At 46.0% G+C, this 242508-nt stretch overlaps 4 protein-coding genes across 15 annotated transcripts in view; 2 read left to right on the forward strand and 2 right to left on the reverse strand.

Moving 5' to 3' along the window:
- Positions 1-18979, forward strand: part of spryd3 (SPRY domain containing 3) — a 231416-nt gene extending 212437 nt beyond the window's left edge. For 4 of the 5 annotated variants that reach the window (XM_078431330.1, XM_078431331.1, XM_078431326.1 and 1 more), the window contains exons 9-11: positions 2316-2435; positions 13308-13447; positions 16525-18979. In XM_078431330.1, the coding sequence (XP_078287456.1) occupies positions 2316-2435; positions 13308-13447; positions 16525-16659 (395 nt within the window). In that variant the 3' untranslated portion in view covers positions 16660-18979. The remainder of the gene's footprint in view (positions 1-2315; positions 2436-13307; positions 13448-16524) is intronic. The other variant, XM_078431328.1, reaches the window with a different exon arrangement.
- A 1086-nt stretch (positions 18980-20065) lies between these two features.
- LOC144612067 (calcitonin gene-related peptide type 1 receptor-like) lies at positions 20066-75185 on the reverse strand. 2 transcript variants are annotated; one of them, XM_078431608.1, is made up of 13 exons: positions 65275-65395; positions 65087-65185; positions 51488-51635; positions 49027-49137; positions 44561-44673; positions 42861-42952; positions 40829-40955; positions 31580-31733; positions 28929-28989; positions 27422-27488; positions 26682-26900; positions 23538-23579; positions 20066-22688 (listed from the first exon to the last, which is right to left on the reverse strand). In XM_078431608.1, the coding sequence occupies exons 2-13, from the start codon at positions 65177-65179 to the stop codon at positions 22431-22433; spliced, it is 1485 nt and encodes a 494-aa protein (XP_078287734.1). In that variant the 5' UTR covers positions 65180-65185; positions 65275-65395; the 3' UTR covers positions 20066-22430. The 2 variants fall into 2 exon arrangements, with proteins under 2 accessions (XP_078287734.1, XP_078287735.1); XM_078431609.1 differs by lacking the exons at positions 65087-65185; positions 65275-65395 and adding an exon at positions 75153-75185.
- A 22556-nt stretch (positions 75186-97741) lies between these two features.
- smarcc2 (SWI/SNF related BAF chromatin remodeling complex subunit C2) lies at positions 97742-222513 on the forward strand. 7 transcript variants are annotated; one of them, XM_078431606.1, is made up of 29 exons: positions 97742-97874; positions 107840-107959; positions 110665-110750; positions 113108-113189; positions 118908-119000; positions 121392-121461; positions 124284-124353; positions 126543-126618; positions 135162-135293; positions 136580-136695; positions 158043-158173; positions 166307-166366; positions 170330-170367; positions 176133-176263; positions 177772-177843; positions 180097-180210; positions 189790-189943; positions 190746-190859; positions 191940-192002; positions 196437-196695; positions 201371-201532; positions 203355-203416; positions 206647-206773; positions 208636-208802; positions 210767-210901; positions 211011-211350; positions 212697-212780; positions 213051-213104; positions 219484-222512. In XM_078431606.1, exons 1-29 carry the CDS (start codon positions 97764-97766, stop codon positions 219549-219551), a joined length of 3291 nt encoding a protein of 1096 aa, XP_078287732.1. In that variant the 5' UTR covers positions 97742-97763; the 3' UTR covers positions 219552-222512. The 7 variants fall into 7 exon arrangements, with proteins under 7 accessions (XP_078287732.1, XP_078287731.1, XP_078287728.1 ...); XM_078431605.1 differs by having other exon boundaries at positions 213009-213104; positions 219484-222511; XM_078431602.1 differs by having other exon boundaries at positions 208639-208802; positions 212697-213104; positions 219484-222513.
- A 7462-nt stretch (positions 222514-229975) lies between these two features.
- On the reverse strand, positions 229976-239557 carry LOC144612001 (myosin light polypeptide 6-like). Its single transcript, XM_078431414.1, has 6 exons — positions 239432-239557; positions 239313-239340; positions 235581-235724; positions 235041-235214; positions 233163-233240; positions 229976-230438 (listed from the first exon to the last, which is right to left on the reverse strand). The coding sequence occupies exons 1-6, from the start codon at positions 239432-239434 to the stop codon at positions 230410-230412; spliced, it is 456 nt and encodes a 151-aa protein (XP_078287540.1). The 5' UTR covers positions 239435-239557; the 3' UTR covers positions 229976-230409.
- Positions 239558-242508: the final 2951 nt, after the last annotated feature.

Below are 242508 nucleotides of genomic sequence, written 5' to 3' on the forward strand. Positions count from 1 at the left end.
ACAATAGGTGCAGGAGGAGGCCATTCGGCCCTTCAAGCCAGCACCGCCATTCAATGTGATCATGGCTGATCATTCTCAATCAGTACCCCATTCCTGCCTTCTCCCCATACCCCCTGACTGCTATCATAGAGCTCTATCTAGCTCTCTCTGGAAAGCATCCAGAGAATTGGCCTCCACTGACTTCTGAGGCAGAGAATTCCACAGATTTACAACTCTCTGACTGAAAAAGGTTTTCCTCATCTCCGTTTTAAATGGCCTACCCCTTATTCTTAAACTGTGGCCCCTGGTTCTGGACTCCCCCAACATTGGGAACATGTTTCCTGCCTCTAACATGTCCAATCCCTTAATAATCTTATATGTTTCAATAAGATCCCCTCTCATCCTTCTAAATTCCAGTGTATACAAGCCCAGTCGCTCCAGTCTTTCAATATACGACAGTCCCGCCATTCCAGGAATTAACCTCGTGAACCTACGCTGCACTCCCTGAATAGCAAGAATGTCCTTCCTCAAATTTGGAGACCGAATGGCGGAGTAGATGGGGAGATGGTCAAGATGGGGAGACACACTTCCAACCCCCTCACCCTGAACATAGGATCCCCCCCAGGGTTGCATCCTTAGCCCCCTACTGTACTCCCTGTACACACATGACTGTGTGGCCAGGTTCAGCTCAAACTCCATCATCAAGTTTGCTGATGACACTGTGGTGGTGGGCTGGATCTCCGACAACGATGAGAAGGCCTACCGGGAGGAGGTGGCTGATCTGGCACTCTGGTGTCAGGACAACAGCCTCCTCTTGAATGTCACTAAAACAAAGGAGCTGATTGTGGACTTCAGAAGGGCTCAACATCCAAGGTCGTACACGCCACTGGAGTTAAATGGGTCTATTGTGGATAGGGTGAGCAGCTTTAAATACCTGGGAGTCCACTTCACAGAGGATCTGACATGGACAACACACATTGCCTCACTGGTGGGTAAGGCAAAGCAGCGCCTTTACCACCTCATACAGTTGAGGAAATTCAGAGTCTCTCTGAGGATCCTTCAGTGCTTCTACTCTGGGGCTGTAGAGAGCATCCTGTCCGGCAACATCACAGTCTGGTTTGGGAACAGCTCTGCCCAGGACAGGATGGCCCTGCAGAGAGTAGTGCGTTCGGCTGAACGCACCATGGGAACTACACTCGTCCCCCTGCAGGACCTATACATCAGGAGGTGCAGATCCAGAGCCAGCAACATTATGGGGGACCCCTACCACCCCAGTAACGGACTGTTCCAGATGCTACGGTCAGGCAAACGCCTCCGCTGTCACGCTGTGAAAACAGAGAGGATGAGACGGAGTTTCTTCCCACAGGCCATCAGGACTGTTAACTCTCTATCACCAGGGACTAATTTAATTTACTGTATTAACTTGTTTTTTGTGTTAAATTTTTTTTTTTCTATTCTGTTTTGTAGTTTAGCACAATCCGCAGGTGTTGGCACTTTCATTTCACTGCACATCTTGTATATGTATGTGACAAATATACTTGACTAGACTCGATGGGCTGAATGGCCTAATTTTACTCCTATAACATGTGAACTTGGGAACAGTTTTCTAATAGGTATGTCTTGTAATAAAGGCACAGATGAGGTTCAGGGAATCTCTGTGAAAACACATTCCACGTACCGTGTGTGTCTGTTGTGCTGGAGAGAGGAAACTCTGTGTGTAATCCTTCCCTCCTACACTCCAAGAACATTTCCCCCCTCCAGTTTCAACCTCCTCGGCATCTACACTTTTCATCACTCCATCATAGGCAGCCGTGTCTTCAGTTTCCAAGATCCTCAACTCTGAAATCCCCTCCTGGAAATGTTCCGTCTCTCTGTCTTTCCTTGAAAACGCAGCTTAAAACTTGCCTCACGGACCAAACTTTTGCCATCAGACATCTCCTCGTAGCTCAGTGTCAAACATGTGTCTGATTCCTGAGTTCTGTGAGACACTTTGCCTGCGTTGAAGATGGCAAGTAACGACATGTTGCTGAGTGTATGTGAGGCACGGCGCTGGTATGTTTGTGTGGGAAAGGGTGACACTGTCTCTGGATGTGAGTGACTTGTTGTCTGCCACAATGTCGATGTGTGTGTGAACAAGAGACTGTACTTTGTGCATGTAAGACAATGTTGGTGGGTGAATGTACATCTGTGAATGAAGGAGAGGCCTGTGTGTGTGTGTGTGTGTGTGTGTGTGTGTGTGTGTGTGTGTGTGTGTGTGTGTGTGTGCGTGTGTGTGTGCGAGAGTGTGTGTGTGTGTGAGTGTGTGTGTTACTGAATCTTCTGATTTCTTTTCTCAGATGATGGCAAACTATTCCAAGGAAGTGGAGTGGGAGATCCCTTTGGCCCTCGCTGCTACAAGGGGGACATCATGGGTTGTGGGATCATGTTCCCTCGAGATTATATTTTAGACAGTGATGGTAAGAACATTGTTGGTATGCTATTTCATGTGGAGCGTGCCCCAGAAATTACGATTGGGGCTGTTAATTGCTGAGTTAGAACGAGTGGGCAAGTGCTGGCCCACAATACAGCCAGGGTTGTACGATGGCCCGTTTCACAGCACAGAAGGAGCCCCTGAGAACTCTTGACTGGAGCTCTCCCTTCCAGTGCTTTGCACCTTTCTGCACTTGATCACCATGTCTTTGGCCCTCTGTTAGGACACTCCTTTTTATCCTGTAGACAATAGACAATAGGTGCAGGAGGAGGCCATTCGGCCCTTCGAGCCAGCACCGCCATTCAATGTGATCATGGCTGATCACTCTCAATCAGTACCCTGTTCCTGCCTTCTCCCCATACCCCCTGACTCCGCTATCCTTAAGTGCTCCATCTAGCTCTCTCTTGAATGTATTCAGAGAATTGTCCTCCACTGCCCTCTGAGGCAGAGAATTCCACAGAGTCACAACTCTCTGACTAAAAAAGTTTTTCCTCATCTCAGTTCTAAATGGCCTACCCCTTATTCATAAACTGTGGCCCCTTGTTCTGGACTCCCCCAACATTGGGAACAGGTTTCCTGCCTCTAACGTGTCCAACCCCTTAATAATCTTATACTTTTCGATAAGATCTCCTCTCATCCTTCTAAATTCCAGTGTATACAAGCCTAGTCGCTCCAGTCTTTCAACATATGACAGTCCCGCCATCCCGGGGATTAACCTAGTAAACCTACGCTGCACGCTCTCAATAGCAAGAATATCCTTCCTCAAATTTGGAGACCAAAACTGCACACAGTACTCCAGGTGCGGTCTCACTAGGGCCCTGTACAACTGCAGTAGGACCTCTTTGCTCCTATACTCAACTCCTCTTGTTATGAAGGCCAACATTCCATTGGCTTTCTTCACTGCCTGCTGTACCTGCATGCTTCCTTTCAGTGACTGATGCACTAGGACACCCAAATCTCGTTGTACGTCCCCTTTTCCTAACTTGACACCATTCAGATAATACTCTGCCTCCCTATTCTTACCACCAAAGTGGATAACCTCACACTTATCCACATTAAACTGCATCTGCCATGCATCCGCCCATTCACACAACCTGTCCAAGTCACCCTGCAACCTCATAGCATCTTCCTCACAGTTCACACTACCACCCAGCTTTGTATCATCTGCAAATTTGCTAATGGTACTTTTAATCCCTTCATCCAAGTCATTAATTTATATTGTAAATAGCTGTGGTCCCAGCACCGAGCCTTGCGGTACCCCACTAGTTACTGCCTGCCATTCTGAAAGGGACCCATTTATCCCCACTCTTTGCTTTCTGTCTGTCAACCAATTTTCTATCCATTTCAGTACCCTACCTCCAATACCATGTGCTCTAATTTTGCCTACTAATCTCCTATGTGGAACCTTGTCAAAGGCTTTCTGAAAGTCAAGGTACACCACATCCCCTGTCAATTTTCCTGGTTACATCCTCAAAGAATTCCAGAAGATTAGTCAAGCATGATTTCCCCTTCGTAAATCCATGCTGACTCGGATCGATCCTGTTACTACTATCCAAATGCTCCGCAATTTCGTCTTTTATAATTGACTCCAGCATCTTCCCCACCACTGATGTCAGACTAACTGGTCTATAATTTCCCGTTTTCTCTCTCCCTCCTTTCTTAAAATGTGGGAGCTACCCTCCAATCCACAGAAACTGCTCCTGAATCTATAGAACATTGGAAAATGATCACCAATGCGTCCACAATTTCTATCGCTACCTCCTTAAGTACCCTGGGATGCAGACCATCAGGCCCTGGGGATTTATCGGCCTTCAGTCCCATCAGTCTATCCAACACCATCTTTTTTTTCTTTTTTTTTCTCTCTCCCCTCCCTCCCTCCCTCCCTCCCTCCCTCCCTCCCTCCCTCCCTCCCTCCCTCCCTCCCTCCCTCCCTCCCTCCCTCCCTCCCTCCCTCCCTCCCTCCCTCCCTCCCTCCCTCCCTCCCTCCCTCCCTCCCTCCCTCCCTCCCTCCCTCCCTCCCTCCCTCCCTCCCTCCCTCCCTCCCTCCCTCCCTCCCTCCCTCCCTCCCTCCCTCCCTCCCTCCCTCTTTCTCCCTCCCTCCCTCCCTCCCTCCCTCTTTCTCTCTTTCTCCCTCTCTCTCTCTCTCTCTCTCCATCTCTCTCTCCCCCCCCCCTCTCTCCCTCTTCCTCTTTCCCCTTTCCTCCCCTAAATTTCATTACACATGTGCTATCCATTTTGATTTTAGCAAAAAGGCATGAAAGTGCCTTGGCTGCATGTTAAGGTTGGAGGAAGAATGGCCTATTTTTAGTGACTAATAATAGGCTTACAATTTCCTGCTTCTTCACGCATCCTTTTTGCTCAACATAGTGCCACCTTGGAACAATCTAAGGCAACAGTTGCTGAATCTGGACACTTCAGATGCTCATAGCTAATGCATGGCAGATCCCTCACCTTGCAAATCCATGGGATAGAAGCCATCAGGACCGGGAGATGTGTCGATCTTTCATTTCATTAATTAGTCCATTATCATTTTCTGCTTGCAATAATCCTTTACTTCTTTGCCTTCCCTTGGTCTATTTTTCATTTTCTTTGTATCTCTGGTACTTTTTTTTCCTACTGCAAAGACCAGTTCAATGGTGCCTTATTATCACGTGTACCTTGGTACAGTGAGATTTTCTTTTTGAATACAGATCAGTAACATTATTGCCATACAATCCCTGGTTAAGTTACAATCCCTAGTTAAGTACATAATGCATAGAAACAGCCCATATGCAAGAGTCACTTGGTTTTGTTGCCATTTTACAGTCCCAGCTGCAACTTAGTTTAGTTTAGTTTAGAGATACTGCACAGAAACAGGCCCTTCGGCCCACCGGGGCCGCGCCAACCAGCGATCCCCGCACATTAACACACTACACACCACGATCCTACACACACTAGGGACAATTTTTACATTTATACCAAGCCAATTTACCTACAAACCTGCACGTCTTTACAGTTGGCCACAAAGGCCCGGTGTGGCCGTCGCCTCCATTCCGGACGTCTCGTGAACCATGGTCCCTCTCCTCGCCCGGCCCTCTCCAGCCCTCGTTCCCCAGGGGGGGTGGGCACCTCCCACAGCCCACCTTGAGGTTAGCAGAAGGCAAGACCTCAGGTTCTACATCCCGGCCCATTGTCCAGCGTTCGTTGCTGTCGCCAACTCCCTCCACCCTCCTCTCCGCTCGGTGGGTCTCTCCCGGTTCCACAGCGGGCAGGCCAGGCCAGGCTTGCTGTTGGCTTATGGAACCAGTGCACAGCTACTTAATAAGGCTGCTAATTCCTGATATCCTGAATGCCACTTTATTGATGCTCGCTATTAACATATCAGGAAATTTAGCTGCGAGCTGCATTTTGCCACTTTGTATAAATATATGTGCGGCTCTGCATAGCTAACGCCACCGAGATAAAAGTGGCAAAATTGGACCATGTGGCTGTGTTTTATTTCCAGCACAGCAGCTGCGCTTTTGCTTGGAACTTGATTCACTTATCGCAAGTGTGATTTTTGAGTGTGCCTTGCGCGACTCAACAAGTGGAATATGGCGGCACCAGGATGCCTGTTGGTTCCACAATCCGTGTGCAATGTTGATTTGATGCCAGTCCTGCCAAATTAGCCAGCCTCAATCCACTGATCGCCAAGTCATGTAGGCAGCATAATAGCACAGCTGGCAGAGTTGCTGGCTCTCAGCACAAGAGACTCGGGATCTATCCTGACTTCGGGGGGGGGGGTGTCTTTGTTTGTTTGTTACGTTCTCCCTCTGACTGCGTAGATTTTCTCCGGGTGCTCCACTTTCCACCCACATCACAAGGACGTGCCGGTTTGTAAGTTAATTGGCCCTTCTAAATTGCCCCTAGACTGTAGGGAGTGGATGAAAGTGTGCTAATATAGAGCGAGTGTGAATGGGTCGGCCAGGTCGCGGTGGGCCGAAGGGCCTGTTTCCATGCTGTATCTCTAAAAGTGATAGCTGTTTCACCAGCAACTATTTAAAAGGATTCCCAATTACTTTGAGGCTGCAAGGCCTACCCTGCCAATGTTGGCGTCGGTAGGCATTGCGGTTGGCACGGATGGATGTTGTGGGCCGAGAGAGCCCGTTTCTGCCCTGTATGAGGCTGTATTTACGGTGTATCTGGGAGCAATGTGTGCAAAAGCTGAGGTTTACCAAAGTGTTTGTGACTGAGGTGTATCACCTGCTCTCAGCTAATGTCCAACTGCAAAGCCATGTGGCGGTCATACTGCCCGTGACAGTAGCCATCACCATGCTTGAGGAAGCTGCTGGGAATGTTACCCAGCTCGCAGCCACCACTGGAGGTGAGGAGAGACGGCCTCTACTCAGAGAGACACACATCCATCTTCTCCTCGTGTCCAGAGTTTTTTTTGTAAACCAACATCTGTAGTTCCTTGTTTGGAGTGATTTACTTTAATTTTTAATCCGTGAAGGAAGTGATTTACTTAATTTTTTAAAGTCTAAGTTTTCAGCTGCAATGTCATGAAATAATTGATCTTCAACCCTCAAAAATTCACAAAACGCGGTAAGCACCGTCTTCAAATGTGTTATATATGCTGACCTCCTGACCCTTCAACTGTGTTATATATGCTGACCTCCTGACCCTTCAAATGTGTTATATATGCTGACCTCCTAACCCTCCTGAGTTTGGAGGAAAGTTCACGTTTTCTTATTTTATTTCCACCATTCCGATTTCGCCTCACATTTTTCGGCAAAACACATGTCTTGTCCCTTCCCCTGCCCCTCCCCCGGCCCCTCGCCCCTCCCCCTGCCCCTCGCCCCTGCCCCTCGCCCTCCCCCTGCCCCTCGCTCGGGCCCCTCGCCCCTGCCCCTCGCCCCGCCCGGCCACTCGCCCCTCCCCCTGCCCCTCGCCCCTCCCCCTGCCCCTCTCCCCGCCCTGCCCCTCGCCCCTGCACCTCGCCCCTGCCCCTCGCCCCTGCCCCTCACTCCTGCCTCTCACCCCTGCCTCTCGCCCCTCGCCCCGCCCGGCCACTCGCCCCCTGCCCCTCGCACCTCCCCCTCGCCCCTCTCCCCGCCCGGCCGCTTGCCCCTGTCCCTCGCCCCTCCCCCTGCCCCTCGCCCCTCCCCATCCCCCTGCCCCTCGCCTCGCCCCTCGCCCCTGCCCCTCGCCCCTCCCCTTGCCCCTCGCCCCGCTCGGCCACTCGCCCCTGTCCCTCGCCCCTGCCCCTCGCCCCTGCCCCTCGGCCCTGCCCCTCGCCCTTGCCCCTCGCCCCTCGGCCCTGCCCCTCGGCCCTGCCCCTCGGCCCTGCCCCTCGGCCCGCCCGGCCCCTTGCCCCTCCCCCTGCCCCTCGGCCCTCCCCCTGCCCCTCGGCCCTCCCCCTGCTCCTCGGCCCTCCCCCTGCCCCTCCCCCTGCCCCTCGCCCCTCCCCCTACCCCTCTCCCCGCCCGGCCACTCGCCCCTCCCCTGCCCCTCTCCCCGCCCGGCCACTCGCCCCTCCCCCTGCCCCTCGGCCCTCCCCCTGCCCCTTGCCCCTGCCCCTCGGCCCTCACCCTGCCCCTCGCCCCGCCCGGCCACTCGCCCCTCGCCCCTCGCCCCTGCCCCTCGCCCCTGCCCCTCGCCCCGCCCGGCCCCTCGCCCCTCCCCCTGCCCCTCGCCCCTGCCCCTCGGCCCTCCCCCTCGCCCCTGCTCCTCGGCCCTGCCCCTCGCCCCTCCCCCCTCCCCCTGCCCCTCTCCCCGCCCGGCCACTCGCCCCTCCCCTCCCCCTGCCCCTCTCCCCGCCCGGCCACTCGCCCCTCCCCCTGCCCCTCGCCCCTCCACCTGCCCCTCGCCCCGCCCGGCCACTCGCCCCTCCCCCTGCCCCTCTCCCCGCCCGGCCACTCGCCCCTCCCCTCCCCCTGCCCCTCTCCCCGCCCGGCCACTCGCCCCTCCCCCTGCCCCTCGCCCCGCCAGGCCACTCGCCCCTCCCCCTGCCCCTCTCCCCGCCCGGCCACTCGCCCCTCCCCCTGCCCCTCGCCCCTCCCCCTACCCCTCTCCCCGCCCGGCCACTCGCCCCTCCCCCTGCCCCTCTCCCCGCCCGGCCACTCGCCCCTCCCCCTGCCCCTCGCCCCTACCCCTCTCCCCGCCCGGCCACTCGCCCCTCCCCCTGCCCCTCTCCCCGCCCGGCCAATCGCCCCTCCCCTTGCCCCTGCTCCTCGGCCCTCCCCCTGCCCCTCCCCCTGCCCCTCTCCCCGCCCGGCCACTCGCCCCTCTCCCCGCCCGGCCACTCGCCCCTCCCCCTGCCCCTCGCCCCTCCACCTGCCTCTCGCCCCGCCCGGCCACTCGCCCCTCCCCCTGTCCCCTGCCCCTCTCCCCGCCCGGCCACTCGCCCCTCTCCCCGCCCGGCCACTCGCCCCTCCCCCTGCCCCTCGCCCCTCCACCTGCCTCTCGCCCCGCCCGGCCACTCGCCCCTCCCCCTGTCCCCTGCCCCTCTCCCCGCCCGGCCACTCGCCCCTCCCCTCCCCCTGCCCCTCTCCCCGCCCGGCCACTCGCCCCTCCCCCTGCCCCTCCCCCTGCCCCTCTCCCCGCCCAGCCACTCGCCCCTCCCCCTGCCCCTCGCCCCTCCACCTGCCCCTCGCCCCGCCCGGCCACTCGCCCCTCCCCCTGCCCCTCGGCCCTCCCCCTGCCCTGCCCCTCGGCCCTCCCCCTGCCCCTCGCCCCGCCCGGCTACTCGCCCCTCGCCCCTACCTCTCGCCCCTGCCCCTCGCCCCTCCCCCTGCCCCTCTCCCCGCCCGGCCAATCGCCCCTCCCCTCGCCCCTCCCCTGCCCCTGGCCCCTGCCCCTCCCCCTGCCCCTCGCCCCTGCCCGGCCACTCGCCCCTCACCCCTGCCCCTCGCCCCTGCCTCTCGCCCCTGCCTCTCGCCCCTCCCCCTCGCCCCTGCCCGGCCCCTCGCCCCTGCCCGGCCCCTCGCCCCTCCTCCTGCCCGGCCCCTGCCCCTCGCTCTCGCCCCTGGCCCTCCCTCTGCCCCTCGCCCCTGCCTCTCGCCCCTGCCCCTCGCCCCTGCCCCTCGCCCCTGCCCCTCCCCCTGCCCCTCGCCCCTGCCCGGCCCCTGCCCCTCGCCCCTGCCCCTCGCCCCTACCCCTCTCCCCGCCCGGCCACTCGCCCCTCCCCTGCCCCTCTCCCCGCCCGGCCAATCGCCCCTCCCCTTGCCCCTGCTCCTCGGCCCTCCCCCTGCCCCTCCCCCTGCCCCTCGCCCCTGCCCGGCCACTCGCCCCTCACCCCTGCCCCTCGCCCCTCCCCCTGCCCGGCCCCTGCCCCTCGCCCCTGCCCCTGCCCCTCCCCCTGCCCCTCGCCCCTGCCCCTCCCCCTGCCCCTCACCCCTGCCCGGCCCCTGCCCCTCGCCCCTGCCCCTGCCCCTCCCCCTGCCCCTCGCCCCTGCCTCTCGCCCCTGCCCCTCGCCCCTGCCCTGCCCCTCGCCCCTGCCCGGCCACTCGCCCCTCGACCCTGCCCCTCGCCCCTGCCACTCGCCCCGCCCGGCCCCTCGCCCCTCCCCCTGCCCCTCGCCCCTCGGCCCTCCCCCTCGCCCCTGCTCCTCGGCCCTCCCCCTGCCCCTCCCCCTGCCCCTCGCCCCTCCACATTCCCCTCTCCCCGTCCGGCCACTCGCCCCTCCCCTCCCCCTGCCCCTCTCCCCGCCCGGCCACTCGCCCCTCCCCCTGCCCCTCGCCCCTCCCCCTGTCCCCTGCCCCTCGCCCCTCCACCTGCCCCTCGCCCCGCCCGGCCACTCGCCCCTCCCCTCCCCCTGCCCCTCTCCCGGCCCGGCCACTCGCCCCTCCCCCTGTCCCCTGCCCCTCGCCCCTCCCCCTGCCCTTCTCCCCGCCTGGCCACTCGCCCCTCCCCTCCCCCTGCCCCTCTCCCCGCCCGGCCACTCGCCCCTCCCCCTGCCCCTCGCCCCTCCACCTGCCCCTCGCCCCGCCCGGCCACTCGCCCCTCCCCCTGTCCCCTGCCCCTCGGCCCTCCCCCTGCCCCTCGGCCCTCCCCCTGTCCCTCGCTCCGCCCGGCTACTCGCCCCTGCCCCTCGCCCCTGCCTCTCGCCCCTGCCCCTCGCCCCTGCCTCTCGCCCCTGCCCCTCGCCCCTCCCCCTGCCCCTCTCCCCGCCCGGCCAATCGCCCCTCCCCCTGCCCCTCGGCCCTCCCCCTGCCCCTCGCCCCTGCCTCTCGCCCCTGCCCCTCGCCCCTGCCTCTCGCCCCTGCCCCTCGCCCTGCCCCTCGCCCCTGCCCCTCGCCCCTCCCCCTGCCCCTCGCCCTGCCCCTCGCCCCTCCCCCTGCCGCTCGCCCCTCGCCCCTGCCCCTCGCCCCTGCCCCTCCCCCTGCCCCTCGCCCCTGCCCCTCGCCCCTGCCCCTGCCCCTCGCCCCTGCCCGGCCACTGCCCCTCGCCCCTGCCCCTCGCCCCTGCCCGGCCACTCGCCCCTCACCCCTGCCCCTCGCCCCTGCCTCTCTCCCCTCCCCCTCGCCCCTGTCCGGCCCCTCGCCCCTCCCCGGCCCCTGCCCCTCGCCCCTGCCCCTCGCCCCTGCCCCTCCCCCTGCCCCTCGCCCCTGCCTCTCGCCCCTGCCCCTCGCCCCTGCCCCTGCCCCTCGCCCCTGCCCGGCCCCTGCCCCTCGCCCCTGCCCCTCGCCCCTGCCCCTGCCCCTCGCCCCTGCCTCTCGCCCCTGCCCCTCGCCCCTGCCCCCGCCCCTCGCCCCTGCCCGGCCACCTGCCCCTGCCCCTCCCCCTGCCCGGCCACTGCCCCTCGCCCCTGCCCCTCCCCTCGCCCCTGCCCGGCCCCTGCCCCTCGCCCCTGCCCCTCGCCCCTGCCCCTCCCCCTGCCCCTCGCCCCTGCCCCTCCCCCTGCCCCTCGCCCCGCCCGGCCCCTCGCCCCTCCCCCTGCCCCTCGGCCCTCCCCCTCGCCCCTGCTCCTCGGCCCTCCCCCTGCCCCTCCCCCTGCCCCTCGCCCCTCCCCCTGCCCCTCTCCCCGCCCGGCCACTCGTCCCTCCCCTCCCCCTGCCCCTCTTCCCGCCCGGCTACTCGCCCCTCCCCCTGCCCCTCGCCCCTCCACCTGACCCTCGCCCCGCCCGGCCACTCGCCCCTCCCCCTCCCCCTGCCCCTCCACCTGCCCCTCGCCCCGCCCGGCCACTCACCCCTCCCCCTGCCCCTCGCCCCTCCCCCTGCCCCTCTCCCCGCCCGGCCACTCGCCCCTCCCCTCCCCCTGCCCCTCTCCCCGCCCGGCCACTCGCCCCTCCCCTCGCCCCTCCACCTGCCCCTCGCCCCGCCCGGCCACTCGCCCCTCCCCCTGCCCCTCGGCCCTGCCCCTGCCCCTCGGCCCTCCCCCTGCCCCTCGCCCCGCCCGGCTACTCGCCCCTCGCCCCTGCCCCTCGCCCCTCGCCCCTGCCCCTGCCCCTCGCCCCTCCCCTATCCCCTCGCCCTGCCCCTCGCCCCTGCCTCTCGCCCCTGCCCCTCCCCCTGTCCCTCGCCCCTGCCCGGCCACTCGCCCCGCACCCCTCGCCCCTGCCTCTCGCCCCTGCCCGGCCCCTCGCCCCTCCCCCTCGCCCCTGCCCGGCCCCTCGCCCCTCCCCGGCCCCTCCCCCTGACCCTCGCCCCTCCCCCTGCCCCTCGCCCCTGCCCCTCGCCCCTGCCCATCCCCCTGCCCCTCGCCCCTGCCCGGCCACTCGCCCCTCATCCCTGCCCCTCGCCTCTAGCCCCTGCCCCTCCCCCCTGCCCGGCCCCTCGCCCCTCCCCCTGCCCCTGCCCCTTGCCCCTGCCTCTCGCCCCTCCCCCTCGCCCCTGCCCGGCCCCTCGCCCCTCCCCCTGCCCGGCCCCTGCCCCTCCCCCTGCCCGGCCCCTGCCCCTCGCCCGGCCCCTCGCCCCTCGCCCCTGCCCCTCCCCCTGCCCCTCCCCCTGCCCGGCCACTCGCCCCTCACCCCTGCCCCTCCCCCTGCCCGGCCCCTCGCCCCTCGCCCCTGCCCGGCCACTCGCCCCTCACCCCTGCCCCTCCCCCTGCCCGGCCCCTCGCCCCTCGCCCCTGCCCGGCCCCTCGCCCCTCACCCCTGCCCCTCGCCCCTGCCTCTCGCCCCGCTTCGCCACATAGCGTGATGTTGAGAGGGGCTGGGGTGGGTGAATGGGGTGCGGGGAGATGGGGGGGGGAAGGAGGAGGGGGGTTGAGGGAGGGGAGTGGGGAGTGGAGGTTGGGGGAAAGGGGTGGGAGGGGGGCATGGACTGTTGTGATTTGCTTTTGAAGACCACTGGAGCAAGTATGTCTTCAATGAAATTAGGTATGTGCAGTTTTAAATGAAACTCTTTCTTCATAACTTCGTCATACATTTTATGACCATTGTTCTTTTATTCAATACCAAGAGAATTGGGACGTGTAAGGAAAAGCAAAATAGAAAAAACAAAACTAAACAATATTTTCTTTGTTGTAAAAAGTTCAATAACCTTTCTATAAATAGCAGAATATATTCATGATAGGCCTGACATTGTACATGCAGTCTAAGAATTACAGACTGCTGGAAATAATAGTCGTTTTTCACACATGAATGTAGCACAATTTGGTGTGCATACTTTTTTTTTGCTGAAAAGTTGCATTACGCGCCATATTATGGATTTTGATGTAAAATTCTGAATTTTGGACATCAAAATGATGAATTTGTAAAATCAATTGTTGGGAGGTCTGTATATGGATCCTGTTTCATACTGCTGTGTCTTTAAACATTTAAACTGTTTGATGAAGCATTGATGCCAGCATCTGTTCTCAGTTTGCCTTTTGCTTGTAATTCCTGGGGCAGTCTCAACATTTCTGTGCATCTTCCCTGGAAGCACCTTGTCCTGACCGATTGTCTCTCTCCACAGCTGACAGCGATGAGTGTATTGACGCCGCAGAAGTGAAGTACAAACAGAGGCGTGTGAGGAACATCATGTATTTTAATGATGAGGACGAAGAGGATGAAGGAGAGGATATGGAACAAGAATATGACGGAAAGAAAGTAACGGTAGAGAGGCACTTTTTTCAGTTTGCCTTGTGTCCCAGTCACTCGTTACTGCTGCTGTAAATGAGATGAGATTGTTCGGGGATTACGATTAGACACCAGATTTGAATTTAAAAACATGTAGATTGTAGGAGTGACAAAGAGAGTTCTATTGGTTTGGAGACCTTGGGAAATGAGAAGGTCAGGTTTGAAACAGTGCAAATACAGTGCCTTCCATAATGTTTGGGACAAAGATCCATCATTTATTTATTTGCCTCTGTACTCCACAATTTGCGATTTGTAATAGAAAAAAATCACATGTGGTTAAAGTGCACATTGTCAGATTTTATTAAAGGGTATTTTTATACATTTTGGTTTCACCATGTAGAAATTACAGCAGTGTTTATACATAGTCCCCATTTCAGGGCACCATAATGTTTGAGACACATGGCTTCACAGGTGTTTATAATTGCTCAGGTGTGTTTAAATGCCTCCTTAATGCAGGTATAAGAGAGCTCTCAGCACCTAGTCTTTCCTCCAGTCTTTCCATCACCTTTGGAAACTTGTATTGCTGTTTATCAACATGAGGACCAAAGTTGTGCCAATGAAAGTCAAAGAAGCCATTATGAGTCTGAGCAACAAGAATAAAACTGTTAAGAGACATCAGCCAAAGCTTGGGCTTACCAAAATCAACTGTTTGGAACATCATTAAGAAGAAAGAGAGCACTGGTGAGCTTACTAATCGCAAAGGGACTGGCAGGCCAAGGAAGACCTCCACAGCTGATGACAGAAGAATTCTCTCTATAATAAAGAAAAATCCCCAAACACCTGTCCGACAGATCAGAAACACTCTTCAGGAGTCAGATGTGGATTTGTCAATGACCACTGTCTGCAGAAGACTTCATGAACAGAAATACAGAGGCTCCACTGCAAGATACAAACCACTGGTTAGCTGCAAAAATAGGATGGCCAGGTTACAGTTTGCCAAGAAGTACTTAAAAGAGCAACTACAGTTCTGAAAAAAGGTCTTGTGGACAGATGAGACGAAGATTAACTTATATCAGAGTGATGGCAAGAGCAAAGTATGGAGGAGAGAAGGAACTGCCCAAGATCCAAAGCATACCACCTCATCAGTGAAACACGGTGGTGGGGGTGTTATGGCCTGGGCATGTATGGCTGCTGAAGGTACTGACTCACTTATCTTCATTGATGATACAACTGCTGATGGTAATGGATTCTGAAGTGCATAGACACGTCAAATCTGTTCAAGTTCAAACAAATGCCTCAAAACTCATTGGCCGGTGGTTCATTCTACAGCAAGACAATGATCCCAAACATACTGCTAAAGCAACAAAGGAGTTTTTCAAAGCTAAAAAATGATCAATTCTTGAGTGGCCAAGTCAATCACTCGATCTGAACCCAATTGAGCATGCCTTTTATATGCTGAAGAGAAAACTGAAGGGGACTAGCCTCCAAAACAAGCATAAGCTAAAGATGGCAGCAATACAGGCCTGGCAGAGCATCACCCAGAGAAGACACCCAACAACTGGTGATGTCCATGAATCGCAGACTACAAGTAGTCATTGCATGCAAAGGATATGCAACAAAATACTAAACATGACTACTTTCATTTATATGACATTGCTGTGTCCCAAACATTATGGTGCCCTGAAATGGGGGGCACTATGTATAAACACTGCTGTAATTTCTACATGGTGAAACCAAAATGTATAAAAATGGCCTTTATTAAAATCTGACAATGTGCACTTTTGCAGATGAGAATACGAGTCATGTCCCAAACAAAAGAACTGAAGGAGATTAATTTGGAGCTCGTTGGGATTTTTGCAGTCTGGCTGTGTTCACATTTTCAGCTTTTCATTGTGATAAAGCAGAGAATGTACATGGTTTTGGAACATGTGGGGTCCCCTAAGAATTAGGCATCATGTAAATTTAAAGTTATATACTTATATTTTAAAAGTGCAAAGCTTTATAGATTGCTACTCATTGTTGAACCAAACCTCAGTGGAAGACAACACGTTTAGAAACAGAAAGAATGTGGACATTTAACAGAGAGAAAACTCACTGATTCACGTACACAACAGCAAACTTGTCTTGCACTGATGACTCAAGTTATGAATGGAGTACTGGGGATAACATGTCAGAACATTTATTGGTTTAGTAAAGTCCAGCTCAAGCTCCCAAGCTGCTCCATGGAATCATATCTTTATTTACCGTGTCTCCTCCATTTCCACTCTCAACCTCTCTCCTCCCAGCCAGGACAAAGATAGGACCCCCTTGTCTACTTCACCAGCCTCCACATTCAGGGGTCTTCCCCCATCATTTGCACCGTGCTCAATGGCGTCCCACCTCCAGGCACATCTCTCCCTTTCTTGATTAGTGCGGGTGTCAGGGGTTATAGGGAGAAGGCAGGAGAATGAGGGTAGGAGGGAGAGATAGATCAGCCATGATTGAATGGCGAAGTAGACTAGATGGGCTGAATGGCCCAATTCTACTCTTATTCCTTATGACCTTCTGAGCCCCATTCCCTCCCCCTTCACTGTTGTGGATGGACCATCCCCTCTGCAACTCCCTGACCCTCTCCTCCCTTCCCAATCATTGCCCCCCTCCTAGCACCACTTACCCATGAACCACAGGAGATACAACATCTGCCCGTTGCTAGCTATCCTGCTTTTAACCTTGGATAAGCACAAAATGCAGGAGTAACTCAGCGGGACAGGCAGCATCTCTGAATAGAAGGAATGGGTGACTTCAGAAGGGTCACGACCCGAAACGTCACCCATTCCTTCTCTCCAGATTGCTGCCTGTCCCACTGAGATACTCCAGCTTTTTGTGTCTGTCTTCGGTGTAAACCAACATCTGCAGTTCCTTCCTGCACATTACTCCTGCTTTTAACCGTGCAGTATCCAAGGAACAGTGTAAGTGGAGTGTGATTATGAACTGGGGAAGACACTTTCCATCAGTGCATTTGTCAGTGTGCTGAAGCCTGAGTAGGCATTGGCTATTTCTACTGCTGCCGTGTTTAGAGCATTGTGTGTTCCACCTGCCCCGCTGCAAACATTCATTGAGAAAATCTCTTTCAGGTATTTTTTACTCGAAATGGGAAGATAATTGGCAGGAAAGAAGCACCGGTGCCATCTGGAGGCTTCTACCCAACTATCGGAATGCTTAGCAATGGTGAAAAGGTTAAAGTCGACCTGCATCCTCTGAGTGGCTGAACTGTTCACCCTTCTCTCACCCAACACGGCAAGCGAACGCATGCTGTACCTCCCATTGCCATCTTCTGGCTGATTCTGGTGTTGTCTGAAACACCACAGAGGGTGCACAATATCCACCGTCATAGTTGGCCATTTTATGTAATTCTGCTGCTCTGTTAGTGTATTTAACAAACGGTTATGTAGGGCAAGTGATTAGTCTGATTTTTCTTTTACTCTTCTCTTCACTTTTGTTACCTCCTGCTTTAAAACACTAAAAATCCTTTGCTGTTTTCAAACCTTTTGCAGTTAATATGTTCCAAAATTGATTATTGATTACCTCGACTGCATGCCATTGGCATTTGATAAGAACACCCAATACCACTTTCTCCCTGCACCTCCCCAGAGTTATTAAACAATCGGCACATAGATGGCACATAGTTAAATATTCCATTTGCTGTCTGCAAGCTGATTTTGAAGGGATATTTTCGGGGAGCCTGCTGCTGGCTGGCTGTCAGTACTACTCTTGAGAATTCTGCAACAGTGAAGTAGCAGCTCACTTGATCTTGGATTGAATTCCATGGTAGTCAGAGAGCATGCAGATGTGAGATATTGTCTCCCCACACTGGTGCCTTACTCATGCTAATATAAAGCTTGTATTCCTAACCTCTTCTCAACCATTACACTCTACCTACTCTAAAGTAAGATAGGACGTGCAATGAACGTTTATGGTCGTTTTTGCAGCTGGAAGCTTTTCTCCAGCCATGGAGCACAGTTATGCTGCATGTTGAGATGGTTTCTTGCCCCTTTGTTACACTCTACCAGATTTTGACTGTGTTTGATTTTGTTGCACACGCAATAGCTTTGGGTCCTTTCAGATTTAGCAAGTTTATCTTGGGAGCTGATAAACTAACAGAGTATAGTTACCCTTTGACATTATGATGTCTGACTAGTGTTATCTGTGTAATTAAGATGAGTAATTTATATCATTAAGTAGTGGGGATAGGAATGGGAGGAGGAGCGATGTTAGGGGTGGGGCAAGGGTTAATGATGAGAAGTAGTGGTATCTCCAGCAGAGCTGGCTTTGCAGTAATCTTGTTGCAGGGACCTTGTCTGAATTCCTCACCTCGCTGTCCCAGGACGCTGAGACCATGCAATCCTGCTGTCGCTGTCAGGATGAAATCGGCTAACTCAGCGCAGAGCAGAGGCTTCTCAAAAATGGGAATTAATGATCTGAGTTCTGAGACGTTTGAATTTGTGAATAAATTTTTTGCGAAGAGTCAAAAGCTTCATTTAAAGCCGTGTGGTATTAAAGTGCCTTTCAAACCTATTCGAGACTAGGTTAGCATAAGTAAAAAATGCAACAGCAAAATCCTGCAGTATTCTCGATCTCATCCCACTTGTGTGCAATCGGCAGAATACTAGAGGGGGAGATGTGAGCTGGGGTTTAGCTGGTCTGGCACGTCCTGTAACATTCAGGGGTTGCGTAAAGTTTCATCCCTCTCCCCAGACTTCCAGAGTGATCTCCTAATTCATCACCTGTGCCATAACTATTGCTGTTTGTGTAGAGCGGGCACAGATGAGTGATAATGGCAAAGCTGCAGCATGCCGGGAGCCTGTGGGGTAGGTATGGGAGAAACAAATAGTTCATTCAACCTCAATCTCCAGAGAGGATGCAAGAGCAATTAGAGAACCAGAGTGAACGCAACAAAAGACTTCATCGTCCAACCCACTTTCCCTATGCTCCCTCGGCTACATTTTAATTTCCTCTGCTGCTGTCCCACTCAATCTCTCCTCCCTGTCATACACAACACCCTGTTTGAGACGATGGTGATTTTGTCCATTTATAGGCTCCACTGGTAAGCGGAGCCATTTTTGACACTTTGTAAATGTATTTGATGTTAGACCTTTCCAGCAAGCAGCCATTGGAGCTGGGTTTGAAAACTCTCCACATGACCTCCCCTTTATTATGCTGGTCCTACAGGGTGAACAGAAGGCAACGCTGACCTGTTCTGCTTTACTCGCTGTGTACTAAAGGCAATGCACTGAATTAAAGGGACTTTTGTGCGGCAAGTATTTAATTATTCTGTACAGGAAACAATTGGAGTTTTGAGTGATTTCTGTAACATTGTACGTCAAGTGGAGGTTCCCTGAAGGGGGTAAAACACTGAGTTTAAAGTAAGAAAATATAATTTTTCTCCCATTGAGCATTGATACGAGTGGTTGTAAATTGCCTATTGATTGTGGATATGTTAGACCAATCTTTTGACTCATGACAGTCTCCGACCAGCCCTTTTGTACCAATAATCAACTGTGCACTATACTATATAAGATATGTACATAATTCAGATGTTTATATGCTTTAATTAAAATAGATTTACATAATTGTATTTTTCTCTCTGATTCTTGTTACTGTTAATTGTGTAAAGTATATCACCACTGATGCTATAACCTAAACTGTAGAAACAGTGGCATGGCTAAATTGTGCGGCATGGTGGCGCAACGGTAGAGTTGCTGCCTCACAGCGCCAGAGACCCGGGTTCCATCCTGACCATGGGCGCTGTCTGTACATGGTTTGTACGTTCCCCTCGTGACCTGCGTGGGTTTTCTCCGTGATTTCTGGTTTCCTCCCACACTCCAAAGAAGTGCAGGTTTGTAGGTTATATGGCAGTTAAATTGTCCCTAAATGTGTAGGATATTGTTAATGTGCCAGGATCACTTGTCGGTGCAAACTCAGTGGGCCGAAGGGCCTGTTTCTGCGCTGTATCTCCAAACTAAACAAGGAACTGCAGATGCTGGTTTACACAAAAAGTACTGGAGTAATTCAGCGGTTCAGGCAGCATCTCTGGAGGAAATAGATAGGTGACGTTTCACAGAGTGAATAATGGTCCCGGCCAGAAACGTCGCTTATCCATGTTCTCCAGAGATGCTGCCCAACCCGTTGAGTTACTCCAGCACTTTGTGTCCTATAATTTAGGGTGCCTGGCATCTTGGGTTAGAGTTGGAATTGGAACACCCAAAAAACCTAGGAATACACCTAGTCCAAGCTGGTACCAGTGGAGTATTGCAAGAAACGTTTGTGTTGGGGTGCAGTCTTTTTTTATGTGACATGACTCCAGTTGCCTCTTGGGTCAATGTTAAAGGTCCCGTGACTTTTCTTGAAGAGAAACTTCCTCGGGTGTCCTCACTCCAGGTATTACATTCTCGTTGTGGGAGCTTGCTGTGTACAGATTAGCTGCTGCATTCCCAAAACTGCAATGGTGATTACAGTTCAATCAAACTTCATTAGCTTCGGAAGCAAGTCTCACACATGGAACTGTAAAAAGAAGCAAGTCTAGATTACGAGCTGAAATAAAGAATTTGATGCTTTTCTTTATTGTTGAGTTTATACAGCAATGGATTAATTCAGAAGCTTGTCAAACACGTACACACAGAAACAATAGGTTTTGAAATTGACAATGTCAAAATGCATTCACAATAATTATTTTTAACAAAGACTATTAGTCACCTATCCATGTTCTCCAGAGATGCTGCCTGACCCGCTGAGTTACTGCAGCACTCTGTGAAACGTCACCTATCCATGTTCTCCACAGATGCTGCCTGACCCGCTGAGTTACTCCAGCACTCTGTGAAACGTCACATGTCCATGTTCTCCACAGATGCTGCCTGACCCGCTGAGTTACTCCAGCACTCTGTGAAACGTCACCTATCCATGTTCTCCAGAGATGCTGCCTGACCCGCTGAGTTACTCCAGCACTCTGAAACGTCACCTATCCATGTTCTCCAGAGATGCTGCCTGACCCGCTGAGTTACTCCAGCACTTTGTGTACTTTTGTGTATTAACCAGCATCTGCAGTTCTACAAGGATATGCAGCGCTGCCTCTACTTCTGGGGGATGAAATGAAGCAAGTGGGGCCATGTGTTTGTGGGCAAGCATTTGCAGAGGATCATGACAATATATTTAAAAAAGGATCAGGTACAATCGCGAGCAAAAATACAACTGGAGGGGAGCTGACCGACAAGGTGAAAAGGGGTCTAGGCCAGTTCTGAAACAATTCAAGATGTTCAAACACAATAGACATTACCATAATGTGGAGAGAAAGATAATTCAAAGTACGAGCCCATGTGGCTACAGCTCTTAAGATCAAAATGGCAGCAGACAGTAGATTCATGGTAACTCGGATAGCTAATTCAGGGAATTTATAGTGACCATGACAGCAATAGCATGGATATCAGACTGAAAGCATAGTAATGTCAATCAGTTGATCTTTAGACTAGACAGAATTGGCATGAGTACCATTAATTTTCATACATATTAATGAGTTGGATAGAACAACCTTGAAAGAATATATGCTGGTAAAATGAGCAGGCATAAACTAAATGTAACAGTGCCTTATGATGTGCAGCACTTTGGAAGGAAGAATGAAGAAATGTGAATCAAATGAAATTTTGCTGCAGGGCTAATCAGTTCATGGGAATAATTCTGGGAGGTACCTGGAAAAGTCTTCACAATATCAAAGATAAAGGCAGACATGCATGCAAGCCTCCACAGCTGGCATGGTCTCCTGACATGGATACAATTTGAAAGAGGTCACTTGCTGAGAGAGAGTGGCAGCAACATACAACGTTAAGTTTAACCATAATATTCTGGAGGAAAGAACTGTAGATGCTGGTTTAAATCAAAGGTAAACTCAGCGGCTCAGGCAGTCCCACTTAACCATAATTCATGGCTGCTTTGAAAGGTTTGACATGGTGAATCTTTAATGTATCAAAGAACATAGGGTGGCGCGGTGGCGCAGCGGTAGAGTTGCTGCCTTACAGCGAATGCAGCGCCGGAGACTCAGGTTCGATCCTGACTACGGGTGCCGTCTGTACGGAGTTTGTACGTTCTCCCCGTGACCTTCGTGGGTTTTCTCCGAGATCTTCGGTTTCCTCCCACACTCCAAAGACATACAGGTATGTAGGTTAATTGACTGGGTAAATGTTAAAATTGTCCCTAGTGTATGTAGGATAGTGTTAATGTGTGGGGATCGCTGGGCGGCGCAGACTCAGTGGGCCGAAGGGCCTGTTTCCGCCCTGTATCTCTAAATCTAAGAAAAATCTAAAAAGAAAGCCTTTCAGCCCAACTTGTCCACACCGACCAAAATGCCCAATTACACTAGTCTCACCTGTCTGCGTTTGGCCCATTATCCCTCTAAATCTTTCCTATCCATGTATCTGTCCAAATGTCTTTAAAATGAAGGCTCAAGTTCAATTGGTGCCTGTTGGACAGCCTGTGTAATCATGAAACTTCAAATTAAGGATTCGACTATCAATGTCCCAGGGTCAAAAATGTTTACTGGAACTGTTTAAATGAATCAAAGCAAACAATCGTGTTCAGCATTGCTAACAACAATTGGGAGCCTTTGCAGCCACATAGAAACCACATAGCCACATAGTCTGACGCCTCTATCTTCTACGCTACTGATTAGTCTGGCAGTCACTCCACTCAGCCATCAAACAGTTTCTTCACAAGTTTCCCAAGGACTCCCAGAGTAACCTGGCAAATTTTCCCATGTTGAAACTGTTGTTGAAATGCTTTAGCCAGATCTCAAATGCCATCTTTAAGAGCTTTTCATCTGGACCTTGGCCTCTCAAATTGTTCAAGGGAACACACACAGAATGAGTTAGTTTTATTGTCAAGGGTAGAGGGAGAGTCGTAATGGTACTTGTCAATGGAACCAGAAGTAAGGTGCTCTGTTCTGAAGGAAACATCTCAGTGTATTTCCAAACCACGCAGACTGTACCTCATTCCTTTAAATGGAGCACGGAGATAAGGCGTTGCTTACTCTTGGGAAAGTAAAGCCTCTCACACAGTTGTTGCTTATTTTGTGTGGGAGAGCCTCACACCAGCTCTTGCCATTGGTACGATTGTTGTTGCCGGACTGCGCGAGAGAGCCTCGGGAAATCTCTGACATTGACGTAACGTTGGAATGGGAGGCTTCTGTGTTGGTAAACTGGTGACTGCTCTTGTCTCTGTATTGTGACCAGTGCTTCTTCAAAGCAATTTGTACCTGAAGGGCAAGGGTTGTGTTAATGGAAGGATATCTCACTGGCAACATTCTAGGCTATACCCAGCCTCAGCTAAACTTCCCAGGGATTCCCAATCACGCCAGAGGATTCCCCTCTATAATCAGACCCTCGATTCGTGCATCGCAGTGTTGGAGTCAATGCCCCTCTCAGTGACCAATGCCTTCTTGGAGGAGAGGAAAATGAAAAACATGCAAGGAACCTGCCCAAAATAACAATATGAAGGAGAAACAATATCGAGATGGTGCAGCGGTAGAGTTGCTGCAATAGACCCGGGTTCCATCCTGACCACGGGTGCTGTCTGTTCGGAGTTTGTACGTTCTCCCTGTGACCGAGTGGGTTTTCTCCGGGTGCTCTGGTTTCCTCCCACACTCCAAAGACGTACAGGTTTGTAGGTTAATTGGTTTGGTATAATTGTAAATTGACCCTAATGTGAAGGCTAGTGTTAGTGTGCAGGGATCGCTGGTCGGCGTGGAATCGGTGGGCCAAAGGGCCTGTTTCCACACTGTATCTCTAAACTATACTAAACTGATGGTGGGAACAGGAGACCCACCCTGCTCCAATTCAGGAGGGTGCTGGCTCTCTGGGGAAACAGGCTTCTGCAGTTGGTCTCCCAAATAAGGTGCGTTGTTTATAGTGAGCCTGCACTGGGAATTTGGTCAGAGAATTTAGTGATTTTAGTTAACAAGAGAAAAACACAGACAAGCCCCTTCCCCCCCCCAAACAATCATGAGGAGCGGTCTTGGAACGAAAAAGGTTTACACGAGGAAGAACTCTAAAGGGCCAAGACCAGCTCCCAGCAATGAGCGCAATTGTTTCAAGGTCATACTCACCTCTCCATTAAAGAAGCAGAATATCAGTGTCACCAGTAAACCCTGCAAAACAAAGCAGTATTTGTCATTTCGATGTGGTGGTTGTAACTAACTGACTGGACATCTTGGAGCTACCTCTTTGAAATGGTTTCAAATAATTGGTCTGCAAGAATGAAGAATCTTTGCATGTGAATTGGTCACTTAGCAAGCGGTATTTTCACAAGCAAGGCACGAGTTGTAACATGCTATGGGACATGCGGAAAACTGCTGGATGAGGAAAGACCAATGCCCATCTGGTAAATCTTGTATTAGCATGATACAATTATAAGAGTCAAGATGTTCCGATGGTCCTCTGAGCTCCATGGACTACCCGCTGAAGAGCTCTCCTCTCTGCCTCCATGCAGCTGAGATACCACACAGGGATGCCATGCGTTAGGATGCTCTCTATGGTGCAGCGGTAGAAGGTCGTCAGCAGCTGTTGGGGTAGACCAGACTTCTTCAGTGTTCTTAGGTAGAACAGTCGTTGCTGTGCCTTCTTGATCAGCGCAGCAGTGTTATTGGACCATGTGAGGTCCTCCGAAATGTGAGTGCCCAGAAACTTGAAGCTGGACACTCTCTCCACACTGTCCCCGTTGATAAAGATCGGAGCGTATTCCCCATTGTGTGATCTACGGAAGTTGATGATCAGCTCCTTGGTCTTGGTGGTATTTAGGGACAGGTTGTTATCAGAGCACCAGTCCGCCAGGTTCTGCACCTCCGCTCTGTATTTTGTTTCATCACCGTTGGTGATCAGCCCGATCACCGTTGTGTCGTCTGCAAACTTGACAATGGTGTTGGTGTCGAATGCAGGAACACAGTCGTGTGTGAAGAGGGAGTAGAGCATGGGGCTCAAAACACAGCCCTGTGGTGTGCCGGTACTCAGGGTGATGGTGGAGGACAGGTGCGGGCCCATTCTCACTGCCTGCGGTCGCTCCAGCAGGAAGTCCAGGATCCAGTCGCATAACGACGAGCTGAGGCCTAGCTGGTGGAGTTTGGTGATGAGCTTGGTGGGGATGACCGTGTTGAAGGCAGAGCTATAGTCTATGAATAGCATCCTCACGTACGTGCCCTATCTCTCCAGGTGAGTCAGGACAGTGTGAAGAGCCAGAGAGATGGCGTCCTCTGTGGATCTGTTTGCCCTGTATGCAAATTGATGTGGGTCCAGTGAGGCAGGGATGCTGGATTTGATGTTCAACAGTTCAGCAGTTCAACAGAGCTTTATTTGTCATTCGGTAGCAAGGTACCGAACGAAATTACATAGCAGTCATACACAAAAAAGAACACAAGACACATGACCCCAACACAAACGTCCATCACAGTGACTCCAAACACCCCCTCACTGTGATGGAGGCAACAAAACTTCCACTCTCCTCCCCACGCCCACGGACAGACAGCTCGTCCCCGACCGACCCGCACAGTCCCCGCAAGGGGATGGAAGTCCCCGCGGCCGAGCCGCACCGGGCGCTGAAACATCCCGCGGCCGAGCCGGGCGACGGAAGGCCCCGCGACCCGAGCCGCGACGTGCAATGTTAGACCCCGCGGCCGAGCCGCGCCGTGCGATGCTAGGCCCCGCACCGGGCACCGCTAAGTCCAGCGGCCGAGCCACACCAGCGATGTTAGGCCCCGCGGCCAAGCCGCGCCGTGCGATGTTAGGCCCCGCGGCCGAGCCGCACCAGCGATGTTAGGCCCCGCGGCCGAGCCGCACCGGACGATGTTAGGCCCCGCGGCCGAGCCGCACCGGACGATGTTAAGTCCAGCGGCCGAGCCGCACCGGGCGATGGAAGGCCCCGCGGCCGAGCCGCACCCCGCGCTGTGAGGAAGAGACCTAAAAGGGAAAGGTTTCCCCCCCACCCACACCACCACCCCCCACACATACACAACAAAAAAACCCAAAAAAAACCCATCCCAACACCGACACACAACAAAAAAAAAGGAAAAAAGACGAACAGACTGCTAGCGAGCCGCAGCCGTCAGGCGCCGCCACTTCCGCCCATGTGTGAGAGGACCAGCCTTTCAAAGCACTTCATGACTATAGGAGTTAGGGCAACCGGACTCTAGTCGTTCAGGTTGGTGATCTTTGCTTTTTTCGGCACCGGCACTATGGTAGCCGACTTCATGCACTTGGGGACCGTAGTCAGAGATAATGACAGGTTAAAGATCCTGGTGAATACCTCAGCCAACTGCTCAGCACAGTCCCCAAGTACCCTTCCTTGAACTTCATCCGGGCCTGCAGCCTTGCGTGGTTTGACCCTTTGCAGAGCGTGTTGTACTTCCTGTGTGCTCAGTTGCAAGACCTGTCCCTCCGCCTCGGCTGGGGTTCTTCCACTCAAGGTGGTGTTGCCAGTTTCGAAGCGGGCAAACACTATCCTACACACACTAGGGACAATTTTCTTTACATTTACCAAGCCAATTAACCTACAAACCTGCACGTCTTTGGAGTGTGGAAGGAAACCGAAGATCTCAGAGAAAACCCATGCAGATCACGGGGAGAATGTACAAACTCCTTACAGACAGCACTCGTAGTCGGGATGGAATCCGGGTCTCCGGCGCTGCATTTGCTGTAAGGCAGCAACTCTACCGCTGCACACTGGGCCGGTACTGATTTTGGATGATCAGGCATGATCACATTGAATGCCGGTGCTGGCTCGAAGGGCTAAATGGCCTCCTCCTGCACCTATTTTCTATGTTTCATTCTTTTCAAAGCTAGATCATTGCAACTTAATTTTCATTCACGCCTCTGCACCTTAGTTCTCTGCTCTTGCTGTCTCTCACACACTCCTTATTTAAACAAAATACAAAAATGCCACGTCTTCTCTGAGCAATGAATTCCCTCACCCAATCTCTCCCACGTTTAGTTTTCTGCAGAAGATTTACTGTGCGGAAGTCCACCAACTTTCCAGTGAGTGAGTAACTCCTACATGAGATGGGAACCTGTCATATGCGTGGTGTGGTGAACAGACAGGAAGGTGGAGTTGAGGCAAAGATTAGATCAGTTGTGATGTGAATGAGTGGTGGTGCAGGCTCGAGGGGCGAAGTGGCTGACTTCTGCCAGATGGGTAGCTAGTGCTGTCACAACCATGTGGCAGAAGAATCCTGAAATGACTGCAGCCAAAAAACGATTCTTACCTGATAATGTACAGCAATGTGTGCCACATGATGATAAATCCTGCCCATCAATTTCCCTTCAGGTCTCAATGGAACCAGAACAAACTGGATCCCCATGAGTGGCACAAGGATGAGCGTGGCTCGGACAACCTTCATGTAAATTTTAGATTGCACCTGGTGTGTGACCTTCAGCTTGATGATAAGAACGCGAACAATGTTCAGTAGGAAGAGCAGATTAACCTAAGGGCCAAGAACAAGAAGCTGAATAGATGGGCAGCAACATCAACTGGATCAGGGCTCACCATCACCATCACCACGCTGGCATCCTGGCATCTCCATGCAATGATCTTTAACACTTGATTGGCACTGGGTCATACAGTGTGGAAACAGGCCCTTCATCCCAACATGCCGACACCGACCAACATGTCCCATCTACAATAGTCCCACCTGCCCGTGTTTGGCCCATATCCCTCCAAACCTGTCCTATCCATGTACTTGTCTAACTGTTTCTTAAACATTGCAATAGTCCCTGCCTCAACTACCTCCTCTGGCAGCTTGTTCCGTACACCCACCACCCTCTGTGTGAAAATGTTGCCCCTCAGATTCCCATTAAATCATCCTCCCTTCACTTTGAACCTGTGTCCTCTGATTCCCGGTTGCCCTATCCTGGGCAAGAGACTCTGCGTCTACCCGATCTATTCCACTCATGATTTTATACACATGATTTTATGGGGTTTAGTAAAATATAATAATATACATACCAATAATGCAGCACAGATTGGGCCATGGATAATATGCAGAAGAGTCGTATCTGAACTCATCCAGCAACTGGAGACAATGAAAGAATAGTTTCAAACGTCATAAGAGCAAAGATCAATTGCCTATCCCTTTACCTAGCATTGCCAAGACACCAAAGGATGCATAGTTATTCAGGTCATCTTGGTGAATAAATCCTCGACATTGTAGAAGGAAAAGCTCTCAGTTTGTTTCTCGTGAGTGATTGGCTGTGTGTTAGTTATAAAATGTCAACTGCTTTATTGGCAGTCAGTGGCTGGGAAATGCAACCGGAGAAGAAGAAGGAAATAGGAACTTTGCTTAGTACAAGGCTTTCGCTGCGATCTGCATTTGGTTTGGCAGGTAGGCTCAGTGATGGAGTTTAACAATGGTGCACTGCGTCGAGACACCATCCAGTGGGTGCCCTGCACAGGGGATTTGGCAATAGCCTTTACCATGCATCGGCTGCTGATCAGGGATGGGGAAATGTAAATGTTCCATGCTGGGCCTCATGATGGGGCTCAGTGATGGCACTCTATGCTGGGCCTCATGATGGGACTCAGTGATGGCGCTCCATGATGGGGCTCAGTGATGGAGCTCAGTGATGGAGCTCCATGCTGGGCATCATGATGGGGCTCAGTGATGGCGCTCTATGCTGGGCATCATGATGGGGCTCAGTGATGGAGCTCCATGATGGGGCTCAGTGATGGGGCTCAGTGATGGAGCTCAGTGATGGAGCTCCATGCTGGGCCTCATGATGGGGCTCAGTGATGGCGCTCTATGCTGGGCATCATGATGGGGCTCAGTGATGGAGCTCCATGATGGGGCTCAGTGATGGAGCTCAGTGATGGAGCTCCATGCTGGGCCTTATGATGGGGCTCCATGCTGGGCCTTATGATGGGGCTCAGTGATGGAGCTCTATGCTGGGCCTCATGATGGGGCTCAGTGATGGAGCTCTATGCTGGGCCTCATGATGGGGCTCAGTGATGGGGCTCCATGCTGGGCCTCATGATGGGGCTCAGTGATAGCGCTCTATGCTGGGCCTCATGATGGGGCTCAGTGATGGAGCTCCATGCTGGGCCTCATGTTGGAGCTCAGTGATGGCGCTCCATGCTGGGCCTCATGATGGGGCTCAGTGATGGCGCTCCATGCTGGGCCTCATGTTGGAGCTCAGTGATGGAGCTCCATGCTGGGCCTCATGATGGGGCTCAGTGATGGCGCTCCATGCTGGGCGTCATGTTGGAGCTCAGTGATGGAGCTCCATGCTGGGCCTCATGTTGGAGCTCAGTGATGGAGCTCCTCGCTGGGGGTCAGCACTGAGCCTTATGTTGGATCAGCTCTTTTACTGGTGGTTTGGCTGGATTCAGTTTTGCATTTTCAACAATTATACATAAATATAAAGTGTCAAACAATTTCCTTGCACTGAATTAGCTTGCAGAAACAAAGCCTAGTTCCTGTCCATGGCCTAAGAAGGGACATTGAATATGGTCTTACTTGTCATTGAAGTATGTGTTCCTGGCAACTGCATGTATAATGGCTGGAATCAGTGGGAACCCTGACGAGAGAAGGATACAGTGTCAGTCCCCTCAAAGAGTTGTATCATGCAATGCTGGCCCATGTGACACTACTTTCCAGTACCTACTTTAAGGACCAGTCCAGTTCTGAAATAGAGGATGTGGTTAGGAGGGAATGAAGAAGAGAAACTACAGTTTTCAACCTGCAACATTAACTGTTTCCCTCTCCACATGTGCTGCTATCTCATAACTCCAGGAATTCGGGCTCAATCCTGATTCTGTGGAGTGTGCATGTTCCCAGTGTAACCGCATGGGTTTCCTCCCACATCCCAAAAATGTTTCCATTTTCTTTTCGATTTTAGAGCTACAAAGTGGGAACATACCCACCAAGTCCACGCCGACCAGTGATGGGACCACTAGAGACAATTTACAATTTACAGAAGCCAATTAACCTACAAACCTGTATTTTTTTGGAGTGTGGGAAGAAACCGGAGCACCCGGAGAAAACCCATGCAGACAGCACCCATAGGCAAGATCGAACCCAGGTCTCTGGCGCTGTAATTACCTGTAGTGTGTGGGTGGGTGGTGGGAGAATCAGGGAGAGTCCGTGGGCATGTGGGAGAGGGCAGTGCAGCGCTCCAAGAGCCAAAATGGCCGCCTCCTAGGCCATGAGAAATATGAATATGAAACACACCAGACTTCCTCGAGTAAATTACACAGGCAGCTAGAATGGATGCAACAGGCCAAGATCAACCACAGCAGTGTGCAAAGAGGACAACCTAACCAAGTCTTCTACACATGGAGATGGATTTTTTTTAAAGCATTTTACGTTAGTGTTCAGCCCAGCTCAGACTGGGTGCAACCCGCAGTGGATATCCAGAACTTCTTCATAACCTACGAGTTATTTTGAATCTATAGACATATATGAAAACCAGAGAAAGCTCTCAAAACACAAACATGACCATGACTAGACCGTCTACCTTCATTTTACTAATCGAGGATAATAATTAGCCAGGACTCCAGGAATAACTACTCTCCTTTTTAAATGAATAGGACAGAATTGTTTGTCACCTCCCCTTCACATTCAATGGCATTACCATCACCATCAATATCCTGGGGGGTCACCACTAACCAGAAACTATCTGGATCACCCACATAAATACTACGGCTACAAGAGCAGATGGCCCAGCGGTAGAGTTGCTGCCTCTCAGCGCCAGAGACCCGGGTTCCATCCTGACTACGGGTGCTGTCTGTACGGAGTTTGTACGTTCTCCCCGTGACCCGCGTGGGTTTTCTCCGGGTGCTCCAGTTTCCTCCCACACTCCAAGGTTTGTAGGTTAATTAGCTTCTGTAAATTGTAAATTGTTCCTAGTATGTAGGATAGTGCTGGTGTACGGGCTGCTCGCTGGTTGGCGTGGACTTGGTGGGCCGAAGGGCCTGTTTCCACTCTGTATCTCTAAGATCTAAAGAGTAGGTCAGAGGTTGGGTCTCCTGTGGCAAGTGGCTCCTGACACACCAAACCCTATGCACCATCTACAAGGCACATGTTGGGAGTGTGTTTTCAACACCACCTTTTTTTTCCATATGGCTGTATGGTAATTCGCATTTCACTGTACCTTAATTGGTACATGTGACAATAAAAGACATTTGAAACCTATGAAACCTAGGACAATGCAGCATCTTTATTGGTACTCCATCCACCATACAGTGGCTGCAGTGAGCACCGTCTCAAAAATGCACTGCATCCAGGTTGCTCTGAAGGCACCTCCGCAACTCACGACTGCTACTACCACAGGCAAGGCGAACACCACCACTTGCAGGTTCTCCTCCGTCGCACACCATCCTGACTTGGAAACATATTACTGTTTATTCATCGTCGCTGGCTCTAACTCCTGGAACTCCCTCCCCACCAATGCCGTGGGAGCACCTTCACCAGAAGCACTGCATTGGTTCAAGATGGCCGCTCACCCCCACCTTCTCAAGGTCAGTTAGAGATGGGCATCAAATGCTGGACCTGCCAGCGATGCTCAGATCCTGAATAGGCATACACCCAATAGAGCAGACAGAGGTTTGATTTAACGTCACCCATGACAGTTGCTCCAACAATGTCACATTCCCTCAGTACAATACATCAGCTTTCATTTCTAATGCACTCACTGGTCTGTAATGCATCACTCACGATGCAACAGTGGACACTGGCATCCCAGAATGGTGTGAAACAAGAACCTGTCTTTTAATCTTAATGCGTGAATCACATCTGATCGAGCTACAGGTGCTTAGGGTTGCCAACTGTCCCGTATTAGCCGGGACATCCTGTATTTTGGGCTAAATTGGTTTGTCCCGTACGGGACCGCCCTTGTCCCGTATTAGTAGGGTTGCCAACTTCCTCACTCCCAAATAAGGGACAAAGGGTGATGTCACCACCTTACGCCCCACGTGACCTCACCCAGCCAGCAGCCACGTGCTCCTGCTCCACCAATGGCTATGCAACCTCCGTTAGGCAGCGCCCGGGCCGGGTGGCCGCCATTGGTGGAGCGGGAGCACGTGGCTGCTGGCTGGGTGACATCATCTTGTCCCGTATTTGGGAGTGAGGAAGTTGGCAACCCTAACCGTGCTACTGACAGTACTTACCCCATCCAAGGACATAGTACCAGAATAACTTCTGCTCCTCCACAAACACAGCCACGATGATGAGCGTGTGCAGGTACACCCCTTCACACAGCATCCAGAAGTAATTGCAGCCAATCAAGTACATGTGAACGAAGAGTAGTATCTTACAGCCAACCTGCAGACGAGAGACAGACAGAGACATCAGAGGCATCGGTTGCGAATCGCAGCACCGAACATCAATCGAGGGAGCGCAGCAAGCATTGCCGGAGTCGGGAGGGCCAGGGAATCCGTAGAGAAAGGGAGAGGAGCTTGTACACCCACTGGGATAAAACCTCCGGCAATTGACTTCAGAGTCGGGGAGCTGTGTCAATGTGTTATTTGCTGGGGAACCAGGGATCAGTTCTCCTTAAATAAGTTTAAAAGGAGCTCACAGATGCAATCGTAACAGAAAGGCCACATTGTTTATGAAGCAGAGTACAAGCTAGTGGCTAGCAATGTCTGCAACTACCTCAGGAGTGTATAAAAGGGACTCCAATCCATTATCCAAACCGTGATATACTGGTGCTAAACTAATTTCTTTTACTGCAGTCAGAGATTAAAAAAAGTGCTCAACCCACTCTTGTTCCTCGGCCATTTTTTCTGCTTTTGTTTACTTTTTTTTGTTTTTAAATAACTTTATTTACATTTCAGATGTAAAAGGTATCTTCACTGTCCTGGTTGCACTCCACATACTGGGTGCCCACCAGTCCCAGGAGCCCTCCAGAGAGCCAGTGGACATTGTGACAGGGACATAACCTGGGAAGAGGGGCAGGCAGTCGGCTCGGGCAGAAGCCTGGCTCAGCTAGGCACAGGAGCAGATGCTTCAAACACACAGACTGGTGCTGCAACCTCTCGCACTCCACGTGTAGATGGCACAAGGCCGCAGAAAGGGCAGGTGGCTAGGGAGTCCATGAATCAACTTAACACCCGCTGCACGGAGCTGCTCTGTGCAACACTCTACCCCAGGTTCCTACCTTAAAAGGAGTTAAAAGGGGGTGTCCAGAACCAGGGGCCACAGTCTAAGAATATAGGGGAGGCTATTTAAAACTGAGATGAGAAGAACTTTTTCACCCAGAGGGTTGTGAATTTGTAGAATTCTCTGCCACAGAGGGCAGTGGAGGCCAATTCACTGGATGAATTTAAAAGAGAGTTAGATAGAGCTCGGGGCTAGTGGAATCAAGGGATATGGAGAGAAGGCAGGCACGGGTTACTGATTGTGGATGATCAGCCATGATCACAATGAATGGCGGTGCTGGCTCGAAGAGCCAAATGGCCCCCTCCTGCACCTGTTTTCAATGTTTTCATGTTTCTATGAATGGACACCTGTGTGAAGATACCTCCACTGGGGTCCCCTCTTACCCACAGCCACTGTGTGTCTGGAGGGCGGATGAGGGCGAGGGAGTGGGTACATCAGCAGCCCCATCAGGAAGCACCTCCACGCCTCATGGAGCAACACAAAGGTATTTCCAAGAGATGCGTCATGCTGTGGAGGACCGGGAGGGTTTCAGGGCCTGAGTGGGGACCAGTCCCTTGGGGATCTCCTCCCCCACCGTCCAGCTGGTTCTTTCACCGGCCGCCCTGCAGCCAGAGTGCCTCCTTCCACAGATTGGCGAGCGCCCTGACTGGAGGCGACCAGGTCCCAGATTCTGAAAAGGGCCCAGTAAAAGACAAGCGATTCCCACAGAGCTGATGCTGGCTGTAGGGAACTGCATCATCCTCAAGGCAGCATCCTCGATGGAGGCCATGCAAAGCGACAGAGGAATGGCCAACAAACGGGTGGCTCTGCAGGGTTTGGAGATGGAGAGTCATCACCTGGGTAGAGACCAGTTTGTGACTGACCTTAATTGGGAAACTCAGAACCACAACAGAGACTCAGAGCTTCCTCTTGGCCCAGAGAAAATTCTCCTGGATCTTGGTGCCTAATGCAGGAAGTGGGGCTAAAGTGAGCAACCGACCAATACCACAGCATAGTGGATTGGGAACTGCACTTGGCCGCAGTCCTGTCCAGCACCCTAGCTGGATGGTGATTTTCACTTCGAGTTCCTGCCAGTTTGCCAGCGAGGTTTTCTCTGTGGCACTCAGTTAAACTCCCAGACAGAGGAGGTGCGTGGCGCTCCACGCAAATGGTCTCATCTCTTCAAGCAAGGAGTCCACCTGCCACTGACCTGTCGAGAGACTGGAACATTTTTACCCAAGAGATCCTAGTGGTGGATGCAGTCAGAAAGATCTGTTGACACGCGTGCATTCTCCGCAGGTCAACGGGATCTGTGCCCATGATAGATACGTAGTTGCTTTAGGCCAACAGGATCATGTCCACTCCTGGCCCAGAGCCAGACCCATCAACCTCTGAAAATGAGGACACAGGAAGGGCACCGCGCAGATGGTATACAGCTGCCTGGATAGCGGGCATCCCTGATGCCAATATACAGGGTGGCACAGTGGTAGAGTTGCTACCTTGCAGCACCAGAGATCTGGGCTCAATCCTGACCACGGGTGCTGTCTGTACGGAGTTTGTATGTTTTCCCCGTGACCTGCGTGGGTTTTCTCCAAGATATTCAGCTCCCTCCAACATTCCAAAGACGAACAGGTTTGTCCCCATTTAGGCCATGAAATTCTCCCGGTCCCGCACAGCATGAGGTATCTCTTGGAAATGCTTTTGTGTTGCTCCATGAGGTTTGTAGGTTAATTGGCTTGGTGTAAGTGTAAATTGTCCCCAGTGTGTGTGGGATAGTGTTAGTGTGCGGGGATCGCTGGTTGGTGCGGACTCGGTCCAAGGTTGACTACTAAAAATCCATGGGTGCATGAATTCCTGCAAGATTCTCCATCTTTGTTCCTGCTCCACTAGAGACTAACATATAACATATAACATATAACAACTACAGCATGGAAACAGGCCCGTCCGGCCCTACCAGTCCACGCCGACCATTCTCCCTGACCTAGTCTCATCTACCTGCACTCAGACCATAACCCTCCAATCCCCTCCTATCCATATACCTATCCAATTTACTCTTAAATAATAAAATCGAGCCAGCCTCCACCATTTCCACCGGAAGCCCATTCCATACAGCCACAACCCTCTGAGTAAAGAAGTTCCCCCTCATGTTACCCCTAAACCTTTGTCCCTCAATTCTGAAGCTATGTCCCCTTGTTGGAATCTTCCCCACTCTCAAAGGGAAAAGCCTACCCACGTCAACTCTGTCCGTCCCTCTCAAAATTTTAAAAACCTCTATCAAGTCCCCCCTCAACCTTCTACGCTCCAAAGAATAAAGGCCCAACCTGTTCAACCTCTCTCTGTAGCCTAAGTGCTGAAACCCAGGCAACATTCTAGTAAATCTCCTCTGTACCCTCTCCATTTTGTCGACATCCTTCCTATAATTTGGCGACCAGAACTGCACACCATACTCCAGATTCGGCCTCACCAATGCCCTGTACAATTTCAACATTACATCCCAACTTCTATACTCGATGCTCTGATTTATAAAGGCAAGCATACCAAACGCCTTCTTCACCACCCTATCCACATGAGATTCCACCTTCAGGGAACAATGCACAGTTATTCCCAGATCCCTCTGTTCCACTGCATTCCTCAATTCCCTACCATTTACCCTGTACGTCCTATTTTGATTTGTCCTACCAAAATGCAGCACCTCACACTTATCAGCATTAAACTCCATCTGCCATCTTTCAGCCCACCCTTCCAAAAGGCCCAAGTCTCTCTGTAGACTTTGAAAATCTACCTCACTATCAACTACTCCACCTATCTTAGTATCATCTGCATATTTACTAATCCAATTTGCCACACCATCATCCAGATCATTAATGTAAATGACAAACAACAGTGGACCCAACACAGATCCTTGGGGCACTCCACTAGACACTGGCCTCCAACCTGACATACAATTGTCAACCGTTACCCTCTGGTATCTCCCATTCAGCCATTGTTGAATCCATCTTGCAACCTCACTATTAATATCCAACGATTTAACCTTCTTAATCAACCTTCCATGTGGAACCTTGTCAAATGCCTTACTGAAGTCCATATAGACAATATCCACAGCCTTGCCCTTATCAATTTCCCTGGTAACCTCTTCAAAAAATTCAAGAAGATTAGTCAAACATGACCTTCCAGGCACAAATCCATGTTGACTGTTTCTAATCAGGCCTTGATTATCCAAATAATTATATATATTGTCCCTAAGTATCTTTTCCATTAATTTTCCCACCACAGACGTCAAACTAATAGGTCTATAATTGCTAGGTTTACTTTTAGAACCTTTTTTAAACAAAGGCACAACATGCGCAATGCGCCAATCTTCCGGCACCATCCCTGTTTCTAATGACGTTTGAAATATTTCCGTCATAGCCCCTGCTATTTCTGCACTAACTTCCCTCAATGTACTAGGGAATATCTTATCAGGACCTGGAGACTTATCCACTTTTATATTCTTCAAAAGTGTCCGTACCTCCTCTTCTTTAATCCTCCTAATTTCCATCACTACTCTACTTGTTTCGCTTACCTCACATAATTCAATATCCTTCTCCACGGTAAATACCGAAGAAAAGAAATTGTTTAATATCTCCCCCATTTCTTCCGGCTCAGCACATAGCTGTCCACTCTGACTCTCTAATGGACCAATTTTATCCCTCACTATCCTTTTGCTATTGACATATCTGTAGAACCCCTTGGGGTTTACTTTTACATTACTTGCCAAAGCAGCCTCATATCTTTTTTTCGCTTTTCTAATTTCCTTTTTAAGATTCCTTTTACATTCTTTATATTCCTCAAGAACCTCATTTACTCCCTGCCGCTTATATTTATTGTATATCTCCCTCTTTTTCCGAACCAAGTGTCCAATTTCCCTGGAAAACCACGGCTCTTTCAAATTATTATTCTTTCCTTTCCACCGAACAGGGACATAAAGACTCTGTACTCTCAAAATTTCACCTTTAAATATCCTCCATTTCTCTATTATATCCTTTTCATAAAACAACAATTTCCATTTCACTCCTTTTAAATCCTTTCTCATCTCCTCAAAATTAGCCTTTCTCCAATCCAAAATCTCAACCCTTGGTCCAGATTTGACCTTCTCCATAATGATATTGAAACTAATGGCATTATGATCACTAGACCCAAAGTGCTCCTCAACACATACCTCCGTCACCTGACCCATCTCATTTCCTAACAGGAGGTCCAACACTGCCCCTTCTCTGGTAGGCACCTCTACGTATTGCTGCAAAAAACTATCCTGCACACATTTTACAAACTCCAAACCATCCAGCCCTTTAACAGAATGTGATTCCCAGTCTATATACGGAAAATTGAAATCACCCACAATCACCACTCTGTGCTTACTACTAATATCTGCTATCTCCTTACATATTTGCTCTTCCAATTCTCGTTCCCTATTTGGCGGTCTATAATACACCCCTATAAGTGTTGCTAAACCTTTCTCATTTCTGAGTTCCACCCAAACAGCCTCCTTAATCGAGCCTTCTAGTCTGTCCTGCCAAAGCACTGCTGTGATATCCTCCCTGACAAGCAATGCAACACCCCCACCTCTTGCCCCTCCGATTCTATCACATCTGAAACAATGAAATCCTGGAATATTTAATTGCCAATCGCAACCCTCCTGCAACCATGTTTCACTGATCGCCACAACATCATACTTCCAGATGTCAATCCAGGCTCTAAGCTCATCCACCTTTCTTACAATGCTCCTAGCATTAAAATATACACATTTAAGGGACCCATCATTTCTTATTCTCAGTTTATTTCTTTTCCCTTCTTTCTCTCCTACATATTGGGTCTGAGTGTTTCCCTTTTCTGCCTCCTGCCTCACACACTGCCTATTAGCTATCTGTGTTTGAGTCCCTCCCCCCAACCGTACTAGTTTAAAGTCTCCGCAGTTATTTTAGCAAATCGCCCCGCCAGGATATTGGTTCCCCTCGGGTTCAGATGCAACCCGTCCTTTTTGTACAGGTCATACTTCCCCCAGAAGAGGTCCCAATGATCCAGAAACTTGAAACCCTGCTCCCTGCACCAGTTCCTCAGCCACGTATTTATCCTCCACCTCACTCCATTCCTATTCTCACTATCGCGTGGCACAGGCAGTAAGCCTGAGATTATTACTTTGGAAGTCCTTTTTTTTAACTCTCTTCCTAGCCCCCTGAATTCTCCTTTCAGGGCCTCTTCCCTTATCCTACCTATATTGTTGGTACCTATATGTACCACGACCTCTGGCTCCTCTCCCTCCCCTTTCAGGATATCCTGGACACGCTCAGACACATCCCGGACACCGGCACCAGGGAGGCAAACCACCATCCGGGTCTCCCGACTGCGTCCACAGAAACGCCTATCTGACCCCCTCACTATAGAGTCCCCTATTACTACTGCTCTCCTCTTCCTTTCCCTACCCTTCTGAGCAACAGGGCCGGACTCCTTGCCAGAGGCCCGGGCACCGTCGTTGCCCCCAGGTAGGCTGTCCCCCCCAACAGTACTTAAACAGGAGTACTTATTTCCAAGGGGTACAGCCACCGGGGTACTCCCTAGTCCCTGCCTCTGTTCCTTGCCCCCCCTAACAGTGACCCACTTGTCTACCTCCCGTGGTCTAGGAGTGACCACCTCTCTGTAACTCCTATCTATAACCTCCTCACTCTCCCTGATCAGACGGAGGTCATCAATCTGCCGCTCCAGGTTCCTAATACGGTCCCTTAGGAGCCCCATCTCGTCACACCTGGCACAGATGTGGATGTCTGGAAGACTATCAGACTCCCAGATTCCCCACATCTGACACCCAGAACAAAAAACTGCCCTGGCAGTCATACTCTCCAAACAAAGCCCCGCGCTCGGTTACTAAACCTACCGCCCGGCCGCTACTCCAACCGCTCCAACCGCCCACCCAAAAGAACTGAGTGATCTCCTGGGAGAGGCGAAAAACCGGATAAAAAACCCAGGCCAATTTGGGAAAAAATCCGGGAAATTCCTCTCCGACCCCAAGCTAGGCGATCGAAACTAGTCCGGGAGATCACACAGGTCTTACTCCTTACTATCCCCACACAATCCCCACACACTACTTCCCAAGCAACACAGCTTGGTGCTGCTTGCTGCTGCTTGCTACTGCTGCTTGCTGCTGCTGCTACTGCTGATTGCTGCTGCTTCTGCTACTGCTGATTGCTGCTGCTACTGCTGCTTGCTGCTGCTAAATTTGCCACTGGTTGAGACTGTCCTTATAAGGTCCCCAATGGAATCCACAGCACAGGCCTCGGCCCAGCTTCAGGTTGTTATTATATCCTCCACCCTCACTCAACCAGCCACTTATTCATTATGGTTCATTATGTGTTTCTTTCAAAATATATTAATATTAGATGCGCAAGTGAATGATTCACAATTAATAGTCAAAATTCCTACATGTGTATACACATGGCACAATAGTCTGCAGGAATTAGGTTAGAATCTCAGTGCAGGAGCATGATACGGTATGGCAGGAGTCTGCTAACCAAATGTACCTGTATCCTTCCTGGGACAGCTAGCTGATTAGTCCCATTTGCACGAACCTCCCACGTCATCGGCTCTTCAACTATTTTGTTAGTTCCCCCTTCCACCACGTCCACATCCCTTCCTATCACTCTAATCTCCTCCAACCTGACCTCTAACACACCCCAAATATTAATTGCTCCACTGTAGACTTCTAATTTAGTTTAGTTTAGAGATACAGCGCGGAAACAGGTGCTTCGAACAACCGAGTCCACACCGACCAGCAATCTCCGCACACTAACACTATCCTACACACACTAGCCAAGCCAATTAAACTACAAACCTGTACGTCTTTGGAGTGTAGGAGGAAACCGGAGCACCCGTAGAAAACCCACGCAGGTCACGGGGAGAACGTACAAACTCCATACAGACAGAACCTGTAGTCAGGATCGAACCCAGGGTCTCTTGTGCTGTAAGGCAGCAACTCTACTGCTGCGCCACTGTATCCAACTTCTGAGGCATCGGATAAACCACCTTAAACCTCTCCACCTCTCTCCTTCGAGATGGTTTCTCTTTGACCAAGTTTTTGATTATCTGATTCATATATCTTTCTGCACCTTGGTTTCAGTGAAGGTTTCACTCCAGTGAAGTGCCTTGAGATATTTTAGTTTGTAAATGCAAGTTATCACTGCTGTGGATTTTGAGGAACAGGATGGTGTTAAGCACCCTATGTTTCTGCACTTCTGCTTCCACTACCCCTTGCTTCCTATTGTAATCCAACCCAAAGTTAGCTCAGTATCTTTTTGAGTAATTTCTTTATCTGCGGCAAGATTTTAAGAGGAGTCTTAAATTCAAAATTCTTACTGTTGTATCATTTGATATTACTCACTGCTTTCTTCCCAATCTGCTCCACACCACCTCTTGCCTCACAATCCCCTCACCCTGCCCCATAGAAACTATCAACCAAACTGTGTCCACATGGTACAAAGGCCCTGTTTGTCATCCAGTGGTTGGAGAGGGGTGTTGGGCTCAGATGATGTGGGGGCCTGCTTTATTGTGCCTCAAATGGATCAAGGTTTTGTTGGCTTGGAACAGAATTCATGGCCTCACACAAGGGTGTGCTGAGAAGGTTGCCTTTGCATTTCAGCGCAATCCTTTAGCGCAGCTTGGAGATGTGCAAGCAAGGGCGGTGCTTGAGACCGTGACGGAGGAGCAGGAGAGTTTCCCAGAGTTGAGAGGGAGCCCCGCACTCAAATGGCTGCTCATGTTCCCATCACACAGCGCTGCGCATCAGGAAACCACAGCACGATGAGCTAGTGCCAACTGTTTTCGTTTTTTTTAGTGATACAGCGCGGAAGCAGCCCCTTCGGCCCACCGAGTCCGCGCCGACCAGCGATCCCCGCACACTAACGCTATCCTACACACACCAGGGACAAATTACATTTATACCAAGCCAATTAACCTAAAAAAAGTTTTACGTCTTTGGAGTGTGGGAAGAGAGAAAGCCCGGGGAAAACCCACGCAGGTCACGGGGAGAACGTACAAACTCCGTACAGACAGCACCCGTAGCCGGAGATGGAACCCGGGTCTCCGGCGCTGCAAGCGCTGTAAGGCAGCAACTCTGCCGCTGCGCCATCGCACCACCTGTTCTAATTGGTTTAACGATCAAACAAATTGACAGGTCAAGCATCGCATCAAAGGGCTTGGTCTCAGCTCTCACTGACACGGACATTTCTCTGAAAGCAGTGAAAACTTACAGGGTTCCTTTCCACCAGTTCCTTGTTGTTTGCCACGGCAGTCAGCCAAATGATGGTGACTATGGAGTTGAGGATGTACGAAACAAAGAGGCTTTTGTGCAGTGAGATTCTCTGGCAGCTGAGGCTCCTGGGGCGAGAAGTGAAATATAGTGTTTTAGGGTTACCCTGAAACAGTTTTCCATCCCTGTCTCCACAATAAGCACTGGTTGTAAAAAGGATATGGCGTTAACAATCAGAGCTTTAATGCAAAGAAACTGCAGAGGCTAGAAATTGGAAATAAAAGCAATAAATGCTGGAAACATTCAGCAGATCAGGCAGCATCTGTGGAGCAAGAAACAGAGCCAACGCTTCTCATGACCTGTCATCAGAACTTTTTGGGCAGTGTAGCGGTAGAGTTCCTGCTTCATGATGCCAGGGATCAGGGTTCAGGTGCACCACACTCCCTCGGAACTGGGACCCTGAGAAAACCAGCGTGTTTTAAGTTGCAGAGATGCGAGTGTGGAGAGACCAAGAGAATGGCTATGACAGGGTGGAGATCGAGCTGGTCCACAGACTTAATAGATGGATCAGGGCAGTTAGAGAGGGAGGGAAAAAAACAGAAGAATATGTTGGAACAATGCAGCTGCTGGGAGCTCGAGACAAAAAGGGAAGCTGGAAAGAACCAGCTGATCAGGCACCATCTGTGGAGAGAGAAAGTGAGTTAAAGTGGATGACCTTGTATCAGAACTGGCCGGTTCTGACACCAAGCTGTAAAAACCGGTTGTCTGAAATTGTTGGATTCAGTAACAAGTCCCAAAGGCTGCAACAGACCCAGACAGAAGATGAGTTTCTGATCTGCTTAACTGTACTTCAAAACTTTTATATTTGATCCTGACCATTTGCGCTGCTTGCAAAATGTCGCCACATTGCGCCACCACTTTTTTTCCCTCTATCGGTCCTCAGGAGTGACCCTGATCTTCCAGTTGCCTGTTAATTTAATCCTCTATCCCACTCTCTCTTGGGCATCTCTGTCTGTGACCCCCCCCCCCCCACACTACTCTAATGAAGCCCAACACAAGCCCGAAGAACAGCACCTCATCTCCCACCTGGGCACGATGCTCCCACCTTTCTCCAGTGGAATATCCACAGAATTAACATTCACCAAAGTGACAGAGTTCAAGGCCTTGCAGGAAATTGTGTAAAAGAAAATTGTTGCCAACATCATATCCACTCCAGAATATTTCTCTCTTGAGGACGACTTAATGCTAGTGAAAAAAAAATAGCTTCCCCTTAGGTGAAGATTTCGAAGCAGAAAATAGCTTCTCTGGCACGTCACCTCCCTGGTTTGAATAACGGGAAATGGTTCTTGTGATCATCTTTGTCCATTTGATTACACTGTAATAGAATGAACCTCTTGCTGTGTTTTGTTGTCTGGAGTGTGTTGCTGACTGGAAGTCAGTCAGTGAGCTGGTCAGGATGTGTGGACCCTGCCCTCAAGGTGACAATTAGCAAGAGAACGTGGCTTCATGTCCGGGTTCAGAAACATTCATCCACAAAGCAGGGATTGAAATACAGTAGATTGAGTGCAGACTTTGTGCTCTCCTGAGATCACCCTCTCCGAGTTAGAAAATAACTTTGTAAAACGGAGTTTTTCCTGATGCTTGGGCTGTGTCACCCTTTCGGCATCACAGATTTAGCTTAGTTTAGTTTAGTTTAGAGATACAGAGTGGAAACAAGCCCTTCAGTCCACCGAGTCCGCACCGACCAGCGATCCCTACACACTAACAATGTCCTACACACACTAAGGACAATTTACAATTTTACCAACCCAATTAACCTACAAACCAGTACATCTTTGGAGTGTGGGAGGAAATCAGAGTTCCCGGAGAAAACCCACGCAGGTCAAGGGGAGAACGTGCAAACTCCGTACAGACAGCACCGGTAGAATCCGGGTCTTTGGCGGTGTAAGGCAGCAGCTCTAGTATTGCGCCACCTTGCCGCCACAAAGGTAAAAGCAAACTTTTGGTAGAAGACTTTGAAAGTGTACACTTACTTGAAGTGGAAGAAAATGCAAAGGGAAATCAATAAGCACGTGATGGAGATTCCATGTCCTGTCATGGCCACATAGTAAAGGTTCAATGCCATCTGGAGATGCACAAACACAAAAGTTAGATAGAAAGCCATCGACGTACAGAGAGGCAGATCAATGCAACAAGGTCATATCACTAACGCTTGGGGCCTCCGTTACCTCAATCACGTTGGGATTTGGATATGAGAACAAAGACAGTGAGTCAGCGTTGGAGATGAACGCCATCCTGTTCTCATCCAGAGACGCGAGAGCAGCCTCAACAGGAAGCAGGTTTAGTTTAGTTTAGTTTAGAGATGTGGGTACAGGAAATCGGGCTAGTTTGACACTGCACCATTGAGATAGATGCCTTCTATGTCTTTCATGTTTTTCAAAAAAAATTGTTAACATATTAACATTTTTCTCATTTCAGTATTTACAAAATGCACACAAAATTAAAATGCGGCCATCCCTATTCAGGATGCAGCACCCACTGGTTCCAGGTCTTTGCAGAGCCCTAGATACCACATTCGCTCTTCACATTCACCCGGCCATAGATGTATCCCTGAAAGTGGACCAGGGAGCCGGCTCTGGTACATATAAATACGTGTAACCTGCTCCACGATAGAAAACAGCCAGCGCTGCCGTCGCAGCTGCGGCTTGCCTGCAGTCCGTCTGTCTTTTGTGTTTTTTGTTGTTTTTGTATGAATTGTAGTTTTAATATGGTGTAGTGTTTGTATGTTATGTTTGGGGGGGGGTGGGAGGGAACGGGAACTGTAAAATTCTCTCTCCCGAACGGAGACGCGACCTTTGTTTCTGTGTCGTGTCTCCGTTCCCGCTGCGGCCTACCAGCGGCCATGCACCTGGGACCACCTGGGGCTCTGGTTCGCAGAGCCAGTGGCCTGGACTCACCACCTGCGGCGCTGGCTGCCTGCGGATGCTGTGGGAGCCCCGACCGCCCCGACGTGGCAACGACAACAGCCTGACCGCGGGAGAAGACGGCAGGGGACGAGAAAAGACATTGTGGCCTTCCATCACAGTGAGGAGGGGACTGGAGGAGACTCACTGTGATGGATGTTTCTTTTTGTTTGGTGTTAGTTTGTGATTGTATGTGTTATTGCATTTTTATTGATTATTCTTATTGGTTTTATTGTTCAACTGTGGGTAATGTTTCATTTCACTACACATTTATGTGTATGTGACAAATAAACGACTATTGACTATTGATATTGATTGTGAGCAATTTTGTGTCCCACATCTGAGGAAGAATGTTCTGGCGCTGGAGAGGGTCCAGAGGAGGTTTACGAGAATGATACCAGGAATGAAAGGGTTAACATATGATGCGCATTTGACGGCACTGGGCCTCTACTCGCTTGAGTTTGGAAGGATAAGAGGGGATTTCATTGAATAGTTAATGGCTTGGATAGAGTGGATGTGGAGAGGATGTTTCCACTAGTGGGAGAGTTTTGTGTCTTTTTTTATAAACCAGGATCTGCAATTCCTCGTGTCCGCAGGGAACAGATGAATGAATTGAAAGAAGGGAGGTGGCAGAGAACAAGATGGTGCAAGACAAATTGGAAGGAAAATAGTTGCAAATAATCTTTTGTGGGATGAATGTTGTTTGTTGTGAGCTGGAGATGAACACAACCACCTGACAGTCTTTGCCAGGTTTGAACTGAGTTTCTCACCGTCTGCTTCTCCCTCGTGTACACCTCACACTGGGTATAGTTTGACCACGTCCGGTTACTCATTGGGTGTTGGAACCACTTTCCTTTTTCAGTGCAAATCTTGGTTACTTTTTCTGAATAAGACAAGGGTTACACTGTTAGCTCTCGTCAAGCAAAATATCGGCCTCAATGCGCACAAAGCAAAGGTAGGCGGGATGAGGTAGCCGCACAGAGTAATCGGCAAAATCCAATATTTATAGCAGAGCTGGACACAAAAAGCTGGAATAACACAGCGGGTCTGACAGAACCTCTGGAAAGAAGGAATAGGTGATGTTTCGGGTCGAGACCCTTCTTCAGGCTTCATGAGAGATTTACCTCTCTCAGTAGCTGAGCCAGATGATGAAATGATCATGTCTGAAGAAGGGTCCCGACCCAAAACGTCATCTTTGCTCCAGAGGTGCTTCCTGACCCGCTGAGTTGCTCCAGCATTTTGTACCTATCATCGGTTTAAACCTGCATTTGTAGTTCCTATCTACACATTCAGAGCAAGGCATTGAGTCTGGGAGACCAAGGTCATTAATAGGAGGAGACTTAGGTAACGGAAACCAACACTCACATCTGGCCTGTAAAATCATTGTCCCTGACAGTTTTTAGTTAACCTTTTGGTATCCTTGAGGTGTGTTAAGTGGAATATAAGCAGATAATATTAGAGTTAGAAGCAATTGGCCTTTGTGCTGTCTGGACAAGTGGTTGGAAGATCATGCTGGAGTTCACTAGGAGACCAAGGCTGACAAACTACTCTCTAAGTAGCTGGGCCAGGTAATGCAACTGGTGGCTCTCAGATGTGGTGATGAGGGCCAAGCATGTCTTCAGAAATTAAGAGCAGCATTAGGAGGTAGAATTGGGTGTCCCTACTGTGCATGTAGGATATGACCCACTGCTGTTGATGAAGGCACTCTGAGGTTGATCATTCTGGAGCTGACAGTGCCCTGGGAAGAGCTTATGGAAGAAGCAAATGAGAGCGTATGGAAGAAGCAAAGTACCAGGAGCTGGTGAAGATGTGCCAGGACAGAGGCTGGAAGACACGCTATGAACCCATAGAGGTGGGCTGTAGAGGCTTTGCAGGATGCTCACTCTGCAAAGTCTTCAACCAATTGGGCATTACGGGGCTGGCAAAGAAGAGGGCCATTCAATCCGCAAGCGAAGCCGCAGAGAAAGCCACTAGATGGCTTTGGATTAAGAGGGCTGATCCGTGGGCGGTTGCTGCTGGGACGCAGGTCAGGGCCTGATCAACCCCGGCTGGGTCGCCTGGGCGAGGGTGTCTGATGTTGTGAGATCTGAAACACCCGTTGACACCAGGTCACATCACTGAGGATGCATCCCAGTGCATCCGGAAGATGTATCTTGCACATTGAGGAAGTCTATGGATGGGACCAAGAGTAACTTCTTGGGGACTCCAGGACTTTTGGAGTGGGGACAAGAAGAGAAGGCATTGTGACTATGTCAGGGTAGACAACAGTGGAAGCAGCTGTACTACACAGCTAGCCTTGGTGGAGTATAGCATCACGGTCCATTTCAAAGGTTGCAGACAGGACCAGAAAAAGTAAAAAGGACAAAGCTACATGGTCACAGTGTAGAATCTCATTCGTTCCATGGTAACAGAAAATTCTGAATAGTTTATCTAATACCTTGTAATTTTGTTTTTAATTCATAGAATTCTGTGTTGCTAGCGATGTTGCCAGCATTGATCACACATCCCTAATTGCCTTGCAGCAGCCACAGCCATGCAGCGAAGGCTCTTCCACAGCAGTCCCCAATTACATTTTATCTGTTGGCTTTGTTGTCTCCTTCTCCAAGCTAACAATGACCTATTCTACATTTTCCTTGAACTCCATCTCTTTTGATGTCTCGTTTCCACACCTTAATGCTTCCTGATCTCTGTGTCTCCGTCTCCCCTGACTCTCAGTCTGAAGAAGGGTCTCGACCCAAAACGTCCCCATTCCTTCTCTCCAGAGATGCTGCCTGTCCCGCTGAGTTACTTCAGCATTTTGTCTATCTTCGGTGCAAACCAGCACCTGCAGTTCCTTCCTGCACCTTGCACTTCATCTGTTGGATGGTGCGCTGCAGCTGCCCAAATCCTTATTGTGTTCCATCGTTCATTTGGCAGGGTCAAGAGAGTCTAGAGTGTTTTATTGTCATGTGTCCCGGATAGAACAATGACATTCTCACTTGCTGCAGCACAACACAATATGGAAACATAGTACACAATATGATAAACGAGAGAGAAAAAATAGTTGTGTATATATACACATACCCACAAGTACAGACACACACACACATATACACTGTATATATATATATATATATATATATACATACACATACATATATATACACACATATATATATAAAATATATTCAAAAGACATACAATAGCAGTGCAATGATCATAATAATAATAATAGTCTATGTAGTTCAGAGCATATTTGAGGTTGTAGTGTTTAATAGCCTGATGGCTGCAGGGAAGAAGCTGTTCCTGAACCTGGACGTTACAGTTTTCAGGCTCCTGTACCTTCTTCCCGATGACAGGGGTGAGATGAGTGCGTGGCCAGGGTGGTGTGGGTCTCTGATGATGCTGGCTCCCTTTCTGAGGCATTGACTCCGATAAATCCCTTCGATGGTGGGGAGGTCAGTGCCCATGATGTGATGGACTGGGCAGTGTTCACAACCTTTTGCAGTCTTTTCCACTCCTGGGCGTTCAAGTTGCTGAACCAGGCCGTGATGCAACCAGTCAATGTGCTCTCCACTGTACACCTGTAGATGTCCAAGAGAATCCTCTCTGACACACCAAATCTCCGTAATCTTCTCAGGAAGTAGAGGCTTTGATGAGCTTTCTTTATGATTGCGTCAGTGAGCTGGGTCCAGTACAGATCTTCAGAGATATGCACACCCAGGAATTAGAAGTTTTTGACTCTCTCCACCATTGGATATAAACAGGATTGTGGGTCCTCATCTTTCCTCTTCCAAAGTCCACAATCAGTTCCTTGGTCTTACTGACATTGAGAGCCAGGTTGTTGTGCTGGCACCATTTGGTCAATCGGTCGATCTCGCTTCTATACTCTGACTCATCACCATCTGTAATTCGTCCAACAACGGTGGTGTTGTTGGTGAACTTGACGATGGAGTTTGCACTGTGTCCGACTACACAGTCATGAGTGTAGAGTGAGTAGAGCAGGGGGCTGAGCACGCAGCCTTGAGCTGCTCCCGTACTGATTGTCAATGAGGAAGAAGTGTTGCTGCCAATTTAAACAGACTGTGGTCTGTGGATGAGGAAGTCGAGGATCCAGTTGCAGAGGGATGCGCAGAGACCCAGTTCCGTGAGCTTGGTGACAAGCTTGGAGTGGATGATGGTATTGAACACCGAGCTGTAGTCTATCAACAACAGCCTGACGTAAGTGTTTTTATTGTCCAAGTGGTCCAGTGCGGAGTGGAGAGCCAGTCAGATCGCATCCTCCATTGACCTGTTGTGACAGTAGGCAAACTGTAGTGGGTCGAGGTTCTTGTGGAGGTAGGAGTTGATATCCAACATAACCAACCTCTCAAAGCACTTCATCACTGCAGACGTTAGTGCCACTGGTCGATAGTCATTGAAGCACGTCACCTCTTGGTATTATTGATGCCCTCTTAAAGCAGGTGGGAACCTCAGACCTCAGTAGTGAGAGGTTGAAAATGTCCGCAAAAACCCCAGGTTTATGAGAACTCGACCGGGTAGACCATCAGGTCCAGGTGCTTTCTGAGGGTTCAGCCCCCCGAAGGATCTTCTGACATCGGCCTCTGTGACTGTGACTGTATGGGGGCTCGGGAAGGCACATCAGTGCTCTCCCTATCAAAGGGTGCGTAGAACGCATTGAGCTCGTCAGGGAGTGATGCTTCCCTGTTGCTTGAGCTGCCTCCTGGTTTTGCCGTGTAGGAGGTGATGGCATTCAAGCCCTGCCACAGTTGCCCAACATCCGCCCCATCCTCCAGCTTTGAGCGGAAGTCCCTTTTGGCCTTTTTGATGGGCTTGTCAAGGTGGTATCTGGACTTCTTATAGACCTCTGCATCACCAGACCTGAATGCCCGGGATCTGGTCCTCAGAAGAATGCGGATCTCCTGGTTCATCCAAGGCTTCTAGTTTGGAAACACTCAGAAGGTTTTTGTAGGAACACAGTCCTCCACACATTTCCTTATGAAGTCTGTAACGACTGTGGCGTATTCATTCAGGTCCGTTGCCGAGTCCTTGAACATTGCCCAGTCTCCTGACTCCATTCAGTCCCATAGTTGTTCCTCTGCCTCCCCAAATCATTTGTGGCCATCACTGTGTCATTTTACTGAGGAGCTATGTATAGGTTTTCCAATTGTACTGTATGATATCACAATTCACAAAATGATGATGATAACTCAGACCTTTTGTTTCATAAGGGGAGACTGGTAGTTGACTGCCTTACCCGTATAATCAAAGCTCCGGAAATAGTTAGGGCAATGCTGCACAGAGGTTGATCCAGCAGGAGTGTCATCCCAACACAGCCATCCATCCCAAGTACGGGTGCAGTAGGAACCTGTGGAAAAGACTGCTTTAATCTCCACTTTCTGCCTTTCTCACTGGTTCATTCAACGTCTCCTACTTTTTCACACTGAACACCGAACTTTCCATGCTGGACAATCTTCCCTCTGCATCATAGCTCTATAGTAGGACTGGCCCCAGGTACTTAAGCATGTAAACCAGGCAGACACACGAGTGGGGAACTAGATGTCCCAGGCGAGACATTAACCCGAGGCTGTCAAGTGGCTGTAAGACAATCCAGGGGTCCTATTTGAAGGTATTATCCCCAGTGCTTCACTAAAAGCAGGTTATCCAGTTATACCCTCCATTTTTATGTAGGATCATGCTATGCCCAAAACTGCATGCAACTGAAGAGCATTTAATTTTGTGATCAATTTTGAGACATCTGAGATAAAGGCATTTTCTCAGGCTCACTCTACTATATTGAAAAGTAAAACTCTGCTTTGCATCTTACATTTAAAAAAAAATCAGATTTACTCTATGTCTTGCTTTCCAATGATCTTATAGAGGTGTACAAAATCATGAGAGGAATAGATCAGTAGACGCACAGTCTCTTGTCCAGAGTAGGGGAATAGAGGACCAGAGGACACAGGTTTAAAGTGAAGGGGGAAAGATTTAATAGGAATCTGAGGGGTGACTTTTCACGTAAAGGGTGGTGGGTGTATAGAACGAGCTGCCAGAGGAGGTAGTTGAGGCTGGGACTATCCCAATGTTTAAGAAACACTTAGGTACATGGATAGGACAGGTTTTAGAGGGATATGGGCTGAACGCTGGCAGGTGGGACTACTGTAGCTGGGACATGTTGGTCGGCGGGGGAAAGTTGGGCCAAAGGGCATGTTTCCACGCTGTAAGACTCTATGATACAAGCTTTGTAAAACTCAAGGAAAAAGCCACTTTAGCCTCTACCCACGATGTTGGCACACTAATAGCGTGCATCGCACAGTGGGTGGTGGCTGTGTGGAACCAACTGCCAGAGGAGGTAGTTGAGGCAGGTACTATAACAGCATTTAAAAGACATTTGGACAGGTACATGGATAGGAAAGGTTCAGAGGGATACAGGCCAGACACAGGAAGTAGTGCAGATGGGTCATCGTGGTTGGGCCAAAGAGCCTGCTTCCATGCTGTATGACTTTATGACACATTAACACCATTCATCAATCAAAAAAGATCTTGCTGAGAACAAGACACAATTGGGAATGAGGAAAATGTAAATTAGATAGTCTCCACGTAAGAAGCAGAGACTGTGTCATGCCTTCAGCACAATACAATATTCCAAGGCAATTCTTTGCAGTGAAGAAAATATGAAAATTGGTAAATGATGGATCTGTTGACCAAATCTGGGCCTGAAGGGTAAAAGGCCAGGGTGACAACCCAATGTAGCCAGTGCCAGTGTGAAAGGACAGCGAGTCAGCTGCCTGTATCACACTCTTTACATACAGAATACAGAGCTTTATTATCATTCGATACCGAGATACCGAACAAAATTACATTTCCAGCAGTCACAGAACACAACAAAAAAAAGAACACAAGACACACGACCCCAACACAAACATCCATCACAGTGACTCCAAACACCCCCTCACTGTGATGGAAGGCAACAAAACTTCCCCTCTCTTCCCCCATGCCCATGGACAGACAGCTCGACCCCTACCGAGGCGACCGACTCGCACAGCCCCCGCAAGGGGATGGAAGGCCCCGCGGCTGAGCCGCACCGAGCGCTGAAACGTCCCGCGGCCATACCGGGTAACGGAAGGCCCCGCAGCCGAGCCGTACCGGGCGATTGAAGGCCCCGCGGCCGAGCCGCACCGGCCACTGTTAAGTCCCGTGGCCGAGCCGCGCCGGCGATGTTAAGTCCCCCGGCCGAGCCGCGCCGGGCGATGGAAGGCCCCGCGGCCGAGCCCTACTGGGCACTGTTAAGTCCCGCGGCCGAGCAGCGCCGGCGATGTTAAGTCCCCCGGCCGAGCAGCGCCGGGCGATGGAAAGCCCCGCGGCCGAGCCGCACCGGGCACTGTTAAGTCCCGCGGCCGAGCCGCGCCGGGCGATGGAAGGCCCCGCGGGCGATGGAAGGCCCCGAGCCGCGCCCCGAGGAAGAGACCTAAAAAAAGAAAGGTTTCCCCCACCCCACCCCCCACACATACACAGCCAAAAACAAAAGCAAAAACCATCCCAACACCAACACACAAACAAAAAGGGAAAAAAGACAAACAGACTGCCAGCGAGCCGCAGCCGTTAGGTGCCGCCACGTTAAATTCCTCATATAATTTAACAAACGAGAATATGTTGCGCCTGTTCAGTTTAAGATTGGTTCTAAACTGTGCCAGGTTAACTAATGTGTGTGTACATACCTTTTGTTTCATAAGGTGGGTCCCTGATGATTTTTAAGTAGCATTTATATTGTGCTGACATTATTGTGGTCCGTGATTCAGTCAGTAATGGGGGCAGACTCGCTGTTCCTCCATTGGGTTGAATTGTGGTGTGTACACAGCAGGCTGACTGGAAAGAAAAAGCATTTCTTCAAAGCCCAGCTCTTCAATGCCCTTCATGAACTGTTACGCAGTTGTAATGCTTGTATCTCTATTTCATTGACTTGCATGCTGCAATTTGTCATATTTGCTAAGTTTTCTTCCAAAGAGAAAGCCCCCACTTAATATTTCACAACACAAAGCAGAACTAGTTAAATATGAAAATAAGGCAGCAATGATAGACACAAAACGCTGGAGTAACTCAGTGGGACAGGCAGCATCTCTGGGGAGAAGAAATGGATGACATTTTGGGTCGAGACCCTTCTTCAGAGTCTGAAGAAGGGTCTCAACCCGAAATATCACCCAATCCTTCTCTCCAGAGATGCTGCCTGTCCCGCTGAGTTACTCCAGCATTTTGTGTAAACCAGTATCTGCAGTTCCTGCGTACACAAAGTAAGGCTGCAGTTGGTTTGTAATTTACTTGTTAATTGTTTTGCTGCTGAGTCAGGCCGACCAACACACACAGTTTCAGGTTTAATCACCCCCAGTACTGAAGTCAAGATCCCTGAAGAAGGGTCTCGACCCGAAACGTCACCCATTCCTTCTCTCCCGAGATGCTGCCTGACCTGCTGAGTTACTCCAGCATTTTGTGAATAAATCAATCTGTGTAACAGTCTCTTGGACGGCAGCTTGAAAATCCAGATGAGCAAAATCTCAACACTAAACGAAAAAATCAATTACATTTTCCAAACATAATTTTCCACCTATAAAGCCACACTGACATATGTTTCTTAATAGTAGATTCCAGCATTTTTCACAATGCCAACTAATAGGCCTATCTTTCTCTGAGACATAATAAACCCAGAAACACTCAGCAGATCAGGTAGCAGCTTTCGAGAGAGAAACAGTTACTGTTTTAGGTACATCAACCTTTGTCAGAACTGGGACAGGGTTTGGAGAAGGTATGCAACGTGAGTACAAGTTCAGCCAAGCGAATTAGTGTGTTGGTGCAGGATAACTGGCTGTGCCTCTGTTTCAGGTAGAAGTGGACGGCCCTCAAACCATGTGACGTGGATGGAGCTGTGGAGGGATTGTACATTTGTGGTGAAAATGAACCACAAGATTTCCTTGGCTTCAAGGAAAAGGGAAACTGTTGCAGCTCTTTCTCAGTTTTGATGAAGCGTCCCCAACCGGAAACATTAACCGTTTATGCCTCGACAGATGCTGGCTGACCTGCCGAGTGTTTTTTGCTTTTATTTCAAAGTTCTAGCATCTGAAGTTTTTTAAATTAGTTTTCTCATGTCTCCCCTTCCTTGAAAAGTATGGGAATGGATGTTGAATCCAGGGCATTGTGGCAGAAACGTTCATGGATCCGTAATCTCTATTCAAATGATCAGGTCCAAGAGATATGTTCTCTTTACATTCTCCAGAGCTTCATTTTTTTTGTTACCGCAAGTTGTCTGCAGTCATTAAAGACAGAAAATTACTTGCAAATGTTAAGCTGAAAGAATTGGTTATGGTCTCAAGGGAACAATAGATAAGAACCAGCAAGAGCAGTCAGTATGACAGTGATTTCTGAGATGACTGCACACTATAATAACACTGATAATGTGGCACCCATGGGATTTTATGGATGATTAGATGTTACTTCTATTAATGTCACTGCACACTTTTAACTCACTTTTTTTCATTTTATGGTAATACAATATATAAATATTATCCAGTAATATAATATAAACTTTCCAGTGAACTGTGAGTTTAAAGGGAGCAGGATAGAGGGTTCGGAAGAGTCTCAGAAGACTGTGAGAACAGAGGTCCCAGTAAGTTTAAAGGGAGCGGGAGACTGGGATCCCAGCGAGTTTGAAGGGAACACGTCTGGGGCCCTGGTAAGGTTAAAGGGAACGTGAGGAATTGGGGCCCTGGTGGGCTTATAGGTGTATAAGTTAGTTTGGTATTAGTTTAATATTGTCACGTGTGCTGAGATACAGTGGAAAAACTGTTTGCTAACCAGGCAATTCATACCATATGTGAGGACAATCAAAACCATACACAAGTACAGGAGGTAGTGCAAAGAGAAAAATATCAGAGTATTGAATATAGTGTTAAAATGTTATAGTGTTACAGTTACAGAGAGGTGCAGATAACAACAGGAGAGAAGCTGTTCCTGAATCTGGTGGGACATGCTTTCAAGCTTTTGTATCTTCTACCTGACTGAAGAGAGGAGAAATGGGAATGACCGGGATGTAAATGGTTCTTGATTATGTTGGCTGCTTTCCCGAGATTGCGTGAAGTGTAGATAGAGTCGATGGGTGGGGAGAGGTTGGTGTGTGGTGGACTGGGCTATGTCCACCACTTTCTGCAATTTCTTGCGGTCTTGGGCAGAGCTGTTCCTAAACCAAGCTGTGGTGCAACCTGATAGGATGCTTTCTATGATGCACCTGTAGAAGTTAGTAAGTCATTGGAAACATGCCAAATTCCCTTCATCTTCTGAGGAAGTAGAGGAATTGGTGTGCTCTCAGTCGCAGTGTGGTTGGGCCAGGACAATATTTATGCCCAAGAACCTGAAGATCTCAACCAGCTCTACTTCAGCATTGATGCTGACTGACACGTGTACACCACCCCCTTTCCTGAAGTCAATGACTAGCTCCTTCATCGGTTGATATTGAATGAGAGGCTGTTGTCTTGACACCATGTTACCAAGCTCTCTATCTCCTTCCTGTAATCAGTGTTGGTGGGTGGCAGAGTTGATGGAGTTTCTCTCAGAGCTGGCAAAGACGACGGGCTGCTAATAAATTGCCCTAGTGCGGGTTAACAGCAAAAGAAACAAAAGGAGTGTTGATGGGTGTGTATGATCAAAAATAAGTTACAGTGGATTGGGACTGATGGGGTTATTTGCATGGAAGCAGGCATGAAGCAATGAACTGAATGACCTCCATTTGTGCTGTTGTAAACAAGAAAGACTGAGTTTGAGAAAATAAGCAACAGAACATAATGATAGCAGATGAAATTTAACAGAGGGAAAACTGTGGTAGACTATTCCCGATAGGAAGGATAAACAGGTGGCAATGTGTGTTCCATGAGTGCAATGGAAACAGTGAAGGACAGCGCCGATCGAAATGTTGCAGTTTTGCTCAACAAAGTCCACAACCACGGCAGGCAAGAGAAATCATTAACCGTCAATCACACAAAACAGCCTCCTCCCTTTTGATTCTTATTTACACTTCACGCTGCCTCGGTAAACCAGCCAACATAATCAAGGACCCTCTCCCATCAGGTAGTACATACAAATGCTTGAAAACACGTACCACCAGACTCAGGAACATCTTCTTTCCTGCTGTTGCTAAACTACTGAACCCTTCTCTCATAAGCTGAGGATGCATTCCCAATCTCCCAACTAACTGCATTACAGCCCCTGCACATTTTTATCTGCACTTTCTCTGGGGCTGTGACACTATATACTGCACTTCGTTTTCACATTGCACTACTGTTTTACTTGTGTAAAGACAATAGACAATAGGTGCAGGAGGAGGCCATTTGGCCCTTCGAGCCAGCACCGCCATTCAATGTGATCATGGCTGATCATTCTCAATCAGTACCCCGTTCCTGCCTTTTCCCCATACCCCTTGACTCCGCTATCCTTAAGAGCTCTATCTAGCTCTCTCTTGAATGCATTCAAAGAATTGGCCTCCACTGCCTTCTGAGGCAGAGAATTCCACAGATTCACAACTCTCTGACTGAAAAAGTTTTTCCTCATCTCAGTTCTAAATGGCCTACCCCTTATTCTTAAACTGTGGCCCCTTGTTCTGGACTCCCCCAACATTGGGAACATGTTCCCTGCCTCTAACGTGTCCAACCACTTAATAATCTTATACGTTTCGATAAGATCTCCTCTCATCCTCCTAAATTCCACTGTATACAAGCCTAGTCGTTCCAGTCTTTCAACATATGACAATCCCGCCATTCCGGGAATTAACCTAGTAAACCTACGCTGCACGCCCTCAATAGCAAGAATATCCTTCCTCAAATTTGGAGACCAAAACTGCACACAGTACTCCAGGTGCGGTCTCACTAGGGACCTGTACAACTGCAGAAGGACCTCTTTGCTCCTATACTCAACTCCTCTTGTTATGAAGGCAAACATTCCATTGGCTTTCTTCACTGCCTGCTGTACCTGCATGCTTCCTTTCAGTGACTGATGCACTAGGACACCCAGATCTCGTTGTATGTCCCCTTTTCCTAACTTTACGCCATTCAGATAATACTCTGCCTTCCTATTCTTACCACCAAAGTGGATAACCTCACACTTATCCACATTAAACTGCATCTGCCATGCATCAGCCCACTCACACAACCTGTCCAAGTCACCCTGCAACCTCATAGCACCTTCCTCACAGTTCACATTACCACCCAGCTTTGTATCATCTGCAAATTTGCTAATGGTACTTTTAATCCCTTCATCCAAGTCATTAATGTATATTGTAAATAGCTGCGGTCCCAGCACTGAGCCTTGTGGTACCCCACTAGTTACTGCCTGCCATTCTGAAAGGGACCCATTTATCCCCACTCTTTGCTTTCTGTCTGTCAACCAATTTTCTATCCATGTCAGTACCCTACCTCCAATACTATGTGCTCTAATTTTGCCCACTAATCTCCTATGTGGAACCTTGTCAAAGGCTTTCTGAAAGTCAAGGTACACCACATCCACCGGCTCTCCCCTGTCAATTTTCCTAGTTACATCCTCAAAGAATTCCAGAAGATTAGTCAAGCATGATTTCCCCTTCGTAAATCCATGCTGACTCAGAACAATCCTGTTACTACTATCCAAATGCTCCGCAATTTCGTCTTTTATAATTGACTCCAGCATCTTCCCCACCACTGATGTCAGACTAACTGGTCTATAATTTCCCGTTTTCTCTCTCCCTCCTTTCTTAAAAAGTGGGACAACATTAGCTACCCTCCAATCCACAGGAACTGATCCTGAATCTATAGAACATTGGAAAATGATCACCAATGCGTCCACAATTTCTAGCGCCACGTCCTTAAGTACTCTGGGATGCAGACCATCAGGCCCTAGGGATTTATCAGTCTTCAGTCCCATCAGTCTACCCAACACCATTTCCTGCCGAATGTGGATTTCCTTCAGTTCCTCCGTCACCCTAGGATCGCTGGCCACTAGAACATCTGGGAGATTGCTTGTATCTTCCTTAGTGAAGACAGATCCAAAGTACCGGTTCAACTCGTCTGCTCGTGTACTCATGTATGGTATGATTTGAGTGGTTAGCATGTAAATAGGATTTTTCTCTGTATTGCCATGGCCACAGTGAGGAAACTGTGAGCACATTTAATGTGAGCAAATTTGGGCAACATATCTGTGGAAGGATGTGCTGGCTCTGGAGAGGGTCCAGAGGAGGTTTACAAGAACGATCCCAGGAATGAGTGGATTAGCATATGATGAGCGTTTGTTGTCACTGGGCCTGTACTCGCTGGAGTTTAGAAGGATGAGAGGGGGGACCTCATTGAAACGTACCGAATAATGAAAGGCATGGATGGAGTGGATGTGGAGAGGATGTTTCCACTGGTGGGAGAGTCTAGGACCAGAGGGCACAGCCTCAGAATTAAAGGCAGCTCTTTTAGAAAGGAGGTGAGGAGGTCTTCTTTAGTCAGAGGGTAGTTAATCTGTGGAACTCATTGCCACAGACGGCTGTGGAGGCCAAGTCAGTGGATATTTCTAAGGCAGAGATAGACATGTTCGCATATTCAACAACATCGGAACAACATTGCATATTCTGCTTGGCTTACAACCTAATGGTATGGACATTAAATTTTCTGATTTCAGGTAACTCTTACCTCCTGTGTTCCTCTCTCTTTCTTTGATCAACCTCCAGTCCTCTCATATTTGTTCCCTTCTCATAACTCCCCCCCTACCACCACCCATTTTCAACCCTGTCCTCTAGCTGGTTCCATCCACCCATAGGCCACACATTTCACCCACCAGACCTCCTCACCCACCTGGTTGCGGTTCCATCTGCCCTTCACCTATCCCCTCATGGTCCCATGATCATCTTCTTTACTGATCTGCTTCCTCCTCTTTTCCATCTTTCTTTCCCTCCTCCCCCAAATCAGACTAAAGAAGGGTCCCAACCCAAATGTCACCTGTCCCTGTTCTCCACAGATGCTGCCTGCCCCGCTGAGTTACTCCAGCACTCTGTGAAACGTCACCTATCCATGTTCTCCAGAGATGCTGCCTGACCTGCTGAGTTACTCCAGCACTCTGTGAAACGTCACCTATCCATGTTCTCCACAGATGCTGCCTGACCCGCTGCGTTACTCCAGCACTCTGTGAAACGTCACCTATCCATGTTCTCCACAGATGCTGCCTGACCCGCTGAGTTACTCCAGCACTCTGTGAAACGTCACCTATCCATGTTCTCCACAGATGCTGCCTGACCCGCTGAGTTACTCCAGCACTCTGTGAAACGTCACCTATCCATGTTCTCCACAAATGTTGCCTGACCCGCTGAGTTACTCCAGCACTCTGTGAAACGTCACCTATCCATGTTCTCCAGAGATGCTGCCTGACCCGCTGAGTTACTCCAGCACTCTGTGAAACGTCACCTATCCATGTTCTCCACAGATGCTGCCTGACCCGCTGAGTTACTCCAGCACTCTGTGAAACGTCACCTATCCATGTTCTCCAGAGATGCTGCCTGACCCGCTGAGTTACTCCAGCACTCTGTGAAACGTCACCTATCCATGTTCTCCAGAGATGCTGCCTGAACCGCTGAGTTACTCCAGCACTCTGTGAAACGTCACCTATCCATGTTCTCCACAGATGCTGCCTGACCCGCTGAGTTACTCCAGCACTCTGTGAAACGTCACCTGTCCCTGTTCGCCACAGATGCTGTCTGACCCGCTGAGTTACTCCAGCACTCTGTGAAACGTCACCTGTCCCTGTTCGCCACAGATGCTGTCTGACCCGCTGAGTTACTCCAGCACTCTGTGAAACGTCACCTATCCATGTTCTCCACAGATGCTGCCTGACCCGCTGAGTTACTCCAGCACTCTGTGAAACGTCACCTGTCCCTGTTCGCCACAGATGCTGTCTGACCCGCTGAGTTACTCCAGCACTGTGTTTTTTTGTAAACCAGTATCGGCAGTTCCTTGCTTCGACATTCTCTGGCTGACGTAGCCCGAGGCTGGGGTCCGGGTCGGCACCATGGTGGCCTGAAGTGGGGCGTCGGCAGCGGTGAGGCCTCAGCGGTGGTGAAACCTCATGGGTCGACAGTCAATAAGAGTGTGGGGGGACCGCCATGAGGTGGGAGGGGAAGAACAATGGAGGATCTGGCTTGGGGGGAGCGCCATGTGGGGGGGGGCGTTGGGGGGGGGGGGTTGGGGGAGAATAAAGGAGGGGCCGGCATGGGTGGCTGCTATTTGTGTACATTGGGTATGCAGCAAAGAATCTCACTATGACTAGTCACATGTGACAATAAAGTATTCCATTCCCTTCCATTCTTCCAGAATTGTGTTCCTGTTTATCACCCTCCAGCCTCTGTCTCTATCTTCACCCTCCCCCTCCCCCTCCCAGCTCCTTCCACCTATCATCCTTCACCACAAATCACCAACTAGTCCACCTCACCACCTCCCCTCTCTTCTTTACACCGGCGATCTCTCCTCTCCACTCTCAGTCCTGGTGCAGGGTTCTGACACAAAACATCAACAATTCCTGCCCCCCATTCACTTCAGAACGGTGAGCTCCTACAGCAGATTGTTTCTTGCTGGAAGTGATCAAAACACTGGAGAGAGGAGGCAGAGTCTGTCCCAAATGCCAGCGGTGTGAGATATAAGGAAAGCGTTCACCATCTATATACTAAAACTCTCTGTTTGTTTGTTTGTTCCTGAACTACAGCCAAAACGGTACATGATAGTGCGACAATTCTAGGCCCGCCTTACTCACCGCCGTCCCTTTGGTGCTAATGGAAGGTGTTTCATTGAAATCGGTGTTATATTAAAAAAGTTATTCACATTTTAAAGTTTAAATCTATCTCCTAGGGAGGGAAGGGGGAGGGAGGGAGGGGGTGGAGAGAGGGGGATGGAGAAAGGGGGGGAGGAAGAGAGGGGGGAGGGGGGGAGGGGGGAGGAGAGAGGATGAGGGGTTGAGGGGCATGGAGTGGGGGGGAGGGAAGGGGGGAGGGGAAGGGGGAGGGGGAGGGAAGGGGGGGTGGGGGAGGCTGAGGGGGAGGCTGAGGGCGAGGTTGAGGGGGAGGTTGAAGGGGAGGTTGAGGGGGAGGGAAGGGAGGGAGAGGAGGAGGAGAGGGTGCTGCACCAATGCAGGAGAGGTTTGGGCCCAACGGGTCCACTTAGTCTAGTTCAAACTATAAAAGAGAAGCCTGAGTGGGTGCACATTTAAAGAACCGTAAGAAAAGGATTATTACGTTTAATTGAGGGATAAGGAGAAGGGAGTCACTAGATTAAGGCCAAGTCAATGGGTATTTTTAAGGCGAAGATTAACAGATTCTTGATTAATACGGGTGTCAGGGGTTATGGGGTGAAGGCAGAAGAATGGGGTTGAGAGGGAAAGGTAGATCAGCCATGATTGAATGGCAGAGTAGACTTGATGGGCCTAATTCTGCTCCTAGAACTCATGAACATGAACTTATTATTAAACTGTAGGGACATAGGGATTGGCCAGGTAATAGAACCCTCGGATTGGATTACGGTCACGGGGTAAGGAAGCGCGGGGTATTTAAATGCTTGGCGCCAAACCAGAGGAGAGATTAGATTAGTAAGTGAAGTAGTGTTTGTCCAGGAAGAAGTCTGTCGCGTTTGTTACGGGTTTGATACTAATAAAGGATTCAGATAAAACCACTCGTCTGGACTCACTACATTGGTGACCTCGAACGTAGGAAGAAAGCAGCAACATGTCGCAGGCAGGAGCGAGCGCGGGCGAAATCCATCTACCGCCATTCTGGGCCCATCAGCCGCACCTGTGGTTTGTGCAGGCAGAGTCACAGTTCCATCTCAAGAAGGTGGAGGAAGACCAGGAGAAGTACCATCATGTGGTGAGCTGTCTGCAGGCGGAGGTGGCTGCGCGGGTCAGCCGATACCTGACCAGTCCACCCCAAACGGAGCAGTACGTGGGGCTTAAGAAGCTCCTGCTGCGGACCTTCGGCTGGGCCCAGAGCCAGCGGGCTCTGAAGCTCCTCCATTTGCCAGACCTGGGGCAGCGGCTGCCGTCGGAGCTGATGTCCGAGATGCTGGCTTTGGCGGGCGACCATCAGCCATGTATGATGTTTGAGGCGGCCTTCCGGGAGAAGCTACCTGGGGACGTCAGGTTGGTGTTGGCGGACGTCCCTTTTGAAGAGCCGGTAGCGTTCGCCGAGAAGGCAGACACGCTTGTGAGGGAACGCAACGCCCGAGACGGCTCCGTTAACCGGGTCTCGAGGCCCAGCGGCAGTCGGGGGTGCGGCCGGGAGAGCGACGCATCGGCCGCTATTGCGCAGCCGGCCCGCCAAGAGAGGGCGGCGGCGCCTGTTCATTGGCAGCGGGCTCGACCAACAGAGCCGGATAGGCGTCGCTGGTGCTCTTTCCATCGGCGGTGGGGCAGCGAGGCACGAAGCTGTAGATCCCCGTGTTCGTTTCCGGGAAACGCCGGGGCCGATCGACTGTAGAGGCAGTCTCGGTTGGCCGTAACCACCGCCTCTACGCTACGGATCAGACTACCGGGATCGTTTTCCTGGTGGATACGGGAGCGGTCGTAAGTATTGTGCCCCCCTATGACTGTGAAGTTCGAGTGGGGGAAAAGGGCCCGCCCCTAATTGCAGTGAATGGTAGCACCATCCGTACGTACGGTAAAAGGACCATGTCCTTGTCCTTCGAGTCCAGGACTTACCGTTGGGAATTCATCGTTGCGGATGTGGGCCAGGCCATATTGGGGGCAGATTTCCTATGGGCGTTTTCCTTGGTCGCAGACGTCCGAGGGAGGGGCCTATAACCCTTGGCTGATGTACGGCCTCGGGATACTGGGCCAGAGGCTTCTACAAGCGCCGCCCCACCCAGCCTAGTCATCCAGTCCATTACCACGGCTCCCGGTCAGTTCGATGCGGTCCTGGCCGACTTCCCGCAGCTCCTCGTCCAGCGTTTTGATTCACCTTCGGAGAAGCACGGGGTCGTCCATTTCATTCCAACCGAAGGGCCGCCGGTTTTTGCCCGGGCACGGCGCCTTCCACCCGACAAGCTGGCCAGGGCGCGAGAGGAGTTCCTAAACTTGGAGAGGTTGGGAATCATTCGGCCTTCAAGTAGTCCGTGGGCATCCCCTTTGCACATGGTTTCCAAAGCATCTGGGGGGTGGAGACCATGTGGTGACTTCCGTCGACTCAACGCGGCAACACGGCCGGACCGCTACCCGATTCCACACATTCAGGACTTTTCAGCTAGCCTGGAGGGGGCTACAATATTTTCAAAAATTGATTTGGTGCGGGGATACCATCAGATCCCGGTCCACCCGCCGGATATTCCGAAAACAGCGACCATCACCCCGTTCGGACTGTTTGAGTGGTTGCGAATGCCTTTCGGCCTTAAAAATGCAGCTCAGGCATTCCAGCGTCTGATGGACCGGGTGGGGCGAGGGTTGCCGTTCGTCTTTATTTATCTAGACGATATTTTGATTGCCAGCCGTTCGGTCCAGGAGCACTTGGTCCACCTCCGCACGGTGTTCCAGAGGCTGCAAGACCATGGCCTGATTCTCCATCCGGACAAGTGCCAATTCGGCCTGTCCGCGGTGGATTTTTTGGGTCATCGGGTTACTCCGGCCGGTGCCACTCCCTTACCAGCTAAGGTGGACGCGGTCCGCTCTTTCCCCCGCCCGACTACCATCAAGGGCTTGCAGGAATTTGTGGGCATGGTCAATTTTTATCATCGGTTCGTGCCGGCAGCAGCTCGGGTTATGCGTCCCCTTTTTCAGTGTCTCGCAGGTAACCCCGCGGAGTTGGTATGGTCCGTAGCTGCGGAGACGGCTTTTGTTGCGGTCAAACAGGCCCTCGCCAATGCCACCATGCTGGTGCACCCGCGCTCCTCCGCCCCCACAGCTCTGACGGTAGACGCCTCAGACGTGGCAGTGGGTGGGGTTTTGGAGCAGCAGGTTGACGGTGAATGGCAGCCTCTTGCGTTTTTCAGCAGGCAGCTCTCTCGAGCGGAGCTCAAGTACAGTGCGTTCGATAGGGAGCTCCTGGCCCTTTATTTAGCAGTCCGGCACTTCCGCTACTTTTTAGAAGGCCGTTCTTTCGTGGCCTACACGGATCACAAACCTTTGACATTCGCTTTTGCTAAGGTTTCTGATCCGTGGTCGGCTCGCCAGCAGCGGCACCTAACCCTCATTTCGGAGTTCACGACCGATGTCCGTCATATTGCGGGTAGGCTGAATGCCGTTGCTGATGCCCTGTCCCGGCCGGCCATTCCCTCCGTAGCCGTGGTTGGTGACCATGTGGATTTCCAGGAGCTAGCGGAGGCTCAGCGCCTGGAAGGAACTGCCGCGGTGTACGCCTCCACAACCTCGGGACTGCGTTTAGAACAGGTGGCGTGTGGCCCCACAGGTATCAAGTTGTGGTGCGACGTTACTCTCCCACGCCCTCGCCCGGTGGTGCCGGCCGCTCTGCGGCGCAAGGTTTTTGAGGCCATTCATGGCCTGGCACATCCGTCCATCAGGGCGACTTCAGCCATGGTGGCCGACCGGTTTGTCTGGCATGGCCTGCGGAAGCAGGTGGCAGCCTGGGCACGTGCCTGCATTCCGTGCCAGACCTCCAAAGTCCATCGTCATGTCCAGCCCCCGCACCAGACATTTGAGGTTCCCCCCGCCCGTTTTTTCCACATCCATGTGGATTTGGTGGGTCCATTGCCCTATTCTAGGGGTTACACTCATCTACTGACGGTGGTCGATCGGTTCACTCGTTGGCCGGAGGCGCTCCCGTTGTCGGACACCTCGGCGGCCTCCTGTGCACGGGCCCTGGCGTTGCATTGGGTGGCTCGTTTCGGGGTCCCGGCGATCATTACTACAGATCGGGGAGCCCAGTTCACCTCGTGTCTCTGGGCCGCGCTGGCGCAGCTGTATGGTGCTCGATTACAGCAGACCACCGCCTATCATCCCCAAGCCAATGGGATGGTTGAGCGTTTCCATCGGCAGCTGAAGGCGTCCCTCTGTGCTCGCCTGACTGGCTACGATTGGGCTGACCAGCTGCCTTGGGTCCTCCTCGGCATCCGTACGGCCCCGCGGGCGGAACTGGGCACATCTTCGGCCGAGCTCGTCTACGGTTCGCCCCTGCGGGTGCCGGGCGATATTCTCCCTTCCACTCCCGCCTTGCCGCCATCCGTCACGTCAGTCTTGGGCTCCCTCCGGGAACGGGTGGGTTCTCTGGCTCCAGTCCCCACCTCTAGTCACGGAAGCACAGCAGTTCACGTTCCTTCGGAATTGCGGAGCTGTGATTTCGTGTTTCTTCGGAAAGATTGCCACCGTCCCCCTCTGCAGCCGGTTTACCAGGGCCCGTTCCAGGTGCTCAAAAGAGGGACTGTAACCTTCACCTTGCAGGTAGGAAATCGTCAGGAGCTGGTTTCAGTGTCCCGTCTCAAGCCGGCCCATTTAGACCAGGACCTCCCCGTGTCGGTGGCTCAGCCGCCGCGCCGGGGCCGGCCTGTGGCTGCTCGACTGGTCCCGTCAGCGGCGCCCAGTTTACCACCTTTTGGGCCTCCGCCGCCTATGGTTGGTCCCGGGCTGCCGTTGTTCATCAAGTGCCCCACGTCACCTGCACCCGCCGCTCCGGTGAACCTCCCATCGCCTCCAGCGGCGGCGTCCCCCCCGCCTCCTGTCACACTGGGGGTATCGGTTTCCCCTATCCGTACACGTTCTGGGCGGGAGGTTCGGCCGCCCGTGAGGTATGGTTTCGAGGGTTCTGGGGGGGGTCATGTAGGGACATAGGGATTGGCCAGGTAATAGAACCCTCGGATTGGATTACGGTCACGGGGTAAGGAAGCGCGGGGTATTTAAATGCTTGGCGCCAAACCAGAGGAGAGATTAGATTAGTAAGTGAAGTAGTGTTTGTCCAGGAAGAAGTCTGTCGCGTTTGTTACGGGTTTGATACTAATAAAGGATTCAGATAAAACCACTCGTCTGGACTCACTACAAAACGAACAAAGGCAAATTTAGGCTCAAGAAGTTGTCTTTTCCTCAGAGATGCGGAGGAGAGAAAGAAAAAGAGAAAATGTTGCACTGTTGGAAATTGGCAAATGCTATTGGGGATGTTCACTCCTTTCTGAATGAAAAACTTACAACCGGAACATGCTCAGATGTAATGATGCCATGATCAGGCAACTTTGTGACGTGTACATAACATAACTATACATCCAAAATTTACATATTATTTCACATCTATATTTCATTTATGATATCTCTCTAAATAGAAATTAGAAAGCAAATTGAAAGTTAATGATTCTCACCTGTGTGAGCATTGTTACCAGGAGCAAACAGACGATCACACCCCGCTTCATATTGTGAAACATATTCTGCACACTTAGGGTAAACGAAACCATGATGAACTGCAAAGAAAGCATAAAGGTGAGTGTGTTGCTTACTAACCATCTCGGATTGGCTGGGAGTCAGATGGTCAAGTATCCAAATTATTTACCTCTTCTCTTTACGAGGATGTTGCCAGGGCTAGAGGGTGTGAGCAATGGGGAGAGGTTGAGTAGGCTGGGACTCTATTCCATGGAGCGCAGGAGGATGAGGGGTGATCTCATAGAAATATATAAAATCATGAGAGGAATAGATGAGTAGATGCACAGAGTCTCTTGCCCAGAGTAGGTGAATCGAGGACCAGAGGACATATGTTTAAGATAAGAGAAAAGATTTAATAGGAATCTTAAGGGGTAACATTTTCGCATAAAGGGTGGTGGGTGTATGGAATAAGCTGCCAGAGGAGGTAGTTGAGGCAAGGACTATTCCAAGATTTAAGAAGCAGTTAGACAGGTACATGGATCGGACAGATTTGGAGGGATCTGGACCAAACGCAGACTGGTGTAGCTGGGACATGTTGGCCGATGTGGGCAAGTTGGCCCATAGGGGCTGTTTCCACGCTGTGTCACTCTATGACTCTCAGCAACCTGGACCATTCCCTCCTGCCTGTTTGCAACCGTTCTATTTTGATCTCTGGTCGCTCAGTTCTCCCATTTGCACAGAATCGTCTCCCAGGACCAACCAGTGGGGTCGATGGAACTCTATGGTCAGGCCACCCAGGCTAGAGGAGGGATCCTGCGAGACAAGGATTCATGAAAGGAAAGTATTGGCATGTTGAGTCCTTCTGAGGGTGAATATTCAGCTAGCAGCTCCACAATCTGCCACTTCTCCAGCAAGTAGAAGGGTGAGCCACAGTCAAAATCATGCAGTGTTGGGATCCGTGACCTCATGAATGCACCTTGGGACTGTTCAAGATGTAACTCCCTTCTTTCTCCTGGTACACTTGCTACACTTGCTCACAACATTCATATTGTGAATGAATAAAGAAAGTATGACCTTTGGATCCCAAGGAACTCAGGATTCCTCCCTCCAGGCCCATGTCCAGTCCATAGGGGAAGAAAGGGAGATCTTCTCTTTAAGAATTTACTTCAGCACGCCCTCTCCATCCATTACCCGCCCCCCCCCCCCCCCCATCACCGAGTTCCCTCTGTACAAAAGTGAGTGTACAAAGGAAAATCCAGGAAGGAAATCTCCAAGCCTTGTGGTATTAAACTGAATACTCTAAATGCGGCCTCACCAACATCTTATATAACGTCCACGCATGATATTCTGTAACAACTCCTCTTTCCCTGCATAATCCCCACTAAAACTTCAGCCCACTCAACTGTCTCCCCATCTTCTATACACCTCCACTCCCCCTGCTTCTCCACATGATCCTCTCCCCCGAATGCAGCCACCCCGTTCAGCTCGGTTTCATGACCTGCACTCTGCAACAGTGCAAGGTTGCAACAGAAGACATAACTGGCTGCAGACAACCCCCTGGCCTCCCCGACAGTAACACTTGCCCTGTAGCAGCTCGTGCCAAGTGCTACTGCAAACCATGCCTGGTCCTGGGGCCTGTTTGGGTGTCCCTGCTTTAAACAAAACCAACATGACTCATGCACTAAATATTATTTGTTTTCTTTACGAAACTCTTTATCGGGTTGTAATGCGAATTCCCAATATATTATCTTTGGCTCACGCATGTGCAGGGAACTAAATATATTAGGAAGAGAAACTCCTGCCATTTGCCTTCATTTTTAGTATGAGAACAAGCTAAACCTTTTATTATATTTAAGGAAAAATCACAATCAAATGCAGTCTTCCGATAATGTGGTATTTGAGGGGCAGTTAGTTGATAACTTGGCTCAGGACAAGTAGATTTCAAAGTCCCCTTATCAAAGACATCAATCATTATTATTTTTATATTTCCACAATAAATTCCTATTTTGTGGAGGGAGGGAGGGAGGGAGGGAGGGAGGGAGGATTTCTGCTTCAGCTCGTGTTCATTTAAGCCATCAAACTGCATTGGGAGAGTGTGGGTATAAAGTACTGAGATGGAGGATCAGCAATGATTGTGTTGAATGACTGAAAGGACTGAATGGCTTGTTCCTGCTCCTACTATGTTCTATGTGGACCATAAGCAGCCTTTGCTAAAGCTGAAGAGAACAGAGGATAAAGAAAAGCCAGTCAGAAGTGAAAGAGAAGACGCTCATCAGTGCTGGGGGAAAAGGCGTCCAACTGAGCTAGAAGGGTTCTCCTCAGTACTGTTCATTGGGGCCATCGTCAGAAGCAAGCATGGGAGGAGATGCAGCCTCGCTTTACACCACATCTGACACCTACAGTTACGGATGTAACAACCCAGCAATGCCTGGGGCAGATAAGTGACCTGCAGCAGATGACAATTTACTCCTTCTGGTCCTCCAATACGCCGTACCCTGCAAAGGCCTAGTTCCACACTGTTCATTATATTCACCAGGTGAGCCATGTTAAATCTGCAACGTCAACGGGTTTAAATAAGCTCTGGAGAGCAATTGCTGCACTTGAACAAATAATTGCCCTCCACATGCTTGATCTGAAATAATCTCACAGCCAAATATCATATCCTCAGAAGAAACAGGACAGACCTGGTACCAACGATGTGGTCGGAGGACCCAAGGTTCATTATCACCACACTGTCTTTCAGTCTTGAATGTTCCTTTGCTCAACATTCTTTAGCAAATGCTCAACACTCCCTTTTACTGGAACCTTATAACCGATTGATGCTTTCCAAATATAATTGTCCGAGTGTATAATAACCCAATCTATTAAAGAGCCAATATAATGCGAGTAAGCTTAGTGAGATGTACCAATCAAATAGGCTGTGTTTTGAAGAATAACCTATCTCTGTGATGTTCCATCAAACACTAGGGCGGCACAGTGGCATAGACACATAGACACATAGGAACATAGAAACATAGAAACATAGTAACATAGAAACATAGTAACATAGAAACATAGAAACATAGTAACATAGTAACATAGAAACATAGTAACATAGTAACATAGTAACATAGTAACATAGAAACATGGTAACATAGTAACATAGTAACATAGTAACATAGAAACATAGTAACATAGTAACATAGAAACATAGTAACATAGAAACATAGTAACATAGTAACATAGAAACATAGAAACATAGAAAATAGGTGCAGGAGGAGGCCATTTGGCCCCTCGAGCCAGCACCACCATTCATTGTGTTCATGGCTGATCGTCTCCAACCAATAACCCGTGCCTGCCTTCTCCCCATATCCCTTGATTCCACTAGCCCCTAGAGCTTTATCTAACTCTCTCTTAAATCCATCCAGTGATTTGGCCTCCACTGCCCTCCGTGGCAGAGAATTCCACAAATTCACAACTCTCTGGGTGCAAAAGTTCCTTCTCACCTCAGTTTTAAATGGCCTCCCCTTTATTCTAAGACTGTGGCCCCTGGTTCTGGACTCCCCCAACATTGGGAACATTTTTCCTGCATCTAGCTTGTCCAGTCCTTTTATAATTTTATATGTTTCAATAAGATCCCCTCTCATCCTTCTAAACTCCAGTGAATACAAGCCTAGTCTTTTCAATCTTTCCTCGTATGACAGTCCTGCCATCCCTGGATCAATTTCGTGAACCTACGCTGCACTGCCTCAATTACAAGGATGTCCTTCCTCAAATTAGGAGACCAAAACTGTACACAATACTCCAGATGTGGTCTTACCAGGGCCCTATACAACTGTAGAAGAACCTCTTTACTCCTATGCTGAAATCCTCTCGTTATGAAGGCCAACATGCCATTAGCTTTCTTCACTGCCTGCTGTACCTGCACGCCAACTTTCAGTGACACGTGTACAAGGACACCCAGGTCACCTCCCCCTTACTTAACCTGACACCATTGAGATAATAATCTGCCTCCTTGTTTTTGCCGCCAAAGTAGATAACCTCACATTTATTTATATTATACTGCATCTGCCACGCATTTGCCCACTCACACAACCTGTCCTGGTCACCCTGCAACCTCCCAACATTCTCTTCACAGTTTACACTGCCACCCAGCTTTGTGTCATCTGCAAACTTGCCAGTGTTACATCTAATTCCCTCTTCCAATTCATTAATATATATGGTAAACAGTTGTGGCCCTAACACCGAGCCTTGCGGCACTCCACTCGCCATTTCCTGCCATTCTGAAAAGGACCGGATAATCTCCTACTCTTTGCTTCCTGTCTGCCAACCAATTGTCTATCCATGTCAACACCCTACCCCCAATACCATGTGCTCTAATTTTGCTCACTAATCTCCCGCATGGGTCCTTATCAAAGGCTTTCTGAAAGTCCAGATACACTACATCCACTGACTCCCCTTCATCTATTTCACTTGTCACATCCTCAAAAAATTCCAGAAGATTATTCAAGCATGACTTCCCCCTCATAAACCCATGCTGACTTGGACTTATCCTTTTACTGCTATCCAAATACACCTATATGTCTCTATAAGATCCCCTCTCAGCCTTCTAAACTCCAGTGAATACAAGCCTAGTCTATTCAATCTTACCTCATATGACAGTCCCGCCATTCCAGGGATCAATCTCGTGAACCTCGTGACAACTTGTGGCGTAACGGTGGTGTTGCTGCCTCACAGCACCAGAGACTGGGTTCAATCCTGTCTGCGGGTGCTGTCTGTATGGAGTTTGCACATTCTCCCCATGATCTGCATGGGTTTTCTCTGGGTGCTTCAGTTTCTTCCCACACTCCAAAGACGTACAGGTTTGTGGGTTCATTTGCTTCGGTAATTTGTAAATTGTCCCTAGTGTGTGTAGGATAATGTGGAGGAAGGAAGTGCAGATGCTGATTTGCACCGAAGATAGACACAAAGTGCTGGAGTAATTCAGCGGGCCAGGCTGCATCTCTGGCGAGGAGGAATGGGTGATGTTTCGGGTCAAGACCCTTCTTCAGACTGAGAATCAGGGTAGAGGGAAACTGGAGATGTTGATGGGTAAGGTGTGAAAATGACAGATTAAAGGGGACGGTGATCAAGGAACATGCAGAATGGTTCATTGTTTGCTGAGGGGAATGTGACAAGGCATACAATCAGCAAAATGTAATCAGGAAGACAGTGAAACTAGTCGGAGGACTAGGATGGGAGAGGAGCAGAGAGCGCGGGAAAGCAAGGGTTACTTGAAGTTAGAGAAGGCAATATTCATACCGCTGGGTTGTAAGCTGTTTGAAGCACAGTGTTAGTGTGCGGGGATCACTCGTCGCTGCGGACTCGGTGGGCCAAAGGGCCTGTTTCTGCACTGTACCTTCAACTAAACTAAACTCCCCTGGCAGTACCAATTTCTGTCGGGCATAGTTCACTGGCGCTTATGGGCACAAGACAGTTGAGATTAAACTCTAACCAGGATGTATCAATTATCTTTATTCTTAAACAGTGATACCCGTCACTAATATCGCCCCCCCCCCCCCCCCCCCACTGAATATTCTTTTACCTTTAATTTCCCCTTCTGCTCTCAGCAGTGGGTGTACCACACCATGACCAGTATTGCACAAGACTAATAGCATAATAAACACCTCTAATACGGGTTCACAGTACAGTACTGGTATCATATCACACATTACATAGCCTGTAACAAGCTAGTGTGATTAGAACTCAGCAAATAGGTAAAATCTTCAATTACCAGTCAAATATTTGCCACAAAACTTTAAGAAACTGAATAGAGTACAAGTTAAAAGATTTACCTCTCTAGTATTTCAGTTTTCTTTCATCAATCCTCAGGAAACCACATGTTTAACTCTCTTGGGACAAACAGCCCTTCTTTCAACAAAGGTCTTACGAAAACCAAATGTATTTCTCAGCACAAAACAGGACTCAAGAGTTTGCGATCTATCAAGATTCTCACTGGCTGGAGTTTTATGTAAGGCTGCTGCTGACTGGCACCAGCTGGAAATCATTTCCTCCCGAGATATGACATCCATCCGTGGGAATCCTTCATCAGCAGCAGCCAGCAGAGGCAGCTTTGTGCCGGGACAATGCAGCGAGCAGCCTAAACCAGCACAGGGAAAGTTATTCAGCTGCAGGAGGGGGTGATTTTGGCCTGACATTTTAGGTGAAACCTCGTCCATGGTGTTCTGTAATTCCTGCCACCGCCCTCCATTGCTGGATTCCAAATGTTTTAATAAGGCTACTCTGTACAGCTCTAATCACTCTGTCTTTTACTCTTGCAATCAATATATGAGTCTACATAACAGACATCATTAGACTTTAACTGCACAGCCGGGTGACATCTCAATTCACTATTGATATTCCTTTCAAATATTCATCTCAATAATCATACTTTAAAGCTTGCAGCAAATTTTCACTAAATCATCTCTGCATGTAGATTTTAGTACTCTGGTGTTATTTCTATACAATAGCAAGACTGTGGAGATGCGTCATTGGAAAGGAGGCATTATTACTAATTGCTGTAAAATATCTATGTTCATTGATTGGCTTCCTCTGCTCCTGTGAGGGCCCCCAAGTAAAGTAAGATCGAATTAATCTCAACACAATTCATTGTAAGACCAGCAGTAAAGCAGTCTCTAACTAAGACACAGAGCATAGGAGCCTATTCATTCCCCAACATTAAAGGCCATCATGGAACATACATCCAGTTTTGTTTTTTTAAAGTGCTTTTTTTATTGCAGAATACATGCTGGCAGGAAACAGCATATTCAGTCCCTTGAGAAAGCGCCTCCGCTTTTCCATAACGTTTCTTCAAACAGGAATATGGCTCAGAGTTAAACAATGACATCCAGTGAAACATTCTGCTGTTAATCAGGGCCACTGACTTTATAAAAATAACTTGTATTCAATGCTAATTTAAGAACGCATTTCAATTCCACAGACTGGCCTCGCGGCCTTTAACGCAGCCTCATATGCTACTGTGCCATTATATGCATATTGGGCAGGCCGTGGTCTTTGTGCATGCCCCACACCAAACAGAAGGGCAAAAAGGAGACAGGAGATAGCTCTGGCAGATAGCATTAAGGGCAATCGCGTGAGATTTTATAAGTACACTAGACCAGGTGGACCCGTTGGGCCCAAACCTCTCCTGCATTGGTGCAGCACCCTCTCTTCCCCTCCTTCCCTCTCCTTCCCCCTCCTCCTCCCTCCCCCTCCTCCCTTCTCCGCCTTTCCCCCTCCCTTTTCCCCCCTCCTCCCCCCCTCAACCCCCCATGTCCTCCCTTCTCCTCCTCCCTCCCTAGGAGATAGATTTAAACTTTAAAATGTGAATAACTTTAAAAATATAACACCGATTTCAATGAGACTTCTTCCATTAGCACCAAAGAGATGATAGTGAGTAAGGTGGGCCTAAAATTGTTACGCTATCGTGTACCGTTTTGGTTGCAGTTCAGGAACAAACAAACAAACGAGAGTTTTAGCATATAGATAAAAGGAAAAAAGGGTAACCAGGAAGAGAGTGGGACCCCTCAGGAATCAATGAGGTCAACTCCACGTGAAGCCACAGTAGATGAACAAAGTTCTCAATGAGTATTTCTCCTCTGTTTTTACTGTTTTTACTCTGTTTTTACTGTTTTTACAGGAGGACGGAAGAACTTGGGGCAGTCACTGGAAGTGTCTTGAGAGCAGTCAGTATTACGGTCGCAGAGGTGCTGAAGGTCCTGACATGTATGAAGGTAGACAAATCTCCCAGGCATGATCAGAAGTATCCGAGGACACTGTGGGAAACTAGAGAGGAAATTGCAAGAGCACTGGCTGAGATTTAAGAGTCGTCATTAAATACTGGTGAAGTGCCGGAAGACTGGAGAGTGCCAAATGTTGTACCTCCATTCAGGAAGGGCTGCAGGGAAAATGCTGGGAACTACAGGCCAGTGAGCTTTACATCTGCGGTCAGAAAGTTACTGGAGAGTATTCTGAGGGAGAGGATATACATGGATTTGGATGGGCAAGGGCTGATTAGGGATAGTCAGCATGGTTTTGTACGGGGGAGGTCGTGTCTTACGAATCTGATTGAGTTTTTTGAAGATGTGACCAAAAAGCTTGATGAGGGCAGAGCTGTAGATGTTGTGTACATGGACTTCAGTAAGGCATTCGACAAGGTTCCGCATGGTAGGCTGCTCTGGAAGGTTAGATCGCATGGGATGCAAGGAGAGTTGGCTTAAAGGATAGAAAATGGGCTTCAAGAATACAAGCAGAGGGTGATGGTGGAAGTTTGCTTCTTGGACTGGAGGCCTGTGACTAGTGGTGTGCCTCAGGGTTCGGTGCAGGGCCCGTTATTGTTTGTCATCTACGTCAATGATTTGGATGAGAACATACATGGCATGATTAGTAAGTTTGCAGATGATACAAAAGTGGGTGGTACTGTAGATAGTGAGATACTGTAGATTGTCAAAAATTGTGGCAGGATCTTGATTGGATGGCCAGGTGGGCTGAGGAATGGTTGATGAATTTAATACAGAGAAATGTGAGATGTTGCATTTTAGGAAGGCTAACATGGGCAGGACCTACACAGTGAATGGTAGGGCTGTGGGGCGTGTTGGAGAGCAGGGGAATCTAGGACTGCAGGTACATAGTTCCTTGAAAGTGGCGTCACAGTGGTCAAAAAGGCTATTGGTATGTTGGCCTTCATCAATGTTGAGTATAGAAGTTAGGAGATCATGTTGCATTTATGTCAGATGTTGGTGATGCCGCATTGAGAGTGTTGTGTTCAGTTCTGAGCATCATGCTATAGGAAAGATGTTGTCAAGCTGGGAATGGTGCAGAGAAGATTTATGAGGATGTTGCTAGGACTCAAGGGCCGGAGGTGTAGGGAGAGGTAGAGCAGGCTAAGACTCTATTCCTTGGAGCGCAGGAGGATGAGGGTGATCTTATAGAGGTGTATAAAATCACGAGAGGATTAAAACGAGTAGATACATAGAGTCTCTTGTCCAGAGTTGGGGAATTGAGAACCAGAGGACATAGATTTAACGTGAGGGGTGAAAGATTCAATAGGAACCTTCGGGGTAACTATTTCACACAGAGGGTGGTGGGTGTATGGAACGAGCTGCCGGAGGAGATAGTTGAGGCAGGTACTATCACAACATTTAAGAAACATTTGGACAGGTACAATAGACAATAGACAATAGGTGCAGGAGTAGGCCATTCGGCCCTTCGAGCCAGCACCGCCATTCAATGTGATCATGGCTGATCATTCTCAATCAGTACCCCGTTCCTGCTTTCTCCCCATACCCCCTGACTCCGCTATCCTTAAGAGCTCTATCCAGCTCTCTCTTGAATGTACATGGATAGGACAGGTTTTGAGGGATATGGGACAAACACAGGCATGTGGGATGACAGTAAATGTGACATATTGGTCAGGGTGGGCAAATACAATACCAGAGATTCAAGTTTATCGCCTTTGAGTTTGAAGAGTTGGAACATATTCACTCAGCTGATGCAGGAATTGAAACGAGAGGGAGATGCAGACAAAGAAACAGAATTAAATCATTAAATAAAAAGCACTCTAGATTCCAGTTCAGGAGTAGATTTCCCCCATAGTTTTATCTTACTCTCAACCAGCCAACTGATTAATTTGGATAATAACATCAGTGAAAGCCCATTTGTTTTCCATTTAAAATAATTCAAAAAACTTGAATTGTTTCAAGTTTTACATAGTTTTATGTTTAGAGATATAGCAGGGAAACAGGCCCTTCGGTCCACCGAGTCCACGCTGACCATCGAGTTCTGTGTTATCCCACTTTCTCGTCCACTCCCTACACACGAGGGGCAATTTACAGAGAGCCGATTAATCTACACACCCGCACATCTGACATTAAAAGAAGTCATGATAACAATTTTAAACAATAGCAGATTAACTTGGATCTCTCCCAACACCAACCACAAAATATGCAGGGGTTGACAGATGAAAGATTAAATATTTTTCTTGTCAATGGAGACTGAAAGTTCCCATGATCACTTTTATTCATTACAGTAACGAGTATAAGGTAATCTTACCTGTAGCTGCAGTGGTGTCTCTTCCAAGTTAAGTGACCAGTCCCCAGTAGCAAAGCACAGTAAGTATCCCGTTATAAGCAATGAAACAATGTGGGTGATGTTCTCAAATGCTGTAGGGGAAAGAAATGTTATTTACAGCACAGGAAGGGCATGTGCCTGTGCAAAATGTTCAGCCCAGTCTCCTGCATGTGTAATGCATTCTAGACAAATAAACACAATAGTATGGCTAGTTTTAGCTCCAAAACCAGATTCTTGGACCGTCATCAACTCAAACACACAGCACAATTACTGTACAGATTACCTGACAACTGTAAGAGGAAGTGGAAAAAAGCCACGAGACATGGGCTATTGCAAAGGGAAGTTGATGAACTTTATAGAAACTCTCCTGCAGGAGGACCATGGACACCAGAACCCTGCAAATTACTGAAGCCCAAATATAATGCACCAAAATTGTGCAAAATGAAGAGTCAGATATGCCTGTCAACTTCTATCGTTTGTCGACTTGCTAATTGCTCTGACAAAGGGTTTTTGACCCGAAACATTGTTTCCCTTTCCACAGTTGTCCGACCTGCTGAGTTTTGCACAGAAAATAGGTGCAGGAGGAGGCCATTCGGCCCTTCGCGCCAGCACCGCCATTCATTGTGATCATGGCTGATCATTCACAATCAGTAACCCGTGCCTGCCTTCTCCCCATAACCTTGATTCCGCTAGCCCAGAGCTTTCCAAACTGTGTGTCGCGACACATTAGTGTGTCGCCTGTAGTGAGTAGGTGTGTCGCGAACGTAAGGGGAAACTATGTGAAGTCGCAGTCCGTTTGTCTTTTGTGTTTTTTGTCTTAATTGAAGTGTTTAGATGTGATGTAGTGTTTTTTGTGGTTGTGTACTATGTGTGGGGGGGGGGGGGGTAAACTGGAAAATTGTCTCTTCGGAACGGGACCGACCTTTTATCTTCTGGGTGGTGTCTCCGTTCCCGCTGCGGCCTACCATCGGCCAAACACCTGGAGCTGGCGGCCTCCAGCTGGGACCACCTGAGCTCGGGTTCGCAGAGCCCACGAACCGGACTGTACTCACCACCTGCGGCCGCAGGCCGCGTGGATATCGGAAGCTCGCAGGCCCCTGGGTGGGGGCCGACATTGGGAGCTCCGGCAGCGGCAGCGTCTTCGCCTGCCCCGACCTCCACCGCCTCCCCGGGGCTGCTGCCTCCGACCTCCACCGTCTCCCCGGGGCCGCTGCCTCCGACCTCCACCGCCTCCCCGGGGCCACTGCCTCCGACCTCCACCGCCTCCCCGGGGCCGCTGCCTCCGACCCCCACAGCCTCCCCGGGGCCGCTGCCGCTGCCGCCGACCTCCACCGCCTCCCCGGGGCAGCTGCCTCCGACCTCCACCGCCTCCCTGGAGCCGCTGCCGCCGACCACCATCGCCTCCCCGGGGCCGCTGCCGCTGACGTCCAAGGCCTATCTGAGGCTTCCACCGGCGCTGCCGCCGACGTCCAAGGCCTCTTCACCGCCGCTGCCGCCGACCTTCCTGACCTCTTCACTGCCGCCGACGTCCTCCCTGGCCATCCGCTGACCGGGCCGACCGCCACTTACCCGGGCTCCAGTTCCCTGCGGGCCTCCTCCAGTGACCATGTCGACCCACACCGCTCCACCGCCCAGCAGCAGGTCGCAGCCGTCACTGTACCTGGCTCCCAGGACCAGCAGCCATCACTGTACCCGGCCCCCAGGACCAGGTCGCAGCCGTCACTGTACCCGGCCCACACACACCGCGCTGGGCCCATAGCCCCCACCAGGCAGAGTCCCACAGCACCGCTGGGTCCTACTGCCCACCCCCTACTACAGGTCCCCCTCCCTGACATTAGCAAGTATCATCAATCTCGTCTGGCTGTTCTAAGTGGGTGCAAAGCGTGATTGTTCTCTCACTTTATCATTGCCGGAGTGCTGGTGCTGTTAATTTCATGTTTTGTTACTTTTAAAACTTTATAATAAATTCGCACAGTTTTATTCATTAATTGCATTTGAATTACCCGTAAAATGGATAAGTTTCTAATTAAGAATAGAAAAGCTGGTGAAGATGACGTTGACAATGAACAAAATGTAGTGGCTATAGAGGAAACTACTTAAGAATCAACTGTTGAACAGTCTGCATTAGTGGGTAAGAAGTGGACAAGAAAAAATTCCAAGCCTCGTTTATACAATAAAGATTATATGAAACTGGGGTTCACATTTTCTGGTAATGAAAACAATCCTTGTCCCCAGTGTTTAGTTTGTGGGGATATACTTGCAAATGAAAGTATGGTACCAAAGAAATTAACGTGTCATTTTACCTCAAAACACAGTCATTTGTCAGAAAAATCAGTAGAATACTTTATTGAGCTTTCAAAATCTATAAAGAAGCAGTCTGCAACATTCACCAAGCGAATGAAGACATCAGAGAAAGCTCAAGAGGCAAGTTACTTGGTTGCTCAAATAATTGCCAAAAACAAGGAGCCACACACTATTGCCGAAACCACTATAAAGGAATCTTGCTGTGCTATTGTTCAAACAATGTTTGGGCCCGAATTTGAGATAGAAGTTAATAAAATCCCTTTGGCAGATAACACGATTGAAAGACGTATTAAAGACATGTCTGATGACATTAAGCTGCAAATGAAGGATATTTTTCAAGACGATAATATGATGTTTACATTGCAATTAGACGAATCAACAGATGTAAGTGGGTTAGCACAATTACTGGTTTTTATACGTTTCATTCATAATGACAGAATTATTGAGCAATTTGACAAGGTCCCACACAGGAGACTAGTCAAGAAGGTAAGAGCCCATGGGATCCAGGGCACCTTGGCAAAATGGATAAAAATCTGGCTTCGTGACAGAAGGCAGAGGGTGATGGTAGAAGGTTGCTTCTGTGACTGGAGGCCGGTGTCCAGTGGGGTCCCGCAGGGATCGGTGTTGGGTCCCTTACTGTTTGTAATCTACATTAATGATCTGGATGTCAACGTACAGGGCATGATCAGCAAGTTTGCAGATGACACAAAGTTAGGGGGGGTGGTGAATAGCGAGGAAGGGATCTGCAAGCTGCAGGAAGATATAGATGAGATGGTCAGATGGGCGGAGCAGTGGCAGATGGAATTTAATCCTGAAAAGTGCGAGGTGATGCACTTTGGCAGGAATAACTTGGAGAGGGAGTACACCATGAATGGAAGGACCCTAGGGAAGACAGGGGTACAGAGGGACCTTGGAGTACAGGTACACAAGTCCTTGAAGGCAGCAGGACAGGTGGACAGGGTGGTCAAAAAGGCATATGGGTTACTGGCCTTCATTAGCCGGGGCATCGAATATAAAAGTAGGGGGGTAATGATGGAATTGTACAGAACACTGGTGAGGCCACAGCTGGAGTATTGTGTACAGTTCTGGTCACCACATTATAGAAAGGATGTGATAGCTTTGGAGAGGGTGCAGAGGAGATTCACCAGGATGCTGCCAGGGATGAAGGGCCTCGGCTATGAGGAGAGACTGAGCAGACTGGGGTTGTTTTCCCTGGAGCAGAGAAGGTTGAGAGGGGACATGATCGAGGTGTATAAGATCATGAGGGGCATAGATAAGGTAGATGGCGGGGAACTTCTTCCACTGGTGGAAGGTTCAACAACGAGGGGACATAGATACAGGGTAAGGGGAGGGAGGTTTCGGGGGGATGTGAGAAAGAACTTTTTCACCCAAAGGGTGGTTGGAGTCTGGAACTCACTGCTTGTGGTGGTGGTGGAGGCGGGAACACTCACAACGTTTAAGAGGCATTTGGATGGGCACTTGAAATGCTACAACATTCAGGGCTACGGTCCAAATGCGGGAAAATGGGATTAAAATTAGACTGTGTTTGGTAACGGGCATGGACACGATGGGCCGAAGGGCCTCTTTCTGTGCTGTAGGGCTCTATGACTCTATGACTCTAATTCTTGTGTTGTCAAGAACTTCCAATGAGAACTAGAGGTGAAGACATATTTAAAACTTTAGAACGCGTGGCGGCGCCTAACGGCTGCGGCTCGCTGGCAATCTGTTTGTCCTTTGTCCTTTTTTGTTTGTGTGTTGGTGTTGCGGTGGTTTGTTTTTGGCTGTGTATGTGTGGGGGGTGTGGGGTGGGGGGCGGGTGGGGTGGGGGAAATCCTTCTTTTTTTAGGTCTCTTCCTCGGGGCGAGGCTCGGCCGCGGGACTTAACAGCGCCCGGTGCGGCTCGGCCGCGGGGCCTTCCATCGCCCGGTGCAGCTCGGCTGCGGGGCCTTCCATCGCCCGGTGCGGCTCGGCCGCGGGGCCTTCCATCGCCCGGCGCGGCTCGGCCGCGGGACATAACAGCGCCCGGTGCGGCTCGGCCGCGGGGCCTTCCATCGCCCGGCGCGGCTCGGTCACGGGATTTTCCATCGCCCGGTATGGCCGTAGGACTTTCCAGCGCGGCGCGGCTCGGCCGCGGGACTTTCCATCGCCGGTGCGGCTCGGCCACGGGGCCTTCCATCGCCCGGTAGGCTCGGCCAGGGGGCCTTCCATCGCCCGGTACGCTCGGCCGCGGGGCCTTCCATCGCCCGGTACGGCCGCGGGATAGCGCCGGTGCGGCTCGGCCGCGGGACTTTCCATCTCCTTGCGGGGGCTGTGCGGGTCGGTCGCCTCGGTAGGGGTCGAGCTGTCTGTCCGTGGGAGGGGCATGGGGGAAGAGAGAGGAAGTTTTTTTGCCTCCATCATAGTGAGGGGGTGTTTGGAGTCACTGTGATGGATGTTTGTGTTGGGGTTGTGTGTCTTGTGTTTTTTGTTTTTTTGTACTGCTGGCAAATTAATTTTGTTCGGTAAAATGAATGACAATAAAGCTATTCTGTCTTCTGTCTGTCTGTCTGTCTTCATGAAGGAAAATAATTTGCCATGGATAAATTGTGTAGGAATATGCACAGATGGCGCACCCTCAATGGTTGGTTCAACAAAAGGTCTTACAGCTTTAGCAAAGAAAGAGAATGAAAATATTATAACTACTCATTGCTTTTTACATCACGAAGCACTAGTCGCGCAAACCATTGGAAATGAATTAGGAAAAGTTATGGACAAAGTGGTTCAAATGGTCAATTACATTAAAAGTAGGCCTCTTAAATCAAGATTATTTGCTCTTATTTGTGAAGAAATGGGGGCAAAGTTTAAAAATCTTATACTACACACAGAGGTTCGGTGGCTCTCAAGAGGTCGAGTGCTTTATCGTGTATACGAATTAAGGTAAATGATGCTTAAACTTTTTGAGGAAAATCAGCAAAATGAATTCTGCGATCTAATTGGTGCACAAAGTTTTGCGGCACGGTGGCGCAGTGGTAGAGTTGCTGCCTTACAGCGAATGCAGCGCCGGAGACTCAGGTTTGATCCTGACTACGGGCGCCGTCTGTATGGAGTTTGTACGTTCTCCCCGTAACCTGCGTGGGTTTTCTCCAAGATCTTCGGTTTCCTCCCACACTCCAAAGACGTGCAGGTTCGTAGGTTAATTGACTGGGTAAATGTAAAAATTGTCCCTGGTGTGTGTAGGAATGTGCGGGGATCACTGGGCAGCGCGGACTTGGTGGGCCAAAAGGGCCTGTTTCCGCGCTGTAGAATCTAAATCTAAAAAAATCTAAAAAAAATTTTTTTGGCATATCTTGCTGCCATATTTGAACATTTGAATAAAATAAACACCAGTATGCAAGGAAAAGGAGACAATATCTTAACAGCGGTAGATAATATTTGTGCTATGAGAGACAAGATAACAATTTGGCAAAAGGAAAGTGAAAGAAGGAAATTTTGAAATGTTTTCCAAAACTGCTGAGTGCGAGCTAAAATGTGATACCAGCTCGCTAATTGTTGACCATTTAACATTGCTCGAAGAGAAAGTTCATCATTACTTCCCAAATGTTGAAATCAAAGACTATGATTGGATCAGAAATCCATTTCTTTCAACTGCAACAATTAACTTTTCACTTATTGAAGAAGAATTAGCTGAAATAAAAAATGATCGGAGTCTGTTAATGATGTATGAAGAGGATGACTTAGACAGCTTTTGGATTCGCGTTTCATGAATGCATCCAAACATAGCTAAAAAAGCGTTAAACATTCTTCTGCAGTTTTCTACTACATACATTTGTGAAGTATCCTTTTCAACAATGACAAACTTAAAGTCACTGAAACGTGGAAGCTTAAAAATTCTTGATGACGAAATACGAGTGTCTTTATCTAATATTCCACGAAATATTCAAAAGCTGTGTTCATCCCATCAAGCTCATATATCTCATTAAAATGGTAAGTTATTGGGGTTATTCAATTTTTTAAATTCTTGCACATATTTACATATTGTTACTCATAAATAGGGCTCAGAAAAAATACGGCAACCATATTTTTCAAAAAGCCGTAAAAACCCCATAAAAATTTTTATAAGTTAAAAAAAAATTAAACCCTTCAAATGAAAGTTTTTAAAAAAAATTAATAAAAAGAGTTAAGAAACAGAAAGTTCAAAAGAATTTTTTTTAATGAAAAACTTAATAGAAAAATATGATTAAATACAAAGCTGGCCGATATCTATGCACATCGTTCGGTAGTTGATGCAATTTCAAGATTAGAAAATAATAATTTCTCAACTGTAGAACAAATAAGGATTCTCGAAACTGTGGAAAGTCAATTTTTTCCAAATAATGGTTATAGTATAAAATTTTCAAGAATTTTACCCAGAATTCCAAATTTAAATTATTTTAGAAAATATAACATTTTAAAATGTAGTAAAAATGAATGAATCTTTGCTTTTGTGCCATTGGTTTCAGCAGGTATTGTGAGAAGTTTTTCAGTATATAAAGATTTACTTGCTGATGATAGGAAAAGTTTATCACAAGAAAAGCTTCAAAAATGTCTATTCTTGCATTTTAATTCATTGATTAGTAATTTTAAAAATTGCCGAATTTTTGCCGTAAAAACCCCTTTTTTTTTTTTGTTTTGCCGGGTTTTTTTCCGAACCCTACTCATAAATGATAACAATCACATTAATCCTGTTAATGTATCTTATTATCTTACAAATCATATATTTAAAAATATATAAATGAAAGGTTATCATGAGATATTTCGTGTCACCATACATTTCGTTATTAAAATGTATTTATGTGTCCGTATCTCTTATAAGGGGTTGGTTTAACCTCCGGTTTGCTAGTAAAACTGAATTACTGTGTCGCGAAATGATGTATCTCTAAAAAGTGTGTCACCAGCATGAAAAGTTTGGAAAGCTCTGCGCTAGCCCTTAGAGCTCTATCTAACTCTCTTGAATGCATCCAGTGAATTGGCTTCCACTGCCTTCTGCGGTAGAGAATTCCACAAATTCACAACTCTCTGGGTGAAAAAGTCTTTTCTCATCTCAGTTTTAAAAGGCCTCCCCTTTATTCTTAGACTGTGGCCCCTGGTTCTGGACTCCCCCCAACATTGGGAACATTTTTCCTGCATCTAGCTTGTCCAGTCCTTTCATAATTTTATACCTTTGTAGCGACCATAGAGAATGGTCCTGGTCGTCGAACCCTCAGATTGGCCAGCAAGGTCACGTGTGAGCGCGACCGTAGGGATTGGTCCAGAGAGCGACATCGCTGATTGGACAGCGTTGTCATGTGCGCTTTTGGCGCCCGAAAAGAGTTAGTTCGGAGACGTCTTCAAGGAAGACAGTGAGTTTTGATGGTTGTCCGTTATCTTGTTGTTAAACCTTTGTATTCGAATATTGCTGTCGCAATAAACTGCTTCTACAATATAACAAGTTTCCGGACTCGCCATATTGATGACCCCGACGTGATCTGGGCGATCACCGACCATGGACGAACACGACGCCCCGTTGTTGGATGCTGCGCATGGCACACCGGAGTTAAGCGCAGTAAGCGTTCACCTTCCGTCGTTTTGGACACATCAACCACAATCTTGGTTTGTCCACACCGAAGCCCAGTTTCATTTGAGAAACATATCCACAGATGCGACGAAGTATTACTACCTCGTCAGCGCTCTATCGCCGGAGACGACCACACGAGTGATGCGGTTCATCGTAAATCCTCCTGCGGAAAACAAGTACGTGGCCATGAAGGCACTGTTACTAAGAACCTTCGGGTTCCATAGGCATGATCGCGCCAAAAAACTTCTGCACCTACCGGATCTCGGAGATCGACTGCCGTCCGTTCTCATGGCCGAGATGATGATGCTGGCCGGTGAACATACGGATTGTCTCATGTTCGAGCAGGCATTCCGAGAGAAGCTTCCCGAGGATGTCCGACTGCTGCTCACGGATTGTTCTTTTAAGGACCCAGAAGCATATGCAGAAAAAGCTGATGCGCTCATAGCGGCCAAATCGAAGGGGAGTGGTTCGATCAACAAGGTCTCGACATCAGTTACCACGCCACAGCGACATCAAGATGGCGCCGCGTCTCCCGCCAGTCCTCCAAAAGCCCGCCAAAAAGATCCGCACAAGCGCGGCTGGTGCTATTATCATCTACGATGGGGTAGAGAATCCCGCAACTGCCGCTCACCTTGTACTTTCGCGGGAAATGCCTCGGCCGATCGTACATAGGGGCAGTTGCGATTGGCCAGAACCGACGCCTCTACGTCCGAGATCGATTCACGGACACAGAATTTTTAGTGGACACGGGAGCCATTGTCAGTATAGTGCCGCCGACCGACCTTGAAACCAGATCGGGTAAGACAGGTCCTACCCTTATCGCGGTTAATGGCAGCCCCATCCGCACGTTCGGTACGCGGAAGATGTCCCTTGTGTTAGGCCTCCGCACGTATGAATGGCCATTCATTATAGCAGACGTCAGACAAGCGATCCTAGGCGCAGATTTTCTCTGGGCCTTTTCACTGGTCCCCGATGTCCGCGGTAACGACCTCCGACCCTCCGCCAGCGAGGAGCCAGTCGCTCTGACAATCGCCTCCCCGCCCAGCCCTACTGTCCAGGCCGTCGTCGCGGCCCCTGACTCGTATGCTGAGGTCCTGGCGGAGTTTCCATTGCTGCTCATCCAGCGTTTTGACACCCCTTCGGCCAAGCACGGCGTGGTCCACCACATTCGCACCGAGGGCCCTCCCGTTTTCGCTCGGGCCAGGAGACTACCGCCAGACAAACTGGTGGTGGCACGGGCGGAATTTAGGAAGATGGAGGAAATGGGCATTGTCCGTCAGTCCGACAGCCCATGGGCCTCGCCGTTGCATATGGTCTCCAAGGCATCTGGGGGGTGGAGACCATGTGGCGATTATTGGCGTCTAAATGCTGTCACCACGGCTGATCGCTACCCCATACCGCACCTGCAGGACTTTTCGTCTGGGCTGGAAGGGGCGGTGGTGTTCTCCAAAATCGATTTGGTGCGAGGATACCACCAGATTCCGGTGCGGCCGGAGGACATACAGAAAACTGCCACGATTACTCCGTTCGGGTTGTTCGAATGGTTGCGCATGCCTTTCGGTTTAAAGAACGCGGCACAGGCTTTCCAACGACTGATGGACCATGTGGGTCGGGGTTTACCCTTTTTGTTTATTTATTTGGACGACATCCTGGTCGCCAGCCCCTCAGTGCAGGAACACCAGGTCCACTTGCGGACTGTGTTCCAGCGGCTCCAAGACCACGGGCTAATTATCCAACCCTCCAAGTGTCAATTCGGCCTCCCTTCTCTTGATTTTTTAGGGCACAGAATCACCCCTGCCGGCGCCACACCTTTGCCCGAGAAGGTGGAGGCTATCCGGGCATTTCCCAGGCCCACCACAGTGAAAGGGCTGCAGGAGTTCGTAGGTATGGTTAACTTCTACCATAGGTTCGTTCCGGCAGCTGCGCGGGTCATGCGCCCGCTCTTCCAGTGCCTTGCGGGTAAACCGGTAGAGTTGATATGGTCCCCGGCCGCAGAGTCGGCTTTTACAGCAGCTAAGGCAGCCTTGGCAGACGCCACCATGTTGGTCCACCCGAGTCCCTCCGCCCCCACGGCCCTGACGGTTGACGCCTCTGACGTGGCGGTGGGTGGGGTTTTGGAGCAGCAGGTCGGTGGCCGTTGGCAGCCCTTGGCGTTTTTCAGCCGGCAACTAAATTCAGCTGAGCTGAAATATAGCGCATTTGACCGAGAGCTTCTGGCCCTCTATTTAGCTGTTCGTCATTTCAGGTATTTCCTTGAGGGCCGCCCATTTGTGGCCTTTACGGACCACAAACCATTAACATTTGCATTTTTCAAATTGTCTGACCCATGGTCGGCCCGCCAGCAGCGGCACCTGACTGCCATCTCCGAATTTACCACCGATGTCCGTCATGTCGCGGGTAAGCTTAATGCCGTTGCTGACGCCCTGTCTAGACCTGCTTGTTCCCCCATTTCGGCGGTGGACTGCGAGGTGGATCCCCAGGAGCTTGCGGAGGCACAGCTTCTGGCGGATACCGCCTCGGCATACCAGTCCACCACTTCGGGGTTGAAGTTGGCTCAGGTAGCCTGCGGGTCGGAAGGCACAAAAGTCTGGTGTGATGTTTCCCTTCCCCGTCCCAGGCCGGTAGTGCCGCCCTCCCTTCAGCGCCGGGTTTTCGATGCCATTCACGGGCTGGCGCACCCGTCCATCCGCTCCACCTCTGCTTTAGTAGCAGCTCGGTTTGTCTGGCATGGCCTACGTAAACAGGTAGCGGGTTGGGCACGTTCCTGCGTTCCCTGCCAGACCGCTAAAGTCCAGCGCCATGTCCAGCCCCCCGTACAGGAGTTTGAGGTCCCAGCAGTTCGTTTTTTCCACATTCACGTGGATTTAGTCGGGCCCTTGCCTTCCTCCCGGGGCTACACCCATCTCCTCACGGTGGTGGATCGGTTCACCCGGTGGCTTTCCCATTGTCCGATATCTCGGCAGCCTCTTGTACCAGAACTTTGGCCCTCCATTGGGTAGCACGTTTCGGGGTTCCGGCAGTGATTACCACCGACAGGGGGCCACAGTTCACTTCGTCCCTCTGGACCACGCTAGCCGAGCTGTACGGTTCCCGGTTACAACACACTACAGCATACCACCCCCAGGCAAATGGGCTTGTGGAGAGGTTCCACCGTCAACTCAAGGCGTCCCTCAGTGCAAGGCTTGAAGGCCCGGACTGGGTAGACCAACTCCCCTGGGTCCTTCTGGGCATCCGGACTGCTCCTAAGCAAGATCTCGGTGCTTCGTCCGCGGAGCTAGTGTATGGCTCGCCACTTCGAGTACCCGGGGATTTGTTTCCGGACCCCTCAGACCAGCTGCCTCCAGTCCCATCAGTCTTAGCATCGCTCCGGGCACGGGTGGGTTCCCTGGCCCCAGTTCCGACTTCACGTCATGGGTGTCCCATGGTACATGAACCACCTTCCCTGAAGGACTGTGAGTTTGTGTTTTTGCGAAAAGATTCCCATCGTGCCCCGTTGCAGAGGGTCTATCAAGGGCCGTTCCGGGTTTTGCGTAAGGGGACGGCTACCTTCACCTTAGACGTGGGCGGCAGGAGTGAGCTCGTCTCGGTGTCCCGGCTTAAACCTGCACACTTGGATCCGGATCAACCAGTCCTGGTCGGCCAAACCCCTAGGAGAGGCCGGCCTCCGTCAGTTCCGCTCAGTCCAGGACCCCCCGCTCCGGCTGTTCCTCCAAGTCCGGAATCTCCGGCTCCTGCGATTCAGGCGGCCCCTCTCCTTACTCGTTATGGTCGCGAAATCAGGCTCCCTGCTAGGTTCCGTACCTCGGGTTCTGGGGGGGGTCATGTAGCGACCATAGAGAATGGTCCTGGTCGTCGAACCCTCAGATTGGCCAGCAAGGTCACGTGTGAGCGCGACCGTAGGGATTGGTCCCGAGAGCGACATCGCTGATTGGACAGCGTTGTCATGTGCGCTTTTGGCGCCCGAAAAGAGTTAGTTCGGAGACGTCTTCAAGGAAGACAGTGAGTTTTGATGGTTGTCCGTTATCTTGTTGTTAAACCTTTGTATTCGAATATTGCTGTCGCAATAAACTTCTTCTACAATATAACAAGTTTCCGGACTCGCCATACCTTTCTATAAGGTCCCCTCTCATCCTTCTAAACTCCAGTAAATACAAGCCCAGTCTTTGCAATCTTTCCTCATATGACAGTCCCGCCATCCAGGGGATTAACCTCGTGAACCTAAGCTGCACTGCCTCAATAGCAAGAATGTCCTTCCTCAAATTGGGAGACTAAAACTGCACACAATACTCCAGATGTGGTCTCACCAGGGCCCTGTACAACTGCAGAAGGACCTCTTTACTCCTATACTCAAATCCTCTCGTTACGAAGGCCAACATGCCATTAGCTTTCTTCACTGCCTGCTGTACCTGCATGTTTACGTGCAGTGACTGGTGTACGAGGACACCCAGGTCTCGCTGCACTTCCCTTTTTCCTAATCTGACACCATTGAGATAATAATCTGCCTCCTTGTTCTTGCCGCCAAAGTGGACAACCTCACATTTATCCACATTATTATACTGCATCTGCCGTGCATCTGCCCACTCATTCAACCTGTCCAAGTCACCCTGCAACCTCGTAGCATCCTCTTCGCAGTTCACACTGCCACCCAGCTTTGTGCCATTTGCAAATTTGCTTGTGTTGCTTTTAATTCCATCAGCTAAATCAGTGCTTCTTAAACTATTTCAGTGTCATTGACCCTTGAGTCATTCACCCCTCTAGTTTCATTCACCCCAAAATAATTTCATTCACCCTTGGGTGAACTATTCACCAGTTTAGCAAGCACTGATCTGAACATTTTGTTCCTAATGTATGAGACAGTGGCTCAGTCATGCGAGTCCCCTCCCTCCCCACCCTACCCCTCCTCCTGGAATCACCATTTGCGCTGCATTTCATCTATGCTTACCTTGTCCATATGCAGAAAGTCCATTTTGCTCCATAACTTGGAGTCTGGTAAAGGGGACTCAGGTGGTGTGGTTTAGTTTAGTTTAGAGATACAGCGTGGAAACAGGCCCTTCGGCCCACTGAGTCCGCGCCGACCATCGATCACTGTTCAGTAGCATTTCAGTTATGGATTAGGTTTGCATGATTTAGAATTGTCTACTCTGAGGTATAATCAGGAAGATTATATTCTTCTGTTAAATATTTTTGAAGCCAAGTCTACCAAATTAGATGACTATAAGTGTAGACTATCTTAGATGGGGCATCTTGGTCGAATAGACAAAGTGGACCAAATTCCATGATGTATGACACTTGTTCTATGTTCATGCACTTCCTACACACAAGGGACAATTTAGTGCGGCCAATTAACCTACAAACCCTCACTTCTTTGGGATCTGGGAGGAAACCAGAGCACCCTGAGGAAACCCATGTGGTCACATGGAGAACGTGCAAACTCCACGCCAACAGCACCAGCGGTCAGGATCAAACCTGGGTCTCTGGCTCTGCGAGGCAGCAGCTCTACCAGCTGCGCCACTGTGCTGCCCATAAAGGTTCCAAAGGCTCCATCTCTGAAACACACGCGATACCCAGCAGAGCTGGGGGCACATCTTTGCCAGCTGTAAAAGCGGTAATTGAATTTATTAGCATTCCAATGTTCCCGTTATTAAGGGACATTTAAAAGCTATTAAAATTGGAGTAAACTCCACTATCCGATTGTTCAGAAATCCCGACCATCAGCATCTGTCTCAGTGGCTGCTGATTCACAATCACTGGGCTGATTTCCACTACTATGGAAAATGGCTGTTTTTCACTCACTATTAACTCACTGGTCTGTTTTCTAGAAGGTTTGTTATATTACTCCATAACATTTTTTTTAAAGTGCATGAAAAGTGTGTTGGAGTATTAATTGAAGAACATCCAATAGCCCAGAAGATTTACCAGTCTAGACTATTGGATGGTTTTAATTGTTTGTGTTTTGGGTATTTTTAGTTACTTTAACAGCTTTATTTTTAAACATTGAGCTTTTAACAGTAAAACTCCAGTAATTTTCATACGTAAATTAACGTCATTTTACTGTAAGTAACTACTGTAAGTATGGAAGGGTGGCACGGTGGTAGAGTTGCTGCCTCACAGCGCCAGAGACCCAGGTTCGATCCTGACCACGGGTGCTGTCCGTACAGAGTTTGTACGTTCTCCCCGTGACCTGCATGGGTTTTCTCCGGGAGCTCCGGTTTCCTCCCACACTCCAAAGACATGCACTAAACTCAAACTCAGATAGAGATTACCTGACCTGAGCACCTGAGGTTTGGATGAACCATGAGATCCACTTCCTGAAGACTATGTTTTCCACACATCAACTTCTTTGGCACGCAGTCCTTGACACGCCTACTGAAGAAGGCTGTGACGGCAGTGGTGCCGAGTCCTTGAATACGGACCAGTTCACCAACTCAAAGCAGTCACGTAGGAGCTCATCTACTTCCTCAGACCGGCACTGTACGATTTCCTGTACCGGATGCTCATGCTTCAGTTTCTGCTTGCAAGCAGAAGCACATGCTGCCGCTAAACATAAAATACATTTAATAAACATCTTACCTCCTTGTACTTTGACCTACATTCCCCATCTGAAAGCAAATCAATGGGAAAATGAATCTTGCACAGGTCTAACGTAGCGGCATGTCTCCCCAGTGGACAAATCAAAAATATTGGCCTTTCCCAGAGATCTCTTTGTGGCTGAACACTGGCATTTTCGATTGGAACCACTTGCCAAGTTAGTAGGATCTGGCTCATTATTGTAAGACATCGTTACATAAAGGTGCAAAACACAAAGTGTTGGAGGAACACATTGTCCAAATCTTTCCCTTATGCTAATAATTTTTCATTCCAGACTTCACCATTACTTTTTGTGACAATTTATATGAATGAGTACCTTTAAGGAATAAGTTCATAAGTCATAGGAGCAGAATTAGGCCATTTGGTCTATCGAGTCTCCTCTGCCATTCAATCATGGCTGACCTATCTTTCCCTCTCAACCCCATTTTCCTGGCCAGAACCTTTGACACTCTTACGAATCAAGAACCTGTCAATCTCCACTTTGACAGTCTGTGGCAATGAATTCCACAATTCTTCACCCTCTGGCCAAAGCAATTCCTCCTTATCTCCTTTCTAAAGGTATGCTGTTTTATACTAAGGCTGTGCCCTCTGGTCCTAAACTCTCCCATTAGTGGAAACATCTTCTCCACATCCACTCTATCCAGGCCTTTCACTATTCAGTAAGTTTGAATGAGGTCCCCCCTCATCCTTCTAAACTCCGAGTACAGTGCCGTCAAATGCTCTTCATATGCTAACCCATTCATCCCTGGGATCATTCTCGTAAACCTCCTCAGGATCTACTGCTCACAATACTCCAAATGCGGTCTGTCCAGTGCCTTATAGAGCTTCCCCAGTGATGCGTAGATTTCCTCCCAGTGCTTTGGTTTCCTCCCACATCTTATAAAGCTTAAGCATTACATCCCTGTTTTTATATGCTAGTCCTCTTGGGAATCTTGCACAAACACTCTCTTTTGTACCACCGATTTCTGAATTCTCTCCCCATTTAGAAAATAGTCTACGCATTTATTCCTACAACCAAAGTGCATGACTCCATATTTTGCTAAACTATATTCTATCTGTACTATAAACTATATTAATTGCCCCAACCTATCCAAGTCCTTCTGCATAGTTACTGCCTTCTCCACACTACCTGCCCCTCCACCTATCATCGGATCATCTGCAAAGCCTTCAATCCCCTCATCCAAATCATTAATATACAACGTGAAGAGCATTGGCCCCAGCACCATTGCGGAACTCCGCTAGTCACTGGCAGACAACCAGAAAAAGCCCCCTTTATTGCCACTCTTTTCCTTCTCCCTTTGAACCAGCTTTCCATCCATGCTAATATCTTCCCTCTGATACCAAGGTGCTCTCATCTTCCTTAGCAGCCTCATGTGCGGCACCTTATCAAAGGCCTTCTGAAAGTCCAGGTTCAGAGTGTACTATGTAACATGACTTTTGGTACATTGTTGCACTGCTGTTTAGCCATGGAGATATGTAACCATGGAGCACTGGAACAGAAGCACGCCCTTTGGTCCACCAAGTCCATGCCAATCATTAACCCCCCACCTGCCCTTTATACTCATCCTAATTTACTCTCCCCACATTCCCATTAACTTCTCCCAAATTCTACCACCCATCCATGCACTTGGGGCAATTTACAGATTGATACTTCATTGTCACGTGTACTTGGTACAGTGAGATTCTTTGTTTGCATACAGTATAAGTTTGCAAGAGTAAAGGGTGCCTACAAAGTTACAAAAGTATTCAATATAGTCCTTCTTCCTTCTCCCCCAACCCCCTTCCAGCCCCCAGTCCCTCTTTGTTCTCGGCGTCCCTCCCCCCCCCCCCCCCCCCACACACCGGGTCCTCCTTGTGCTTGGTGGCTCTCCGACAGTTCTCCACTCTCACCGACATCATCTCTCGCTCTCCATAGCCAATTAACCTACAAACCCGCACGTCTTTGGAATGTGGGATGAAACCGGAGCACACGGAGGCCTCCACGTCACCATGGACAGCCTGTACCTCACAATTCGCTACAACACAGGGCGGCACGGTGGCACAGTGGTAGAGTTGCTGCCTCACAGTGCCGAAGGCCCGGGTTCCATCCTGACTACTGGTGCTGCCTGTATGCAGTTTGTACATTCTTCCCATGACCACGTGGGTTTTCTCCCACACTCCAAAGATGTACAGGTTTGTAGGGTAGGAAAATAACTACAGATGCTGGTACAAATCGAAGGTATTTATTCACAAATTACTGGAGTAACTCATCGGGTCAGACAGCATCTCAGGAGAGAAGGAATGTGACGTTTCGGGTCGATACCCTTCTTCAGACTGTACAGGTGTGTAGGTTAATTGGCTTGGTGTATGTGTAAATTGTTCCTAGTGTGTGTAGGATGGCGTTAGTGTGTGGGGATCGCTGGTCGGCGCGGACCCGGTGGGCCGAAGGGCCTGTTTCTGCTCTGTATCACTAAACATAATGGAGCCGTTGCTATAGCGCTATTTCCAGTGATGTCATAAGTGGCAGTTGCCGTGGGTACACCTAGCCTTCTGCTCATTTTGGCTGGTGTGCTGGAGCAGAGGCACAAGAAATATATCCACTTTAAAGTACTTTCTTCTTCGCCATGAGAGCCAAGGTAAAACAATGGAAGTTCCCCACTGTGCCAAATGCCACGGAGTCAATGCAAGCTTCATAGATCGGCAACTGCGATTCAATGAGATGAATGCAAACTAAATGGGATTCAGTCGGATAAATGGGAAACCAATGGAATGTCAATGGGATAAAGCAGAGATCAACAGGGACTCTGGGTATCTATGTCTAGATCAGTGTGGGTTCAATGTTTATAGGATGTGGACAGAAACTGGAGCACCTGGGAGCTGGGGCGGGGGACACACACATGGTCAGTTCAGTTTATTGTCACGTGTACCGAGGTACAGTGAAATGCTTTTGTTGTGTGCTAACCAGTCAGCGGACAGACTGTACATGATTACAATTGAGCCATTCGCAGTGTACAGATACATGATAAGGGAGTAACATTTAGTGCAAAGTCAAGCCAGTGAAGTCCGATCAAAGGTAGTCCAAGGATCCCCGATGAGGTAGATATTAGTTCAGGGCCGCTCTCTGGTTGTGGTAGGATGGTTCAGTTGCTTGTTAACAGCTGGAAGGAAACAGTCCCTGAATCTGGAGGTGTGCGTTTTCACACCAGTCCCTTTTGCCTGATGGGAGAGGGGAGAAGAGGGAGTGGCCTGGGTGCGAGAAAAGTCGCTGGTGATATTGACTCCGAGATATTGAGGTTTTCAACTATCTCTACTTCGGCACCATCAATGCAATCTGGGCCATGCATCCCACTATCTTCCTGAACTCGATCACTATCTCCTTTGTCTTGCAGACATTGAAAGGTTGTTGTCTCGACACCAAGACTCGAGGTGCTCAATCTCCTTCCTGTACTCCGACCCACCATTATTTGATATCCGGCCATGGGGGAAACATGTAAACTCCACAAAGGCAGCACCGGAGGTCAGGAGTAAATCAGTTGCACCATTGTGAAGCAGTCTTCATTCTAGGTTCTGGTTCAAAAGATCATAAGACTAAGGAGCAGAATTAAGCCATTCGGCCCATCGAATCTACCCCGCCATTCAATCACGACTGATCTATTTTTTCCTCTCAACCCCATTCTCTTGCCTTCTCCCCGTAACCTATGGCACTCCTTCTAATTAAGAACCTATCAATCACTGCTTTTAAGATACCCAAAGACTCGGCCTCCACAGCCGTCTGTGGCAATGAATTCCATAGATTCACCACCCTCTGGCTAAAGAAATTCCTCCTCATTTCCTTTCTACAGGTACATCCTTTAATTCTGAGGCTATGCCCTCTGGTACTAGGCTTTCCCACTAATGGAAACATCACATCCTCTCTATTCCCCTCTCGCTATCCGGGAATTCCATTTCAGGGTCTGGGAATTGTAGGAGTGCAAGGTGGGCCAGAGGAAACTCTTTCAACGTACAATGCTAATCTTTCCTTTTCCTTTACAGTGGAGGAAGAAGCGCATGCGCAGGTATGTCTCAGCTAATTCCCCTCTAACTTCAAATTAAGTTGAAAATATAAAGAATTAGCTACTTTCATACGTGCGTGAAGTCATAGGTGCAGAATTAAGCTATTTGGCCCATCAGGTCTACTCCGCCATTCAATCATGGCTGATCTGTCTCTCCCTCTCAACCCCATTCTCCTGCCTTCGACCCATAACCCCCGACACCCGCACTGATCAAGAATCTGTCAATCTCTGCCGTAAAAATACCCAATTAATTGGCCTGTACAGCTATCTATGGCAATGAAATCCACAGATTCACCACCCTCAGATGAAAGAAATTCCTACGCATCTCCTTTCTAAAGCTACAACATTTAATCCTGAGGCAATGCCCTCTGGTCCTAGACTCTCCCACTAGTGGAAACACACTCCCCACATCCACTCTATCCAGGCCGCTCACTATTCAGTAAGCTTCATGGCGGTCTCCCCTCATCCTTCTAATATCCAGCGAGTTCAGGCCCAGTCATCATAACTCTCATCATATGTTAACAAACACTTATCATATGTTAACCTAACCATCCCCGGGATCATCCCCGGTTACCTTTATCATGACCTTGAAACCTGTGCATCATACTTCTCACAACATAGGTGGCCATTCAGCCCATCGAGTCTATCTTATTCCGCTACTTTAATTTCACTCTAATCTATTCTCTCCTTGCACTCCCAATACCTTCTCCCAGATTTCACCCCCAACAAACACTTGGGGCAATTTACAGAGGGCCAAGCTTTGCACAAGAATAGCTACTAGGAGTTGGTAGGAGTAAACCGGAGCACCCAGAGGAAACCCATACGGTCACAAGGAGAATGAACAGACTCCACAAAGACACCAGTGGAAGTCACACTTAAACGGAAGTTGCGAGATTGCAGCTCTACCTGCAAGTTCCATGAAGGACAAGGGAAATAGTTAAGGAGATCCTACTCACTTGTGTTCACCTATTACTTATCAGGCTTTGTCCTGCCCCTCGTCTCTACCAGCTTTCTTCCACCCCCATACAATTAGTCTGAAGAAGGCTCCCGACCCAAAACGTTACCTATCCATGTTCTCCAGAGATGCTGCCTGACCCGCTGAGTTACTCCAGCACTCTGTGAAACGTCACCTATCCATGTTCTCCAGAGATGCTGCCTGTCCCGCTGAGTTACTCCAGCACTCTGTGAAACATCACCGATCCATGTTCTCCAGAGATGCTGCCTGACACGCTGAGTTACTCCAGCACTCTGTGAAACGTCACCTATCCATGTTCTCCACAGATGCTGCCTGACCCACTGAGTTACTCCAGCACTTTGTGAAACGTCACCTATCCATGTTCTCCAGAGATGCTGCCTGTCCCGCTGAGTTACTCCAGCACTCTGTGAAACATCACCGATCCATGTTCTCCAGAGATGCTGCCTGACACGCTGAGTTACTCCAGCACTCTGTGAAACGTCACCTATCCATGTTCTCCACAGATGCTGCCTGACCCGCTGAGTTACTCCAGCACTCTGTGAAACATCACCGATCCATGTTCTCCAGAGATGCTGCCTGACTCGCTGAGTTACTCCAGCACTTTGTCTCTTCAAGGGAAGCAGCTATATGCGACCATCACCACCTGAGGGGAACCCTAACCCATCCCGCATTGGAATTATTAATCCTGGAACTCCCTCCCCAATAGCTTTGTGAAGGGAGTTCACCAGAGGACTGGAATGATTGAAGATGGCAGCCCACCCTTAAGCAATTAGGGGTGGGTCATAAATGTTGGACTTGCCAAGATAGACCTCCATCCAAAGAAAATATCTTGTTTTTAATGATGTGATGAAAAACAGAGGAATCAAATGGAGTTGTGAATCTGAGGGTTTATGGTGGAAAATTAAGCTAGGTCAAATATGGGAAATATGGAAGAGCTGGTGATAGGAAAGGCAGAAGGGTAATAATATGTGCAGGAAGGAACTGCAGATGCTGGTTTAAACCAAAGATAGACACAAAATGCTGGAGTAACACAGCGGGTCAGGCAGCATCTCTGGATGGAAGGAATGGGTGACTTTTTGGGTCGAGACTCTTGTTCAGAATATGTTAGCACTGGCTGTTGGAAGCTTTGCATAAGAATAGCTACTAAGAGTTTAATAGTCATATGCATTTCTTACTTGCTGCAACTTTACAGGTATGTTAATGCAATAACAAATAAATATACAATAATTAATACTGTAATAAATTATCATTTATACAAGGCAACCAGACCACAATAGGTCAAATCAAAGTACACAGTGCAACCTATTAAAAAGTCCATTGTAATTTGGTGCTGAGGTAAGGTTATGGTCAGAGAATGCGCAGTGTCGTTCAAGACCCTGATGGTTGATTTGAAATATAATAAAATATGATGAAAATGAAGAGGCTTGTGGTTAATGGGAACAAAATAAGATGACTTTTTTTTAAACTGCAGATGCTGGAAATCTGAAACAAAAGCAGAGAATGCTGGAAACACTCAGCAGTTCGGGCAGCCTCTATGGAGAGAGAAAAACAGTCAACATTTCATGTTCGACCTGGGAAAGATAGAGGTGCAAGTCAGTTCAAGTTAACATGGTGAAACTTTCTTGTAGCTCGCTCTTTCTTTGTCTAACAAAGGGTCACAGATACAAAACATTGACAATTTCTCTCTCCATAGAGGCGGTCTGTCCTGAGTGTTTCCAGCATTTTCTGGTATTTCTACTCAGGTAAGATAGCAGAAAGTCAGAATCAAGAGTGTTTCATTGTCATATGTCCCAAAACTGAACGATGAAATTCTTACTTGTATCATCACAACAGGTCTGTGAATACAGTATGCAATAAATAGTAAACAAAAAAACCGATTAGTATTAAAAAAACCCACAATAGACAATAGGTGCAGGAGTAGGCCATTCGGCCCTTCGAGCCAGCACCGCCATTCAATGTGATCATGGCTGATCATTCTCAATCAGTACCCCGTTCCTGCTTTCTCCCCATACCCCCTGACTCCGCTATCCTTAAGAGCTCTATCTAGCTCTCTCTTGAATGTATTCAGAGAATTGGCCTCCACTGCCCTCTAATGTGACTCACCTACTTCTGGACTAAAAAGTTTTAACAAGAAATTTTAAGTAAGTGTCCTTTAAATGTGTGTCGTGTTACTGTAGTGATGTTGCCACCGCCATGTCTACTTTTTCAGTATTTCATCAATTTCTTGTTACAGATTGAAACGCAAGAGACGAAAGATGAGGCAAAGGTCCCAATAACTACGTGTAGAGTTACTGTTGATCTTTGTACTGTCAAATTGCAAAGCAAAGAGGAGTTTCAATAAGTCTTGTTCGCTTGGGGCACAACCATCAATGTCCAAACACCAGAGTCATCACACTTGCTTTATCTTCTCGAACTCAATAATGGAGTTGCACTGGACATTGTGTATGTTGAAGCAGTAACTCTGTAATAAATGTCTTTTTCTTGTTTAACATGAGTCAGAATAACAAATCTCATGGGTCCAACAAACACTTGACCAAATAAATGGTTGTTTGGTCTTCATTGGGCTGTTCTGGGAGATGTAAAACACAAGTAACAAAGACAGGGGAAAAAATGGCTAAGTTTCTCTGCAGTCCATGCACACAAATTCATCATTAAAACCTGCGAGGATACAGAAAACAGTCTGTACAGCCACACCCTTGGGGCCAGGCGACCCGACCGCCCTCTGCCCGTGGTGACCCACCATCACGGGGGCACAATGCCTCACTTTTGTTGAGGTGTCCTCCACCGTGAAGACTGATGCCAAATGTTGATTCGGCCACTTCATTACTTCCCATTATTCACACCCCAATCTCACCCTTTGGTGGTCTGTGCCTACCTTAGCTATTCTCTTCATATAACCATTTGCTTCGTGGCCAAACGTTACGGTGCAGCTTACTACTTACTGCTCCCGGGCGCGCGGCGGCGCTGCAAGGTGCCGATACCCCGCCCGGACGCGCGGCGGCGCTGCAAGGTGCCGAGACCCCGCCCGGACGCGCGGCGGCGCTGCAAGGTGCCGATACCCCGCCCGGACGCGCGGCGGCGCTGCCGGCTGCCGTGGCCGTGCTTTGAACGCCTGGTTGAAGATGGCGGTGCGGAAGAAAGATGGAGGCCCAAATGTGAAATATTTCGAGTCCTCGGACACGGTGTCGCAGTTCGACAACGTGCGGCTGTGGCTGGGGAAGAATTACAAAAAGGTAAAGGGGCGTGGGGAATGTAGTTCAACTGCGTGCAGCGGATGGTGCAATTAAAACGGAGCGCTGGGCCTGAGGGGCTTGTGATCAAAATAAGAAAGCTCGACTCATTATTGTTATTAAAATGAGAGGGGACGGAGAGTGAGGTCGTAGGGCCTGCCTCGCTATTCCCAGCTTCAATCGATGTGAGGCATCGTGCGTCCAGTGCGTCTCCGGGGACGGTGGGCCACCGTCAGGGCGGAGGCGCGGTCGGGTCACCTGGCCCCGGAGGGAAGGCGCCCTGCGAGGAGGCAGGTGTACCAGTCTGGCACCGGGGAGCGGACACGCAGCCGGGCACCGGCCACCCCCACCAAACCTGAACAATTAAACTATCTTTCAGTTGGGTATTGGCAACTGGTGGGAAGAGAATGACACAATGCTGGCAATCTGACACAAAATCAAGATACTATAAACTCTCAACAGGTCAGGAAGCATCTGGACAGAGAGAGAGAGAGAAAGAGAAAGAGAAAAAGAAAAAGAGAAAAGAACATTCTTCATCGGAATATTGCCAATTTCTTGGGCTGGGTGGTGGGGATAGAGAACAATGCTAGAGCCACTATGATGAGAGTCCTTCTAGAGAGAGAGTGGGACCCCTCAATACAATACAATACAATATATCTTTATTGTCATTGTACAGGAGAACAACGAGATTGGGAATGCGCCTCCCATACGATGCAATAAATTAATTAGTTAGTCAGTATTAATTTATACAACCCAATGACACAAATTAGAACAGTTTTAAACAGAATAAAGTGCAGTAGATCTGTGCCGGTTCACTGTGCGATGTGACCATCCGGCTCAGCATAGAAACATAGAAAATAGGTGCAGGAGTAGGCCATCCAGCTCAGTAACCTGTACCTCCCTTCTCTCCATACCCCCTGATCCCTTTAGCCACAAGGGCCACATCCAACTCCCTCTTAAATATTAGCCAATGAACTGGCCTCAACTACTTTCTGTGGCAGAGAATTCCACAGACTCACACTCTCTGTGTGAAGAAATGTTTTCTCATCTCGGTCCTAAAAGACTTCCCCCTTATCCTTAAGCTGTGACCCCTGGTTCTGGACTCCCCCAACATCGGGAACAATCTTCCCGCATCTAGCCTCTCCAACCCCTTAAGAATTTTATATGTTTCTATAAGATCCCCCCTCAGTCTTCTAAATTCCAGCGAGTACAAGCCTAGTCTATCCAGTCTTTCTTCATATGAAAGTCCCGCCATCCCAGGGATCAATCTGGTGAACCTTCTCTGTACTCCCTCTAAGGCAAGAACGTCTTTCCTCAGATTAGGAGACCAAAACTGCACACAATACTCCAGGTGCGGTCTCACCAATGCCCTGTACAACTGCAGTAGAACCTCCCTGCTCCTAAACTCATAGCAGCTATGGCCCTGGGGATGAAGCTGTTCCTGAGTCTGGAGGTGCGGGCGTAGAAAGCCTTGTATCGTCTGCCCGATGGTAGAAGTTCGAACAGACTTGCAGGGGTGTGAAGAGTCTTTGTGGATGCTGGTGGCTTTTCTGAGGCATCGTATGTTGTAGATGCCCTCCAAGGCTGGTAGCTGTGTTCCGATGGTCCTCTGAGCTCTATGGACTACCCGCTGCAGGGCTTTCCTCTCTGCCTCCGTGCAGCTGAGACACCACACAGGGATGCCATGTGTTAGGATGCTCTCTATGGTGCAGCGGTAGAATGTCGTCAGCAGCTGTTGGGGTAGACCCGACTTTTTCTGTGTTCTCGGGTGGAACAATCGTTGCTGTGCCTTCTTGATGTTGGGGGAAGTCCAGAACTAGCAGAAGAATCAAAGCAGTCACCTCTGTGTGGAGCCACAGGAGATGGGCAAGGTCCTTAATGAATATTTCTCCTCCATGTTTATCGAGGAGAAAGACAGTAGGACGGAGGAAATTGGAGCAGTCAATGGAAGGGTCTTGAGAGCAGTCAGTGTTATGGTTGAAGAGGTGCTGAGGGGACTATCATATATGAAGGTAGACCTCTCCAGGGCCTGATCACATATATATGAGGAAACATAGAAAATAGGTGCAGGATTAGGCCATTTGGCCCTTTGAGCCAGCACCGCCATTCAATATGATCATGGCTGATCATCCAAAATCAGTACCCCGTTCTTGCTTTTTCCCCATATCCCTTGATTCCCTTAGCCCGAAGAGATAAATCTAACTCTCTCTTGAAAACATCCAGTGAATTGGCCTCCACTATCTTCTGTGGCAGAGAATTCCACAGATTCACAACTCTCTGGGTGTAAAACATTTTTCCTCATATCAGTCCTAAACGGCCTACCCCTTATTCTTAAACTGTGACCACTAGTTCTGGACTTCCCCCAACATCGGGAACTTTTTTCCTACATCTAGCCTGTCCAATCCTCTAAGAATTTTATATGTAGATCCCCAATCGTCCTTCTAAATTCCAATGAATCCAAGCCCTGTCAACCCATTCTTCCATCATACGTCAGTCCTGCCATCCTAGGAATTAACCTGGTGAACCTATGTTGCGCTCCCTCAATAGCAATAATGTCCTCCTTCAAATTTGGAGACCAAAATTGCACACAATACTCCAAGTGCAGTCTCACCAGGGCCCTGTACAACTGCAGTAGGACCTCCTTGTTCCTAAACTCAAATCTTCTCTCAATAAAGGCCAACATGCCATTGGCTTTATTTACTGCCTGCTGTACCTGCATGCTTACTTTCAGTGACTGATGTACAAGCACATCCAGGTCTCATTACACCTCCCCTTCTCCTAATCTGACACCATTCAGATAATAATCTGCCTTCCTGTTATTGCCACCAAAGTGGATAACCTCACATTTATCCACATTATACTGCATCTGCCATGCTTCTGCCCACTCACCCAACCTATCCAAGTCACCGCAGACTTCATAGCATCCTCATCGCAGCTCACACTGTCACCCAGCTTTGTGTCATCCGCAAACTTGGAGATGTTACATTTAATTCCCTTGTCCAAATCGTTAATATATATTGCAAACAACTGGGGTCCCATCACCGAGCCTTGTGGCACCCCACTAGTCACTGCCTGCCATTCTAAAAAGGACCTGTTGATTCCTCCTCTTTGCTTCCTGTCTGCCAACCAGTTCTCTATCCATGTCAATACCCTACCCTCAATTTTGCACACTAATCTCTTGTGTGGAATCTTGTCAAAAGTTTTTTGAAAGTCTAGGTACACCACATCCACTGGCTCTCCCTTATCCATTCTACTTGTTACATCCTCAAAAATTCCAAAAGATTAGTCAAGCATGATTTCCCCTTCATAAATCCATGCAGACTTTGACCGATCCCATCACCGATTCGATTGTGGGAAACCAGAGAGGAAATTGCGGGAGCCCTGGTTGAAATTTATGAGTTGTCTTTAAATACAGGAGAGATGCCGGAAGACTGGAGGGTGGCAAATACAGGACAGATGCCTGAAGACTGGTGGTTTGGTGCTGGGCCCGTTACTATTTGTCATCCATATCAATGATTTGAATGAGAACATACATGGGAAGATTAGCAAGAATGCAGATGTTACAAAAGTAGGTGGTTTTGCAGATAGTGAAGATGGTTGTGAAAAATTGCAGCAGGATCTTGATCGATTGGCCAGGTGGGTGGAGGAATGGTTGATGGAATTTAATGTAGAAAAATGTGAGGTGTTACATTTTGGGAAGTCTAACATGGGCAGGACCTACACAGTGAATGGTAGGGTTCTGGGGAGTGTTGTAAAGCAGAGAGATCTAGGAGTGCAGGTGCATGGTTCTTTGAAGATGGAGTCGCAGGTAGATAGAGTGGTCAAAAAGGCTTTGGGCACATTGGCCTTCATCAGTCAGAGTATTGAGTAGAGAAGTTGGGAGGTCATGTTGCAGTTGTACAAGACATTAGTGAGGCCACATTTAGAGCATTGTGTTCAGTTCTGGGCACCGTGTTACAGGAAAGATGTTGGCAAGCTGAAAAGGGTACAGAGAAGATTTATGAGGATGTTGCCAGGACTAGAGGGTCTGAGCTATAGGGAGAGGTTGAGTAGGCTGGGATTCTATTCCTTGGAGCGCAGGAGGATGAGGGGTGTGTCTTATAGAGGTGTATAAAATCATGAGAGGAATAGATCGGGTAGATGCACAGTCACTTGTCTAGATTAGGTGAATTGAGGACCAGAGGATATAGGTTTAAGGTGAATGAGAAAAGATTTAATCGGAATCTGAGGGGTGGGTGTATGGAACAAGCTGCCAGAGGAGGTAGTTGAGGCAGGGACTATTCCCAACATTTAAGAAACAGTTAGATAGGTACATGAATAGGACAGGTTTTGAGGGATATGGACCAAACGTGGGCAGGTGGGACTTGTGTAGCTGGGACATGTTGGCCGGTGTGGTCAAGTTGCGCCAAAGGGGCTGTTTCCACACTGTATCACTCTATGACTCTAATTGGACACATGGGTGCCCATCCCTATTAAATGACAGGCTTCCCTCCCAAATTGAGATACAAGGAACTGCTGATGCTGGAATCTTGATCAAGACAAAGTGCTGGAGGATCTCAGTGGGTCAGGCAGCATCTGTATTGGGAAATGGACATACAATGTTTTGCATCTGGACCCTTCAGAATGATGAAATTGGGGTGGGGTGGTGGGGTAGAGCTGGGTGCTGGAAAAGAGAGGTGGGGGTGGGACTAAGGCTTGGTAAATGAGAGGTGGAAAGATCGACACAAAAAGCTGGAGTAACTCGGAGGGTCAGACAGCATCTCTGGAGAATAGGTGATGTTTTAGGTCGAGATCCTTCTTCAGATTCTTAAGTCTTGACCCAAAACGTCACCTATTCCTTTTCTCCAGAGATGATGTCTGTCCCGCTGAGTTACTCCAGCTTTATGTGTCTGTCTTCAGTTTAAACCAGCATTGGCAGTTCCTTCCTACACAAATGATAGGTGGATGCAAGTGAAGGGGTTTTAATTGACAGACGGGTGGAGTATGCAACAAAGGCTGAAGATGAGACAAACGGTCTCAGATAAGGAGAAGAGGAGTGAAATATAAAGCAAAATGGAGGGATATTGGGGTGGAGAGACCAGGTCTGCTGAATCTCCTGGTTGTTAACCATTTTAATTGCTATTTCCACACCTGATCCATGTTTCAGCAAAAAAATGTTTAAATTTTGTCCTAAGTTCAGTGAAAGCTAGTAGGTTTTTAAAGCTCGCAACAGAATCAAAATTAGATGTAAGTAGACGAAAAGTATTAATCGACAAAGTAACCAGTTTAAAAAAAACCAAGCTGTCGAGTAAGTAAAAAGCTCATCTGGTTGAATAGATAAAACGAGCCTGGATAAGGATGACGGGACGAGGTGACATGCTGCAGATACAAGTTATTGTTGGAGATGAGTAAGATTCCCAGCAACCACCGCTGCAGTGTCCACATCATGAGAAGCTTCGCTTCAGTGTTGCTGAGTTGGAGCTGAGTTGCAGATTTGGGGATTGAGGGTAATATACTAAAATGGATGGAAATGCGTTTGGTTGAAGGGACCAGGGATATATATAAATAAATGTTTTTCTGTGATTTTTGCCAAAACGGTAAACCATAGCGCCACAATTTCTACGCCACCTTATTCACCACTCTCGCGGCGACTGTTTAGAACAAGTTTCATTTAAATCGGTCTTATATGTTTTCAGTTAGAGAGGTTTTAAAGTTCAAAAATCTCATTTCTAAACACATTTTTCCAAGGGCTGCTGTGCGTATGACGTCACCATAGGGCACGCACGGACTCTCTCTTCACTCGCACAAACAAGATGGACGCCGTTAGCGGAGCCGCCCGCCCGCAATCAGGGGCTCCCCTCTCCTCTCTCCCCTCGCTTCTCTCCTCTCTCCCCTCGCTTCTCTCCTCTCTCCCCTCGCTTCCCTCTCCCCTCTCCCCTCTCCCCCACAAACGCCGCGAGTAATCCCAGCTCGGCTAGGCCACAGCTCGGCTAGGCCACAGCCGCCGCCGCGCAGCCCGTCTCCAATAGTCCGCCGCTCCGGGAGAGTAAGAGTGGGGGGGACGGGGAGGGTGGGAGGAGGAGGGAGTGGGAGTGGAGAGTGCGACTGGGTAGGGGGACAGCAGGGGTGGGGGGAGGGGTGTTGGTGGTGGGGTGAAGAGAGAGGGGGAAAGGGGGGTGGGGAGGAGAGAATGGGGGTTGGGGAGGAGAGAATGGGGGTTGGGGGAGGAGAGTGGGGGAAAGGGGTCGTGGGGAAAGGGGAGGTGGGGGAGAGTTAGAGGGGGTGGGGAAGGAGAGAGTGGCCTCCTCAGTCACACCCTCTCCCCTTCCCTGCCCCCCCCCCCCTACGAGGAATGGGCCCAACCTTGTCTAGTATATTAATAAAACTCAGATCTTGTGTGTGTGTATATATATATATATATATTTATTTATTTTTAAATTTTATTTTTGTATGTATATTTGTATCTATATATATCTATATTTCTGAAATTTTTAAATTTGGTTGTGGACATGTGGACCTACAGCCAAAACGGTAAACCATAGCGCCACAATTTTAGCATCACCTTAATCACCACTGTCCTGGCGACTGTTAATTAAGTTTTAATTAAATTGGTCTTATTTTTTTAAAGTTAGAGAGATTTTAAAGTTTCACAATTTCATTTCTAACCAAATTTTTCAAAGTGCTCTGCGTATGACGTCACTATGGGGCACGCACGACCTCTCTCCTCACTCGCCCAAACAAGATGGACGCCGTTAGCGGAGCCGTCCTCCCGGGATTAGTCCCTCCCTCTCCTCTCTCCCCCCCCCCCCCCCCCACGCCTACACCCGGGGGACACTCCGAGCAGGAGGGAGATGGTCGGACTGATGGTCCACTGATCCTTCCCTTCCGTCCCTTCAACCCACAGCGCCCTCGAGTCCCCGCTCCCGCCCGGGCCCAGCGCCGCACACAAGCCGCAGCGGGCAGCTTCTTCTCTTCCTCCTTAAGCGGCCGCTTCCATCGATGGCGTCGTCGACGAGGGCCACTTCCACCGACTGCCTCGTCGCGACTTCAGAAAAATGGCGGCCGCACTCCACCTCACACTCCGCCATCTTGTGTGCGCCTCCCGCCGCCGCGCCGCCAGCCTCGAGTAGTCCCAGCTCGGCCGGGCCGCTGCAGCGTTGTCCGTCTCCCACCTCTGCCGGGTCCCAGCCGCCGCGCTGTCCTCCTCGAGTAGTCCCAGCTCGGCCAGACCACAGCCGCCGCGCCGCCGGCCTCGAGTAGTCCCAGCTCGGCCAGGTCCCAGCCGCCGCACTGTCCTCCTCGAGTAGTCCCAGCTCGGCCAGACCATAGCCGCCGCGCCGCCGGCCTCGAGTAGTCCCAGCTCGGCCGGGTCCCAGCCGCCGCGCTGCACACCGGGGGTTCCTCCTCCTCCCTGTACGCACGGCCAGTGGTAAGTGGCTTTTGCCGCCAACGGTTCCACGGAGGGGAGTGGGCGTGGGGGTCGAGTGGGTGGAGGGGAGGGTGGGGGTAGGAGGGGAGGGTGGGGGTAGGAGGGGGGTGGGGGGAGGAGAGAGTGGGGATGGGGGGAGAGTGGAGGGTGGGGGGAGAGTGGGGGTGGGGTCGGGGGAGAGTGGGGGAAGGGGGACAGTGGGGAAGGGGGACAGTGGGGGTGGGGGGCAGTGGGGGTGGTGGTAAGAGCATGGGGTGGGGGGAAGGGGACAGTAGGGGGCAGGGGAGAGTTGGGGTGGGGAAGGGGGTGGGGGGAAAGGGGGGTGGGGGACAAGACGGGGGAGGGAGCGGGGGTGGGGGGAGGCGAGAGTGGGGAGGAGGGCAGCAAGGGGGTGGAGGGGAGGAGGGCCGGGTGGAGGTGGGGTGGAGGGAAGAGTGGGGGAGGGGGAGAGTGGTGGTGGGGAAGAGGGAAGATTGGGGGTGGGGGGGGAGAATGGGGTGCGGGCAGGGAGGGGAGGGAGGTAGGGGCAAGTGGGGGTAAGGGGAGGGGGGAATAGGTGTGGGAAGGGGGAAAGGGGGTGGAGGCAGGGTTGGGGGGGGTGGGGGCAGGGGAGGGGCAAGTGGGGTGGGTAGGGGGGATGGAGTGGGGGGGGTTGAGGGTACTACACCAATACATGTTAGGCTTTGCGTCCAGGGCTCGCTCAGTGACACCCTCTCCCCTTCCCTGTCCCCCCTCTACGAGGAATGGGCCCAACGGGTCCACTTGGTCTAGTAATCTATAAAGTTTGTTGACAGCATGCAGGTCGGTGGTAAGCTAGGTTTCAAGGATACAGTTGAGTTAAGGGAATGGGCAAAAAGATGACTGGTGGAGTGTAATGAGGGGAGGTATTTTCCACTTTGATAGAAAGAATGGAAAAGCAAAATATTATTTAAATGGCACGAGACTATTAAATGTTGGTGTTAAACAAAATCTGGATGCCCTAGCGTGGGAAATACAGCAAGTTTCTGTCCTGAAACATTAACTCACTTTTTCTCTCTGATCAAACTAGTTTGTTTTTTGAACTGTTTATGACACAATGAAAGGTCACTTTGGATAACAGCTGTGTGCTGCTGTGGTATGATTCATGGTTTTTATACTGTGCCGACAATATGCTCGGGCTGTCGCACAATTATGGGTGAAGCTTTGCCAGCCATAACAATCATGAGCCAGATCTTCCCAAATTTGTGAGTCATTGGTAACTTGGAGGCAATCCTTGAAATATTCTAGTGCTGCTGCCTTACCGCGCCAGAGACCCGGGTTCCATCCTGACTATGGGTGCTGTCTGTACGGAGTTTGTACGTTCTCCCTGTGACTTGCATGAGTTTTCGCCGGGATCTCTGGTTTCCTCCCACACTCCAAAGACGTACAGGTTTGTAGGTTAATTGGCAACAGTAAAATTGTAAATTGTCTGTAGTACGATACGATACGACAGAACTTTATTCATCCCCGGAGGGAAAGTGGTCTGCCAACAGTCATAACACACAACAAGGTACATGGAAATTTGAAATTAAAATTAAATTAAAAGTGAAAAAAAACAGAAAAAGACAAGCGACTGTGGTCTGGCTGCCGTGTGCACAGCGCCTTCACCGGAACAAATGAACACAGACTTATCCCCTGGGCAGAGAATTCTAAACTAGAGTGCCCCCCCTGTCCTCCACGTCGGGACCCCCTTTGTTCTCCCACCGTCCTTCACTACGGTCCCCCCACGCCAGGTCCCCATTGTACTTCACGGTGGTCCACCCACTGTTCTTCACGGTGTGCAGGATAGTGTTAGTGTGCAGGGATCGCTGGTTGGCATGGACTCAGGACAAAGGGCCTGTTGTAGCTCTAAACTAAACTAAATTAAACTTCTTCCAAGGTAGACACAAAAAGCTGGAGTAACTCAGCGGTCAGGCAGCATCTCGGGAGAGAAGGAATGGGTGATGTTTCGGGTCGAGACCCTTCAGTCTGAAGAAGGCCACTGTGCTAAGGCAGACATTCCAAGCTTTTTGTGTTCCATAGAGACTTTTTTTCTGTTCCTACATTATTCACCTTAATAATATATTTGAAATAAAAATTATTCATAACTCACACTTTGATCTTCCTACTTCACTGTTTTTGGAATGTTAGTTCTGGTCACCTTAAACAAAGTTCCTCAAAGCTGCCTGTACACTACGAGCATTTTAGATAGGCTCGTTTCAGAAGGGAAGCCTGTGGAATGTTTCTTTCAGGGCAAGAATGTTTCTTTCAGGTATTTATTTTGGAAGAATATAATGGAATGTTTTTAAAAAAGAGATTTATAAAATCAGACACCATAAATCCATTTACCTTCCCAGCATGGAGCTTTACTTTTTAAAGTAAGTTGCAGTAGCATCATCTGTGATTTATTTCTCTATTCTCCAGGTTAGGGAGGCTCTGGACTCAACTTGCACATTTAGCAAATCAAGCTTTAAATGTAAATGATTGTGATGCCAACATTTTATTATTGCACCATATAAACTGTTTTTGCATTGCTCTTTGATGGGTATTTTTTTTTTTACAGTACATCCAAGCTGAGCCACCAACTAACAAGTCTCTCTCTAGCCTGGTTGTCCAGCTGCTGCAGTTCCAGGAAGAGGTGTTTGGGAAACATGTAAGCAATGCACCACTCACCAAATTGCCAGTAAGTACAACCAGTCAAAACTAGGTATACATTCATTAATACTGGCTTAACATAGGAGCACTAATAAACAAATCAGCTCGCTAGCATTTCCACCATTCAATTAGATCATGGCTGATCTCCATCTAGCAGCTTCACTTCTGTAACCCCCTCCCCTCACCTCCTCTTACTTCACAAAAGTCTTTTAGTCTCAATTATGATGTTTTCAATTGATGCCCCTCGCCCCTCCCAAGCATGACAGGTTTTTTTGGAAGAGGGTTTAAAATTTCGGCTACCCCTTTACGTGATAGTGTGTCCCTTCACATTGTTTCTGAATGATCTGGCTGTAATATTACGGTTATGCTCCATAATTCCATACTCCCCTGTTCAGAAGAAATGGTTACTCTCTTATCAAATCCTTTAATCATATTAAACATCTTGGTAAACAACGCCTTAATCCTCAATTTAAAAGGATACATACAGACTGTTGTCTAACTTCAACTGCTTAGATACTTCCAAAATAGGCGAGGCTCATTTCAATTGAAAGCATTTGCTATGAACAGGGTCCCTAGACTGTGCAGAACTTTACGATGAAACTTAGCACCTTGATTCTACAACATGTCTGTCCAGTGTTGGAGAGCATCTCAATTGGACTTGATCTATGGAGCTTTGTTCACTGGTAGTTTTGTGTCAGGAGTAGGGATTCTAATTGTACTAAGAGTGAGATGAGGAAAATCTTTTTCACCCAGAGAGTTGTGAATCTGGAATTCTCTGCCACAGAAGGCAGTGGAGGCCAATTCACTGGATGTATTAAAGAGAGTTAGATATCGCTCTTAGGGCTAACAGAATCAAGGGATATGGGGGGAAAAGCAGAAATGGGGTACTGATGCTGGATGACCAGCCATGATCATATTGAATGACGGTGCTAGCTCGAAGGACCGAATGGCCTACTCCTGCTCCTACTTTCTATGTTTCTATGTTTAAGAGTCCGTTCTTTCATGTAATGTTTATTGTGCTGATACACCAAATTTATTAAAGCATTATTTCAACGACATTATTTTAAAACAATGCTAATCTTTAAACCTGCAAAAAGCTACCAATTTATTCCAAATTTCTACATTGTCCCAATCCAACTGCTTACCATTAAAATATGTCAGCCCTATTCTTTTTAAAAATTATGTTCTTGGTATAAGTAATAAACAAGAGACTACTATTCTCCTGGAGTGAGTAAACAAAAGAATGAAACTGTTGCTTGAAAGAAGAAAAACGAATAAGGGATACTATACAATCCACCTAAGGAATAATAGAACGTAGAACTGTACAGCACAAGAACAGGCCCTTCAACCCATAATGTCTATGCCAAGACCATCTCTTATCGACCTGCACATGATCCATTTCTTTCCATTCCCTGCATATCCATATGCTTCTCCAAAAGTCTCTTAAATACCACCGTCATATCTGTTACCACCACCATACCTGGCAGCCGTTCCAGGCACTCACACCCCCCCCCCCCCCCCCCCCCCCCATGTTTAAAAAAAAAGTTGCCCCTCACATCTTTGCAACTAGAATGGCTGTGCCTTCTAGTATTTGTTTTTTTCCATCCTGGAGGAAAAAAAGGTTCTTACTGTTGACCCTTTCTATGCTGTTCATAATTTTATACACCTTTGTCGGTGCTCCCTGCAGCCTCTGGCGTTCCAGTGAAACCAATGCAAGTTTGTCCAACCTCACCCTGTAGTTAATACCCCCTAATCCAGCCATTATTCTGGTAAACCTCCTCTGCACTCTTTCCAAAAGCCTCCACATCCTTCCTGTAATGGGGCAAGCAGAACTGCACGCAGTATTCCAAATGTGGCCTAATCAAAGTCCTATGAAGCTGCATCATGATCTGCTGACTCATATACGCAATGTCCCGACCTACGAAGGCAAGCATACCATATGCCTTCTTCACCACACTATCTACTTGAGTTGCCAATTTCAGGGAGATGTAGACTTGGACTACAAGATCCCTCTGTACATTAATGCTGTTGGGGGTCATTCCATTAATTGTATATTTCCCCCTTACATTTGACCTTCCAAAGTGCAACACCTCACACTTGCTCGAATTAAACTTCATCTGCAATTTCTCACTACATACCATGACAGCCTTCCTCATAGTCCGTGACCCCCAACAAACTTGGTGTCATCTGCATGATGCCCCTCGCCTACTGACATTCATTTTATTCCTTCATTATCTGTCCTCCTAACTGAATGAAAAATTTCCAGATCCAAATTTTCTGGCCTTCATGCAAAAGTCTGTTTGAAGTATCGGCTCATAGTGACTAGCCCATCCTTAGTCTCAAAACATCCTAGTCCTTAAAGTTACTTGTGTTCTCACCCATACTATGTCTATTTGTACAGAAAGGTGAGCATGCAGTAGATCTGAATCTGTGCATAGGAAACAGTCAAATCGTGAGGACCACTTCAAATTTAGGGAGAATCCCATGCCTTTATTGCTCCTAACCCCAGACCATTTGACAGCCTTCACTTGCTCTAACATTTACACGTCAACACTTTCCTCTTCTACTAGTATATATTTCCTGCAAACTACAAAATATCAGAAAATATGTATCTCTCTGTCAGCTCTCTGAAACATAATTGCATTTTTAAGGACATTTTTAGAGTTGTAAGTGACTTTAGCTGTGTTCTTCTTTCATTCAGTGCCAGAACTAAACTATTCTTCTGTTTTCCAGATGAAATGCTTTCTAGATTTCAAAGCAGGTGGAGCTCTGTGCCATATTCTAGCTGCTGCTTACAAATTTAAGAGCGACCAAGGATGGTAGGTTGATTCTTTTTCCTTTCCAGAATGAGTTTTCTTTCTAGAACGTACATGCTCCAGACAGCTCTGTTGATTTGAGTTGTACTCGGTGCAGGTCAGAACATTGAGGTTGAGACATCGTTTCACAACTAGTCTTATGGAATATTTCCCGAAATCAAAGTACAGAAATGTTGGGGCAAGTGTGATATTGAGAGAAAGCATTTCTCACTGCCTGCAATCTGCTGAGTAGCATTTTGAGTGTATCCTCCATTAATAAAGTAAAGGATTGTCCATGGAGCCTCCTGCCGCCATTGCCATATGAATTGAAACTTTCAGGCTTCAGAATTGTATAGAAAGTACCAGACACTTGATCGTGCTGGAACACCCATCTCAATGCCATTATCCGATCTGCAGGCTGTACTTCAAGATAATTCCAGTGAATCTGTTCTTTATAATGTTTATTTTTAAAAAAATTAATTTAATTAATTACAGTGCATATAACAACAACAATAAACCCCATCCCTCCCCTTCTCTACATAATCATGAAAACAAACAAACAAAAACAAACAAATAAATAAATTAAAATATATATTTTTTAAACATATGTTGAAGAACTTTTGAGGGTTGCCAGACAATTCATATCTCAACCACTCTACGTGTAAGATGCCCATTAATTCTCTTAACCAAGTCTCAAACTGAGGAACAGAGTCTGATTTCCATAGTTTCAAAATACATCTGTTGGCAATTACCATACCATAAACCAAGATTGTGCGAGCATTATGGTCTAGCTTCTCAAGCGTTGTGGAATACCCGAATAGAGCAGTTTCAGGGTCCGGAGTTAAAGTAACGTTTAAAACAGTAGAGTACCATTGAAATAAAAGACACCAAAAGTTGTGAAGTTTTGGACAAGTCCAAAAGTGGTGAGCGAGTGTACCCTCGAGCGAGTGGTCATGCATCTATTACACAAAGGTGAGAGACCAGGAAAGATTTTATGCAGCTTAACCTTAGAGTAGTGTAATCTGTGTCTGTGTATAACCTTGAATTGAATCAGTTGTAGCCTAGAATTAATAGAACAGGATTTTATACTTTTCAGTACTACCTTCCAGACATCATCATCAATTTCAATGTTAAGGTCTTCTTCCCAGGTTTGTTGGATAAGAATCTGTTCTTGTTTGTGACATGCTCTGCTTGATTTTGTGTCTGAGCACAAAAACTGAGGATAGAAAATAATAGTCTTCTCGCTGCACTCTATTGTCTAAAACGCCCGATAACATACTATCTCTGACACTTAAGCAGCTCATAGGGGTAGGAGGGTCCAGGAACATCTTCCTCAACGATTACTGGACTTGGCATGTAAGGCAAATGGTGCAAATGATCCATCTCATCTTCCTCCTGAGATCCATGGTATTGCAGAAACCAGTCGTCATCCACTTCCATTTAATTCATGTGATTTCAAGAATCAAGTGAGGGCGCTGGGTACAGCAATGGCAATATCCCAGCTGTTGTACTGAAGACCTGTGATCCAGAACGAGCCACACCTCTAGCCAAACTTGAAGTAACATTGTCCACCCAGTAATGTTGACAATTGCCTAGATACGTCATGCCCACAAAAAAACTAAATCCAATCTAACTAATTACCACTCTTTCTAATTACCAATCTAACTAATAACCCCCCTTTGCAACCTCAGCGTTTGAAATCATGTAGAAGTTTCCTCTCTTCTGTCCATCCCCTGGACTGCAGTGCATTGTCCAGAAGGCTCAAACGCTGGGAAGAGAGACTAGAGAAATCTCCGGAAGACTATCGATTCCTCTGAGAAACTCCCACCAGGTTCCGACTAACTGTGGATAACCTGGCACAGTCTCAACAGACTGCGGACAGGCGTGGGGAGGAGCAAACCGAACGTGCTGAAGTGGGGATATACTGAAGATGTGGCAGACTGCGAGTGTGGACGGGGCCTTCAGACTGTGGAACATCTCCTGAGCTGTGACATGCTGCATGACACATGCACTGTGAAGGATCTTGCAGAGGCCAACGACGTGGCACTAACATTTGCTCGCTATTGGCATACAGCTGTGTGATGACACAAATTTAAAAAAAAACTTTTTTCTGCTCTGAATCATTAGCAAAATTCTGCAGCATTACTTGAAAGAGAAATGGAGTTAATTTGTCAGGTAGAAAGAAGTCCCTTCATCAGAACTGGGGAAGTGAGAAAATGGGCGAGTTTTAAATTGTAGAGATTGTGGGAGGAGGGATGGGAAGAACAAAGGGGATGTCTGATAGGGTGAGGCCAGCAGATAATCCTTGTTATTTATAGAGTTGTTGGGTTGAAAGATTAATGATGGGTTGACTCAGTTAAACTTTTCTCCTTTGTTTTTAGGCGACGCTTTGATTTTCAGAACCCCTCCCGCATGGACCGCAATGTTGAAATGTTTATGACAATCGAAAAGACTCTGGTTCAGGTAAAATGATTATTGTGTGAAATGGAACTTCCACATTAAGTGAGCTACATATTTACTGTTTGTCTCTTGCAATAAGAGGCCATTGCCATCCAAATCCAGTCATTCAATCCAGCTGAATTCCACTTCCTACCTCCTGGGTAGGTTACAGCATATCAGACATGGAATCAGATGCAGTGGTTTACTCCTCCACATTTATACCCGCTCCTCAAAATCTGCTCTCCTCAGATCTGCTTACTTGTGAGGTAGGCCATGGGTGTTAGGGAGTGTTGGTACATGTAGTGCATTCTTCAGGGACCTCTCTTCTGATGTCCAGTGAATCCTGTTTGCAGAGACGGGTTGTATCTTACTACGAGTGCTGGTAAACAGAAATTTCTCTGTTATCAGGCAACAGAACCATCCAACCAACAACTAGAAAGCAGTCCTGAGCTATCTACCTCAGTGGAGTCCCTTGGACTATCTTAGATTGGACATTACTGGACTGTATCTTGCACTAAACATTATTCCGTTATTCCTTTTTTAAATATATTTTTATTTTTTAATTTTACACAAATTTACACAGGACACCAACAAACAGTACAGGACAGTACATTACATATATACCCCCCTCCCCGTCCCCAAGGCTAAAAAAAAAAGATGACCCTTTGTGTTCAAATGTTACATGTTAGCAACAGCAGCATACGAATATAAATAAATTATGACTGTGTAGACAATATTTTCAGTTAAAGGAAAAATCTTTAATAAAATCTATAAAAGGGTTCCAGGTCAGAGCGAAGTCTCCGTGGGCCTTGCACCGTTTATACCTGATCTTTTCCAGGGGTAAAAAGGAGAGCACCTCCTTTAACCACTGCAAAAAGATGCAGCTTTTTTTGACTTCCAGTTAAAAAGAATAAGCCTGTGAGCAAGCAATGATGCAAATGCTAAAGCATTTGCTTGTAAATTTATAAGCTTACAATTTGGGGGCGGTATTCCAAAGATAGCTGTGTGCGAATCAGGATTTATAGTCTGTCTGCAGATATGGGAGAATACCTCAAATATATTTCCCCAGTAGCTGTTGAGAGAGGGACATGTCCAGAACATGTGTCCGACAGAGGCTGGGCTATGGCCACATCTAGGGCAGCCAGGATCTGTAATAGAAAAGATTCTGGCAAGTTTGTCTCTTGAATAATGAAGACAGTGAAGCACTTTAAATTGGATCAACCCATGGCGTATACACAGCGACGAGGTGTGTATACGAATTAAGCTCTCTCACCACGCCTCATCAGAAAGCTCTACACCCAGGTCCCTCTCCCATGCCGTTTTTGTTTTGTCCCAGGTTATCTGTTTTAATTCCTGTATTAATGTGTAAATTGTTGAAACACGTTTCCTGTCAAAGGGGTCCAGCTCCAGAATAGTGTCTAATTGGCTCTTAGTGGACAGATGAGGAAATGAGGGAAACACTGTTTTAGCAAAGCTAGGTATTTGAAGATACCTAAAGAAATGGGATCTGGGTATATTATGGTTTTCAGCAAGCGTTTCAAAGGAAGTGAACGTTCCGTCAGTAAGTCACAAAAATATACCAGTCCATTCCTATGCCAATATGGAAATGCAGTGTCTAACATGGAGGGTGTAAAACATTGATTATTTGCCACCGGAAAAAGCCTGCTGATACCTTTGAGTCCAAAATATTTCCTGAACTGTAGCCATATTTTAAGCAAGGTTTTAACCACTGGGTTTGTCATTTGTATTTTACAATTATAAGGTAGCGAGCAGGTAATTATCGGTAAAGGATCAGATAAGAGTTCCATCTGTGCCCTGTTTACTCTTATATGAATATGTCCAATGTAAAAGTTTTACAATATTTGCAGCCCAGTGGTAATAAATAAAGTTAGGCAGCCCCAGACCATCCGCCTTCTTAGCAACTTCCAAGTATATTTTCTTCATCGTGGGATTTGAATTGTTCCAAATAAATGATGAGATTAGTCTATCTAATTGCTGAAAAGTTGTCCTAGGTATAAATATGGGGATCATTTGAAAAAGATAAAGAAATCTAGGTAAAACCGTCATTTTAACAATATTGATGCGGCCTACTAATGAGAGTGGTAGTGTTGACCACTTTTTGAAGTCCTGTGTTGTTCAGTCTAATAATGATTTAAAATTATGGCTGTATAAACCTCCCATAGTATAGGTGACTTTAATTCCCAGATAAGTAAATACATTTTTCTCAAGTTTAAATGGGAAGCTGGAGTAGTCGCCGTCAGTGTGATTGATTGGGAACAACAAGCTCTTTGAGTAATTTATCTTATAACCTGACAGGCGGCCAAAAATCTCTAATATATGCAATAGCTTTGGTATGGAGTCAGTTGGATTGGATATATATACCAGCAGATCGTCCGCGTACAGCGATACTTTATGAGATTTACCACTTCGAAAGATACCTCTGATACCATCTTCAGTCCTAAAAGCTATAGCAAGTGGTTCTATTGCCAAATCAAATAAGTAGGGAGAGAGGCTGCAGCCCCTGTGGAGCCGGAAGTAGTCAGAGATTATATTGTTGGTCCGCACAGCTGCCATTGGCGCAAAATATAATATTTTAATCCATAACAAGAATGATGGGCCGAAGCCAAATCTTTTGAGAACAGCAAACAAATATTGCCATTCGACACGGTTGAATGCCTTCTCGGCGTCTAAAGAAATAATTACTTCCGATTATTCTATGGTGTGAGGTGTATACAATACATTAAGTAGGCGCCGCATGTTATAGAACGACTACCTGCCCGGTATAAATCCAGTTTGTTCAGGGTTAATAACTTTGAAAACTACTGTTTCAAGACGGGTGGCTAAAATTTTTGTGAGGATTTTATAATCACAATTCAACAAGCTTATCGGGTGGTATGAACCACACAATAGTGGGTCTTTATCTTTTTTATGTAGGACTAATATGGTTGCCTGCGACATTATTTGAGGTAGTTTCTGTTGGATAAAAATTTCCTGATACAACAATTTAAGTGTTGGAGCCAGTTTGATTGCAAATTCTTTGTGTATATATATATATATAGTCAATAGTCAATTTATTTGTCACATACACATAAATGTGCAGTGAAATGAAGGATTACCCACAGTCCAACAATAAGACCAATAAAAATAAGCAATAAGCATTTCAATTAGGAAACCGTCTTGTCCTGGGGCTTTGTTGCTCTGCATCAATTTAATTGCCTGTAATATTTCTTCAGTTGATATTTCCCTGTCAATTTGTGTCTGGTCCTCTGTAGTAATTTCTGGGATGTGTAGGCTGTCTAAGAAGGCAGGAGTACCTGATAGATCACTGAGTGGTTCTGAAGCATAGAGGGAAAAATAAAACTGCTTAAACTGGTCATTGATGGCATCTGGATCAGTAGTCTTTACCCCCGACAATGTTAAAATTTCAGGAATAGTACTGGCGGCTGTGGACTGTCTGATCTGGTGAGCTAAAAGTTTTCCTGCCTTTTCTCCGTGTTCATAGAAAATCTGCTTTGATTTGAAGATTAGTTGCTCGGTTTGTCTGGTGGATAAGTTGTCAAATTCCGTCTTAAGTAATAATTTCTCCTTGTAGAGTTCAGGTGTTGACAAATTGGCATACAAACGGTCTATTTCCGCTATACTGTGGGACAATTCTGTCAGACGTTGTTTATATTTCTTCCTCTCATATGCTGTATATGAGATTACCTGGCCCCGAAGGTAGGCTTTAAGAGCCTCCCAGAATGTCGCTAAGTACATGTCCGGAGTATTATTAATTTCCATAAAGATGGAAGAGTGGGGGGAGGGGACAGTGAGAATAGCGGTGGGGCGAGTGGGTGGAGGGGAGGGTGGGGGTAGGAGGGGGGGGGTGAGGGGGGGGGGAGGAGAGTAGCAGGGGGTGGGGGAGAGTGAGGGTGGGGCTGGGCTGGGGAAAGAGAATGAGGGGGTGGGGGGAGGAGAGAGTGGGGGAAAAGGGGGTGGGGAGAGTGCGAGTGGGGGTGGGAGGTAGAGTGGGACTGGGGAGGAGGGCAGAGTGCGGGTGGGGAGGAGATGGGGTGGGGGGCAGGGGACAGCAGGGGAGGGGGGTGGTGGTGGGGGATGAGAGAGTGATGGTGGGGGGGAAGGGGGACTGGGGGGTCAGGGAAGAGGGGAATATGGGGGGGGGGGGGAGGTTGGGAGGACCAGAGCGTGGGGGTGGGAGGGAGTGTGGGACTGAGGAGGGGGACAGCGGGGGAGGGGGGTGGTGGTGAGGGGAAGAGAGAGTGGGGGTGGGAGGGAAGGGGGACAGTGAGGGTCAGGGAAGAGGAGAGAGTGGGGGGATGGAGGGAAAGGGGCGGAAGGTGGGTGGGGGGGGAGGGGACAGTGAGAGTGAAAGGAGGGGGAGGGGATGAGAGAGTGGGGGTCAGGGAAGATGGGAGAATGAGGGGTAGGGAGGGGGGGATATGGGGGAATTGAGTAGTTTCGTCATCTTGTATGTATGTATTCAGACCGCCCTCCAGCTCTTTCAACCGGGTATTTTGTTTTGCCATGTCGTCCCTTATAGAGTATTTTAGCATTCAAATCTTTGGTACTTGAATCTATTCGTGCCAAGATCCTGCTTTCGCTGTTTGTTGTGGCAGCCATCACTTCAGACAAGTCGACAGACTCACTATCTTGGGGCCCCGAGGCTTTAGCGGCCTGGTCTTTGTCAGACTTTGTTTTGCCCATGGCGTCTTCCACACTGTCAATGTGCAAATGCAAGGTCACTAATTTGGTGTGTCTGCAGTTCAATAACGTGTATCTTAAACTGAAATAATCTTGAGGTTAATTTTTTTTAAAGTTATTAGTATAAAAAAGTTTGCCCTGGGCAGGAGCTCAGAAAAGCACGTCCCTACATGTCACTGCTCACCAGCGCCACCTTTTATAATGTATCTGTATATTGGGGAGCCAGGGTCCACAGTGCAGATCAGGTGTGGTGACTGTGTTGACAATTCTGCTGTTTGCAGCTTCATTGGTAGCCACAATCCACCAGCAGCTTTGGATGGTGAAAACATGAGAAGATGGGATGCAGTAAATCAAAAGACAAGCTGAAATGTGTAGACTGAATCCTACACAGAAGGTTTAATATCCATGCAAGGCTTGACCTCGGTATCATATCATATCATATCATATCATATATATACAGCCAGAAACAGGCCTTTTCGGCCCACCAAGTCCGTGCCGCCCAGCGATCCCCGCACATTAACACTATCCTACACCCACTAGGGACAATTTTTTTACATTTACCCAGCCAATTTACCTACATACCTGTACGTCTTTGGAGTGTGGGAGGAAACCGAAGATCTCGGAGAAAACCCACGCAGGTCACGGGGAGAACGTACAAACTCCTTACAGTGCAGCACCCGTAGTCAGGATCGAACCTGAGTCTCCGGCGCTGCATTCGCTGTAAAGCAGCAACTCTACCGCTGCGCTACCGTGCCCCTATGTATGTCCTTGCAATCTTTGTCATTGCCAGTTTGCTTAAAGGTATCCACGTTTTGGTTACCCACAGAAAGTCTATACCCCTATCCTTAGCAGATTGCAAGGGCATTGTGTTCCAGAATTCCACCCTCTTCAGGATTGGGTGACTTTTCCTCAACTCCCTGCTCGTACTTCTACTATTTGTCTTCAATTTATGCCACCTTGTTATTGACCCATCTGCTGAGGGAAATGGGTCCTATGCCTCTTCCAAATTTATACCCGTTCTATATCTTTTATCTTTTGCAGAACCACTGCTTGTCTCGGCCCAACATTTATCTAAACTCGGAAATTGAGCCCAAGTTGCTGAGCAAACTGAAAGACATTATTAAGAGACACCAGGTAAGATTACATTTGGTGAGAGTTGTGTGAGAAGAAGCCTGATTGGAACATTTGCTGCACAAGTCTTAAAGCTTCGTTTGTAGTGAAAGCACTAGTTGCCATAAGATATAGGAGCAGAATTAAACCATTCGGCCCATCGAATCTGCTCCACCATTCAACCATTGTTCTATTTTTCTCTCAGTCCCATTCCCTGCCTTCTCCCCATAACCTTACAAATCAAGAACCTATTAATCTCCGCTTTAAAAAGACCCAATGATGGCCTCCACAGCTGTATGTGGCAATTAATTCCACGGATTCACCACCCTCTGGCTGAAGAAATTCCTCCTCATCTGCATTCTAAAAGTACATTTTTTTGAGGCTGTGCCCTCTGATCCTAGATTCCCCCATTGCTGGAAACATCCTCTCCATATCCACTCTATCTAGGCCTTTCATTATTCGGTAGATTTCAATGAGATTCCCCCTCATCCTTCCAAACTCCAGCGAGTACAGACCCAGAGCCATCAAACACTCCTCATACGTTGACCCAATTCTACCATCTACTGTATTATTATAAACATACAAACCATCTCCTCCTTAGAATGGGTGCGTGCATTTTTAATATTGCAACATTAAGTTTTGTTTTGTATCATCTTGGATGCTGCTTTGGCTTAATCTAGTTCTAGTGTTCCCTGATAGTTTTTGATACCTTTTGGCTTTCTTTCTTATCCTGTATATTACTCAGAAGTCCATCTCACACTGCATTTTCCTTTGTTGGAGAATGTCAATTATGCCAATTAAGGAAGCAATCCTCATGGTATCAAAAATGTTAGCTTAATTCCTGTACAATTACAATAACTTTATTACAACTACGTTTTTAGTAAACTGCCTCCATATCCCACCCATGATCTCCGTTTCTCAATAGTCCAGCGTATTCCTAAAACCGTTACAGATATTTTAGTATTTTACATTATAAGCATAAATGAAATGTTATTGCCATTTATTGAAAGATAATCAGACGACTAACCGTACACAAAGTTACATACTTATAAAATTGGATGGAGTTTTTTAATCTTCAGTTTGTTATCAGAATGTGGATGATACATTCAGAGCTTACCTATGGCTGAAATGTGGTAGTAGCCTTCTTTGAACCATTGCGTTCCTTCTAGTGATGTTGCTTTTAGAGTGTTGTTAAGTCAGGAATTCTGGGATGTGATTACGGAGGAACACAGAGGTGGTGGGTATAACATAACATAACATACATAACATAACATGACATAACAACACTTTATTGTCACTCGGCTTTTTACACCGAACAAAATTTCAGCAGTCACACAAAACACAGCAAAAAAGAAAAGAACACAGGACACCCGACCCCAACACAAACATCCATCACAGTGACTCCAAACACCCCCTCACTGTGATGGAGGCAACAAAACTTCCCCTCTCTTCCCCCCGCACCCACGGACAGGCAGCTCGACCCCTACCGAGGCAAACGACACGCACAGGCTGCCAGAGGAGGTAGCTGGGCCATGTACTGTCACAACTTTTAAAAGACATTTGGACAGGTACATGGATAGGAAAGCTTTGGAGGGATATATGGGCCAAACACAGGCAGGTGGGACGAGTGTAGATGAGGCATCTACTGCCGAAGGGCCTGTTCCCATGCTGTATGACAATGAGATATAAAGGTAAGATAGTTGTTGTGAACTTGCTACCTCGTAGGAAGACGATGTAAGAGAGCACTTTCCACTCTAGCCAGCAATAATGGCATCAGAGTCATATACACATATTGTGAGGATTTTCAATTTTGTAAATTTCTATTTCCTGGTAGTTCTTGAGGGTGATCCCAACTAATTCATCTTACTGTGATAGTGGCCAACACTTTATGTCAGCTCATCACCCTCATAATAGAATCGTGCCCTGGCTAGAATGGCTAGAAAGGCAGCACGGTGGCGCAGCGGTAGAGTTGCTGCCTTACAGCGAATGCAGCGCCGGAGACTCAGGTTCGATCCTGACTACAGGTGCTGCACTGTACGGAGTTTGTACGTTCTCCCCGTGACCTGCGTGGGTTTTCTCTGAGATCTTCGGTTTCCTCCCACACTCCAAAGACGGACAGGTTTGTAGGTTAATTGGCTGGGCAAATGTAAAACAAAATTGTCCCTAGTGGGTGTAGGATAGTGTTAATGTGCGGGGATCGCTGGGCGGCGCGGACCCAGTGGGCCGAAGGGCCTGTTTCTGTGCTGTATCTCTAAATCTAAAAAATGCTGGGGGTAAACCTTTTATTCTGCCATTTCATTGTGCCCTTTGTTGAAACAGTAGCATTCTGGCTCCTTGGATTAGATTTAACTGCTTTTATTTAGCTGAAATTTTATAGTCTGTCGTTCTATATGTTAATTAAGTGTTTTCCAATAGGGTACGGTTACTGAGGACAAGTCAAATGCATCACACATTGTTTACCCTATTCCTGGCAGTTTGGAAGATGGTGAGTTTTATGGTTTTCATTCTTAATTCTTGTATCCCCTCAGCAGGTTACTTGAGTGATTTCATTTTGCAGCCTTGGATGAAAGACCGATTACATTTTAGCTATTTGTGCAATATACAAATATATCTTGACGATAGGCTTTGGTTCTGAATACTGTTTTGGCCTGGTTCAGTTGAACTGGAATTTTAAGTGATCTTGAACCAAAATTCCACGATGGCGAATTCCTTCCTATTCAAAAGCTCAAGATATCGAAGGAAAGTTATGTTTCACAATGGCAACAAACTTTGAACAGATATGATAGCATTTATGAAAGGCATACAGTGGACTCGAGAGATTATTGTCCCCCTTTTTTATTATGTGGTCTTTTGTTCTTGTGTTCTAAAAGTTCTAGTGATGGGATATGGAGTGTATGAAAACGGGACATATTTTGAGCAAACTTACTCTTCACATAAGGATACAGAGCTGGAGTAACTCAGCAGGTCAAGCAGCATCTCTGGAGGACATGGATAGGTGATGTTTCAGCTCGATATCCGTCTTCAGACTCCTTCGTCACCTATCCATGTTCTTCAGAGATGCTGCCTGACCTGCTGAGTTACTCCAGCACTTTGTGTCCTTTTGTGTATTAACCAGCATCTGCAGATCTTTGTTTCTGCATTCTTACTCTTCACATGTTTGATTGGAAAATTGAAATCAAAGTCCAATGTCTGTTCTGGCCTGCAATGAGTTATGGTAAAATTATTTGACATTATGACTATTCTGCTCTGATCAGCAATTTCAGTAAGTGAATCTGGCAATAGCTGCAGTATTTAACACACACTGCTCAAAGCATTGCAGTCTGTCAGCTCCCTTGAACTGTAGAGCAGTAGTGCTCCAATCATCCCAATGCCAGTTTCAGAAAGGTTAGCATTCAGTTTGATCACTGTAATTAGACAAAACTTCAATAGTTAATCTCTTGAGTTGGGGAAAACCAGATATCTTGGACCAAATTTAATATCATTAAAGTTCAAAATAAACATTTAAATCTGATCAAGAAAAAAAATTGCATTTAAAGTACCAATTAAAGATTCTGCAGTGTATCATTTTTAAAATGTGTGTCATATTTGTACATTGGCAGAACCATCTTGAAATTCATGGTGCTGAAATTTGAGCCAATTGTAAAACAATTTCATTCATAAGTGGAATAGAGAGCTGTGGCAACCATTATGAAGTGGGCTGAGGTGAGACCTCAGAGGTTTATAAATTCATGAGGGGTATAGAGAGGATAGCTAAACTCTTTTTCACAGGGCAGGGGAGTCGAGAAATAGAGGACTTAGGTTTAAGGTCAGAGGGGAGAAATTTAAAGGAGATCTGAGGGCTAATTTTTTTCACACAAAGCGTGATGAATGTCTAGAGCCAAACTGCCAGCACTGGTGGTAGAGGTGCGTACAATTACAATGTTTGAAAGGGTTTGAACAGGTACTGGGATAGGAAAAGTAAGGGATGTGGGTTTAATGCAGGCAAACAAAGATTTGCATAGAGAGACATCACATTCAGCATGGATGAGGTGGGCCTTGTCAAGTCAAGTCAATTTTATTTGTATAGCACATTTAAAAACAACCCACATTGACCATAGTGCTGTACATCTGATTAGGTTCCAATGGAAAAAAAATGAAACATACAGTAGCACGCAAACAGTTCACAGCGCCTCCTCAATGAGCCTCAAACGCTAGGGAGTAGAAATAGGTTTTGAGCCTGGACTTAAAGGAGTCGATGGAGGGGGCAGTTCTGATGGGGAGAGGGATGCTGTTCCACAGTCTAGGAGCTGCAACCGCAGAAACTTGTGTCAGTTTCTATGCTGCACAACTCTATGATTTTATTAAAAAGTGCAGAGGATTTTTCTGATGCAGGTTGTGTGAAATTCCTACAGTTTGGGCATGTCATTCTCTGTTGTACCTAACATTCTGCATGGTTTAGGGAATGCAAGGGGGAAAGAGACCCCACTTGGGTTTTGGGGCAGCTGGGAAGTGGGTTTTCAAGACAGCGCAGAAAAGTGGGGAGGGGAAAGGATGAAGTTTAGGGAGGGTGAAGGATGATCAGCAATTGGGGAGTGACCTTGAATTGGTTTGATTCTGGGGAAAGGGGAGAGTCGGCGAATGAAGTTGAAGAAGGAAACTGAGAGGGCTCTTTAGGGATGGGAGAAACAGAAGTAAGGATCAGGGTTGGAGTGTGGGCAGGAAAGAGGTGTTTGTGTCCATATAATCTGTAAGTGTTTGTACTTTCAAGTATTTGTGTGGACATACACAAAAGCCATCCTGCTTGCTGAGACCAAGACCTCATTCTGCCAATGTGGTCTAAAGCGGCCATTCCATATTCAAAGAATTCATGTGCAGATATCTTTCAACTTCTCAGAATTGGAGTGCCAACAATTCATCTTTAATCCCAAGGAACGATAAAAAAAAAGAGATGTTGGAAGTATTGAAAAATCTTGCACTCGGGTCTCCCATGACAATATTTAGGTCATGTTGTGGTGTTGTCTCTAACTCGGCCTGCAGTATGTGGTAGAATTTGCCCTTTGTTACTTCTTCACTGACATGAGCATTGAATCAGGGTGACGTTGCTGTGTTTCCCTTTCTTGCTGGTTCGTAAGTCTGCTGCTTTCATTTTAAAAGAGGTTTTCGAAACAGCGTTCAAGAGATTGCAAATTCCATTTTATTGCTAAAAAATGCAAACAAATTTCTAGACTATTTCCATTCAGTTATCCACAAAAACACCTTTTTTGGACAGCATAAATTAATCATCATTTGTAACCTCTGTGCCTGTAACATGTACCATTTCTCTCCTAGAAGAGTGGGTGCGGCCAATAATGAAGCGGGAGAAGCAGGTCCTACTACACTGGGGATATTGCCCTGACAGGTATGTATCTGCACTTTGTGTCACATTTCAGCAGTCACATATTTTATACCATGGTATATACATATACCATGTATATTAAAAAAGGATATATCAGCTGCATGGATCAGGGACTAGATGAGTTAAAACAGCATCAAACTAAAATTTGAGTTCTTAATCAAGCTTGCATTGCAGGACTCGTGCATTAACTGGCTAGTGTTCATTAGATGATGTGTTAAATCCAGATCCTATCTGTTTACTCGTATGCCCAATACTATAATGAGATATAAGCAACTAATTCTTTACTCTGGAAGGTTGAGATGCTTAGTCACGAGTGCAGAGGAAGTGTAGCAAGGGGCTGAGGATACATCCTTGCGAGGCACTAATGTTGAGAATTTTCAGGTGGATATTTAGTCGCCTTTCCTTACCGATTGCGGTCTGCGCGTCAGGAAGTCAAGGATCCAATTGCAGAGTCTGACATGGGCGTCCTTGTTATCTAGATGTTTAGAGATGAGTTTTGGGCCAGGGAGGTGGCACCTGACGTGGTTCTGTTGTGATAGGAGGTGGATTTCAGTAGACCAAGACTGCCTGGGAGGCTGGAGATGATGTATGATATGACTAGACTTATAGCACTTCGTGATACGTACTCTCCCCTCTCCATGACTCTCTCTACACCAACAACTGCACCTCCACGGACTCCTCTGTCAATCTCCTGAAGTTTGCGGATGACACTACCCTAATTGGACTGATCCAGGATGGGGAGGAATCTGCCTACAGATGGGAAGTGACACAGCTGGCGTCCTGGTGCCATCGCAACAACCCGGAACTCAATGCTCTTAAGACAGTGGAACTAATTGTAGACTTTCGAAGAGATCCCACTCCCCTCCCCCCACTCACCATCAACAACACCATAGTCACATCTGTGGAGTCATTTAAGTTCCTTGGAACCATCATCTCCAGGGACCTTAAATGGGGGGCCACCATCGACTCCACAGTCAAAAAGGCCCAACAGAGGATGTACCTCCTGCGGCAACTGAGGAAACACAATCTGCCACAGGCAGTGATGGTCCAATTCTATATTGCTATCATTGAGTCCGTCCTCACCTTCTCCATCATGGTCTGGTTTGGCTCAGCCACCAAGCACGACATCCGGAGGCTGCATCGGTTCGTTCGCACAGCTGAGAAGGTTGTTGGCTGCAACCTTCCCCCCATTGACGAACTGTACACTGCAAGGGCCAGGAAGCGAGCGGGCAAGATCATCTCTGACCCCTCTCACCCTGGCCACAAACTCTTTGAAGCACTTCCCTCTGGAAGGCGACTCCGGACTGTCAAAGCAGCCACAGCCAGACATAAAAACAGCTTTTTTCCACGAGTGATAGTTCTACTCAATAACCAAAGTCTGTAGTCTCTTTTTTGCTCTGGTTTATTTTCACCCACATGTTTAGACCGTAATGGTGTATCCTTGTTGTTTTGATGTGTTTATGCTTTATTCTTAATTGTTAACTGTATGTTTGTGTTGTCATTTGTGAGCGGAGCACCAAGGCATATTCCTTGTATATACATACTTGGCCAATAAACTTATTCATTCATTTATGGTGGATGCCAGAGCCACTGGACTGTAGTCATTAAGGCATGTCAGCTTGTTTTTCTTTGGCACTTTGATGATAGTGGTCCTAAAGCATTCGGGAACCACAAATTAGTGTCGGGAGGGGTTAAAGATGTCTGCAAATACTCCTGTCAGCTGGTCTGCTCAGGCTCTGAAGATGCAGCCGGGAACTCGATCTGGGCCAATCGTTTCCATGGGTTACCTCTCAGGAAGGCTGATCTGACATCTGCAATGGTGACCATTGGTACTGTTGGGGCCATTGACTTCATTTCGCTAACCTTCTGTTCAAAATGATCACAGTATTGAGTAGGCCCATTTCTTCTCTCCAGAGATGCTGCCTGTCCCACTGAGTTACTGCAGCTTTTTGTGTCTATCTATAGAATGTAACAAGCTGATCAGGGAGGGATGCGTCGGTGCCAGTGATATTGCTAGACTTTGTTTTGTAACCCATTATAGCATGAAAGCTCTGTATGCCAAATGGAATTTCTTGTATGTTGCAAAACATACTTGGCTCATAAAGTATGATTATGATTTTGATGAGGAATTCTGAAGTGACAATATTGGGTTTTTTTTATGACATTGAAGTTCTTTTATTGTGTACCTCCAGTTACGATACATGGATTGCAGCCAGTGAAATTGAGGCACCAGTTGAGGACCCTCCACCAACTGAACGTCCCCGGAAGGTTTGCAGATCTATAACTGCTGATATGTCAAAATACATACATTTGAATTATTTGTTTCAAGGAGAATTCAGAAGACTTGTCACAATTTTTGCCACAGCTCTATTGCTGTGGTCTGTGCATTTATGTGGCTAATCTAATTCAACTACTAATTGTTGACTCCCCCCCACCAAAACAAGTTATTGACAATGGGAGACATTGAGCAACACAAATTCTGTAAACATCTATGCCGGGTGACTGGAGGACAAAAAATGTGGTACATTTGTTCCAGAAAGGTGGCAAGGATAAGCCAGGTAATTGCTGGCCAGTGAGTCTAACATCACTGTTAGAGACATTATTGGAAAAACACTCAGAGGAAAAGGATTAATCTGCACTTGGAGAGAAAGGATTGACAAGGTTAACAAGGATAGTTAGCATGGCTTGAAAGGGGAGGGTTAGGGTCTCCTGCGTGATTAGTAGTGGAGCGGAGGTTCACTTGCACCTCCTCCAACCTCATCTACTGTATCCGTTGTTCAAGGTGTGAACCCTTGTTCATCTGTGAGACCAAACATAGATTGGGCAATTGTTTTACTGAACACGTTCCACCTAGCACACAGCTAACAATGGCCTGTTTCCTTTATGATCGTTACTTTCTTGTATATCTTTCATTTGTTCTATATCCCTCTACATATCTCTCGTTTCCCTTTCCCCTGACTCTCAGTCTGAAGAAGAGTCTCGTCCCGAAACGTCACCTATTCCTTTTCTCCGGTGATGCTGTCTGACCCGCTGAGTTACTCCAGCTTTTTGTGTCTAATCTGTGTGATTAGTTTGATATAATTTTTTTTTAAAGGGAACTAAATGCATTGATGAAGGTAGTGAGTTTCCCAATGGGGTCCAGGGCAATTTAGCAAACTGGATCCAACATTAGCGTGGTGATGGGAGGCAGAGGGAGATGGTCTAAGATTGAAATCCTATGACCAATAGTTTGCTGGTGATAGATACAAAATGCTGGAATAACTCAGCAGGATAGGCAGCATCATTGGATAGAAGGAATGGATGACGTTTCGAGTCGAGATCCTTCTTCAGACCTCGACCCGAAACGCCACCCATCACTTCAATCCACAGATGTTGCCTGTCCTGCTGAGTTACTGCGTCTATGTTACTGTTGCCTGTCCTGCTGAGTTACTGTGCTGTGTCTATTTTCAGTTTAAACCAGCATCTGCAGTTCCTTCCTACACATTTAGTGTGCTGTGACCCTTTCTATATGTTATGCACATTAATGATATCAATATGAATGTAGGAGGTATGATTAGTGAGTTCACAGATGATATAAAAGTTTGTGATGTTGTTGGTAATGCGGAGAGTAGCCTTCGTCTACAGAATAATATTGATAAGTTGGTAAGATGGAGAGTGGTGGGAATGGGGTTAGGTTTGGTGACCATGTATGGTTCGGAGTGCAGGTAGAGCCACGAACTGTGATAGTGGTTAGGGGTGCAGCTGAAGCCAGAGATGGATAATATGGTTAGGTGTGTGGTTAGAGCCAATGGCAAGGAAAAAGGTTTGGTATGCGGCCAATCTTGGTAACTAGAGACTGGAATGTTGCCATGGGTTTTAGCGGTCTTTGAGTGCAGGTCGGGCAAAGCACATATCTTCAAGCTCATCAGAGGAAGGAAGGTTAGGAGTGAGTGGGGATTGGCTGAACAATTAGATTGGAAGATTGGTAAATTGGACAATTAGTCAATTTAGCATCTGATATACGCAAGGCTTGCTCAAGGGGTATGGCCCTATCAAGGGAAGTATCCTGTGAGAAAAGTGCGAGTCTTTGGCTGCGAGTCCAGGTACAGCTCCTGAAGGACCGTGTTGGGAAACTGGAGAAGCAAGTGGATGACCTCGGGTTCGTCCGAGAAACTGAGTCGTTCCTTGACAAGTCCTTCAGTGAGATTGTTACACCAAAGGTACTGGAAGAGAGAAGGTGGGTGTCGGTGAGAAAGGGAAGGAAACATGGAGTGCAAAGGTCCCTGGGTGTTGTGCCTCTTGAGGACAGGTTCACCCACTAGGAAGCTGTCGGGGAAGAAGATGTTGCCACACTGAGCGGCAGACTGGTTTGCGAAGCAAAACGTGCTGTTGAGCCAAAACCAAGGAGGCCGACGTCAGGCAACGCCATGGTAGTAGGAGACTCTACTGTGAGAGGTATGGACAGGGGTTTCTGCGGCAACAGGTGGGATTCGAGGATGGTGTGCTGCCTCCCTGGTGCCAGGATCCAGGATGTCATGGACAGAGTGCAAAAAATCCTCAAGGGCAAAGGTGAACAGCCAGAAGTGGTCGTGCATGTTGGCACAAGCGATGTCGGAAAGAAGGGGATGAATATTCTGCAGCGTGACTTTAGAGAGCTCGGGGAAAATGCTGAAAAGCAGGACCTCCAGGGTGGTCATCTCCAGTTTGCTTCCAGTTCCTCGTGCTGGTGAGAGCAGGAACAGGGAGATACAGGACCTGAATGTGTGACTGAGGAGCTGGTGCAGGGGGCAGGGATTTAGATTCTTAGATCACTGCGATCTGTTTTGGGGTAAGGGGGAACTGTACAAAAGGGACGGATTGCACCTTAACAGGTGGGGGACCAGCATTCTGACGGGCAGGTTTGCCACTGCTACACGGGTTTAAACTAAATAGGGGGGGGGGTGTCAAATGGGATAGTCAAGGATGGAGTTAAAGGGAAAGAGAGTAAAGGGATAGTTAATGACCCCAGAATTAACGGGAAAGAAAACTCACAAAGGGATAGGAGAGTATGGCCAAGTGTAATAGGGATCGATGTGAAGGGCGAGATGAGTAAGGAATTAAAAGTATTGTATATGAATGCGCAAAGTATAAGAAGTAAAGTAGATGAGCTTGAGGCTCGGTTAGAGATTGGTAGATATGACATTGTGGGGATTACAGAGACGTGGCTGCAGGAGGATCGGGCCTGGGAACTTAATATTCAGGGTTACACATCCTATAGAAAGGACAGGCAGGTGGGCAGAGGCTGTGGGGTAGCTCTGCTGGTGAGGGGTGAAATTCAGTCCCTTGCGAGGGGTGACATAGGGATTGACGAGGTAGAGTCACTGTGGATTGAGTTGAGGAATTGTAAAGGCAAGAAGACACTAATTGGTGTTGTCTACAGACCCCCAAATAGTAGCCCGGATGTAGGGTGTAAGATGCAGCAGGAGTTAAAACTGGCATGTAAAAAAGATAATGCCACTGTGGTGATGGGGGATTTCAATATGCAGGTAGACTGGGAAAATCAGGTTGGTTCTGGACCCCAAGAAAGAGAGTTTGTTGAGTGCCTCCGAGATGGATTCTTACAGCAGCTTGTAATGGAGCCTACCAGAGAAAAGGCAATTCTGGATTTAGTGTTGTCCAATGAACCAGATTTGATAAGAGAACTCGAGGTAAAGGAGGTAGTGATCATAATATGATTAGTTTTAATCTGCAATTTGAGAAGGAGAAGGTTAAACTGGAAGTGTCAGTGTTGCAGTTGAACAAAGGGGACTATGAAGGCATGAGAGAGGAGCTGGCCAAGGTCGACTGGAAAGGGATCCTAGCAGGATTGACAGTGGAACAGCAATGGCAGGAATTTCTGGGCATAATCCGGAGGATTCAGGATCATTTCATTCCAAAGAGGAAGAAAGATGATAAGGGGAGTAAGAGGCAACCGTGGCTGACAAGGGAAGTTAAGGATGGAATAAATCTAAAAGAAAAGATATATAACACAGCAAAGAGTAGCCGGAAGCCAGAGGATTGGGAAACTTTCATAGGACAACAGAAGGTAACAAAACGGGCAATACAGGCTGAAAAGATGAAGTACGAGGGGAAGCTGGCCAAGAATATAAAGAAGGACAGTAAAAGCTTCTTTAGATATGTTAAGAGAAAAAGAGTAGCGTAGTCAAATGTGGGTCCCTTGAAGGCAGACACGGGTGAAATTATTATGGGTAACAAGGAAATGGCAGAAGAGTTGAACAGGTACTTCAGATCTGTCTTCACTAAGGAAGACATAAACAATCTCCCAGATGTACTGGAGGACAGAGGATCTAGGGGGGTAGAGGAACTGAAATAAATTTTCATTAGGCGAGAAATAGTATTGGGTACACTGATGGGACTGAAGGATGATAAATCCCCTGGGCATGATGGTCTGCATCCCAGGGTACTCAGGGAGGTGGCTCTAGAAATAGTGGACGCATTGGTGATCATTTTCCAATGTTTAATAGATTCAGGATCAGTTCCTGTGGATTGGAGGATAGCTAATGTTATCCCACTTTTCAAGAAAGGAGCGAGAGAGAAAATGGGGAATTACAGACCAGTTAGCCTGACTTTGGTGGTGGGAAAGATGCTGGAGTCAATTATTAAAGAGGTAATAACGGTGCATTTCGATAGCAGTAAAAGGATAAGTCCAAGTCAGCATGGATTTATGAAAGGGAAATCATGCTTGATTAATCTGGAATTTTTTGAGGATGTGACAAGTAAAATAGATGAAGGGGAGCCAGTGGATGTAGTGTATCTAGACTTCCAGAAAGCCTTTGATAAGGTCCCACACGGGAGATTGGTGACTAAAATTAGAGCACATGGTATTGGGGGTAGGGTGTTGACATGGATAATAATAATAATAATAATTCATTTATTTTATATAGCGCCTTATCGGGTGCTCAAAGCACTTTACAAAAACAATCAACATAAAAACAAACAGACAAACTATCCTAACGGAAAAGCGGCGAATAAACAACGCCAGCGTCCTCTCACGTCAGGGTCCGGCAGTAGACAACAAAAAGCACAGGACACACACATACAATTTTTACACAAACAGCCATCACAGTGATTGCTCTAGGCACACCCTCACTGTGATGGAAGGCAAAGTCTTATCTCCTCCTCATTCTTCTCCCGTGGTGCCACGAGGTGATCGAGGCTCCCAACTTTTTGAAGCCCCCACCGGGCGATGGAAAGTCCCAGGGCCGAGCCGAGCAGGCCGATGAAAGTCCTGAGCCCCCACCGGGCGATGGAAAGTCCCAGGGCCGAGCCGAGCCGAGCAGGCCGATGAAAGTCCTGAGCCCCCACCGGGCGATGGAAGGTGCCGCGGCCAGGCCACGCAGGGCGATGAAGGGCCTGCGAGCGGGTCGATCGTACCTCGCGCTTCGGGGCGGTCGAAGCTGCTACGGCTGGAGCTCCCAAAAACCGGTCGCCAGCCAGGGACCTGCGAACTCCCGATGTTGCGGTCTGCAGGGCCCACGGCCGAAGCCTCCGAGATGGTAAGTCCAGGCCCTGCGACCGGAGTCTTCAAGGTCGATCCCAGCTGGAGGCCGCCGACTCCACGATGTTAGGCCGTAGCGCCAACGGAGATACGACACGGTAAAGGTCGCATCTCCGTTGAGGAAGAGATTAGAAAAAAAGGTTTCCCCCAACCCCCCCACCACCCCCCCACATACACAGAGTTAAAAATAGAACAAATCGTACATTAAACGATGACAATAGACAAAAAACAAAAAAAAGACAGAGAGACTGCCGGTGAGCCGCAGCTGCAGAACACAGCCACGCCCCCTTGATTGGACAATTGGTTGGCAGACAATTGGTTGGCAGACAGGAAGCAAACGGCGGCAAAAACAAGGAGACAGATTATTATCTCAATGGAGTTAGGTTAGGTAAGGGGGAGGTGCAGCGAGACCTGGGTGTCCTTGTACATTAGTCACTGAAAGTTGGCGTGCAGGTACAGCAGGCAGTGAAGAAAGCCAATGGAATGTTGGCCTTCATAGCAAGAGGATTTCAGTATAGGAGTAAAGAGGTTCTTCTGCAGTTGTGTAGGGCCCTGGTAAGACCACATCTGGAGTATTGTGTATAATTTTGGTCTCCTAATTTGAGGAAGGACATCCTTGCAATTGAGGCAGTGCAGCGTAGGTTCACGAGATTGATACCTGGGATGGCGGGACTGTCATATGAGGAAAGATTGAAAAGACTAGGCTTGTATTCACTGAAGTTTAGAAGGATGAGAGGGGATCTTATAAAAACATATAAAATTATAAAAGGACTGGGCAAGCTAGATGCAGGAAAAATGTTCCCACTGTTGGTCGAGTCCAGAACCAGGGGCCACGGACTTAGAATAAAGGGGAGGCCATTTAAAACTGAGGTGAGAAAAACCTTTTTCACCCAGAGAGTTGTGAATTTGTGGAAATCTCTGCCACATCACTGGATGGATTTAAGAGAGAGTTGGATAGAGCTCTAGGGTCTAGTGGAATCAAGGGATATGGGGAGAAGGCAGGCACGGGTTATTGATAGGGGACGATCAGCCATGATCACAATGAATGGCGGTGCTGGCTCGAAGGGCCGAATGGTCTCCTCCTGCACCTATTTTCTATGTTTCTATGAGTTTGAGCAAGATGGAGGGAAGTGTGTGTGTGGGTGACCGAGAGCGATGCAGATTCAAGTGAACGTGCATTTGCCTATGCATGTGCCCACCTATTTGTGAGTATTAATACCCAGGCAATCGTAACTAATCTCCAATTCCTTGCCACTCTGGCAGGGCCTTTTCTGTGAAGCTTCTGTGAGAGCTTGTTTGCAGGTACTACCGCATGTTGAAAGAAACCATAAATAGGCATCGTGCACTGGTGAGATGAAGTTAGGGAGTTTGTGGACAATTCCAACAACAACAAATCTTAACATAACTCCTTGGTTATTAGAGCTCAGGAACTCGGATGGCTTTGTCATCAATATCACCGCACTAAGTGAGAAATGAGAGGCAGGAAATGGCCAGTTTAAAGATCAAAACATTGGGTAAACCTGAAGGCACAAACTGAAAATGGATGCCATTTTAACAGAGTGAACTTGCCCATCAAGAATGAGCCAGCCCAGTGTTTCAGCAACTTCCCCCATGGAACGCACAGAAGCCCTGCATAAACAATGATAGTGCTCATCACCTGTACTAGCTACAGGATTGCATCTGTCCCATCTAGGTGTAGGAGTTGGTCATTTGCCCCTTCGAGCCAGCACCACCATTCAATATGATCATGGCTGATCATACAAAATCAGTACCTCGTTTCTGTTTTCTCCCCATATCCCTTTATCATTATCCCTAAGAGCAATATATAACTCTCTTGAATACATCAAGTGAATTGGCCTCCACTGTCCTCTGTGGCAGAGAATTCCACAACCCTCTGGGTGAAAATGTCTTTCCTCATCTCAGGCCTAAATAGCCTACTCCTTATTCTTCGAAGGTATTTATTCACAAAATGCTGGAGTAACTCAGCAGGTCAGGCAGCATCTCGGGAGAGAAGGAATGGGTGACGTTTCGGGTCGAGACCCTTCTTCAGACTGAAGTTACTCCAGCATTTTGTGAATAAATACCTTCGATTTGTACCAGCATCTGCAGTTATTTTCTTACACTACCCCTTATTCTTAAATTGTGACCCCTGGTTCTGGACTCCCCCAACATCGGGAGCATTTTTCCTGCATCTAGCCTGTCCAATCCCTTAAGAATTTTATGTTTCTATAAGATACCCTTTCATCCTTCTAAATTCCAGTGAGTATAAGCCCAGTCGATCCATTCTTTCATCATATGTCAGTCCCGCCATCCCGGGAATTAACCTGGTGAACCTATGCTGAACTCCCTCAATAGCAAGAATGACCTTCCTCAAATTAGGAGACCAAAACTGCACACAATAACATTTTGTTGGTTCTTTGGTTTTCTAATCACTTCTCACGTTTATCTTTTAGCCCCCGAACCCTGGCGTTTCAGAGCACACACCATGTCCATACCTGTCACTGTCCTCGTTTTGCACGTTCCCTGTAGGTTACTGAATCCCAGGTGGCATACTCAAGGAAAACCTTCAAACCTCCACGCATTTCCTCATAGATTAGGCCAGAAATACATTTGATGCCACCTCGGCGAGCCAAATGACGTATGGTAGGTTTAGTGAAGCCTTGGATGATGTCACAAAGAACTTTACGGTGCCACTTTGCACCCCCCTTGCCCAGCCCCTTTCCACCTTTTCCTCTACCTGACATGATGCCAGATCGCTGGTTCACAAGTGGGAAAACAATGTACTCTCAAACTTATAGGACCGCCTTAGAAGAAGTTGGTACCATGGATGACATTGATATGCCAATATCATCTATGAAGAACAATATTAGCTCTGGATAAATGGGCATTGGTTGATGTTGGAGGTGTTGATTGCAGCAAAGTGTTTGAGCGGTGTGCCGCAGTCCGACTGTGAATATTATTTTCGAGAGATTGTCCCGTTAATTGTTTATGAGCCTTCAGAGTTGGATAAAAACTACACACTGTGAGTAAACAGTGCCTGTTGTTATTCCCCCCAATGTGGTTGAAAATATTGCTCATGACAAATTTTGGGCTTGCACTACGTCACCCATTCCCTTTCTCTAGAGATGCTGCTTGACTCGCTGAGTTACTCCAGCATTTTGTGTCTACCTTCCTTATCTGTTCTCCCAGTACTATCTGAGCTTTCAGGAAAGGATTCCTGTATTCACTTGCTCTTACATTCTACACAGATTTATGGACTGATATTCAAAACCAACTACTTCCTCTTTGTCAACAGGTCCATGCTAAGTGGATAATGGATACTGACACCTTTAATGAATGGATGAATGAGGAAGATTATGAGGTGAATGATGACCGATCCCCTGTTGTACGAAGGAAAAGAATTTCAGCCAAAACGTTAACGGAAGAGGTAAATGCACAGTTTTATATTGTACCTTTTAATTGATTTGAGACAAGTTTAAGTTTCATTGGAAAGATTAGCTTTGTTACATGTGTGTCTTTTAAAAAAACATGTAAGTTTTTTAACGTATGTTCTTTTTGGTTATGTTTAAATGTGAACGTATTTTGACAAAAGTATACTGATGAATGTTTTCAGAACAGGCATTAGCTGTTTCCTATTTGAAAGCGATGGGAAAGTAAAATCATTTGATTTGGGTAAAATCATTTGAATTTGGGTAAATTTTTAAATATATATTTGGACAGGTCTTCTTCTTTCGTGTCCATCATCCATGTTCCAAATGTTACATCACTGTCATCGTCCGTCCTGAAAAGGACACAAGCTTCCGGCGACAATCAGTGGGAGCCATCACTTGTACAGTAGATGATGGTGGTAGCGGAATTAGCTCAGGGCACTTCCAGTTTCCGTTTCCAGTTTCCGTAACGCTTCTGCTATGGGGTACATGGTTAGATAAGGTTGAGAGGGATATCAGTCAATCGTGGGAAGGTGGGACTATCTTAGATGAATATCTTGTTTTCAGCATGGACAAATTCTGAAGAGCCTGTAAATGTGTACCAATTCAAAAGTTTCAAAATCAGGAAAAAGCCCATATTCAACTCATTTTCCTAACAGAATTCAGAATTCATTTATTTCTGATATCCAGGGTTTAGCATCTCCAATAAGTTTAATTCAGTAACTTTCTTAATTTTGTTCTCTCTTTAGTTGATATCAAAAGATTTTTTTTCCCTCTCTGACATTCATGAATCTTTGTAACTCCCTGCCTCCAAAAGCTACAGAAGCAGGGTCTTTGATTTTTTTTTTGGCAGAAATAGATAGGTTCTGGATAAGAGGTGGGGGGAGGGTAAAAGGGAATGCAAAGTTGAGGTTGCAATCAGATGAGCCATGATTTAATTAAGTAATAGTGCATGGGAACAGTGCCTTGAAGAGATCAAGAAGGGTCCCAGCCCGAAATGTCACCTATCCATGTGCTGCAGAGAAGCTGCCTGAAGCCGCTGAGTTACTCCAGCACTTTATGCCTTTTTAATAGTGCAGGCTCCAGGGGCCAAGAACTTTATTCCTCTGCCTAACTTGTACATTCATCTATTTTCTGGCTGAAGCAGCTTCAGTATTCGGTATTTAGAAAGAGTTCTTGTCTGAAAATATCTAAGGTTATGTTTTGGTGATTTGGTGCTTTTAGTGTAATTGAGATTTCATGGGGATGTATGGATATGAATAACCCTTTAAATATTCATTCAAAGGTGCACAGCCCTGACTCGGATAGAAGAGATAAAAAGGGAAGCAGTCATAAAAAGAGGAAACGTTCCCCCTCACCTTCTCCGACTCCTGACCCCAAGAAAAAGAACACCAAGAAAGGGTGAGGCACTTCCCTTGTTTTTCAACATTGGTTCTTTAAAATTGGAAATGTTAAGTTTTGTATGAATTTAGTGGATGAATTTAGTGGGCAAAATGTAGAAAGGCATGGCAGCATTTCTGTCTACCAGGCTCCTGGACCATGGAAGGAATGACATTTTTTTGTTAATAAAACAGATTAGGCATATTGCAGACTTAGAGTCATACAGCATGGAAACTGGCCCTTTGGCCCAACTTGCACATGCCAACCAAGATGCTCCATCTAAACTGCCTGTGTTTGGCCCATTCTTCTAAACCTTTCCGATCTTGTCCAAATTTCTTTAAAATGTTGTGATAGTACCTGCCTCAACTATCTCCTCTGGTAACTCATTCCATATGCCCACCAACATTGCCCTTCAGGTTCCTATTAAATCTTTCCCCTGTCACCTTAAACCTTTGTACTCTGGTTCTTGATTCCCCTACTCTGGGTAAAGGACTGTGCATTTACACTATCTATTCCTCTCGATCTTACACACCTCTATAAGATCACCTCTCATCCTCCTGTGCTCCAAGGAATAACGTCCTAGCCTGCTCAATCTCTCCCTATTGCTCAGGCCCTTGAGTCCTGACAACATCCTCGTAAATCTTCTCTGCACCCGTTCCAGCTTAACAGGCTGGAACATCCTTTGACAGGGTGACCAAAACTGAACACAATACTCCAAATGTGGCCTCACCAATGTCTTGTACAACTTGCATTACTCAAACGTTTACTACGTTATGAATCACTTGAGCAATGCCATGTAACAATTACAAATCTATGTCCTTGTTGCAATTGCCTCTTTTACATTACATATGTATTAAATCAATAGCTTTGTGACCTGAGGAGAATGAGGACATTTGAAGAAGTGTCAAGTTTTCATTCAGTGTAATGTTCTGAAAAGATATCTGAATCTGTCCAACCTTGCTACTCTGAGTTGCTGAAGAGCTAGCTCATCACTGTCTTTGTATGTTATGCATATTCTTAAAGATTACAGCAGCCTAAAGTGTGGTATGTACTAAAAAATAAGAATTTTCAATTATTATAATAGAATGGAATGAGTGGATCCTGGTCCAAGTAAGGTCTCTTCAAAACAAAAAAATAGGTGTTTTTTTGAAAAGTGAAAGGAGTAATTAATATTTTACTGGGAACGTGTTGTGTTCAGGTTATTAATACACTGAAACAAGAAAAGATCATATGCATCCAACACGCACCCATTCCTTCTCTCCAGAGATGCTGCCTGCCCCGCTGAGTTACTCCAGCATTTTGTGTCTCCATTCAATTTAAACCAGCATCTGCAGTTCTTTCCTACACACTTCTGAGTATATCTACACTGTGTACATCACCTTCTCCCATCACAAATCATTATTTAGTTAAAATGGAAAACCTTTACTGTTCATGTTTTGGCAACTATTCTTGTCCTTCAATAAACAGGTGCTTGGTCATCATTCACCTTGCAATCCTCATTCATTGTCCATTATCCGTGTACCTGACAACAAAGAGAAAATATAGTTAGAACAGCAATTCATAAACCTATATAGAAAGTAAGAGGAATTCTTAACTGAAAGCTCGACAACTGTGACAACAAGATAAGGAACCCTTTTAAGGAACATGGTATTATTCTTCCTCCCAAAATGGACCACCTTGTGTTTCTATATTGAATTAACAATAGATGGCAAGAAATTAAATGATGTTGGTCGTCTAAAATATTTTTAAGAGGCAGTAAAAATACAAGACAAAGATTATGAGTGATAAGAAATATGGGAACTAACTAAATTTCTCAAAATATTTTTGCTGGAGTAAGATCCTTTTGGTCACCATTTTGCTTTGCTACTAACCAGATGATACTAAAAATAAGATTTCTATTACCACAAACACACAAAAAAAATCTAAAATGACTCAGATTCTCAATTCTCTTGGAAATTAGATTACTGTTTTGGAGGCATGCCTCTTCTGAAGTACCTATGGCTTGGTTTTGCTTCATTCCTGAAGTTTGCTTTAAACAAGGCTGCTTAATTTTGGGGTATTGTTGAATAGACAATGCCTGCTCACTCAAGAAAATTGAGTTCTCAACTGTTTTAGGTTTGGATTTATTATTATCACGTGCACTGAGGTACAGTGAAAAGCGTTGTCTTGCATGCTATCCAACAGATCACATATACTATACCTAAAAACAATCAGGTCAAACTCAAGTACAATAGGTAGAGCACAGATGAAGTGCAATTACTGGACAGCAACAAACTTAAAAGTGAACACTTTAATGATCTTTCTGTTTACAGATTTGGTAACAGGAATGGAATACAGATTGAAATATCAAGCCCAATTATTACTGCCACTAAATCAGATTTTGTTCTCGTTATGTTGATCCCTGGGTTGCTTATTGATTTTATGCATAATTAAATTTTGCAGTTCTATATGTTTTCCCATCAAAACAGAATCTAATTTTCCTTGACAATCATAGTTTCCACCATCCACTTCATTGATGATATACAAGGGATGCTTTTCCTAAAAAAAAATTCTGTCCCATGCCATTCATGCCAGCTCACTCCATCCTTTGTTATACCTTGTTCCAGTGTTATTCCATCTGTCTATCTCTTCCCCTTTGAGGTTTTCTTTGAGTATCTTTAAGTGCTGTTTTTTATTCTCTCAACATCTTTCTCCTGATGTCTGTCTGGCTTTCTTATTCTGCCTCTGCACCAATCATGCGATGTTATCCTCCCTCCTCCCCATTCCTCCCGCCACGCCTTACCCTAACCCTCCCTCCCTCCCCTCCCCTCCCCCCCGCCCCTCCCATCCCATCCCCTCCTCACCCTCCCTCCACCCCTCCTCACCTTCCCCTTCCTCCTCACCCTCCCTCCACCCCTCCTTCCCCTCCCTCCTCACCCTCCCTCCAGCCCTCCTCACCCTCCCTCCAGCCCTCCTCACCCTCTTGCCTCCCTCCTTCCCCTCTCTCTCTTTCCAACTATTTTCCTTGTTTTGTGTTGTCACTCGCGCACTGAGGCTCATTCATTCTTTCTTCCGCCTGACCCCACTTTAGCCCGATCAATTCGAAAACTTGATGAGAGCTGATGTATTCAGCTGAAAGGATCAATTTTATCGTGAAACCGAAATGAAGGGTGGAATAGCATTCGAGGATAGGGAAATAAATTTGATATTTTTGCTTTGTAAGTTCAGCTGAACCCATGCCAATTGAATTCAAAGTGAAGAAATTGTGTTCTTAAAGGCAAAAAAAGGTCCAGTGTGTTTGGGGTAAACAAACAAGAAATTACTATTAAAAAGGAAAATGCTGAAAATCCTCAGTAGGGCAAGCTGCATCTCTGGATAGAGAAGCAGAGTCAATATTTCAGATTGACATTGGATAAACCAAACAATAGATTGGGTGACTGCCTTGCAGAATGTCGCCATTTGGTCTTCAAGAGTGACCCTGAGCTATTTGCCTGTCACTGTAACTCTCCATCCCACTCTCACTGCACCTTCAGACTTGTACGCTGTTGCAATGAATCTTAACTTCAGCTCAAGGGACAGTATCTCGTCTTTGTTCAAGTATATTTGGACTTAATGAATTCAACTATTTCAGATAATCATCTTTTCAAATCTGAATCAGAACTGGCTAATTCTGTTTCTCTCTATACTGATGTTTAGATATACAGCGCGGAAACAGGCCCTTCGGCCCACCGAGTCTGCACTGACCAGCGATTCCCGCACATTAACACTATCCTACACATACTAGGAACAATTTACACATACACTAACCCAATTAACCTCCAAACCTGCACGTCTTTGGAGTGTGGGGGGAAACCGAAGTTCTCGGAGAAAACTCACGGGGAGAACGTGTAAACTCCATACAGACAGCACCTGTAGTCAGGATGGAACCCAGGTCTCCGGCGCTGCAAGCGCTGTAAGGCAGCAACTCTACCGCTGTGCCCTGATGCTGAGTATTTCCAGCATTTTCTTGTTTTACTTTCAGATTTTCAGCATCTGTGTTTTTGTGTTTGCTTTTTGATTGTGCAATTACTCTTTTCTGGTTTAAAGTGGAAAATTCTGTGTACCTCACTTACACCGTAGCATTTCCTTGAAGCTAGCAGGGTGACAGTTTTGTCCAATTGTATGAACTATTAAGCCCAGGCTTTGAAAGGGGCTGGTGCCGAGTAAAAAAAAATGCTCAAACAAAAGAAACTGGATTTCAAGGTGAAGTATGTAATTTTTCACAATGCTTTAGTTTTGTTTCAAATCTTGCATTCGAAATTTCGATCACTGTTCATAAAATGACAGTCAAAAAAGACCTGAATTTTTTTAATATGCTTTTATAGCCTTCCCTTTTGAGAATGTAACTTGGCTGAATGCCAGTGAGTAAACATGAAATGACACACACCTGCAGAAAAAAAATGTTGAGGTGGAACAAAGTTACATGTCACCAATCAACTGGAAGAAATTTCATGGAAATAATTTGTGACATCAAATCAAAGGATAAATAAATGTTTTTCTAAATGACAGAGTTCAGGGAGTATTGAGGTGGACGTCCCTGAAGCAGACAATTATTTTTCTATAATTTAGCAGCAGCTTGGAATAAAGGCAGACAATTTGAAGTGAGGAGTATACAACACAAAGAGCTTGTAATAGAGGCTGTGGTTCCAGGCAGAGAAAGCAGGGTATGTGCTCTAAAATGCATGGCACCAGCAAACAGGACAGTCCGTGGGAGAAAATATATTTAAATAGCCAACTGGGGTGTGGTCAGGGGGAGAGAAAAAAAATCATTTTGTAAGCTGAGAACGTGTTTGGCAAAAAGCTAAGAGCAGGGCGTAAGACCAAGTTTTTAGGTAGGCATGGCGAGAAACTTTTGTAAATGTACTAACTATAATAATGACATTGACATAGATCATCTTTTAAATTATCAGTTGATTCCCACCTTGGGTTGTGAGGGCAGCAGAACAGTTGTAAAATCTCAATCAAGTTGGATAAGACTGAAGTTTGAAGGGCAAAATGATACCACAGCTAGTGGCAAAATGATACCACAGCTAGAGGCCTGCAATTACAACATCACAAATACATTCTGACATAGGATTTTCCTATTCTAGCGTTTATGCAGAATGTACTTCCATTGTAAATTAACATTTTTGCATATGACTTGTTTGTCATATCAAAACCATGAAACGTCTTTACCTTAAAAGTGTAAATTAAAAACATCTTGATTGGAGGAAACAATCTGTTAAAATTTCTTAAATTTTTCACTGAAAAAAATCAAAAAGGTCTAAATGAAGAATCAACACCAGTTGCAAAACATTGCATCATGTTCTCATTTTTTTTCTCACGTTATCATTCACCCAGTGACATAATAGAGTAGTGCTGGCTAATGAAACTTGTTAAATTTTGTTACACTTTTCAACTGACATCTTCTTGCACTTAGACCAGTCCACAATGCTAAAAGTCAAACATTGTACAGCTCTTAAGATAAATCATGGGATGTGTTTAAATTTTCAGGAGTTTTGGTAGAAGAGCAGGTAGTCAGGGTGGTGAAGGTGTTTGGTACACTTGCCTTCATCGTCAAGATATTGAATACAGGAGTTGGGATGTTATGTTGCAACTATACAAATGGTTGGAGAGACAACACTTGGAGTACTGTGTGTAGTTCTGGTTGCCCAGCTATAGGAAGGAACTTATGAAGCTTTAGTTTAATTTGGTTTAGTTTATTATTGTCACGTGTACCGACGTACAGTGAAAAGCTTTTTGTTATGTGCTGTCCAGTCAAAGAAAAGACTATACATGATTCCAATCAAGCCATCCGCAGTGCACAGATAAAGGGTACAACATTTTGTGTAAGATAAAGTCCGATTACAGTTAATTCAAAGGTCTCCAATGAGGTAGATGGGAGGGCAGGTTCGCATTCTAGCTGGTGAGAGGATGGTACAGTTGCCTGCTAATGGCTGGGATGAAACTGTCCCTGAATCTGGAGGTGTGTATTTTTAGAGTTCTGTTCTCTTGCTTGATGGGTGAGGGAAGGAAAGGGAGTGAGCGGACCGGAGGAAAGGGTGAGATTGGTCCTTGATTATGCTGATGGCCTTGCCAAACCATGCTGTAATGCATCCTGATAAAATGCTTTCTATGGCGCATCTGTAGAACTTGGTGAATGTTGTCGTGGACATGCCGAAGGAGTATAGTAGGGGGCTGACAATGCATCCTTGCGGGTCACCAGTGTTGAGGATTATTGTAGAGGATGCTTTGTCACTATCCTCACTGATTGTGGTCTCTTGGTCATGAGGTCGAAGATCCTCAAGGCCACTGGATGGTCATCATTAGGGATGAGATCTTGCTTTTCTTTGGCACTGGAATGGTAGAAAAAGAACAGAAGATTCATGAGGATGTTATAGGGGCTGGTGGCCTTGAATTATAACAAGATGCTGTATAGGCTGGGACTGTTTTCACTGGAGTATTGGAGGTTGAAAGGTGACCTTAGACAAAGTGGCATTGATAAAGTGGATGGTCACAATCTTTTACCCAGGGTAGGGGAGTTTAAAACTAGAGGGTATAAGTTTGAAATAAGATGGGAAAGATTTTAAAAAGGTAATGTTGGGCAACTTTTTCACACACTGGATACAATGGCTACATTTGAAAGACACAACTGGAAAGGAACCCCTGAGAGACAGTGATCATCATATGATGGAATTCAACCTGCAGTTTGTCATGTCAGCCCTGCTAATGTATTCACAGCACCCATTGTCAGGCACGCTGTTTCCAGGTAGTATTGGCAGCAACTATTTGTATGCACTCATGATGCTCACTAGACAATCATACAGAAAGAACAAACAAGGTGACTGGGGGACACAATTAGAGTTTTTAACATTTTGTGAAAATCATATTTCATGCTCCTAGCCTGTTAGTTGCTCATTACAGCTGATGACGCAATATGTTTACAGCAAACAATACAATGCCTTTATAAGTGGGACGGGAGATCAACATCAATTTTTTGCCAAAGGCTTGGAATACTTTGAAAACTGCAGTAATTTATGTAACGCCTTGCAATTTAAACTGATGTGCGCAAAACAGACAGGGTGGGGCGGGTATACCAATTACAGCCAGTCGCTAAAGCAAACCGCTAGCTCAGTTTTTCGTTGGACATCAAAGCATGGTGCAGCAGCAACCGACAGTTCAAGTCTTGAACTCGGGCGCAATGATTGACCTTTCAGCTTTTTCCTTTGGGTGATTTCATTTCAGGAGCACATCCATGAGATTGCACATGGTAAAACAGCCAGCCAATTTGCTGGATTTTAATATCGATGGTGTTTCTGCCAAGATTGAAAAGTTCTTGAGAAACTATTGCAGGAGACAATAGGGTTCAACTAGAATATTATGTCGATCCAAAAATTGAATTCCTGCATATGCTGAAGCCCAAAATATTTTGCATTTTGTATTAACATTGAAAGTATTTTTATTCACATGTTGTGACCCTGAGCACTTTGTCAGCTAACAGCAGATTTGTTTCAAATTTAGTAGAACACTTTCTTCTCTTGTGTGTCTGCTCCCTCTCTCATACTCTCTTTCCAGGCACATTGTTTCCTTCCTTGCTTTTTCAGTTCCCCCCTCCTCTCTCACTCCATCTCATTCTCTTTGTTTTACTTTCTCCCTCTCTCTCCCCCTTCCTCTCTTGTGTTCCTACTTTCTCTCTTTAAAACAATTCAACTACAGAAAATGTCCTGGTGGCAAAGGCAGGCCACTACAGTTGATCACAATTTCAGATAAAGGGTTGAAATTAAATGATTTTTGAGGAATCGCAAAGTCACAGTTAATAGAAAAGCAACAAAAACTCTCCTTATCCATAATATCAAGTGGGTCATCATAGAATATCAAGGAATATAAAATTTGAGATGATTTAGGTTTTCTTTTCTGAGTTTATATTTGTATTTGAAACTGAAAGGTGTTGTCAAAAAGTATTGCTTTATCCTTGCTGCAAACCCAAATAATAGTATAGGTCTTGGTGCATTCATGTTATTGCTTTTCCATTATTTATTTTAGATGTGCATAAATAGAAAATAATACTACTGTATCTGTTTTTACTATTTCTAATGCATGGCAAAATCTGTAAGCACTAGCCAGTGGAAACATATCAATGCTATACTTGCATGGAACCCAACATCTTTGGGAGGGAAGGCACGCTGAGGGGGGAAATGCAAATGGCAGGAAAATTCCAATACTTAAGCCTCGGTTTTTGAAAGAGATGGGTCTATGGCTGCAAAACCTTTTGAACAGATTGAACTAGGAGGTTGTGGGCAACTTTCTGGGTAAGTTGAAAAATATCGTTGTGTTTGTGATACTTCAGATCTTTGGGTTACCAGGAAACAAGATGGTGACCAAACATAATTTAAAATATACCAAGGCTCCATTTGGTCTGGTGTTGCTAGTTCCATTTCTGGTAGTAGGTTCTTGTATGTTATTTGTGTATCTGCTTACCACCTACTCTTTCATAGGAATTATGTACAAATGCTGTTGCCATTTAATCTATTTTTAAGAATGAATATTTAAATTAATTAGATGCTCATTTGACATGTTCATGTGTGTGATGCTTTCAATTTATAAATATGCAGAGTAATACAGTTAGATTCCAAGAGTAACCTTTGTGCCCTGGGCTTTCTCCATTGCCAGAGTGAGGCCACATGCTAGCACTTCGTATTCTCCTGGATAGCTTACAAACCAAAGATATGAACGGTGAATTCTCAAATTTTAGGTAATCTCACAATTTCCACCCCCTCTCCCTTTTGCCTCACCTGGACCCGCAGCTATTTTTCCACCGTCCCCATCTAGATTCTTTCCTCTGCCTTCACAATTCGCAACTCTTCAACACACCTTCTGCTTCAACCTATGTCCTTAGTTTCAACCATCTGCCCATCGAAATCCCCCCCCCCCTCGCCTGTGTCCACCTATTACCAGTGACCATTTATTCACAAAGTGCTGGAGTAACTCAGCAGGTCGGGCAGCATCTCGGGAGAGAAGGAATGGGTGACGTTTCGGGTCGAGACCCTTCTTCAGACTGATGTCAGGGGGGGGCGGGACAAAGGAAGGATATAGGTGGAGATAGGAAGATAGAGGGAGATCTGGGAAGGAGGAGGGGAAGAGAGGGACAGAGGAACTATCTAAAGTTGGAGAAGTCAATGTTCATACCAAGGGGCTGCAAACTGCCCAGGCGAAATATGAGGTGCTGTTCCTCCAATTTCCGGTGGGCCTCACTATGGCACTGGAGAAGGCCCATGACAGAAAGGTCAGACTGGGAATGGGAGGGGAAGTTGAAGTGCTCGGCCACCGGGAGATCAGTTTGGTTAATGCGGACCGAGCGCAGGTGTTCAGCGAAGTGATCGCCGAGCCTGCGCTTGGTTTCGCCGATGTAAATAAGTTGGCATCCAGAGCAGCAGATGCAATAGATGAGGTTGGAGGAGGTGCAGGTGAACCTTTGTCTCACCTGGAAAGACTGTTTGGGTCCTTGGATGGAGTTGAGGGGGGAGGTAAAGGGACAGGTGTTGCATCTCGTGCGGTTGCAGGGGAAAGTGCCCGGGGTTGGGGTGGTTTGGGTAGGAAGGGACGAGTGGACCAGGGAGTTACGGAGGGAACGGTCTCTGCGGAACGCAGAGAGGGGAGGGGATGGGAAGATATGGCCAGTGGTGGGGTCCCTTTGTAGGTGACGGAAATGTTGGCGGATAATTTGTTGGATCCGCTGGCTGGTGGGGTGGAAGGTAAGAACGAGGGGGATTCTGTCCTTGTTGCGAGTGGGGGGAGGGGGAGCAAGAGCGGAGTTGCGGGATGTAGAAGAGACCCTAGTGAGAGCCTCATCTATAATGGAGGAGGGGAAGCCCCGTTTCCTGAAGAATGAGGACTTCTTTGATGCCCTAGTGTGAAACACCTCATCCCGGGCGCAGATGCGGCGAAGACGGAGGAATTGGGAGTAGGGGATAGACTTTTTGCAGGGGACCGGGTGGGAAGAAGTGTAGTCCAGATAGCTGTGCGAGTCGGTGGATTTATAGTAAATGTCCGTCACTAGTCTGTCTCCTGTGATGGAGATGGTGAGGTCCAGAAACGGGAGGGAGATGTCGGAGATAGTCCAGGTATATTTAAGGGCAGGATGGAAATTGGAGGTGAAGTGTATGCAGTCAGTGAGTTCTGCATGGGTACAAGAGGTAGCACCAATGCAGTCGTCGATGTAGCGGAGGTAGAGTTCGGTGATGGGGCCGGTGTACGTCCGGAACAGGGATTGTTCGACGTACCCGACAAAGAGGCAGGCATAGCTAGGGCCCATGGGAGTGCCCATAGCTACGCCTCTGGTTTGGAGGAAGTGGGAGGAGTCAAATGAGAAGTTGTTGAGGGTAAGAACCAGCTCTGCTAGGCGGAGGAGAGTGTTGGTCGATGGGGATTGGCTGGTTCTACGGTCGAGGAAGAAACGGAGGGCTTCGAGACCATCCATGTGGGGGATGGAAGTGTAGAGTGACTGGACATCCATGGTAAAGATGAGGGAGTGGGGGCCTGGGAACCGGAAGTTATCGAGGAGATGGAGAGCGTGTGAGGTGTCTTGGACGTAGGTGGGGAGGGATTTGACCAGGGGGGATAGGATGGAGTCGAGGTAGGTGGCAATAAGTTCGGTGGGGCATGAGCAGGCAGAGACAATGGGTCTGCCGGAACAGTTCTGTTTATGGACTTTGGGTAGGAGGTAGAATCGGGCCGTGCGGGGCTGGGGAACTATGAGGTTGGAGGCATTGGGGGGGGTAGATCGCCGGAAATGGTGAGGTCCATGATGGTGCTGATGATGAAGGTCTGGTGTTTGTCGGTGGGGTCATGGTCCAGGGATAGGTGGAAATAAGTTTGGTGGGACATGAGCAGACCTGCTGAGTTACTCCAGCACTTTGTGAATAAATACCTTCGATTTGTATCAGCATCTGCAGTTATTTTCTTATATTACCTGTGACCACACTTGTCCTGCCTCTCCACTCTCTGAGCATTTTCTCTCCTCCCCACCCCCCCATCATCGTAAATCAGTCTGAAGAAGGGTCCCCATCAGAAACGTCACCTATCCATGTTCTCTACAGATGCTGCCTGACCCGCTGAGTTACTCCAGCACTCTGTGAAACGTCACCTATCCATGTTCTCCAGAGATGCTGCCTGACCCGCTGAGTTACTCCAGCACTCTGTGAAACGTCACCTATCCATGTTCCCCACAGATGCTGCCTGACCTGCTGAGTTACTCCAGCACTCTGTGAAACGTCACCTATCCATGTTCTCCACAGATGCTGCCTGACCCGCTGAGTTACCCCAGCATTTTGTGCCGCCTTATGCCCATGTTGTGCATAAGAACTCGTACGTTATTCCAAGGCTCAACTCTCTTTATAGTTTACAACAATTACAACCTCAGCCAGTTTAATCCCAAATATAATCAGGTTTCTACTTCCACCATCATTTAGACAAGGGATCTCCAAACTATGGCCCGCGGGCCACATCTGGCCCGCCATGAGATTTTATCCGGCCCGCAGCAAGCTCTTACACAGCGGGGACTGGAGGCAGAAGCTGCCGGCGAAGGTTCACCGGAGAGTGGATCACCACCGACCCAGAGCCAGGACAAGGCGGGAGATCGCAGCGCCCCCTCGCAAACAACAAACACAAGTGAACCTTCCCTCCTCACCGCTGCCTCTGCCCACCCCGGGGATGCAGGGCTTCTGAACAACAACTACACTTGTGTTTGTTCTTATTTCGCTGTGTTAGAGGGAGACGGGGCCGGGGAAGAGAATGGAGCAGTGGCACAGATCTCACTGGTGCTGGAGGAGAGGGAGAGAGAGGGGGAGCAGCCCCCGCAAGTGACGGCGCTCCTTCACCGGACCCTCTGACACCCTCCCCCTCGCCGCAGTCCCGCTCTCACCCGCTGCTCCCTCTACCCAGACTCGCCCCCCCACACTCTCTCCCCCCCCGCTCTCTCCCCCCCGCTCTCTCCCCCCCCGCTCTCTCCCCCCCCGCTCTCTCCCCCCCCGCTCTCTCCCCCCCCCCCGCTCTCTCCCCCCCCCGCTCTCTCCCCCCCCCCCCGCTCTCTCCCCCCCCGCTCTCTCCCCCCCCCGCTCTCTCCCCCCCCGCTCTCTCCCCCCCCCCCTTTTAAAAGGTTAAAAATGTTTAACCTTTCCTAATCTAATCGAACTTAACCGAGTCTAAACTTTGAGTTCGTTAAATTTATAATACTCACACTTTACTTTTTCCTATGGTCCACAAAAATGTGCCAAATATATAATGTGGCCCTCATGCTGAAAAGTCCCCTGATTTAGACAGAGTTCCAGATCCCCACTATTCATTGGATACATATCTATTTCCTTAATTCCTCTGATCTTTTGACCAAATGCAAATCTATGTCCGCTGTTCTTTACCTTACCGCAAAGGGAATTGTCCTTCCTTCCACCCTTTATAAATCTCTTGTAATCTTATATAGCTCAAGTCAATCTCTATCATAAACCACACCAACTTAACCAACCTCTGCTCATAACCTGGCTACATTCTTGTAAATCTCCTCTGTAGCCTCTGTCACTATCACGTACTTCCTGGAATATGGTGGACAGAATTGTACACAGCACTCCAGCTATGGCTTAACTTGTGTTCTTTAAGATCCCTCATGATCTCCCTGCTCTTGCAATCTGTACATCAGACAATAAATATACCTGGACAATCTCCGACATCTCCCTCCCGTTTCTGGACCTCACCATCTCCATCACAGGAGACAGACTAGTGACGGACATTTACTATAAACCCACTGACTCGCACAGCTATCTGGACTACACTTCTTCCCACCCGGTCCCCTGCAAAAAGTCTATCCCCTACTCCCAATTCCTCCGTCTACGCCGTATCTGCGCCCGGGATGAGGTGTTCCAGACTAGGGCTTCCGAGATGTCCTCGTTCTTCAGGAAACGGGGCTTCCCCTCCTCCATTATAGATGAGGCTCTCACTAGGGTCTCTTCTACATCCTGCAGCTCCACTCTTGCTCCCCCTCCCCCCACTCGCAACAAGGGCAGAATCCCCCTCGTTCTCATCTTCCACCCCACCAGCCAGCGGATCCAACATTTCATCCACCAACATTTCCGTCACCTACAACAGGACCCCACCACTGGCCATATCTTCCCATCCCCTCCCCTCTCTGCGTTCCGCAGAGACCGTTCCCTCCGTTCCCTGAGGATGTAACTAGGAAAATTGACAAGGGAGAGTCAGTGGATGTGGTGTACCTCGACTTTCAGAAAGCCTTCGACAAGGTCCCACATAGGAGATTAGTGGGCAAAATTAGGGCACATGGTATTGGGGGTAGGGTACTGACATGGATAGAAAATTGGTTGACAGACAGAAAGCAAAGAGTGGGGATAAATGGGTCCCTTTCGGAATGGCAGGCAGTGACCAGTGGGGTACCGCAAGGTTCGGTGCTGGGACCCCAGCTATTTACGATATACATTAATGATTTAGACGAAGGGATTAAAAGTACCATTAGCAAATTTGCAGATGATACTAAGTTGGGGGGTAGTGTGAATTGTGAGGAAGATGCAATAAGGCTGCAGGGTGACTTGGACAGGTTGTGTGAGTGGGCGGATACATGGCAGATGCAGTTTAATGTAGATAAGTGTGAGGTTATTCACTTTGGAAGTAAGAATAGAAAGGCAGATTATTATCTGAATGGTGTCAAGTTAGGAGGAGGGGGAGTTCAACGAGATCTGGGTGTCCTAGTGCATCAGTCAATGAAAGGAAGCATGCAGGTACAGCAGGCAGTGAAGAAAGCCAATGGAATGTTGGCCTTCGTAACAAGAGGAGTTGAGTATAGGAGCAAAGAGGTCCTTCTACAGTTGTACCGGGCCCTGGTGAGACCGCACCTGGAGTACTGTGTGCAGTTTTGGTCTCCAAATTTGAGGAAGGATATTCTTGCTATGGAGGGCGTGCAGCGTAGGTTCACTAGGTTAATTCCCGGAATGGCGGGACTGTCGTATGTTGAAAGGCTGGAGCGATTGCCAATGGAATGTTGGCCTTCGTAACAAGAGGAGTTGAGTATAGGAGCAAAGAGGAGGATGAGGGGGGATCTTATTGAAACATATAAGATAATTAGGGGATTGGACACATTAGAGGCAGATAACATGTTCCCAATGTTGGGGGAGTCCAGAACAAGGGGCCACAGTTTAAGAATAAGGGGTAGGCCATTTAGAACGGAGATGAGGAAGAACTTTTTCAGTCAGAGGGTGGTGAAGGTGTGGAATTCTCTGCCTCAGAAGGCAGTGGAGGCCAGTTCGTTGGATGCTTTCAAGAGAGAGCTGGATAGAGCTCTTAAGGATAGCGGAGTGAGGGGGTATGGGGAGAAGGCAGGAACGGGGTACTGATTGAGAGTGATCAGCCATGATCGCATTGAATGGCGGTGCTGGCTCGAAGGGCTGAATGGCCTACTCCTGCACCTATTGTCTATTGTCTATTGTAACTCCCTGGTCCACTCGTCCCTTCCTACCCAAACCACCCCAACCCCGGGCACTTTCCCCTGCAACCGCACGAGATGCAACACCTGTCCCTTCACCTCCCCCCTCAACTCTATCCAAGGACCCAAACAGTCTTTCCAGGTGAGACAAAGGTTCACCTGCACCTCCTCCAACCTTATCTGTTGCATCCGCTGCTCTAGATGTCAACTCATTTACATTGGCGAAACCAAGCGCAGGCTCGGCGCTCGCTTCGCTGAACACCTGCGCTCGGTCCGCATTAACAAAACTGATCTCCCGGTGGCCGAGCACTTCAACTCCCCCTCCCATTCCCAGTCTGACCTTTCTGTCATGGGCCTCCTCCAGTGCCATGGTGAGGCCCACCGGAAATTGGAGGAACAGCACCTCATATTTCGCCTGGGCAGTTTGCAGCCCAGTGGTATGAACGTCGATTTCTCCAACTTTAGATAGTCCCTCTGTCCATCCCTTCCCTCCCCCTTCCCAGATCTCCCTCTATCTTCCTGTCTCCACCTATGTCCTTCCTTTATTCCGCCCCCCTGACATCAGTCTGAAGAAGGGTCTCGACCCGAAACGTCACCCATTCCTTCTCTCCCGAGATGCTGCCTGACCTGCTGAGTTACTCCAGCATTTTGTGAATAAATCGATTTGTACCAGCATCTGCAGTTATTTTCTTAGACAATAAAGCCATCTTAGGCATCTTATTTACAGTTTAATAACGGGAATCTATCGAAAACCATTCTGAGATTCTTCTGTTCCTTTATACATCTTAGTTTACTGTCATTTATTGTGTATTTATTTCACTCTTCCCTGATGGTCCTTTTGTTTCTTTCTGTAACCTAAGACCTTCCTTCCCTCATCTTAATTATTCTGCCATTATTGGTATCCTTTGCATTCTGTTTAATCCTGGTCCCCTAGGTTTGCATCCAAATCATTGGTAAAGAGTACAGAAAGCAAGGTACTGAGCCTTGTGGAATTTACACATGGCATTTGTTAGAGTGAATGGCAAGGCAGGCAAATGTAAAGAAGCTTGGCTGATGAGGGAAATTGAGGCATCGGTCAAGAATAAGAAGGTTGCATGGGTATAGGCAGCTGGGATCAAGTGCATCCCTGGAGGAGTTTCGGGAACTAAGGAGCAAACCAGGAAAAAGGAAATCAGAAGGGCACAAAGGGGCCAGGAGATAGCTCTGGCAGGTAGCATTAAGGACAATCCCGAGATTTTATAAAAGGGGGAAAAGGGTAACTAGAGAGAGAGTGGGACCTTTCAGGAATCAAAGCGGTCACCTCTGTGTGGAGCCACAGGAGATGGGCAAGGTCCTCAATGAGTATTTCTCCTCTGTATTTACCGAGGAGAAAGACAGGAGGGCGGAGGAACTTGGAGCAGTCACTGGAAGTGCCTTGAGAGCAGTCAGTGTTATGGTCGAAGAGGTGCTGAAGATACTATCATGCATGTAGGTGGACAAATCTCCAGGGCCTGATCAGATATATCCGAGGACACTGTAGGAAACTAGTGAGGAAATTGCGGGAGCTCTGATTGAAATTTACGAGTCGTCTTTAAATACAGGAGCGGTGCCGGAAGACTGGAGGGGGGCAAATGTTGGGCCTCTAAGGGCTGCAGGGAGAATGCTGGGAACTATTAACCAATGAGCTTAACATCTGTAGTTGGAAAGTGACTAGAGCGTATTCTGAGGATACGGCATTTAGATGGACAAGGGCTGATTAGGGACAGTCAGCATGGTTTTGTATGTGGGAGGTCGTGTCTCACAAATCTGCAATGGGTAATTGTCCTTATTTACTGTGCTAATTAACCATTCAGGAAATTGCATTATCTTTCTGTTAAGCACTGTAAACTCATGTTATCCCAGCATCCAATCCACATGCAGACTAACTGTTTTTCTGCCAGAAACTAATGTTAGATTCATTTTGTAAGGATTATAATTACAAGAACAGAAGGATACAGCAGGTGTCTGGCAAAGTTTATTTTGTTGTTTTAAAATACATCAATAGTCTATTATCATTATTTTCCTTCAAATTATTTTAGCTGTCCAATAAACATTGGAAGGTTTTACTATGCCAAGCCTTTCGCACTTTTGTAGCATGGAAAAGGGAAAATAAATTGCAACGTTAAATGCAAAAAGTAACTTCTGCAGTTGCACTGGGTCTCTCAAATACACTATTTCCCTTAGATCATGAAGCTCTTTTTGATTGTGCAGGAACATTTGTTATCAATTGCTATTGTGAAATTTCGTTCATTGAGTTTGATTTGCTTTTGACTTCAGCCTTACTTATCAAATACTGTTCCTGTTTGCAAGTGGGTAGACTATGACTGAGAATAGTTCAGATGTCCAGTAGTTTTTCTATAGATAGCATTTCAAATAAATAAAGACATTTCTGATGGAATTAGAAATTGGTCTTAGCATTTTTCAAATACACATACCAGTTTACCCATATCCTCTATATAAATATATGCTTCAAATACATTTTCTTTCTAATCTATTTCCGAATTTAGTTACCTAATTAATAATTCAGTGTTCCAAAACTCCTCCACCAACATGGTGTTAGTTTTATAATAAAAATGGAAAATGTTAGATGTTAGCCACGCAGGACATCAGAACAATCCTGATGAAAGATTGGCAACTTGAAATGTTGGTTGTTTATCACTCCAAGGTGCTGGTTGGACTGCTGGGTATTTTCAGCATTTTCAGTTTTTATTTCAAATATTCAGCATTTGTAGTTTTCTGTTTGCTTTTTGCTTATTATTTTTGTACTTGGTTTTGATAGTCTTCTTAGGCCCCCTCGGTCATGGCTGACCATGGGTAATGCATCCTAGTTGGCTGCTTGCTCCACACCTCGGCTAGAGCAGCGTCGCTTGTGGCTGAAGAGACCAATGTGGGAGTGACAGTCTCTGTGGCAAAGGTCCCATTTGTGTGTGGTCTCTGGTCTGTTGAAGTTGCTGCGCTCCTTTCTGCGTGCCCGCTTGTCTGCCGCTGCGTTCATCAGTTTCTCTTCCCTTGTTTTGAGATGTTGGTTCAGGTTACCTCTCCACCTTGTACGGTCAGCTGCAAGGCTCTCCCAGGACTCCACATCGATGTCGAGTGCCTTCAAATCTCTCTTGCAGATATCCTTGTAACGTAACTGGGGGCGGCTGATGGTTCTCCTCTCAGATGTCAGCTCTCCATGGAGGATGTCTTTTGGAATACGGCCATCCTCCATGCAGTGGACATGGCCCAGTCACCGCAGCCTGCGCTGCCTGAGTAGAGAGTACATACTCAGAAGGCCAGCGCGAGACAGAATCTCGGCGTTGGACACTCTGTCTTGCCAGGATATACCCAGGATACGGTGGATGCTTCTAAGGTGGAAGGTGTTGAGTCTTCTCTCCAGTCTGGCATATGTAGTCCATGTCTCACTGCCGTACAGCAGCGTGCTGTTGACACAGGCATTGTCGACTGCTATCTTTGTCTTCACTGTCAGCTTTGGGTTGGTGCACACTCGAGTTGTGAGACGAGCGAGAGTTGTAGCTGCCTTCCCGATCCTCTTGTCAATCTCTGTGTCCAAGGAGAGGTTGTCGGTGATGGTGGAGCCGAGGTACGTGAACCGATGGACAACATTGAGTTCATAGTCGTCGATGGTGATGACAGGCGATGCCTCTGTATCCTGTCCCAGGACATTCATCTTCTTCAGGCTGATGGTCAGCCCAAAGTCCTTGCAAGCCCGATAGAAGCGGTCCATCAGTGACTGTAGTTCCTGCTGGGTGTGGGACACAACTGCTGCGTCATCGGCGAACAACATGTGTCTGATGAGAGCTTCACGTACTTTTGTCTTGACTCGGAGGCGGCTGAGGTTGAAGAGCTTGCCGTCTGATCTAGTACGCAGGTAGATCCCCTCTGTTGCGGTGCTGAAGGCATGTTTCAGGAGCAGAGCGAAGAAAATCCCAAAGAGTGTGGGAGCGAGGATGCAGCCTTGTTTGACGCCACTGCGGATGTTGAAGGGCTCCAAGAAACTGCCATTGAACTGCACTGTGTAGTTCGTGTAGATGTGGAAGGATTCTATCATGCTCTGCAGATTTGGTGGGCAGCCGATCCTTGGGAGATCATCAAAACCAACTATTATTTTTGTACTTTGTTTTGATAGTATTACATTTTCAAAATACTATCATTGATTCCCTGGTGCACGTCAACTTTGCAAGTTACTCACCAGCTCAGGAAGATTACAGAACATCAGTAATTAACCTCTCATGTTTTCAGTGTGACAAAATGCTGGAGGAAATCAGCAGGACAGGCAGCATCTCTGGAGAGAAGGAATGGGCGACGTTTCGGGTTGAGACCCTTCTTCAGACTGGCCCTTCTCAACACGAAATGTCACCCATTCCTTCTCTCCAGAGATGTTGCCTGTCCCGCTGAGTTACTCCAGCATTTTGTGTCTATCTTTGGTTTAAACCAGCATCTGCAGTTCCTTCCTGCACATGTTTTCAGTGTATTCCATTCAGTGAATTTGTCTGCTTCCTCATCTCTTCTTCAAGATTTTCCCTGGTTTGCCCATTCAACCTGTTGAATATCGCAATTGCCTTTGATTTGAAAATTGCAATGTTCTATTTTCGTTATCAATCCTTGTAGCGCTTTGCCAACCATTTTTTCACATTCTGTTGATCCATAACATGTACAAATAATAATTCATATTAATCTGCCTCAACTATTTTTAGTATTGGCAATATTTCCAAATCTATGATTGTAATGTCATTCCTTACCCCTTCTGATGCTTTCTAATTTCTTTATGACTACGATATACTCTCCACTGTTTTTCCTCTTTTTTGAACTTATTCATCAATAAATTCCTTGAACCTCATCTATAGAACTAGACCTTGGGATGCATTTCTTACCCTCTCAGTTCCAACTCTTGAACCTGTCTATCACCATGTTTCTTCGTTGCCAATAACATCACTACTATTAGTATTTAGGAATCCCTCTAACTTGCTGCTTCACTTCTGTATAAAAATTTAAACCTGACATTTAAATACATTATGGAGACACAAGAGACTACAGATGCAAAAATAATTAATGCTGAAGGGGCTCAGCGGGTCAAGCAGCATCAGTGGAATCAGAAGGATAGTTGACGTTTCCAGTTGAGACCCTGCATTAGCACTTAAATACTTTCTGTTTCTTCAGATACATTATGCTTTCCTTGTTCTGTCTTCTGTTGTTAATTTTACATTCTGTTCAGTCTATTCCCACATTGCTCAATGTACTTTCTCTGCCAATACATAAGTACCAAGCCAAATTCCTAAACTATATTGTGTCCCAGAATCATCCCGTTGACAGAGATATAAAATTATCCCGTCTACAACACCAGTAAATGTGAGCTTCCCAACCTCATGATTATGTGCATTAATCTATTAAACCAACTCCTCAAGACTGTCTGAAAAACTATCTTTATACACTTGGCTGATTTTTAGATGTTTTGTACCCGTTCCTTTGTTACATCTTGGAGGCAGTACGTTGTGCAAACAACTTTGTTAGTCACACACGGTTTGCTGAACTCCAATTAAGGAATGCCTCACCACATCACTAATACATGTCCCTTTTCCCTACAGGTAACTACTTACTCCATGGCACCACAACGTTGTTCTTTGTTTCCTGCTATTTCCCAGTCCTTATCAAATTAAAGTCCAGGCCCACAGAGCTTTGATGTACCGTTTTCTGGTCTCTGCAGAGAGGCACACTCGAGATCCAACTTCTTATCCTTCTCATTTTATTCAAGACCAGAACTAGTAGTGTTGTGAAGGTGGGGTAGCTGGTCCTTGTGTTCATCATGTGTCCTCATGAAGGTTTGCAGATTTGCCTCACTTGCTGCTTCACACATCACTTAATTCGCTATGGTACTCTCAGACTCAGTTGGGAACAGTTTGATGGTACATAGAATATAGTTAATGGAGGGAAAAGTCTTTGTGGATGCTTTCTCATTCTTTCAATGATCTGCATCTTCCACCTCCCAGACCACACAACAATCATTCGGTTCTAGATATATTTGGGTTGGGGTTTAATGATTTATATTTAGCTTGGATAAAAATCCAAATGGAGCAAGCCTTGGAACTTATTCCAAGTTATTGCAGGAAACTAACTGAAGTACACCCCATCTGCAATACCATGCCAACATTAATAAAGGAATATATTCATCCACATGAGCAGCGCAACTTTCTTAGCTCCAACTAAGTTGATTTCAAATGTGATCTGCAAAGTGTATCATTTGAATTTTGGAGTTGCTTCAACTTACTGAAAAATTGAATATATGGCTTAAGAACACATGCTCGATGAACTTGAAATCTTTGTCATTTCCATGTGTATTCATGACAAAAGTAGAATTCTGATATTTTGTTATTTTCGTTTTAAAATTAACCAAGATTTTTAGGCACTGAGAAGTGTGCAGGATCCGTTGGTGGGGTTAGTTAATGATCTCCTCTTGTTCCATCTGCACCTTTTGCTTCTGTAGTCTATATTAACTTAATCATGACCATATTAACATAAAGAACTTTGCATAACTTCACAACTGCACATCTGTATCCAAACGGCATCACAACAAAGTGACAGAATTATTTTGTCTGATCACAAACCTGTCCTTAGATTTGTTTCAGCTGATGGGTAATACCTGTTTCCAGCATTTCCTGTTGTGATTGGGAACAGAATCATCTGCATCATTACTGCATGAGATTGACTGAACATAAAATGCACAAGGACTTTGACAAAGTGCCTATTGGTATCTGGAGCATTTTTAATATGATTTTCCACATTGCGTAAATGTAGCAGTGATAGAATGTGACTTCATAAAGAAAGAGTTAGAATGTTGTACTCTTGAGCGGATGACCGCATTGCACCTTGTTTTAAGACGCAGTCCTGCCACACCATATGCCAAGTCAAAGCGAGGACATCGAGAGGAGGACCAAGAGGATCTGACCAAGGACATGGATGAACCTTCTCCTGTCCCCAACGTAGAAGAGGTCACACTACCGAAAAGTGGTAATAAGTTTTTCTCGTTTAATGCTTTTTTATTGATCGATTGATTTTTTTTTCATGCTACTGTAGACATTAATTCAATTGATAGTAGATTGTCATTGCTCAAAGTTTATTTTATTTGCATTGTCCTAAAGCTAAGCCACTACTTCTGAAGTCCAAGTTGGATTTAGTTCCAGATACCAAAGCTGAAAGGCTAGCATTCACATTGAAGGCATTGCCCAAGAATCGCTCAAATTGAGTTTAGGCTGTATCTCTGCTCCACTGTCCTAGAGACACAGAGTGAAGGATCAGAATTGTTTATTTTCAGATTTACACTGTAAACTTTAACAACCCAACCCTTTGTATACTGTCTTGTTACTGCTGATTTTTCACTGTGTTTTGGTGTAGTTTTCAGCTTCTTTACAGATATGTCACATAATGCATCAAACTGTACTGAATTTGGAAAAGTATTTCTGATTTTCTGAGTCTGTAGACATGATGAGAATATTTTGGGGGTTGCTAAAAGGATTTCCAAGGTTTTATAACCACTAACTATATTTTCCTGATACTTGGTTGAAATGTTCGCATGTCACTAGACTAGAGAAACAAATTGGATTAGGATAAGAAATAAAGAAAGAAACCCAGTGACATCCTATTTGGTCAGAAACTGCTTGTGACCAAACTGATGACCCACAGGACAATGCCAGTATCACTGAATGCAGCAATGAAGCTTGGCAATTAACATCAGCAAAGAAACAAAATGCTGGAGGAACTCAGTGGGTCAGGCAGCATCTATGGAGAGAAATGGACAGATGACGTTTCGAGTCGGGCCCCGAACATCAGCATTATAAATAGAGTCATACAGCATGGAAACAGGCCCTTCAGCCCAACATGCCCACGCCGACCAACATGCCCCATCTACACTAGTCCCACCTGCCTGCATTTGGCCCATATCCCTCTAAACTTATCCTATCCATGTACCTATTTAAATGTTTCATAAACATTGTGATAGGACCTGCCTAACTCCCTCCTCTGGCAGCTTGTTCCATGCACCTACCACCCTTTCTAAGCTTTCTGTTTAAAGTGAGGAGTGACAGTAGAGCCCAAACTCCATCCTTCATTTTTGATAAAGTGTACAGACATGCATCCAATCCAGAACTTGTCTGTAAATTTTATATGAACATGGCAACTGAATTTTTGCTTTTATTGGGTCATAACCAGGACATTAAATCAGTATTGGATTTTCTCTCAGAGCTATTATTGTGGTTCAGGCTTTTTAGATTTTCCTGCACAGTATCCCAGTCACAGATTGGACATTCACCCTTTCAGAGTTGCCCATTTACAGACGAGGGAAACTATTGCATGGTACCCCAGTCACAGAATGGACAGAGTCCCAGTAGGCCCCAGTCTCAATCATTTCATCCAGGACTTAATGTATCTCAAAGATACATAATTAGACAACAATCCTATTTACATCCAAGCACTATTCCTCATTTGGAACAATGTTTTTCTCTCGTCAAAAAGATGCCCATAAATATGTTTTTTTTTGGTTAATTAATCCAAAATGAAATTCAAGCAAACTTGTACCCAGAGAATGGTAAGAACATAGAGTACATGACTGCAATCTGTATTCGAGGCAAAAAGCCAGATAAAAAATATTAAGGAAAATATTTATAGATAGGATGAGAATAAAATGTCAAAGTAGAAAGTACGTGTTTTAAGAGTGGAGCCTCACACACTATGGTTATTATGTATTAATCCATTCATCTATAGTAAAGAGAACAAGTAAAGATTTGATAAGAAGTATTCACACAGGCGAATAAAAGAAAAAGAGCAAGACAGCTGAGAAAGATTGCTTATGTGTATCATTGAATGGATATAAAATGCTTTGGAATTTATTCCCAGTCGATGACACTGAACGCATTGTGTAACAGCAACAGCAAGTTGTACTCGGCTTCAAATTCTCAGTTTTGTATAGAATTATCTGAATCCTGGATAAACGGCGTGGCTCAATACGGATAGAAGAATATGCTTGTCCCAGCTCAGTAACTTTGATTAGGAACAGTAAAAGTAATGATTGGCTTCTGCTGAGCTGAGGCCCTGCCTGGCCACAAGTTTTACGGGATGCTTTACGATTGTCAGTGAACAGGTAAACCAGCGACTTGCTTTCCAGAGTAACAGATAGGATAATTTGAATGGCATCTTGAAATCTATTGTCCTGTTTGGTAACTGCAGGAGAGCCCTTGAATATATAGAAAGCAGACACAGTTAAGACTTAGTCTTAGTTAATGATGCTAAGACTATCAGGTCCACTGTTTGTAATGCACTAACGTGCTCGGGGGGACACAACTTGCGTACCCATGAGTGAGGGATTCTAAGACCTTGTTATGGCACGGAGGTTTGTATTTGAATAGAGCCGTAGTCAATATGAAAACTCTGCCTCCAATCTGAACAGAAGTTCAGCTGGGTGGCTAGGGAGTTGCCAATCTGCCCATTTCTAGCTGATAACAAGAGATACTTATCAATACATTTATGTGCTCCTCCTGAAAAATGAACATGCTATTCCTCATGCACAAACAAGACCATCTGAGTCTGCAGTGCACAGAGTTGGTAAAAATGTAACCCTTCAAAAAAAGATAATTTATAGGTCGTATAGGAGAAAGAACCTTTACATGGTAAAGATATATTTAACATTAGAGAATAATGCAGAGTATCTCACTTTAAACATAGGCAATATATTGTTGGAAGAGTCTGCCATGTGAATTGTTTCACCTGCTGTTTACCCATCTGCCAATCAAATCCTCTCACCTGTATGCACCTTTCACTTAGGCTTTGTCCCGCCCTCTCCTCTTTTACTGCTTTCTCTCCCTACTATAATCAGTCTGAAGAAGGGTCCCGACCCGAAATGTCATCTGTCCATTCCCTCTGTAGAGGCTGCCTGGCCCGCTGATTCCCCCCCACACTTTGTATTTTACTCAAGATTCCAGCTTCTGCAGTTCCTTTTGTCTCCATGATGTTTACCTACTGCACATTGAAGATCCTGTGAAATGATTATGAGAAAGGTTATAAGAGCTTTCACCCAAAACTCATAGTTAACAAAAAAGAAACATTACCTAATATTTATCTCACTGCTATATATTGAATCATGCAATGCGCAAAATGGCTGCTGCTTTTGCCTACAAAGGAGGTGTGACTACACTTAGAAAGTACTTAATTGTTTGTGACGTTCTGAAAAAAATCATGAAAGGGACTTTATAAATGGAAGTTGTTTTATGAAATAGACACATGACATTTTATGAAATGTTATGGTGAGTAGTTCTGCATTTTTATTCATAATATAAAGAAAGGTAATAAAAGTAAATGAAAGAATAAGAAATGGAGTGAGAGTTCATGCAGTTTTTTACAAGCTTTAGAACTGCTTCATTGGTAGCATATTGTGCACATATAATATTCACCCTCTTGTTGGTAATATTCATCTAATTAACGAATAACTTTTTTGATGTCAATATTAGCACGCGAAAAAAGCACCATTGCGATTGCTACAGCTCCGCCTCGAACATACTGTCAAATTTACCATTGCAATCCAAACATAGAACTCTTTGAGCGCGCAAAATGTCTGCTCAGCAAAGTTCGCTTGGGCTTCCTAAATAAAATGCATGGCTGTATTCAGCAGGACATGTACAGCAGTTGGATTTTGAATGGATCAATTGGAAAAAAAAATTCACCTACTTGGGCATTAAATTAAAAGAGTGCTTCACCCACTCAATTTTTGTTTTTATTTAAATTGATTGAATGAAAATCAGATCAATTTGCTGCTCCAGTTTGTACTCAAACACAGAGGTTATTCACGTATTTGAAGAACCAATTCTCATCCCAGAATAATAGGGGATTGCATGCATTCTAAAAGATTTAGGCCTGTTAACCATCCTTGGAGGTTGTGCAGAGACCTAAAGAATTCTATGAAAGCAAAATAATTGCGCAAAATTATTCGCACTTGCAAAATTCATTGTCGTAACTACTTCGAAAGTATTTCATTGGATGTTGATCACAATTCAGGTGCTTTTGTAGTGAGATGGTTCCTTTTAGGATGTTGGTGCAGAGATATATGATACACTTGGTTCCTCATGTAATACTCTGCCTCCCTCTGCAGTGGTTCTTTATAATAGTATTGAATGTAATACAGCACCAGCATGTCAAAATAGAGCATCTTTGACCGCATAGAACAGTGCTGTTCCAGGTTTAAATAATTGTTGAAGTCTTCATTTTAGCGCTGTAAAAAATTGCAGTGCCAACTCTGAAAGAATGTATTGACATAATATGCTGGAGCATTTAAAATCAATTAAAATCAACATTGCATTCCCTTGATTAATTTTAGAAACCAAAGTTGAAACCACTCTGTGAACATTAACAACTCCACGTTCAGTGCATCTGCCAGAACTGTTGGCTGCATCTCTTGTGTAAAACTGTTCTGAAAGTTTAGAAAGCAAAGGCAAAGCAGCGTGTAACCAGGCTGACCCTTACTTGGCTGACCCTTTATTCAACATACTCAGGCATGAAAGAAGCCTGAGGGAGAGTTAAAGGTCATTACAACTGTTTCATCATTACCAATTCTAAATCAAACTCTGATAGTACAGGTAGTTCTGCAAAAATGTGATAGCTGTATTCCTAAGAAACCTCGTTATAGAAAATTGCATTATAAAAACAATTGTGTCAATGGAGAATAGAGGGTTTGGGGCTAGAGAGTTTCAGACTCACAAAATCAAAGTTATTTTGCCTCAGGATTTTCAAAACTAGAAGTTATTTTTCATAGCTATACATTTATTTTTGTTACTGCAAGCTAAAAAGCACCAAGGGCAGCATGTTACATTGTTTAACGGAATATTTTTGTACAAGTGTCATAGGAAGCGATCGCTTGTCAATTGCTACGGCTACTTGTGGTAAAACTAGCAGCCTGTGTTCTTAAGAGACATTGTGGCACGGCTACATGGAAACACCCTGGACTTTTTTTTTCCAAGATGGTTTTTTTTTGCTTGTCAATTTCCAAAGTGACATTTAAGCAGTTCTCTAGTTTCCGAATGAAATTGTATTATAACTAATTTGGCCCGCATAATTCAAATAATGCTCCCTAATTCATCAGAGGCGTGATATCAAGTTAGTGTTATGGAAACGTGCTTTACAGCAGAACTGCCTGTGTTGAACAAGTGTCAATAGAAGAGAATGCTTGTCAATTTCAATGACTACCTGCAGCTAAAGCAGCAGCTGGGTTCTTAAGAAACAATGGTGTCTGAGTACTGCAGGGGAATTACATGGAAACAGTATTTTTCCCCTAACCTGTTTAAATCCTAGATTTCTGTTTGTCAATTTCCAAAATAACTTAAGTGCTTGTCTAGTTTCTGATCAAAATCACATTATAACAATTTTGGCCCGTTTAATATAGATAATGTTCCCTAATTCATCGCTCATGTTATGGAAAGGCGTGTAATTGTAGAACTACCTGTATTTACAGAGCAATTGCAATACTCCTTGCATGTTTTCTGAGCATTGTTGTCTGGACTGGTGCTGCACACCATAGTAGGTTTGACATATAATTAGGTACTACTGTTATAACTCCTCAGCGGGGGCTCCTTGTCCTGAAATTGCTTTGCATTTGTACACTCCAAATTTACATGGTGAATGCTTGAATGAAGACACATTAACTATCATCTTAATTCTTTGTATCATATGCCATAAGATAGGTAATCAGTCTTTCAAATAAAACATCTGTTTGAAATAAGCTGGTACATATAATCCTTCCCAAAGATGTATTCAAGAGAGAGTTAGATATAGCTCTTGGGGCTAACGGAATCAAGGGATATGGGGAGAAAGCAAGAAAAGGGTACTGATTGTGGATGATCAGCCATGATCATATTGAATGGCGGTGCTGGCTCGAAGGGCCGAATGGCCTACTCCTGCACCTAGTTGCTATGTTTCTATGTTTAATATGCAATGAAAAGACCAAAAGCACTCCACAGATAAACCATGTCTCATAATGCCCACCAGTAACACATTGAGCATTCCTCACAATGTTGTCAGGCAGGTTGGTAGGACTCCAAATTAGAATTCAGTGTTGCTTTGAAATGTAGATGGTTGCTTCCAGAACAGATCCAGAGAAAAAGGCAGCTCACCACCACCATCTCAGGATAATTAGGGATGAACAATAAATGGTGACCTTCTGGTAATGAATAAAGAGAGTACAAAACGAATGAAGCTCACACAGTATCTGTAATCTTGGATGCTGTTCCTTTGAAATGTGCAATGTTCATTTGTGTTATCTGCTGTGTGTTCATCTCACAGAATGGTATTCTTTGTGAATGTTTATACAGTGCCCTCCATAATGTTTGGGACAAAGACCCATCATTTATTCATTTGCCTCTGTCGTCCACAATTTGAGATTTGTAATAGAAAAAATCACGGGGTAAAGTGCACATTGTCAGATTTTATTAAAGGGTATTTTTATACATTTTGGTTTCACCATGTAGAAATTACAGCAGCGTTTATACATCGTCCCCCCATTTCAGGGCACCATAATGTTTGGGACACATGGCTTCACAGGTGTTTGTAATTGCTCAGGTGTGTTTAAATGCCTCCTCAATGCAGGTATAAGAGAGCTCTCAGCACCTGGTCCTTCCTCCAGTCTTTCCATCATCTTTGGAAACTTGTATTGCTGTTTATCAACATGAGGACCAAAGTTGTGCCAATGAAAGTCAAAGAAGCCATTAAGAGACTGAGAAACAAGAATAAAACTGTTAGAGACATCAGCCAAACCTTAGGCTTACCAAAATCAACTGTTTGGATCATCATTAAGAAGAAAGAGAGCACTGGTGAGCTTACTAATCGCAAAGGGACTGGCAGGCCAAGGAAGACCTCCACAGCTGATGACAGAAGAATTCTCTCTATAATAAAGAAAAATCCCCAAACACCTGTCCGACAGATCAGAAACACTCTTCCGGAGTCAGGTGTGGATTTGTCAATGACCACTGTCCGCAGAAGACTTCATGAACAGAAATACAGACGATGAATGATAATGATGCTGATGACCAGATGAATACGTTTATTGGCCAAGTATGTGCATATACAAGGAATGCGCTCACAAATGACAACACAAACATACAGTTAACAATTAAGAATAAAGCATACACTGCAACATGCAAACCACTGGTTAGCCGCAAAAATAGGATGACCAGGTTACAGTTTGCCAAGAAGTACTTAAAAGAGCAGCCACAGTTCTGAAAAAAAGGTCTTGTGGACAGATGAGACGAAGATTAACTTATATCAGAGTGATGACAAGAGCAAAGTATGGAGGAGAGAAGCAACTGCCCAAGATTCAAAGCATACCACCTCATCTGTGAAACACGGTGGTGGGGGTGTTATGGACTGGGCATGTATGGCTGCTGAAGGTACTGGCTCACTTATCTTCATTGATGATACAACGGCTGATGGTAGTAGCATAATGTATTCTGAAGTGTCTAGACACATCCTATCTGCTCAAGTTCAAACATTTGCCTCAAAACTCATTGGCCGGCGGTTCATTCTACAGCAAGACAATGATCCCAAACATACTGCTAAAGCAACAAAGGAGTTTTTCGAAGCTAAAAAATTATCAATTCTTGAGTGGCCAAGTCAATCATCCGATCTGAACCCAATTGATCATGCCTTTTATATGCTGAAGCGAAAACTGAAGGGGACTAGCCCCCAAAACAAGCATAAGCTAAAGATGGCTGCAATAAAGGCCTGGCAGAGCATCACCCAGCAACTGGTGATGTCCATGAATTGCAGACTTCAAGCAGTCATTGCATGCAAAGGATATGCAACAAAATACTAAACAAAATGACTACTTTCATTTACATGACATTGTTGTGCCCCAAACATTATGGTGCCCTGAAATGGGGGGACTATGTATAAACACTGCTGTGATTTCTACGTGGTGAAACCAAATTGTATAAACATGGCCTTTATTAAAATCTGACAATGGGCACTTTAACCACATGTGAGTTTTTCTATTACAAATCTCAAATTGTGGAGTACAGAGGCAAATAAATAAATGATGGGTCTTTGTCCCAAACATTATGGAGGGCACTGTATTTGGTAGTGTTTGTAATGTAAAATTTTGTCTTTTAGTGAATACAAAGAAAGATTCTGAATCGGCTCCAGTGAAAGGTGGAACTATGACTGATCTAGGTAAGGAATAATATATGTATTTATCCATCGTTCTGCACCTCTCCCTCTCCACCTAACTATGCCTACCTCTATCTTTGTCACAATCTATTACTCACGTCCTTTTCCCGTTATCTTCATACTCTCCCATTCTGCCCCTTGAACCATTTCATTTACATTTTATTGGAAATAATATTATCCTGATATCTTGGCAAACGTTTATCCCTCAATATAACTCCATATTTGGCACCCAATTGTCTTTGAGTGATTTTCTTCAAATGATTTTCTTAGGATTGTGTGTATAAAATAAAAGTGCTGAATTGTTGGTAGATTTTAGTTCAAGCATGGATTATATTAATTAGAGTCTTGCAGAGCATGCATAAATTACCAGATTTCAAATAACATACAGGCTACATTTTCCATACCTTTTCAATATAACAGTAACCACCAATTTTTCAAAACCAATCACTCTGGACAAGCTGTCATTATCTGATTTTATCCAATTGCAGGGCATTGCAACACATAGTGCCATTGCTTGCTTGGGTTTTAATCTTTTGAATCTTTATGCCAAAGATAGACACAAAATGCCTGAGTAACTCAGTCGGACAGGCAGCATCTCTGGTTAGAAGGAATGGGTGACGTTTCAGGTCGAGACCCTTCTTCAGACCAACTGTTTTGACCATGAAGATGGTTTATTCAGGACACTGAAATACACTAGCCAGTACATCTCTGGTAATTAAGATATTTTATGCAGGGTCTCGTATTTTAGACCAGGAATCTCCAAACCATGGCCCGCGGGCCACATCCGTCCGCCACGCGATTTTATCCAGCGTGCAGCAAGCTCTTAGACAGCGGGGACTGGAGGCAGAAGCTGCCGGCAAAGGAGAGCAGATCGCCACCGGCCCAGAGCCAGGACAAGGCGAGAGATCACAGCGCCCCCTCGAAACTTCCCTCCTCGCCACGGCCGCTCAACCTGGGGAGAGAGGGGGGAGAGAGAGAGAGTCGGGGTAGAGGGAGCAGCGGGCGAGAGCGGGAGCGTGGGGAGGGGGAGGGTGTCAGCGGGTGCTGCTCCCTCTCTCTCTCCCTCCCTCCCTCCCTCCCTCTCTCCCAGCACCAGTGAGATCTGAGCCGCTCCTCCACTCTCTTCCCCGGCCCCATATCCCACAAACGCAGCGAAATAACAAACACAAGTGAACCTTCCCTCCTCACCACCGCCCACCCCGGGGATGCAGGGCATCTGAACAACAACTACACTTGTGTTTGTTCTTATTTCACTGTGTTAGAGGGAGACGGAGCTGGGGAAGAGAGTGGAGCAGCGACGCAGATCTCGCTGGCTCTGGGAGAGAGGGGGTGCAGCCCCCGCAAGTGGCGGTGCTCCTTCACCGGACCCTCTGACACCCTCCCCCTCGCCGCAGTCCCTCTACCCCGACTCTCCCTCTATCCGAATCTCTCCCCCGCCCACTCTCTCCCCTCCCCCCATCTCTCTCCCCCCCCCCCCCCATCTCTCTCTCCCCCCCCCCCCATCTCTCTACCCCTCTCGTCTCTCTACCCCTCTCTCCCCCCTCTCCTCTCTCCCCCAGTGTTGGTCACTGTATTTTTTCTGTTTTATAAATAAGCGTATACCTACGGTATATATATATATTCCAATATTTCAAGCTCTTTTTAAAAATTGAATATTATTTATTTGTTGCCATATAAACCTAATGTAAACTAACCTAATCTAACCTAACCTAACCTAGTTTAACCTTTGCTGATCTAATCGAACGTAACCTAGTCTAAACTTTTTTGAGTTTATTAAATTTATAAAACTCACACTTCTTTATTTTTTTCTACGGCCCGCAAAAATGTGCCAAATATATAATGTGGCCCTCATGCTGAAAGGTTTGGAGGCCCCTGTTTTAGACTATTAAATGGGCGGCACAGTGGATCGCTGGTTGGTGTGGACTCGGTGGGCTGAAAGGCTTGTTTCTCTATGTATCGCACTGTATCTATAAACTAAACTAAATAAATGGATGCATAAGAAATTATCTTTTAAATCCAACTAAAATGGGTGGCACAGTTGTGCAACAGTAGTGATGCTGCCTTACAGCGCCAGAGACCCGGGCTCGATCCTGATTATGGATGCTGTCTATACGGAGTTTGTACCTTCTCCCCATGACCACGTGGGTTTTCTCCGAGCACTCCCGATTTCCTCCCACATTCCAAAGATGTACAAGTTAGTAGGTTAATTGGCTTCTGTAAAATTGTTAAATATTGTCCCTAGTGTGTCGGATGGTGTTCGTTTAAGGGGAGATCGCTGATAGGCAAGGACTCGGTGGGCCATAGGGCCTGTTTCTGCACTATATCTCTAAAGTCTAAAGTAAAGTCTAAAATGTAATTAGAAATATTAACAGAATAAACATGCAATGACAAGGAGATGAATTACAAGATGTTGTCTTTTGAGCTACCATTTACATAGAACGTACAACACAAAAATTTCATCTGGCACAGCAGTTTATGCTCACATACAAAGTTATTGAGGAAGTTACTTCAGAGGTAGTAAATGCAATTGTGCATGATCTTTCAAAATCTCCTTGCTTCTGGAGCAGCACTAATAGAAAAAAATGTACCGTCACTATTTTAAAAAGGAGGTTTAGTTTAGAGATACAGCATGGAAACAGTCCCTTCCGCCCACCAAGTCCATGCTGGCCATCAATCACCCAATAACACTAGTCCATGCTGGCCATCAATCACCCAATAACACTAGTCCATGCTGGCCATCAATCACCCAATAACACTAGTTCTATGTTATCCTACTTTCTCGAAAACGTTTCACACTGGGGGGGGGGGGGGGGGGGGGGGGATTTACAGAGGCCAATTAACCTACAAGGTGGAGTTCAAATGGGGAACCAAAGATCAGTTAGCAAATATCAGTTGTTGGAAAAAATATGACTCGGTCATGACGTGGTAGCAAGGCACTTAAAACAAAAATAGGCAGAATAGCATAGTTTTAAAAAAGGAAAATCATGTTTGTCCAATTGCTAAGAGTTTGAGAATACAGAGTACAGTTGTACAGTTATCCATGTGAGCAAAGCATCACTACCTCATATGTCCAAGGGGTAAACCAGTACTTTCAAATGCATCTGTACTTTCCAAAGCATTTGATAAGGTGGTTAGATGAAGTAAGGTTCCATTTCGTTAATGAAAACACGTTAGCAGGGGTCGAAGCTGCCCCCCCCCCCCCCCCATTATTCACAGAAATTAGAAACATACAATTTGTTAATAACGTGTGTTGTGTTTCTGGGTGTTTCACAGGGATAAGTGTCCTTAGACCAGTTTATTACAGCATTTGGATTTTACTCTACTGTTGGGCAATGGATGACAAATCGTAATAGAGTATTAAAATGACGTCTTAATTTCTAGCATTCACTGCAGCTAAACCTGTTCAGGGAATGATTCTAGTAATACCCCTCCAATACAACGTTAGAATTAACCATGGCTAATCTTCTGAACCTGCCAGGGGGCACCAATTGACAATGCTGTACTCTGCCCATAAAGAATAGAATCCCATTTACCAAGGGAATGGTCAAGTGGTGCTTGTGGCAGCCTACCCAGTGTGTCATGAAATCTGTAAGGCTGACTTTGGAACATATGCGGATCATTATGCAGTTATCCATGTGAACAAAGCATCACTACCTCACATGTCCAACCTGTGAACCTTGTGCTCTGGCAGTCCACCTAGCCTGCACTCTTGGAGGGTGTAGAAGATGATGATCTTTACTATAATGAGTACCCAACCAGGTTGTTAATCGGAAAATAAAAGCATTCAGGTGGCTAATCTATTGTTCAATTCACTGTACAGCAAAACATCATTTTCTTCCTTTCAGCCAGAATTAACAGAAGCAGGAGAGAAGCTACTTAATATTGTTAGTTGCATGGCATTATTTATATTACAGCTTCAAGGATTCCAAACAGTTAAGCACTTTTGACCTCCGCTTTCTTTTCCAGATGAGCAAGAGGATGATAGTCTGGAAACTACAGGCAAGGTAAGAGTGCTGTTCACTTATCGTTCATGTGCACTCAGTCATTTCAGCTGTTAGTTCTCATGTGCACTCAGTCATTTCAGCTGTTAGTTCTCATGTGCACTCAGTCATTTCAGCTGAGGGTATAGGTTTTCCGTCATGGTTTTTTTTGCTTGAAGAATCCCTTCTTTAAAGATCTTACCAAAACCTGCACTTGACTGAAGATATGTGGCAGGGTGCAGTATGAACCACTGCAAGTACTAAATGTTAGAAAAAGGGAAAGTGTAAAATTGCACGGAATGATCAAGAAGAGAACCAGTGCCGCCCGAGAAGATAGTTATTCCCTCTGCAAGTTATTTACATTGTATAACCTGCTGGCCAAGGGCAATCCATGGCCAATTCAGTTGTTGCCATTGGACTAGTTCTGTAGTTCATACTCTGCCTGAATCCAGCTTCATGGAATCCTGACTCCATGCCTGGTTGAGTGAGAACTAGGACCACTTAATTATCCTGTCATACGGATTAATTTCAGTTGAGGCTAGCTTTCTCGCAACTATTTAAAAACATACAGCTACTGGGAGAGTGTGAAGCAAGCCGAGAGTGTGAAGCAAGACTATCATCGGTATATGATAGTCTGATGACATGTAAAGCATCTTTGAGACTCCGCCTGACTCACTGGGTTACTCCGGCACTGTGTGTCTTTTTTTAACTTGCTATATTAGTATGGGCAAAAAAGGCAAAAAAAGGTATGATTGATCGTGTATTAGAAACATAGAAACATAGAAACATAGAAAATAGGTGCAGGAGTAGGCCATTCGGCCCTTCGAGCCTGCACCACCATTCAATATGATCATGGCTGATCATCCAGCTCAGTAGCCTGTACCTGCCTTCTCTCCATACCCCCTGATCCCTTTAGCAAAAAGGGCCACATCTAACTCCCTCTTAAATATAGCCAATGAACTGGCCTCAACTACCTTCTGTGGCAGAGAATTCCACAGACTCACCACTCTCTGTGTGAAGAAATGTTTTCTCATCTCGGTCCTAAAAGACTTCCCCCTTATCCTTAAGCTGTGACCCCTGGTTCTGGACTCCCCCAACATCGGGAACAATCTTCCCGCATCTAGCCTCTCCAACCCCTTAAGAATTTTATATGTTTCTATAAGATCCCCCCTCAGTCTTCTAAATTCCAGTGAGTACCAGCCCAGTCTATCCAGTCTTTCCTCATATGTAAGTCCCGCCATCCCAGGGATCAATCTGGTGAACTCCCTCTAAGGCAAGAACGTCTTTCCTCAGGTTAGGAGACCAAAACTGCACACAATACTCCAGGTGCGGTCTCACCAAGGCCCTGTACAACTGCAGCAGAACCTCCCTGCTCCTAAACTCAAATCCTCTTGCTATGAATGCCAACATACCATTCGCTTTCTTCACTGCCTGCTGCACCTGCATGCTTGCTTTCAATGACTGGTGCACCATGACACCCAGGTCACGTTGCATCTCCCCTTCTCCCAATCGGTCACCATTCAGGTAATACTCTGCTTTCCTGTTCTTGCCGCCAAAGTGGATAACCTCACATTTATCCACATTATATTGCATCTGCCATGCATTTGCCCACTCGCCTAATCTATCCAAGTCACTCTGCAGCCTCCTAGCATCCTCCTCGCAGCTAACACTGCCACCCAGCTTCGTGTCATCCGCAAACTTAGAGATGTTGCATTCAATTCCCTCGTCCAAATCATTAATATACACTGTAAATAACTGGGGTCCCAGCACTGAGCCTTGCGGTACCCCACTAATCACTGCCTGCCATTCCGAAAAGGACCCGTTTATTCCTACTCTTTGCTTCCTGTCCGCCAACCAATTTTCTATCCACCTCAACACTGAACCCTCAATACCGTGTGCTTTAAGTTTGTACACCAATCTCCTATGTGGGACCTTGTCGAAGGCCTTCTGAAAGTCCAGATATAACATATCGACTGGTTCTCCCTTATCCACTCTACTAGTTACATCCTCGAAAAATTCTATAAGATTCGTCAGACATGATTTGCCTTTTGTAAATCCATGCTGACTTTGTCCGATGATTTCACCACTTTCCAAATGTAATGCTATCACATCTTTAATAACTGACTAGCATTTTCCCCACTTAGGCTAATCCGATGTTAGGCTAACTGGTCTATAATTCCCCGTTTTCTCTCTCCCTCCCTTTTTAAAAAGTGGGGTTACATTAGCTACCCTCCAGTCCTCAGGAACTACTCCAGAATCTAAAGAGTTTTGAAAAATTATCACTAATGCATCCACTATTTCTGAGGCTACTTCCTTAAGCACTCTGGGATGCAGCCTATCTGGCCCGGGGGATTTATCTGCCTTTAATCCATTTAATTTACCTAACACCACTTCCCGACTAACCTGGATTTCCCTCAGTTCCTCCATCTCATTAGACCCCCGGTCCCCCGCTATTTCCGGCAGACGGTTTATGTCTTCCTTAGTGAAGACAGAACCAAAGTATTTGTTCAATTGGTCTGCCATCTCCTTGTTCCCTATGATCAATTCACCTGTTTCCGACTGCAAGGGACCTGCATTTGCCTTAACTAATCTTTTTCTCTTGACATATCTATAAAAGCTTTTGCAGTCTGTTTTTATGTTCCTTGCCAGTTTTCTCTCATAATCTATTTTCCCTTTCCTAATTAAGCCCTTTGTCCTCCTCTGCTGGACTCTGAATTTCTCCCAGTCCTCTGGTATGCTACTTTTTCTGGCTAATCTGTATGCTTCATCTTTTGTTTTAATACTATCCTTGATTTCCCTTGTTAGCCACGGATGCACTACCTTTCCTGGTTTGTTCTTTTGCCAAACTGGGATGAACACTTGTTGTAGTTCATCCATGCGACCTTTAAATGCCTTCCATTGCATGTCCACCGTCAACCCTTTCAGCATCAATCGCCAGTCTATCTTGGACAATTCACGCCTCATACCCTCAAAGTTATCTTTCTTTAAGTTCAGAACACTTGTTTCTGTATCGACTTTGTCACTCTCCATCCTAATGAAGAACTCTACCATATTATGATCACTCTTGCCCAAGGGGCCTCACACAACAAGACTGCTAACTAACCCTTCCTCATTACTCAATACCCAGTCTAGAATGGCCTGTTCTCTCGTTGGTTCCTCGACATGTTGGTTTAGAAAACCATCTCTCAAACATTCCAAGAAATCCTCTTCCTCAGCACCCCTGCCAGTTTGGTTCACCCAATCTATATGTAGATTGAAGTCACCCATTATAACTGCTGCGCCTTTAGTGCATGCATTTCAAATTTCCTGCTTGATGCCATCCCCAACCTCCCTACTGCTGTTAGGTGGCCTGTACACAACTCCCACTAGCGTTTTCTGCCCCTTAGTGTTTCGTAGCTCTACCCATATCGATTCCACTTCCTCCAAGCTAATGTCCTTCCTTTCCACTGCTTTAATCTCCTCTCTAACCAGTAACGCTACCCCACCTCCTTTTCCTTTCTGTCTATCCCGCCTGAATATAGAATATCCCTGGATGTTGAGCTCCCAGCCTTGGTCACCCTGGAGCCATGTCTCCGTAATCCCAACTATATCATAATCATTAATAACTATCTCCACATTTAATTCATCCACCTTATTACGTATACTCCTTGCATTGAGACACAAAGCCTTCAGGCTTGTTTTTACAACTCTGTTACCCCTTGTACGATTATGTTGAAAAGTGGCCCTTTTTGATTTTTGCCCTGGATTTGTCTGCCTGCCACTTTTACATTTCACCTTGCTACCTGTTGCTTCTACCCTCATTTTACACCCCTCTGTCTCTCTGCTCCAGCTCCCATCCCCCTGCCACATTAGTTTAAATCCTCCCCGACAGCAACTAGCAAACACTCCCCCTAGGACATTGGTTCCATTCCAGCTCAGGTGCAGACCGTCCTGTTTGTATTGGTCCCACCTCTCCCAGAACTGGTTCCAATGTCCTAAAAATTGGAATCCCTCCCCCTTGCACCATTTTTCAAGCCACGTATTCATCTGAAATATCCTCCTATTCCTACTCTGGCTAGCACGTTGCACTGGTAGTAATCCAGAGATTATTACCTTTGAGGTCCTACTTTTTAGTTTATCTCCTAGCTCTCTAAATTCACCTTGTAGGACCTCATCCCGTTTTTTTACCTAAATCGTTGGTGCCAACGTGCACCACGACAACTGGCTGCTCACCCTCCCCCTTCAGAATGTCCTGCAGCCGCTCAGAGATATCCCTGACCCTTGCACCAGGGAGGCAACATACCATCCTGGAGTCTCGTTTGCGGCCGCAGAAACGCCTATCTATTCCCCTTACAATTGAATCCCCTATCACTATAGCCCTTCCACTCTTTTTCCTCCCCTCTTTTGCCGCAGAGCCACCCACGGTGCCATGAACTTGGCTGCTGCTGCCTTCCCCTGATGAGGCATCTCCCCCAACAGTATCCAAAATGGCATATCTGTTTAGGAGGGAGATGACCGCAGGGGACTCCTGCACTACCTGCCTACTGCTACGCTGGCTAGTGGCCACCCGTTTCCTTTCTGTCCGCTTATCTTTTACTTGTGGTGTGGCCAACTCACTATACGTGCTATCCACAACCTTCTCAGCATCGTGGATGCTCCAGAATGAGTCCAACCGCAGCTCCAACCGTTCAATGCGGTTTGCCAGGAGCTGCAGCTGGACACACTTCCTGCACACGTAGTCATCAGGGACACCGACAATATCCCTGATCTCCCACATGTTGCAGGATGAGCATTCCACGGGGCCGATCTCATCTGACATGTCTTACCCCCAAATTAAATCAAATCCCTCTTAATCCTTTAAACTGTACCTTTACTAAAAAGCACTGAACCCTTAACTCACTGAACCCTTAACTCACTGAACCCTTAACTTACTGAACCCTTAACTCACTGAACCCTGAACTCACTGAACCCTGAACTCACCGAACCCTTAACGAAAAGTACGAACAAAAAGCAGAATTACAACCCCGGGGTTACGCCCAATCAGCTGCTTCCTCTAGTCCGCTTCCACCAATCAGCGGCTTCCTCCAGAACACTTATTTTAAAGTGTGAGGGAACGTTTTTACGCTGCTCCAACCGCCTCCAACCGCTTCTGGGCCTCTGTGTGAACAAGCCCCGCGCTGGGTTTTTAAACCTACCGCCCGGACGCTGCTCCAACCGCCTCCAACCGCTTCTGGGCCTCTGTGTGAACAAGCCCCGCGCTGGGTTTTTAAACCTACCGCCCGGACGCTGCTCCAACCGCCTCCAACTGCTTCTGGGTCCTTCATGTATACAGATAAAGAACCCAACACCTCTTAGAGGCCCCACTGCAATATTTTTGAATATTCAACCACATTGACGTGTAGCCTGACACATCCTTTAAAAGAACCCACAAGGTAGGTCTCTAAAATATGCTTTCTTGAAAATGGTGCTGAGACTGTGGGCCACGTGTTCAGACCAAGCAGTGCATGATGGAAAAAAGTTACCTGTTGAGACAGATGCCAAGGTGGGCAAGCTGAAATGGAGGGGAGGGCAGGTGGCCACAATGTCGTCAATGTTGAAATGTATGAGCTCGTAGTATCAAAGTGACGCGAACAAAGGAATATCCATGTTGTTTTGGTGTCTACCTCTTGGTATATGATGACGTAGCTATTTTGTACCACTGAAACTTAGTATAAGCCATGGGGAGTAATATTCTTGATCAATGGTCTAAAGATATGTAAGAGGTGAGGACTTTGCCGACAGTGTTGGTTAATTGTGCTTTCCTGCTCCAGGATGAGGAAGATGTTTCCACTGGTAACAAAGGGGAACAGACAAAAAATCCTGACTTGCATGAAGACAATGTTACAGAGCAGACTCACCACATCATCATACCCAGCTATGCAGCATGGTTCGACTACAACAGGTATATCCGAGGCAGTCGGTGCTTTTAATTGTCATGTGGAGACTGGTATATGTTTAGGAAGGAGCTGCAGATGCTCGTTTAAACCAAAGATAGACACAAAAAGGCTGGAGTAACTCAGTGGGACAGGCAGCACCTCTGGAGAGAAGGAATGGTGACATTTCCCAAAACGCTGCCTGTCCCGCTGAGGTACTCCTGCTTTTTGTGTCTAGGACTGGTATATATCATTGTGATGAATAATGATCTGTTATAATGTAAATATAATGCTTTTCTATTGGATGTTCATTTTACCGCGCATGAGATGCTATGACAAGGGGTTTCTGTGTTTCCAAGGTACTGAGTTTCATAAGGACTGCAGAATGCATTCTCTTCATATTGAATTTTAATTTGAAATATTTCCTTGGTCTGGAGCTAAACACAACCTTCAGTGCTGTGGTCTACGAACGTACAAGAAAATGCGAGTAGGTAACACCGGTAAAAGAAGTCAAATAGCCTCCTCGCAAACAACATACGTAATTCTACAATATGTACAGGCTTACAAATTACCTGACTTACGGAAATCCGACTACGCAAATTCTCATTTTTTAAAGTATTTTTCAAACTAGAAATATTTATCTGTTTCAAGGTATTCATTAATGATGGGATGCAGTGTATATTCCGTTGATTTGATTATGGGTAATGTGAAGGTAATTATTCCAGAAATTAAAGGATAGTGTAGGTAGAACAATACAAAATGGGTAGCTGTAGAAAATGGTCATTTCTGACTGACAAAGAAATCGGCTTACAAACGGTTCTCAGGAACGGAACCCATTTGGAACCACCTATATTCATACCTATATTCATATCCAAGAATCAAGGTATTCTATTAAGAACGTAAGAGATAGGAGTAGGCCAGAGAACCTCAGCATTTTGCTATTCAATATTTTACACCGGGAAAGATCAATGGGGTAGTTTTAACTTAACCTGCTCAGCAGGAATCCGATGGGATCAGATAATCTGCCTGTTTTACATCTGCCTGTTTTTCCTTCCTATTGAAGTGAATGGAGAACTTTTCAAAATAACAGGTAGCCAATCTGTTTTTTCTGCTGGCAGATTATATTAAAATTACCTCTGATCCCGCATTTCTTTTATCCTAAACTTTGCTTGAAGGAGGACAAGAAAAAAGTGGTTGGGTTAGGGGAAGCGTTCGATACTGCACTTAACCATGGGAATGTCTTCTGTTTTTTAGTTAACTTTTGAATAGTTCAAAACTACAACATTTTAGATTACCAGAGTGCAAACTCAATAATTACAGAGATACCATAAATCCAAACTCTGGTAATCTAAATTTGAATTATTATTTCTCAGCAGACATAAAAAGGAATCCACGTAATGTGGTTTAAATCAAGGTAAGATTACCTTGGGGCTTCCTTTTGGAGACACATCTGTATACCTCTTTAGGAAGCCCAACTGTATAAAGTGGTAGTCAACAATTACAACAATACTTAAATTATTATTATTATTGCCAACAGTGTCCATGCAATTGAGCGCCGAGCTCTCCCAGAATTCTTCAATGGAAAAAATAAATCCAAAACCCCAGAGATGTGAGTATTTAGTCAATACATAAATTGTTTTCTCCAAAAGTTAAAAAATAGTCATTGGCTCAGGTTGGTTCCCAGGCCTGCAAAATATTTAAGGATTTCGAATAGTATGAGCAATGATGCTGTATAAAGTCAAATGAAATACTGGCAGTTCACAGTTTGTGACCACCCCATTTCAGGTGGTCAGCCCATGAAGTCAGAGACAGGGGCATTAATTTAATTCGATTATGTCTTTCATAATTACAGCGATGGCAAGAAGTCAGTGTATTCAGATATCAAGTCCTCATGAACAGAAATCCAAAGTGCAGAATTGTTTCATGAATATCATGACCGGTTATTGAAACCTTTAACCCGCATAATTCTGTTGCTTTTGAAGTTGCATCATGTCAGAACAGATAATGTAAAGTGGTACAGTGGCACAGCACTTAGTACCCCAGGCTTGGTCCTGATCTTGGGAGTTCTTGGGAGAATGTAGACATTCTCCTCGTGACCATGTTGGTTTCCCTCAGTGCACCAGTTTCTTCCCACATCCCAAACGTTTGTTGGCGGGTTAATTGCCTACTGAGTTGATAGGCCATTTTCAGAGAGAATACATTGAGGTGAAACAAGGAAAGGGGAAATGGGACTGGTGGGATTGTTCTGCTGAAGAGTCAGCCTGAACCTAATGGGCGGACTGGCCTCACTTTGTGTCGTAATAGGTAAGTTTGAATTGAACAAATATCATAACAGGAACGTGACAATGAACACACTCCTCAGTTACGGATAATATTTCAAAGTGTTAGTTGCTTGCTCAGGATTGAGAACAAGCCAACACCAATTACCAGCACCTTAGATCCCACAGTAATATCATGTCATGACAATAAAGTAGTTCAAATCTCACATCATTTAATTCTGTGAATCTGGTCATTTGTGATCCTTCGTGATAAGAAAACTGTCAGACCGAAAGCTACCAGATTGGTAGCTCCGACTAGTCTATTAATGTGTTACATGGAAGATCACACCTATCAACATGGTTTGGGCTTAAACTGTAGTTCACCCGTAATGCACTTGAAAGTCATCTTGCAGGCCATTCCGTTGCAAAATAATTGCTACCAAAGCAAGAAATATAGCAATTCAAGGAAATGGCACTGCTTGATATAGGTAGCGATGGACATTAAATACAAATGTTTTAATTTCCAAAGTTTCCGGCAGGATTGTTGTTTCCTGCAACACCTGTCTTTCAGGTGTAAATCTCCCCAAAATGATATCAACATACATAATGTGCCTCCTTGCTCGTCTAAGAAAACAAAATGGTATTTAAAAGGCCAGCACTCGAGCTGCATTCCCCGTTGGAATCTGAAACCTCAGGTGCAGCCTCAAGTGTGCTTGGACTGCTTTGCCTGCAGAGGTGATGTCAGGGTTACGGCCATAGGGCCATTTCAGGGTCCTGCTGCTGCTGATACTATTTCAGGGTATGCTGTTCACTGCTGCATTCGGGAAGTCCCCAAACCCCACACTTAGTGCCCTGGTCTATTATATTCTGCACTCTGAAGCCACTGTTATCTATCTCAAAAGGAAGTGCGAGCATTATACCTTAGCTGAAAATGTTGTTTATTTGGGCTAATTAATAATAAACAAATCTCAGTAAGGACAAGTACATATTGCAGCTAAATATAAGAGGCTGGGCGTAGTTTGGTTTATCATTGTAATGTGTACTGAGATACAGTAAAGAACGATGGTGGGATTTTCTTACGAGATAGGAGGAGGCCATTTTGTTCGAATGATTCTATGCCAGCTCACCGAATAATCCCATTCCCCACTAGTTTTCTCTGTAACCTATTCTCTCTCATATTCCCATCAACTCCCCCCAGATTCTACCACTCATATGCTCACTAGAGGCAATTCATAGCAGCCAATTAACCTGCCAACCCGTACGTCTTTGGTAAGTGGGAGAAAACCAAAGTATCTGGGGAAATCCACATCATCATGGACCTGACCAATGAAGAAGTTGAGCTACATCCAGGAAGATCAGTTAATTTGCTGCTTCCCACACCCTGATGTGTGAGAGAGGAGTTCATATGGCAAGGGCTCTCAGCTTCCTAGCTAAATCAATGAACTACAACCTGTAGAGGCCATGTTGAGGTGTTGTTGAGTGTCCTGTGCAAGTTGATAGTGAAGTACTGGGACAGATGTGGTCAGTTTTATTAAGTTTTTTTAATGATATTGTTATGTCAATATTAATGGTTCAACTATCTTTTTAATCCTATTCTTCCCCAGTTACCTTGCCTATCGTAATTTCATGATTGACACGTACCGTCTGAATCCACAGGAGTACCTCACGTCAACAGCATGTCGTCGGAATCTGGCAGGAGATGTCTGTGCAATAATGAGGTATGTTAAAGACACAAACTGTTAACATCCACTTAAAGAACTCCATAAACCCCAGAAAGCACAACCCTAATTCTACCTCAGCAATAGAAGTCTACGGACCACCTCTTGCACTCCAATGGACTTGTTATCTTATTGTGTATTTTTGAATGAATATTCATTTTTGGGGTCTTTTTTTTAACGGTGTTGTATAATTTGTGTAATTTATGTATAATTTATGTTTCTCTGTGTTGTCCAAGTCAATATCCCCTGTTTTGCTACAGCAAGCATGATTTTTATTGTACCTGTACCTCACCATACATGTGCATATGACAGTAAACTTGACTTAATAGTCACTGCAAAACTAACATTTTGCTATTAAGAACCATCTTCATGTCCTAGAGGGAATGAAATCTGTGATATGGTTCAGTCCAAAACTAGGGTTTTAAACCGTAGCAAAGGAAATTGTGAAGCTAAGGGAACGTTAGGTGTGGTTGATTGTGCAAACTAATTGAAAGTGTGGTGGACAGTAAGGCTAGGATTTTGAAGAAATAATGCATTATTTGCTTATTTGTCTTGCTTAAAAATATTGAAAGTCTGCTATTACTGGTCTTTTGTCAAGTTTCAAAGGCTTATGGCCTTCTGCGAGAAGAAAATTCGCTTCATCTTGATCTTAAATGAGCAACCCCGGGCAGCACGATGGCGCAGCGGTAGAGTTGCTGCCTTACAGCACTTGCAGTGGGTTTGATCCCGACTACGGGTGCTGTCTGTACGGAGTTTGAACGTTCTCCCCCATACCGCATGGGTTTTCTCCGAGATTTCTGGTTTCTTCCCAAACTCCAAAGACGTACAGGTTTGTAGGTTAATTGGCTTGGTACAAATGTAAAGTTGTCCCTAGTGTGTGTAGGATAATGTTAGTGTGCGGGGATCGCTGGTCGGCGCGGACTCGGTGGGCCGAAGGGCCTGTTTCCGCGCTGGATCTCTAAACAAAACTAAACTAAACCCTCTTTCTAAAAAAACTAATTGATAGTTCTAAATTCTCCCACCAGAAGGTAGCACAGTGGCGCAGCTGTAAAGTTGTTGCCTTACAGCGCCAGAGACCTGGGTTTGATCCCGACTGTGGGTGCTGTCTGTGCGGAGTTTGTATGTTCTCCCTGTGACCACGTGGGTTGTCTCCGAGTGCTCCTGTTTTCTCTCACATTCAGTGCTGACGAGGAGGATTTCCTGGAATGTATACGGGATGGGTTTTTAAACCAATACGTAGAGGAACCGACTAGAGGACAGGCCATCCTTGACTGGGTATTGTGTAATGAGGAAGGATTGGTTAGCGATCTTGTTATGCAAGGCCCCTTGGGCAACAGTGACCATAATATGGTGAAAATCTGCATTAGGATGGAGAGTGACAAGGTTAATTTAGAGACTAGGGTCCTGAACTTGGAATAAAGGAGACTTTGAAGGTAGGAGACGGGAATTGGCTAGGATAGACTGGCAAATGATAGAAACATAGAAAATACGTGCAGGAGAAGGCCATTTGGTCCTTTGAACCAGCACCGCCATTCATTGTGATCATGGCTGATCATCCCCAATCAGTAACCTGTGCCTGCCTTCTCCCCATATCCCTTGATTCTGCTAGCACCTAGAGCTCTATCTAAATCTCTTTTAAATCCATCCAGTGATTTGGCCTCCACTGCCCTCTGTGGCAGAGAATTCCACAAATTCACAACTCTCTGGGTGAAAAAGTTTCTTCTCACCTCAGTTTTAAATGGCCTCCCCTTTATTCTTAGACTGTGGCCCCTGGTTCTGGACCTCCCCTAACTTAAACGGGGAATTATTATATACTTAAAGGGTTGACAGTGGAGATGCAAAGGCGAATATTTAAAGACCAAAAATTGTTCATCCCTGTCTGGCGAAAAAATAAAACTGAGAAGGCGGCTCAACGATGGCTGACGAGGGAAGTCAAGGATAGTGTTAAAGCCAAGGAAGAGGCATATAAACTGGCCAGAAGAAGTGGCAAACCAGAGGACTGGGAGAAATTTTGAATTCAGCAGAGGAGGACAAAGGGGTTAATTAAGAGGGGGGTAAAAGAGCATGAAAGAAAGCTTGCGGGAAATATAAAAACTGACTAAATGTTTCTGTTGGTATGTAAAAAGGAAATGATTAGTGAAGACGAATGTAGGTCCCTTACAATCAGAGACAGGTGAATTTATAATGGGAAACAAGGAAATAGCAGAACGGTTAAACGAGTACTTTGTGACTTCTTTGGTGAAGACAGAGCCAATCTTCCGTAAAGACGAGGGGACCGAGGATCTAGTGGGAGGGAGGAACAGAAGGGAATCCACATTAGTCAAAAAATGGTAGGTATCACAAAATGCTGGAGTAACTCAGCAGGTCAGGCAGCATCTAGGAGGCAGGGAATGGGTGATGTTTCGGGTCGAGACCCTTCTTCAGACTGATGTCAGGGGGGCGGGACAAAGGAAGGATATAGGTGGAGACAGGAAGACAGTGGGAGAACTGGGAAGGGGGAGGGGAAGAGAAGGACAGAGGAACGATCTAAAGTTAGAGAAGTCAATGTTCATACCACTGGGCTGTAAGCTGCCCAAGTAAAATATGAGGTGCTGTTCCTCCAATTTCCAGTGGGCCTCACTATGGCACTGGAGGAGGCCCATGACAGAAAGATCAGACTGGGAGGGGGAGTTGAAGTGCTCAGCCACCGGGAGATCAGGTTGGTTAAGGCGGACTGAGCGAAGGTGTTGAGCGAAACGATCGCCGAGCCTGCTTTTTCAGTCAAAGAGTTGTGAATCTGGAATTCTCTGCCTCAAGGAAGTGGAGGCCAATTCTCTGAATGCATTCAAGAGAGAGCTAGATAGAGCTCTTAAGGATAGCAGAGTCAGGGGGTATGGGGAGAAGGCAGGAACGGGGACTGATTGAGAATGATCAGCCATGATCACATTGAATGGCGGTGCTGGCTCGAAGGGCCGAATGGCCTCCTCCTGCACCTATTGTCTAATGTCTATTGTTTGGTCTCGCTGATGTAGAGAAGTTGACATCTAGAGCAGCGGATACAATAGATGAGGTTAGAGGTGGTGCAGGTGAACCTCTGTCTCACCTGGAAAGACTGTTTGGGTCCTTGGATGGAGTCGAGGGGGGAGGTAAAAGGACAGGTGTTGCATCTCCTGTGGTTGCAGGGGAAAGTGCCCGGGGAGGGGGTGGTTTGGGTAAGAAGGGACAAATGGACCAGGGAGTTACGGAGGGAACGGTTTCTGCGGAACGCAGAAAGGGGAGGAGATGTGGCCAGTAGTGGGGTCCCGTTGTAGCTGACGGAAATGTTGGACGATGATTTGTTGGATCCGCTGGCTGATGGGGTGGAAGATGAGGACAAGGGGGATTGTGTCCTTGTTACGAAATAGCCTTGCATCAGTAGTGGGGAAGATGCTGGAGTTGATTATTAAAGATGTTAGAGCAGCGTATTTCGAAAGCAGTGATGGGATCGGTCAAAGTCAGCATGGATTGATGAAGGGGAAATCATGCTTGACTCATCTTTGAAAATGTTTTGAGGATGTCACAAGTAGAATGGATATGGGAGAGCCAGTGGATGTGGCGTATTTGGACTTTAAAAAAAGCCTTTGACAAGGTCCCACACAAGAGAGTAGTGTGCAAAATTAGAGCACATGGTATTGGGGGTAGGGTATTGATATGGATAGAGAACTGGTTGGCAGACAGGAAACAAAAAGTAGGAATTTACAATCCTTTTCAGAATGGCAGGCAGTGACTAGTGGGGTGCCACAAGGCTCGGTGCTGGGACCCCAGTTGTTTACAATATAAACGATTTAGACAAGGGAATTAAATGTAACATCTCTAAATTTGCGGATGACACAAAGCTGGGTGGAATTTTGAGCTGCGAGGAGGATGCTATGAGGCTGCAGGGTGACTTGGATAGGTTGGGTGAGTGGGCAGATGAATGGCAGATGCAGTATAATGTGGATAAATGTGAGGTTATCCGCTTTGGTGGCAAGAACAGGAAAGGCAAATTATTATCTGAATGATGTCAGATTAGGGGAAGGAGAGGTGCAACGAGACCTGGATGTGCTTGCACATTAGTCACTAAAAGAAAGCATGCAGGTACATCAGGCAGTGAAGAAAGCCTTCATGCTGGCCGTGAAGAGAAAAAGATTAGTTAAGACAAATGTAGGTCCCTTGCAGTCGGAAACAGGTGAATTGATCATAGGGAACAAGGAGATGGCAGACCAATTGAACAAATACTTTGGTTCTGTCTTCACTAAGGAAGACATAAACCGTCTGCCGGAAATAGCGGGGGACCGGGGGTCTAATGAGATGGAGGAACTGAGGGAAATTCAGGTTAGTCGGGAAGTGGTGTTAGGTAAATTAAATGGATTAAAGGCAGATAAATCCCCAGGGCCAGATAGGCTGCATCCCAGAGTGCTTAAGGAAGTAGCCTCAGAAATAGTGGATGCATTAGTGATAATGTTTCAAAACTCCTTAGATTCTGGAGTAGTTCCTGAGGACTGGAGGGTAGCTAATGTAACCCCACTTTTTAAAAAGGGAGGGAGAGAGAAAACGGGGAATTATAGACCAGTTAGCCTAACATCGGTAGTGGGGAAAATGCTAGAGTCAGTTATTAAAGATGTGATAGCATCACATTTGGAAAGTGGTGAAATCATCGGACAAAGTCAGCATGGATTTACAAAAGGCAAATCATGTCTGACGAATCTTATAGAATTTTTCGAGGATGTAACTAGTAGAGTGGATAAGGGAGAACCAGTCGATGTGTTATATCTGGACTTTCAGAAGGCCTTCGACAAGGTCCCACATAGGAGATTGGTGTACAAACTTAAAGCACACGGTATTGAGGGTTCAGTGTTGAGGTGGATAGAAAATTGGTTGGCGGACAGGAAGCAAAGAGTAGGAATAAACGGGTCCTTTTCGGAATGGCAGGCAGTGATTAGTGGGGTACCGCAAGGCTCAGTGCTGGGACCCCAGTTATTTACAGTGTATACTAATGATTTGGACGAGGGAATTGAATGCAACATCTCTAAGTTTGCGGATGACACGAAGCTGGGTGGCAGTGTTAGCTGCGAGGAGGATGCTAGGAGGCTGCAGAGTGACTTGGATAGATTAGGCGAGTGGGAAAATGCATGGCAGATGCAATATAATGTGGATAAATGTGAGGTTATCCACTTTGGCGGCAAGAACAGGAAAGCAGAGTATTACCTGAATGGTGACCGATTGGGAGAAGGGGAGATGCAACGTGACCTGGGTGTCTTGGTGCACCAGTCATTGAAAGCAAGCGTGCAGGTGCAGCAGGCAGTGAAGAAAGCGAATGGTATGTTGGCATTCATAGCAAGAGGATTTGAGTTTAGGAGCAGGGAGGTTCTACTGCAGTTGTACAGGGCCTTGGTGAGACCGCACCTGGAGTATTGTGTGCAGTTTTGGGCTCCTAATCTGAGGAAAGACGTTCTTGCCTTAGAGGGAGTAGAGAAGGTTCACTAGATTGATCCCTGGGATGGCGGGACTTTCATATGAAGAAAGACTGGATAGACTAGGCTTGTACTCGCTGGAATTTAGAAGACTGAGGGGGGATCTTATAGAAACATATAAAATTCTTAAGGGGTTGGAGAGGCTAGATGCGGGAAGATTGTTCCCGATGTTGGGGGAGTCCAGAACCAGGGGTCACAGCTTAAGGATAAGGGGGAAGTCTTTTAGGACCGAGATGAGAAAACATTTCTTCACACAGAGAGTGGTGAGTCTGTGGAATTCTCTGCCACAGAAGGTAGTTGAGGCCAGTTCATTGGCTATATTTAAGAGGGAGTTAGATTTGGCCCTTTTTGCTAAAGGGATCAGGGGGTATGGAGAGAAGGCAGGTACAGGTTACTGAGCTGGATGATCAGCCATGATCATATTGAATGGCGGTGCAGGCTCGAAGGGCCGAATGGCCTACTACTGCACCTATTTTCTATGTTTCTATGTTTCATTGCGAGAGGATTTGAGTTTCGGAGCAAGGAGGTCCTACTGCAGTTGTACCTGGTGAGACTGTACCTGGAGTATTGTGTGCAATTTTGGTCTCCTAATTTGAGGAAGGACATTCTTGCTATTGAGGGAGTGCAGCGTAGGTTCACCAGGTTAATTCCCGGGATGGTGGGACTGATGTACGATGAAAGAATGGGTTGATTGGGCTTTTATTCGCTAGAATTTAGAAGGATGATTGGGGATCTTATAGAAACATTTTAAATTCTGAGAGGATTGGACAGGATAGATGCAGGAAAAATGTTCCCGATGTTGGGGGAGTCCAGAACTAGGGGTCATAGTTTAAGAATAAGTGTAGGAAAATAACTGCAGATGCTGGTACAAATCGAAGGTATCTTCCCATCCCTTTCTGCTTTCCGCAGATACCGTTCCCTCCGTAACTCCATGGTCCACTCGTCCCTTCGCTCAGTCCGCCTTAATAATAATAATAATAATGCATTACATTTGTATAGCGCTTTTCTAAACACTCAAAGACGCTTTACAGGGTTTACTAAAACTTAGGGGGGGGGAAATAAATAAATAAATAAATAAATGAACAGAAAAGGAAAAATACGGTAAGGTGACGGTCAGTGGTTGAAGGCAGTGCTGAACAGGTGAGACTTCAGTGATGTTTTGAATGTGGTGAGTGAGGAGGAGTCTCTGATGGTCTGAGGTAGTGAGTTCCAGAGGGTGGGAGCAGCGATGGAGAAAAAAAACCCTGCCCCCCCAGGATCAGCCTTAACCAACCTGATCTCCCGGTGGCTGAGCACTTCAACTCCCCCTCCCACTCCCAGTTTGACCTTTCTGTCAAGGGGCTCCTCCAGTGACATAGTGAGGCCCACCGCAAATTGGAGGAACAGCACCTCATATTTTACTTGGGCAGCTTACAGCCCAGCGGTATGAACATTGAGTTCTCTAACTTTAGATAGTTCCTCTGTCCCTCTCTTCCCCTCCCCCTTCCCAGTTCTCCCACTGTCTTCCTGTCTCCACTTATATCCTTTCTTTGTCCAGCCCCCTCCCCCGACATCAGTCTCGACCCAAAACGTCACCCATTCCTTCTCTCCAGAGATGCTGCCTGACCCGCTGAGTTACTCCAGCATTTTGTGATACCTTCGTTTAAGAATAAGTGGTAGGCCATTTAGGAGTGAGATGAGGAAAAACGTTTTCACCCAGAGTGTTGTGAATCTGTGGAATTCTCTGCCACAGAAGGCAGTGGAGGCCAATTAACTGGATGTTTTCAAGAGAGAGTTATATTTAGCTCTTGGGGCAAAGGGAATCACGGGATATGGGGAAAAAGCCGGAACGGGGTACTGATTTTGGATGATCGGCCATGATCATATTGAATGGCTGGGTCGAAGGGCCGAATGGCCTACTCCTGCACTTATTTTCTATGTTTCTATTCCATAAACGTGCAAATTTGTAGGTTAATTGGCTTCTGCAAATTGAAGGGTCTGTTTTCACGCTGTATCTCCAAACTAAATTAAACTAAACTGTCAAGACCATTCAGGATCTAATTGAAATCTATTTTATAACTAATTACAACAATACTTAATTATTATTTTGCATATTAATAATGGAAGTAAATGTGTTTTGATTACATTCTTCTTGTAGTTTTTTTTTTTTTAATTATAAGGTTCCGAAAACATGCTGGCACAGGCCACAGGTCCGCTGCCACACTTGCCATTTATGGCCATGCTCGCTTGAATGTATTCCAGCTAAATCTGGAAGGGAAATCTTCCTTGGGTGGACAATCTTGGAGGAAAATAAATGGGCCTTGGAGAGACAGATCGAAGCTGCACCAAACTGTGTCGAACTGAAGTACACAAGCACTGGGTTTCATTGTGTGCTGAGGTTTTACCTGTCCCTGGTGTTGCAAAGGAGCAGTCTAGCCTTGTTGCCTCGTACTGTTCCATTCAGTTGGACATTGCTGCGCTACCTGGCCTTCATGGAAAAGTTCTTCCAAGAAATTACCTTTGACCACAAGTCAGAGGTGTCCTACAGATCATGTGGGAGAAGGACACGATGGATCCTGTGAGATAGTTCCTCAAGCAGGCGATCACAACCATTTGCCTCATCACCAGAGTTCACCAACAAGCACCAAGATCTTGCTTGGCTGGTAGTGAACGGGGTCCTCTCCATCAAATCCTTCCTGCACAATCAGAGTTTCACTCCCAGTGCACGCTGCCCTCAGGACAGCGCTATGAGGTCGAGACGATCGCCCACCTCATTGTGGACTGTGAATTTGCAGTGAAGGTCTAGAAAACGTTGCATGGGTCTTGTCAAGATTCATCCCGTGCAGCTACATAACAGAGAACTCTGGTCTGTGGGCTGTGTTTGGGGACGCATACCAAAACAAACATTGAAAGCTGCTGGAAGGTCATCAACTCTGTGAAAGACGTATTTTAGTCTGTCTGAAACCTGTTGGTCTTTCAGTACAATGAGATGTCCATAAGGGAATGCTGTGCAGCCTGGCATGTTCTGGACTGCAGGAGTACATGTTCAGGGATATACGGAGGCTTAGTGCAGCCAGCGCAGAGGCTTTGTGAGCGAGAACTGCAGGTTAGTGTTCTGCTGCCACTCGACACTGAGGGATTGGGTCCTTTGTAAAAGCCTTCAAAACAATTGACTGCGTACCTTGCAAAGAGACCACAAGAGTGACTATGGTGCTTGTACTTTGAATGTGCTAGCCCCTTTTTAATCAAGCTAACAGCCAGTACCTCTGGCAAATGGACTCTCATCAGCCAACTGCGTATACGGTGACAGTGTTTTTATGTGCACTCATCCGTACTGATTGCATGAAATGCACTTGCTGGAGAGGCCTGTGTAAACAAGCAGAGTGACACAGGTGTCGGGCCCCAATCATAGAGCCATGGAGCTGCACCGCATGGAAACAGACTCTTTGGCCCACCTTGTACTTGCTGACCAAGTTGACATATCAGGCGAGTCCCATTTTGCCTGCATTTATCCCATGTCTTGAGGTAATGGGAGATCTGCTCCATCAAATCCAACCTCCAATGTTTCTTGGAAAGGAAGAAGACATCAAGTTTTTTTTGTGCCAGACTATTCAATGGCTTGTAGGAAGCACCAGCTGGTGGCTGGGATGTGCAATTACAGACTGATAAATGGAGATGCTTTTTTCTGTTCTTGGCATCTATAATTTGTAAAGTTTACACAAAAGTGTGACCGCAGCACAAAGAAGTAACATTCTATAGATATTTGTGTGCATAAGTATGTTTTAATAAGTATAAATCTGCAAAAGAAATGGGTGCATATAATATTAAGCAGTACTTTCCCTGTTGAGACCTGAAATTCTTCCCTTCCTTATCAAGCTTTCTCTATCCTATTTCTCCAAATTACCCGGCACTGTGGCACAGGAGATCTACTTTCTTATACCTTTTATCTTTGCAGTAACTGTTTTCCAGACTTGGTTGTTTGTCAACTTCGTGCCAGCTGTTTCCTCCTTCATGACAGTTGCTTTAAACTTTGATGAATTATACCCATGTTAATAAGTGCACAAAGACAAAAGACAAAGACTAAATCAATAAATCCAGGTTTATTTTAATATTTCTTGGTTTTCTGCAGGGTACATGCTTTTCTTGAGCAATGGGGACTTATTAATTACCAGGTGGATGCAGAGAGTCGACCAACACCTATGGGTCCTCCCCCAACATCACATTTCCATGTACTGGCAGATACACCTTCTGGACTGGTGCCTCTTCAGCCCAAAGCTCCACAGGTCAGTCTTTCTCAGTAGAAAAGTCTCCATGACATATCAAATGAAGGACTAAATAGTATATATTTTTATTGCAAGTTATAGGAGTAGAATTAGGCCATTTGGCCCATCGAGTGTACTCTGCCATTCAATTATGGCTGATCTCTGCCTCCAAATACCATTTTCCTGCCTTCTTCCCATAACCCTTGACACCCATTCTAATCAAGAATTTGTCTATCTCTGCCTTAAAAAGATCTACTGACTTAGCCTCCACGCCCTTTGTGACAATGAGTTCTGCAGATTAACTACCCTCTGACTAAAGAAGTTCCTCCTCACCTCCTTTCTAAAAGAATACCCTTTAATTCTGAGGCTATGACCTCTAGTCCTATACTCTCCCACCAGTGGAAACATCCTTTCCACATCCACTCTATCTATGCCTTTCATTATCCTGTAAGTTTCAATGAGGTCCTCCCTCAACCTTCTAAACTCCAGCGAGTACAGGCCCAGTGACAACAAACGCTCATCATATGCTAACCCACTCATTCCTGGAATCATTTTTGTAAACCTCCTCTGGACCCTCTCCAGAGCCAGCACATCCTTCCTCGGATATGGGGCCCAAATTTGCTCTCAGTACTCCAAATACGGCCTGACCAGCACCTTGTAGAGATTAATGTCTAAATAAAGCTGGTTACCTTTGGACTCCTCTGGTAGCATTCTGAAAGGGTTTGGAATTGGATCAAAATGTATTCTTGTTATAAACATTTTAACGCAAGTGAGAGGAATGAAAGACTTTGAAATTTGCACTAATATATAATTTTTTCGGCAGACATCTGCATCCCAGCAAATGCTTAATTTCCCTGATAAGAACAAAGAGAAGGCTCCAGATATGCAGAACTTTGGACTACGTACAGATATGTATGCAAAGAAAAATATTCCTAAGGTAAGCCATTGTTTCAAGCCGATCCAAGTCTCAGATTGATGTCAAATGATGGTTTGTGACTTAATCAGCTTGATAGACTAGAGGGAAGGAAAGAGGAAATAATGACCGTAAATAAGCTCATGTGAAGCTAATTATTTCTTCTCAGAAATGAGTTGAATTGATTAGATTTCATTTCATGGAAGGACCTTTACATGGGGTGTTCACGAAAGAGTATTTTCTTTTTTTTCAAAAATGAATGTTTGGTAAATAGCTGATGGGTGTGTTTTTGTGCTGCCTTCTACTGTACAATCCATAGAATTGTTTGTAGCTATTTTGTCTGCAGTGTCTGCCTTTTGGAAGAGAAGCAAAAGATTTCCTCAAGTTTGACCCAACATTTCTCTTTCGACAACACTGCCATAAACAAATCACATAGTCACTATTACCAAATCAGGTAGCATCTGCAGAGAGAGAAGCGGAGTTGCTATTTTGAGACTGATGACCTTTAATCAGAACTAGGGACAGATGGCAGGTAGGGGCGCTGGATAAAGAGTTTTAAGTTGCAGATAGTGGGTGGAGGAAGTGAATATGGAGACCAAAAGAAATTGAATGACGCAGTCAAGAGGCTAGAGGATAACAAAAGGTATGAGTAGAAGTGTAAATGGATGAATGAAACCTGAAATTACTAGAACAGAATAAAACTGAATAATGGAGCAGCTGATTGTCTGAAATAGTAAATGTAGTGAGCGAGCAATGTACCTAGTTGGAAGCTGAAGTTCTCCAAACTTGTGTAATCGGCACTTTGTTGCATCTTGCTTTTGTACAAAGTAACTCATTGTTTTATGGTGGCTTGGATGTGATTACTCATAAAAATGGAAGGTTACAATTACATTTGTTTATGAGTTAGATAGAGCTCTTGGAATCAAGGGGTATGGGGAGAAGGCAGGCACTGGGTATTGATTGGGGACGATCAGCCATGATCACAATGAATGGTGGTGCTGGCTCGAAGGGCCGAATGGCCTCCTCCTGCACCTATTGTCTATGTTTCTTATCATTCCCACCATGCAGGGCTGGCTTTCAGTTCACTTGTTTTTTCTTCTCCAGAGTAAAGCAGCTGCAAGCGCTACCCGAGAGTGGACTGAGCAGGAGACACTTTTACTGCTTGAGGTAAGCAGGTGGCAGTCAATACGAGCCAACCTAAAAACAGCACAAGTTCTGAAGAAGGCTTCCGACCCGAAACGTCACTTATCCTTGCTCTCCAGAAATGCTGCTGCAGATCTCCAGAGATGCAGAAATTGCTATATGGACTGAGCAGTTCATTCAGTCCATAAAGCAATTCTGCATTAGGACGGCATTTTCTACCCTCAACTTCCTTTCTGTTTATCTATTTCTGACCGACCACATTAATAGTGACACTGCCCTCCCATTCCTGCTCAGTGCAACGTCAAAAGAACAACTTCCATCTTGTCGCCAATGATGCAATGACAATAATATTGATGATTAATCACAGCACTCATTCCCTCAATCCCAAAGGTACTAACTCAGAATTTCTCAATTCTATTTAGAAATGTAAAACATTTTTAACTGGAATGTAACAAGCCCAGGCAAGGATTGTGTGCAGGAAAAAAACTGCAGATGCTGGTTTAAATCGAAGGTAGACACAAAATGCTGGAGTAACTCAGCGGGTCAGGCAGCATCTCTGGAGAGAAGGAATGGGTTATGTTCAATTCTTAGGCTTGGTGCTTTTTCTGGCACCTTTACCTGCTGTTTGTTTGGATCCAATACTATCCCTAATTTCCTCTTCAAGTTATGATTGAACCAGCTCTCCTGGCTTAACTTTGTAACAGACAGGAATGAATAATTGTTGTAATTTTGGAATACCATCTTTAAAGGATAGAACAAATTAGACAAAGAGGAACCAGCTGATGTAGAGTAATTAAAGTTCCATAAAATATTTGATAAGATGCCACAAAAAAGGTTACTGCACAAGATAAGAGTGGGGTTGGGACAATATATTGGCATAAAGAGGGGTCTTGGTTAACAGACAACATTCATGTTTGGATTGACAGTCAGTAACTAATGGGGTACCACATCAGTCAACGGGAGTCTCGACTGTTTACAATTTATATTAATGACTTGAATGAAGCTACCTAGCTTATTGTAACCAAATTTGCCAGGTGAATTAGCAAGCTGAAAGGAAGATCAAAGAGCCTGGAAAAGTATATAGATAGGTTAATTTTGGTGGACAATAAAATGGCAAATGCAATGTATTGTGGGCTGGAAATGAGGTTATCCATTGAGGAAGGAAGAACAAAGAAGCAAATGATTTTTTAAATGGAGTAAGATTACAAAATATTGCACTGAAAATGGGTTACTGAGTTCTATGTTTACATATCCATTGTGCTGCTGCAAGTAAGAATTTAATTCTGTTTTGGGACATTAAAACACTCGTGACTTGATGGTCCTTGTGCGAGAAAAAAAAACGAAGTTATTCTGGCACAGAGTGGGGCTCCTAGAGAATCGGCAGTGGTGAGCAGATGTTGTATCTCAGCATGTGACCCCTCTCATTTTTAGTTTAGTTTAGAGATACAGCGCAGAAACATGCTCTTCTGCCCACCCGAGTCCACGCCGACAAACAATCCCTGCACACTAACACTATCCCACACACACTAGGGACAATTAACAATTTTTCCAAAGCCATTTAGCCTACAAGCCTGTATGTCTTTGGAGTGTGGGAGGAAACCGGAGCACCCGGAGAAAACCCACGTAGGTCATGGGGAGAATGCACAAACACCGTATGGACAGCATCCCAAAGTTAGGATGGAACTCGGGTGTCTGGCGCTGTAAGGCAGCAACTCTACCGCTGCACCACCATGCCGTCCTGTCTGACTCTTGTGGAAATTCTTCCCTCAGTGGCGATGATAGAAATTGTAAGGAAAAAAAGGAAGCAAGCAATAAGGATTACAAGATAGTAGGCAACTTTGCATTGCCAGCATAATATGATTTCTGTGGCATTCATCTGATTTGTTCACAGTCATGCATTCTATGGCAGAGTACAGTATAATTTTTAAGGAGACAACATCATTCGATATATGGTCCCAATCAAGGCTTTGCTGGAGCACATGGAAGTGAAGCTTGGCAAAGATATATAGTAATGGCAACAGCAGGATTTTATTTGCCCAAAACGAGAATGCATTAAAACATTGCCAGTCACTTAAAAAGCATATCAAACAATACATACCATCCGATTTATTCACAAAATGCTGGAGTAACTCAGCAGGTCAGGCAGCATCTCGGGAGAGAAGGAATGGGTGACGTTTCGGGTCGAGACCCTTTCCTTCTCTCCCGAGATGCTGCCTGACCTGCTGAGTTACTCCAGCATTTTGTGAATAAATCGATTTGTACCAGCATCTGCAGTTATTTTCTAATACATACCATCCGCTGAGTTACTCCAGTATTTTGTGTCTATCTTTGGAAATTTAGGACATTTGCCTCTAATGTTCCAAGCCTTTGTGCTTTTTCCATTTAACATTTTGAGTCTACTTTGTATTCTCCAAATATTTAAATGTGACATTGTTGGCCCCAAGAATTTGAACGTATGTCCATGCATGTACAAGACTATATTAAGATAGGCCAATTCATAAGTGATAGGAGCAGAAGTAGGCCATTCAACCCATTAAGTCTACTCTGCCATTCAATCACGGCTGATCTATCTCTCCCTTCTAACCCCATTCTCCTGCCTTCTCCCCATAACCCCTGACACCGTAATCATAATAATGATACCTTATTCGCCAAGTATGTTTTGCAACATACGAGGAATTGCTATTGAGGGCGTGCAGCGTAGGTTCACTAGGTTAATTCCCGGAATGGCGGGACTGTCGTATGTTGAAAGGCTGGAGCAATTAGGCTTGTATACACTGGAATTTAGAAGGATGAGGGGGGATCTTATTGAAACATATAAGATAATTAGGGGATTGGACACATTAGAGGCAGGAAACATGTTCCCAATGTTGCGGGAGTCCAGAACAAGGGGCCACAGTTTAAGAATAAGGGGTAGGCCATTTAGAACGGAGATGAGGAAGAACTTTTTCAGTCAGAGAGTTGTGAAGGTGTGGAATTCTCTGCCTCAGAAGGCAGTGGAGGCCAGTTCGTTGGATGCCTTCAAGAGAGAGCTGGATAGAGCTCTTAACGATAGCGGAGTGAGGGGGTATGGGGAGAAGGCAGGAACGGGGTACTGATTGAGAGTGATCAGCCATGATCGCATTGAATGGCGGTGCTGGCTCGAAGGGCTGAATGGCCTACTCCTGCACCTATTGTCTATTGTCTATTGAATTTGATTTGTCATACAGTCATACCAATAAAAAGCAACAAAACACACAAAATACACTTTAACATAAACATCCACCACAGTGACTCCTCCACAATTCTCACTGTGATGGAAGGCCAAAAGAAGTTCAATCTTCTTCCCTTCTTTGTTCTCCTGCGGTCGGTTGCCTCGAGCGTTCCGTTGACGGGACGATCTTGGCTCCCCTAGCCTGCTGTCGGGCCCTCCGCGTCGGGGCGATCAAGCTCCTGCATCGGGGGGATCTCAGCCGAGCGATCGGACCGCGGGTCGGGCTAGTCGAACCACCTGACATCGGTCTCTACCCGAGACTGCGAGCACCTCGATGGTGAAATCCACAGGCCACAGTTGGACCGTCGATCCCAGGCAAGGGATGGGGCTCAAAGTCAGTCTCGAGTAAGGCTGCCAGCTCCATGATGTTAGGCCGCACAGCGACCGGAGATACGATCCGGGAAAAAAAACTGCATCTCCGGCAAGGTAAGAGATTGAAAAAAAGTTTCTCCCGGCCCCCCACCCCCCACATAAAACAAACCAGAGAACATTAACACATACTTTTTAAAACACACTAAAAATAACAAAAAGGAAGGAAAAAAACAGACTGTTGGCGAAGCTGCCATTGCTGATGGCGCCACCCAGTGTAATAATGAAGAATCTATCTATCTCTGCCTTTAAAAATATCCATTGGTATTCACATACCTGAAAAATTCAGGTTCCAACTAGCAATATAAAAGTAGTCACAAAATGCTGGAGTAACTCAGTGGGAATGGCAGCATCTCTGGATAGACGGAATGGGCGACGTTTCGGGTCCCTCCTTCGGACTTCAGACGTCCCAAAATACAAAAACCTTACATTTCTTTGTATTAAATTCTATCAACCATTCCTCAGCCCACCTGGCCAATCGATCAGGATCCTGCTGCAATCTTTCACAACCATCTTCACTATCTGCAAAAACACCAACTTTTGTATCATCAGCAAATTTGCTAATCTTGCCCTGTATGTTCTCATCCAAATCATTGATGTAGATGACAAACAGTAACGGGGCCAGCACCGAACTCTGAGGCACACCACTAGTCACAGGCATCCAGTCCGAGAAGCAACCTTCCACCATCACCCTCTGCTTCCTTCCATGGAGCCAATTTGCTATCCATTCAGCTATCTCTCCTTGGATCCCATGAGATAAGAGTTGAACTGTTGAAATACTTTGACCTTTTATACTTGTGACTGGTTCATTCTGTTTCCATTCCCCCCTCCCCCCACAGGCACTAGAGATGTACAAGGATGATTGGAACAAAGTCTCAGAACATGTAGGCAGTCGCACACAGGATGAATGCATCTTGCATTTTTTGCGTTTACCCATAGAAGATCCCTACCTTGAAGACTCAGAGGCTTCACTAGGTCCATTGGCTTTTCAGCCAATTCCATTCAGCCAGTCTGGTAATCCTGTCATGAGCACTGTGGCATTCCTGGCATCAGTTGTTGATCCTCGTGTAGCATCAGCAGCTGCAAAATCTGCATTAGGTAAGGTGATTTCAATGCCACATAGTTTTTGAAAATTCAGTTGGGCCATATTGGCTAAACTATCCACAGGAAGCTCATAGATATTATGGATGGGGCTGAACTGATCGATGTATATACTCTATACAGAGGAGTTATGAATATGGAGACGACCAAACTGTTCTGAATATACCCCACAATTGCATACAAGACAATTACAGGTATTATAAATGCTGTATTAATCGTAATATATATTGGAGAGTTATGGTTATTATGCATCGGGATGCTGGCACTGAAATGTATTTAGTAATGTTCTAGGTATTCTAAACAGATGTGCAGATTGGAGAACATACAAGAGGATTTTAGGTATTTCAGGTTGGGATGTATTGAGAAGATTACATACTGGAGCTGTTTATAGCTGTTAATAGAACAATATCTAAGTAGAATTATACTTGTCACTGGGGAATGGTATCAGTGATGTGTGTTCTCATATTTTCTGCCACTGATTGGTCTGGCATAGTATCACAAGGTGATTGATCTGGGCTTCAGGCACACTGAAGAACTTTTGGGTGGGGGGTGGGGAATCTCTAGTTGGTCCTGGCCTTTAATAGCCAGGAGTTTGGAATTTGTGTTGGTGCTTCTAAGGAGGAAGAAACTAGTGTCTTGCACATTTCCTTCAAGGAGATGTGATTTCAAACCTATCGTTGTCGACGACTCTCATTTATTTAGGAATATGAATACTTTATTGTCACATGTGACTAGGCACAGTGAGATTCTTTGCTTGCATACACAGTGTATACAAATTACGCAACCACTTCAAATTTCAGGGAATAGTTGGGGATGAACAGTAAATGCTGGTCTCACTAACAACATTAACATCCCAGAATGAAAAGAAGCACAAATGTGAGGAAAAATAACCAAGAGGGAGATATGTAAATTGGTATGACTGGAAAATAAAATGTCACCTAAGAGAAGATTCCCAAGTGGTAATAAGGGAAAGCAAATGAATGGGCAAGAATTTGAAGTGGTCACCTAATTTTCTCATTCATTCATCGGATTAGGAGGTCATTGAGAGGATCGGTATCTTATTCCAATCCTTAACTTTGATTTAGTTTAGTTTAGAGATACAGGCCCTTCTGACCACCGAGTCCACGCCGGCCAGCGATCCCCGCACACTAACAGTGTTTTACACACACACTAGGGACAATTTACAATTAAATCAAACCAAGTAACCTACAAACCTGTACGTCTTTGGAGTGTGGGAGGAAACCGGAGATCCCAGAGAAAAGCCATGCAGGTCACGGGGAGAACGTACAAACTTCCTTCAGACAGCACCCGTGGTCAGGATCGAACCCGGGTCCCTGGCACTGTGAGGCATCAACTCTACCGCTGCGCCACCGTACTGTCCAAAGTAGGTGGTGCTTAGCAATCTACTGGACTCACTGTGGTACTTGTCATAGAGTCATAGAGTGATGCAGTGTGGAAACAGGCCCTTCGGCCCAACCTGCCCACACAGGCCAACATGTCCCAACTACACTTGTCTCACCTGCCTGCATTTCGTCCATGTCCCTCCAAACCTGTCCTATCCATGTACCTGTCTAATTGTTTCTTAAATGTCGGGATAGTCCCAGCCTCAACTATCTGCTCTGGCAGCTTGTTCCATACACTCACCACCCTTTGTGTGAAAAGGTTACCCCTCAGATTCCTATTAAATCTTTTCCCCTTCACCCTGAACCTATGTCCTTTGGTCCTCGATTCACCTACTCTGGGAAGAGACTCTGTGCATGGTAGGAACCAGCAGAAATAAACCAGAGCTTGATTAAAAATGCCCAGCAGGGGGACAAAAATGTGAGTGCACAAGTGCACTCCTATTTGAAGAGTAGAGCAGCCAAGGGAATGGTGGAGATTTTGTAAATATACTTAAGGATGAAAAGCAGCAGAGTTTGGGATTTTAACCTAGAAAAAGTTGTTTCTGGCCATGGCTTTCACAGGAAAATAAAGCTGCGAAAGCTAATACCTACCGGCTAGGAAAAGCTACATTACATTTGGACATAGAATCATCCAGCACAGGAACAGGCCTTTCAGCACACTATGTTTGTGCCAACCATGATGCCAATTTGACATAATCCCATCTGCCTGTAACCCTGGCAGGGTCAGTGTCCCTGAAACTTAAGTTAATTGTTTTCCCAGTATTAGGATCAGGGCATCTTAAGCAGTGAAAAAGGGAAGTCACAGTCCTGACCTGTATGTTGTAGATGGTGGAAAAGTATTAGGGTGTCAGGAGATGAGTCACTCAGAGCAGGATACCCAGCCTCTGACATGCTGTTGTTGCCACGGTATGTTTGTGGCCGGTCCATTTACGTTTCTGGTCAATGGTTACGCTCAAATTGTAGATGGCGAGAGACTTGGTTATGGTAATGCCATTGAATGTCAATCACCTGTGATAAGACTCTCTCTTGCTAGTCATTGCCTGGCATTTTTGAGGCAGAAATGGTATTTGCCATCTATCAGCCCGTTCCAGAATGTTGGCTTGGTCTTGCTGCACAGACATGGATTTCTTAGTTTGTGTGGTCATCAGCAAACATTCCTCATTGTGATCCTATGATGGAAGAGAGGTAATTGATGGAACAGCGGAAGATGGTTGGGCCGAGGACACTGCCCTGAGGATATCGTGCCGTCATGTCCTGCAGCTGGGATGATTGACTTCCAACAACAACCACCACCATCTTCCTAAGTGTGATGTCTGACTCGGGCCATTGGAATGTTTTCCCCCTGATGCTCCTTGAATTCAGTTTTACAGGGGCCCTTGATACTGCGCTCAAACAAACAAAACTTTGATGTCAAAGGCAATAACTCTCATCTCACCTGTAGAATTCAGCTCTTTGGTCCCTTTTTTGTTACCTCATGAAATTCTGAATCATCAGACAGTCAAAGATTTGAAGTTGCATTTACTTCCCAACCTTTTGGAGGTGTATGGAGCTTTTTGGTGTGTTTAGTTCTGTGGAGTTTTTTTCATTGTTCTGCCAAGAGAACATCTTGAGCGAGGGATGTGGCCTTTTGTAAAGAATTCCACGACCAGGGCAAAGTAAAGCTTGGAATGCTCACACATCTAACATGAGGTCGCATAGGATTTGCTTCCCTTGAAGCTGAAAGAAAATCCCCAATATAAGAATAGAAATTAGCATTTTTATTCAAAATAGTTTTTTTTTGTAAATCCTTGCATTTAGACCTACGCAAGGATTTTGTTTGTGGATTTTAGCTCTGTATTCAACACCATTGTGCCAGAGCTACTACACTCCAAACTCTCCCAGTTGACTGTGCCTGAACCCCTCTGTCAGTGGATCACCAACTTCCTGACGGACAGGAAGCAGCATGTGAGGCTGGGAAAGCACATCTCGGACCCGCAGACCCTCAGCATAGGAGCCCCGCAAGGCTGCGTACTCTCCCCTCTCCTTTACTCTCTCTACACCAACGACTGCACCTCCACAGACTCCTCTGTCAAGCTTCTCAAGTTTGCGGGCGACACAACCCTGATTGGACTGATCCAGGATGGGGAGGAATCTGCCTACAGAGGGGAAATGACACAGCTGGCGTCCTGGTGCCATCGCAACAAACTGGAGCTCAATGCTCTTGAGACAGTGGAATTGATTGTAGTCTTTAGGAGAGCTCCCCCTCCCCTCTTCCCACTCACCATCCACAACACCTCTGTGGAGTCATTTAGGTTCCTTGGAACCATCATCTCCAGGGACCTTAAATGGGGGGCCACCATCGACTCCACAGTAAAAAAGCCCCAACAGAGGGTGTACTTCCTGCGGCAGCTGAGAAATAATCTGCCACAGGCAATGATGGTCCAGTTTTATACTGCCATCATAGAGTATCCTCACCTTCTCCATCATGGTCTGGTTTGGTTCAGCCACCAAGCACGACATCCAGAGGCTGCAACGGATTGTTCTATCAGCCGAGAAGGTTGTTGGCTGCAACCTTCCCCCCATTGACGAACTGTACACTGCAAGGGCCAGGAAGCGAGTGGGCAAGATCATCTCTGACCCCTTTCACCCTGGCCACAAACTCTTTGAAGCGTTTCCCTCTGGAAGGCGACTCCAGACTGTCAAAACAGCCACAGCCAGACATAAGAACAGCTTTTTTCCACGAGCAGTAACTCTACTCAACAACCAAAAGTCTGTGGCCTCCTTTTGCTCTGGTATTTTATTTCATTCTTCACATGTTTAAACTATAATGTTTTACTCTTAATTGTTTACTGTATATCGTGTTGTTAGTTGCGAGCAAAGCTGCGAGCAAAGTTGCGAGCAAAGCTCCAAAGACGTAGGTTAATTGGTTGGGTAAATGTGAAAATTGTCCCTAGTGGGTGTAGGATAGTTAATGTACGGGGATCACTGGGCGGCACGGACTTGGAGGGCCGAAAAGGCCTGTTTCCGGCTGTAGATATATGATATGATATGATAAGGCAAATTCATTGTGTGTATACATTGATTCATAATAAAATTTGAATTTGAGCTAATAAAATTTATTCATTTCAATTTATTATTTATTTTTATGAAATGAAAGATAATTGCTAATGAGGTGCTTCTCGTTTTCCTGAAAAATTCAGTGTGCAATTCCATGACTAAACCCAGCTCATCAAAAGAGAGCATATGTCTCAGCACTTCTCCCATTTTACGTATTGGCACTTGCTTTGCAGAGGAGTTCTCAAAGATGAAGGAGGAAGTTCCCTCTGCTCTGGTGGAAGCTCATGTAAAGAAAGTAGAAGATGCTGCTAAAGTTACTGGGAAGGCAGATCCAACATTCGGTCTGGAGAGCAGCGGAATTGCAGGAACTATCCAAAATGAACCAGAGAAGTTGGGTGAGTTATCAAGTTAAATGCAGCAGAAATTGCACTGTTAATGTCTGCCTTTGCCAAGAACTTATACCAGGGTAGACTTGGAATAAGTTTTATCCTTGTATACTCCGCTGGGATTGACTTCGTGTCTTAGAATGAATCCAAGTAGGGGTGTTTTATGTTTCAGTGTTAATGTTAGAAACATAGAAACATAGATAGAAGCATTAAGAAGCACAAATGGTAGCTGTGAGAAAAAATAACCAAGAGGGAGATATGTAAATTGGTATGACTGGAAAATAAAATGTCACCCAAGAGAAGAATCCCAAGTGGTAATAAGGGAAAGCAAATGATGCAAAAAGGTGCAGGAGGAGGCCATTTGGCTCTTCGAGCCAACGCCGCCATTCAATGGACAATAGACAATAGGTGCAGGAGTAGGCCATTCGGCCCTTTGAGCCAGCACTGCCATTCATTGTGATCATGGCTGATCATCCACAATCAGTAACCTGCGTCTGCCTTCTCCCCATATCCCTTGATTCCACTAGCCCCTAGAGCTCTATCTAACTCTCTTTTAAATTCATCCAGTGAAGGCCTCCACTGCCCTCTGTGGCAGAGAATTCCACAAATTCACAACTCTGGGTGAAAAAGTTATGTTTTTTCTCCCCTCGGTTTTAAATGGCCTCCCCTTTATTCTTAGACTGTGTGGCCCCTGGTTCTAGACTCCCCCAACATTGGGAATGTTCTGTCCCAACTTCGTAACATTCAGATTGTCGTAGTCCTTGGATGTTTCTTACTTTCATACTTGGCCACCCATCATAGGGCTTGTTCTGCCTCCAATTTAAACATCCTGTTTGAATTTGTCGAAATGGAGCTTAAATTAGCATCAGTGAGACCAGTTACAGGAATGCACCTTGTCAACCATGGCTGGGTTGTAGCACCTGGCTCTTAGTCAGATGGTGCTCGTACAAGTACAACTCCAGATCTCGAGTGCATAATCCTTGCTGTCGCTCCTGTGGAGTACTAAAAGAGAATGCCTTCCATCTGAAGAAACAACCCAGGAATTATAAATGGGGCAGGAATTAAAACATTCAATGATTCAAATGATTTCTCATTTTTCACACTATTCGGAAAGTAGGTGCTGTGTGTGAAAATACACAACCACAATATCCTAAAATGCATTTCATTCAATGAAAGACTTTGAAATGTGATCATACATATAACCACAGCAGCCAACCTGCTCCCACAGCAAACTCCTACAGACAGCAATATGATAATGATTGGAAAATCTCTTTTTAGAAATATTGATTGAGGGATAAGTATTGTCCAGTGCACCAGAAATATTTCCTCTGATCGTCTTTGAAGTAGTGCCTTGGGAGGTTTTACATCTGAAAGATGAAGCTATGCAACAATGTAGAACTTCCTCAGTACTGCTCTGAGGTGATTTAAGCCCAAGTCTTTGGAGTTGAACTCAGAACATTCTGACTCCGGTGAGAGTCCAGCCAACTAGCCATGTGTTAATGTGTATGAAGGAACTGCAGATGCTGGTTTAAACCTAATGAAAGATAGACACAAAATGCTGGAGTAACTCAGCGGGACAGGCAGCATCTCTGGAGAGAAAGCATGGGTGACATTTCGTGTCGAGACCCTTCTCCAGATGTGGTAATCTTCACGTATGAAATATTTCAGTCACCCAGGAGGTGGATCAGTCCGCTGCAGGTGGCTTTGTACAGTTCAAGATGCCATGCTGCTGTTTTGTATTCATTCATAAGGAACTGTAGCAATTTTATATTGTGTTTTAGGCAGAGTTCAGAATATTTAACATGATATTATTTTACTTGCTGTGTCTCAGAGGAAGGCAGTGATGAAATTAAGTCAGATGCCCAATCAGCAGACGATAAAAAAGAATCAAAGGTAATATTTCACTTTTCTGCTATTCAGTTTTCTTTCTCACTACTGTGTTCTACTACTACTTCATGTAACTGATGAAATCACTTGCAATTTCTTGACTGTCAAAGCATTCATTTTACCATATCTTTGTCAATAGACAATAGGTGCATGAGTTGTCCATTCGGCCCATCGAGCCAGCACCGCCATTCACCGTGATCATGGCTGATCATCCACAATCAGTACCCCGTTCCTGCCTTCTCCCCATATTCCTTGACTCCACTATCATAAAGAGCTCTATCTAACTCTCTCTTGAAAGCATCCAGAGAATCGGCCTCCACTGCCTTCTGAGGCAGAGAGTTCCACAGCTTCACAACTCTTTGGGTGAAAAGGTTTTCCTTATCCCCGTTCTAAATGGCCTACCCCGTATTCTTAAACTGTGGCCCCTGGTTCTGGACACCCCCAACATCGGGAACATGTTTACTGCCTCTAGCGTGTCCAATCCCTTAATAATCTTATGTTTCAATAAGACCCCCTCTCATCCTTCTAAATTCCAGTGTATACAAGCCCAGTCGCTCCATTCTTTCAACATACGACAGTCCAGCCATTAGGCCATTGTCCTCATTAGGTTGTGACTACTGGGAATTTGTTAATTGCACACACAGTTCCAACTGTTTGGTTTAGTTTAGGGATACAGCTTGGAAGCAGGCCCTTCAGCCCACTGATTCCACACCAACCATCGATCACCTGTTTACACTAGTTCTCTGTTATCCCACTTCTTGCTCCAGTGCTCACCACAATATTTAACCTCTCCTTGGCAAAGTCCGTGGTTCCTGCATGCTTCAAAAGATCCATTATTGTACCGGCCAAAGAATGCCTCTCCAGCTTGTTTAAATGACTACCGACCGGTGGCCCTCACCTCGGTTGTCATGAAATGCTTCGAGAGACTAATCAAGAAGCACATCTGTGCCCTCCTTCCTCGCAACATGGACCCACTACAGTTCGCATACCGTCCGAACAGGTCCACGGATGATGCGGTCTCCCAGGTTCTGCACACCGCTCTCTCTCATCTGGACAGCCAGGGGGGCTATGTGAGGATGCTGTTCATTGACTTTAGTTCAGCTTTCAATACCATAGTCCCCACCAGACTGGCTGAGAAGCTGCTGGAACTGGGGCTTAGCACCCCTCTGTGTGCCTGAGTCCCGGACTTTCTCACCACCAGGCCCCAAGTGGTCAGGATGGGGGAACACACATCTAGCTCCCTCACCCTGAACATAGGATCCCCCCCCCAGGGTTGCGTCCTTAGCCCCCTACTGTACTCCCTGTACACACATGACTGTGTGGCCAGGTTCAGCTCAAACTCCATCATCAAGTTTGCTGATGACACTGTGGTGGTGGGCCGGATCTCCAACAACGATGAGAAGGCCTACCGGGAGGAGGTGGCTGATCTGGCACTCTGGTGTCAGGACAACAGCCTCCTCTTGAATGTCACTAAAACGAAGGAGCTGATTGTGGACTTTAGAAGGGCTCAACATCCAAGGACGTACACGCCACTGGAAATAAATGGGTCTACTGTGGATAGGGTGAGCAGTTTTAAATAACTGGGAGTCCACATCAAAGAGGATCTGACATGGGCAACGCACATTGCCGCACTGGTGGGTAAGGCAAAGCAGCGCCTTTACCACCTTGGACAGCTGAGGAAATTCAGAGTCTCTCTGAGGATCCTTCAATGCTTCTACTCTGGGGCTGTAGAGAGCATCCTGTCCGGCAACATCACAGTCTGGTTTGGGAAAAGCTCTGCCCAGGACAGGATGGCCCTGCGGAGAGTAGTGCATTCGGCAGAACGCACCATGGGAACTACACTCGTCCCCCCTGCAGGACCTATACATCAGGAGGTGCAGATCCAGAGCCAACAACATTATGAGGGACCCCTACCACCCCAGCAACGGACTGTTCCAGCTGCTACGGTCAGGGAAAAGCCTCCGCTGTCACGCTGTGAAAACGGAGAGGATGAGACGGAGTTTCTTCCCACAGGCCATCAGGACTGTTAACTATTATAACTCCAGGGACTACATTTTGTCTTCTCTGTATTAACATTAATTTATATGCTGTAACTGTAATTCTTTTTTTGCACAATCCGCAGGCATTGCCACTTTCATTTCACTGCACATCGTGTATGTGTATGTGACAAATAAACTTGACTTGACACCTTATACACTAGGGGCAATTTACATAAGCAACTAACCTATAAACCTGCAGGTCTTTGGGATGTGGGAGGAAACCAGAGCACCCAGAGAAAACCCACATGTCCACAGGGAGAATGTGCAAACTCCACACACACAGCACCTGAGGTCAGGATCAAACCTAGGTCTCTGGTGCTGTGAGGCAGTGGCTCTATCAGCTGGGCCACCGTGCCACCCTACCTTCTTATCTTCAAATGGTACATATATAACATTGGTTACTTGCTTACGTGTCTGCCGTAAATGGTATTTCATCCTCAACCAAGCAGATCTTAATGCATCTTATTTCCACATCAGCCAACCTGTGGATATGAGTATTGACCATTTAGGAGCACACCAGTAGTTTTATGCTTCCACCTACTGGGACAGATACTCAAGCCTGAGCTGCTTTCACTTCACTACATTAATTTAATAGAAGAAACTTCCTTTTATATTTGCTCTGGAATAGTTCTGGAGAGAACCAAGGTAACAAACTTCTTGAATTAAACAGTGCAGAAGGTTTTGTCAATTCAGTACAGCACACTCCACAATGGGGAAACTGCAGTAAACTCCAATGTATTTTGTCATTTTTGAAATGGTGATCTGGACAAGAATTGTACCAAACCTTTCATTTCAAAATGTCCAGGTCTGTATGGGCATCAGATAGGATTAGGCTTAACTATCCCATGGAATTAGCAAGACCAAGAATCTTCTGAAAGAGGGGAAGACATGAGAAAGAATAACAATCGTCATCCAAAAATAAAATCATTCCATTTATTCTTCAACCCAAACATCCCACCCCAGGAGGAAAAAAGTGTTTTGCCTGTTCTCTAATTACAGCAGAATTGGCCATCTTCTGTAATCCATAATGAATATATGTATATATATCTCTTAACAAGCTGTGACTTCAGAGTTGTTTGCATTGGCATACATTGCATCGTTGTTTCTGCACACCCAAACACCAGCAAAGGAACATATTCTAGTTTTGCCTGTTTCTTTTTCCATTACCTACTAATTATGTAGCTGATTTGTTCCAAGGACAACAAGGAGATAGTAGGAGAAGATGAAAATAAAGAGAAACAACCTGACACTTCCAAAAAGGAGGAAGAAAAAGGAAAAGAATGTGAACCAGAGAAAGAAAATGAAAAGGCCGAGGTAGAAGTAGGTAGGTTATTGTTTAACAAATGCCCATTGCCACATGGGCCAATTCTTTTCTCCTAACTTTTGAAGTGTCTTTCAAATTCATATGCCCTTTGCTCTCTTTGTTTGAATCCCTCCAATCAGGTTTCTGACTCTGCCATGTGGCTGAAATGGTTCTTATTAACATCATTACTGGTGTTCCAAGTGATTATGACTAAGATCATCGCTCCCTGCTTGTTCATTTTGCCCTGTCTGTAGCCTTTGACACAGCTGACCGTACCATCCTTCTCCAACACCTCTCCATCATTGAGCATTTGGGTGACATCTCACTCACCTGGTTCTCATCTTATCTGCTTAGTTGTAGATAGTGAATCTTTTGCCAATACTTCTGCCCCTGCAATGTTACCTTTGCTGTACCAAAGATTGTCCCTGCACTTACCCCACCCCGACCCATTTCTCATCAACATACTGTCCCTTTGAAACATCATCTGAAAATATAGCATTAACTTCCACAAGTATATTAACAACATGCAGCCCTACCTCAGATGTAGACGGACAAAGGGATCTTGGAGTAAAAATGCACTGGTCACTAATAGTTATATCACCCGTCCATAAAATAGGCAAACCAAGCACTAGGGTTTTCTTCTCCGATAGAATTGAAAAGTAGGTCAGTCCACACTTAGAATACTGCACACAGTTCTAAGTGCCATGTTATAAAAGGTCTATCAAGGCACTGAAGAAACTAAACTGAACTGAGCAGAGAGGACATCAGGATAACATGAAGGTCTACATTTTGGGAATGGGTGAACAGACTAGTGAAAGTCGAATAGTGAAAGGCCTGGGTAGAGTGAATGTGGAGAGGATGTTTCCACTAGTGGGAGGGTCTAGGACCAGAGGCCATGGCCTCAGAATGAAAGGATGTACCTTAAGAAAAGAGATGAGAAGGAATTTCTGCAGTCAGAGGAATTGAATCTGTGGAATTCATTGCCACAGACGACTGTGGAGGCCAAGTCAATAGATATTTTTAAGGTGGAGATTGACAGATTTTGATTAGTACGGGTGCCAAGGGTTATGGGACGAAGGCAGGAGAATGAGGTTGAGAGAGGAAGATAGATCAGCCATGATTGAATGGCGGAGTAGACCTGATGGGCCGAATGGCCTTATTCTGCTCCGAGAACATGATTTTATGAACTTATGAGGCTCTTGAGGGAAGACCACTGAGGTGATCTATCAGGTTTTTCAAATTTTGAGGGGTTTTGCTGAGGATATTTCTAAGCGGGGAAGAGCAAAACCAAGGCGATCAATATAGGAGAGACACGGAGTAATTCAATATGGAATTTGGAAGAAACAAGTGGCGAGCAGGTGAAACCCATTCCCACAAAAAGTGTTTGAAGCAAGTGGTTTAGGTGCTTGCTAGGGCAAGCTACACAAGCACATTACGGAGAAGGGGACAAGGAACTCGCTGATAGATTTAGGTGAGGAAAGACAGAAGGAGGCAAGTGCTAAATGCTAAGATGGAGAAGCTTCTGTATCACATGTGCAGTGAAATCCTATATAACCCCAAAATGAGCTTGGGATCATTACCAACACTACCTAGTTCTACCTATGTGACATAACCTAGCTCTTGCCTCTACTCGACTCCTGTTAAAGACCTCACCCTTCCCTTCGCAGTTCTGGCTGGCATGAGCCGGATCTTTAGGACAGCAGATATATTGAAAAGAATTTCAACAAAGAGACACACAAAGTGCTGGAGTAACTCAGTGAGTCAGGCAGCATGTCGAGAATGTGGATAGGTGACGTTTCGTGTCGGGACCCTTCAACGGAATTGATTATCGAGATATACCAAAAGAATACCCACGGTTTTGTCATCTTCCTTGTTAATTTCAGCAGACACAGAGAGAGAGAAAGAAAATAAAGAATTCCAGGACGAAGGAGCAAAGAAGGACGGAGAATCAGAAGCAGATAAGAAAACTAAATTGGAACGGGATGTTGGTGAAGGGAACTTGTCAACAGCAGCCGCAGCGGCACTGGCTGCAGCTGCAGTCAAAGCAAAGGTGAGTTGAGTTCATGTAAGATTGCTAGACTTGGCGTCCACTATCTGTTCAAGGTGTGTTTGCAGTATGACACAACAGGATAGAATTTTGATGCATAGTATAGCTTTTTGTACGCTACAATTCCACAGTTGTGTGTAATAATGATTGCTTAGTTTAGTGTATCGAGGTACAGTGAAAAGCTTTTGCTGCATGCTGAACAGTCAGTGGAAAGACTAATAATGATTACAATCAAGCCATACACATTGTACAGATACATGATAAAGGGAATAACGTTTATTGCAAGATAAAGTCTGATTAAAGATAGTCAAGGAGGTGGATAGTAGCTCAGGACCGCTCTCTAGTTGGTGGTAGGACGGTTCAGTCGCCTGATAACAGCTGGGAAGAAACTGTCCCTGAATCTGGAGGTGTGCGTTTTCACACTTCTGTACCTCGTGCCTGATTAGAAAGGGGAGAAGGCTGAGTCATTATTGAGACTCAGCCTTGATTATGCTGACAGCCTTGCCGATTCAGTGTGAGGTGTAAATTGAGTTAATGGAAGGGGAAGTTGGTTTGTGTAATGGTCTGGGCTGCGTACACAATTCTCTGCAATTGTTTTGTAGTCTTGGATGGAGCTATTCCCAAACCAAGCTGTTATGCATCCCAATAAAATGCTTTCTATGGCGAATCTGTAGAAGTTGGTGAGAGTTGTTGGGGACATGCCGAACTTCCTCAGCCTTCTAAGGAAGTTGGTGTGCTTTCTTGGCCATTGCTTCGATATGGGTGGTCCAGGACAAGTTGCTGGTGATATTTACTCCTAGGAACCTAAAGCTTTCAACCATCTCTACGGTGTTCTGGTTTCCTCACACATCCCAAAGATGTGCAGGCTTGTAGGTTAATTGGCTTCTGTAAACTTCCCCCAGTGTGTAGGATAGGGCTAGTGTATGGGTGATCGCTGGTGGGCACAGATTTGGTGGGCCGAAGGGCCAATTTCCACGCTGTACCTCTAAAGTAAACTAAACTTCAAACTACAATTGAATCTTATAGTATGCATGTCAAGAGGAAGCAGCAGTGAGTCTGATCCTTGTGAGATGCTAATTTGATACTTGCCCTGCCACTTTGGCATGCATATAAACATCTGACATGCAGTGTGGACCACGCACAAGAAATCCAGACTGAGCTTACACTATTTAAAGAGATCCTGAATTCGTTTCAAGTTGTTGGGGATGGACTTGAAGAAAAGCTTGTTGTACTTTACAGAGCTGTTGATATATTGAAGGCTACTATATTTTTGCTGAAATGTTGGTGCGTCAGCATTTGTCCCACTGAACCTCCAGAGCGAAATGGAACTGGGGCATTTTTCTCCTGAAGTTGCTTCTGCCAATTATTCCTGATGCAAATGAGCATTAAAAAAAGCACGTGACCATAAGGATGGTCAAAGAGGTACGTTTTAAGGAGCTTCGGAAGAAGAGAGTTTAGGGAAGGAAATCCACACTGAGGATGGACTCAAAATGCTGGAGTAACTCAGCGGGACAGGCAGCATCTCTGGAGAGAAGGAATGGGTGACGTTTTGGGTCGAGACCCTTCTTCAGGTTGAAACCAGCATTTGCAGTTCCTTCCTCCACACTGAGGACCTTGACAGCTGAAGACACAGCCACCGATAGATAGTAGGTCAATGAAAGTCATGGACGCAGCAGGGCCCAGTACAGGAGGAATGTAAAGATCTCCAAGGGTTGTAGATCTGAAGTCAACGGGGGAATATATATAGAAAGATAATAGCTCTAAATTTAAAATGTTGCCTGAGCAAGAAACACTATCAGTCATTCAATATGAGTATTTATTTTGTTCTTGGGATGAGGCTGGCTGCATTCATTGCCCATGCAATGTTGGTTTGAAAGTTTGATGGTGGGCATTGCAGATAGAATGGTAAGCACCGTTAGTTTGGTGCTCAGCGAAAAGTATCTCAGAATTGAATTCTATTTTTACAGCACCTTGCTGCAGTGGAGGAGCGGAAAATCAAATCACTGGTTGCCCTGCTTGTTGAAACGCAGATGAAGAAACTTGAAATCAAGCTCCGACATTTTGAAGAACTTGAGACCATAATGGACAGGGAAAGAGAGGCTGTAAGTAGCTGTGCAGTGTTCTTACGGTTTGAGCAGTCCTTATGTTTCACCATGTTAGTTGGATGTGTGTCTAGAATTTACATTTTACGTTCTCTTTTAAATGTAACAGTTGGAGTACCAGAGACAACAGCTTCTCTCAGACAGACAGGCCTTCCACATGGAGCAGCTGAAGTATGCTGAGATGAGGGCTCGGCAGCAGCACTTTCAACAAATGCATCAACAGCAACAACAACATCAACTCCCGTCGGGGCCTCAGGCTAGCCAGCAGCCTGCTGTCATTCCTGCATCTGTGCAACCAGTGCCACCTGCTGCAATTCAGCAGGGAACTCTGAGCCAAGCATCAGGAGATTCCATAGCACAATCCATTCCACAGCCACAGCAAACACCACCAACGCAGCCGCCACAGCAGCAGCAGCAACAGCAGGCTCAACCTCCGGCTCTTCCCCACGGTAAGTGAAAGAGACAAAAGAATTTGCCACTCGTCTCAAACGTGTGTTTCCCAACCGAGGATCTGAGATCTAAGTGTGGGGGAAGAGGAGTTCCAAGTCCCAATTTGTGACATTTGAAAGTGGTAAAAGTCACATTGCACAAAACCTTCTGGATTTCCAATCGCAGATCTGGTGCATTCTCGCAGTGACAGATAAGGCAGGCTGCTTGAACAGACTATTAGTTGCACTTTAGATCAGAACTTGCTTCAGTGTCCCATTCACACATGAGATGGGCATCACAGATTAAGCAGCAGCTTTGTTCAGTGACCAGGTCACAGATTAGAAAGTAGTCCACTCACCATTTGGATGGGTTCTTTCCCAATGTCCACACCACACATTGGCCATGCTGATGTGCAGGATACTTGCACAGTGTGTAATTCAGAGTTCTAGTCTCCTATTTTCAGTAGACAATGTCCTAGTCATCGACTAAAATCATAGTGTTATACAGCAACTTGTGTAACACTTCGGCCCAACTTGCCCATGCTGCCCAAGATGCCTTCCTGAGTCCATTTGCCTGCATTTGGTCCATATCCCTCTAAACTTTGCCTATCCATGTACCTACTGCAATATCCTTCAAATGTTGTTTCATCCGGCAGCTTGGTCCATATAACCACCATCCTCTGTGTGGAAAATGTTACCTGTCAGTTCTCTTTTAAATCTTTCCCCACACGCCTTCAATCTATGCCCTCTAGTTTTAGACTCCCCAACCCTGGGAGATTCTAAAACTAGAGCTATTTAAAATAAGAATTTCAACAGAGAGCTGAGGTTGAAGGTGATTTAAGGTAAGAGGGGAATTATTTAAAAGGGACGTGGGTGCTATTGGACAGGACCTTTGTCACTCCCCGTTATAGATTAGATGGTTCTTCAACAATTCCAAGTTGTCCATTAGACACAGAAGATAGAAATAAAATGCTGAAGTAACTCAGCAGCACAGGCAGCATCTCTGGATAGAACGAATGGGTGACATTTTGGGTCGAGACCCTTCCTCAGACCAGCATCTGCAGTTCCTTCCTGCACGTCCATTAGACATATCCTATTACACTCCCCGTCACTAATTTGACAGGACCCAGAAATGGTGTACCAGTAGGAATGCAAATTGTGATTCAAACTTATTTTCCAATTTTACAATGAATTCTAATTTAATATTGAACAACATTTATAACCAATATTTTTTTCTTTAACTCAAGGAGGTTGATTTTTAAAGACTTGTATTCTAATTTATCAGCTATGTACTTAAAGTGAAATTTGTAAATAATCTGTGCTGATTTGCCATGAATAGATCATTTAAATGGATTTTACATTTGCAGGTCAGCCTCCATTTCCAGGTCAACAAACTCCAAACCAACTGATGCCCAGTAACATGCCTGTTGGCATGCCTACGAACATGTCTGGTAATATGGCTGCTGGTATACCTTGTGCGGTACCAGCCAATGTTGCATGTAGCATGGGTAGTACCATCGCAGAAAACATCCCAGTTAATCTTCCTACTTGCATGCCAAACCCAGTGCATGATAATATGTCCAGTAGCATGTCTGCGGTTGTTCCTGACAACATTGGTACAGGGTTGCCAGGAAATGTGCCTGTAGATCTGCCTGATTCTTTACATCCTAACATACCAGGAAACATCAACACAGGCTCCATGTCTCTTACATCCACACCAGGGTCGGCAGCTGCTCAAAGCCCTGCTATTGTAGCTGCCACAAGTCCACTGGCAGGTGAGAAGTGATGCTTGGCATTTTAATTTTATGATTTTCTTAGATTGTACTCTAATGTCTCCCAAGGAATGGGTTTTATTCAATGTCAAAAAAGTTGATTGAAGTTAGTTTCTCTTAAAACATTTTTGAAAATTGCACAGACAATATAACAGTTTGAAATGTAAATAATATTGGGCGTTATTGATATATGATATTTAGGACAATGGGTTATCACATTGTCCATTGTGCCTGCTTTGTCCTTATAAGTAGCAGAAATGGCTGGCTTGGAAGGTGCTGTCACGGTGGCCTGGGCAAGTAACCGTGGTACATTTTGTAAATACAGGGTGGCACGGTGGTTAAATTACAAGATGAGTAACACGGAGATACAGACTAACAATCCAGAGGCATGAGTTCCGCTCCCACCTTGTCTTCTGTGGAAACTCAATTAATAATATGAACTTAAAAAAATATGCATTTCAATTGTTAGAAATCCACCTGATTCACTAATGCTTAAAAGAGGAAATCTGCCTCCCCTCTCCAATTTGACCTGTGATTCCAGACCTGCAACAAAGTGGTTGATTTATAATTGCTTTCTGACATGGTGCCAGTGTGGAAATGTCCAACATTAGAGGGCATTATAAGGTGAGGGGAAAAGCTGAATGGAGATGTGGAGGGCTTTTTCTTTTTACACAGAGAGTTGTAGTGGCCTGGAACGCATTGCCAGGGGTTGTGGTGGAGGTAGATACGATAGTGGTGTTTAAGAGGCTTTTAGATAGGCACATGGAAGTGCAGGGAATAGAGGGATATGGATCAAAAAGTACAGGCAGTTGAGATCAGTTTAATGGCATCTTGTTCGGCACAGACATTGTGGCCTGAAGGAGCCCGTTCCTGTGCTGTACTGTAATGGTCTATGGTCCAGCAAGCCACCCTGTTGTATCACCAGTGGCTTACTTATACCTGCTTGCCCAATTTACATTACATTCCCTCTGTAGCAAGCATGTCCTTAAGATTCATAGAGGCATGTAGCGCATAAACAAGTCTTTCGGCCCAATACATCCATGCCAACCAAATTGTCCACCTAAACTAGTTCTATTTGCCTGTGTTTAGCACACAAACCTCAGCTTTTCCTATCCATGTACCTGTCCAAATATCTTTAAAATTTGTAATTGTTCCTGCCTCTACCTTTCTCTGGCATCTTGCTCCACATATCCACCATACTTTGTGTGGAAATGTGGCCCCTCAGGTCCCCTTTAAATCATCCCCCTTTCACCTTAAACCTATTCCCTCTTAGACTTCCTACCCTGGGGAAAAACTGTGACCATTCACCCTATCTATGCTACTCTATAGGTGGAAAATGCCCCAGTCTTTGCAGTCTCTCCTGATAACTCAAGCTCTCCAGTTCCAGTATCATAATGCTGAATCTTTTCTGCACCCTTTCCACCTTAATGACATCCTTCCCATAGCTAGGTGACCAAAGCGGCATACAATGCTCCAAGTGCAGTCTTACCAAAGCTTTGTGTGGGAAGGAACTGCAGATGCTGCTTTACACTGTAGACACCAAATGCTGGAGTAACTCAGGCAGCATCTCTGGTCAGAAGGAATGGGTGACGTTTCGGGTCGAGACCCTTCAGTCTGAAGAAGGGTCTCGACCCGAAACGTCACACATTCCTTCTATCCAGAGATGCTGCCTGGCCCACTGAGTTACTCCAGCATTTTGTGTCTTTCTTACCAAAGATTTGTGTAGTTGCAACATGACATCCCAATTCATGAACTCAGTGCCTTGAAGGATGAAGGCAAATTTGCCAATCACCTTCTTCACCACCCTGTTTACCTGTGTTGCCACCTTCATGAAACTAAGTAGCTGTGCCCCTAGGTGTCTCTGTTCTTCAACAGTCTCCAAGGCCTATCATTTACTGTTCAAGTCCTGCCCTGGCGTAACTTACCAAAATGCAACACTTTACACTTACCTGAGTTAAATTCCACCTGCCATTCCTCTGCCTGCTTGCCCAATTGACCCTGTCATGATCTTGGATAACCTCCTTCACTGTCTACTACACCACCAATTTTGTTGTCATCCACAAACTTATTAACCTTGTCAACAACATTCTCATCCAAATTGTTCATGCTGATGATGGGCTGTAGTGAAGCCAACACCGATCCCTGAAGCACTCCGCTGGTCATAGGCGTCCAATCTGAAAAACAACCCTCCACTGCCACCCCTTGACTCCTACCACAAAGCCAATTTTGTGTCCAATTGGCTAGCTCATTTAGACAATGACTTTGTTTAACCCTGCCCTTGTCAATCTTCTCAATCACCTCTTCAAAACAACAAAATCAAATTTGGTCAAACCATCAACATCAATTATGAATAGTTGAGAACCAATCCTGCACTTGTTACTATCAATCCACTATAGTTTAATTGCCCCCAATTCCATGTGCTCTGATGTTGTCCACCAAACTGTATGGGACCTTATTGAAAGCCTTCTGATAATCCATATACACCACATGTTCTAGTCGCCCTGATCTACCCTTCTTAAGAGATCCTCAAAAATACCCCAACAGATTGGTCCAATATCATTTTCCATTCATAACTAGTTGAATCTGCTCAATCATATTATGTGATGTTTCTTGAGTTCACATCCTCAGAAAGAAAGCTAATGGAATGTTGGCCTTCATAACAAGAGGATTTCAGTATTAGGTGATTGCACGTGAGGTCAAAGTGCGTGACGCACGGAGTCGCTCAGGCCATCTGGAGGACATGGCAGCCTCCAGCACACACTACCAACACATCCAACATGGACATTCTTACCTTTAAAAAGCTTCCAAAAGGCCAATTTTTGTGCTGTAAAAAATGAGGAAGAATGTGATGGATCCGGCGGAGGAAGAGGAACCAGGAGAAGGGCTAGAAGCAGCTGGGAAGACGTCTGGCCAGCCGGCGGGAGAAGGGGAAACGCGGCCGGGAAGGAGGCAGGAGAGCAAGGCCGAGAAGCAGAGGGCCGCCGATCAGGGGGAGGAGAAGAGGAGGAGGAAAGGAAGGGGTTGAGCGAACTGGGAGAGGAGCAGCGGGAAGAACCCGAGCCGAGGGGCCTGGAGGGTCTGCAGGGGCAGAAGCAGCGAGTGCTGGAGGTTGGCGACTCGCCTGAGGGCGAAGGGCCCAGGGAGGAAAGGCTCGACAGCCTTGGAGGAGGAGGCGGTGGAAGGCGAGGAGCGGAGTGTCGAGCCTGAAGAGGAGGAGGAAGAGGACCGGGGAGAGGCCAATCGGCAGCGGAGGCCGAGCAGCAGCGAGAGCTGGGCTGGGCGCTGGGAGCCGAGGTGGCAGACCAGGCCACGGCTCTGCTCGGCGGCCCCAGCCTCGAGATGTTGAATGGCCAAGTGGAAGCGGACCCCGGCTGACGGAGATGGCGAGCGGGGAGAAGGGCTGGAGAGCCAGCAGGAGCGATGAGGAGCCGCAGGGGCGCCGAGCCTGGAGGAGCGAGGAGCGCAGGCACGGAGAGAGGTGTTGGGACGCTCAGAGCGCCGGGAGGGAGCCGGAGACGCGCTGATGGGAGAAGACCAGTGAAACTGCACTATTGTTATTTGAACTTAAAATGATAATGTTAAAAACAGTATTTTCAAATTTCCCCTTTGTCGGTTGCTTTATATGGTAGAAGTGTAATCTCAAATTACTGAACAAAACAGGGTGGGGTAAACTTACTTTTGAAAAGTTGCCAGGAGTAAACGGGACAAAGAAGGTTGGGAACCCCTGCCCTAGTGAGCGCTTGTCTGCAGTACATGGCGTGCCCTCCAGACCCCGGTGTGTGGCAACAGTGCGGGTCAGAGGGCACGACCTCGCCTGCCGTGCAACCACTCAATAGGAGTAAAGAGGTTCTTCTGCAGTTGTATAGGGCCCTGGTAAGACCACATCTGGAGTATTGTGTACAGTTTTGGTCTCCCAATTTGAGGAAGGACATCCTTGTAATTGAGGCAGTGCAGCGTAGGTTCACGAGGTTAATCCCCGGGATGGCGGGACTGTCATATGAGGAAAGATTGAAAAGACTGGGCTTGTATACACTGGAGTTTCGAAGGATGAGAGGGGATCTTATAGAAACATTTACAATTATAAAAGGACTGGACAAGCTAGATGCAGGAAAAATGTTCCCAATGTTGGGCGAGTTCAGAACCAGGGGCCACAGTCTTAGAATAAAGGGGAGGTGAGAAAAAACCTTTTCACCCAGAGTTGTGAATTTGTGGAATTCTCTGCCACAGAGGGCAGTGGAGGCCAAATCACTGGATGGATTTAAGAGAGAGATGGATAGAGCTCTAGGGGCTAGTGGAATCAAGGGATATGGGGAGAAGGCAGGCACGGGTTATTGATTGTGGACGATCAGCCATGATCACAATGAATGGTGGTGCTGGCTCGAAGGGCCGAATGGCCTCCTCCTGCACCTATTTTCTATGTTTGACTGAGATGATGAGACGTTTCTGGCAGAGAGTGGTTGAAAGCCGTGTCTTTTTTTCACTTATGTTCTGGGCTTTACTCAATCCATTATTTAACTCTTTGCCTCTGTTTCTAATCTTGTCCACCAGTTGGCACTCCCTATTTAATCAGCAATCCCACGTGTTCACAAGCAGGACACAGTTGATATGTGCAACTGAGTGGCTTGCTTAACTCATTTAGATAACAGTGAAGAATCAGATTCATTGTACTGGGTCTAAAGTCACACACACACACCAAACTGGCTAAGGGCAGCATATTTCTTTCTCTAAAGGATACCAGTAAACCAGATGGAAGTTTTGTTTGAACCTTTACCAGCTTTTAGAATTAATTAATAATTTAAATTCACTGAATTTATTCATTCAATTTAAATTCATGGGTAAATTTGAGCTAAAATCTCTGGATTTTTATTCCAGGCCACTGGATGACAAGCGAAAAGCCACATCTTTTGACAAGTTGCAAAATCAAATCGATCTTGAGATTAGATGGGGAAATGTATGGGAACACAGGACGAGGAAAAGCTAAGAATTTGTACATTCAACAATATTTTAGCCTTGCATATTTTTTTTAAAAATTAAAAACTTTTGTAAAACTTTGGTGTGACAACTGCGATTTGACACAAATTTGAAATATTTACAAACTTATCTCATGAAATACCCCCAAAATATTAAGCTTTTTTGCATTAGGGTAAGAATTTCCAATTGCATACTAACCCATAATTACTGCTTCGCAAGCCTCTGGTCCTAAAACACTAATTTTAAATATGTGGATTATCATTTCCTCAGATAAATATTTCAAAATATAATGGATTTTCAACAATTTTTACATTTGAAACAGGATTTGATATTTCACTTTGTCGTTTGTCATATCTATAGATTCCTGTTTTTATTTTATGTTTTGTAAGATTATTAAAACGTTGGCTGCAAATTGTGCTTTTTGCTTCATGGTTTGCTGATGATAAGAATTCTTTAATATGATTAGCTGCTTAACCAAGTTGGAGGCCTCATTGTTGCTGGATGGTAGGGATTGCTCAGAATTGATATCTGACAGGAGCTAACTCTGCAAAAGTTGGGGGTTTTCACCAAAGAAATCACTTGATACATGTGGACTGATCTTTTCAAGGTCATCAGTGATTCTGTTTACTTTATTGCTGACTGGAAAATCCAGCCTATATTGGTTTAATGCAGCGTTTCTCAACCGGGATTCCCCGGAACCCTAGGGTACCGCGAGAGGTCACTAGGGCTTCCGAGCCGTCGAGCTGAAACTTTACTAAATGCGCTTCCCTCCCCCACGGGGAGGACCGGCGCTCGTCCCGGCGTGCCCCGCGCCTGACCTTCTGCCCGTAGTGCAGCGCGCGGCAGAGATGGCCGTGGCCGCCGAGCTGCCACTGCAGGAGAGGTTCCACCCAACGGGTCCACGGCTCGCTCTGGCCAAAGCGATGGCTGCCCGGGGCCGAGGTGGGTAGCTCCCTCTCCCCCTTTCCTGTCCCCCCTCGCCTGGGACATTCCCCGGCTGCCAACGGGTCCACAGATCGTCAGTTGGGGGAGGATTGCCGGGCTTGCAGGAGAGGCTTGCACCTAACGGGGGTTGCCGGGCCTGCAGGAGAGGTTTGCGCGGAGAGTTCAGTTTTATTTGTTTAAATGTTATTTATCAAGTTAATAAAGATATATAATAATTTTTATGTAGGTGTTCCCTGAGACATGAAAATTATTTCAAGGTTTCCGCAAGGGTAAAAAGGTTGAGAAACTCTGGTTTAATGTAACAGTTAGAGATATGCAATTCTAAAGTATTGCTGTGAGAAGACCATTTCCAATTTAATTTGTTTAGCTCTGAATATCCACTTACGGAAATATAACTGGCTTTACGTGAAGCTGCATTCTGCTCCGCCAGTCCATCTCTTTAAAAAGATGTTGCTTTATTTTTCAGAGCAAGGAGCTTCAATGCAGACAGAGGTGATGGCCACCCCGGCAACACCAGTCCCTCCATCACAGTGATGTGAAACATTTGAGCAGGACAAAGCATTCTACCTGGAATTAATGTAATTTTCTCAAGTGTAAGGAGCAGTTTGAGTGGCTGTGCTGCGATATTCTCTTTCTCAAGTTTAATTTGGTTAAAAATAGCAATTCTGATCATTAATGGAGGTGCTTCTGATGTCAGTATTGTTAGATGTATTGTGTGCACTGAAAAGTGACCATAATACATAGACCAATGTAAAACTCATTGTATAATCTGCTATATTGTTGATGCATATACACCACCTATACTGTCACTTTGAACAGCATCTGACAACTTTTGAGAGTCACTAGTTTTTATTGCAAATATACCAAACTGTCATCAGAAGATTTGGGTGAGCATGCCCATATTCCTTGTTCAATGAATAGTTGACTGTTGCTATTTACTTTGTTTTGTACTTTGTGAAATATCTTTTTGTGCCAATTTGGGGGGGAATTTGACGTTGAGAATATAATAGCCAGCTGTGGAATATTTTTATTTAGTTCTTGCTTTACAATCAGCGGCTTGCTTCTTAGGTATTTCTGTCTGTGGTCCTTATTCATTTAATAAGTGTGCTAATATAGTCAGGCTGGGCTAAGCCACGTTGGAAACATGTTTTGTCCATATGAACAAACTTCAAGGCTTTGTCTTTCGTATTGATTCAAAATCGCACAGCAAGTTTCAAAATCATTGTGGTAGAGTGTGAGGTTAAGGATGGGTTTTAGGCTTAAAGCATCTCATTCCAGTCCTGTTTCCATGCCTTGTGACTTAAGAAGGATAATTTAGCTACTTTTGATATTAAATGACTGAATGTATCAGTGTTTCTTTTTGTGATAAAAATTATTTCAGTAGCAAAGAATTCTAGATTGTTACATTAGGATCCTCTAGCAGACATAAGCATTGCTTCACACTAATGCCTCATCATTTTCTTCCTCATAAAGATAAATAAAACTCGGACTTTGAAACGTAATTGTCGGGAGAACACCCATGAAAATCGTCCTAGGCCCTTACTTCACTCCATCATTGCGTGTCCTAAACACCAGTCGGAGCACAGATCAAGGCAAATCATTACCTCTCTTTCAGGTTGTTGAGCATTTTCTACTTGAGCAGCTTTAGCAGCTTCCTGAAAGCTGCATGGTTTGGAGCAGCAAAGGATGCGAACAGCCTCCCGATGTCACAGCGTTTGTTTTGTGTCCTGAGTAAAGGTTGGGATTGGTTGTTGAATTCTGGTTAAGTTAGTGTTGGTAAACGTGAAAGAGCTTGCTGCTTCCACATTAAGAACAAGCCCAATCCTGCTCATTACTGGTTGACGGGATCTTGTGGGCTTTCTGTTGCAGGTATCATTTCATCAATTGTTGAGGAGAGGGGTTAGTGAGTCGGTCATAATTCAAATCCTGCTTTTGTATTGCAGGTAGTATTTGACAATTTACGCTAATCCTTTAAGGAGTGGCATGAAGCACTATCCCATTTGTGCTTGGCTCTCACTTGTACTAATATTTTCTCAAACTGCAGTCATGTGACTGTCTTGTACTCCACCACCACTGCTCATACTGGGCAGATTATATGACTGGTGCTCCAAGAGTCCTTGTCATTTTGTGTGGAATGTTTCTTGACAAGGAAAAACACTTTAAAATGGCCTTCTTTCAGTTTTGTTTTTTAAACAAAATTTGACATCATGCTGGACTTGTTTTGAACGCTCCTCTGACACTTGCGACACGGTGGCGCAGCGGTAGAGTTGCTGCCTTACAGCGAATGCAGCGCCTGAGACTCAGGTTCGATCCTGACTACGGGTGCTGTCGGTACGGAGTTTGTACGTTCTCCCCGTGACCTGCGTGGGTTTTCTCCGAGATCTTCGGTTTCCTCCCACACTCCAAAGACGTACAGGTTTGTAGGTTAATTGACTGGGTAAAATGTAAAAAATTTTAGTGTGTCTTTTTTTTTTGTTCCTGGAATAGGCAGTTCATTGCTTGTCAAAACTTGATAATTCCCCTGTTGGATGCAGTTACTGAAGCATATCATCAATCCTGCCCAATCCTTTGAGATGTCATTGGCATTGTTATGGCCGGACTGTTAGCATTGCAGTGAATGCACAAGAACGAGAACGACTTGGCACACCTTGGCCAATCGTCACTCAGTTGCTGAATGTTCTCCTGGTACGTGAAGGATGTTAACCTGAGGGGTGAGCTGCCTGCTGCACTGTGAAAAAGAGTAAATATCTTAGAATAGATTTCAACCCCTTCCAGCACTGGTTTTTCATTGGATATGTTTTAATTGCTCTACTGAATAGTCACAGTAATAACAATAGTCATTTCCAGTCTGGTGCAGAAATTCGAGAAGTGAAAACCCTCTACCCATGTGCTTCTGGTCTGTTTTTAATTCTAAAGTTAAAGCTGTAGAAAAATAGAAAGTATTCTAAGAGTTGTGAAGACGCCACAATCTGTTATCCACTGAGTATGGGCAGGAAATACCAGGAATATGAGCAGGTTTACAGATAAGAAACTTAATAATCAACTGGAGCCGTCATCGGTGGCTTTGCTTCTTTTTGTTTCTTGCTGTCTAGTAAGAAGCAAATATGAAATGTTGCGTTGCACTCCCCAAGCACTGAAACCCAACTCATCTTATTCTATTCATACCATATAACCATATAACAATTACAGCACGGAAACAGGACCGTTCGGCCCTACCAGTCCACGCCGACCACTTTCTCTGACCTAGTCTCATCTACCTGCTCTCAGACCATAACCCTCCAATCCCCTCCCATCCATATACCTATCCAATTTACTCTTAAATAATAAAATCGAGCCAGCCTCCACCACTTCCACCGGAAGCTCATTCCACACAGCCACCACCCTCTGAGTAAAGAAGTTACCCCTCATGTTACCCCTAAACTTTTGTCCCTTAATTCTGAAGTTATGTCCCCTTGTTGGAATCTTCCCCACTCTCAAAGGGAAAAGCCTACCCACGTCAACTCTGTCCGTCCCTCTTAAAATTTAAAAAACCTCTATCAAGTCCCCCCTCAACCTTCTACGCTCCAAAGAATAAAGACCCAACCTGTTCAACCTCTCTCTGTAGCTTAAGTGCTGAAACCCAGGCAACATTCTAGTAAATCTCCTCTGTACCCTCTCCATTTTGTCGACATCCTTCCTATAATTTGGCGACCAGAACTGCACACCATACTCCAGATTCGGCCTCACCAATGCCCTGTACAATTTTAACATTACATCCCAACTTCTATATTCGATGCTCTGATTTATAAAGGCAAGCATACCAAACGCCTTCTTCACCACCCTATCCACATGAGATTCCACCTTCAGGGAACAATGTACAGTTATTCCCAGATCCCTCTGTTCCACTGCATTCCTCAATTCCCTACCATTTACCCTGTACCATTACTGAAAATGCTTTGCAAAACTAAAAATCCTGGAATTTCAAAAACCAAATCAATGGGGATGAAACCGCCAAAGGTGAGGGCTTCCCTCTGCAGCTGATGGAGCGAGAAACATGCCATGTCCAACATCCAGGCTGAGATGAAATCAACAGGTATTGAATACATTTTGGACAATCTTGTCTCTCCTCCATCAAGATAGTCTTGTTCTTTATCCTTTTTCAGTTAATAATTTCAAACAATTTTAGTTGCAACTGTAAAATGACTACTGCTGGACAGTAAGCAAGGTCCTATTTTGCTAAGTGTGGAGCAATTTCCATAGTAACGTCGCCTGATGGTAACTTTCAGTAATAAACTAGTGTGTTTCCTTATTCACCTCTTCCTCCCATTTTAATAATCAATGTGCCTGTTGGCTGAATAATCTATGTCAGTCCTCAATCATGACCTCAATCGGTTGTGTAAGGGAAGACATTCTGAAGGTCTACCTACCACTGTACGCTTGGATAATTGTTGTTGTTCATGTGGCCCACTCCGCACTGCTTAGTAAAAGAGCAAAGCAGTGGAAGGTGTAGTATGTTACTTTCAGCTTTTATTTCCAGTCAGTTGATAGCCATTTTCCACATGCCTAATTTGACAGGCACTTAGCAGAACAATAGCAAAAATCATGAAGACTGGCGATCTGAATTAAAAGTAGAAAGTGCTGAAAAAATTCAGCAAGTCAAGCAGCATCTGTGTTAACGTCTTGGGATCAGAATGATTTGACCTGAAGTATTAACAGTTACTCTCTCCACAGAGGCCGCCTTAACTGCTCAATATTTCCAGCAGTGTTTTTGTTTCATATGGTGGTGCACTTCACTTTGAGTTTGATGAGTGTGAATTAATCTTACCCCTGGCGTGAGCATTGAAGTCTTGGCTGATATTCTGTTGGAGTATTGAAGGAATGGTGGGGGGCTTCCCATTTATTCTGCACCTTTCATGTTCCTTCACAGTGCCAGACTAGAGTCAAGCTCAACAGGGTCATCTTTCCCACTGATTCTGCCAAGCCCCATTCCCTTGGCTGTAGTTTTGCTAGATAGTAGGTAGGGACAATCTCATTCATCTATGCGTGCATGTCACTAATTAGGTAACGAGGCAGTTGGCTATTTCAGAAGCGAAAGCATTATCTAAATATGTCATCATGCACCTCACCCTATTTTGGGTATTTAAGAGCCCTATGTGCAGATGGAATTTCCAATTCCAATTTTCTTTACGCCACCAGCCCTTGGTTGGGTTCTGGGTGAGCCACTTTAGCCGTCTAACCGTCCACACAGGTCTGACCTGTGGAAGCGACGAGCATTTCCAGCAGGGACCTATCGAGGAAGTCTGGCTCACTGCAGGCTATAGAACGCTGAGATACTGCGCAGCTATGTGTGGTCTACGATCTCAAGCACCAGCGTGCAGGACAGCCACAGCCATCCCTGCTGGTAGGATGAAATGCTAACCCAGCCTGCTCTTTAAGGTGGACATAAAAGGTCTCTTGGCACTATTTTAAAGAAAAACAGAATTATGCCTCGGGTCCTGGGCAATGTTTCTTTCCCAGTCATCCCGATCAAGTTATCTGGCCATTGTTACGTTGTTAATAGGAGCTTGTGCACAGAGTAACTGCCGTGTTGCTACAAGAGTCGAGTGTTTATTTGTCATATGAAGCAGAACAATAACATTCTTATTTTCTGCAGCTTTATAGGCAGATTAAACACAAGAACAAAAAAATGCAATAAATTATCACCTCATTCTAAGTAAACTAGATGTTACAATGACTAAACTGCATAGAGTGTAATGTTAAATGTTTGAAATGCACATAGGTGTGAGGAAAGGCAAGTAATATATCTTGTACTTTATCAGTGAAAATATGAGTGAGCAAAATGCATTACTATCATCCACTGTTTAAAATGGCTTGCATCACTCTTACCCTCCCCGCTTCAACAGAATATAAATCTGTAGTGTCTAACCTGAAAGGCACCTGCGCTCATTTAAACGTGTATAAATGCTGTGTTAAATCGGCTCCATTGGGCTAATTTTTGCTTTGGTAGGAAACCCACTCTTACTGGCTTGAAGACGTAGTCTTGTTTCCATTTTACTAACAAACTTTGGATTTCATGCACAAGTACTCCTGGCCCCAAACTCTGACCATGTAAGCTCATGATACATTTTTTAAATGGTAGAGGTTTGGCAGAGCTGCCTGCTTGTAATCTCAGTAGTCCCAGATTTTTTCATTGTGGGGCAGCAGTTTGGCATTTGCACCTACAAATTTCAGTTAGTGTGCAGCAGCTGCTGTACACTTAGCAGCAGCCATTGAAAAAGACTGGGTTAAATGAGGGTGAGATTGGAACAGGAATGGGACACTAAGTGTCACACGCTAATTTCAGAGGCCAGCTGCCCCAGCTTGTTAAACAAACTGATTTAAAATGGGCTCTGAAATATCTAAATAGCACTGATGTTACTGGCAGTGATTTTATGGGAAGGGATTACTTGGCTTGGGTCTGACTTTTTATTTTTATTGTATATTTGCTCATTTCTATATTAATATTTTTCTTTTCATGTTGGAATTGCCCATTTTTTTCTGTATGTTGTCTACATCCACCTTACTGTATATTCTCTGTTCCAACACACTACAAAAAATTATAAATACTTTTTTAACATTGAAACAAACAATTTTTGTGATCAATTAGGACAGATGTAACTGCCATTAGAGTCACCTGTACATTCAAATCAATCATTGTGCATTCTGAACAGTATTATCTGAAAGTTGTCAAAACTTTCCAGGAATGTATAGCAATGACGCATGAAGGAATCCATTTTTTTTAAACCATGAAAACGTGAACATGTCAATGAGTTGATCTGTTACAATGATTTAAAGTGTTCCTTTTACTGATGTAATAATGCATAATCAGCTGTCACCCATAAGACTTTGGCTCAAATAGCCCAAGAAAGTGGCTTCGTATTTGTGTGTTACTTCAGTCAAATGTCAACACAAAGTACTGTATAAGACAAAAATTTGTCAAACCCTTAAAATTAAGCTCCTTTTTACAAATTGACAAATTTCAGTCGTAGTGTTTTGTCAAAATGTAGTTTGTGACTCTAGTCTGTATACCTTTCGCTATCATGAGAATCTGCTAAAGAATAAACTTGTACTTATTAAATATCAGAGGAGTATTGTACTTACTTTGTCCATCATTCCCAGGTTCCAAGGAATGTTACATTGGCTCTTTTATTATGTTTGTTCTTGTCATCCCATGCATATTTCCATGAATGGTGAATGTCGTTTCGTCCCCTGCATTTTGCATGGTTTGCTGAACTTAATGTATGGAAGGAATCACTGGATGGATTGTTATGATTTGAGCATAACATATGATTTTAATTCTTACTCTCTTGTTCTCTCGCTTTGTAGTTCCCATAGGTGGTCTGGTGTCTTCTGCACTCCAGAACCACAAGCTGTTATACATGCTAACCTATTGCAAGTTTTGGAATAGTCTTATAGATAAAAAGCAGCCATAATCTTATCAAAATGCAGTGTAGGCAGAATGGCCTAATCTGCTTTTGATTCTAAGGTTCTGCTTTAAAATCTCAGAAATTTGCTTTTAAAGAAACTTGTCCCCTGGAAATTTCTCAAAATGGTGCCTAAGACAGCACTAGGGTGTGGGCACTATCTTTATTAAGATGATAGTAAGAGCAAGGATAATAATCAAAAGCCAATACACCAAATGTCATTTGTGAAGAAAGGTAGTTCAACAAGTACAAGGGAGAGTTGACAAGTTTATTGGTAACAGATTTAGTCAGACAGGATCTTGTTGCTAGTCTACATTCCAACACGAACTTCATCCCGAGAACCATTCTGGTTAATCTCCTCTAGACCCTCTCTAATGGCTGTCATGAACCTCTTTTACAGACCAGTGTTTTCTAAGTGTTCAGCATGACTTCCCTGCTTTTATGCTCGAAGTCTCCATTGATACAGCCCAGAATTGTGTGTAAAGGATACAAAGTGCTGTAGTATGTCAGTGACTCAGCGGGTCAGGCAGCATCTGTGGAGAACATGGATAGGTGACGTTTCAGAGTGCTGGAGTGACTCAGCGGGTCAGGCAGCATCTCTGGAGAACATGGACAGGTAACGTTTCGTGTCGGGGCCCTTCTTCAGACTAGAGAAGGGCTCCGACCTGAAACGTCACCTATCCATGTTCTCCTGAGATTCTGCCTGACCCGCTGAGTTATTCCAGCACTTTCTATCATTTTGTGTAAACCAACATCTGCAATTCCTTGTTTCTACTTGTTATACCTAACCCCTTTGCCTTTCTCCATCTCTTTTGTCCTTCAGGAAGCTCTGGGTTTATTCTTTCTATGTTCTTCATGAGAATGTGCCTGAACCCAAATCATCTCTTCCCTAATGCCAGCCCATTGTAATGTTATGACTGCCTGTCAATTTTGCTTTAGGAATTAGGGCAATGCACTAAATGTTCCCCTGTTTTAAATGGATGAGAGCTTATAGCAGTGCAGTTAATGAAACCTGATTTGAACCATCTATCCTTCAGACTGATGTCTGAGGTAATTCATGGATTTTTCTTGTTGGAAAAACTATCCATATTCTTCACCGACTGCCACTGTGCAAAATAAAAGAAGCCTGATTATTCATAAAGCATCTTAAACTGACCTTTTTTACATTATACCTCAAAAAACACATTCAACATCAGTGCATGTAAAAAAATGTAAGTTACAAGCATAAAACCTCTTGTCCAATTAACCAAACAAAAACAAGAAAATCATGAACTAAAATGCTTCCTTCCTCTCCACTTCTTCAGCCCACAAAATTCTGCCTCCCCAAGTATCTCCCCTAATATGTTGCAAATTCCTCCAGTGTATGAGGGCAGTTGTTTTTGCTGAGCCAATGACATACATAGCCATAAAAAGTCATGAACAGTTCACAAAAAATGATCTGGAACATATTAACATCACAAACAGCCTGAACAGCACAGAATGCTGGCCATTAGCCAACTCGCCTCAGAGCTGGCTGCTTGCTATTCATTCCAAACAACAGACGCAATAGGTTTAAAAAAAATTAGTCGTGCAGAAATTCAGATGACTACATTTAATAATATATTTATCCCTTTCAGTCATTTTCTCCTTGGGTAGTCTCGTGCATGATTGCTTCCACTCCAGTTCTAAGGTGACTGATGAGGCCAATGTGGAAACTGCACTCTTCCAACTGGTAGGGCAAGAGGTGCTTTATGAGATGGATAGGTGAATACTTTTGACACATTGACACAACCTTCTCAATGCCAACCTGAATTTTCTTTCTACAAGTGGGACAGGGACTTCCAGGTGTTAGTGGGGATGTTGCATTTTTTTTGTTCAGACAAGTTTTGAATACCTCCTTGAATATTTTCCTCTTCACCTCATTTTCAGGTTTTTTTAATTGTTACGTGTAGTAAGGTAGTGAAAAGCTTTTGTTATGTACTAACCAGTCAGCTGAAAGGCAATACATTACAATTGAGTCTTTTACAGTGTATAGATACATGATAAGAGAATAATTCGAAGGTATCACAAAAAGGTGGAGTAACTCAGCAGGTCAGGCAGCATCTCAGGAGAGAAGGAATGGGTGACGTTTCAGGTCAAAATCCTTCTTCAGACTGATGTCTGAGGTAATAATGTTTAGTGCAAGGTAAAGCCAGTAAAGTCTGATCAAAGATGGTCTGAACGTCACCAATGGGGTAGGTAGTTCAGCACTGCTATCTAGTTGTGGTAGGATGATTCAATTACCTGATAACAGCTGGGAAGAAACTGTTCTGGAATCTGGAGGTGTGCGTTTTCACACTTTTGCCCAATGGGAGAGGAGGTGGGAGTGACCAGGGTGCAACTCGTCCTTGATTATGCTGCTGGCCTTGCCGAGGCAGTGTGAGGTGTAGATGGAGTCAATGGAAGGGAGGTTGGTTTGTGTTATGGTCTGGGCTGCATCCATTTCTTGCTGCAAGACCTTGAAAAAGTGTGTTTCAGTAGCCTAGTGAACATAGCCTGTCCAGTGGAGGCAACCAAGTGCAATTAAAGCTACAGTGCTGGGATGTCCATTTGGTATCCTGTCAATGATTTTGCAGAGATAACATTGGTAGCATCTCTCCAGTGCTTTGAGGTGTTTGCTATTAGTCCAAGTCACATGATGGCACACAACCCTTCATCCCAAACAAGGGGTCTACAATAATACAATCGGTGTAGACCAGTGTCAAACAAGCCTGGGTCATCAACCCAACTTTTTTCTCAATCATTCTCATGACAATACTGCACCTCACCCCAAACAAGCTTCTCACTGAAGTAGAGCTCATCTACAGCAAGTATATGAACCAGTTGACCCCACTCTAGAACCAAATTCACCCCAACATTAGTAGTCAAGTTGCCTTACGCTTAATATCCACAAAACAAATAGACTAACTATATCATTCCAGCTTCACACCAAGACTCTGGAAAAGAGGGAGCATTTCCTGTTTCTTTGGGGGCCACAGGCATATATCGATAACATTCCCCACTACCTTCAATGCACCAGCATAACCATTAACCTACTGAGGAAGAATGTTTGAAGATTAAGACCTCAGACCTGGTACAAGACTCATGGTCTACCAGGCAGCAGTGAACCCTGCCCTCCTATGTTTTTGGGACTTGCGACTACAATCGTATAAATATACAAGTGGTAGGAGATTAATAGCCCTTTAAGTCTTTTCCATTCGTTAACATTACAATCAATCTCTTTCTACTCCACCCTCCTACAGTATTGCCCTCTCCTTTGATTCCCTTTGCATCCAAGAATTCTGGTAATGGGCAGGAAGTGACATTGAAAGAGATGAAGATACTGGTCATCGTCTTCCAAAATTCCACACGTACAATTTTCCTTTTGCTGTTATTACCACTTTTTTTTTTAAATTCCAGATTAAATCCAAACTGTTCTCCGGATCACTGGCACAGTAATTTAACTGCTGCACCATCTGAATTGGACTCCAGTCAGGGGAAAAACAGGCAAACCCAGTGTTAATAGTATAGATTTTATTACTTGAAAGCATAAGAAAAAAACAACAGAAGAATTTCAGATTTAAAAAGATGTGCAGATACAATCTGAGGAAAAACTAATGAGTTTGGAGCCACCTTTGCTTTTAGATCAGACCTCCAAAAATCCCTCAAACATCACTCAGTATTGCTACAAGTGTGTGCGTGTCTGTGCATGTGTACATCAGGGGAAAAGAGGGAAACCCCCTCAAACCTCATGGGACACTTATCACCAAGAGAATCCAAAAGGTTGCAGCGTAAAAAGGAATAATTTCCTCCCACTCCCCTTAGTGCCCGAGAGACTACCATTCTCAATCTTCTATGCATCTGTGCTTGTTGATAAACAAGAAAATAATTCGTTTAGAAAAAAGGTGTGTCAAGTAGAAAAAGGCACTTAAAATTCAGGTACAGGACAACAGTCAACCATTCATCACCATTCGGACCAATTCTGTGAAGAAAACAAAGAAAACATTGAATTATTCTGCCCCTGGGAGAATGGAAGGGTTCCGATTAAAATCTATAGAGTTTTACAACAAACAAGTCTAAAATCCTGCAAAATTGTATACAAAACATGTTTGCACACAAGCAGGAGCAAAATGAATCACATGCAAAATAAAAGTACAGAATTATCCCAATTTACTCCAACTAGTATTGAGAGTTAACAGTAATAACAGTAGACTTCTTTCCCACAATCAACCCACCCCAAAAAGAGGTAGTCAATTTTAACTTGCATATCTACCCAAACTGGAAATAGCTACAAATCGAACCTTCACTTTTTCACCCACCTCCCTCCCCACTGCCCCAGTCCAAAGAATCTAAGCAGTCAGTCAATAATTCAATTCTCCAGTTTGCACTAACTACGGAAAGGAGCAGAAAAGGTGGCAACTCTAACCACCTGGCTGAACAAGCCTTCTCGAATACAAGATTGCAAGCATGTTATCCTCACAGCAATACATTTGTTATCAAAGGAAGACCACATTAGCCATAGATTCCATTAATCTGAACTTTTGTGCCATGTGATGCAGGAATGAAGAGATAGATTTCTTCCAAAATGGACACCAGATATAATTTAGTAGTTCAGAACCTTGGAAGCTGGTAGCATCAAATCCAAACCAATGTTAGACAAGATGATATTGGCATCTTTTTTTCCCAAAATACACTTAAAATGTACACCATTCAAGCATTGACAGGGTGGTAGAAATAAAAAAAGATAAAGAACCAAATGGTCTTCCTTTAGTTGGCAGAAATTCAAGTAGTCAAGAACTGGAGATATTAGCCTCCTCCCTCCCCATCCTAAAATAAAAATCACACCTAGATCAAGCCACATGCAGAGCATGCTAAAAGAAAAGAAAACAGGACAAAAGTTGGCAGGGAAAAAGTGTCAAGGTGGCGTACCATGGCCTTGCCATTCATCCAGACATGATGTGCCTGACAAAAGCTGTTAAAGAGGAAGAAAAGGTCAAACTAAAAATGTTTAAAAAGGCAATGCAATTTGAACCAACATTTACTGGGGATTTGGATCACAAACTGTTTCAACAAGCCAAGTATGCAAAGAAACAATCCAGCAAGTTTAAGTTTAAGGTATCTAAAGATTTGTAAGGAAATGGGCAAATAATCACATGAACTTATTTTACAGCACATTACTATGGTCAGTGGACATTCAGAGCTCAGTTGATAATCAAGCTCTACTCTTGTTTGCTTGAAATCTGGCTCCATTAGTCAGTAGGACAGTGGATGACAGTAGCAATCCTACAATTTGGCCAATGGGCTAGGGGGTGTTAGGGAAATCAAGACCAACTTGGGAAGTGACGGAGCAGTGGTTACGTGCTGCTGTTTCAGACCTCCGGGAACCCAGCTGCTGTGAGGAGTTTGCACGTTCGCTCCACAACTGCATGGGTGTTTTCCAGGCACTCTGCTTTTCCCTCATATCCCAAAAGATATAGTGGTTGATTAATTGACCACAGTAAATTATCCCCATGTGCTATTTCACCAATAGCAAAAACTTACAGGAGAGTTGGTAGAAAACAAGGGAGACAAGGAAAATAAGTTGCTGGAATAGAGGTAAATGAGAAGAGGGGAAAATGAGATTGTACCACTGGGATACAGTATGAACGTGGGTTATGCGGAGGAAGGAACTGCAGATGCTGGTTTAAACAGGAGATGGACACAAACTGCTGGAGTAAGTTAGCAGGTCAGACATCATCTCTGGAGAAAAGAAATGGGTGATGTTTCGGGTCGAGACCCTTCTTCAAACTGGGTCTAAAGAAGGTTAAATGGCCTCCATCACAAGCATTAAAAGTTAGGGAAAGAATCTACGTTTATGACATAAAATAGCTAGCTTTTGCTCTAGAAATTAACTTTAACTGTTACTTAGACGCAGGGTCACAGAAAAAAAAAAACCCTCTACTTCCATGTAGATTGATAGCTAAAGTACCCCACACAGGAATGGTACTAGGATAAATCAGGAGGTCAGGACAATTCTCCGAGAAGGGGGAGCAAGTTTTTTTTTTAATGTAAGCATATTTGTCTGTAAACATTACTCTGCACGGAACCATATGCCCTAGAAGGTTTACTTTCAAGTCCATGCTCCATCCTTTACAACTGCTGGACATTCCACCCCATTCTGTTCAGATGCACAAATAGGGCCGATCTATTTTGTTTTCTGACATAGGGCATGATAGCACAAGCAACTCATGAAATGTATTGCAGTACGAAATTTGTCAATGGTACATTTAGGACAGATCAGGAGGCAAATGGATTCCAAGTAAGAGGGGAAATTAAATAATTGGAGGTTATGGCAGGGAGAATGTATGGTCTTTCTGGGTGGACAACTTCCCATCTATAATCAAAACAACCATTTATAGCACGTTTCCTCGCATTGACATCAACTTAGATGGGGTCAGTGTGGAGGAGGCAGATATTCCCACAACCCTCTTCCTTTTCTTTCCCTCTGCCAAATTCACTCTCTCTCTCCCAGTCCAAAATGAATTTATATGTGAACCAAAGCTTTGCAACTTTTTGGACCATTAACCCGTTTTCAGCATCATCCCAATTGTTGCACCACACAATGTTAAAAATGTAAAGAAACACAGGCCCAACAAATAACAGTCATTCCAGCCAAATGGGGACAAGTGCCTTCATTCTTATTGACAGCAACCGTGCATGCACTCACCCTCATAGTTGATGCAGCCATTTGCATCCTCGTGGCCCGCAAGCAGAGTCTCCACTTCTTCCTCAGTCATTTTCTCACCTAGAGAAACAAAAAAAAAAAGCAGGTGATCAAAAGGAATAGACAGAGGCACAGTGGCGCAGCAGTAGAGTTGCTGTCTTACACCGCTAAAGACCCGGGTTCGATCCTGACTCGGTGCTGTCTGGACGTTCTCCCTGTAACCACATGGGATTTCTCTGGGTGCTCCGATTTCCCACATTCCAAGGACATCCAGGTTTAGGTTGATTGGCTTTGCTAAGAATTGTAAATTGTCCCTAGTGTGTAGGATAGTGCTAGTGTATGGGGAATCGCTGGTCGGCGTGGACTCGGTGGGCCCAAGGGCCTGTTTCTACGCTGTATCTCTGAACTAAACTAAGCAGCTGCTACAAATATCTATCAAGATCTGTTGGGCAGTTAACATATTGTGGCACTTGCATCTCAAAACTACCGAATAATAAAAATGAATGCTGAAGTTGAATGAGGTGACAAATGAGGCCGAGATGAGCTTACATAGACCAAGCTACAAGGTCATAAGGAATAGGAGTAGAATTAGGCCATTCAGCCCATTAAGTCTGCTCCACCATTCAATCATGGCTGATCTATCTCTCCCTCCTAACCCCATTCTCCTGCCTTCTCCCCATAACCTCTGACACCTGTACTAATCAAGAATCTATCTATCTATCTCTGCCTTAAAAATATCCACTGACTTGGCCTCTACAGCCTTCTATGGCAAAGACCCACAGATTCACCACCCTCTCTGACTAAAGACATTTCTCCTCATCTTCTTCTTAAAATAATGTTCTTTAATTCTGAGGCTCTGACCTCTAGTTCTAGACTGTCCCACTAATGGAAACATCCTTTCCACATCCACTCTATCCAAGCCTTTCAATCTTCTAAACTCCAACGAGTACAGGCACAGTGCCGGCAAACGCTCATCATAGGTTAACCTTGATTCAATGTTCTGGCTGTAATAGGAATAAGTACCGTCCCACTGAACAGAGTAGAAGGATCTTGGGAAGAAAGTTCTAATAGACTACTTTTATGCATGCATTAAAATGGACAGTTCAAAGAGAACGTTATTAATGATTTTGACAAAAACTGCTTCAGTGGTGCGACAGGATTTGAAACCCATTTAGACAGGACTTGTAGGAGAGAGATGCCAGCGAAAGTGTGGAACCCACTGTTTAGGTATTCAGCCGAAAGATGGGAGAGACAGTATCAGCACCTGAGTCAGGTAAAGCAAACGAAAAGAGAGCAGATTAAAGCTCTTTCAATGGCAACAGAAAAAGCTGCTACTCCCAACTGCAATTTTTTCTCCTTTGCATTCACAAGAAACAAGTTCAAAAGCAGACACAAAATGCTGGAGTAACTCAGCGGTTCAGTCTGAGAATCGACTCGAAACGTCACCTATTCCTTCTTTCCAGAGTTGCTGCCTGTCCCGCTGAGTTACTCCAGCATTTTGTGTCTACCTTCGATTTAAACCAGCATCTGCAGTTCTTTCCCGCACAACAAACAAGTTCATATTTAGGTTAAATTTGTGGACTTTTGTGCTGCCCAAGCTTGGACTAAGTTTGAATTTGGGCTCAGGTGAAAAGATAATCAATTCGCTGGATTCTGCCCTTCATTGTCAGTTATAATCAAAAATGATTGTCAGATTTTGAAAACCCTGTAGCATGGTAATAATCTCTTCTCCTCAAAAGCTCCAGGAACCTGCTGGGGTCAGTCCTGGGTTCTGGTGTGGACTTTGTACAATTCCCCCCCTCCCTCCTCAAGATGTCCTCCGAGTGCTCCAATTGGCCCCACAACCCAAAGACGAGACATCACATTAAACTCAAGCATTACCAAGAGTGACCAGCACATGGCGCAGTTCAGCACCCATGACTGTGCCATTTCCTTCCTTATCAAAGACTCGCAGACCCTCTACAAAATCCTCAAACGTTCCTGGTTCCTTGTTTCTTGCAATGTCTTGAAGTTTTGGAAGAAATTGCTCAAAATCCAGAGTTTTCATATTCATATCTGAAAAGTGAAGGCAAAGATTACTTGTCCCATCTTTGTTATCTTCTCTACTTTACAAGCATTTCAAGTGTGCAAAGGTTTTGCATGGTAACCCGTGCCAAGGCATGCTGGAGCATGGTCAGAATGAACCAAATTCTTGGTTACCCAATCCATTTAGCAAAACAAGAATGCACATGCAGAACAAAAAAAATAAATCACTCAAGTAAACTGTTCAAAGCCATCACAAAATTGCAAGATATAGATCTTCTCATGTTATGCAATTTTCCTTGTGAGTGGTTTCACTGACTCCTGCTTAATATTAAAAAATTATTAAAATCTGGTAGCTCTTCCTGGTCCTCCCCCCATGAACAACATTCAGATTCTTACCTTCGGGCTTTGGATTCCCAAGGACTTTCAAGACTTCAGCATTGCATGGATTCTGACCAAGGGCACGCAGCAGATCCGCAAATTGGTTGTAGCCAATTCTACCTTCACCAATTCGGTCATAGAGGCAGAAAGCCTCTTTGAATTCTGAAAAGAAAATAGATCATCATAAAGAATGTACAAAATTGAAGAACATTGTTTTTTCATCTACAAGCAGATTTTATTCAGTGAAAGAGGTTCAGAGAAGAATTTTAAACACTAAAGCAGAGATCATCTCCATACTCAAGAAATATTTAGACAAATAATGGGGTAAAGGCAGGAATGTGGGATTAGGTCACTGCTCTTTGGAGGATAACACCGACAGAGACTTACTTAGTAGGTGAAACAAACTACGTTATTCAAATTTAAAGTAATCCATGAACAAAGTGGTTGGGGGTTATTTCACTAATTAAGCTTCTTTCATTATTGAGAGCCACAGCAACTCAAATCAAACTAATTGCCACTTTCCAACTGCAGTGGGGAAGGCTTGTGGCTTCACAGATTCTGCACTTTGGTCAAGTAGTATTGATGAATAGGACAAGAGAATGGGGTTAACAGCTTTTGTCTTGATCCAGATGCCTTTTGAAAACCAGTTGGATCTGTACACATATACCTCAGCTCCCTCTTCATTTTAGCACCCCTTTCAGATTGTGCCATTTCGTTAGTCCCTTCTCATTTTTCCAGCCATAATGGTCAATGGTACTTTAATGTCACATGTGGTACAGTGAATGATTCTGCTAGCCCTAAGAGCTCTATCTAACTCTCTTTTGAATGCATCCAGTGAATCGGCCTCCACTGTCTTCTGACAGGATTCCACAGATTCACAACTCTCTGGGTGAAAAGGTTTTTCCTCATTTCAGTCCTAAATGTCCTACCCCATGAGAGAGAAGAGAGAAACCAAACCTTTTTATCCATACTGCTGAAGTCCTTTCTATTCCAAGCCCTACAATCTTTAACAACATGTCTGTTATGTGGCACATGACATTTAAACACAAACCTCAATTCCCCTCAAGAAAAAAACCAAGTTAGATAATTTGCTTTCAAACAATTGCACCAATGTATGATGCATGAAAGAACATTTACTGCCACACAAGTTAAACAATGGTTTGTAGTTACTGGATTTTGGAACAAAGTTACCATGAGTTTCAATTTTCCAGGTTTGGACACTACCCCCAAATCTATAAACATTTGATCAATTATGGCTTTTAGTTAGCCAGTTAGGGCAGCACAGTGGTGCAGCGGTAGAGTTGCTGCTTTACAGCATCAGAGACCCAGGTTCAATCCTGACTAGTGTTGTCTGTACAGTTTGTACGTTCTCCCCGTGACCATGTGGGGTTTCTCCGGGGGCTCCAGTTTTCATCCACACTCCAAAGACATACAGGATAATTGGCTTCAGGAAGTTGTAAAAAAAATTGTCCCTCGTGTGGTCGGGGTGATCGCTGGTCGGCACAGACTTGGTGGGCTGAAAGACCTGTTTCCGTGCTGTATCTCTAAAGTAAAAGGTCAGGGGTTCTACAATTCTTCCCTTAGCAACCTGGAATACAGCCCGTATGGACCAGGTGATTTAGCCACAATGTGGAGCCAGCTTTTTACAGAACTTTATTTTAAGCTCATACAGAATCTTGACTGCATCTCTGTCCTTAATGACTGATGAAGTTCTCATTTAGTACCTCAGCCATGGCCTCTGCCTCACCAATTAGGTTTCCTTGTTGGCCTTTGATTATCATCACCCACCTACCCTTTTATTCCATCCTACAGAATACTTTTGGATTCCTTTTTGCTTACTGCAGGTCCTTGCTTTGTACTCTTATTTCCTTTTTCACTTCCTCTCTGAACTTCCTCTAATCAAACTAGTTCTCACTCATGTTAACAACCTGGCATCTGTTGGAGCCAAAAAACAAATCACCTTATTTTACTCACTATTATTTTGGTCATCCATGGAGCTCAAGGTTTGGTTTCCCTCTCCTTCTCTCTGGTGGAAATGTACCTAGACTGTGCCAGACCTCCTTATAATGCTATAATGTAATAAAAAGGAACTGCAGATGCTGGTTTATACCAAAAAATAGACAAAGATTGCTGGAGCAATTCAGCAGGGCAGGCAGTATCTCTGGAGAAAATGGATAGGTGATGTTTTGGGTCTGAAGGGTCACAACCCAAAACGTCACCTATCCATTTTCTCCAGAGATGCTGCCTGACCTGCTGAATTACTCCAGCATTTTGTGTCTACCTTTAATGTTACTGCAGTTTTCAAAGGTCTGGTCTCATTATATTGAGATTTCCCCCACCCAATTATTAATAACTGCCAGCTTCTGCACTTTCTTGCATCTCTCTAATTAATTTTGTTATTCTCCCCTTTTCTGAACATCAGAATATTCAGATCCAAATGTTGTCCTTATTGTAAAAAGCAGGTGCTTTACTGCAATAACTTCATAATCCCATATGGTCAATTTGGAACTGAAGCTCACTGTTTGTGAGTACACCGTACACACAACAAAAGCTTTTCACTGTACCTCAGTAAACTAAGCTATCTAAACACTTGTACTTATGTACAAACTAATACTTTCAGTCAAATCTAATCTACAAGATGTTTTTATTTTGACATATTTAATGTCTCATCTGTTTAAATTAGCCTACAGTGTTTATCTCCCTGTCAAATCAGTTTAAACATCCCAGGAGAGGACACTGGTCACCATTTGTTGGAATGGAATCCATCCGAGTTGGCATGAATTCACTTGTCCAAATTAGGCAATATTGGGCAAACCAAAAAGTAAGCAATGAAGACTGTTCCCACCCCCTCAAAAGGAAACGTTAAAAGGTTAAATTAAAAAACAGAAAGATGAATTGCCGTTTGGCTTGATATAATCAAGCAGTTATTCTGAATTATTAATGTGTCAATGCCATGAAATGGATCCTCTTTCACTCACTAAATTTCTCCCAGTAAAAAAACATTAATAATTAAAACAGCAACAAATTGAAAAAAATCTGGGTTTAAACTAGTTAGGAAAAGTTTTCAATATTATTTTGGAAAAGTAGGCAGTTATTTCCTCTAAATCTACCTCCTTGCAGCGTCCCGCCCGAATACCTGAAGCTCACGGCTGGCCCACGGAATTTCTCCTATAAAAAGGAAAAGGAGCCAGAGCACGGAGCCCTGTTCGAATTTAGAGTCCATCAAATTGATGGACAAAGGTTTGGCGTATTGGAAACCCGAAAGGAGGTTCGACCGATGGAGGAAATCGGATGGAGGCCAGTCCGTGGTTCAGGAAGGGATGGGCCAGGTCGCCGCCCTGTTATGTGCGAAACGTTGAAATCTTTGCCCTTATATGGAGTTAATGTCATCAGCCTCGTAGGGAGAGTTCAATTTAGAGGAGGTAATGGAGGAGGGGGTCTGCACGCAAACGGAAAGCTGCAGCCTCCGGCCTGAACAAGGCAGATCGGCCAGACCAGATACTGATGACACCAAACAGGATCAGAATGTAAACCTTAGGGTGTAACACAGCGAGAAGCCGAGGCCTCGGGCCTCCATTAGTGGCCAGATGGCGACCCCGTTGGGGAAGTTATTCAGCTATTTGGAAACTGCAAGGAAACTCATTCGAGTTTTGAACTAAACATTAGAATACAACAAACCTCGAAATCAGAGGCTGAAAAGTTCCCTTTTATAGAACTTGCGCTCCGAGTTAAAACAAGCGTACAACTTACCGGAGATCTGATCTTCTGTGAAATCGCACTGTTGGAGCAAACAAACACAAAATAAAGATCAATGTTGCACGCAGTGAAAGAAAGGGAACGTTAGTAGCTGATTCGGGAACCTCACTTACCATCTTGTTCTGGTCCCTATGCTCCAGCAGCGTCCACCGCCTCACTTTCTTGGATTGTGGCGTGAATACTAAAGATTGATAGCTCTTGTACTCCAATCATAAAGAGCAGCTCACCCCGTGACTACATTCCAGTCTCCTTCAAACCTCCAATCACACACGAAGGCAGTTGCTATCTGACCGTTGTTTCAACCAGCCTCTCGCCGGATAATGACCAGGAAGTCGGTCTACAGTGACGGGCGCCCGCATTCTAACGCTGCACACCTTAAACAGTAAAAAAAAGTACACTCTTCGTGCGATTATCATTACTGCATACAATGCTGACAATAAAAATGGCGATCCTCTCGGGTGCGGAAATGAATTTTAAATGTCCGAACGGAAAATGTTGACAATGTAAGCCAGGCAGGCAGCAACAATAGAGAGAGAAGCAAAGTTACTCAGAGAGAAACTGTTTTTAAGCAAGCGCAGAGCAGACAGAAGGAGAACGATCTGCGTTCGGGGAGACACAAATAGTTGGAAGTTTTAGGTAAATGGAGGTAAGAATTGGAAATAAACTTGCAAGCAAAAAAAAACACAGAGCGGCGTTAATTTGTATCTGGGGAGAGGGGGTGGGGGTGGTTAGCTTGGATGAACTAGCAGATAACGTATCGCTTTAGTGTGAAAGATGTCCGAGTATGTGGATTTTTCAAAAATGGGTTCCGGAAAGCTTTTTTCAGCCAATAGGTAGAGAAGGGGCAGTACTGGAGCTAATTTAACCGGTAGCCAGATATGTGGTTGAATTGACAGTGGAAAAGCATTTGGGGGATAGTGACCATAACTCTGTAAACTCCATGGTGGTTATGGAAAGGGACAAGGATGGTCCAGAAAAAAAGGTACTGGATTGGAAGAAAACCAATTTCAATATCTTACGACAGGACACGACAAACATTTTGACTTGGAGCAGTGGTTTGCAGGTCAGTTTACATCTGACAAAATTGAGTGATTCAAAGTGTTCAGGCCCTAAGAATTCAGGGCCAACATGTTTCAATAAGGATAAAGGCACAAATAGTAAGGAAGCTTGATGTTAGGGGATATTGATGGATGGCTGGATAAAAAAAGAAAAAAAAGAAGCAGGTGTGGAGAACTGAAAACTAGGAAGGCCTTTCAGGAACAAAGGAAGTGTACAGGGATAGTTAGCAAAGACATCAGGAGGGAAAAATGGGCATGACATATTACGAACAGTCAAATTGAAAGGGGATCGGAGAGCATTTTATATGTACATTAAAGGCAAAAGGGTAATCAGGGAAAGAGTATGGTCTATTGAAGACCAAAAATGGCAATCTGCATGTGGAGCCAGAGGATGAGGATTTAAATGAATACTTCTTATCTGTGTTGATTAAGGAGAATGTCATTGTAGTGGGAGAATTCAGGGAAGGAGGGGCATATACCATAGAACGGGCAGTTCCGATTTGGATTCGGATCCGCATGTAATCACACACAACATTCTTACACAAATGGCTCTGCACAAGGAAGAATATCATTCTCTTAAATCTCCAAATGAATCCGACACCTGTTTCTATGTGACACTGTTTCAATGTGTGCTTTCAAACATGCAAACATGTCGAGACTCTTCTAGTTACTTTAAAGTGAACAATCATCCCAATGCACTTTGTGGTGGTGTTATAGAAAACTGGACACTGGGCTACATTAGGAAGCATGAGGACAGATGAGCAAGTGCTTGGTTTTAAGGATTGCCATGTTGAAATAGAAAGATACAGAGCTATAGAGATGTGGGGGGTTTACACAGAGGGAAAATTGCAGATGATGGAGAGTACTGATGTTAATGCAGACTAGGGCAAAGGAAGTGAGATTATAGATGAGCTCATTGGAGTACCTCAAGGCTGCATGCTCAGCCCCCTGCTCTATTCACTCTAAACATGACTATTCCAACAGTTCCAATTCCATCTTCAGATTTGTGGACGACACCACCGTTGTTGGATGAATTGCAGATGATGATGTGTCAGAATATAAGAGGGAGATCGATCGACTGATCACATGGTGCCAGAACACCAACCTTGCTCTTGACTTTGGAAGAGGAAGGTCGAGGATCCACAAATCAGTCTTCATCAACGGGATGGTGGTGGGGAGAGTCAAAAACTTCACATCTCTGGGCATGCATATCTCTGAAGGTCTGTCATGGACCCAGCACACTGATGCAATCATAAAGAAACCCCATCAATGCCTTTGCTTTGAGAAGATTGAGATTTCTTATGTCAACGAATACTCTCTTGAACTTCTAGGCCATTTCATGCTGAAACTCTCATCTCTGACTTTGTCACTTCAAGACTTGACTTTCCAATGTTCTTCTGGCGGCTTCCCACCTGCCATTGCCTTTAAATTTTAATTTATCCAAAATTCTTCCAGGAATAAAAATGCAATTATATAGATCTAATTCCCATGAAGTAATTGATCTGAAACATTGACGGTTTCTTGCTCCAGAGATGCTACCTGGCCTGCTGCACATTTCCATGTTATAGACAATAGGTGCAGGAATAGGCCATTCAGCCCTTTGAGCCAGCATCGCCATTCAATGTGATCATGGCTGATCATTCACAATCAGTACCCTGTTCCTGCCTTCTCCTCATATCCCTTGACTCCATTATCTTTAAGAGCTCTGTTTTCTGTTTTATTGCATATATTTACAGCACTTGTCACAGCCTCAGACATTCTAATGTACTTCACGACCAATAAATAACTTCAAAATGCAATACAGTAGATAATGAGAAAATAATGAGTTTTGGAGATGATAATTGAGTGAAACTGTCATGGGTTTTTCCTCAAAATAGTGACATGAAAAGAATGCAGTCTTGTTCGTTTTCACATCTTGTACTACATCCCCAACAATACAGCAATGATGTTTTCAGCATCCCCAACAGTACAGCAATGATGTCAGGCTGGATTTTGTCGTCATCTCTGAAGTAGGACTGGAAACCACAACCCAATTGAGCATTTATTTCACAAAATGCTGGAGTAACTCAGCAGGTCAGGCAGCATCTCAGGAGAGAAGGAATGGGTGACGTTTCGGGTCGAGACCCAATCGA

Source organism: Rhinoraja longicauda, chromosome 42 (genome assembly GCF_053455715.1).
Source record: "Rhinoraja longicauda isolate Sanriku21f chromosome 42, sRhiLon1.1, whole genome shotgun sequence".
Classification (NCBI taxonomy): Eukaryota; Metazoa; Chordata; class Chondrichthyes; order Rajiformes; family Arhynchobatidae; genus Rhinoraja; species Rhinoraja longicauda.

Coding starts and splice junctions, on each gene's coding strand:
- LOC144612067 (XM_078431608.1), bottom strand. CDS start 65,179: ATGGTTTCGTTTACCCTAAGTGTGCAGAATATGTTTCACAATATGAAG. Junction 49,138..51,487: donor CCCACCTTATGAAACAAAAG/GTATGTACACAC, acceptor TCTTTTCCACAG/GTTCCTACTGCACCCGTACT. Junction 44,674..49,026: donor CCGGAGCTTTGATTATACGG/GTAAGGCAGTCA, acceptor TGTCTTATTCAG/AAAAAGTAACCAAGATTTGC.
- smarcc2 (XM_078431600.1), top strand. CDS start 97,764: ATGGCGGTGCGGAAGAAAGATGGAGGCCCAAATGTGAAATATTTCGAG. Junction 126,619..135,161: donor CAACTGAACGTCCCCGGAAG/GTTTGCAGATCT, acceptor CTTTGTCAACAG/GTCCATGCTAAGTGGATAAT. Junction 210,902..211,010: donor TGGACAGGGAAAGAGAGGCT/GTAAGTAGCTGT, acceptor TAAATGTAACAG/TTGGAGTACCAGAGACAACA.
- LOC144612001 (XM_078431414.1), bottom strand. Junction 235,725..239,312: donor CACAGAAGATCAGATCTCCG/GTAAGTTGTACG, acceptor TTTTCTTTTCAG/AATTCAAAGAGGCTTTCTGC. Junction 233,241..235,040: donor CCATGTGCTGGTCACTCTTG/GTAATGCTTGAG, acceptor TTGTTTCTCTAG/GTGAGAAAATGACTGAGGAA.